Source organism: Perna viridis, chromosome 4, assembly GCF_037379345.1.
Source record: "Perna viridis isolate PV_CMFRI_1.1 ecotype Kerala chromosome 4, ASM3737934v1, whole genome shotgun sequence".
Classification (NCBI taxonomy): domain Eukaryota; kingdom Metazoa; phylum Mollusca; class Bivalvia; order Mytilida; family Mytilidae; genus Perna; species Perna viridis.
This window is the reverse complement of record NC_142448.1, coordinates 36,117,841-36,394,118: the sequence shown is the minus strand read 5'-3', so window position 1 is coordinate 36,394,118 and position 276,278 is coordinate 36,117,841. Positions and strand designations below refer to the sequence as shown.

Below are 276,278 nucleotides of genomic sequence, written 5' to 3'. Positions count from 1 at the left end.
TACACAGTGTAATGTTTTGTAACCAATATTGTATTGTTGAGATAGACTTGTAGGCATGATTGTTCCTATCTGACAAAGGAAATTTCGTCATAGGATTTCTTGAGTAGGGAATTTAGTACATTGGACTCAGCCTCCTGTGAATCCTGCAAAATTGACACTAATACCTCAGGAAATATTGAAACTTTTCTCATAGTGGAGTCGTGATATCTGTCACACTAAGTACTTAATCGTGCAAACTTGACCTTAATACATGCACCTCAAGAAATATTGAAGCTTTAATCGTAGCGCGGTCGTGATTGCTGTCACGTGCACACTAGGTACTATTTTCTATGTGAATTATTCCACTACGATCTTGTAGATCTTCACGGTCATGAAGTTCGTTGTATGTTCGTAAACAAGTAACGACGATAGCTAAATTCCATGTATAAGCCTCTTCTGATAAGCTGACGATAAACACGAAATCCTATTACTCTCCTGGTGGCCAAAAATGGAATATAATTCGACTGTCTCCTCCAAATATAACTTTACAAAATCGTAATCCATTATATATAAGTACATATACCGAGACTCCGTCAGGTATATGCATTCAACAATAACCTTGTTTTTTTTTACACACAACAAATTTAGGTGCATACTTTTTTTTTAATATATTACATGTAAATAATCACATATTCTTTTCAATGTGGTCATGGATTGAAGTTTTTGACTAGCTAATAGTAATTTAGAAATGGGAAATTTACATTTAAATAAGATAAAAAGTACACTTCACGCTCATTTTTTTTTTCGAATTTCTTCATTCCAAATCAACGACAGAAGTATACAAAAAACAGAAAATTACCAAAAAAAAGTACAGTATCAGTATCAGTTCCATCATTTAACTGCGATCGTTAGCGTATAAGGCGCTTATTGACTCCTCTTATGGTAGTTGCTTTGTTTTGTTTTGTTTTTTTTTTTTTTTTCGTTTTGATAAGACATGACGGAAACTTTTTAAATTATTGCAGCATCTTTTTTTAATTATTTGTATAAAACCGTCAATTCGTCGTTTTTGGACGCACGACAATAAATATGCACTTGCTTTTACACAGTTTTCGATATTAATAATACTTGAGCATAATTAAAGTTGTTCTCTCGTGTAAAAACGGTAATCTAAAATTGCTTATACAATGCATGATACCATGAATTCGTTAAATGCTGCGATTGTTTTATTTTATTATTATCTTTTAATTATTCGTAGCGTGATTTTAATAGATACACTGTATATCTCTACAATTACTGTTAGTAATAATTTGTGTCCACGAAAATACAAATACGCTCCCAGACTTTTTTTACGGTTTGTACATTGCCCCCAAAAAACAAATATGACCTTAAATGACTATATATCCCGAATGTTTACAGTATTCATATCGGATAAAATGTACCCTTAAATACAAACGACATATTTGTGTTTAATTCTTGAAATAGAAACGGTCTGCACTGGCATGTTTCTCCTTAAGCTTACCATATTATATTTGTAATATATACAGAAATATATCAGTCCAGCAAATTTCATTTTTTTCTATGTATCTTATCTTGTTCAGCATAATTTACAATGTACTTTCCGTCATTCTAAGATACATTTAACAACAGTCAATAGAGTGACACACGCGAATGTAAAACCGCCAGTCTGTATGGATGTAGGTAGTTCGTGATTTTATATTAGCATTATTGGATGTTAGAGGGTCTATGAGTACTTACAGGATTAAAACAAATGTACTCACTTTGAAGGGTGTATAACATAAGTAGCGGGAAGCTTAGAAGAGAGATAAAATTTTCAATTTGACTATTTTTGACAATGTCCTCAGTAATTAAATGTACACTGTATCAACGGATGGGTATAGAAAATAGGAAACTTTCCTTTCACATGAATTATTATAGGGGTATTTTGTGTATCTTAGGAAATAAAACAGCTACGAATTAATTATTCAACGTAAATAAACGACCACTTAATTGATTTATTGAATATCCAAAGTGAGATGACTTGCACCAAAATGTTCCCAAACCCCATTAAAACTAATGTGTTACATCATTTAAGGTGGAAAATCTAGGGTAAGGGACACAACTCTTACAAATCATTGGAACGTTTGTATTCAGCATTTTACATCAATGTCACGTAAGTATCAAAGTAACTAGGACTTAATTTCAGTCTGTTTCAAATGAACGCTTGATAGGACGTGGTGAAATTGAATATGATACAAACATATCACTTTCACGAGCCATGTCTCTTACTCTTGATCTACCCCATTAAGTACTTGTAAACGAACATATTAGTAACAGGAAATTCATTGAACAATATCAATCAATCAAAAAATATATTTGGCAATATACACAACCTATATACACACTCGATTATGATTGTGACCTTTTGGTCGCTGAAAAAAACCATGTGTTTTTTTCTATCAAAATTGACACAATTGTTTGTTCAAAATTCAGTTTATTCTAAAAAGTACATTTTTTTCATTTTTTAAAGTATGGAGAGATCCTCAATAAGCTGACAGGTTTTTCTTATGAATATGATTATTAGGAGTATAAAATGTAATTATATGAAAATTCATAGGTTAAGTAACACAAATTTATTAATACATTTGTGTTTTAATTTGATAATAAATAAATAGGTAGCTCTGCAAGTTGATAGATACAACAAGCAACTATATAGAGAACAAAACAAAAAGAAAGACAATGAAAATGCACAAAATTAATCATTGATATAGTACAATGTACTTCCGCTATATTAGAAACACCCGCCAAGTTGCTTATGTCATGTGTGTCGTTAGGAAACATAAACTCATTTGAATTTGTTTTTTCTTTGATTGTAAGCTACTGTGGAAGCGAAACGTTTCCTGTTATCAGACAATGCCAAAAAATTGGTGAACACAGTCCTACGAGAAATAAATGACACGTTAAGTACTAATGTAGTCTGTGAATGCAAATTCAGCCATTTTCACCCGTAACATATGTATATAAAATTAAAATTGCACACATTCACATGTAAATCAGCATAATAAAAGGATTTAAAAGCGCAACAAAACATTTACGTGACTAAATATAGTACATGTATAAATCTACTTACCTTTCAATTTACTTGAAGCAAGGCCGGGTTTGTGGTGACAATGTTTGTGATGAAGATCATGATAAAAAAAAAACATTAATGTTTTGTACATCATTAAAAAAAAATAAACGACATAACTTAAAGTGCGAAATATAATGTATTTTAATGTTAAGCACATGGCATATGGTCTTTTGGGTAAACTTAATTGTCTTATATTTTTCCACAGTGGCCAGCATTAAAAAGGGAAGGGTTTTGGTCATGCCAAAGTACTTTAACCTCGTCATATTGTGTTTGCAGCTGTCCTAAGGCAGGAATGTCTTGTCTCTGTCTTGTATAGTTTTCACTTTCAGTTAACTTGATGTTGCTGGTGTATATAGAGGTATACATAGAGGTAACTATTTCGCTGTACTTGTATATATTGTTCTTGATGTTGCTGGTGTATATAGAGGTATACATAGAGGTAACTATTTCGCTGTACTTGTATATATTGTTCTTGATGTTGCTGGTGTATATAGAGGTATACATAGAGGTAACTATTTCGTTGTACTTGTATATATTGTTCTTGATAATGCTGGTGTATGTGGAGGTATACATAGAGGTAATCGCTGTACTTGTATATATTGTTCTTGATGTTGCTGGTGTACATAGAGGTATACATAGAGGTAATCCCTGTACTTGTATATATTGTTCTTGATGTTGCTGGTGTATATAGAGGTATACATAGAGGTAATCGCTGTACTTGTATATATTGTTCTTGATGTTGCTGGTGTATATAGAGGTATACATAGAGGTAACTATTTCGCTGTACATGTATATATTGTTCTTGATGTTGCTGGTGTACATAGAGGTATACATAGAGGTAATCGCTGTACTTGTATATATTGTTCTTGATGTTGCTGGTGTATATAGAGGTATACATAGAGGTAATCGCTGTACTTGTATATATTGTTCTTGATGTTGCTGGTGTATATAGAGGTATACATAGAGGTAATCGCTGTACTTGTATATATTGTTCTTGATGTTGCTGGTGTATATAGAGGTATACATAGAGGTAACTATTTCGTTGTACTTGTATATATTGTTCTTGATAATGCTGGTGTATGTAGAGGTATACATAGAGGTAATCGCTGTACTTGTATATATTGTTCTTGATGTTGCTGGTGTATATAGAGGTATACATAGAGGTAATCGCTGTACTTGTATATATTGTTCTTGATGTTGCTGGTGTACATAGAGGTATACATAAAGGTAATCGCTGTACTTGTATATATTGTTCTTGATGTTGCTGGTGTATATAGAGGTATACATAGAGGTAATCGCTGTACTTGTATATATTGTTCTTGATGTTGCTGGTGTATATAGAGGTATACATAGAGGTAATCCCTGTACTTGTATATATTGTTCTTGATGTTGCTGGTGTATATAGAGGTATACATAGAGGTAATCGCTGTACTTGTATATATTGTTCTTGATGTTGCTGGTGTATATAGAGGTATACATAGAGGTAATCGCTGTACTTGTATATATTGTTCTTGATAATGCTGGTGTATGTAGAGGTATACATAGAGGTAATCGCTGTACTTGTATATATTGTTCTTGATGTTGCTGGTGTACATAGAGGTATACATAGAGGTAATCCCTGTACTTGTATATATTGTTCTTGATGTTGCTGGTGTATATAGAGGTATACATAGAGGTAATCGCTGTACTTGTATATATTGTTCTTGATGTTGCTGGTGTATATAGAGGTATACATAGAGGTAATCCCTGTACTTGTATATATTGTTCTTGATGTTGCTGGTGTATATAGAGGTATACATAGAGGTAATCGCTGTACTTGTATATATTGTTCTTGATGTTGCTGGTGTATATAGAGGTATACATAGAGGTAACTATTTCGCTGTACATGTATATATTGTTCTTGATGTTGCTGGTGTACATAGAGGTATACATAGAGGTAATCGCTGTACTTGTATATATTGTTCTTGATGTTGCTGGTGTATATAGAGGTATACATAGAGGTAATCGCTGTACTTGTATATATTGTTCTTGATGTTGCTGGTGTACATAGAGGTATACATAAAGGTAATCGCTGTACTTGTATATATTGTTCTTGATGTTGCTGGTGTATATAGAGGTATACATAGAGGTAATCGCTGTACTTGTATATATTGTTCTTGATGTTGCTGGTGTATATAGAGGTATACATAGAGGTAACTATTTCGCTGTACATGTATATATTGTTCTTGATGTTGCTGGTGTACATAGAGGTATACATAGAGGTAATCGCTGTACTTGTATATATTGTTCTTGATGTTGCTGGTGTACATAGAGTTATACATAGAGGTAATTGCTGTACTTGTTGCTTTGGAACTAGCTACAGTAGCCTGCCGAGTGGTGTGAGGGAGGATTTGTTTTCATTGAAGACCCATGGATGGCTTTGAGCTGACATTTTGCAATCCGGTTGCTGTCATTTGGATGTATTCACATAATCGTTTCTCTTTTTTAAATTTGAACTTATCAGGTACAATAAGTAATAAACATTCTTAAAACATATTTCGATTAATTGTCTCTTAATATTAATTAGTAAATCGACGAAATATCACTATGGTATTCTTTTTTAGGCGTTCAACTGAAACCTTCATGATAAAAAAATTCTTCTGTATTTTTTCTACATATAAAAGCTAAGTCAATACATACATGGTTAAAGTATTCGAGCACTTTTGCAATATAGTACTCTTTTTTGTAAAGTACATTAAATTGAAAAACGCAGTTTTATAAACGTATAAAAAATTCTCATTAAATATAATATTCGGATCTTATAGATTCTGAAACAAATGACTGTGTAATATAACTGTAAGTGCTTTAGAGACACATCCATTTGTACTGAAATTTGCAAGTAAACCGTTTTGTAGACATACAGGCATTTATTATAAATTTTACGGAATTTCCCTTTTTATTTTTTCCTTACAACTATTGCCTATAGTTTATTAGTTTTGTCATTATGTTATCACTCTTCATGACAGAAAGTGCATTGTATTTACTTAATCAATTTATTATTACGCCTTTGGATATTCAATTAGTTATGTTATTAATCAAAACGAAGACAAATGATATTTTAGAACTTTCATCATTTCTTCCCTTTTTAATCGTATCCATTGAAACTCATAGAAGCATAAATTGGACAAAGATAGAATCCGGAATCTTAGAATTTCCCCACGTGTTAACTTCCGATATTTCTACTTTTCTTTTAAGTTAATATTAGAATATCGTTTTTTTTATTTTCACACTGGAATGCATATATGAACCGAGTAAAATCAAATTTAAATTCAAAGATTAAAACTCTTGTGTTTTTCTTAAATGATATGGAAGTGTATTCAAGGGAACCAAGACTCGCACAGTAAGTTAAAGAGTTTATACAACCAAACTGAGAATATAGAAACAAACACACACAATAAAAACATGACGTTACAAAAACATTATGTACTTACCAAAAAGCAAACAAAAGCAATCAGAACTTCACTTCAATGAGAGTATGGATCAGATGCACTGTAAGGTATGTGTAACCTATTTTTTTTTTTAGAGATACCCGTCCGCCGAGTGGCTCATAAAATGTACAGCTCTTGAATGATATTAAAATCCCCACTAACACCATATACCATCCCACCTTTCCCCATTCCCAATAGATAAATCCCCACCTACGTAGAATCTCCGTTGCATATTTCGTATCATATATATACATTATCAAATTTAATCTCATATTTAAAAATTCTTTAACGTTTAACCTATTATTTTTATTTAAAGGATGAAGGCCCATTAGGCCTTATCCTGCCTGCTAAAACAATCGTCGGAAAAATTACCATTAGTTCCAATAAAAACTCAATAATAGTGTAATTTATATTGTAAATTTCTAATTTTATGCATTCAGTTTGTAATTTAAAAGGTAAATATTGAGAAACGAAGGCACCAAAACCCTCTGGAAGGCCATTCAAGAAAGAAAAAAATGGTGGAGAAAATACATTAATTAAAGAGTTTTAATGCGAAAGATTGTTTTGTTTTCTTTTTTTTTTATAAAATTAGTCTAAAATAATCTAATCTTCGATTTTAATATAATAAACAGTTACTGCTGTGAACATGCATGCATGTACATTGTTCGTGAATGCACTAACTTTGAACGCGTCATTGTCTCATCACTCGAATCCATTGTCGGTTTTAGTATTCGTGGAAATCTCCTTAGTTTTCTACTTTGTGATTTATTTTTGTATTGAGTTTAGTACAAAAATGACAAGCTTCAAATAAGCTCGTATAAATATTAGGGATGATCCATTTGATTTTGTAGGAGGAGGGTGGCTATGATGATTATATTTAAAATAAACGGACAGAATTGAAATTGTCAAGACATAAAAAGGCAGGTTTTTTTTATTGTCTTTATATTTTTTTTTGTTACTATCATTTTTTTATATTGAATAAGAAATTGCAAACAATAAAAAGCATGATAAAAAATTTGATCCTTACCCCCTAACGACTGCCCCCTTAGTGTATAGAAACAAATAACCCACTGTAAAACGATAAGTTTGTAATTATTGTTCCATCGTTTTTTATTCTCTAATGCGATCCAACAATATTACGCGCAAATAAAGCTTGTAACTCTCTCCTGATCTTTATTTTGAATGTCTAAAAATCAAGTCATTTTCCTTGTTTGCCTGGTAAGAAAATCAAGGCTCTGGGTGTTTGTCTAATGAAATGAAATGAAAAGAACAGTCCAATATATCTAACAATGTTTATTTAAGACTGCCTTCTCTATCTGGAAAAAAAAATGCACACATATCATAAATGTCCCTACGTTTATTAGATCTTACGCATATGTGTGCTTATAAAATCATGTTGCTCGAGTTTCTTGTATATATTGTAAAATTTGCAACATCTCGTTTGTATTAAAATTCACAATTCTGAACATACACCAAAAACAAAAATTGTTAACACTGATCCGTAGTAACCAGATGACATACTTTACTGGTACCACGGTTCATGAAGTGCATGGATGTACATCTAAATTTTCAACGGTTATTTGTCATAGCTGTGCTTAATAGCCTTCTTGTAGTTTAAGTATTTTTCATGCCAGTCCTAATCTAACATTGGTACCAAGCGGTCCTGTCGTGCTAATTGTTGTCAACGGCTTTTGTCGTCTTTTCGAATATTTTCATGCACGTTTTAGCCTATATATTTTTGTTTTGTGTTTCAGTTGTCTTTATTTCAGTCAGCTGCATCCTGTTTTATGGGGTTTTTTTTGTATTCAATCCATGTATTTCCAAATTTCTATCAATCTTGAAAACAAAGGCAGGTGCGTCTCGGGTGGTGGATATTGAGGGGGTGGCGACAATTCATAAGTATGGCCTGACCGTGAATCTTTTGATGTGTTATGGTAAGAATATCCACGTGACATTTAAATGAAAATAGTTTTTTTTTGTTTAAATGAGAAGATTAAATGCATTTCAGCGGAGGTACAATTTGCATAGATATGAATGCTCGGAAAGACCCCCCCTTCTTATAATTTTACGAAAATGGGAAATTTGATGAATCGTCATTTTCACGACATATTAGAGTAAACGTATTTATCATAAAATTATACTAGAATTTCTGGCAGTTTATTTCCATACATTACATCATACATGTAACATACTAATAACATGTACTTGAGGAGGCCACGATAAAACATCATAATTGTCTCATTTCTGTGGATTCCGTTTTCAGCAGATCATACTCGTGAGGACACCGAATTTCATATAAAAAGAATGATTTTTTTACATGGTATATGTATGAATGGTGTTACTTTATTAAATATAAAATTATAATAAAATTATGTTGCTCCTTTTAGATGGAATAAGTACTATGCAAAAAATATCATCATATGGATATTGCAAATTGCAATATTCTGTACATGTCTTTCAAGGAGCAATAACACAAAATACTATAAGGAAATCTACGATTCAAAATTAAATTGCACAAATTATATAAAAATGAAGCCAATATGTAATATTGCAATTCGGAAGAAATGTATATCATTATCTAAAACATGATATCTATAAATTAATAACAGAACTTATCTATATTGTATTGGAGTGATAACTTTGGATTCAGAGTCACATTACCTTGCTCCAAAATCATACATCTTCCTCGATTGTAGAATCGTACTTTTTAACATAATTAAGCCACTTTGTTGGAGTTTCAACAGCTGTCCGTTACATGCGGAAAAGTATGTCTGTGATGAACTTACTGATTAATTGTCATCTATGTGTTGTCTTTGTTTTTTTAAGGTATCATTATGTGTACGAATCAGAAAAATAGTTGCATATCATAAATCTTAATTCGATCAATTTTGACAAAATATTAATACATTTACATCTTGGAAACAACCGAAAAGTTATTAAATTCGTTTGTAAACATCTGTAAATAAGTTTTACTGTAGGGAAAGCAGATTAAAGTAAATACATATTTGTAAAACATTAAAATTGCAACACATGTTATAAAAATCATATTAAACTGTGATATGATAATAGTCCACATCCACACACACAAACATCCATGATAGTGTACATAAAAACAAAATTCTAAATATATACGCAACATTTCAGTATTTCTCTTTCTCTAGTTAAAGTTTATTTATTAGCCCCCTTTTCACATTATACTATGTACAATTGCCCATGGATGGAATATACTTATAGAATTATTTGAATACTTGTGCAACTAATTCGTATCAGGTATTCATTGTACAAATTAATTACCGTTACTACCATTCCCAAGGTGTTCCTGTAAAAAAGTTAAAGGGATCAAACCATATGTAAATTCCTAATTATAGACACGAAACAATCCTAGTTTCGGGGATTTTAATACATCACATTTACCAAAATCAAATTTAAATTAAGGGTATCATAGACAATGTGAAGTCAGTCGTATATTTTAACCCACGCTAAGAAATCGAATGGAGGGAAAACTATAGACTACACTGTACGACAAACCCGATAACTTTACATTCCGTATTGTCAACTTTCCCTAACTCCGAAGCAACATCCCTTCAGCACCTGCGTATGGAGTTTTATAACATAATTCATATGTTATGCCAGAACTTGCCGTAACTACGCAGATATTTTGTACCACGCTAGACTTCTTACAATTAGGTTTCTGGAACAGGGTTATGTTGCTACAATATTGAAATAATCACTACAGATAGTTTATGGGTGGCATCGTGAACACGTGAACCTTTACGGTGTATCCATCTGTAACATGAGAACCGATTAGTTTAACGTGTCAAAGTTTTCCTTTCCTCTTTCGTCTACTTGTGACTTGACTTTTTATGAGCAACTTGGTGGATGTTTCTACAAAAACAGAGGACGCTTACCCTACTGGTGCGCCTAGTCCATGCTCCTAAGTTTAGTGGAATCCAAGTTGCTCAATTATTTTAGTTGCTTTGTGCCTACTATTTTGGCTATTTTATGTTCTTTGTCGTTTATATCGATTTTCCATGTCTGGAATTTGTCCCTTGATAAAATATTAATCCCCACATTGAGAATTCCATACTGACTTTGGCCTTTGTTGATAATCGTTTTACCAAGGCTTTATTTTCCAAGAGTTTGCAGCCATGCAATTCTTTATTGACTTTATATGGTATTGATTGGAAAAAAGATTGAAAAACCAAAAAAAAAAACAAAAAACCAAAAAAACAATACCACCTTGTTGTTCTTCTCTCTAATGCTTGCTGTGTTATGACTGACGTGCTAACGACTCCATTGTCTTTAAAATTAGAAATATTACTTAGTTTATCATATAAGAAAAAGTTATGCGAAAGAGCTTGATAGAGTAATCAAGGGAACCAAGGTTATAGCGGTAATCAAAAGAATGTAATCCAGGGACAAAGACCAGACATGGAAAACAGACATACACAACAAAGAACATAAAGTAACTAAAATCATACATACAAAGTAACAAAAGTAAATGAGCAACTCGCTAAATGGTAGATGGAATAGATTATCAAAGTCTTTAAGGCAGATCACACTATATATTTCCTGTATCAAGATTCTCCAATATACACAAAGATGACCATCATTTAGCATACATGTACCTCTAAAACTTAATTTAAAAATATGGGTGACCGAACTTGATATCGAGACAATTACGTTAAATGTGGGCAATTTTCACAATTTTTTATGCAGATTTTCGCAAAATTGGTATATAGAACTTCTTGAGTTACACATTGCTTATCTGATATTTGAAAAAGAAATTTTGGGTTGATTGAATTATGTTTCATTTGAAATTAAACAAACTAAATTTTCATTTCCCTACCAAAGTACATTTTAAGCCAATTATCTCCTCAATGAACAAATTTTTACACTATATAACTCCGAAAAAAAAAAGTTTTTCCTGAATTAATGCTTTTAATTTTACAAAGTCAATTTAATGTTAAATTTATAATTATTTTTTTCTAACTTCCTTATCACTTAGGCAAATTTAACCTGTTAATGCACGACCTGAGTGCTTTTAAACGTACCCAGATGCTGCACACCAAAACATTTAAAAGCTACTGCACTGGAAAGGAATTTGCCATTTTTTGCGACGTGACTTGCAAAACCGAAAATACCATATACCTTTTCCAGTGCCAATGTGGTATGCAGTACGTTGGCGAAACAGACAACCTTTCAACAGGCGTATGAATGGTCATCGCAGTGACTACAAATGCAAACCAGACCTCCCTCTAAGTCGCCATCTTAGATCCGCCGGACACACCTAGGAGGATCTCCACAACATTGTTGTTACGATCATAAAACATAATAAAAACTGGTCAAAATGTAAAAGAGTATCTTGGGAAAGCTTTTGGATGAAGAAATTGCAAACAACTTCTCCAGATGGAATTAACGGGAACAAATAATTCATTTTTGGTCTTGGTCTAAGGCTGGTACAGCACTACATGCTATACATCAATACGACGTACTACTATATTTGGACTTTTTATTTACTTTTTTTAAATTGTTTTCCACAGTTAATTGTAACTTTAATAAAAAAGACCCTCTTTGGTATTTTCATTCAGGCTCCTTATCAGTTGCTTATGTGAGCCTTTGACAAAGGTACAATCACCCACAGAGTACGCGATTCAGCTTCTGAATCTGTTTTGATCTTGAACTTTGTGAGTTTCATGTTCGTGAAATTTTGTGCGGTTTATGCTCATATAGTTTTATGAGTTTTATGCTGAAGAAGGATATCAGTTATCCGAAATATTCAATTTAAATTTTACCATTTTCTGGTGATGTTAAACATATTTAGACGTTTATATATCTATATATTGATGTTTTGTTCTCTCTTCTCCAAAGATTCCTTCTTTTAACCGTCGGTACGTGTATTTTATCTTTTTTCTGTATTGGACGGTTTTACACTAATTACCTAGGATATTTTTGTACATGTAATTACTTAGTATTTTCATAGATTAAGTTTTTGCCTTAACTAGGTGAAATAAAAAAAATATATATTTTGAGTTATCTGTACAGCTAGAAGATGAATCACAAAAACCTTTCAAAATTATCGTTTAAATGGGGTCAATTGCGGGATTTCAATTCAATAAGACACTTCAAGACTAGTGTGTGTTATTATGTGTAATCAAATAGCGGTCATTCTAAGAATCAGACAGAAGGTGATTCTTGAATATCAAAAAGCCACCAATTTCAGTTTTCTGTCTTGTTCAGAAACAGTCACTGATCGCATAACCACTCTTATTCTTCATTAGGTTGTTGCACGTCTGAGATAAACATTATATAGATAGCACATGAAATTGCATTTTGCATGAGTGATCAATCTTGATTTGGTTCCTTTGATTTTAGTGGCAGATACATACATGGTTTTCTAAAAAGTGCAGATCTGAATGCAGAGATGACTATTGTTATGTGGAAGTATAACATGTGTAGACTAAAAAAGCATCGTTTGTTTGATGGGTTTTTCTACACCATAAATCCCTTTACCATTGGCAGTGTCTGAATTTTATGCGGACTTGTATTTAACAAGTTAGTACATGCATAATGTTTAAATGGAACAATTCCCAAAAAAAGTTGTCTCGGCATCTAAGCACTAATGACATTTTCGAGCACTTTTACAATTCTCTTTATTATATGAAATTCATGCATAATTATACATAAGTATGATTCATCAAATTTATAAAATTTGATAGAAAATATATAGTTTACGACTTTTTGGTTTTAATCAAAATTTAACGACTGTGCACCATAACTTTGAAAAGTTCTAAAGACTCTCTTTGTGTACTTTAGCAAAATGCACTTCAGATATTGCAAATACGTGAATGATCTTAAATTACGGTAAAACCAAAAATTCTCAAGATAATATTGTTTTCACGATAATTCTCAATTAGCCAAGGAACCGCATGAATTGTATTCGTTAAATATATATTTTTAATGTATCTTTTACTAAAATAAATCGAGATTAATAACGCTATATTACATGAAAATTAGGATCAGCGAAAATGAAATGCACATTTTTAAAAAAAGCCTACAACGCCTTACTTTGATTTCGAACATGTAAATTTCTACTGAATATTTCATATTTATATTCAACTGAGATCACCCTTTTTACATATTTTTCATGAGGTTTTGCTTGGGAAAGTGGCTTCACTGGTACCAGATAGTAATTAATTTTACAATTTTGTTTGTTGGTTAATTTCTTTAATAACATCGAATAAATATAGTTCAAAAATAGACAGCACGGAAGTGTAATAGTTGGTAGCCATTTACGGAAATACTGCTGATAAGGTACAAACAATTTAATCAAACGCTTTCTCCCCTAATTATCGTGAAAATGTTTGCTGGCATTTCGATTTTGCAGAATGTTGTTCTTGTAACAGTTCAGTTACCAGCTAATGATAAATTCAGTTGCTGACATTGTAAAAAAAATCATTCCAGTACGTCACGCAATCTTAATATATGTGAAGTATCGGACTTTCCACTATAAACTGTCCAAACAGCTTAAAGGTTGTTTACTTTGACTGAATTCCATTCAGTAATCCAGTATTACCTCGATGAATTTGGTTTTGTGTTTTTTATTTTAATTTATTAGATTCAATGACAAATAAGAAAAATCTACAACTTATATGTTCAGTTTCTTTTTTCCACATTAAGATACTATACAATTTATAAAAGGTCGTTCATACGTTTGAAGTATCATGACTTTATTTGATAAAAGGTTGTTCATACGTTTGTAAGCATCATGACTTTATTTGATACACACTTAGTCAAAGAGAGTGCGGTATAACAAAAACAGCTGACTCCGATTCTAACAAAAATGCACAATTCATTTTTGAAACAGATGTACAAAGGTTAGTATTTTAGTTTACCTAAACATTTAGAACCATGTGATGTTTAAAAAGTGTTCGTATGACCTACAACAGTCTAAGTGCTGTATAAGTGCTTTAAGGGATATTGTTCTGCATATCATAATTTCTCTTCACAAGCTATTCAACTTCAATATCTGGTCGTCTAAAATTGAAGTATGGAAATTTAAACATTAAAAATAATTTCTTTCGCATCTTTGAACTTCCACTTACTGTTTTTTGCAGTAAGAGAGAACAATAAAAACAAGGAGTGAAACGTTAAAAAGAGGAGTGTATGAATACTATGACTATTCATCGGTTATAGGTTTATTTTCCCTTTGATGTTTCTACCTGATTATATCACACAAATGCAAGGAAAGTTAAAAGGTCAATTGTTCCAGAACAATTGAAAGGTCTTTCCAACCAATTCTCTCCTTACAACAATCATGTTCATTAGAAATAACCTTTGCCTCACGGCTTATGGCTTATCGCATTCTAGCCTATAGAGACGACTCGATCGGCAGTATTTATTTCTTGTATATGTTTTAAAAGGCGAGATTTTTGACAATTATTAAATTTGCAAAATAGTTCTGATTCTTATAAGAAAGATGAATTCTGTAGTAACTGTGTTGTAATAAACTATTTTTTTTTCTTGTCAATTTCATCAATACAATTAGTTGAAAACAAAATGAACTTGTGATTTTCATGAAAATAGATAAATTCAAAGGAAGATAATTATAAAGCATCCCAAAGCAAAAGGTCTCAATTGTCACTTCCAGGTCAAATGGCCACCCCTCTATGAAGTACTAAAAACACTTAACCTAGAATTATGCATTGTAAAGGTATTATTTGAGTATGTATTAAACAAATGTGGTCAAAATAAAACTCTGATTGTAAACTCTAAATTCGTATTTTAAAGTCTCTATAAAAGTACGTGTATTGTGTATAAGAGTGAATAATGTGCTTCCATTGTGCAAGTTGGAAAAAACTGTCGGAACAAAGTGACTTTACAAAATTACTGTACAATAACTGTTCAAATATTTTGATAACCAAGAAGTCGGTCTCTGTTCTTGCTATTTTAAGGCAACTAAAAGAGTCAATGTAAATTGATTCAGTACATGAGTACTTTGATTTTTCTATTTTTAATGATAATTGAAAAATTATTAATGCATGTTTAGTTATCGTGATATTCTCGCTATGCTGTTGTTTAAATGTTAGGCCATACATTGTTTTGCATTTAAAGATCGTAAATAGTGGTTTTTACTGATAAAAAGCTGGACATACCCGATTTAGGTGCCGATGATAGGTCTAAGGCCACTTTTTTAACAAAAAATGTATTGGAAGTAAACTTTTAAAGACAGTTTTCAGAAACTAACATTCACGCATGTATTAACATTATTTACTTATTGTCTTATAATATAGGGTTATTGCATGAATACTGGTGAATATTGTCCCGAACAGAATATTATATTGCACGAGCTTGCGAGGGACAATATTCACCAGTATTAATGCAATAACCCTTTTATTATATAGTAATAAATATTTCAGTTAACATTATACTAATTTGTTGGATATAATGCATTTTACAACGTTATATGTGTTTTATTGCACTAGTTCAAATATGATGCATAATAAATATATGAACTAGTGCAATATGAATTTATGAATATTTGATAAATTGTAGTAAAATTGAAAGGAATGCATTTTTTGTTTGTATTATTTGAAAGAAAAATGGAATCACAATAACTGTCACAAAACACAGAAATGTGTTGAACAGTTCAAAACACATTTTAAGTGAGTTTTATTCCCGGGAACTGTGATAAATCTTGTGGAAGTATTCGCTTGAACTTTTTTACGGGTAGTGGTAACGATTCAAAGTTTGGCAGGCGCTGAGGCTGACCTTCATATACAGATTTGTTTTTTCTGCTTGTCTATATATATATAAAGTCTTTGACTCCTGGTCTGTCAACATTTAATACAGCATTATTTGCCTCCTCTTGTGGTATTTCTTCAAATTCCGCATTTTGTAACAACCTGTCAATATCCCGTTCAGCCATTTCTTTAAGCAGACGACAACAGTGCAATAAATTTAAAAACTTATTCGGAACGTCTCCGAATTTTTCCGGATACGAATGAAAGTTTGTGTTCAAATACCGGGATGTATTACATGGTTTATTTTCTATTGATTTGAATAGAAAAATATTTATTACTATGTAATAAGAAGATTTATCGTATCTCTGCTTAAAAGATGTCAAGTCTTACTGCGGCTATTTTATAATATTGCACCATGGTTCATCGTTACTCAAGTATGGTACTTGATTTTGTTATTGTTTTTATTTATACAAAAATTGCAATTAATACTTCACTAGTATTTTCAAAATAAAATATTTTAATTTGTTCTATTTATTGAAACGATACGGAAATGGTGAACTTTGAACACATCGACGAAGGGGAGAGGTAACAAAAAAGTGATACTGGAGGTCGCAACAAAAAATTAAGTTCTAATAAAATTATTCTTGCCGTAGAAAACGATTGTCGTTATTCATTTTGAAAAGAAAGAACATACAAGTAAACTTAAACTTCATTATTCTTTATTTCCGTGATTCATTTTTTCCACGTAAAATATGAAGTAATGGCGCTCTGACCGCATTTGTTATAATGATTACGTAAGCTGTTTCAAACAAAATAAATATTTATCATGCAACTAAATATGCATTCATGGATTCATTTGTTGCAGCTTTGAATAAAAGTAGTGAAGATTTCTGATTAAAAGCAGCTACGAAATTATCCTTGAACAAGATGCAATCATATTCCATTATCACATTTTCATTACATAAATCATGATTGTTGGATTACTTCTTTATCCATATTCTTTTTTTTTAGGTTAGTTTTATATAAACAAATGCACTAATTACGGTAAGAACTGTTGTTTTCAACGTGTGCACCAATTGTCAAAGAGAGAGGTGATATTCAATAACCAAAAAACGGACAAAGACACCACTAAAGGAATTCGAATATAGTTCCAAATGTCGATGGAGAGTTTATAGATACATATTTTGACTGTAAACACTGTCTTACCAGTAGTTATAACTCAGATTATAAAGACATAAACAAAAATCTACAGCAAAAAAGTGCCTAATAAAGATTCAGAGATGACCATTCAAATGAGGTAAAATATCTTATCAAAGTTTGACATAGAACCATGAATAGCATAACATACTGCAAATAATTTAAGATCAATAGTGAAGGTCCCAAGTCTATACGACTAACGGTTTAAAAGTTTAGTGACCAACCGAACCGTTTCATTTTAGGTCGCAAAATCGCGTAACCAGGAAAACCTCAAATCTTTACGAAAGCTTGTCAAATAGCACTGCTCCTTGTTTCTAAACAATATGGAGCTTTCGGTTTGTGTGTATCTAAAAAGGTTTAAGAAAAACTTCTTATCCGATACTTTACACTCCTTGAGACGTTTAGGTTTCCCATACGCACAATACCTAAACGCACGCTAAACGCTTCTATCGTGCGTTTCAACGAACGATAAACGCACGATAGACGGACGATGAAAAATTATGATATTTACAAATAATTATGAAAGAAAACATAGAAACTATAATTAATGAAAATATATAAATTAATAATAGCAATATATATATTTTATGTAATAAATATAAAAATAACATTTGAATTAAGGGAATAATCAAAGTACAAAAATCAACGAACTCTTGTATCGTGCGTTTTAAACGAACGCAAAACGATGGGTAAACGCACGATAAACGATGCACGAATGCTGAAATGGGAAACATGAACGTTTCAAGGAGTGTATAAATATTCTGAATATGCACAGATCTTACTTATAAGCGGAACATTTCTCTTATGGTTATTATCATGGGGAACTCATTTTTTTCTTGGTCCAGAAGAATAAAATTAACAGGTTGCATGAAAATTTCATTTTTTTTTAATCGGAAATAAATATTTTTTTATTATACATAGTGCATTGCAAACACATTTCCCTTGGTCTTCGCATAATGATGTCAAGTTTTGGTAAATATACTAATATTTCAGTTAATAATAAATACTATTGAATAACGTCTAATTTCTAAAATGTTTTGAAAATGTTACAGGTTTTGCAATTGTATTATTTAAACAATGTTGTTTTAGAGAGCTACACAATCAACGTATTACTCAGAAGTGTTATGCAGATGTCCAACACCCACTTACAAATATGTTTCTTTGCACTACATAAAACTGTGCAATTGGAAAAAGTTATGTGTATAACGCTAAATGAATAAATCAGTAATAGTTGTCCCTCTTAGTACTGAAATTTAGTATATATATTGATTGCACATTTTTTTTTACATTTCATTGTCCTGCTAACGTCAGAAAATATTAATCATAGATAAAAACACCCGAAGAAATCTAAATACATGTATGAACATCTAGTAATCTAGATTAAAACTCCTTTCATTACAAAGGTAGTGGCCAGTTGTTTGGTGCCATTAAGTAAATACAATTATCTAGTTTTCAAATAATCACACTCAAATTTCACAATTCTGCATTCTCAATTTGTGATATACTTAATCCATATTGTTTCATTTCATGTTTTAAGTACAGTTCAACTGTGATGGTTATATATACAGTAGTTAAAAATATACAATAATAAAACTGACGACACAAAGATAATTTTACTCCAAGTTAAACATTAAAATTTCGAACGTCAAAGAAAGTAATTCTTGTGAATTCATTTTAATGTATAATAAATTAATTGAATAAATACTGTAATCAGGTTGGTTAAATAATTTGTTTCTAAATAGATAAATATTGACACGCTCCTATTCAATTAAATTCAGAGCTACTTTTCTCATGTTTAGAAATAGAAGTATAAAATAATTTATTTTTCGGAAAATTTATATTATTTTCAATAGACAAAATTTTTATTATTGCCAATTCTTAAGTATTGGCAGAATGTGGTCATTGTTTGTTTGTTTGTTTTTTTTCTTCCTTTGTTTTTGTTTTTGTTTTTTTTTGTTTTTGTTTTTTGTTTTGTTTTGTTTTTTTGTTTTTGTTTTGTTTTTGTTTTTTTGTTCTTTTTTGTTTTTTTTGTTTTTTTGTTTTTTGTTTTTGTTTTGTTTTTGTTTTGTCTTGTTTTTTTTAACTATTTATTTATTTATTTCTCTCGTTTTAGCTCTTTTGTTTGCCTGGTTTTAGTTATTTTCTTGTTTCGTTTATTGTTTATTTTTGTTTGTAAATGGAATTATGTTTTAAAATCAAGTTTAAAGTTCTTATTCTACATTTTTTCTCAAATCGACATTACCGCAATGACGAAAAAACAAATTATTGACTTCACCCTTGTCTGTTTCAAGGCCTGGTTTATGTAGCAAATTAACAAACGATTGTCAAAATAACTCAAGTAGACTAATAAAATATATTATACCCATTTACCCTAAATTTGATCATACAGAATTAAAATTATATAGAAATAAAATTAACTAATCTAATATATCAATGGAGGTTAAACAAATTCATTACATTTACATTATAAAAAATACATGGTTTTAAATTTTCCAAAAAAGATAAAATATTACTATATGATTGACTTGATCAATATAAATAAGTACAACTCCGCCATAAAAGCACGAAGAATGTAATAATAGGTGATTCATGCATTTTTTAATCCCAAATATTTTTTTGTGATTTGAAATCCTTCAGCTTCACAGAAACTGCATTCGAAAATAAGCGCAGATGAAAGTTTCTCACTGGCGATATTAACAGCTCCTTAATAAAATTTGATTACATTCTAATACAAAAAAAGATATAAGAAATGTCCCGCCAGAACAAACCCCCTAATTGTCCTACAAAATGTCATCTATATTTTGCCTGTTATTTATAGATGTAGGACAAAGTGGATGACCTCAATGAAATAAAACATTTACCCAGTGCATAAACCTTCAGTAAATACTTAAGACATCAAGTGTTCACAATTGAAGCAGGATACTGTGAAGTATTTTAGCCGAAAAAAGACTTAACTCCTGCCTGAGGCGTGGGTTTTGTTGCAAATCAGCGATGAACAGACGTACTAAATTCTACTTCTAATTTTTATAGTAGACTACAACAGGCCTGATTTCATTGTACCAGTTCAATCCGACCCATTGATAAATATAGATATTTTGTCCCTGAGTATAGGGCCTCAGGATATTTCTGGGGTCTTTGTCAAAGGATATATATTAGCCTCATTTTACACTCTAAAAATACTGATTGTTCAGTACTGTTTTTTTTCGTTTTGATTAGACGATTTTGATAATTGCTCGTGGTCGAAGCATGCAATCAGTTTATAACGCTATTAGAACATGACAAAGCAAACAAGAAACCAAAGAACACACACATTTAAAGATATGGAAGGAAAAAGTCACTCAATTGTCATGTCAATGTTTACAATGAATATCATAAAATAGTGCAAAACTGTATATTTTGTACAGTTTTAAATTTATGCTGTGTTTAGTATACATTGAAATTTCCATTTTTTTAGATACTTAGATATATTTTTTTATGTTTAATGGATTTCGTAGTAATTGGTATTCTTTTGGTACGTTTTGGGTTCTTAACTGTTGAACTTTTTGCTGTTCGTGTCTTTTTAGTTTGGTATTCTTGGTGTCGTTTTGTGCAAGGACTTCCCCCTTTTCTAACCTTCGGTACAATTACCTTTTCGTTTGATACATGTCCCTGTATACATGTAAGAGTTGATAATTTTCATAGATTAAAACAATTAATCAGGTAAAGTAAGCAATATTTGTACATATATAATGTTTTACATAATTGTCGACATGTATATTTTCTAGAGGGAGAAGCGACAAAACTCCTTAACTGTCGTTTTTTGATTCAATGATTAGTATATGTTTGTTTGATTCAGTTCTTTTGCAAGCATTGCTTCGTTTACTTTATCATATCATTGCAATGAGTGTTGTTTTAAAAAATAAAAGACTCCTAATGTTTTTGCTCAACTAAGTATGACAAGACTGTGACTCAAATCCGAAAAATGTAACAACAGTAAATAATGTAATTACAGTCCTTGAACCGAACCGCGCAACGATTTGACCGTTGATCAATGACCGTTGACTGATTGATCGCTGACGGAGCGAAGACTGATGACAGGTGACCGATTTGATCGCAGTTTCATTATGTAAAATAAAGTAAGACCTGTTTGAAATAAAAGAAATTTAAAATAAAAGTATAAATTGATGTTTAAATCTATTACATTATGTAAGTATGTGTAAAACTGACAAAGAAAACAATGAAAACAGTAAAATACAGCAACTGCTCTGTGGTCACGTTATGCGATCACCGGTTTAATGGATCGAATCGATGACTTACCGGAAACTGATCGGTGACCGATGACCGATCACAATTTTTGTTGCACGGATCGGTTTAGGTACTGTAGTTATTCTGACTTTCCATGAAACATGTCGAGAATGACACATTAACAATATCTCAAATCGATGCCTTACTGCGCACACGTGTAGATACATTTAAAAAAATAACAAATTATGGTAGATAATTATTCATTTATTTTTTATTCCTAACAGAGTCGTATTGTAAAGCCATTAATCTTTTATGGATTCTAAAAACTGCTACACAAAGAATCGTAGAAATTAAATTAAGAACCGGACCAACGGTCCACATGCAAAAGTATGGTAAAGGTGTCAGAGAAAAAGATACACATCGTTGTGGTAATAGTTTGTATCAGAAATACAGCTAACATGACTGTGACTCGAGGAAGATACTTGATACTAAAATCGGACAGCAGTCAAAACACATATGTCGCTACTAATCGTGAAAAGGCAATCACACTAACTAATAATGTAGTATACTGTTCTATGTTGAAAGACTTTAGACTTGTTCCAAAGTAAGCTTGAAATACTTGGCGAATACACTCGGAAAATGTAGATGCCAACAAGAAAAATTGGAAATCAACCGTTTTGAATAGTTGCATACCTGATGAATCTTGACTGTCAGTGAGAAGATGCTTTGAAGGTGAATGATCTTGGATGTTTTCTAAATCAACAGAAAACATTTTTTTAAACATTAAAGGTTTTCCTCTGCTTGATATGGGTATTTTTGTCTTGTATCGATCAAGGATGTGTTATTTTCTTTAAACATTTACTTAAACGTGGTTACTCTCTAATACATTTTGCCCAATACACACCCATTACAAAATTGAATACCGCTTGAAATGATCCATTCGTAGAGTAAAAATTGATGAAATATGTTGTTGACCACATCATTATGTAACCCGAAGAAAGTAGTTCGTGTAGGTCTGCATCTTTCAAATGAAATACTAGCTATCAGTATTCCAAAATAGAACCCAAAGTTGCACAATGCTAACATCAACTCCACTAGAAATATTAGAAACAATATAAACGTGAAACATCAAAATCCTTTTGCTTTACATATTTACTGAATATAACGACAATGTATCAGGTAAATATGTCAAAGAGACAACAACCCACATTTGAAGAAGTTTTCAGTTGAAAATTAAGGCAAAGTAATCGAAAAAAGCAGGAAACATAATACATGTATTCATCACCATCGGAGAAACAAAAGCACAAAGAACACTGATAATACGCTATAATAACACAACTTAACAAAAGTAAATAAATCAGGAATTCTTACTCCCCTTAAGTTTAGCAGTATGGGTACACCTCAAAATCAATGCCAGAAGCATCACCCACACTCCTAATATGATGTCAATCGAAACATGAAAATCCAACATCTTTAAGCTTTAATAATTTCGTGTACACGGAGAGGAAAATACAACAATTTTTCATATAAGGACGGAATTTAAACATGTTAAAATATTATTCGATGGGACACAAATGTCGTCATGAGTTTTGTTTTGAATTCTAATTTTCGCCGAAACATATTTCTATGCATTATAAATGTAATTAAAAATGAAACGATAAAAATGGCATTGACAAATATAACATATTTCTTTATACTGTGGAATTATTTATATGTTTCCTTCCAACTGCTCATAATTAAATTTCTGCTTCACAGCATTCATATAAACAGGAACTACAGAGAAATATCCTGCAATCATCATGCCAAGACATCCAACAATACAGGAAAGAAGGCGACGACAGTCCTTATACTGTAACATTGTCTCTGTAGAAAACAAGATATTTTTCATACATTATATATAGTGAGTGTTTCTCAGCGTAATTAAAATATTCATAATTCGAGTAGAATATATTCCTTGGACAAAGGCTAGAACAATCTGATTTAATGTTTCTTTGGCTCTAAATAACGCACTACACCAATGGTTTTAACAGGTTGAAGACAATTCAAGGACAAAAAAACATAAAATAACCGAAATGGCATGTCCAAAGAACTAAAAGTTAGAACAACAATGCCCTTAAGGCCTTTATTGGATTTTAATTTAAAGTCCGAAGAAATTAAATCGCACGTATGTTGTTTTTTGTGTATGGCCAACCTATGAGTGAACTTTGCTACCAGCAAGTAGATCACAGTCGTGTATTCGTGGATCCTTTTGGATACTTGGATTAATGATTTTGTGTTTTGGTTGGTCTATGTCTTTAATTAAAGCATTTAAATCCCAATAGAATAAAGACGCAAATCGACCTGCCATGATGTGTATGTAATCCGCCTGAAATTTGAAATATATAGCCATGGAGTTGATCTTGAATAATAATGAATGCCGATAATTTGGAACGAAGTGTTAAAAACCTAGCTTATCCCGTAAAAGCAATGAAAATTCCGCAAAATACAATTACGCTTGTGGCCAAGTAGTTCAGAAAGAGCCGCATGATCCATTTGTCTCCACATAAAGTTATTTGAATAAAAATATGGTGGAAAATTTACATCTAAAATAGATACAATGTACACGTCACGCTCGTTTTTTTCTCTGAATTCCTTTATTTCAATTCAACGACAGAAATATACAAAAACAGTAAACTAACATAGAAAGTACAGTATCTATGGAAAATAAAAAATATATTTCTTTTGTTTTAGTGGGGCATGGATCAGATTTTTCGGCATTTTACCGTTCCAAGTAAAACGTGTTGGAAAATAACGTAAACTTCAAAAAAGTGTTCGATCACTTTCCGTTATTTAACTGCAATCTTCAGCGTATAATCGTGAACCTATAACGCGCTTATTGACTCCTCTTATAAGTGCTTGTTGCTTTGTTTCTTTTTCATTTCAATAAGACATGAAGGAAATGTTTTAAATTATTGCAGCATCTTTTTTTTTAATTATTTGTATAAAACCATCAATTCGCCGTTTTCTGTCGCACGATAATAAATATGCACTTGCTTTCACATAGTTTGCGATATTAAAAATACTTGAGCATAATTAAACTTGTTCTCTCGTGTGAAACCGGTAACCTTAAATGATAATGCTTATACAATGCATGATATCATGAAATTCGTTAAAAGGAGTAATCAAGGGAACCATGGTTATAGCGGTAATCAAAAGAATGTATACCAGGGACAAAGGCCAGACATAGAAAACAGACATAAACAACAAAGAACATAAAGTTACTAAAATCATACATAGAAAGTAACAAAAGAAAATGAGCAACTCGGACACCACTAAAAACTGGACATCCGTGCAGCCAGACATATGATGCTTATTTTGACGATTTTAACAATAATATAAACCATAAAGGTAATTTCAATTGTTCGCACTAATTTAATTTGCAAAAAAAATATCATTTTCAAGAATTAGGTCTGAAATATCACAGCCATCAACATAATAATGATATAGACAATTTTAACATTGTTTACAATAATTTTAGACTAATAGGCATATTAAAAGTATTTGCACACATACACTTTGCAAAACTATGTCATTTTGAAGATTTTTGATTGAAATATGAGTGTCGCAACCATCAGCCGGATACTAATATTGCCATTTTTAATATTTTCAACAATAATTTGGGACTATTATTGAAATTAAAATTGTTCGCACCTTTACTATCTGAAGATATTTGTCAATTTTGAGACATTTGATTGAAATAAATGCATCACAACCGAAACAAATAGTTTCCGCTATATAGATGACGTATTATCTTTAAACAATCCTAATTTCGGGGATGTGATACATCGTATCTACCCCTAAGAACTTGAGATAAAGGATACTACAGACACTGTGAAGTCAGTCTCATATCTTGACCTACACTTAGAAATCGATCATAAAGGATAACTATTGACCAAACTTCACGACAAACGTGATGACTTTTCACTCAAAATTGTCAACTTTCCTTTCATCTGTGGCAACATTCCTTCAGCATCTGAGTATGGAGTGTTCATATCAAAACTCATACGTTATGCCAGAGCTTGCTGAGAGTACGCAGACATTTTTATCCAGCTAGAATTTTAACAAATAGGCTTCTGAAACAAGGTTATGTTGCTACAGGATTGAAGTCATCACTACAAAAGTTTTATGGTCGTCATTATGAACTCGTGGATCGTTATGGTGTATCCATCTGCGCCATGAAAACTGATTTAAAAAAAAAACTGATTTGTTCAACGTGTCATAGTTTCCCTTTCCTCTTTCGTCTACCCCGGACTTGACTTTTTATGAGCAACTCGGTGGGTGTTTCTAGAAAAGCACGCCTACCCTACCGGTGCACCTGGTCCATGCTCCCACGTAATTTTTAGTGGAGTCCGAGTTGCTCATTTGCTTTTGTTACTTTGAATGTATGATTTTAGTTACTTCATGTTCTTTGTTGTATGTCTGTTTTCCATGTCTGGTCTTTGTCCCTGAATTGCATTCTTTTGAATACTGCTATAACCTTGGTTCCCTTGATTACTCTTTCAGAAATACGAAAAGCAACATTTCAACGTATGTGTTGTAGCAAGTTAGTGCACAATTACATGTATGTCAATAATGAAAAATACAACACACCCAAGCTTATACAGGACAACAAAAACTACATAGCGAATCTTTAATCAGTCAAAAAAAGAGAAAAATTGAAATTGTGATATGCATGATGCATCAATCAACATGCTGAAGGCTTAAATGTTGCCTATTGCATAATTTTCTGAAAAATGGTGTATTAAAATAAAAGACGCCTTACTCTATACGTTTTGAAAATGGTAATTACTTTGGAAGACATCTTTGTATTTTGCTCAAATTGTCGAAAAAGTAAAAAATAATGTGCTAACGGAACTTATCTTGTTCCAATCTCGATCAAGCTGGAGGCCTTGACATATATTAACGATCAGTTAACGATCATTTCGCTCGTCATGACAGTATGACGAGGTATTCATATGGCATCGCGGTAGTGCACCGTAATATTTAGGTTTGTTGACCAGGAACAGCTAGATGAATGAGCATTCCGAGAACTGAAGGGTTACAGTTACATTTAGGCGCACTGTTTCGCACACCAAATTGACCCGGTCTAATTTTGTAAAACTTAAACAATGTTATTTGGTGGATGTGTGGCGTACAAGTTGTAATTTTAACATGTAGAAAATTTCTGTATACATGTTTTAACTTGTAAGACCCAAAAGTACATGTTAAACATGTACAAAGTTTGCCTGTACATGCTATAACATCTACAAAAAATGTCAAAAAAATTACATATAGTACAATATTTTTATGCGTGATAAACAGATGTTTACAAAACACATGCATGATTTATTGACATTTATACTTATTGCTACAAGTTGTTGACATATGACACTTGGAATTACTCATCACTTTCAATTTTCTGCACTTACACTTTCTACTCTTTTACAATCTATAGCTACAATTTATTAATTTTTATCAGATTTCCATTTGCTATTTCATTTGACAATACTTAAAAAGATTCATTTCAATATTGTAGAAGTTGAAATCATTTATTTATATTTTTGGAACATGAAATAACATGTACAGGCAAAATGTGTACGTGTTATAACTTGTATTTGTGGCTTATACAAGTTATGGCATGTACAAATTGTACACAACAGATATATTGTTTAAATGTAGATAAGCACAGATAGCTGTAATATATGTAATAGTAAACAAGTGTGATTTAAATGAAGAAATGTATCCGGAACATTGCAGTCCCCTGTCGTTCTCTCCTCCCCATCATCAGCTGTTTTATTGTCAAAATACAGCCTTATTTTGCACGAATTTTAGGAACTAAAATTGCGAAAAAATGAATCGAAAAGGGTATTATTATTCGTACCTTTTCATACTTCCTCCATGCTTGTTCTTATTCTGTTTTAGTTTCATAGAGCCTGATATTTTGTATTTGACATATTGTTAGTTTTGGAAAGGCAACCTCTTTTTTGTACTTAAACGCAATATTTTTTCAGCATGTTAACATAACTACTGGTGGTATGACAAAAAATCTACAATTTACTTATAATTTACTTGAACCTCTATGCACAAACCAAGGATTAGAAAAAAATATTTACTGTTTTATGAATACACTTGAAATTTCTGTGCGGATTGCATCAAAACAGCTTTACTTCAACAAAATGAAACTTAATTTCCAGAGTTGACCTAACTGTATAGTACTATTACAGCCAGCTTTGTCATATTGAGTACCCTATCGTCGACTTTCAGTAAAAAACACTCATCTGTCAATCAGTCCGGCAAATCAGTTTTCCGCAATTTTATTGTTAACAAATTACACTTGAAGTTTGCATTCTGTTCTCTTCAACAGATTTTAACGGATACATTTATGACACAGCTGCATGTTTGGCGGATCCCAGATTCTCAAGTGTGACGGGGGTCACATTATTTTTTGGTTAGCGGATCTTAGTGGAAGTGTTTTCGGTGGAGGTAATTTTTTTAGAAAACCACATGAATAAAAAGTATGTATTACTGATTTCCCGAGGGATGTGAACCTCCCTTCCGCCCATTTAATCCGCCGACACCTGCTTTTGCCTACTTACGAGTACCTCTCAATGAGTCTGAATCATCATCAATGCCTATGTAATAAATTTTCCTCTTGCACAGTCAAAACATCTGGATTCAAACTGCCTAGTTTCAAAACCAACTATATGCAAAACATAACCATTGCAAACACTAAATTCTAAAAAATATTTCTTAACCGATTCAAATCAAATACTTTCATATTTGGTAGTCACTGCTGCACCAAGCTCGCACAGTTGCTTATGTGAGCTGACAACATAAAGCTTAAGATCCGTCTCAGCCTTTTTGAGTAGTACAATGCAGGGTCTGTTTGATTGGTCAATAATCGTCTGGGTTGCACCCTGCATGAAATGTTTGCCATAGGACGTTAAACCATAATCAGTTAAATTAAAGTTAATGACAACCATCTGTGACTGTGACAACTATTTTTACAGCTTTAAGTTGCTGTAGTTTTCATGCTATAAAGAAAAGTGGACATGAGGAATAATATGTCAAAGACGTAAGAGACTAGTGCTCTGTGAGCTAGCATTCGCATACAAATTCCGAATAGAACAAAGCTATTCTATTTTTATGAATATTTTCGTCCCGAAATTCAAAATATCTGCCAGTTTGAAAAATATTTATACTGTACAGAATAAATCATAAATTAAAAAAAAAAAGTTATCTCCCGAGCACAACAGTGAATCACAGCTATTTTATTAAAATTCATTAATGAAACAGTACTGTAAAATTCAGTAATGGAACAGTACTGTAAGTGACAGTATTGTTACATTACTGTAAAAACAGTACTGTGTCAGGAGTCATTACAACAGTACAGTTTCATTACAAAATAGGAATGTATTAGTTTAACGTTGGTAAATTATTAGTAGTGTACGAATTTGTGTATGTAAAATGCAAAGTGGCAGAATTCTTAATGAGAGAAGACATAGATTGTAACCCATTCAATTCAGTTAACGAATGGAAATGCATTTCAACATTTTTATGCCCTTCACCGTAATGCTTTCAATCGGGCATTCGAAAAAAAACAGTCTGTGATATGAAAAATAAGCTGGTGTAAAGAAAGTTGATAAATTGATATTTATATGAAAATGCATTCCTTCTATTATATCATACTAAAAAAAGACTTTATGTATCATTAATGACCCATAATTCATGTAGGTAGGTAGTCAATGTATTGTCCTACCAAGGAGTTATTAAAGAAATCAAACAATCAGTCCAAGACTAACTTTGGCAATAAGTCCGCGACTGGAGAATTTTTTTTTTTTTTTTTTATTTAATGCTTTTGTTTAATCTGGTTCGTTTTGCTTTTTTTATTTTCCGTCTTTTTGATTACCTTTCTGGTGAAGTTCTTGTTATCATAATATAATTTCTTATTTTTTTCGTTCTTTTTCACAAGGCAGCAAGGACAGTGCTTGTGTAGAAAAAAAAACTTTACATTTTGTTGTACATATGAAGAGGTGGATGGGGAATGTGGAAAAAAGTGTGTGGGGATGGACATTTAAAATGTAGGGTTTGCAAAGTAAGTTTTTAAAGTTTCTAACAGTTGAAACGCTGCAGATGTTATGTACATAAGATATTCCGCTCGATTATGTAGATATTCAATAAATTTAAACGATCTGGTTATTCTATAGGGGGATAATGAGTTTTCCATTGGGAATTGCGAGTGGTACTATTTTTGGGTAAAATGGCAATTTTATACCAATCAATCTGTTCATGATTTTGTGTAAGAACAACAACTATCCCGGACTTACTTAATTCGGCTCAATATAAAATACAGCCCCGTTCAGGTCCGGGTGTCAAAAGAATAAGCCTACAGCAGCGCTGAGGTTGTCGTAAAAGGCGACTGAATAGTGATCAGGAACCTAGCCGGGGGCTAGGCGCTCCGCCTACAGAGCAACTGGGATGTGTGCCCCTGGTGGTGGAATTGGGTATCCCTGGCGTGTTACATGCTGGGGTTGTCAGACTATAATACGGAAAACCTGACCGCAAACCATAGTGGTGCACCATGTTGAGAAAGATGCCACGTTTATCACACGTTAAAGAACCCTGCTGTGGTATTCGATAGGAGTAGGAACCTTTGCGCTCCGCCACAGGAGGCTACATTGCCCGACCCTACCCAACCCTCCCTTTTTTAGTGGCAATCTAAATTTGTCGACCCTGTTTCCCTTATTTCATCATCATTTCATGTTCATTTTATCATCCATTTCATGGTCATCGTCTAAATATAGCTGAAATATTGCTGCTCGGACGTTAAACCCCAACAATCAATCAATCAATCAATCAATGTAAAATACACTTATAGCGTATAAAAATTTATGGTCTAAGAATATCGTCAGTCGGTAAATACTTTCACTAGGAGAGTTGGCGAAGTCCTTCGCTGATGTTCTGCTGTATATAAAGTATCCAAAGTCATTACATCTCTCACACTCAGATATAAATGTATAAGCAAATACAGTATTTTCCCAGGTAATGTTAATTATAAGATACATGCTCATCGTTCCTGCTCGTTAGACAACGTACAACACATGTAAAACGCAACAATTATGCATGACAAGAGGGAAAAAATATAATATAATATATAGACAATACATAATAGTATTGACCATTAAATATTTTCAGCTCTAATAACGTCTTAAATATTTTTGCACGTCATGATATCATGATGACAATAAAATAAGGCACAACAAAGAGAACAGAATAATAATGAGTAATAATGAGGAAAACATAAATTTCTCGACAAATGACATGCTCGGAATTTTTTCAATAGAATATAAGATAAATTTTCATTTTCAATGCATTTCAATGAAATTGTAAATCTGTGGTCCAACATGATATGGCAAATCTTGTCTGTTTTCCTTTATTCTGACTGTGCAAATAGTCAAATTACACTATCAAAGTGATGGGGTTTTTTTTATACATGTACCATATTTCACCTACTGCCTGATTCTTACAGGGACTAACACTTAAATATTACACTATGGCATACACATCTTTATTATCAAACCTGCTCAATTCAATTTTTCCGTTATGATTTCAAAAAGGTCAGTCATAAGAATGTAAAGAACAAACCAAATAAAACATTCAAAAACAAAAAGGTAAGGAAAGTGAGAAAAGAAAATGAAGACAAAATATCATAATTAAAAGTCACCGTAGAATTTTAAGATATTGAATTTAAGTCATTCATGCCTAACATACCATTTCGCACTACTGTTATCATGATTAAGTCCAGGAATTTATTCCATGACATATGTAAACATTCGCTTGAATACTGCTAGCATGTACCGGAAGGATGTACTGACTGATCATTCCGAATTATAGTATGAAAGGTCTATTCACATAAATTATTAATAAGACAATACATTGATAAACACCTGTCCTTGTTAATTTTGATAGTTAATTACCAACTGCAAAATATACAGTAGAACAAATGGAAGGAAAAATACAACAGGTGCATCCAAAGGTATATTTGAATACGAGACAGCACCAAAATCACCAAAATTACAACACATGAAGAACGAAACGTAAAAAACTAAGAAGACTTTAATGTACACATAGAAATGAAAACAATACGAGCACTACTAGAAGCCAAGTTCATTTTATCCTCACAGTTGTAAACATAAAACAAAATTAAATTGTTTGTACTCAATTAGTGTGTTAGCAATTGTTATTTGCATTAATTAAAAGTATTGTTGCAACTATTTTGTTGTCACAATGAATTATCTGATTTCAACTTCCGAATGTAGGTATTCCAACACAGTCACTTTTTATGTGTCTGTTTTATCCTCAAACAAAAACACCATGGTCCTTTTCTAAAGCAAAAATAGTCTGGTCGGTATGCCCGAAAATAAAATTGTCCTTTAAATTTGCATATCGTTTTCCTTGGAGTTCCAAATACCCGTTTATGTTCAAGTTTGGAACCATTTTCTAAAACTGCTGCAATGGAATCACTTGATAAAAATAACAGTGCTATCATCTGTAGAAGTAATGCCATTTGGAGTAGTTTTCTTACTTTTATAATTTTGATCAATTCCGACGAAGTATTCCTGGTTGATTTCAGTGACAGAAGCTAAACACTTATCACTTATCATTTATTTGTACAACGGTCAATATGAGATAGTGTCATTTTGATTGGTGAAGATTATGCGTAAGCAGACACTACTAATCCATGTTAAGCCTTCACTAATGGGTATCATATGAATATGTGGACATGAAATATTTGATTGGCATTTGAAACATCTATAACCATTATATCGAAATAATTGGTTCATATGCGTTGTGAAAAGATGTAATGACTTTTTCGATGGTATTATGTTCCCTCGCGTCTTTTTCAACGTTACTGAAATAACAAAAAAAACACAAAGAAAAATTTGGAGAATGATACCTGAAAAGGTATCAATAACTTATATTATTCTATTATCGCAATGTGAAATGTGATTTTGGTGGTATGTTTATATCTGAAAATTTTTACACTAAGATGCATTGCATTGACCTGAAAAAAATATCTTTTGTGTTTCCCCAATAATTTAATTCCCAAACGAAATTTCTTAGAATATTATGTTTGTTTATGCTCTGCATTGTTTTCTTTCTTTTCCTCTCTTCGTAAATACTTCATGCACTTGAGCAAAAGTTTTATGGGCATATCCATGAACCGAATCTTTAAGGTGAATGCGCCTGTTCTATGAAAACCAATTTGTTCACCGTGTTTCTATGAAAGTAGAATACGTTTATTTAATCCGTTTAAATGAATTCCGGTTGTTTTGTTCTTCTTTATAGTTAATTCATTTTATTTGTTTTGTGTGTCTGTTTTTCTTGTTTTTTCGACATCTTTCTGGATATTTGTGTTATAACTGCTCAAACATGTTTCTCTTGATATCACAATGTATGGTACCCATAAAAGTGTACAAACATGTCGATATGATAAAGACGCCACCCTTGTCACACAATCAAACTGAAAATCATAATCTTATGAAAGGTCATGTTTTATAGCCCCCTTTTCATTGCCTTGAACATGATTAATTCATTTTTGTTTATGTATTTTTTAATCGATGAAGCAAACATAAGTTTCCCGACAACAACATATTGCGATTTTGTTTTCCCATCGTATTTGACAATATATTTGTATACAAGACAAATAAAATCAAGAAAAAGTTTATTTGAAAACATTCAAAAATCTTGCTAAATATTCAACGTATACAGTAGATAAATTATCTTGAAATGTTTTACACAATGATTTAAACAATGTTTATGGATTCCAATCAAGTCATGACGAAACTATTTTTTAAAACAATTGATCATTGGGGTCCTGCAAATGGATCGTGTTTTGTTGAGAAGCAAATACTTAGCTCAGAATTAGCGGTCTTTTATCGGATTTCTTCAGAGATTTACTAATGCAAATGCATGGTTCTTTCAACGAATGACATTTGATAAAAAAAATCTTTAGCTGCATTAACTTTGTTATTTTACTAACTAATTGAGATTTTAATTATACCATTATGATTATTATGAAGCAGACGACCTTCAGGTAGCATAAACAATTAAATACTGTAGATACGACGATGATGATTACAATACATTATAGAATTCCTAATTTAACTTGCTTTAATAATCGCATTTACATTTAGGGTTTTGTTTAAATATTGAAGTGAAGCTCAAAACTTCATATTGACTGAACCACAATTTCACATATGGAATCCCATATACTACCATATTAGAAAATGACACACCAGTATTTGCATATATAGTTTTTATTGTTTTGAAAATAATAGGAACAAGGCTATGTTGTCACAAGATTGAAGTCATCACTACAAAAGTTGTATGGTCGTCATCATGAAATCGTACATCGTTACGGTGAATCCATCTGCACCATGAAACTGATTCGTTCAACGTGTTATAGTTTTCCTTTCCACTTTCGTCTAACCCGGACTTGACTCTATGAGCAACTCGGCGGGAGTTTCCCGAAAAGCAGGGGACGCTTACTCTAACGGTGCACCTTGGCAATGATCCCAGTTTTTAGTGGAGTCCACGTTGCTCATTTGCTTTTGTTACTTTGTATGTATGATTTTAGTTACTTTATGTCCTTTGTTGTGTGTGTCTGTTGCCTGCTAGAATGTCGGTTCCCTTGATTTCTCTTTCTTAATTAAAGGTAATTCATACCTTCACCAGGCTAAAGCTTTTGAATGCAGGTGGTTCCAAGACTAACCATACGAAGTACTTAGCATAATTAGATGGCAGAGTGAACATGTCTGAACAAAATTATGATAAATCCATAAAAATCTTTCTGGTTAAAGCCACAAGGTCCTTTATATTATTATGTTAAAATATATCATATACCTTGATAAACCTAAACAAATGGCAATAAAGGCAAATATCAAGTGTGAACATCAATATGTTACGATCTTTAATTTATATAAATTCATGTTCATTCAATACATCTAAACCACAAGACATTGTTATTGCAATCTCTTTAATTATCCAAATAATCTCTGACGAAATAACTTAATTTTTATACTATTTCTGTGAATGAATTTCATTTAAAAAATACAGGGTCTTTTTAAAAACAAATATGATGATGTTGATTTGTTTAATGTCTGTCCCTTGTTTGTATTATCGGATTTTATCTCGGTTTATGTATGTTAAAATGCTACGAATATCTAGAAATGACTGTTATATTTTAGTGGAGTCCGAATGCGTAGCATGTTATTTTCAAATGTGCATCACGGGCATTGAGGTTATTTCAAATAGACCGAAAAATATAACAGTCATTCCTTATAATTCAATTTTAGTTTCAAACATTTAGTAAAATATCAACAAAAAGGTTGACGACACAGTCACATAAGATGATGGACATAATTTGTTCAGGATCATTCGAATCAGAAAGCTCGTTACATCTAAAACTAATTTATTCCATGTTAATCTTAGATTAAATTGGGAATTGTAAAGTTAATCTTCTAAATAAAGTTAAATTCTTGAACAAACCAACACCAGGAAATTTAAAAGGACAAAAACTGAACACAAACTAAACAATATGAAAGAATAATTAAACACAGAAAAAAAACACAAAATGAAGAAGCAATATTTGATGACACTCCATATTATTCAATCAGCTGACGACAATATAACCTATTAAAAAACTATTTTCGATATATGTGCAATATATTTTCCAGCAATACTTGCGATAGACCTTGAGCTTTATCTAAGAAATCGGTAAAAGTGGCTTGCATTTGATTGTCTTGGAAACATTGAATGTTCATTTTCTCTTATATAAATGGTCTTACACTTGCTAATTATACATACGATAAGATGATTTTGATTGAGATTTGCTTTACAAAATCTTCAAGAAATGAAAGAGTAATCAGGGTTATAGCGGTAATCAAAAGAATGTAATCCAGGGACAAAGACCAGACATGGAAAACAGACATACACAACAAAGAACATAAAGTAACTAAAAACACCGGTCGTGTGGAAAAGAATGTTTTAAGTAGGACCTACATACAGTATTTTTTTTTACAAATACTACATGTACAATAAATAAAGAACCTCATGTTTAGTTTTGTATTTTTGTTGAAAAAAAACTCAAGTTTTAAATCAAATCAATCTATGCACATATATGTATTTAATTGTTTCAAAACAAAATTCCTGTTCTATACAAATTTATCTGTCCAATGCGACAAACAACTTTACATGATCATTCGTCTTTGATAATCTGTACATTGTAATTTCTGGCAACAGTTTTTATTAGCAAGATGGGACTAGATTTTTTTTTAAATAACATGATTGTTCAAAATTTTGGACAAAAACGTTTTTTCTCATCCATTTTTAAAAAGTAATGATTATATATTTCGTTCATTACTTAACAAGGCAAACTTTCAAATAAAAAAATATTGTATATATAGTTTTCTATTGCTGCTTCAATGTAAATAACAATTATGCTCCTGCACGAGAAAGGATTGTTATCCGACATTAAATCGGAGCCTCGGTTGGTCGGTGTTTAAGTGAAACACGCTGAATTTAATAACGTCAAATGTAAAAGGAATTGTCAGTTTATTTAGATGTTTTTGTTTTTGTATTTGTTTGTTTGTTCGGTTTTTGTTTTTTGTTTCGTTTTTCTTTTGTTTTGTTTGTTTGTTTGGTTTGTTTACTTTTGTTTTGGTGTTCTAGTTTATAACTAATCAGTAAAGTGTTTTAACTGTATAAAACCCCCTTGCAAATTTGAAATTTGAGTTTTGTCGTTCATTATCTTATCATGAAACTAACGTACACAAATTAAAACGCATTCAACAATGGACAAACACATATTTGGAAGGCATTATTTTCTTTTTTTTAATTTTGTTATAGTCTCTGCTCTATCGTCTATAATTCGTTTTATCATTTCTTACACGACATAATTGTAGTTTAAAACCATTTAGTATTGTTATGGGTTAATTACAAGGAAGCTTCGTCTCTACCATCAATATTACCAGTCAGGAATTTTATTAAAATAACTAAATTCATATTTGATTTATGCTTTTCTTTTAGAATTATGTATCAATATAGTTTTTTTAACTTTTATATTTTTTCATGTACAAATCAGGCAATTTATATGATACTGTATGTGTTGGACAATATAATTTTATAACTTTATAATAACTTATCTTTTTTTTTATTCCACAAAACGCAATGTTTATATCAAATAAAACGTTTGAGTGTCAAATACTTATCTAAATTGGCAATAGATGACTCTAAAAATGATTTTAAAGATATCTCACAAAGCAAACACACACACACACACACAAATTATTATCTTTTTTTTTCAATGCTTTTTATATAAATTATTTCTCTTTAACCGTTTCAGTAAATCAAAAACTAATACTAAACTTTGAGCCAGAATGGATTTGTGATATGAAATGGATAAAACATAGGATTTATCATGTGCCACAAACTGCCTGGCCCTTGCATGGACCCTCTCATTATTATTCTCTGTAAATGTCTATCCATAAACACTAACCAACGTATACTTGTTATTAAACTGCAGAGACAAAAAAAAAATGACACAGTACGTGTTAATATGAAGCAGGAGTAACCTGTAAGAGGTAAAAGTTGACTATATACATTATTTCAAAATCTTCTTGTCTCTGTTCCCCACCCTTGTCGCCTTTTCCAGACATCTTGATGGTTTTTGTTACTCTTTGAGGCTTCTTTACAATTCGTTTCGGTAATTATTGAGACCGGTATTTTGTTTGGACTTTCTGGCTATATAGACCGTATAGCAAATGCTTTTCAGTGAATAATTTTCGAAAATACTAAACTTTGTATGGGATCTTCGAAATATATGACTTCCTCTCAGACTGAAATCAAGAACCTAAGTTCTTCTATAATATGACTCTGTTTCGCAATCAATAAGGATTTCGTTCTCTATAAAACATCTTTTTTATGAAATAATACATAAAGCCATAACTTATAATATATTACAATCATATATTAAAAGAAGAAAATAGCAAAGATACCGGTAGTAAGTCAGCAGACAGAACCATTGTCACAATTACAGAACACAGTAACACAAGACAACGAATAATAATTAATTTGCTCTAAAGAAGGAAAGAAGAGACCTTTCCGGGCGTTTATATAGCGTTATATATGTGGGTAGAACTAAAGTTTAAAGGAGACGTGACACAAAAAAATATGTTTTTGATTCATTACACCATATTTATATATACATAATCAAAACGCCCCTTGTAATCACTTACGTCATTTAATTGATGATAATTTGGTTTAAAATTGACAATAACCCAAGCCACACGAATTCTAATTAGCCATGTGGTCACGTGACCGTATTACGTCATTGGTTCTCAATTCATAGATTGAGTGGTTGACATGCGTGGGGCCTCTGCATTTTTTTTAAATGAATTCTATAACTGAGAGTGAAAATATTGAAAGTTTTGGTTTGCCAGCGAATGAATACTTACAGTTATATCAGTTTAAACCATTTCGAGAAGAAAATGATAAACAATGTCAGAAATATTAAACTATTACATGTATTAAGACTAAACTGTCCAAAGTGATACAACACAAGTTCTGTTCGAAGATTACATATAAATACTTCATTACGTTATGTCATGTAAGATTGATTTTTTTACATAAAATAAATTAAATTCATATTCTAAGACTTAAACTGTTCCGATCTAATCTTCAATGAAAATATTGATTTCACCCATTCAAGAACAGTACTCCTGAAAAGTGTTCCAGTGCCAGGGAGTATAATATGAAGTCCCTGCAAGTGCAGCGGATAATACGAACATGTTTGTTTTTTTATTGTTTTTGATAACTTTATTTGATAACCCAAAAAGGTTTCGTGCTGAAGCTTCCTCGTGTTCTGAATCTTTTTTTTTTTTTTTTTTTTTGTTAAAATGCAATATCTTAACAGAACCTTTTCTGTGTATTGTGTCAAAAATATAGGTTGTTATATTTTAAAATCGGTAGGACAAACGAAATTCAATAATATTTCATTAATTATCGAAGATATGTAAGAATTAAAATTTCCCGAGGTTCGTAGAATAGCGGGAAATATTTGTATAAACGTTGCGTAGGAATATTTTACTTTTGGTCACATGTTCTATTAAAAAGTGCGGGAAAATTTTACTGTTAAAGTCACTCTCTATCCGACAGTCGTTGTGTCAAGATGGACACCGGTTTAAGTAGTCCTTTGAGGGCCGCCTTTAGCCGTGAAGTTAAAAATGCTGTTGCCAACTCTGAACGTGAGCTTTTAACGATATAATTACTCTGATAGATTCACGTTTTTCCAATTTTCAATCCAGTTTCCAGGAATCTCAGCAAGAAATTTATCGAAAATAGAGGAAAGTGTTAGTGACGGTTTCAAGTTTCAACGCAAATCAATTTAAACACAGTGTGAAGATCATGACCAAGATATCGGACGCCCCTCGTTATTGGGCGTACCCGATGTAAATTTGCAGAAAGTTGCCGCCGCTAAGGAGAAAATTACGGAAGGTATGCATCTCATACAGGAGCGCCAGAATATGATTAAGCTAGCTGATCAGAGTTAATTGTGTTGGCGAGCAGTGCAAGAATATGTGATAAATCCGATAGCAGACGATTCAGAGGATGAAAAACGCATGAATAGAGCACAGTTCAGAGCTGAAAGAAAATCAAAGGCGGAGAAGGCTACGAAAAAGTCAAGACATGTTCCTTACAACAAAGAAAGAGCTTCAGACGAAAAAGGCGGAAATCTAAAACCAGGAAGATGCTTTACTTGTGAAAAGAGAAGTCATCGGAGTGATAGCTGTCCCGAAAACAAATCTTAGATAAGTACGTTTAATTATTTTAGCAATTTTGCACAGTTGCCCAATAGTTTAATTCTTTTTTCACCTGGTATAGATAATTCAAATGTTTGCAATACAAATAAAAAAAGTGAGAACGAATGTGCACCAAATACACAACACGTTTTGGTTGAGCAAACAGCAAATTTACATTTTAACTCAACTGTGACACCTGTGGGATGATTAAAGATCAACATTGACGAGTGGAAGTTGATTACAGAAAATCAATACATTCTTGAAGTAGTTGAGAACGGTTATAAGATACCTTTCAAAACAGAACCCGACAGTGTACATTCAAAAAATAATAAATCCGCATTAGACAACTCAGACTGTGTCATGTCAGAAATTAAGCCTTTAGTTATAAATCCACTTACTGTCGCAAACTTACTTAGCAAACCCATACAAATTTTACTTGTGTCTGATCCATTTTGTTTATAAAAAAACTCAAATGGCTTGCTTATATTTGGGACACGAAGGAAGGCAAAATATCAATTTCAGAGGAAAGAATAGAAAAACTTGAAAATATATTGTTGGTCAGTTAATATCTATGCACGCTGTATTTGGTGACAAAGTTAAACAGAATACTAGATATGAATATGATTGTGTTCTCGGGAGGGCCAGTTGGCAGGCCTGTGTCAAGTTTACGCACAAAGCTCTGAATTAATTATTTCATAGGAAAACAAAACGCAAAATTTTAAATTCTTTGGAAGCAAACTTTTGCTCATTTGATATGAATGATATTTTTGATATTGAAGTTTTTTGTGACGCCTCAGATGTGGGCTTTGGTGGTTATATTAACACTTTATCAGATACTCATTTTGAACGTATTGAAACTTTTGGTAATTGGACCGAAAGAAAATCAGACGAAAGCTCAACATGGAGAGAATTAGAATGTGTAAAATGTGCTTTGAATACTTTCAGTCAATATATACAAAAGAAACGTTTCAAACTACATTCAGATAATAAGAATGTAGAGCATATCCTGAAGGTAGGTAGAAAATGAAATTACACGATATTGCTACACACATACATTCTGTTTGTGACAAAAGAAACACAATTTGACACCTAAATGGATTCCTAGAGCAAACAATGATTGTGCAGATCAATAAAGTAGGGTCATGGATAATGACGACCGGTCTGTAGCGCCGTACATTTTTCAGTTATTTTATTTATTGTAGGGAAAATTTACCGCTGATCGGTTTGCTACACATTACAATGCACACTGTAATCTTTCAATTCTAAGGTATGGTATCCAGGCACGGATGTAGTAAATGCTTTTTCCCAGTTTAGGGGGAGAGATATTAACTGGTTGGTACCACCTCCTTCTTTGATCGTCTCAACGATAAAAAAAAATACAAAACGACAAAGCAAAAGCAACTGTTGTAGTACCGGAATGGAAATCGGCACCTTTTTGGCCAATTTGATGCTGAAAAAAAAAACAAGTTTGTATATTTGATCGATTTTCGATATTTACCTCAAGATAAATGCATAATACCGGGAAAAGGAAAGAATAGAGTTTCCGTAAAGTAGACATTGCAATTCAGAATGGTTGCTTTGAAAATCGGATGTTAATTATGTACTTTGAATTTTAGGACTCAGTTTGAACAGAAATGTTGGATATGCTGTGACAGCTAGCGAAATCGGACGTAGCCATCCTTTGCATCAACTGGCCGGAAAGATGTCTTCGTTTTTATTGGAGTCAAAAAAGTGAAAATACGAACAAAGCTCATTTTTTCATTTTCAACAGATGGTCAACATTTATTAAAGAACATGGTTTTTGTGACCTAACTGCTATTCATATACACGTTGCCCTTTACATTACGCACTTAATTGATAAACAATGTTTTTATAGTGTAGTAAATTCTGCAAATTATTCTATAAAATGGGCACATGAAACATTTTTATCCATTCTCTACAAGAGTCCGCTAAGCGTTTGACAAGGAAACCAGTAACCAAAAAAGAACCTATTCAAATGATACAGGATCTGTGTTCACTTCGTGTAAACTGTGATGATCTTTTAGTAATCAGAGATTTAACTATGACTTTGTTCCGTTTTTCTGTTTTTTTTTTAGATTTGATGTGTCAAGTTCATTAGGATGTAAAGACATTACAATATACGATGATTATTTAAAACTGTTTAAAATTAACGGATTTTTTTCTGTTAAAGTTACTCTATACCCAATCCCAATAGTCGTAATAATTTTCAAATTATTTTCTGCATCGTATATTATCAATTTATTTTAATACCGTCCAGAGTATTACTCTCGAGGCGACTATTCCATATGTTCTGGACACAGGTTTCCAATACATATCGACCGATATAGGCAAGGAAATGAACTTTTAATAGCTAAGGGTAATACTGTATCATGGCCTATTTCCATGTTCAAGATATATGTAAAATTGGCTCAGCTTGATGTTAAGTCAGATTTGTTTTCATTTTAGACCTTTATTTAGATCCAAGGGTTTTGCAAAACTTATATATAAAAACAACGGCAGCTAGAGAAAATATTGTTAGAAGTCAGTGGCTCCATTCTTGAATTTAGGCTTACATTTTTTACGGTCAGGCGGAGCAACTACACCCGCTAGTTCTGATGTAAACGAGCGTTGTTTAAAACGCCATGGCAGATGGAGATCAGACAGTAGCAAAGACGGTTACATTGCAGATACTGTAGACAAGAGGTTTCCCGTTTCTCAGAGCCTAAGCTTGTAGTATTTTTGTCTTCAGAACAAGCCCACCCCATTCTTTGTAGTTTGTCTAGCTGTCAAGGCTATAGACAATATGATATATTGTTTTTTCATTACGCCTTTAATAAGGAAGATTTAGAAGGTTAGTTTTATATTTAAAATTTCCCGAGCTTCGTAGAATAGCGGGAAATATTTGTACAAACATTGCGTAGGAATATTTTATTTTTTGGTCACATGTTCCATTAGGAAGTGCGGGAAATTTTTTCTGTTAAAGTTACTCTTTACCCAATAATCGTTTTGCCAAATTTCTTTTTACATACAATTCTTATTTAATTTTCAAATTATTTTCTGAATCGTATATTATCAGTATATTTTAATACCGTCCACAGTATTACTCTCGAGGCGACTATTGCATGGGGTCTGGACACAGGTTTCCAATTTCTATTATCAGTAGTTTTCAAGGTTTTTCCTGGCCGACGAAGTCGCCTGTGTCACAGGTTCGTTCCGTTTTAATTGGTTATTAATTGGATCCTATTGGATTTTTTATTTTTTTTGTTTATTAATAAAACCCGGCCAGCGGCAAAGAAAGGACGATACACGGTGTCACTATTTCAGATGAACCCTCCTTTTCAAGTCCTAAAAATAGTGTGCAAAGTAGTTGTGTATTCAACACGCGGGAATGTATGCCTAAAGAAAATGAAAAGCTGAGAGAAAACGAGAAGAATTGTGTCTTCTTACGTTCTGAACACGATATTTGCACGATTATTGCCCCCATGCAGAGATCAGCGGACCACGCTGCATCTTATATACAAGCTATTTTCGATAACTTATTAATTTTACGAGCACGTACCCAAAGATGTAGGACCTCCATACATGGTAATTGAGCGTTACTTCCAGTTTTCATTTACAGTACCTGAACCGATCCGTGCAAACCGATCCATTAAACCGGTGATCGCATCACGTGACCACAGAGCGGTCACTGTATTTTCCGGTTTTATTGTTTTCTATGTCAATTTTACACATATTTACATAATGTATTAGATTTAAACATCAATATACTTTCTTTTTTACATTTATTTTATTTCAAACACATCTTACGTCATTTTACATAACAAAACTGAAATCAGATCGGTCACCAGTCATCGGTCATCCATCCGTCAAATTGTTGCGCGAATCGGTTCAAGGACTGTATGCATATTAATAAGGTCATCGTGAAAAAAACACAAATAAATCATTGTAATTTTATTAAGCGTTAACCTAGTGAGAAAACGTTTGTTACACTCGTATCTTAACATACTATAGTTTTTTTTATTTATTTTTATTTTTTAACGTTTAAATATTAAAAAAAAAACAAATATATAATTTAATTTGATGATGTATGTATTTGATTAAACAAACAAATTAAAATCCACACAAGTGTTTTACGTTTTTTTATATATATAGGAGAAAAATGAAAAGTTATTTGTTATCCTACTTAACTTGATAGATAACCTTAAGACGCCAGTGAAATAATTTATTGTGACATGGATGAAGTTAAACCATATCACATTTCTGAATTCCTCAGCATGCATTTTAAAAAAAGATCACAAAAAGGCTATTTATTTCAGAAATTAAAAAAAATTATAATAATAAGTATTTTAGCAGTAAATGAAAATTGTAAATGTCCAACGCACATGTGATAATAATTACATATACTGTGTATATTATTGAAATATGCCAACCTAATTGAGTTACCGTTGGGCTATCGGCTTTACATGTGAAATCATGAATCGATGTTAAACGACGTTAACCGGGCGCACTATTCAGGAACGGAAACTCAACGCTTGATTGATGCAAAATCAAGTACAAATGTTAAATTGTATGCTTAAAATGAAGACTCCTTTAAGGTCGAAACCCATACCTTATTGTAATTCTTGATCACCCTGAAAACATCTCCATTACTATATTATATGACATTAAATAGACTTCAGATGTTACATCAGACTTGTGTCAATCGGAATATTGGCAAGTACATCGAACAGACATAAAGACATCAAACAAGTAAAATAAAAACAGAGAGGATTTTTCTTCATTATCTTATTAGTGCACTTCCAACGTAAACAGTCAGTTTCAAAATCTTCATTATCTTACTTTTTTCTTGAAATTGAAGCATATTTTATATTGTTTGTTTTGTTGCATCTTCTCTATAAATAAGTTCCCCATTCTCCCCATAAACAAAGAAAATTGAATTGAGTTTATAAAAAAAAGCCAGAACCCATCGTATTAATGAATTGAAGCTGTAAGTTTATAGATGTCAAACTTTACTTTGTGGGGAATTACATGTCTTATAATACCTGCTTGGTTTGAGGTACCTGACGGGCTGATCACTGAAGATCAAAACAGATAAAGACAAAAATATGTATGGGCGAAGCATATCATGGATACGGACATTCTGTATTGGCCAGTTAGGTCATGATGACGACATTAGAAAAAAAAGCGTAAATATAATAATAGAGTCGTCACATTCTAAAACTTTGTATAATACTGCTTTGCTGTGACACGTATCGTTACTTTGATCCTCTATCCTACAAAATAACACATCGATGAGCTGTCCCGTACATCCACACGTCGTTCTCTAAGTTACAACCCTAAATCAATCCTACGAGGAGGAATGACCTGGCCAGCGAAAGCTATATTTTTATGTAGCCTGGCTAGCTAAGTGGTCTAGGGCACTGGACCTTGTACAGGCGGTGAGATCTATGGCAACACCGCATGCACAAAGCCCAGCATCCAAGACCACCTAGGCTATATAAAATATAGCTTTCTCTGTCCGGATCATTCCTCCTGGTAGGATAAATTCAGGGTTGTAACTTCATACACGATGTATGGTAGTAAAGATCAGCTAATCTATGTGTTGTTATCTAAGATAGGGGATCAAATTAACGATACATGTCACAACAAATCAGTATTATACAAACGTCTAAGAATGTGACGACTCTATTCACTACACCGTTCCATCGCATCAAATTGATACAGGGACGATACAGTAAGCAAAGAAGGGTCTGAAAAAAATTCCAACGATGTTAGAACTGTCTAAAATAGCGAAGCAAATTTTTGGTCGTTCCCTCCGCCGGACTCAAACTCGTACCGCCGTGCCATCCAGCGCCCAAAACTTGGCCAGAGGGAACGACCAAGAATTTGCAATATTAATGCTATTAAGTGAATAAAACCAGAGGTGTCCGACAATCTGACAAAAATGGCTGAACATAACTTTCAAACATCCTAAAACCTAACATCTTTCTATTAGAAGAAGTAAGAACATATTAATTATGATTTAATTAAATAGTGACAAGTTTTTCTTCATCTATTGTGTCTTAATTGTTATCATAAACTCTATCAGATTTATTAATAATACGGTAATAAGGTTTCTTTAACCTGGACAGACTGGTTATCAATTTTCTGGAGATATACAGGTTTATATTACTCACGTGAAATTCATTTTAATTGAGCTTCAAATAAAAACCATATATATATACGAGTCAATATTTTTGTGAAGATTTTAAACGACATTTTCCTTAATACGAAATCAAAAACAGTATGCGTAAATATTCCTTATGTGCCACCTGGCTTTCAATTTTAAGCGAAGTTCACTATATTCCGATTCTAAAACTTCATTGGTGTAAAGAAGACCCTTCATGGATGTATAAATTATTACGATTTCAAACTGCCTTTGTATAATCTAACTTTGAACGGAAGTGCACGATCTTTGCTCAGGTAGCACCATTGTATGTATTATATAACGGATGAAGACCAGGTAGAATAATGGAGTATCAAATCTGTAAGCTGGCCTTTTTGAGAAAGGAAAATACAAAAGTGCCACGATTTTATAACTATTTACCTCAAAATGAAAACAAAACTGTATTTTTTATTTTGTTATTTCGAAAATTATTAATTAATAATTAATTGTCTTTTAGAGGAGCATCACAACATTGCAAATGAAGAGAGGTCCCTAGAAAAAAACACATCATGAGCAAAAAGTGATAAGAATAACGCAAATCGTACTTTTAAAATAAAAAAGAAATATTCACCGAAAGGATTAGACTTTTAGTATACAGCCTTATGCTTATGACAAAATGCATTTTTCATACTTTTAGCCTTAAATGCCATATTTCAGACACAAAAACTTGTTGATAGGCTATAAGTCAACATCAATAATATATTTAAGTGATTAACTGATGACACTTTCTTGTTTGGAGTGGACATGGAAAACAGATATACACAACAAAGAACATAAAGGAACTAAAATCATACATACAAAGTAACAAAAGTAAATGAGAAACTCGGACTCCATAAAAAAAACTGGGAGTATGGACCAGGTGCACCGGTATTGTAAGCGTCCTCTGCATTTCTAGAAACACCCGCCGAGTTGCTCAGAAAAAAGTCAAGTCCGGGGTAGACAAACGAGGTAATGGAAACTATGACCCGTTGAATAAATCAGTTTTATGGTGCTGATGGATACACCATAACGATCCACGAGTTCATGATGACAACCTTAAAACTTCTGTAGTGATAACTTCAATCTTAGGAACGTAACCCTGTTCCAGAAGCCTATTTGTTAGATAGCCCACTTCATGAAATACATTCATGCACCATCTAGATGCAATAATTGTGAAGGTAAAGAGGTGTAAAATGCACAGTTTAAGTCATCCGGAAAGATTCATGTCCTCGCAGGATTGGGTTCTCTTCCCTACACCAACTGGCTGTTTTTCAAAAAATGCAACATTTTGCACGAATTTTAAGAATTAAAATCATGAACAAAGGGGCAGAAAAAGCCACACTTTTTTTACAATAATATCATGTCCGCTTACTTTTTCTTGCAGTTTTAAAGTGCCCGATATTTTAGAATACCTGTTTAATGACAATTAATTTTGGGAGGCACCCAAAATTTGTTATGAAAACTGATATGTATTTTTTATTATGTTACCATGGTCACAGATTTTCTTGACAAAGTAGAAAATAATATCTTTCCTTTTTTCATGGATCTCCATAATGAAAAATTTGGAAAAATATATACCTTTTACAGAAAAAACAATGTTGAATTTGCTTGTTTCAATGTCTCAATTAAGCTTTATTTCCACAAATTGTCATAAAGTTATCTGCAGTGACTATAGAGTGGAACCTTATAACTCTGTTGTGTGTATCGTCACCGGAAACGTACACGTTTGAATGTGAACATTTTAACAGCCATTCTCCGTAACATTTAACATTTTGAATAGGGGATGTGGCACGCATTGTCTCGGATTTTTTTTTATAAATTGCATAAATAGTATATACCTATGAGTACATAAGCAATTAAATTTCTCTTCATTTTTTAAATGTTGGTTGTCATGGTAACGCACATCCCCTTTTTCCTGTCAAAATATTACATATTTTAACCTAAAAGTTATGGTATTTTAGCCTTTATTAACTTTAAATTGTTCAGTAATATAATCATATTATGTCCTAATTGCTACAAAGTAACGTTGCAAACATGGATTAAGAACAAGCATACTCTCCAACAATAACAGTTGATAGGAGCATCTTGAGGTATAAAAAGGGGGTCTGAGCAATGTGTCAAATACCTAATATGTGTATTGGAACGTGGTTGCTAGGAAAATTGCTAAGGACATGCAACTTTTATATTTTTACGTCAGGTTTTAATTTTTTCAACCATATCAAATGAAAACATATCATGAATTTTAATAATGTTTGAACAATGAGGTTAGCATCTATTGTCAATTGCTAAGAAAATCTAAAATGATTATAACCTTTGACCTGGAACCCAATTATAGATGTAAGAAAATGCTGTATAATCAGTAAATTTTCATATGCAGTGCAATTGACATTTAAAAGCGATGTCTTTTATCAAATTAGCATAAACATTAATTATAAAAGAAATTGTATATTTACCATGTGGGTAGACAACCTGATGAAGATAATATGGATACAAGGGTTGATTGCCCTTGAACTAAATAGTGTTCAGACCTTTTTATTAATTTTTATCCATAGAGCAACTGGGATGTATGCCCAAGTGATGGAATGGGGTACCCCTGACATGCTACATGCTGGGGGCGTGAGGCCATAATACGGAAAACCTGACCACAAACCTTACGTTAAAGAGTCTTGCTGTGGTATTCAATCGGAGAAGGAACCTTTGCACTCCACCATAGGAGGCTAAATTGCCCGATCCTACTCACCCCTCCCTGTTTCCAGTGGCAACGAAACTCGTCGACCCTATCGTCTTTATGCCCTATCCCACTTTTCATTTCATCATCATTTCATGTTTATTTTATCCTTCATTTCATGTTCATCGCCTGGATATAGCTGAAATAATGTTGCTCGGACGTAAACCCCAACAATCAATCAATCAATCATGAAGTTAATGTAACAACTCATGTCTGTTCTTCATGTGTCAGCTACAAAGTTTGGCGATTTTGACCTTGAGCCTGACCTTGAAGTAAAATGTTTCTTTTATTTTCATGTACAATTTGTTTTAGTGTAGGTCAACAATATCAAGAAGAGGGGCAGTAGCTAGGATAAGTGTTTTTTTTTTTTTTCAACCTGTCATTGTCTTCGCTGAATATTGTTTTGAATATTAGGGATGGAAACGGTAAACCGATTAACCATCGACAGTAACGAATATTGAATACCAAAACACGCTACTCGGTTAACAGTACAAGCTATTTTTCAGATTTTAATTTTACTTTTATTTACAGAGGACGCTTACCCTATCGTTGCACATGGTCCATGGTACTAATTTTTAGTAAAGTCAAAGCTGTTAATTTACATTTTACCATTGTGCCCCGTGCAGGTCCGGGCGTTAAAAGAATAGGCCTGCAGCAGCGCTAAGCTTGTCGTAAAAGGCGACTAAATAGTGCTCAGAACCCTAGCTGGGGGCTAGGGCGCTCTGCCTACAGAGCAACTGGGTTGTGTGCCCCAGGTGGTGGAATGGGGTACCGCTGGCGTGTTACATGCTGAGGTTGTCAGGCTATAATAAGGAACACCTGACCGCAAACCATAGTGGTGCACCGTGTTGGGAAAGAAGCCACGTTCCTCGCACGTTAAAGAACCCTACTGTTGTATTCTCCCGGAATAGGAACCATAGGGCTCCGCCACAGGAGGCTAAATTGCCCGACCCTACCCACCTCTCCCTATTTCCAGTGGCAATCAAAATTTGTCGACCCAATTGTCCTTGTGTCCCATCCCTTTTTCATTTCATCATCATTTCATGTTCATTTTATCATCAATTTCATGTTCATCGTCTGAATATAGCTGAAATATTGCTGCTCGGACGTTAAAACCCCAACAAACAACAAACAAACAAAACATTTTACCATTGTATATTTTATTTTGGTTATTTTAGGCTCTTTATTGTTTGTGATTGATTTTTCCTGTCTGGTCGTAAAATCGATTTTACGGATTGTTTTACACTGTGTGATCGTAGCAATAAAATATGAAAACGCTTGGTCTCATTGATGAAAATTGCGTTAAATGCAAACTATGTGACTTTCTAATGTGACGTCTTCATATCGTCATATCGTCAAACAGTATATGTCGGTACAACCCCACCTTTAGAACCTGCGCACTGTTTATTTTCTTTTCTTTCGCTGTCGCTTCGAGACAAATCACTCATTTAAAAACGTTTATGCGATGATTTAACGACTGAGAGGTTATCTTATTGAAATAAAAGATTAAACATAGCCACTCTTACAAATAAAGTTGCTTATCAAGCCAGATCAGCGATTCAGGCTCTTTAGAGATATTTTTTTTGCGCCATGGAGCTGGTAAAATATATGTAAATTAGATTATAAGTATTTACGTTTTTGTCTTCTTGATATCTAACAAAAATTAAATTCATCGAAAAATGCCTATGATGCACCGTCGTATATTGTGAGGTTTTGATTTTGGTCTTAAACAATATCTACTTGTAATTAGGTCTACAAAATAGCTTTAATGTGCTAAGTTAAGATAAAAGCTAACTTATTACAGACTAACAGTACATTATTGGTAAATATCTATTATTGTAACAATATATAATATCATTGAATAGATAATTAAGACAATTGTTTTACCTAACTTCTTTTAACTGACCACACAGGATACTTTTTTTGGAAGTAGTTCTTTTGGCCCCTAATAACTCGAAAACCATAGGAGATAACTGAAATCTGATTGACAAACGCAGCCAATAAAACACAAATTTAGAAATCAGATCACAAATAATAAGTGTATTTCAAGGGTGTGGCCGATTTTCATTCGCTCAGTCGCCTTTTTAGCTCACCTAGCCGAAGGCCTGGTGAGCTATTATCATCACTTTGCGTCCGTCATCGTCGTCCGTCGTTATCGTCCGTCGTTGTCGTTAATTTTTTTTCTCTTCTGGCACCACTTGACCAATTGAAATCCAACTTGGTATGAATGTTCCTTTTGGTATTCAACATAGAACTGGTGTAGGGATTTTTGAAAAACATGGCCGCCGTTTTTAAAAATAGATCATAGGGGTCAGACAGTAGTTTTTTTGCATACATCTCCAAAACCGTTAGGTTAAGCCAAATTCTGACGTAATTAAAGTGTTCAGCATGATCAGATCAATCTGTGGTCAAATTTTCACTTTATCTGTTCAACCATGTTGGATTTTTTGCCTTTGTTGACGTTTTATTGCTTTTTAAATGTTATTTCATTCAAAATTCCTCTCATCTGACACTACTTGACCAATTAGAACCAAACTATGTATGATTGTTTCATGGGGTATCCTGCATAGCACGGATGTGGGGATTTTTTATCTCTTGAAAAACATAGCCACTGTTACTAAAAGGGGTTAGATAGTAGTATTTCGCATAAATCTCCAAAACCCTTAAGTTTAGCCAAACTCTTTCAGTTGCTCGAATGATCCTTATTATAAGGCATTAAAAGGTATTTAGGAATCAAAGTTGTTTGGCGACTCCTTGTAAGAGATAGCTCTTGAAAGATGAAAATTGACAATTTTAAGCCAATATTTTGAAAACTATAGTAGATAGAAAGAACCTTTCAACTGCTGAAATAATCCTTATGATAAGTTCTACCAACGTCTTCTTGAGTCAAAATTTTGTGACAACTCCTTGTTAAATGTATTGCCCTCGAAAGACAAACTTTAACCAGGTGAGCGATTCAGATTCCTGGGAGGCTCTTGTTTCAAAAGAATGTTTCAACACATTTAATATTTGAATCATAAAAATCTTATCAAAAAGAAAATTTTCTTTTAATTCTTCAGACAACACCGATTTTCGCCTTTAGCCGTTTTTTTTTTCAAAGAAGAAGGGTCGAAACCTAAACAAAATCACAGGACCATTTGCCATATCCCATGGAACAATGCATTAAAATTTAAAAAAAAAGATAAGATGAGTATAGTAGTAAGTGGAAATTAAACGATTCGAACAAACACAGGATAATACCATTACACGACTGAAAATTACTTTGGCTGTCTTATAAAAATCACGTCGATTATGCGGATTAAATGTAAATCATTGGCACTTAAGGCTGGGTCTTAATATATCTATATCTATCTGAGATACTTGAAAACTTCTTGTCGATGTGTATTTAATAGCATTTCCCCGCATTTTGTCATTTTATAAAGCTATGAAATGTCAATATTTTCAATACCGAACTTTTATTACAGATCTACTGTTCAAAGACAGTATATTTTATGATATTAAATGGCTGTTGTGCGAATTTATACAAAAGAAATAAAATATAAGAGATTTTTATTATCTGCTATGTATTCTTCTATGATGGACTATACAAAAATGCTTAATCACCATAGCTACGAGGTTAATGGCAGTCTATCTTACATATTTGAAGTGTTTTCTAAAATGAGATGAACGATATCCACTTAATGTACTTAAAAGTGCTTTTATATTGAATAACATTGAATATTTGACTAAAACTAATGTTAAAATTTTGGTTTCTAGGGTGTTCCCATGCCTTCATATTTGACCCAAATTAGGCTTGTTTCTATACTGCTTGACCCTCCCCAAACCTCGATGATCCTATTTTCCTACTGAAAGACTCAAAGAATAACATTGTTTAGGAATTTATAGAAAATTAGTTGCATTTGATAGCTTTGCTGAAACACACCTTGTAGTATTTATTGTAGAGTAAAACTTTTCAAACCAAAGAACCCCTTGATGGGAAAATTTAGCCCCTCGTTACCATGGCAACCGACAGTCACAAAATATGAAACAACGGATTATTTTTTTCATTTTCTGGTGGCAATAGGCTAGTACTGCAAATATAACAGAAATTGCTCACCATGCGTTGCACACCATGCTAAGTGGTTACGGAGAATGGCTATTAAAGGAAATCTTAAATAACAGACATTCAATGAAAGTCGAAGAGCACATCACTACATCTCTTGAATGGTATAAACTTTCCACTTGTACCATATACCACCCATTCATTCCTCATTCCCCACTGTCCCAATTCAATTTCCTCATTGCAAATTCCCCATTCCCCATTGAAAAATCCCCATCTACCATCGAATACCAATTGCGTATTTCCTATCAAATATATAAATTATCAAATTAAATTTTATATTTTGAAATGTTTTTACATTTACATTGTTATTTTTAATTAAATTATATCAATTTTTATATCAATGCTAAAAAATATAATCTCTTCATCCTTCCCCATTTTATAATCCGCATACTCCCATGCCCTAATTCCCATCACCCAATCCCCATTTTTCCATTCTTCATCCCCCATACTACTTATGAAAAGACCTTCTGTATACAAATGCTTTAATTGATAACATATTTCATCTTTCAGAGGCAATGGTTTCTTGCACGTGTGATACATACCTTCGTCCTGAAATTGTTTTCTACAAAGGAAGATATCGTTTTTGTCAATGTAATTCAAATTTTCTTTTTTTTTTTATAAATACACATCGAGCGTTATTCAAATCCTTTTTCCAGTAGAAAGAATGTGTAAATACACACTTTCAGTTTCAATCTTTTTTGGTTAACGCTGGATCTTACTATGAAATAAGTTGCAAAAGAGTGACAAAAATGTTATTTTATTTACTGAATAGCCTTCAAGACGTTTTTTGTGCCATCGTTTCTCAATCGTTACTTTTTAAATTACAAATTTAAACTATAAAATTAGAAACTTACAATATAAATTATACATCATATAGTTTTCTTCCGAATGTTTGAGAAAAAAAATACTAATTATTTCAGAAGGCAGAATAAGGCGTTATCCTTTGTTTAAGTAGTAATTGAAACTTATCAAAATATGCATCTTACTTCAGATGTTTATTAATTTCCATTCTATATCTCTGGCTTTTTGTAATCAACAAACAACTATTCATCGTATTGTTATATTATATTACATTTTATTATATTATATTATAGGGCTTCTTTATAAATAATGGGGAATAGTATCCCGAGTAGAATTTTATAATTGCATGAGTTATCGAGTACAATATTCTATGATGGATAATATTCCCCTGTATCCTAGCAATTGGTCCACGGGCTGGGAGGGTCCACTCTGCATTCCCACCTTCTCATCAACTTCATAACGATTTTGGGTACCTTTATACCGATTCAATTTGCACCAAAGAATATTCTGGGATTATTTTTACAGTATAAGCTAACATTTGTACCCCACTGTGTCAAAAAGCCAAGATTTTTGTGACTCAATTATTAGTGCGTCTAAGTCTTCCTGGGAAAGGATGGGTTAACAAACTAAACAAATGTACGTATCATCATGTAGCCCAATGGCTCAGCTTTACAATTGCGCCACAAAGGTTGTGCTTACACTTAGGGTTGTGCGGAAAAATGGAAAAAAAATTCACCATTTTATGAAAGAGTAATCAAGGGAACCAAGGTTAAAGCAGTAATCAAAAGAATGTAATCCAGGGACAAAGACCAGACATGGAAAACAGACACACACAACAAAGAACATAAAATAACTAAAATCATACATACAAAGTAACAAAAGTAAATGTGCAACTCGGACTCCACTAAAAACTGGGAGCATGGACCAGGTGCACCGGTAGGGTAAACATCCTCTGCATTTCTAGAAACACCCGCCGAGTTGAGTGTCAAGTCAAGTCCGGGGTAGACAAACGAGGAAAGGAAAACTATGACCCGTTGAATAAATCAGTTTTCATGGTGCCGATGGATACACCATAACGATCCAGGAGTTCATGATGACGACCGTAACACTTCTGTAGTGATGACTTCAATCTTTTAGCAACATACCCCTGTTCCAGGAGCCTATTTGTTAGAGTTCTAGCGCGATACAAAAAGTCTGCGTAAGTTCGGCAAGCTCTGGCATAACGTATGAGTTGTGATATGAACACTCCATACGCAAGTGCTGAAGGGATGTTGCCACAGATAAAAGGAAAGTTGACAATTCTGAATGAAAAGTCATCACGTTTGTCGTAATGTTTGGTAAAGTAAAATTAAGGAGCACAATTTGGTCCTATTGGAATGCCGGGTGTTTCTAAAAAAGCAGAGGACGCTTACCCTACCGGTGCACCTGCTCCATGCTCCCAGTTTTTAGTTGAGCCCGAGTTGCGCATTTGCTTTGGTTACTTTGTATGTATGATTTTAGTTACTTTATGTTCTTTAGATATGCCGCGTTTAACGAAAGTAATTTAATTTTTGGTCAATGATAACATACAAATGTCCTTGTAAAAATGTAAATATTTTAAAACAGATGTTACTACTTTTTGTCGAAATTCATTTTTGGGAAGTAAATTTTTTTCAAGTGTAAATCAGCCTTATAAAAGTTATTCATACATCGCAACGTAGCAACATATTAACTCTAGATATTTTGTTTTTACATATTGGCGAACGAGCCAGCCTATGCGATTTTGTTATAATGTTTTGTTAGTATTAAAAAAATTTCCTTAATCCGTTTGGAATATTGAGGGCTTTATATTTGGTATCCGTTAAAAGAGAAATTTTCACGATCATCTATCCTTGTCATCACCAGTTGATACTTGTATGAGAGAAAACATTAGGAAACGCCATAACGCTTCTTCTGATACAGATTTGATAATAAAAAATAAGAGAGAGGGAGAGAGATTCGTACAAATTTCAACATTTAATTCATTTTTTAGTACTTGTACGTATCACATTGTCCTGAATGTGATATTGGCTAAAAACCACTAATTCCACTTCCCATAGGCTTCTATGCTAATTTCACAATATTCAATGGCTTCTCTGGACTTTACCTTAACTTTAACCTGCAGATGACTATATATCAGCATGATTCTACATATGTCAGCTCACAATCCTCAGAATGGCATGTGGGGTTAGCAGACTTGCAGTGCAGTACTGGTCACCGGAAGTGAAGGGTCTATAAATAGCATGGGAAATCCCAGTGTTTTCACAAGATAGGGGTATATTTAAAAATCATTATGGAGATTAGGCTTCACATCACAAGAAGCAAAATGCACCTATAAAATGTACAGAAATGTTTTTCCTTTCAGAAACTGTTTAAATTTTTAAAATAAGATGAGAACTTTTTTCACAGCACTATGAGGAACAGGGGTAATTTCTGCGTAGGACTATTTTTGCGTACGTTCCAAATGCTCATTGGTTGAATTGGTGGTCTGTAACCTAAAGAGTCACTTTTTGTCTTAGAAAAAATAAATAACTATACAGGTATCTTCCTACACACATACTGAATGCATTTGCAAAGTTTCAGTGAAATGTGACAAGCACTTTTTTAAATATTTGATTTTTAAATATAGGGTAACCAAGTTGTGCGAGCAAAAAAGTGAAAATATTCTACCATACTGAAATGCATTAAATATTTGCAAAGAACTTTTTCTGACTTTTCAAATAAAAAATATCAATCACAACTTGTTTTTTAACAATATTAATGAAGAAATAGTTTTAAAAGTAATCATTTTCTGAGAAATTGGTCTATTTTTAAAAATTTATTTCTGACATGCCTCCCCCTTTTTCTTGATCACATGTCAAACATCCTAAATCTTTAAATTTTCACAAAAGGTGATATATTTGGCTTTAAATTTGTAAATACAGTGTTTTCACATTAAAACATGACCAGTAAAGGGCACCTAAAGCAAAAAAAGTGCTCAATAATGGATTTTCCATGTTGCCATAGGGGAATGCTTATATGGCCTTAACCGCAGTAATGAAAGTGAGTTTTTCCTCATTTCTAACCTAATTTTTGCTCAAATCTACACAAAACTTGATTTCAAGTGCTTATTACTACCATATTTAGGTAAATGTAGCCCTCAAAGTTTAATATTTGATATTTTTACTAAATTTTCTACACTTTTTACAAGATAGGACATAAAAATCAGCCAAAAAGACCAATTTTCCATAATTTGGACCTATAACTTAAAAAAATGCATATTTTGAAGGATTTTTGTAGTGAATTCCTCTCATGGCAAAGTTAACAAGATCTTCAAGTAGTTTAAAGCTATTTCAAGAAACTCTTCATTTTGCCATGGCTTCAGCTTAAGGCTAAAAACCACTAATTCCACTTCCCATAGGCTTCTATGCTAATTTCACAATATTCAATGGCTTCTCTGGACTTTACCTTAACTTTAACCTGCAGATGACTATATATCAGCATGATTCTACATATGTCAGCTCACAATCCTCAGAATGGCATGTGGGGTTAGCAGACTTGCAGTGCAGTACTGGTCACCGGAAGTGAAGGGTCTATAAATAGCATGGGAAATCCCAGTGTTTTCACAAGATAGGGGTATATTTAAAAATCATTATGGAGATTAGGCTTCACATCACAAGAAGCAAAATGCACCTATAAAATGTACAGAAATGTTTTTCCTTTCAGAAACTGTTTAAATTTTTAAAATAAGATGAGAACTTTTTTCACAGCACTATGAGGAACAGGGGTAATTTCTGCGTAGGACTATTTTTGCGTACGTTCCAAATGCTCATTGGTTGAATTGGTGGTCTGTAACCTATTTCCATTAAGTAAAACCACTCGAGAAGTAGACAAAATAACTAAATCAGGTATCTCAATTAGAATTAATCTAAACCAGTACTTTATCGCATTTATCATGTTACTAGTTGAATCGCTGCTAAGAGCTTGAAAATTAGAAACTGAAAGGATCTTCCGGTATTATACAAAAAAAAATCGATGAACATCAACAATGTTTTTGGTCTTTATTACAAGACCAAAATTATCAAACTGGCTGACTAATTCATTGATTGAAGTTTCACATTCTTTGACATGTATTTCATGCATTACAGAACGAGAACTATTCACAAATCAGATAAACCACGTCTTGTGCTAGAGCGATAGCTAGATATTTATCGAAGCAACAGTCTGCGGACTAACCTAACCTTTCGGGTACAAAATTCTGACTCCAAACAAACCAGTCGTCACTCTATACTTACTCCCATGACCTGCGTTCTTTAAAAAAATATATACACTTGTTGAATGGTCATGAGGAGTACAGTATATTTATTATTCCGAGGTACCTACTATTACCTGAGACAATGCCGGAAGTAATGGTTGACCCCGAGGGTTAATGATATTACTGCTTCCCGAATGACCATTAAACAAGTTACTAAACTGTCCATAATTATTTCACGAATTGTGGGACTATGGTTACTTTTTGTTATCTTATCTCGCCGTATCGGATTTTGACGTTGTAGAAGGATAAACCATGCGAATATCAGAACACTGATACGAAAATGAGAATCGGAGGAAAAGACCCGCGTAATTTGATTATTATTATCCCGGTGAATAGTAAAAAACCAAGTGAACAGAACAACCAAAGCCATTCGGGGTAAATAGTTAGTACTACTCTGTCTAAGAATCAGGCAAAATGTGTAAGCATAGATTTTTTTTTTACTATATCTAAGTATTAATACCTCATAACCTCCAGAAATATCCATAAAATATTTGTTAAGTTCGCCTTTTAAGATATTGATAGGTCAAATTTAGTTGAAATACACTATGAAAAATTGCGGAAAAATTTACCCATACATTTAAGTGGTCAAAACATATATGTGTCACTGATCTAAACTCTTCATGCTAAATTTAAAAAGCTTTTCAGTAATTTTCTAGATGCATTGAATATTTCTGAGGCAAAACAGAAGGAATTGAAAAAGCTGAGGTGCCACCATTTGCCAGATTCTTACGCAGAATGGTACATAAAACATAGAAAATAAAAACTGTAGTAAAATACAGTACCTTCTGCACTCGAGGCTAGCACGTTACCACGAGACCGTTGAGGCCGTTACCTAATACAGTGAAATCTTCTGCACTCGAGGCTAGCACGTTACCACGAGACCGTTGAGGCCGTTACCTAAAACGGTGACATCAATTTACCTAGGATTTTCGTTTTATATTCTGTAGTTTTTTCTCTGACTTCCAGTCAAATTTTGCTGTTTGTAGTTGTTTATTATTATTTTTCGATACAATGATATTTCGTCTCTTCAAAACTAATGTTGTATGTTTAATGATGGGAAATACGTGGTTATGAAAGGCACAAGATGTATTGAACATATATTTCTATCTACAAATACACTTGTACAACTTTGTATGATTTTTGTCTTTTCCAATCTAGAATGTACGACAGGATGTTCCTTCTTTATACTATGTATTCAAATTATAATTCTCACGTACCAAAATAGAAAATAAGTATTGCATTCAGGGAAACCGGAAAAATCCGCCTTTTTATCAGTAATATTAAGTAATATTTAAATATCAAAATTGGCATTTTGCGCATATTAATTTAAATTTGAAATTAGTTTAAAATTTAAATTTAAACTTACAAAGTACTCTAAATTCACCCTCTCTTTCTTTTATATACATGTAACAATTTTTATCCTTCATTCCAAACTACATTCTTCTGCCTATTTGAAATACAATCCTCTATCTTCAGCTCACCCATTGCACCATTTCCCACCCACTCTTTGATTCTCCCATCTCCATTTGTCAACCGCATTTCCTTGCTTGCCTTTCGTTAAACATGCACGCTATTGACTGTATCTAATTAAGATTATTGAAATAGAATGCATTTACCATCCGTTAAATGAGAATTGAATGACATTGCATTTTTCTTTGAACCTCCCTTTCTCCTTTGATTATATTTTTATCGGAAGTAAAGTATGTAGTATTCAATGAATGTCACGTTCATGTAATAATAATTGAAGAGCAAAACCCTTTGTGCACATAAACATATATAAAAATAATAAACTTTTCATCTATTCGTTATGGTTAAGGAGGTCACAGAACGTGAGGCGAAAATTACTAATAATCATAAACATGTATCCAATGTTATAAAATTTATATAAAAAATGAGGCTAAAGTGATTTAAACCGTCAATTTTTTAAGCATTTATTTTCCCAGCGGGCACGCCACGTGGATTCAACGTTGAAATCATGTCAGTTCTCAACGTGGAAACAACGTTGAAAAATGGTATTGAAATGAAAATTGAAATGACGTGGAAATTTGACGTTGAATCAACGTTACGCTATCACTTAAATTCCACGTATAAAGAACGTTGAAAATTTACTTAACATCCACGTTGAATTAAGGCTGGTCATAACGGCAGTGATTGAGTTGAAATAGGCCATGTTATCACCAAAAAGTTTTTTTATTTATCTTTTGTTTTAGTAATGCAACAAAAAAAATTCTTTTACATGTATATTTAGTGTATTTTGCTGTATCATACATCAACATCACATGCCATTGAAACAATTGTGAAATAATATACCTTCTCTTTAAGTTTGATCTCAATATAAATAACAAATAACTAAAGGTATGATTGTGTATCCTTTAAATCATGAAAGTTTAAACTGATCATTCAACTTTGTAAATCTTGTTTTATTGTAGTATATTTAAATCTTATCTCATTGCACTCACACTTACAAAAGCCTTCCATTGCTATATATACATATTATATTTGAAATATACAAATTTTTTCGACAGTATCTACCCATTCAACTAGTTCAACCTAAGATGGCAGTAAACAGTCTTTCAAAGTAGATTTTATGTAAACAATGATATACATGTATCAACAACATTTCTTACAAGTTCTGTGAATAGAAAGTTCTTGTGCAACAACTTGTTTCTTAATCCACCAATGTGAAAACTTTGACCTTGCACCTATGAAATAAAAGTATATTTTTTTTACAATTATGCTTTAGATAGATATACCTCTATTTAATGTGACAGACTCTAATTTTTAACATTACTACTTTTACATAATTTGATGTACATGTAATTCATGCATGCAATTTGTGCACTGTCCACCTGTCAATTTTTTCAAGATTTATAAAAATTGAATTGGTTATTTGGTCACTAATATTCCGGATTGAAATAGAGTTTCTAAAAGCCTTTGTAAAATCATATTCAAGTTTTGTGTCAATTTAATACTGTTGGCTTAACAGCATTTCAGAGCTTCTAAAGAAAATATATAAACTTAATGTACATCTACATATTATGCCTGAGATTATTGATCAGTTAGGGAGGTATTGGGCTCGGAAGATATAATACCTTACAAACAGACAATTATAGGAGGTGACATGCCGGTTGTGTGTACTTACATTGTAAACTCTTCCAAGTGTTATAAATTCTTTTTGTACAATATTTATTATCCGTGGCATTGAAGACTGTAAATTCTTTTCAACAACTCAGTGTTACTTAAGTGTCCTGGAATTAAAGGTGTATTTGATAAATCCGATAGAAAGCAAAATAAATATAAAACAGAAAACATCTCCTTGCAATAATCCGAATTAAATAATTTACCAACATGGAAGAAAGTCAGCATCGCATCAGGATTCCCTCCTTTTTTTAGAATAACAGTAATTATACTAAATTTATCATTATTAACTCGAACTAAGACTATAAATAAGCAATCTTGTCACATGTATTATAAAATAACTCTTATACTGTGAAAGAAATGGCTCAATCTGCTCTTTAATCGGCGTTTTCTTTTCGTTCTCCGCAATCCGAGTTTGTTTGCATCTTCAAATTTTAAGAAAGCGGACTGTCCAAAAGAGCATGCGCGAAGTGAAATTTACAAATGTATTCGGAAGTCATTAGTCATTTTTGTTTGATTACATCGTACAAGCTGAAAGGCCGAGTAGTTCCGATTGCATTTAATACTCAATGGCGGTAAATTTCAAAATTATTTAACACGTTTCTTTTATCACATTTGACAAGTAATCAGCGTCAGTGTAATTACAATGTTTTACAACACTTCACAACTATTTATACTCAGTTTAGAACACTAAACATTTTCATAACAGTAAGTTTTTTTTATTATTTCTACATTATCACTCTGAAGTGAAAAAACCGTGGATGAATCCATGTTGAAATTATTGACACGATTTCAACGTTGATACAACGTCGACACACCCACGTGCATTTCGTCGAAACATCAACGTGGAATTTATCCACGTGGATACGACCTGGAATTGACGTGGATTCACGTCATCACCAAATATCCACCATATTCTACGTTGATTCAACGTGGAGTGCTCGCTGGGTTAAAGAGTAATCAAGGGAACCAAGGTTATAGCGGTAATCAAAAGAATGTAATCCAGGGACAAAGACCAAACATGGAAGACAGACATGGACCAGGTGCACCGGTAGGGTAAACGTCCTCTGCTTTTCTAGAAACACCCGCCGAGTTGCTAATAAAAAGCCGTCAGGGGTAGACAAACGAGGAAAGGAAAACTATGACACGTTGAATAAATCAGTTTTCATGGTGCAGATGGATACACCATAACGTGCAGGAGTTCATGATGACGACCATAAAACTTCTGTAGTGATGACTTCAATCTTGTAGCAAAATAACCCTGTTCAGAAGCCTATTTGTTAGAGTTCTAGCGCAATACAAAAAGTCTGCGTAGTTTCGGCAAGCTCTGGCATAACGTATGAGTTGTGATATGAACACTCCATACGCAGTTATTTTGATAAAATAACTATTGTATTTTTTTTTCCACAGTTGAAATTATCTAGGTCGAATAGTGTTATGTGATAGCGGCTAACATCGCGGAAACATTCATAATTATTCATTATTTCCTCTTCAAAAATGGCGTTTATGGTTGAAAGTACGGTTTTATATTTCGCAAATATTGTTATTATAATTGCTTCGATTAATGCATCAAGAGGTGAGCTATCTTTTATACTACCACTGCAAAAATGTGTTTTAATTCTTAAGTGATAATTATTTCCGTTGCCATTCTGTCATTTAAAGTATTACAAATTTTGTTTAATTGTTCCATAACTGTTTATAATCATACCTTAAATGCTTCTTCGTTATTTCTTGAACAGGTAAATTAAAAAAAATAAATTATGGAAACTCAATTTTATCATTGTTTCACCACGGACTGGACATTTACGTCGCATCGTTTTACCTCGGCTGACAGAGAGAGCTAAAAAACGACAGAAATGGCCAGCCCGTGGTAAAACAATGACGCAGTTGAGTTTCCGTGAATTTTTTCGATTCTTATCAGACTAATTTGCTCATATTTTAATAGACTCGGTTCATGTGTTTATCACTTTTTTACAATTTATATGGTCTAAAGAGATTTGAAGCACGTCGTATTAGAACTATAAACCTATGATGTCAATAAGCAGTTGTAATGATATGTTTGTATATCAAACAAACACAATCAGCGGTAATAAAACGAATTTGACTGTTTTTAACTTAACAGTAAAACCGGCAATTTGGGAGGTTCTTTCCGTTACACTGTTAAGTGAGGCAAATAATCGTGAACAGGTCGAGATAGGGTGTCAAGTGTTACATTCGGTCGTAAAGGAGAAGGGTTAATTTAAAATTTAAAAAAGTGTATTACATGTCCTTTTCAAATTACATGTAATCAATTGATAGACATCATTGATTTGTTTGTTAACGTTGCGGTACTGCTGAAATTGAGGTAAGAGTAACATAATTTGTTCACGTTTCTCAATATTCTCCGTTCTCAATCGAGCTGCAATACTTGTCATTTGTTACCAATCTGTTCGCAATCATTTTTCTCACTTGATAGTGTTTTTAAACAATGTACTCTTTTGTGTTTAAAAGTATCATACAATTAGGAAAGATTGCTGTTGAGCCTGTTTGTACCAGAAAAAACTGTTAATTAAATTTTCATTAGTTTTTGAAAATGAATTTTACACCTCATTATTCATTGTACATGTAGTTATCACTAGTTTTCTTATTATTATAGATATTTGCAAATAGTACATGTATAATTTCACTACAGGGAAACTATAATAGTAACAAAACTTATACAAATTCTCCTGATTTAAATCTACTTGATAGCGTACTTCATTATTTTCCTGTTTAAGGGAAATACTTGAAAGCATCAGTCTATAGAATAAAAAGTTCAATTAAACTGACTTATTCAAGTATTCGTAAGGAGGTAGTCACGCGAGGGTCATGCAATGAATGAGACGGTGATAGAATTTCCTGACTTTATTAATTTGATTAAATTGATTAATATGAAGGTGTATCCATGTATCAAGGGAAAAGGTATGTCAGAAAAGCCCAATGAATAATCTTTATCACTTTCAAAGTAAGAAATTACTGGTGAATTTGAGTTCTATCAATTCTGAGAACTTTTTGTATTTTTTTAAAGTTACAGATTATTAGTAAATCATGAAATTACACCGAATCTTATTTTATTCTTATCAACATAAATAATGAATAACATCTTTAAAGTTTCCAACATTCTCTTTAGACAAAACATTTTCAATGGTCTTAGCATCTAATCGAGGCTTGCATGAGTTCATTTTGCATGACAACAGTTGCAACATCAGTCACAAGAACGATTTATTGAGGGATGTAAAGGTGTTCGGTCTCGGAGCCCATATATCCAGAAATCTTCTGTTTTGGATAGAGGAACGAAAAACGTACAATAAAGAAACTGGAGATAGAAAGGATGGATACCAAATGTCAAGGTAAATTGCAAATATTTGTTGCGGCTATTATTATTTATAGCATCATCTTCTATACTTCAAGCCTGATGGCGCTTGTTTATAGATACAATGCTTTAAAATGCTGCATTAATTTGTCATGATTTTATGACATTGTTTTTTTTCTATAAATGCAATTTTAAATAGTCCAGATCACCTCTTTTCTGGGTAGAAGGTTTTCCATATTTAAGTAAGTTCGTCTGAGTTTTTGTTTTTTATTTTGTTTTTGTTTTGTTTTTGTTTATTTTTTTATTTTTTATTTTTTTTTTGTCTTTTGTTTTTGTCTTTTTCTTTCGGGGTGGGGGGAAGGGGGTGGGGTGGCTCTCTTTGAAAGAATGCATAACCAAGTAATGACTAAAGTTGTCATACATGATTACATAATTTTTATTTCTCAAAATAAATATGACACTATCAGCTTCGAAATAATAAAAGTATTTTATATTCCTTCTATTTTATATTCCATATATTTTAACTCGTGTTAGTTACATGAAATGAGCAAATATATATCTATTTATATAGTACAAACTTAAAGTTTAAATCAAAAATAATTTTTATCATTGGTTTGTAAGCATAATCCAATATGGCATATTGTTAATTTTGAAAACCAGGGACATATATATATGACACTGTTTCATTTGTGTAACACCGATTATACTTTCACATGATTTCACCGAGAGAACATCAGATTAGATGCGCTATCCCGTTGTCCAGTGTTCACAAGCAACAATGATGTGCACTCCTTAGGTTAATGGTATAGTCAGTAACATGTCTAAAAAAAATGTTATTCATCACATGTATCTTTTAATTATCTTTTAAATAATATGTTTAATTACATATTTCTTTCTTTTGTGATTACAGGGCCTTTCTTGTTGAAGGTACTCTTACTAATCGAACAGTTATTATCGACAATGTAGACCTAGTTTCTACGTTAAGGGTGGACTGGATTTATGATCATTTGTACTGGGTTGACAACGACAGGACATCAATAAAAGTTGCTTCGTTTGATGGGAATTCGATTAAAACAATTTATAAAGACAATTCAGCAGAAATATCTGACATAGCACTCGATCCAAGAGAGGGGTAATATGAAAAATATTTAGCACACTTCCTTTTGCTTCGTTTGATTAAAGCAATTTATAAAGACAATTCAGCACATATATCTGACATAGCACTCGACCCAAGAGAGTGGTGATATGAAAAAAATTAAAGCACATTTTTTTCTTTTCCTTTTTTCAAATTGATATGCTAACATCAATCTAACACCTACTAATACTTTGTAATAATCTTCAACGGAACACAAACACACATTCAATATATTGTATGCAATTAAACACTTTTGTAATACATATGCTACAGATAAAGTAAAAACCCAGAGACTAGTTTGGGAACCCTTACAAACATAGTGGAAAAATATACGTTATTAAGGCAAAAGAGCCGATGTAAAGGAAAGTAGCAGAGAAGGAAAATTCATAGAACACGTTACAGAATATGTACTTGATATCAACTGACTAAGACAAACCAAACAATGAATGACATGAAAAGAAATTACACACAAAAGCGACATGAATCCAAAATAAATTAACGTTTTATAATTTTGTTTTCAGTTGGATGTACGTCGCTTTTATAAAACCTATTTCTACCATTTCCCGAATTGGTATGGACGGTTTCAAGCACGAGATTATTTTTTCAATGACTGATGGCTATGCCCATAGATTAGTATTAGGTAAATAAGTTTATCTTAGATGAAAATGGCTATTTAGCAATATTTCAAGAAAAACAGGATTATAGAAAGGGATCTTAGAATGCAATATTGCAGATGTAAACATAGTGAACAAATGTACACAGCCTTTGAACGGTATAAACTTGTCATCCCGTCTATATGCTACCCACGGTTCTTCATCTGCTTTGATCCCAATCCCCAATCAATAATTCTTGTTTCTCCATGAAAAACCCCCATACCCTTTTCAATTAAATTTGTTTTAGGTTTACATACAATATTTTGCATTTTACATGTAGATGTTTAAAATCTAAAATGTTGAAACTATTGATTTTCATGAAATCAATTACAATTAAAGTTAAAAAATATGCGTTAACAAACCATTTTTTTTTTTTTTTTTTTTTTTTTTTTTTTTTTTTTTTTTTTTTTTTTTTTTTTTACATTTAAAAATTCGAATTTGCCTTCAAATCCATTTATTTATTTTAGAATTGATAATTTACTCTATTCAACTATTGTAGTTCTTATTACATGCATGTGTATCTAAAAGACGCGTTTCTGATTGATTGATTGATTAATTGATTGAATGATAGCGTTTAACGGCCAGGCATCAATATGTCAGCTATATCCAGGCGATGAACATGAAATGGATGATACAATAAACATGAAATGATGATGAAAAAAAAATGGGATGGGATACAAGAATTACAGGGTCGACGAATTTTGATTGCCAATGGAAATCACAACCATGTTGCTCTTTTGGTGGAGTGCAGTAGCCCTAGCCAAGATCCGGAGCGCTATTTAGTTTTCTTCTACAACAACATGCTATGGGCTTACGCATTGGACATCCAGATCCGCATGGGGGCCAGGTGTTTCTGACAAATATATCTAAACAACTCGTTAGAGTTAAACAAGGTTGTCAAATGTCGTATTTTAAGTTAATAAATGCAACGAAAATGATACGAGACCTTAAATTAGCTTATTGAAAGGGCTAAAACTACTCCCTACTACCTTCTATTAGTTCCCTTGTGTTTGCTTGTTCTTCGCCTGTCGTATTAATTTATTTTGCAGTCCCTGGTTTTGCCGTTCTCCATATATTTTATCTCATCGTATTATTTGGTATATGTTGATTTGTTTTGTATTCACAGATTTAAATGATCATAGTATATTCTGGATAGACAAATTAAATTTTGACATCAAGTCAGCTTACATGGACGGAAGTAACGTCAACTGTTTTATTCATACTCCGTCAAGTCTTCAGTACCGACGGTATTCGTTCGGACTTTCTGTCAACCAATTCTCTGTTATTTGGTCAGATTTCACCACATCAAAGATAAATTGGTCTTGCAGGAAGTCGCGCAAATCGAAAATGTTGAAAATTGATAAAGTTTTACCCAGGGATCATGTGGTATTTGATGACGCATTACAACCTCCAGGTAAATTAAACTCAACTTGTGAATAAATATACCTACAATAAGTGACTCAAAACTTTCCACACTACGACTTTTTAAACGCAATCTCAATTTGCCTTTTCTGTAATTTTAAATGAATTCATTTCTAATCAGTAGCTATTATGTATTGTTTCTAAGACATTACTATGATATTATGACTAGTGGCGGATTCAAATATTTGCAAATAATGGGGGGACTCCAAGGCATATCATTTCCCCTAAGATAAAGCATGAAATATACGCAAAATGTATACTGTGCTCATTCTAAAATAATAGTGAGTTGCTTGAATACTTACTTCTTATATAACCATTCCAACGTTTAAACATTACAAATGCTTGAGAATTTAAAAAAAAAAACAGTCTGATCATCACAATTATTTGCTTTTCTCATCTGAGTAGACTTTTTGTCAAGTGTTATTCCCTCTGACACTTTTTTAACAATTTTTACTTGTATTTCAGTTGTATTCATATCCATTCAACTTTTTTTAAATGTTGATATATTTTGCTAATTCATTATACATAACATCATAGTTTCTTGGTGGTGTGCTCAATTAGTATTGTTTTAGTTTATAGCAGTCTTATTTTTAGGGAGAAAGCTGGTCAAAACATTTCAGTATAATGTTTTAGGTTGTAATTATTGTAATGCTACAGAAGGAGCGTCTTGTCCTCATTTGTGTCTTCCATCATCTAATGCGTTCTATGCCGACAAACCATACAGTTGCCGATGTCCAGACAATAGTGACGACATTTGCATTGCTAAAGGTAGTAAACTTTATGTGACAAAGTTTGTAATGGCAAGATATACTGTTTTAGTTTTATATAGACCCAACTTAAATTCATAAATGTTGAGACTGTTGTAGTCATTATGTAAACATTTCTCGTTTGCAATAGTTGAAGCACTACATGATACATGTAATTGGTGTGTAGTTACTATCCTAGCGATCTTATCAGATTGAACATATCTTAACATTATGAAATATGCTACATTAAATGCTTTATTTCTACGTTCAGAACTAACTGAGCAGTTTGAAAGTCTACCAAAGTGTCGGCGGATTCTTAAAACTACATCCAGTCAATGCTCTTTCCCTGCTTGTTCTGTCACTGGAGACTTCAAACCATTACAATGTGATATATTAAATGGTTTACATTCATGCTGGTGCACTGACAAATCCGGCACTAGGGTACCAGGGACTCTTATGACAGCCCCAGAAGAACCAGATTGTATACACGGTAATATCAACCTGTCTTCAGCATCATCTTTAGAGGATTTGATCGAGGAGTTGTGTTGATTTGTTGACAAATTGATATCATGTTGATTTTAGCTAGTTGGATTTCATATTATTTAATTGTGTTAAAAAAACAGATCAATTTTGTTGGGTTTTTTTTATTGCTGACTAAATCAACACAGTATTTTGAATGCCTTGTAAATAAATACCACTTTTAAGGGGCAGTCCGTGCAAGAAACAAGCAGTGGGTGAAATATGTCCTTATATTACCAAACGCTATGAAACGTTGAATAGAATATAATAGTATCATCAAAATTAAAACATAAAACAAGTCTTTCTTTTTGTTTTCGCAAAATGAGTTATAATTTCATTATTATGAAGAGAAAATTAAAATTGTAAAGAAGACATTTATCTCTTTCAAGGACCCAGTATTCTTACATTTTACTAAAACCTTTCCAAATACATCCAGTGATGCACAGAAACTCTGATTTGAAGTTTATAGAATTGCAAGAATTGAAGATAGTATCAGCTCGGTAGGTTTTTTACAAGAATGTATGATATTTACTCAATTTCAAAAAGTTGAACTTAAAATTCATCTGATGTTTTACACAGGAACCAACTTAAAACAGTGCGTTTTTATGCTGCTCCAATGCAGAAATGGGACAATAAAATTAAGCTATGAACCAGTTTGCAATCCTTTGGGCGAGTTTCAGGAGTTTCAGTGTGATAAAAGTAGCTGTTGGTGTGTTGATGAAAATGGCGAAGAAACAGGAAATACTAAAGTCCCTTTGCCTAGATATCCGACATGTAAAGGTAAGGAAACTTAATCCTGTCGTGTTATATTTATCTACTACTTCCGATGTTGTTGTTACGTACATCCTGACCTATCATGTTTCGGGTAACTGTGACTGATATGAATAAAGAAAACATTAAACTGAGAATTTTTTACCTAGCTTAAACCAAACATTGTAGATGTTTATATGATTATAAAAAGCTCTGTTAAAATTTTTGGTAGTTCGTGGTGTTTATCTTATGCCTTCAACAGTTTTAAAACGTTGAATATATATTCAAGTAATTATTTATTTATGTCCCATTTATACATCACAACTCGAGTGGTAATAAATTTCTGAATCTATCGTATAGGTCATACGTCATATATTCATACCAGACACTTCACAGGTAACAACAGGTTTTTCATTATATACTAGATGTATTATTTCTACTGGTTTATCCTTAGGTGAAGGCGTAGAAATAATAGTGTTACGTCAAATCTTGATGCTACATGCAATTTGTTCCGATCTTTTCAACAATAGGGTTAGATAATTATGTATATAATTGAGGTTTAATTTTATATGGACTTGGTGACAGGAATTTATATATATATTTAGCACTGAACCCAAACTATATTATGTAAAGAATAATGGATGATGCTTTATTGTAATATTTGACACTGAACTTAATTTTCTTACTATTAATACATTATTCAGTACAGCTAAATTTGTCAAAAACCAAACTTATTTTATTTTAGATATTTGTTCAGTGATGAAGTCAATGATAAAGTGAAATAAAGTCAATTAGATACAACAAATGAGCTATTGAAGTGTGGAATCGAAACCATTATTGAATGTTTGAAAGTTCATTGAAAACAAATAAGTAGTGATAAATTGAAAATCATTATCCAAATTTACCAATTTAAAGTAAAGTCAAAATAGGAATTCCTTCAAATAGGTACCCTTTATACATGTACTAGCATCATATATAGAAACTGAAGTCATATCAACTGTATATAGCAATTTAGTTTCGTATAAAAAAAATATGTATTAGACAACAATCAGTCACGTTGCTTGTCCATTTAAAGAGACACCACTGGAGAACAAAGCAACAACTATACATATAGCTGTGTAAAACATACAACAACTGAATTAGATTCCGGTTCATTATAGTACATTGATGTGTTACATTAAGCAAGCAGGCAAAATGCTACGCAAAGTTAATGGCGTTTTAAAGACTAATCAAAGGAACCAGGATTCAAGCTGAAATCAGACAAAAATCAGACATGAAAAACAGACAAACACAACAAAGAACATAAATTAACTAAAATACATACATACAAAGAATCAAAAGTAAACGAGCAACTCGAGCTCCACTCGAAACTGGGAGCATGGACCAGGTGCACCGGTAGGGTAAGCGTCCCTGCTTTTCTGGAAACACCCGCCGAGTTGCTCATCATAAAAGGTAGACGAAAGAGGAAAGGAAAACTATGACTCGTTGTTATCAGTTTTCATTGTGCGGATAGATACACCGTTCATGTTGACGACCATTAAACTTCAGTAATGATGACATCAATCAAGTATAATCAACATAACCCTGTTCCAGAAGCTTAATTTAAGAGGTCTGTGTGGTGCCGGAAAGCTCTGGCATAACGTATGAGTTGTGATATGAAAACTCCATTCGCTGGTGCCGAAGGGATGTTGCCACAAATGAAAGTTTGTCACGTTTGTCGTAACGTTTGTTCAATTGTTTTCCTTTACCATCGGTCTCTAAGGGATCTCTTTAGGTCAAGTTATAAGGCTGGCTTCTGTATTATCCTATATTTCAGATTCTGTGGGAGAGATGCTGTGTATCAAATCCCGAAACTAGGATTGTGTAAGGATAAAAGGTCATCTATATAGCGGAAACTGAGATTAAAAGATCTAGTCAAACCGTTTTCTTTGTTTCGGGTCAGATCAGCTTTAAAGTAAGCCTTATAAGATTGAAGGAATAGGTCAGCCAGTAGAGGAGCACAATTTGTTCCCATTGGAATGCTGACCGTTTGTTGAAAAACGCGTTCACCACACTGGACAAATATGTTGTCGATAACATCTTCTATATATTTGGAAGATTATTTGGAATTATGTTTACAAAATATGGAGAATCCCCTGCCAGGAACTATATAGTGTTGTTGTAATACTTGAGAACTTCTTTGACAGCTGTATAGAATTTAAAAGTTTTGAAAAAGGTTTGTTGGTACATTGTTCAAATTCTTCGTCTTTTTTACTTTTTTCGCTACGCTCAACTCGTCAACAGATAAACATTTTGGAAGTACCTATTAATGTTTTCCCTGATATAGCATAATTGGAATCGACATCTCCATGAGATATCATGCATTAATTAACTGGCCTTGTAAACAATCATTGCAAGACGGATTTGGGTAAGCTAACACTTAATAAAGTTACGTACGTGTAAATGGGTACCTGGAAGAAATCCGGAAATTTTCCTATTCATTTCAGTAATATTTTAGGTAAACAAGGCGATGAGGTTAAGGGAAACTCTCATGTAAAACAAATATTCATAGTGGTACATGAGCGATATTTTGTTTTATTTAGAACATTATTACGAGAACCGAACGTATATTAGGTCAAAAGTTTTAGTAATACAACGTTCATTCAAGACGTCAATTGTATATCTGGCTACGTCTGGTTTGTCATTAACGTAGTAGTTTGTTTTGTTTTGTTATTTATTTTATTTTGTTTTGTTTTGTTTTGTTTTGTTTTATTTTTTTTTGTTTTTTGTTTTTGTTCTTTTTGTTTTTGTTTTTTGTTTTTTTTTTGTTTTTTTTTATTTATTTTGTTTTTTGTTTGTATTTTTTCTTGTGTTTCACCATGAACCAGCTCTACAACTGGCATTTTCTGAAAGTTATATGGATAATACGCAAGACTCCTTTTTTTTTCTGATAAGTAAACAAAAGTGTTTGGGTTTGTTTAGTTGTAAGGTAAAGCATCTATTAACTTCAACATTCGTGTAAAAATTTTTCATTTTAATTATAAATTTTGGGTCACATTTACGTACAATACGTTTGAATATGAATTCGTAAGAACGTTTTTTTTCATATTTTACTGAAAGCAACGTTTCGATGATAAACAAGTTTAATTGCAGTTTAAAGCAGCTTCAATGGATTTATCTATGTACAATATACAACTGAAATCAAGATATCAACAAGCTCCTTAACATTATCGGAAATTTGAAAAATCTTGAGTAGCAGGGACTCGAACACAAGATACATGTACCTTTCTTCAATCGATTCTTTTATATCATTTTCCGGTATTTTTTTTTTTTTTTTTTTTTTTGTATTTTTAAGCCGTTTTATTTACGCAGTTGTTCCTATCAAATACTACTATACAAAATCAAACATATGTTTCACACACACACAAATAGAACATCTAAATACAAATACGTAGTGCTTGGGAAAGATCTTCCTTATACTTTGTACAACGATTCCAAATCATCTTCTTAATATACCATTGAAATTATCATTATTTGTTCAAAATATTTCAGTATAAATAAGACACCTTCAATAAGGAATGTGGTAAATGTACAAATGTGGTGTAAATTTGATACCATTTAAGACCTGTATGTTTGTCTTCTAAGTATAAAATCGTGTGTGTTGTATTACCTCGATGGCGTTCTATCTGTTCGTTACTTTATAAGTTCCGTGTATGATTAAGCGTAAGAAGGTAGACCTAGGGTAAGGGACACAACTCTTAGAAATCATTGGAACGTTTGTATTCATCATTTTACTTCAATCTCATTTAAGCATCAGATTTCACTCTGTTTAAGAGAAAAGCTTGAAAGGCTTTTGTGAAATTGAATATGATACAAACATATCAATGATTTCAAGAGTTATCTCCCTTACTGTAGGTCTACCTCCTTAAGTTGACATTTGAAATTAACGAACAACATATCACTGTTCTGTTCACCACACAAAATTCAAACAAGGCACTTGCTAACCGCAATAACATATATGTTCCACCATTTTAATACAGTATCTCTTTAAAGCTATATTGGGAAAAGTTATAATACATTCGTCAAAATTATTTGAAGCCGTGAAGTTTGCAATATCAAATTTCATTATTCTATAAAAAATATACGGTATATTGTGCCCCTTGCTTGAGCATTATTGGTAACACAAAATAGTCAACATCACATATAAACATATCCCCAGCCCCACAATAAAACAATACAGATTTAATTGACATTCAAGACTTGAATTGGAAGTTGGACCAATATCAGTATGTACTTAATACAATACACCATTAGATAAAAATTCAAAGATAGTTTGCCTTAAAAAAATGTTTACCCCCATTTGTTGCAAAGTTAAAAGGGATATAGTTCCCTCAAAATTTCAGACGGGCAAGGCAAAAAAAATGCCGTAAACCCAACGTGCGGGATACAAGATTAAATATTAACAGAAGTCTTGTTTGTTTTTGTTTTTTTTTTTTTTTTTTTTGTTGGTTTTTGTTTGTATTATTATTTTTTTGTTTTTGTTTTTTGTTTTTGTTTTTTTTTATTTTTTGTGTTTTGCTTTTTTTTTGAGTGATTGCCCATACACCCCCTATATACATATATTTTTTTCGTCTTTGCAGAATCATTTAAGGTTCATTTCGTGGTGGCAATGGTGACAACAGGCTTGCTTGCACTTTTTGGTATGATAGGGTAAGGTTATGATTGTTTGAACAAATGTCTTGAACGAACGTTTTCCCGTAAATTATTTTATACCAAACTAAAACGAGTTGGTCGGCATTCCCATGTTGAGAAATTGTACTCCTCTACTTGCTGACCTATTCCTTCATTCTTGTGAGATTGACCTTATAGCTGATCTGATCCGAAAGAATGAATATCGTTTAGCTAGATCCTTTAATCTCAGTTTCCGCTATATAGATGACGTATTATCTTTAAACAATCCTAATTTTGGGGATTTGATACATCGCATCTACCTCACAGAACTTGAGATTAAAGATACTACACACACTGTGTAGTAAGCCTCATATCGTGACCAAATTTCCGACAAACGTGATGACTTTTCATTCAGAATTGTCAACTTTCCTTCAATCTATGGCAACATCCCTTCAGCATCTGCGTATAGAGTGTTCATATCACAACTCATACGTTATGCCAGAGCTTGCCAAAACTACACAAACTTTTTGTATCGCGCTAGAATTCTAACAAATAGGCTTCTGGGTTATGTTGCTACAAGATTGAAGTAATCACTACAGATGTTTTATGCTCGTCATCATGAGCTCGTGAATCGTTATGATGCATTCATCTGCGCCATAAAACTGATTTATTCAACGTGTCATAGTTTTCCATTCCTCTTTCGTCTACCCCTGACTTGACTTTTTATGAGCAACTCGGCGGGTGTTTCTAGAAAAACAGAGGACGCTTACCATACCGGTGCATCTGGTTCTTTTCCCAGTGTTTAGTGGAGTCCGAGTTGCTCATTTGCTTTTGTTACTTTTGTATGTATGAGTTAAGTTACTTCATGTTCTTGTTGTCTATTTCTGTTTGCCATGTCTGGTCTTTGTCCCTGGATTACATTCTTTTGATTACCTCTAAAACTTTGGTTCCCTTGATTATTCTTTTACCGGAGGCATGCATTTATTATTTTTTCTGTTGGCCGCAGTAGTTCATTATTTCGTATATTTGTATGTACCTATAGACATAGCATAGCAGATCAACTTTAAAATTATCGTAACTAATTTGGTGATTATATTAAAACAGGTGTCTGATTTACCGCTATAAGTTTAAACAATCCTTATACACAGAATTTATACAAGTACAAACCGAGTTGTATTCCGATTTTGAGGCTCAGTACGAAGATATTTCGGATCTAGACTTACCAGCAATACCACGACTGATTACTAATGCAGAATACGCGGTTCCACAAACTCTTTCACGCAAGTCTACAACAGATACAAACACGTCTATCACTGGAGATTCAGCTGGCTATCTAAAGCCAAATAACTATCTGAATGGAAAAGTGTTTTGGCAAAAGGTATTGGCTAATGCTAAGAGGTCAGAAGTTCGAAAGTTACTGGATTTGAAAAGAGTTAGCATCGTAGAACATAATAATGTTGGATATGCAGTGCCAAGGAAAATTGGTGTCAGGAAGTCAAAGGCAGCTGAGATATATGCAGACTCAGCTATAGTCACATAGCGCAAATCTGTTGATTCTTGTAAATCAATAGTTGAAACGGAACAAAGCGATTTCTTTTCTTCTTAACCTGTCATCATATTTTACGTTTTAAATGGGTAGTACAAGTAGAATAAATGACTAACTGTGGAACCGTGGGAAAAGTAATGCGTAATAACTTCATACATCATCGCTTTTTATATACTGTAAATTAAACGTAATAAGACATGATTGTTATCACATTTATTCATTTATAATTGACATTAAGGATATTGCAGCACAATGTATAGTTAATCTGAACTTGTAACATTTTGTTTTAATTTTTGAAAACGTTATAGTTTATGATATTTCATCGAGTAGTTTATTTTTTTTGGTATATTTTTTTATCATACCTATGGGTAAATGAAACTGTATAAGATTTAATATAACTTCATACATATCTTTAAATATTACATGTACTAGAATTTTACAACCCGTCTAACTCTTGACATGCAATAGAATAAAAATTAATATAACAGAGCATTTCAACAATACTGGCTGCATGAAGGAGTTATATCTTACACAAGCAGTCTTATGTACAATCTGGGTGAGAATTAGGCAATGGATGGCCTAATTCTTAATTTGATATGTTTTGCTCAAAAAGTATTCAATTCTTCTAGAAAGCAACTGAAAAGTTCTGTAAACTCTTCCTGGAGTATCTGAGACATATATATATTTAGACTGCTTCTATAAGGAAACAGTGTGGGAAAAATTTCCCCCATTTTTTTCCATAGTGCATTTCAGCTAAATTTGACCTATCGATATCTTAAAAAGGTCAACTTCACAAACACTTTGATGGTTCTTTCTAGATGTAGTGAGGTATATATATAAATACTTGGATTTTGGAGTAAAATCTCTGCGTTTTTTTTTTCTTCGTGTGCCACAACTTACATACATTTTGCCTGGTACTGGTACTTTGACAGAGAACTTCTTTATTATGTGTTACATATTAAAGCCGTTGTATTCTTAAGATAGAGGGAACATACTCATCTGGTTAATAATCAAAGGCTTAAGATGTGTGTGTGTGTGTGTGTTTTGTTATATATTTTTCGTAAGATTTGTTTTGTTTGTTTGTTTGGTTGCTTTGTGAGGTCTGTTTTCGTTTACTTGTGCTCTTCAGGATTTTCACAGTTGCCTACTATTTCCATATTTTTTTGGTTCTTCTATTCGATTTTGATCTCCCCATTGTGACTCATCGATAGCCTTGACCCTCGATTTTACTTTGTAAAGTACTGAATGGTGATTTTCCAATTATTGAATGTTAGTATAAATACGTATTTGTATTAATATATATGCAATAAAACATGTCTAAAGTAAACTTCCAAATGAGATTAAAATGATCACTTCGGTAGTCTTGGTATAATTCTTTATTATGGCTAAATAAGACAATTTTTATACACACGTTACTTTTATATACAACTCACAATACAGGAATATTTTATAGTCTTTTAAGACAGATGTTTTGCTGGAAGTAAGTGGTTACTGATAGGTTTGACGGTATAAACAAATTCATAATGCCTATCTAAACAATCAAAGCTAAGAACTGGCACTTAAAATATTATGATATGGGTTTTCTAAGCTTTTTTTCCAAAGCTAATTATGACAAAACTTTTCTCTTAAAGTTTAGTTTTGATTAAGTACTGTAGTTTTCTATAGTATATCTGGTGTTGAGAACCTGATGATGTTCGTAGAATTTCCAGAGCAACCATTCTTATCTAGGGACGTTTATGTAAGCTGTTGTGCCATATGCATATTTAAAAATTGCATTAGTGGCCTCATGAAACTTCTAAAATCATTCATGGAAACAATTCTATATGTTGCTGAAAATAGATGGTTGTCAGTGGAAAAATCGAAACAATTATCAAATGTTTTATGCGTATTAATTGCGAATCTGACTTGAATTCTATCAGTTTTGCAAAATGTTACGGATCAAAGCATTTAAATTATTTTTTAACCTCTCAATTTTTAATTTAACTTCATATTGGATTTGTTATAAAAACAGTCTGCAAAATATTTAAATTTTGACATTGATCATCCTCTATATTTGTTTCAAATGCTGCATTTGAGATGTTACTCTAAAACAGAAGCAAGCACGACATACCGTAACTGAACTTGAATAGGCTTGTTACAATTGTAAGTGAAGAAACATCATCTATAAATATAAGTTCGTAATAAAAAGATTAGAAACAATAATGGAAACAAACTAGAGTCTCTAGAGAGCCTGCATCGCTTACCTTGTCAAAATGAGTCTTTTCGGCTACTAAAGCAAAATCTCAAAATTGGACTCTTGTCCCAACTGTACAATTGTCATAGAAATCAGTTAATCAATATAGAGCAGTTTAGTTTCTCAACCGGATTCTAAATCATAAAATAAATCTCTGTCAATATTAGCACAGTGAGATAAAGATATAAAAACAAATATGTGAAATATGCTAAACCAAAGACAGAATATGATTAGGATTAAATAGGGAAAAAGGACCATGCGTAATTCCAGCATTTGTTTGTTTGTTTTGTTTGTTGGGGTTTAACGCCCGAGCAGCAATATTTCAGCTATATTCAGGCGATGAACATGAAGCGGATGATAAAATGAACATGAAATGATGATAAAATGAAAAATGGGATGGGACACAAGGAAAATGGGGTAGAGAAATTTTGATTGCCATTGGAAATTGGGAGAGGTGAATAGGGTCGTGCAAATTAGCCTCCTGTGGCGGAGCCCTGTGGTTCCTACTCCGGGAGAACACCACAGTAGGGTCCTTTAACGTGCGAGGGACGTGGCATCTTTTCCAACACGGTGCACCACTATGATTTGCGGTCAGGTTTTCCGTATTATAGCCTGACAACCCCAGCATGTAACACGCCAGGGGTATCCCATTCCACCACCTGGGGCACACAACCCAGTTGCTCTGTGGGCAGAGCTCCCTTGTCCCCGGCTAGGGTTCTGAGCACTATTTAGTCGCCTTTTACGACAGGCTTAGTGCTGCTGCAGGCCTATTCTTTTGACACCCGGACCTGCACGGGTCAATTCCAGCATTACTGGACGGGTCTTTCTGAAAATTTCAGCACTGGGCTATATAACATGCTGATCCATTTTCCCCTGCATGATTTTCACTACACCAAACATTTTGGATTTATATGCAAAAATCTAACTTAAATACTAGGTCTATTTTTAGTAGCAGTGACCATTTTTTCACCAGAGCAAAAACCCATACACAGATATTGTTAAAGAGATTCTAAAGTACATTCATGTTTGATAAGTTGAAATGCAATGATATCAGATGAGAAGGTTTCAAAGTAGGGAATGTAAAAATATGCAAAAATTCAATTTCAAGGACAATAACTCTAAAATCCGTCAACAGACCTTAAGCTCTCTGAAAATATCACAATAGGTCTATCCATTTGTGCTAATCAATTTAATCCATGCCAGAATTTTTTTTTTCACATTTAAACAAAAATCTGCAGAAATCTGTAATTTGACCCCTGTTGTCTATTTTTAGTATCGGCAGCCATTTTTTTTCGCCAGATCAAAAATACTAACACAAGGGTCGTTACAGATACCATAAGAAACTTCAAGCAATATTTGGGTACAATCTGTCCATTTGTTTATAGGAGATGTTTGAAAATTTTACGGACACGACGGACAATAAAAACACTTCCTCTTGAAGGGTAAATAACAATATCAAGTAACTGAAATTGACACGATTTTTCCCTGAAAAGGTCTTTACAAACAATAAGACCACTTCAATGCTGTCTCATGTTACTAGGAAATCGACTAGTGTGAAGATCTAAAACTTTTTAAATTAATCATTACATAAGGAAGTTGACGAAGAAAAAAAGTATTTTACACCAAGTAAAGTTTGGATTAAGAATGTTTTTGGTAAACGTCACGTCTTTCCTTTTATTTCTAACCCAGGAAGTTGGTATGTTGTTTTGTATAGTTATTGCAGCATCATTTTTTTCATGTTCATGTTCATCATTTAAGCATATAAGAGAATGCATGCTAGATGTCATTTCATTGCTGACTTATAACATTTTGACTTATTGATATCAAGACTTTGCTATTACATGAAATATGTTATAGAGTGATTGTCTTTAATGTTTATATATATTGTATTAAATAGCGACACATTTTGTTGGATATCCAGCTACTAATTGGATTGAAAGTTCACAAGCATGTTCTAAGGTTCCTTTGGGCGATGTCAATATCTCGGATATGAGAAATGTGGCCGAACTACTTAAGATTGACAAAACGAACCGTGTTTGGACAGGATCAAGAGTGACGTATTCTAAATGGACATCCTTTATAGGTGTGTAATAAAAGGTGATGGGAAATGCAAAAGGAGATAAACTACTCACTACCTTTGTATGGACATATTGATTTCTCTCCTATTATGCACACGTAAAAAAGCAACGGAATTAGAAAAAAGGGAAAACCAAAGCATTGTTTAATGCAATTTTCTATAAACAACAAATACCGCGTTTCGATATATTTAATGTCGCAGGACTTGTATTCATAAATTTAAAACATATAATCCCTCGGGCACTGTAAGTCTTCCCTTGAAATAATTCACAATGAAAGACTGTAATTGCTAAACACAAATTTGTAGAAATGAATTTGTAACAAAACTAAAACGTAATCCAAAAAAGACGACTTTTGAATAGAAATTTACCGCCTAAAATTTATTTTGTTAGCATTACAAATATCGTGAAAATCATTCTACCGAATCTAAATGATGTAGAGGTAACTTCACATAATTTAGATATATTTTAAAACAAAGGTCCTAGTTTGTTGAATCATTGATACACTCTTTTCAAAATTGTGTGGATGAATAAGCCCCTTTGTGGATCTAACTCCGACACACACAAAAAATTCAACTCTATTCATTAAGATATTCTTGAATCATATGTATGCATGTAGAACATATGACGGAGTTCGTGATGTGATCTAGTTGAAACCTAAAATGCTCAGGAGGGGACAAATGTATATTACTATCTTAAATGTTTCTGACCGAATTTTTGTCCTACTTGATACAAATGGCAATGACCTCTTTGAAAACAAAGGGTGCTGTTTCCGATCTTAATTACTTGTTTTTCCAAGTTTTCATTTTAAAATTTCCTTAAATGACATCCTAAAGAGGGAACGGAAAAATATGTTTACGATAATTACCATAACGGATACGGAACATATCTGGGTAACCATTTTCACGCAAGAACAATGCGATTATGTTACACTGTTACTCCGTCCCTCTTTTTGAATGTGTTATGATAACTACTTCGTTTGCCTGGTTGAAAATTAGTTAACACACATTGTAACATAATTTTGAATAAACAAGAATAATCCAAGATTTGAAAAATACGCAAAATAACGAAAACAGATTTTCAGTTATGCAATGGTTAGCTCAACTACAGCAATAATTAATACACTACTTGTTTGTTGAAAGCTTCCCATTTGAAGGTGTATGGGTGAAGGGGAATGGAACGATGGGGTATGGGGATGATTTAAGGGAGTTGGAAATTTTCAATGGGGAGGATGGAGGAATTGGTTTTAGAATATTTATGGATATAAGACAAACATATTAAATTTAGTTAAGAATAACAGCTATGATGTTGAAAAATTAAAAAATGCAAATTTTAATCTGATAATGTAAATATTTGATAAGAAACATGCAGTGGTGATTTGTCTATGGGGAATGGGAATGGGGACAATATGGAATTGTAATGATATGTGGTGTAAGTGGGAAATTTATACCATTTAAGAGTTGTAACTCACCCATTTATTATGTTCAGCATGTTATAGGGACCAGGCAAGAATAATGTTTCCTAAAATTATTCTTAAAAATTTAAATCCACGAAATTCATAAAAACTGGTATCACATGATCAGCGGTACTTTTATAGTGTTAATATCTTCTATCTTCCAAATAATCTTAAATTAAATTTAAGAAGAATTATAAAATGAATACATACGAACAACTTTCATAGTGAATAACTGGTTATGGGATCATTTTTGTCCTTATAGCTGTTCCTTTTTAATAAGGTAAACGGCTGATTACAAAATTAAATTTGTGGATTACTGAATCTAAACTATCTGTCTGAGAAAGCACCGAAACTATATCAATTCCGGTTCCGGATTAATATGTTTATATATATATAACGTCTCAAAATGTGACGACTCTATTCGCTACACTGCTCCATCGGATTAAATTGATACAGGGAAGATAACGTAAACGTAAAGAAAGGTCTGAAACATTCCCAACGATGTTAGAACTGTCAAATTGGCGATGCAAATTTTTGGTCGTTCCCTCCGCGGGACTCGAACTCGTACCGCTGTGACATCTATGTCCAGCGCCCTAGACCACTCGGCCAGCTATGCTATATAAAAATATAGCTTTCTCTGGCCGGGTCATTCCTCTTCGTAGGATTAATCTAGGGCTGTAACTTAGTACACGTTGTATGGTAGTACGGGACAGTTCATTAATTTGATCCTCTTTCCTATATTATAACACCTAGATGAACTGTTCCATACTACCATACTAAGTTACAGCCCTAGATTAATCCTACGAGGAGGAATGACCTGAAGCTATATTTTTATATAGCCTAGCTGGCCGAGTGGTCTAGGGCGCTGGACTTAGTACAAGCGGTGTTGCCATAGATGTCATAGCGGTGCGAGTTCGAGTCCCGCGGAGGGAAGCACCAAAAATTTGCTTTGCAAATTTGACAGTTCTAACATCGTTGTGAATTTTTCAGACCTTTATATCTATATACATATATTACTTCTTGGATTGCTTGTTTTATTTTCCCCCAGTGTCGTCAAATTGTAAAATACATCGCTTCACTTGCATACTTTCTTTTAGAGAAAACGGAATTGATCAGTTAATAGTGTATGGAAACTCTGTGAAGGAAGGTAGAGGAAGTGTTTTTTTTCCGAGCGAGGATGGACAGTTTTTTTTTAAGTTGTCTAGAATCCTTAAGACGACATTTATATTTATTGAAAACAAAATATAAGGTAGTGAAATGTTAAGTAACATGGTGACAAAATTGTGAAGTTGTAAGATCAAATACAAAGTGGGAGGAGGCAATAGGAACTTCTTTAGAAATATTTAAATTACCACCGTAGATCTGTACTTCTATAGATGAGAAAAACAAACCAAGTATCATCCCAAAGCTAAATATTTTAGGTTGCTTTAACTCATTTCCATCTGACGATGACAGGACTGCACTTTCCTTCAACAAGTGTAACTTACATTGTTCTGGTGAAGACGTTTTATACTTCGCTTACAAGGTTCGTAAACAGATGTTTTGATTAGGTATTTATCGCACTGTTTGCTTCACATCTAAACTTATTCTTCCAATAGTCTTCAGTAAAGTTTTAACTTTGAAAAGTCAATGTTTATCCTGCGCGACTGTAGGAACGTGCTCATCAACTGTTCAGTAACTTCTTCGTTTGATAACTGTATAAATAGTATTTTTTGCAGTTTGGAAAACGTTTTCCGCTTAAACGTATTTTTGCGCTCAATATCAGTAGCTCAAAAAGTCCTCATTCATCTCCAGGGACATAAGGTAAACATGATTTGAAATAATATTTTATTGTTTTATTTTTTGAAGTTTCTTGGTAAGGGCAAAAATTTGCTGAAAATGTATAGCTGCCAATTTTTCCAATTTGACGGTGGTCTTTATAAGGCATAAGCAACTTTTTCATACCAAAGGCAGCACACATTGCATGTTATTTAGTGAAATCTGCGACGCAACATAAACATCGGATTACTGAAATATTTGTTAATGTACTTTCTTTCAAGATGAAAATTTGTTCTTTTAATGATAAAAAATGACTAAATATCTGAACTGCATCAATTATTCGTTTTTAATCCTTACGTGAAATAAAAATTGCGGAATCTTAGGAAAGGTTTGTGAATAGAGTATTTGACAGGAATATCATAGTAAAAATATTGTATTAAAATGGGACAAACAGATACTCCTTCAGTATACCTGAAGCTCGCGTGTTAAAAATATTGATTTTAACTATCTCTAGTGGAGAAATATTATAATCCACTCGAAACTGAAGGAGAATCTATATTTCGTAATAAATTAACTAAAACATCTGCGTTTTATAATCCAAAACAGGTTCAAGCTCTTCGGTATTTCTTCAGTACATCTTTCATACGTTAATTAAAATTGAATTTGACAGCCAATGCAACAACACTACATTACATAATGCATGATTATAGGGTATGTAAGTCTCGTCATGTGACCCCGTGATTTCACGAGAATGGGTCCTAATCTACTATTCAAAAGCATAGAGATTTGTCATTTAGAGAGCGTTGAGTTCAGTGTTAATGGGGAAAATTTTCCTGTGTAAAAAAATACCGATAAAAATGACAAATAACTATTTTTACATGATAAATGTAGTAGGAAAAAACATAAATAAGAAGATTTTGCATTGTTATACAGCGTTTCGGGTACCCGGAGGTAAACAATAAAATACAGGTCGATCTTCGGTTTTCAGTACGTTCTACATCGGAAATTCCGGTAAAGAAAATGAAACTAGAACGAGACTTACATATCCTATAGCTTACTTCATATTTTCCTTCTTTACTGTTTTATTTCTTTATTTCTTTAAGAATAAGATTTGTGTTTGTCTAAATGAAAAACCGAACATTGGTACCAACCACAGTGACTGCAGGCAGAAATGTCCAAATAATTCGGAGTTTGTATGCGGTAGGATTGACTCTGGCATGGTATTTAAATACGTAAAAGGTATTTTAATAGAAGTAAAAGCAAAGTCAACCGTTGTTATACAGTCCTTGAACCGATCCGCGCAACGATTTGACGGGTCGATGACCGTTGACTGATTGATCGCTGACGAAGCGATGACCGGTGACCGATCTGATCGCAGCTTTGTTATGTAAAATGACGTAAGATCTGTTTTAAATAAAAGAAATGTAAAAAAAAAGTATTAATTGATGTTTAAATATATAACATTATGTAAATATGTATAAAATTGACAAAGGAAACAACAAAAACCGTAAAATACATTGACCACACTGGGGTCAGGTGATGCGATCACCAGTTAAATGGATCGGTTTGACGGATCGATGACTGACCGGAAACCGATCGGTGATCGATGACCGATCACAATTTGTGTTGCACGGATCGGCTCAGGTACTGTAACAATACTAAATGAATCAAGAAGCAACGAACATATACAATAACTTAAAACCCTGAAACAAAACAACAATTACAAAAGAAATAAAAACGAAAATACTGAACAAAAGCGAGTGATTCGAAAAACAGAAATGAAAGCATGGGACAAATTATTTGAAGCTTCTATATGATAGAGAATCAACGTTTGTTGCTCTAATTTTTACTTTTATTATCAACTTTGTGCCAGAACATTTTTATTGTATTTGGTATAATGTTATTTCAATTTTATCAGCATATCAACAAGAAATGAAACATATTTGAGTCGATATTACCCGATATAACTAATCGTTCAAATTGATTGTAGAGAGTTTAATCGATAAGTGTTCGATTAACATGGCTAATCAATTAATTAATTACCATTCGATTTGTGACCGATAACTAATCAATGATTAGTTTGAACGATAAGTCGGGATTTATCGGATAGGATACAAAATCTTTGTGTTACATTTTTAATTCTACTAAACACTATTTAATTTACATTTTGCAAGTTGAAGAATTAAAGTTATCGAACACGTTCATTGTTCATGAATGTCTTGCAAGAGATGCATTCAAGTCAGAAGAGTACTTTGTTAAAGATTGTAATGAAAACCTTGGTGATACGTGTTCGAAATCTGCCAGTAAGTTTAAAGCATAAAATGTACAAAGGAACATTAATTACTCATACTGGTTAGAGAGTAGATCCCGCCATGTTCAAGACAGAAGCCAATCTCGCCAATCTATTCACCAAAACTTTATTCCTCAATGAAAAATGTGCTGTATGATAACTCATTTTTGAACAGTCTATTTTTGGACTTAGAGGACTGAAAATTGGTTGGCGAGATATACTCACAGAACAGTACAACTGATAAAAATTAAGGAATGCGTGCACTGACATTATTTCAAATAAATTACTATTAATGAGGTAGACCAGGATAAGGGACATTCAATGTACCTCATGAAATCAGTGATATGTTTGTACCATATTCAATTTCACCAAAGCCTATCAAGCTTTCATTTGACACAGAATGAAATCAATCCAAGTTTTCTTACATAACATTGATGTAAAATGCTGAATACAAACGTTCCAACGATTTTTAAGAGTTGTGTTCCTTACCCTAGGTCTACTTCCTTAAGGTCCAGGTTCAGATTTTCAGGGTTTGGTTCAGACTGGTTTCTTTGTACCATGTAATTTTTACATTGAATATTCTTTTCAAAATCATTTTTTATTGTGTAAGAAAACAAATTTACCGTCAATTGGTATTTCAGAGGATGAACAGTTGACAAATTGGTTTGACTTTCAAAACAGTTGTATCGCTTATGGAAATTTAGAAACATCTGGAAAACGCAATGAGTACATTGGGAGTTATAACTGGTATTGGACTCATATATTTAGAATACACGTCATTCTACAAGGTATTTTTATATATGGGTTTGTTTATGTGATGCATACTTTCATCGAATATCTGTAGATGGCTTTTCAAATCAAACGAAGCCACCTTTAGAAGTATTTCAAAACCTCCAAGCCCATTTAAAAAATCAATGTCGAAGAAAAACATCATACTTTAATGAGTAAAGCGAATTCCATCGAAAAATAATCATGATCACGAACCAAATAGACCTGTAGGGGCAGAAACAGAAATCCGGGAATAACAAGAATCCCTTGAATAAATAAAAAAAGGAATACGTAAAAATTAATAAATGAAAGAATAAGTTTGTCAAAGCACAGACACAAAACTAATTCAAAACATTGAACATCAACATCAATCAATCATTCCGAGCGACGGCCTTAATCAGTGGACAACAATTTGTTATCAAAATAATTTATGTCTTATTTGTCTAGAGAATCGGTCTGATGAAATGATAGTTTTAATATTTCAGCATCTAGAATTTTAATGCTAGTATTTTAACTAACCAGTTGTTAATTAAACAATTGTATATGTCCAAAGAAATTAGGATTAGTACAGTTGAATTAAATTAGACCCATGTTGGAATGATGTAGGTCAAGCATCTACCTATAAATATATCAAAATAACTTTGAAGTCCAACTATATTTGTAATGTAACGTAGTAGAGTTTTCATTGCCATAACAACCCCGAAATAAGGCAAAAGAGTTTTTTTTTAATGTGACAAAATGTCAACTTCCCCAAGTTTGCTATGTGTTCTTATATTTTAAGATCGACCAAAGAGAAAAGAAAACTGCATCGGTATTTCAGTTAACTCAACAGGAACATATATCGCAGAGAATTGTACGACAAAGTTACCGTTCCTATGCTCGAAAACAAGTACAGGTAGATTTATGAACAGCTAGGTTGTTTTCACTAACAATCATATGTGAAAAAAAACGTACTATCAAGCATATTTCTTGTATCATAAAAAACCAGTTCAAAAGGATGAGGGTACATAAGGCTTTATAGCGCCTACTAGAAGAAACAAAATTATCTCCCTTTTTTTATCTCATTTTTTTTAAATTAAAACAATTCGTTTCATTTTTGTTGTTAATAAAATCATATAAGAAAAAAAAATATTTCTGTTTATAAAAGAAATAAACAAAATTGTATGCACACTCAATCAGTATATGTTGAATAAAGTAAAAAAACAATTCCACCTTAGTGTTATGTTTTACGCATCTGTTATTATTACTGACATATATTGTAACAAGATATGGAGGAAAACCTGGTGATACAAGTATGAAGTATTATTTTTCTCATCTGTCTAGTGTTGATCTGTGTGTGTGTTTTTATCAATTAAACACATCATGCTACCATGTCAAACATGTAATGATAATATTTCATAGTTTTGCATTCTAGAATTAGCCAGACAAAAGTAAGTGAGCTTTGAAGCTTCAAATTAAGGAGGCATATATATTGATTTATCTTCAGTGCCCGTTGTAATTAAAATATATTATAACCAGTTAAAAGTCACTAATCTTTCTCGTGCTTAACTATAGGCAGACAGACAGAGAGACAGATCCCTGAGCAATGTGTGGAATTTTTTTCTGAGTACATTAGCTGAAACAAAATAAGCACGTACATGCGCAAATCATTTTTGATAAATTTATCAACACTTATAGTTAAATCAACAATTTCTATAATATTTGCAAAGCTTTAAAATATGTAAATGAGAAAAATAAATATGAAACATTTTTTTATTAGAATTAATGATTACAAATAATGCTATATTAATGATGGAAAGTTAGAAATAAATGCATTTATATAGGTATTAAACCTCCCGCTATCGGCCGTTTTCGGCTGGAGCCTCCCGACATTTTATCATACATTCCGTAATCTCCAACTGTCTTGTCCGTCTCCTGTTGGGAGCTTAAATCCTGCCGCTTTCGAAATTTGCGCTATTCATCAGTCAAAATAATGGGGATGAAACTGGTAAGTTAAGAAGCCCAGAAGTAACGCATTTCAATTTCGGATTAAAATAACAGGGGGTCTCCTTTTGTAAAGTTTTCCGAAGATTAACAAATGCGAACCACATCTCCGCTAAAATGCATGAAAGCTTATATTCATACCACAGGACATTAGATGGTTCACGGTCAGACCATGCCTATTTTAACTGACAATCTACATTTACAAGGCATTGTCGCACCCCATCCAATCCACCACCCGCGACGCGCCTGTTTTTTTTTTTTTTTTTGCTTTTTTGTTTTTTTTTTACAGGCACACAAGGCAAACAGCTTTTCATTTTTCTACTTTCAAAATAAAAACAGGAGCGAGTAAAAAGTTTTATTCCCGCTTGATATTATAACAGTGTTTCCAACTTTGGCAAATCGCCTAAGGAAATAAAATGCGTTTCAGCATTTATTACAAACAAAATTATCTTGAGACAGGGTGCTACCTGTTTCTATACACTAATGCTTATACAAGCTTGTTTAAAGCCTCTCATCTTTGTACTACGTTCGATGCAAAGTAAAATCATAATGTAGAATAATCTTTGATCGATGAGATTTATACGGATATAAGGACAAAAAAGTATTGAAAACTATTGGATTCAAATATTAAATCCATAGAAAAAAATCCCACGCAAAGGACAGTAACGCGGTTCAAAGTATATAAGTGCATTCACGTACATGCATAAAGGTGAGATAAAAGCTCTTTCATAAATATATCTACTCCACTTGCTAAAGTATAATTAGGATTTCAGTGCACGTGTATATTAAACGGGTGGCCAGGTGCATAATCATGTGACAGTAAAGTAGGTCACATGACACATGTACAGGTAAAGTACGACTTAGTCATTTTTTAAGAGATTTTAAGCGTGATTTTTTAAGGGTTTTTTTTTGGTTAAATTCACATAGAGATCCAGCGTTAACCAAAAAATCCTTTTTCCCGCAGAAAGAACTTATAAATGCACACTTTCAGTTTCAATATTTTTTTTGGTTAACGCTGGATCTCACTATAAAATAAGAGGCAGAATAGTGAAAAAAATGCTATTTTATTTACAGAATAGCCTTCCAGGCGGTTTTTGTGCATTCGTTTCTGTATTGTTACTCTTTAAATCACAAACTGAATGCATAAAATTGAAAATTTACAATACGTATTACATTATTACTTAGTTTTCTTCCGAATTGAAGTTATTTTTTTACCAATTATTTCAGTAGGCAAAACAAGGCCTTATGGACCCTCATCCTTTGACTACAAAAGAGGCTATTGTCATGTTGGTTTATTTTTGTCCATTAAAACAGTACATATATATCATAGATTTCATCGACATTATGTCAAATGATACGTAAAGTGGGTAATTAAAACACATTTGAATATAATAAAGATTCTTCTTTTAATGCATCAATCGAACTATTTTTCTTTGTTTCAATATTTCTATTGATTTCAATTTTTCAGGATCGAATAAACCAGACCCAATGGACGAAAATATGAACTTCTCCAAACATTTAGGTTATACAATATTTAGTTAAAACGCTACTTTAATTCTACAATAAGTTTCTTTATTTTTAAACGTAATGAAATGAATACATAAGTCAGTCGTAATATCCATATCCATATTTTTTTGGCATTGTTTTGCCAATGGAATTACGGTGTTGTTATGTATTCTCATACAATTCATCTACTGTATTCGATTGCATGTAACTATGTCAACAAATCACCTTTAATTGACATGAATACAAAGTAACCGTTTATAAATAACTTTGTCTACAATAGGGTATGTAAGTCTCGTCATGTGACCCCGTAGTTGCACGAGAATGGGTCCTAGTCTACCATTCAAAAGCATTTAGACAGCGTTGAGTTCAGTTTTGAGGACAAAACATCTTTAAAATATCAATAAAAATGAAAAATATCTAATTCTACTTGATAAAGGTATTCAGAAAAGATTTTGCATTGTTATACAGCATTTAGAGTACCCGGAAGTAATCAGTAAAATGCAGATCGGTCTTCGGTTTTAAATTAGTCCTACGTCGTAAATTCCGATAACGAATGAAACTAGAATAACTTACATACCCTATACACACGATTCTTTCTGCCTTGTGTTATCCATTCCTATAGGATCAAAACGTCACGTTTTATCTGTTATGATCATCATCTTTACCATCGACAAACTTACACCATTTGTCGTAGTTTTCTTTTTGTATATATTACCAGACATGACATGGTAGTCAAAAAAAAGAGTTGGGGAATCACGGTGGGTTATTTTGTTTTCTGATTTAGTTATTTATAGTTTTTGGCTCTGTCCTTGGTTTACTAAAGACGATATCATAAACGAATAGATAAGGGTTTTTTTCTTTTCTAAAATAAGAAAAGAATGTTAACCCTGCTTGTGCACTTTAGCTGTCAAGGTTTTGCCAATGACTAGGTTTAAAAATCTATGTGGTATATTTCCTTTTATTACCTTTTCTTTTATTTTTTTAATTTATTTGTTTGTTTTTTTTTCTTTTTCTTTTTTTTTGTTTTTGTTTTTGTTTTGTTTTGTTCTTTTTTTTTGTTTTTTGTTTTTTTTGTTTTTCTTTTGTTTTTTGTTTTACTTTAATTTGTTTTATTGATTTGTTATTGGTTGTTTTTGAATTGTATGTTTTGTTTTTGGGGGGTGTTTTTGATTTTGTAAGATGTTTATGTTTTGTTTTTTTTTTTATCTCAGTTGCATTGCTTTATCTTTGTGATTTCCATCATATCTAACCAAGATTTATCTGCCTTGTATTGCAATTATTCTGAAATTTTCTCTTTTATAGAATCCTATTTCATCCATTTTGTCATCACGCTGTCTGCAGGGGTGTTTTCAATACTGCTTTTGGTTATTGGGTGAGTGTTTAAACAATTTACATGCATTTTTTTTTCAGTTTTTCTTTTATTTCTCCAGAAATAATGGAAATGTTTTAAAATTGTATACGGATTTTTTTTACGGATGTTGGCAGGCAATCTTTTTAGCACTTTAGATAAACGCTTATTCATCTTAAAAAGTTAAGACAAACTTGAAAACAAGCAATGACGGACTGCGTTTAAAGATGAGGTATGTTTAAACCTTTCACAAAACTGTTCTAGAACTGTCAAAAGAACAATTCTAGGACAGTTTTATTGCAAGCTTTCTTTGAGTTCTAGCAGAACCGGTAATTTAGAGCTGGTTCTCGTAGAACCATTCCCTAAGAGCCAGCTCATTTTACAGTTCTCATAGAGCTGGATCTAGTATAAGATTTGCAATGGGATGAGTATAGAAACAAAAGCGTCAAATTACATTTTGTTAAGGTTTGTAACAGTCACCACCTAATTCGATCGTAATGAAAACGTTGACGTTCAATACAAACCAAAATATTTAGGTTTCTGCTCGATACTTCCTTGATAAAATTTAAAAGACTTTATTTGTATTCGAAAAAGAAATACGCATTTTATCGTCAATGATGACAGTGTTTTTTTTTTTCGACAAATACCCCCAGCATCGATTCCCGTACTAAAATTTGTTTACAGTGTGTTTTATACTTTCAGAAATTATCTAAATATTTTCATACCTTCTTTTTTTGATGTTCATTGAGTTTGTAGCTTTTCATCTCGTTGTGGGTTTTCAAATAATGTATTTATAATGTATCTATACCGCAAATGGATGGTCTAAGAATAAAATTCATGACAAAACTTATTTATTGTCGTGACGACAAACGGATCGCATAAAAAAAAATCTGCAATTTTTTACTTATTTGTTTATAAGTATACAAACTTGATTTTTTTTTTTTAATTTCATATTTCTCTTTACACAGGTGCCTAATTTATCGGTACAAATTAAAGCAGGCCTTGTACACCAAATTCCTATACACACAAGTTCAGGAAAAATCAAATCCCGACCCTACGTACGAGCTTATTTTTGAGAAGGACTTAGATTCGATCTGTCATTTCAAAAAAGACATTTATGCGGAACCTTTCACTAATTCTGTAAGAACAAACCGTACAAGAGATTTAACGGAGGATGAAGCAGGATACCTCACACCAAACAATTATTTTAATGGAAGTGCATTATTCTGGCAAAAGGTTTTGGCAAATGCAAAACCTTCAGAAGTTCGGAAAGTGTTTGATCAAAAGAGAATTAGTCATGGTACGCGAAAAAGTGTTGTTTATGCTGTGCCAAAACAGGAAGTTACCTGGCATGTCCATGTGGCTGACATACATACAGCGTCTTCGTCTAATGTTTAGAAGAAATCAATACAGGCAATTCTCATTCACTTGTACCTTGTTTCTCATTCGGATGAAGTTAAACTAAAAGATACTAGAAGCGGGATGTACAGCACACTATTGAATTCTGTTTAAGAAGGTAGACCTAAGGTAAGAGACTCAACTCTTACAAATCATTGGAACGTTTGTAATCAGCATTTTATTTTTATCCCATGTAAGCATCAAAGTAAGTTGGACTGATTTCATTTCTGTTTCAAATGAAATCTTGATAGGGTTAGGTGAAATTTAATATGATACAAACATATCACTGATTTCAAGAGTTATTTTCCTCACCCTAGGTCTACCACTTTAACCCACTATTTCAATCGGAGCAGGACCTTATAGGTTATTTTCAAATGTCGGGTTTTGCTTTAATATGGTCATTCGTTTTATGAAGTTTCCTTTATCGTTTTACTTTCCATTTTTGGCTCTAGACTTGTGTGTTTGCCTTTCAGTTTGGTAGTTTTGTAGTTTATTTACTTTCCATATACAATGAAAACATTTTTTTTACTTTTGGTAAGGTTTAGTTAATAAAAACCCCGAAAACATACTTTAAAAAATACGTTAACTAAAGGACAGATGAATAACAAATGTACATGTAAAAAATCATTAAATACAAAATTATTTCCATTTGGTTTCTCAAATAAAAGTCATATGTATTTCATGTAAAACAAAATAAAGTGTTTTTAGACAATAGAAATACTCATTTTAATACCGTCCTAGGTATGTCTTTCAAGATGAGTAATTCAATTCACGTTTTAATAATATTGACCCCATTGTTAATGTAAATAGCATACTTTCAATTGTTTTACTGTTATAACCTGTGTGTGTGTGTGTGTGTGTGTGTGTGTGTGTGTGTGTGTGTGTTAAGTTAACTGAAATGCAATAATTTTAATTATCATTTGTATAAATAATACGTACACCAATTGATCTCACATTTTCAGTAATTTAATATTTTTGTATATAAAATTCCTTAGGTTTTCTGAATGAGATGGTACTTGATGAACATATATATGTATTTTCCGACGCAATCGGTATAGTTTTGCTTTTTACCCTTTGACCTTTAACATGCATTTCCATGGAAACGCAAGTCATCCGATCGCAATTCTGTTTCCCGATTGGCTAAATGCTGATAGATAACTTAATGGCCTCGGAAAAATCTGTATCAAAAATTGAAAATGCGTGCCATGTGCTATTTCCTGAATGAAATGTAGAAAATTATAAGCGAAAATGAACAAAATATTACTGCGGCGGCTATGTTTTTTAAAGACAGTACTTGTTTTTAAATAGTTCACAGAACCTGTGCCTTAATGCTTGCAGTTTTCACACCATTTTTAATTAGGAAAATAATTTCGCAAACAATTAAAGAAACTTGTCTATAGAAATTCTTTATCCGTGTTTTTTTAAAAAGGTTGGATCATCAAACTTATTTTCTCTTTATTTTTTCAAGAACTTAATTAAATACCCGTTACATTCTCATATAATTAACTCCTGTAAAATACTCGAAATTGCCAATTTTAAATAGGTATGAAAACTTATTTATAATTCTATCATTTTAAGTTTTATGACAATTTTTTTTTAATTGTTTAAGGATACAAGTTTTAAGCCACATAACACGCTATTTGTTTTCATTAATGTTGTACATATTTTTAATCTTTGCGAGATCTTTTTATAGTATCTGGTATATCGATATTGTACTTCAGGGTAACTATGTTTTAGCATTTTAGGTTAAAACAATGTGTATAGAACATGAAAGATAACTTTATTACAATTCATCATCATATATGATTTGCCAGTCTGCACTTGGTAGTCCATGTGTATGTCAGTCCAGATGCACCGAGCTACCATTTGGATTTTCATACATCGTTCATTTGTACTAGTTTCCTAAATCTTGATCAGATTCTTTAATCGATTGAGCTAAATCATAAAGGAACCCATTATCGCCTACGATATTGTCTTTTTTCACTTGGACTTCGGATGGAATGCCCTTATGAAATCCCGTTTCAGATGAGTCGAGAATATTATATTGCTTGCATTCTTCGTTGTCTATTTGGCAACTATTTCTCAAAGACAAGTCAACATATCTGTCACTTTTTATATTTGATGATTTTTCACCCTCCGAGATCTCTAATGATTGTGTCCCTTTGTAAAATCCCGTTTCTAATGGATCTAGAACATTGTACTGCTGTCCCTCAGTGTTTTTATTTGTTGATGTTTTATTATTTTCTTTTATAAATTCCTTTGTATAATTTTGTTTTTTGTCTTTGTCATTTTTGTCTACTTCGGCTTTCGAAGATAAGTCAATGTATTCACCAATAAAACCATCCGCCATTTTCGAAGTGTTATCGTCTGATTGAGTCTCGTGATCGTTCCCGCCATAACCTGTATGTTCCTGGTCTCGATTTGAAATATCGTTGATTGTATCATAGATCGTTGTGTATGTATGCGGTTGGGGCTGGTCGCATACTTTATATGGGTGGTGTTCCCTGTACATTTCAAGAGAGTCGTAAGTATCATCATTGCTTAATGTTGTTAACTGGGACACTGTTGAAGTAATACTAGGGTGGTGACCAGTCGATAAATGAAAGGTGTTTTCATCGCTCTTCCGTTTGCTATATTTGCATCTAAAATTAAAACCAAAAAAATATTATAAAAAACGCAATAGACTGATGTTATGTACAACGATCTATGAAATGCTTTTATTTTTGATAATTACTTATTTTCAATACGAAACTGGATGGGTATTATGGCATGGGTTACAAAAACAAACAAAACAAAACAAAAATGATTCGTTGTCATTCCGCGATACATGTAACAGCAATAAACTCTCTGCAGGACAAATTTGCCATTCCGGAAACGACAAATTTGACATGCTTAAAGAAAAGTGTAGAAGGATTTTTTTTTGCTGATCATGTAGCTTAGGCTACTAAAGTACTACATGATCAGCAAAAAAAATTCTACTACATTTTTCTTCAAGCATGTCAAATTTGCCGTTTCCGGAAAGGCAAATTTGTCCCGCAGAGAGTTAATACATATATACCAGTAGACATATTTACTTTATAATTTTTACAATAAAAAAGTGTTTTTTTTTAATAAAGTTCATGCAGACAGTAGATGGATCGATACATACCGTTTTACAATAACTACTACAATTACCACGATCATTATGACAAATAACAAGGCCCCAACAATACCGCCTAGTATGCCTGTAAATACGAAAAAAAAATATTTAACTTGAACTAGCTTAATATGAAGATAGCAGTTAAACAACTTAATTAAAGTACAGCCTTTGAAAAGCAACAGTTTCTGAAACTTGAAGAGTGTTCGGTATAAAGGGTGTTTTTTAAATAAAGCTTTTATTTAAATGATGCATGCTTGACTGTTTTTTTTATTATTATTATTATTATTCTATATTTCACCTACAACATGTACACTATAAACATAAAGTAGAAATCTTTGTGAGACCCGGGCAAAAATGGAAAACTCTGAAACATGCGTTTTCCCATCGACTGTCAGCATACTTGCACCAAAGGAAGTCTTTGTATCTGTTTCAAATGACTATGTCTACTTTTTTATCGCTTTAAACTAAGATTTTTAAACAATTTACACCCCGGGATTTTTAAACAAGTTACCCAACCCCCCCCCCCCCCCCACCACCACCACCCACTCCGAAATGTTTTGCTATTATAAACTAATTTATCAAATGATATATGTCTATATCCTTTTATCCCGGTACAAACATTCAATTTACACTGTCCAAGAGGCTGGTTGTTTCAAACCATGTTTCACCCACCGCCTGATTCTTACAACGACTGATATATAATTAAATTAGATAAGACGTTCAACTGAATTCAATCTATATTTTTGTATGCATATTCATCGAAATTTTAGGCAAGATTTAGATTAAATCCATTACACTAACTTACAATGACACGTAACAAGGAGTACATGTTCAGCATGTTATAGAGGACAATATGAGCTATCACAATAAATTTAGCTTAAATTATAAGCTTATGTTTACTTGTTATAGCTCCTGATACATAATGTCAGTCTTTCCATAGATTGAATAGCATATTGTTTTCGGGTAAACCAGACAGACTTAATAATAACAGTGATGAATATCTTTACCGAAATGCATTCGAAACAATCGAATTTTTATACATTAAAAAAAAACTTTAAATTCTTCATTCAATGTTTCTTTAATATTATGAAAACAATGAACTGATATCCTTTTAATATTGGTTTCAATTCAATGCAATTTCTGCCGTCAGACATACATGTACATGTATATCTGATAGTGTTCACCATTTAAAGTTTCTATAAATTCACTATTATACTAAACTACTATCATGAATTTATTCAGAAATGCCAAAAACAGTAAAAAAAGGTTTAGGTGCAAAGTTACTCCTAATCTGCTAATTTTTAATTCGAACATCAAAGACGTAATAGAAACGTGTTTTACATGGAAAGAATTCATTCGACATGCCTTACCCACCCCCTTTTTCCAGTGGCAATCAAAATTTTCGACCCTATTATCCTTGTGACCCATCCTTTTTTTTTTCATTTCATGTTCATTTTATCATCTATTTCATGTTCATTGTCTGAATATAGCTGAAATATTGCTGCTCGGACGTTAAACCCCAACAAACAAACAAACAAACATTCGACATGCACTATAAATCTGCAAAATAGCCAGAATAGTACAATGTAAAATCATTGTATGTGTACATCAAACAGTATGATGTACATAAATCGCCTTTTTTAAATGATCTTGGTACCTTTCTAGTAGATTTATTCATATTTGTCCATAGTAGTGTCGATTACAAAAAATACGAGCACAAGTTTGTTTTGGCATAAGCTTGATTAGAAAATATTACAAATATTGTGAAACGCAACAAATGCACCTAACCTAACTATAAAATAGGATTAACAAATCAATTGCTTTAAAAAGACTTAAAACAAAATGGGATAAAGGAAACTTGTTTTATGAGCATATTTTGTTTTTATTAGTTTGTTTTGCACGGAATTTGTTTAGATAATGAAACAAAACAAAAACCAGTTGAACAAAAGATCATGATATGCCATTCCCACTTTCCATAACTCTGAAACGCTTAAATTGGAGTGACACTAAAAATGTAAGAGGGCTTATGAATCTTTCCATGAAGACAAAGAATGTTACCAAATACCTAATATGAAAATCCACAATACACTGTAGTTTTTGTTTCATAGAACGATGTGTTGATGGGTAGAAGAACATAAAGACTGACAAAAAACGGACGGACGAACAAACAACAGTATATAATACTCTGTAAAAATGCCTGCCAAACTGCATATATTGTGAGTTGCAAAATCACAAAATCTGCATGTTGTTCGAAAGTCGATTAGCTAAGGACAGACACATATTTTGTTATTAATTTTGTTTTGTTGTTTTGAAAATCAACTTTAAAAAAACTTACTTGGTGTTATAACAATTACTTGTCGTTGATGATCTTCGCCAGGGTTCTCTGTAGTAGTATGAAAAATTTCTAAAATTCAAAAATATATTCGTGAAAGATAAAGTACAGCAACCATGGCTTTCAATTGCCATTTACATGTACATACACATGTCGTACTGTGTATATACATGTAAATCGTCTTGGTGCCGAATAGACGTTATAAAACTTGTATACAAAACAAGTACATTGATGCATGTTACAAACAGTCGTACTTTTTCCAAATTTGCCATAACTACATGTAGGCTGTTTTTTTTCCAAATAGAAATGTTATTAAAAATACTATCTCATACACTCATACGCACAAGCACATGTATACATGTATTCTGTATTTTAGAAATAAACAAGGTTCATGCTTTCTGTTTAAGGGGTTCGTGATGTCATTTGTGTTTATGTCTGCGAGTTTTTATAAGCGGTGGTTGTATTCGTCTTTCGTCTAACATGAATCATATTATTTGAATCCAGTGTAATATAGAAGTAACACTTGAAGATATGTATCATAGGCAATTAATTACATAATTCTTTCGTAAGTTAAGATAGTTACCACTGCCCACTACATGTGAATGTATATACATTGCATGTGTCATTAAACCTATCATAAAAGTGACTCCTTCTGATACATGTGACGTCATCAGCGATCATTCCTAGTGTTATTTAACTACCATTAGTCATAATATTTTATGGTCACATAATGTTTTCCAACTTAAGTGGCGGATCCAAGGAGGGGCCGGTAGGCCCGCCTCCCCCTCCCTAAGAAAATTGCATTTTTTTTAAATTGTTGAAAAATTGTTCCAGATACTCTCAGAATGCAGGATTTGAGGTTTAATATTTCAAAATTTTCTTGGGGGGGCATGCCTCCAACCCCCCTAGCAAATTCGAATCACTTTGTGATCCTCACCGGTGATCCTGTCAAGAAATTTTTTGTGCCCCCTCCCCTTACCTAAAATTCTGGATCCGCCACTGAACTTAAAAGAGCATAGTAAAGATTCAAGTGGAGTCATAAGACATACAGACATACATGAGCATATACATGTACCATTCGTTGATATTCTATTCTTATACCATAATTTGTTCGTGTATAAAGCGAAAAAATATAAATACACACTTGAGTGAATCATATCAAGTTGATTATAAGTTTAAAGGGGTTTTCGTATGTTTGTATGTGTGTTCCCAAACCCGTGTTTCCCTTTTTAATCCTAGTCCTTTGTTACTTTTTTATAAAAAGCTGCTCCGCCAAAAGCTGCAGGGGGAATAAATCTGTATTATTGACATGATAAACTCAACTAAGGGCTGCGAAATCAAACTCTTCTTGGAATGTAAATTTGGTTCGGTTTAAATGCATGGGTGTTCGCTAATTAAAACCAAAATCCAAAATACGTGTCTGGGTAATAAATACATGCCTTCTGATTATTAACGGTTCGATTTAGACAAGTTTCACTGTCCCGTAAATCTTTTTTTATTATTATGTTAACCATTGCATTTAAATAACTTTTTTTTAAAAAAGTTGTCCTAAAATATGAATAAAATTTAAATGAACATTATCATAGAAAAATGAATTATATTATTTGACGACAAAACCAATTCGTTAACAGGGCAATGGTGTTCTTAGCACTCGACAACCCAAAGCTGACCTTGCATGTACATTTGTACATGTACATACTTGATACTCAATCAAGGTCAAACCAAACTATATAGATCACAAGCCTCCGGAAACAACACGAGGAAACGTTTGTATGAGCCTCTTCACGTTTCATACATTGAATGTCCAAACACGGTAATTGAAGACGGAAATTGACACTTTCATTCATAAACATTTATATGTTATGTCAAGTTAGACCTCATTGACCGACAATTTTTTGCCATTTCTTTCACATTATATATAACATCTTTTAGTTACAATAATAAATTACATTTTTCAGCGACAATTTGACAATCTTTTTTTTACCACAAATGTATAACGTATTTAAAATGAGCACGTAATCAAGTCCATGTTTGTGAAATAACGTAATAAAATCATTTAAAACTGTCATGTTTCATAACAACAACAAAATTATTAATGATAAAAAAAAAATGTATGTATGATGTAATTGCAAAGTGTCTAAACGTAAGATGCATATACCTCACCATTTCGACCCCTTAATTTTCACTTTACTTAAAAATATATATATTTTTTTACATGTAGTACATGTTTGACTGAGGAAAACCCCATTATCTGCCCAACTCGGTTTTATTTCTAATTCGTGGGTACATGTAATTAACAAATTATAGCTAATCGAAGAATCAACGGGAAGTTGTGTACATTTGTATGTAAAAAAAAAAAGATGTGGAAAAGGGGTGTGGTCGGAAGCAAGTTAAAGTCTATCATTTCATCATATCTTATACGTCTGAATGACAATACTTTCAAGAATGAAACAAATATTTTGAAAAGGAGGAGTACCTGTCAGCCGAGGTTCCTCAGAAAAAAGGGGAATGCTGGGACATTAATTGCCATTTTTTGTCGATTCAACACATGGAAATGACAAATTTTCCAATAAAAGTGGGTGCCAACCCCCTTCCCCCTCCTCCTAGATCATTTGTGCAAGTACTATATATGTATAGTTCATGTACATATATGTACATTGATTATATATGTACATTGAGTTTTGATATAAAAAATAAAGCTTGCTTACTAGTTTTGAAACCACCATAAGTGGTTGGGTTTTTCCTGATTGGGTAAGTGGGCACGTCATCTAAATCTGAAATGAAAAATCAAGAGTAGCTTATGAAAGCTACATGTACATGTATGTTGATAGATATTTGAGCAGGTACTTAAAAACACCTTTCATTTTTGTTACAAAATACTTTTAGTAGGATATATGCATAGTTCTTGGTGTAAATGTAGCGGTAAATGAATTCCTTTATTTTCCACATGTGAACGGTGTAAAGTTTCACAATATTACTGGTATTTGGTTTGCATATACTTACATGTAAATGGTTTGTTTTAGCATGTTTTAATACAAATTTAATGGGGAAAACAATCACTGATTCAACTTCGAAAGGGCAAGCTCCAAAAATACATTGTAAAGAAACAAACAGGCAGACGGATATAAGAGTTTTCTTATCTTTTGTTTATACATATTTTAATATTAAGACAATTTACCTGGTATTGTTACCCGTAGTGGACTTTGTGTGATGGTAGTGGGGGAAGTCGAATTTGTGGCTACAGTAGTAATATCATCTTCAACATCTACAAAACATTAACGCAAACTTCTGTAGAGAAATGTTGTTAATAAAGGGCTTTCATTTGCCATATCCTTTGTTTCCGCTATACAAGTACATGTATTATACTAAACATGCATGCAGTTTTCTTAATTTTTATATGCATGACAGTGGTGTCCCTTTTTAATTGCTGTTACATGTACATGTATAGAAAATGTATTTGTTATGTATGTTTCTGGTTTTCTTAGTTGTTTCGGCTTCTTATATGTTATTTTTCTCAAGTAGACTCACATGGACTCAATCATATACATGTTATCAGCTGTTAACCAACAAAACTTTTTGTCAAATCTTTCCTCCAATGATAAAACACTTACAAACGCATATTTCTTACAAGTGAGATGCGGAAATTAATATTATTCCAAGGTCCAATGCCTTTAGACTTTTTGTTATATTTTCACTAGTGCTATATATGACTTTGTAACCCTACATGTGAAAGGAAACTCAAATATAGGAATAGAAAGTATTAATTCACTATTTCTCGTTTGACATGAAAAGCAGTGATGCGTGCTAAAAATCTGTAAAACCTCTGAATTTTTGCATAATAGAGAATGAATATGTAAAATCAAATTTCCGAAGTTTAAAATGCACTTATTGATAAATTAAATTTGAGTAGGAAAATGGATGCAGGCTAGAAAACGTTTTAGACCGTGCGAAAAGCCCGGTCATGAGTATCGACAACATCTGTGTTTCATTTCGTAAATACAACATTTTTGGTTTTTATTCTCTAGATTCCCGGACAGAAACCTCATAAGTACCCGTTTTATTTTAGTAGAACAGTTCTAGAACTGTTCTAATTCTGTCGTAGTATTGTTCTAAGACAGTTTGGTGAGAGGTTAGAACATATATCTGTATTCATTGTAAAGCAGATAAACGGATCAACGTGTCGGACTTGGGTGTATACAAAGTAGTCTATCCGATGAAATGAATAAAATATCTGCTCTTTGGATGTAAAACTACAGCATTTTAATCAATCATCATTATATGTAATGTACAACTGTACATGTACTTTGGAACATTTTAGTGATATACCTGTCACAAAGCACACTCGAAAATCCGCTTCACATTTCCGTGAAATCCATACTGATCTTGTGTAGAAACCGTAATTTTTACCAGATATACAACGGCTCTTTCTTCTTTGGTCAATAATCTCTAAAGACACTATTTTGCCCTCGTCGGGAACATCTTCTACAGTGCATTCTTTTGTTCCTGTTCTCCTATCTGGTTTTCCAGTACAGTCTTCGTTTGTACACAGTCGAGCTTTAAAAAAAAATCAAATTGGGAAATATTTTTTGTATATGAATATTTATGTAGACAGAATGGTATTCTGTATTTCGTATCTTAAATCGACTTTTAACCTAATTATATTTGAATAAAATCTCTAAAATAAGATGTTATCATATAATTAACAAGAACGAATAATAAGAAAATTACAGGACTTACACATGTATAGTATAATAATGTATTGATCATATTGATACATGCACATTGTACATTGCACACGAAAACCATACATAATGGAATGGAAAGAGATTTTCTTTTTGTTGACAGTAAACTTTATATTACTAAGTCTTTCAAAATTTCATAATTTAATCCCAACTTAAACACATGCAAAAACCTAGAAAATATAAAAGGCATAATTTAAACATTCATATTTGTTATTCTAGTATTTTTTAAAAACGTTAAAGATATGTAAAAAATGCGCGTGAATACTGAAGAATTACTCCTAACATGTCAATTACATGTTAATATTAAAAAATATATATATATATACTCGGCCAGTTAAGACGTGTATATATATATATAAACACGTCTTAGCTGACCGAGTGGTCTAGGGCGCTGGACTTTGTGCAGGCGGTGTTGCCATAGATGTCCCGCGGAGGGAACGACCAAAAATTTGCATCGCAAATTTGACAGCTCGTTTTCAGACCTTTCTATACGTTTATATATCTTCCCTGCATCGATTTGATCCGATGGAGCAGTGTAGCGAATAGAGTCGTCACATTCTGAGACGTTTATATATATATATATGACAGCTCGTTTTCAGACCTTTCTATAACATTAGATTTTACTTACCGGCTTGGCAAACAAAAATAGAATAGAGAATAACAAAAATATTTAAAAACTCCATAGAATCTTTGAGATTTACAACCAAACACAATTTCACTAAAATCCTTTTGTAACACAATATATTTCAAAGTGCTTGTTGATGTAAAACACAGTTGGGACAAGTTATTATCGGACGATGAATAAGTGACTATTTCCTGTTGTTGGGCGCGTTGCCTCTGTCGTAACCGTGTAATTGTTTTGTTGTCATAATTAACATGAATGACAGACATGTATTGTTTTATGGCGTATGAAATGTACATCACATTTTCTTGTTAGGTCGTGACCAAGATTTACGAAGAAATGGGGTCACCATGACGTTATGACTAGTATGAATTACTCTGGGAGAACCTGCACTTAATGAAGTATAAAATACTGTATTTTCGTGTTTCGTTTGTCTGTTTTTATGCTTCTGGTTTCTTCTCACTAACATTTTTTATCTGTGTATTTTATATATATATATGTCTATAAGTTGTTTAATTTATTGTACTAGTTAAAAAAAAGATGTCAACCGTCAATTTGGAAAATTAGCTTAGGGCGTCGGCGTGTACAGTGTAGTTGTCACGAACGGATCTGGAAAGAGTAAAAACCATACGCTACCTTCTGTGTTTGATATCCAAAACACGAACTTTGAATTTAAAGACTTTTTCTTTCTTTGTTTTTTTTTTTTTTTTGTATATTTTCGTTTGTGTTTTTAATTTTTTTTTAATATTTATGTTAGGTATTTCCTTTTATAGTTCTCTTTCTTTTAACTGTACGTTTTTATCAATATACACTTTTTATGCAAGATTTAGTATCATTACTTACTGAAGATTTGTTTTTACATGCAAATTATTTTCTTTCGGTCTAGATTAATGTACGAATAGTGTTTGTTTAGTCAAGATAACTGTTTTATGCATAATTTTTTTTGACACTTTGAATAAAACAAAATATTTTGTCATTTTACGAAAGGCTGGTATGGAATAAGCCATTTTTAAATTCTAAGAAAACTATAATCAAAAGGGAGAAAACATTACCAAAACCGTAGATGTCGCTATCGCTTACACGCTTGTAAAATCATTATTTAATACCGCAATGTGTACATGTACTGTTTATAAAACTGCATACTAGTATCTTTGAAATGCATGGTTTGCCTTTTAAGAGAGCACCCCCTCCCCTTTAAAAAATAAAATTCTGGTAATAAAACAATACCAATAGCTAATTATGACTGAAATATATTGGGTTGTAAAAATTACAATCAATCTTTAACAATGGCAAGAAACATACTGTCTCGTACACTAAATAAAGAGTTCCAGTAGGTAAGAAAAGAACAACAACTCAATGATACCAACTCAATAATAGCTGGATCGAGAAACTGTACCGCAACATACATGTATACATGTACGTTGAAGTAAGCGGAATGCAGAAGTTCGTTGTACGGATGTGGAGAATAAAATAAGGTCTTTAATTTAGAAGAAAAATTATTGTCATTAAATTCAACGTCTAAATTGCTACTTAACCTATATGTACCTAATGCTCATATAGCCCCGTCCCTCATACATGTCAGCAACGCTTAAAATCATTGTTCAAATGAAAAATTACAGAGTACAGAATATCATTAGATTTACAAGCAGTATATTACTGACTGTACATGTTACATGCTTCCATACATAATCCATGTTTTAACCAAGTAGAGAATCAAATTAAACTCCATAAAGTATTGCTCTTTGTGTCATAATGAGATTTTTGTGATACATTTCATTCATAATTAGTTTCAAAAACGATACCTCCGATACAAGAGGTTATCTGGTAGTATAATGGAAATTGCCAAGTTCTATTTACAATTAACTATACAATGCACCTCTTAGCCTTTGAATATTCCGGTTACGATATAAAGCCAAAACAAAAGTTTTTTTGCGGGAGGTTTTTCAGGACATCTTTGTTTTAAATTTAGGATCAAATTCAATTATAATAACAGCTATTTTTGATTATGCTGCATGAGCTCGATTTGTTATGTTCCCTATATCAACAGTTCAAATTAGACAACATTTTTATAGTGTACATTTTTGAGTGTTATCATGTGTTATTCTCTATTTTGTTTCCGGCGTTTGCTAGAAGTATGATAGGGAAATTTTATGAGGTTCCATTAAAGTAGTTCTGTATCTTTTTGAACATGTCAAATTTGTAAATCATGAACCCGTAGCATTTTTTTAATAATGTTGTGAGATTTTGAATCTTGGCTTTTAATGTGTTTAGAATGTGGCATGATGCCCAATCCGCTGAACCATAGCATCTATAATATCAGGGGCTAGTCGAACTATCAAGAGCGGGATTTGCTAAAGGATTACACTGCCTATGACTGCCTTTTTGTCGCAGTTTGGACGGTTTGTTGTTCCTTTGACTCTTTGCTCGTTTCGAATTTCTTCTATGCTTGACCTTTTGTTTGCATGGAAATATAAAAACAAACTGCAAATTTAAGAGTTATGTAGAAAAATACAGCTTGTACGTTTAGAAAAAGTTCTGGGCTATGCGTGGAGCACCTAGTACTCATTAATGTGGAGATAAATAAATAAACTGTTTTCCGAAAATACACTGTTATTGTTTTTATTCTTCAATTAAAAAAGTTGATGTTTTCTAAACGTAAGTTGAAATGTATATGATGTCTTCATGTCCAGTGTGCTGCATCGACATCTAATTTGTCATGAGTACATGTATGCATGTACTGGTCAATTATCGATGGACACTGTATCGCTTCTAGAAAATATCTTTCTCATTTAGTGTTCTGTACTCCAAATCAATTACAATTTATTGACGTATTTCAACGAAAGTATAATTATCACAAAATGTCTTGAGTAAAATGAATATGTTTGATGTCTACAACACGCGATATACACAAATTAATACAAATGTACAATGTCACTACGTATTTATAAGTCTCTGACATTTGTTTTATCATTCCTTTTATACCGAGATAAATTCTGAAGTCTGAAAAAAACGATTCAACAATACATACATGGACGTGTACATGTATATATTTTACATACATATAATAATGCTTTGCGTACGTACGCTAGGATAGTTTATTTGCTTTTTATTACGCTGGTGTTGCATATTTCGACGCAATGATAGCGTTATCTTTCAGTTACATTTTATTAAATTAGACAGGGAAAACACTGGTTTTTTTTTAATTTAGAATTGTGGATACTAAACAGCTTAGTACACCCCATCCCCTCTCAATCTCTCTGTTGGTAAGTGATTGACTAAATTAATATAATTTAACGAGACAGGTTTAAGGGAGATAACACATTTCTGTAGTAAAAACAACGCGAAGATCAGTTTAAATATGTTCTTCATTATCATGTTTTTCATCCTGTTCTTTTTAAAACTTAAGATGCCATTTAATTGCATTGGCAGTAAAATATGACAAAAAAACTATTTTGTTCGTAAAATGCAATGATGCTTAGCTTTGAGATATACTTTTATAGGGTTTTCTATTTACAAATTTAGCAATTCAGCTTCAAAATTTCATAATCTTTCCGACTAAACAAATCCCTTTCATATTCCTTATTTTGACATTGTTTTTGTTTTTGTTTTTGTTTTTGTATTTGTTTTTTTTTTGTTGGTTTTTTTGTTTTTTTTTTGTTGTTTTTTGTTGTTTTTTGTTGTTTTTTATTTTGCTTTGTCTGTTTTTTGCTTGTTAAATTTAAACTTATTATAGAGTTTTTACCAGTGTTATTATACTCGTTGTCCGCCATACACGCCGTAAATAATATGTTCATTACAGACGAACTATACATATACAATGTAGGTAATTACGAAAAATAATTAATGTAAAATACAGAAACTCAATGTTTAAACGTAAAACTCCGAGCTCAGCTCACTACTGTTTATATCCATAACAAAATCTTGTGATAATCACGCGATAATAGCAAAATAATGTCTACATGTAAACAGCTTAAAGTCTCTTCCACTACATATACAACAAAATCACGTCATAAAAGAATTTCATGATATATTTATTAATTGCTTCGTATCATTTTTCTGATCAATGTTGTATGTAAGTAAATTGTTTTCTGATTATAAGTACAGTGTATTAGATCTGTTTTTTTTTACATAAATGGCGAAGCACGCCAGATTATGATTATAGGGTAGTAAGCCAAAATTTACTGAAACGGTCAAAATACTCTGAATTTACTGAATAATAATATGTTTAGAGTTCTTTAGTGATTCAGTGCAAATTCGGTGCGTTTTACACAGGTCGTGTTAAGTGTTTTCGGTAAAATGTTCGGTATATTCAGTAGTCCACTTGAATGTTAGTTCAGTGTGATCATTAGCCGTTTAGTAATTTTTAGTGAATGAAGATCATTTGTTTTAAGTAGTATGCAAGAGTCTGTTTAGTTTAGTCTTACTCAAATCAAAAGATATTGGTTTGGAGTGGAATTAGGAAGACAATCCCTTTTTTTTCATTAAACACGTGATTGTATGAAAAATTTTATACGTGTATAAATCATGGTTATTATAATCATTATAGATAACCAACTTTTTATTATAATTGTTTGATACAACCACGCTTTTTTTTCTCAATTTCAGAACATACATGTAGTAATGAGGTGAATCCTTGATAGGACAGCTAACCATTAAACCCGGAAACAAATTTTATGATAGATGACACACACGGAGATTCTGAAACAGAAAATAGGCACCAGCTACATTGTCAATGCCTCATCATGTCGGTTTAAAAAATTGCGATTATGAGAATTTGGAGGAAATTATCTAATTTCAGTCATTTCCATTGAGCGTTAAGGCTTTTAGACAAGACATTTATTAAACGCGTATTTTGAGGCTTCGAAATTATTGTCCTCCACTCGGATTGGACATGTACTAGTACTGCATGTTATCAGCTTAATCAGTATCCTAGATGCACATATGTACATGTATACGTAGTAAGTTCATGTACGTTGTAGGCCAATTCAACATTATACACCGAATAAAGTTATATATTTTAAAAGAAATAAATCCAAATAAACTCCATTTTATAATTGTTTAACAACTGGCTGGCCATTTATGTCGAATTGTTTAACCCCGCGAGTATAAAGTTTATTGTATATTCTAATATGACGTCCTTAACAGACTGTGGTCGATTTACGGTTGCTATATGAGCAGAACACGACTTATTTGGCGTGGCTTGTGTATGTCTAAATTACTGCCCACCTTAATCATGTAAACAAACACAGGTAACATTTCCATGTGTATCAGCTGTTTTCATTCTTTACAGTAGCGTGAATGAACATCAAATTCATACTTGTTAAAAAAATACGATGCGTTATATTTTAGAAAAGTTATATTATATTCCGTAAAAATCACTTACACGCATACTTAATAGGTAGCATTTGTCACGTGCCACGTGCGCCATCGTGTACGAAACTAACAATCGTCAATGATGGAACATTGACATTGTACCTGTCTATGTGTGAAACGACTGTTGCCATTCGCCCTTTCCTTCATTATAAAAAATACAAAGCAAAGTTTCACTAGCGACCATTTCAACTGACATAGCTAACGTGAAGAGTACAGCCAAATATGAACAAATATATATATATATATATATATATATATATATATATATATATATATATATATATATATATATATATATATATATATATATATATATATATTAATGAAACAGTTCTTTGCAGTAAAGATTAGCAATCGTAATAAATTGTTTTCAAATGTTATAATTAATTTTTGCCTCTGCTATTTTAAAGCTGCATTAGCTGCCAAATTTGTTCAGTTTTGATTCTATTGAATTTTGCTGATTCAATGAAATAAGTTAGTAGTAATGCAATTGAAGCAATAAATGTTGATGATACTTACAGAACATTGTGAAAACAGCGTTTTTGAAATCAGACAAGATCGATAATTCTGATCTAATTATTTTTCGCCATTGCTTCCGAAGATCGCCGACAGGACTTTCACCTGGGTTAAAAATACTTTAACCTTTGTAAAAAAAATTACAAAAATAAGTGATACACAGGTAAGCACGTGTCTTGTTTTCATTTCATTTCATCTACTTCTTGATTAGTTTTCAAGTAAATGATGACCCTATTTGAGACACGTTATGTCACAATAGGTAAATTTCCAAAGGATCCTTGCGTTATATTCGAACTGTTTTCTTTTACTGCTTGAGTCCGTTGGTCTTCCTTACCGTTGAAAAACCACTTTTGCTTTGCAATCAAATTTGTTATTAAAGAGGCTACCCTTACAGCACATGCGCGGATTAAGGTCACAAGAAGTCACATGCATACGGATTTACCTAGGTCGATTTTTTGTCCTGCAAGACAATACATATATAGACACCTATTTCATGTATTTAATGCATTTTATTTGTGGATACTAGTTGGTGCAGAAATGCCTCAGAGGCAGATATATTTTATGAGTAATTGGTGTACTTTCCCGGTATATGATACGCATTCAAGTCGATCAATATCAATTTGAAATAAATAAAGCACACGTGGAATTCAAAAAAATTGACGAGTGTGAACTGTATATAACTACAATTTTTATCACAGGTGCCGAAGCAAGAGAAAACTTAAGCGTGTGCGGATTTTTTGTACAAAATAAATCTTCTAGCTAGCATTCTTAACAAAACGTAATGCAATCATTCAAATGATAATTTAATATAGATATGGACTTTAATATTCATTTGTTAATTCAAACTGACTTAAACTGTACATATATTATATTTTGTAAATCTGAAAGAAAAATCTTTCTCCTATTATAACTTTTTAGGGTGTTCATTGTTTTTTTTTTTTTTTTTTTTTTTTATTTTGATTTCTGTACCAGTTTCCTTATAACTTTTGATTTTGTTACCAATCTACAAAGCAGATCATACTGTACATGAATGGGGAACACCTCCCATTCTATGGTATATAGGAGGATGGGGTTGGGAATGGTGTATGGGGGAAAAGGTATTTTGAATGGGGAGGATAAGGAAATTAGTATTTATTGATCTGAAAAAAAAGATAAATTTTATTAAAGACAACAGTTTAAGTGCTGAGGAAATTAAAATATAAAATTTGATTTGATAATAAAAATATTTATTAAGAAATATGCAATGGAAATTCTTAGGTAGGGTTGGGATTTTTCAATGGGGCTGGGACTTGCGGATGGTATATGGTATAAATGGGAAGGTTATACCATTCAAGTGCTGTATAGCCTAGTGGAGAATTTTTAAGGAGGTTGACCTAGGGTAAGGGACATAACTAATGAAATCAATGATATGTTTGTATCATATTCAATTTCACCAAAACCTCTCAAGCTTCCGTTTGAAGCAGAATAAAATGAATCCAAGTTCATTAAATGCTTACATAAGATTGATGCAAAATGCTGAATACAAACGCTCCAATGATTTTTAAGAGTTGTGTCCCTTACCATAGGTCTACCTCCTTAAGTTGTAAAAAGGAAGCAGTTATAAGTCTGCAAAGGAGATTGATCCAGATTGTGGTTTAGAAATGAGAGAACGGTTCCTGTTATTGTAGAAAGACAAAAAATTATGACCAAAATGTTTTCTTTACTGTTAAATCTTGATAACACACATATACTGTACATACGTCACATCTCAGCTTCTATTGTTCCTTTGCATTAAAGGTTAATACTACTATTGTCATATTTAATTAATCAATCAGTATAATTAATCAGATTCTCACGTTTTCGGTATTTGTCTGTCGAATATTATCAGCAGCTGTTCACACTTTCACTTCACGTAATTGAATATGTAAGAAATATATGGGAGGACAAATACCAAAGCGTAAACAATTGAACAATTCATAGTTTTCCTTTCCTCGTTTGTCTACCCCTGACTTGACTTTTTATGAGCAACTCGGCGGGTGTTTCTAGAAAAGCAGAGGACGCTTACCCTACCGGTGCACCTGGTCCATGCTCCCAGTTTTTATTGGAGTCCGAGTTGCTTATTTGCTTTTGTAACTTTGTATGTATGATTTTAGTTACTTCATGTTATTTGTTGTGTGTGTCTGTTTTCCATGTCTGGTCTTTGTCCCTACGTGACATTCTTTTGATTACTGCTATAACCTTGGTTCCCTTTATTACTCTTTCAAACAACAAAAGTGACATTATATCTGTTTTATAATTTTAGTAGGTGGAATTTCCTAGTTTTATTGCTGTATAATTGTTTTTCAGAATTTTATGATTTAGCAAAAAAATAGAATAATGATTTGGTCGTATGATTATAACTGATACACTATGGCATACAATGATTCACAACAAGCTTTATTTGTCTCCACTCAGAAAAATGACCAAAGAGTTTAACCCCGTAAATAGAAAGCCAGATCATTAACCTCGTGTTTACACCTACATAAAAGTGACAAATCTATTATTCCGAAGTTGCAAAAGGCAAAAATAATTGTATTCATGTTTAATCATTTAGTAAAATTATTCTTTTTTTTCACGTACTCGGAATTGGCTCTCATGAAATTGTGCGCCACAATTTACTTGCAGCTGTTCACACTTTTACCTCCTGCCATTATCAACATTCTGGATCAAGATTGGGCGACGCAGCAATATTTAGGAATGTATTAATGTACATGTACTTATGACTTATAATTTTATCCTGTTTTCGTTATTTACTTCATTTATATCATAATACTTAAATAGCGCTTACCCTTCCGTTGCACCTAATGTCACAGCAGTTTTTGATCATTTGAATTTTCATCTTTTGTTTTCATCTTCAGACAAATCTATTTACTTGGATTTTGATGTGTTTGCATTGTCCTTATATTGACGCTTAGCTATTTTTTGCCAATATTTCGTTTCATCAGCAAACACGAGAAGATGAGACTAAATTAAAATGATATGGAAACCTATTTGTCTTTTATATTTGGATGTTTTAAAGAAAGGGCGAACACAAAGCGTTGATAGTAAAAAATAAATATTTTGAAACTGTTGACGGTTATATTTGAGTGTAAACGTTTGGGTAAAAATGGAATGTATATTCAATGAGAACAACAGACAATGATCAAACATAGAAATTAAAACAGCAAACATATTTAGCCAATTTGAAAAAAATCGATTTTCGATCAACCTGTCCTCAACATAAGCATTTTTTATTTGTTTACAAAAAAAGGGGAATTTTCTTCTTTTTTATTTAAATCATGTATAATGTGATTAATGGGTAAAAAAACCTACATATTTTTATTCTTGATATTTTGTTTCAATTTGTATAGTAAACAGAAATTCACATTCAGTTTTTCAGGCAGATTTGAAGGAATAATTACATATTTTATAATGTAGACCCATTAAAGTTAATTACAAAAATGAAAATATATAGTTTTTTGGGGTGTATCACATTTTTCAGATTTTGCATGATTCTTACAAAGTCAGCTTCTTAACTGATACATAGTATCATATCAAATTACATTAAAGCGGGATCTGATTTTTTAATATAATTCTGTACGAAATTGATCGCAAGATCGAACAATAATCTATCAGACGTCGACTAGACAGTTCCAAAGGTCCAAATTTAAGTCAGTGAGTTTGTCGTTAAGGTTAGATACGACAATACATACTTCTAGAAACAGTGGCCTCAGATTACTTATGATGTCAACTCAGAATGAACGATTGCAAATTTAAATGATAAATTTCCATAATTTTGCTAACAAAATATGAAAGCTTCGGATGGTGCATTGGTAATTGAATCAATCAATGGTAACCTGCTACATGTTAGTACAGGTAGTTATGTAACTACGATATATTAATGTGTACTATTTTTGCTTCTATTGATAATATGTCAGTCTTATTATCTAAATTATGGAGTATTGATCGAACAAGTTAAATGAATTGTTAAACCATCATGACCAATACGGACCAAATTTCATGCCAAGTTATCGAAGCATTTTTTTTAATTTGTTCATTGCTTTTTGTTTGTTTGTTTGTTTCTGTACTCTGTGTGTGTGTGCGTGTGTGTGTGTTGTTACGATTTCCTTAATTCAGTGTAATTTTCAATATGGAACATATGCACCAGCTTATAATCTAAATACGAAGTGGTAAATACTTTCAAATATTACCAAATTGTCTTCAACAAGTGTAAGCACATTTAATAGTATGCTCTGAAAGACCCCGGAAATATAAGTAATAAAATCCATGGTAGCAAAACAATGACACTTCTTCAAAATAAACTAAAAAGTACAATAACGACACAAAGACATATCTATGACCAACATCTCCTGACTGTGGTCCAGGCCTGCAGTTAGATAAACTAGTTTTATAAGGCCTTAACCTCTCCCTTTGATATAAGGTAAAAAAGGAACTGACACATGACACAACAAACACCATAGAATTCACCCAATAACACATACATTTATATTCATGGAATATTTCAACATATAACATATAGACAAAATGAAATATCCACTTTTAGCTGTTACTAAAATCTAGATCAGAACATATAAAAATGGCATTACCATCGAAACTACTAGCCTCAGAAGTAATCGATCATTACAATGCCGGTGGACTTGATTTGGTGTAATAATGTCAGGCATTACAAAAGTGATTATGTAAGTGGTCGAAAATCTTTACTTGTAAAACAAGGTCGAAACAATAAGCAATAATTGTATAATCGTATACTTTACGAATAAATCTTTCTTTTCAACGGTAAGTGATTTATCCTATGGATTCTTTTTAAAAGAATGTGCTTGATAGAGAATATATTTCCGCAAACAAAAATTAGTTGTGCGAGGCCCTTTTCAAGTGCTTTGATGTTTTTGTATAAAAGTTTTATAACGGTAAAAATATGAATGAGTAAATGTTTGTAGAAAATTGTGAAATGGATACCCCGTGAGAAAAGGCTTTTCAGTGAAGAATCATGTGTTTGTTTATTATAAATACGAGCAGTTGCGAAAGGGTTCTTTTGGAATCTAGGATTGGCAAATTTACAAATTAAATTCCAAATCATCTCTTTTGTCGTAAAGTTTAGTATGAAGGCTTAAAACAACATCAAATTATCTAAAAGAATTATTAGATTCATGCATTATATAATGTTTTGAAAGATATTTAAAGAGTTCAGCCATAAACTATGATTCGTAACAGAAAAGGAACATATCGGATGTGAGGGGAGCACAATAACGTAATGTTTCAATTTCAATAATTTGTTGAGTATGTTTGGACCAAACATGTTAACAAAAATATATATCAGCATAGTAATGTAAGTTTACCTCACTTTTGGAGTTTTTAAAATTTGTTACCTTGCAAGCTGAAAATTAATGATGAATTGAATCTGATTTCTACAGTACAGGTAGTATATTTTCTTAAGGAATAGACATTATTGCTGATTATTTTTTTTTAGAAATAATTCAGACTCAAAACATGTGTATCTTATGCCCAAACATTTATAAGATGAAAATGGATTATCACATCTGCATATGTATATTTTGACAGACTTCTATAATATTTGAACATAATCAAGAAATGAATGGCACACATCTGTCCAATAACATAAAATTGAGATACAAAATTTGGAAACAATAGTAATTAAGCTGGTAATTTGTTTTGAACACTTTCTTAAGAATTTAGTTACACATATAGCAAATTTTATCTCCATGAAAATATGTTACGGACATTCACAGTACACCCGAACTGTAGTGATACAAAATTGTAGTGATTATTTGATGGTTGGAGAAGAACATATTCTTACTGAAATAGCCCTTTGAAATTGGGGCGACCAGTGTAAGGCGAGGTACACGCGCTCGTCATCACTCGTTCTTTTTACCAATGAATCTGATAGCGTCAAAAGAAAATTTGACGTCACTATATACTTACTTTGTTTCCAGAAATGGCGGTGCTGTCTTGGAGACAAACAAAACATATGTGTTTTCAAGGAAGGAACAAGTACTTATACTCGTTAAAAAATTGTTTTATTTTTAATTCGTTAAAGGAATTATCGCACAATGATATTTTTGTTACGTATTAGACCATTTAAAACACATACACTGCCTTTAGTATAAGTGATTCGATTTCATGGTGCAGAAAAACAAACCGAACACATGACGCTTTTCGGTCTACATATTCATCATGTTGACGTAACGATAGTCCTTTTTGTATTTTGATCTGCATTTTCAAAGAAACCTTACATTCAACTTCCACTAAACCATGCAAATCAACCAAATCAAATTAATTCAAAATCAATTACCATATGTACACACAATTTATATCGAAAGTGTAACAACTAAATGGGAAAGTCAGACTTTTATTAGTAACTCGTTGGTTGTTTGTAGAAAAAAAACAAAGCACGAATTTCCTACCGGTGCACCAGATCCATGCTGCCAGTTTTAGTAAAATCCGATCTGCTCATTTACTTTCGTTTCTTTGTGCATAATATATTGGTTATTTTGTGTCATTTGTTGTGTGTGTCTGCTTTTCCTGTTTAGTTTCACTCTTTAATTTTCGCTGGAATCTTGGTTCATTTGACCACTCTTAGACTAGTTTTGTAATTGTTTCTGAACTAAGCAACAAATTGAATTTGATTTCTACAGTACAGGTAGTATATTTTCTTAAGGAATAGACATTATTGCTGATTATTTTTCAGAAATAATTCAGACTCGAAACATGTGTATCTCATGCCGAAACATTTATTTTTTTTTATTTATTTATTATTATTTTTTTTATATATATATACATAAAAAATAAAAACATGAATCACCTTCTGTCTTATATTAAAAAAAACTACTATATAACTATATACAAGTATCGTTTGTATTTTATTGACTTTCCAGTATTATTGTCCCGTCTTAATTAGGTAAAGATTCGGTAAGAATATTTACCATGTGTACTGGTAGTTTAGTTTTTAAGACTGTGTTGTGCATATTTGGTGAGTAATGGACCCGCAGGTAAATAATCATGATATAAACTGAATAAAGGCAAACAATATTTCTCTATTTTGAAATGCTTGTAGTTTTGGTGCATGATGGATTAATCTTGACTCAGACTTATAAATTTCTTTTCTCACTATCTATCATACGGTCATTGTATAGATTCGACGTGTTATTTAATAATGTTTCCTGGTAATGCAATGATATCTGGAGGTGCTTCTTTAAAAGGTATTGCTCTCGACCTTATTAACTGCTGATGTTGTTTTTTTAAATTATACAACATGACAAACGTCACAGCCGATCACAACCTGTGGGCTGAAATTGACTGCTTTATTTTATGTTTTATGTCTACGATTTTACAGCGCATCAAGAAAACAATATTAATAAAAAATATTTCATTATGATCATACATTGCATTATCATTTTGTACAATCATTTGCATAGTATAGATAATATATTTCAGATGATATCGTGACTTCCCAAATTCCCAAAAGCTGTAAAATGATTTCCCATATCTAGATGAAACAATGAAAAACAAAGTAGTATTCCTAAAAGTATAAATATTTGTCTAAACGTAAAAAGACTCATCATTTTTTGCTTCAATTAGAATTTGTTATTACGATATAAAATTCATTGTAAGAATGAGATAAATCTTAAAATTGCATTAAAACACTGATTTACCAAATACTGTCACATACAAAACTCCTTTCTATTTCAAATAACCAATTATATGACATCTACATCAATTGATATTTTGGAAATATTAGAATGTTAGAAAATTGAGCTTTGTCACATATTCAACTGAAATATTCAATTCACTCGAAATGCATTTCAATGAATGCGTAACTTTTTTTACCTGAATAGGTTCATTGAAAATCATTTCAAAGGAATATTGCACTGGAATATGTCCATAAACCACAATTTTCTTATGTTGAATTTTCCAGAATATCAAGTGGTGCTGAGATCAATATGGTGTGAAATAACCAATCATATTGACGATGTATTTTGATTACAAACTCTCGTTTCAACAAATACATGTCCATTTATTCAATTTACACGTTAAATACTGTATATCTTTCACACTATGTCTAACCCAATAGTAAATTCTAACGTACATTAACTGACACTCCAGTGGATTCAGTTTCTCATTTTGATCTCTTAAGTAGATTTGGATGACTATCCACATTTATATTAATAACTGATATTTGAAATGAGGATGATAAATTGATAATCACATGAACTGATGTATGTGGACAAGACATATAACGTTTCACTACGCATTACATTTATCCAGCTGTTAATCCTTTATCTGTTCCAATTCTGGATGCTTAAAACATTTGATATATTATTGGAAATTTTATTTTGCGCTAGACTTGATTACTACACATAAATTGAAACCAAAATTTCTTTTAAGAGGAAATATGGCCTTGTGTTCGACAAAAAGGAATATGTATATCTTAAATGTCTAAGTGAACAGCTGTTTAGTTTTTTCAGCTAACTCACTATTAACACAAAGCGTAGTTATGGACGGAACACTATTTGCTGCGGTGGTTTTTGGATTTTGCTCCTTTCTATTTCACATTTGGAGTTTGACTGTATTATGCAGATTTAACAACATTCGTAAAAATAGATTTCTTTGCCTAGTCTTGAATCTAAGTTTAAGTGATGCAGCTGCCAGTGCTGAAATAATTGTATTCGCCATATTGTTAAGTCTCGGTATAAATGAATGTGTTTTTTATCACATAGTTACTGGAACATTAACCTTCTCTCTTTTCCAGACATTTCAGATATGCTTATATCAATTGAATGCCACGTTTGTGAGGAAGAAAAGAATTTTACAAATTTTAACATCGAAGATTTCGTCTATTTTAGGATTTGTTTTCACCCATGTGCTGACGCTGGCTGTCTATTTCGTCAATGTGACATTCACGTCGCATACCTTAGAACCGGATTGTACAATCAATTTGATCTTTTATTATAGTATTGATATTCCTATTGTTGCCTTGCTATTTTCAATATCTTTCATAACATGTGTAAACATCGTTCGTATCAAAAGAAGAATTGAAAACAATCAGGAGCATATGACTGAACGTGAAAAACAAAAGGCAAGTAAGAAACGGGCACGAATAAGACAGAATATGGTAACTTTAAGTATGGTTATCATGGTAACACTCATAGCGTACACGCCAGTAGAAGTATATGTGTTGCTCTATCAAATTGGCTTTCTTGTTGTCTCAGATGAGACAATAATGGATTATGCTACTGTCACAGTATTGGTCTTATTGAATCCACTTTTAGATCCTGTGATATACTTAATACGAATGAAAATTGTTCGTGATAAGTTACGTAAAATTTGTTTGGGAAAGTGCCCAGCAACGGTGTCTGAAAATCAAATTACTCCTATCGACAACAAAGAACAACATCAGGTACCATCAATAAATAACGCCCCTCTCTGTGTAATAGAACATGCAATGGCTGGGCTTCCAAATGATGTATGAAATAAACTTTTACAAGATCTTTTCATGAGGTAAACCTAGGGTAAAAGATATATCTCATGAAATCAAGTATATGTTTGTATTGTATTCAAATTCACCAAAGCCTATCCAGCTTTCATTCGAAACAGAATGAAATCAGTCCAATTTACTGGAATGTTTACATGAGATTCATGTAAAATGTTGAATACAATCGTTCCAATGATTTTTAGGAATTGTGTCCCTTACCACAGGTCACCATCCTTAAGCTTTTACGAGCGTTTTTCAAACTAATTTTTTAAAAAAAGCTTTTTAATGATACTATGTTATCAATATCCTTTAATCACAAACCATATGTTCACAACTTCTTTCAGAAATACAATATCTATTAAATTTAAGACAGGGTTAGAACGAAAAACTAAACAAAAACATTAAGCGTTTGTGCACTAATATCAAAGCAGTTTCGGATAATGTCACTTAGTAATAACAGTATAACATGATAAAACAGTTTTCTTAACGCTAAATTTTATATTGTTATTTCTCTGCTTAATCTCTTTGTTTTTACTTATAGAAAACAAAAATGTTAATGAAGCCTTACCGATGCGTATAGTCCATGGCCATACATCCAGTTTTAAGGTGATAGACCTAGGGTAAGGGACATAACTCCTGAAATCATTTATATGTTTGTATCATATTCAATTTCATCAAAGCCTTTCAACCTTTCATTTGAAACTGAATGAAATCAACCGATGTTACTTTGATGCTTATATGACATTGTTATAAAGCACCTAAATACTAACGTTCCAATGATTTGTAAGAGTTGTGCCACTTACCTAAGGTCTACCTCTTTAAGTGACGTTCAGGTTGCACACTTTTTTGTTGTGTTCTTGTTTGTTCGATTATTTAATTTTCGTTCTTGTTATAGTCTATCTTCCATTGTATTGTGGCTGTTCCTGGATGTGTTTCGGCCCCGTGCAGGTCCGGGTGTCAAAAGAATAAGCCTGCAGCAGCGCGAAGCTTGTCGTATAAGGCGACTAAATAGTGCTCAGAAACCTAGCCGGGGGCTAGGGCGCTCTGCCCACAGAGCAACTGGGATGTGTGCCCCAGGTGGTGGAATGGGGTACCCCTGGCATGTTACATGCTGGGGTTGTCAGTCTATAATACGGAAAACCTGACCGCAAACCATAGTGGTGCACCGTGTTGGGAAAGATGCCACGTTCTTCGCACGTTAAAGAACCCTGCTGTGGTATTTGATAGGAGTGGGAACCACTGCGCTCCGCCACAGGAGGCTAAATTGCCCGACCTTACCCATCCCTCCCTTTTTCTAGTGGCAATCAAAATTTGTCGACCCTACTGTCTTTGTGTCCCATCCCATTTTTTCATTTCATCATCATTTCATGTTCATTTTATCATCCATTTCATGTTCATCGTCTGAATATGGCTGAAATATTGCTGCTCGGACGTTAAACCCCAACAATCAATCAATCATGGATGTGTTTCGGTTTGATTACCCTTATCTTATTTCTATTGATTTTTCTTTGTAATCTTTTGTCATTGAATGAACTAAATTTCTTGATAATTTGTCACTCGAATTTAAAATCTTCATTTTTATTTGAAGGTTTCATAGAAATTGAAATTCAATGTTAATTCACTTTTAACGCACCTTTTAACGTTTCCTGGTTTGGTTTTGTTTTGTTTGTTAATATTTTGCTTTATTTGGTTTTTAATATTATAGGAATAAAATCAAAATACAGGCTAATTAGTATGTTATTATATGTATTGTAAACTGAAATTTCCAAAATGCCTTTGGCAATTCGAAAAATCCAAAAGGTAAACTTACGGGCAAAACACGTATTAAAGAAAGACAAACAAACTGATACACAGAACGACGTGCAAAACGAATCAAACAAAACAAAATAAAACTTCGGGTTGAACTCTGGCTGAAGAGCCTTCAAAAAGGTGAAAAGCTGCCCGATAATGAAAAATAAGATTACGTTACTTTCGTTTGAAAGCAGGTAGACCACATGATGACATTTTCTTTCAAAAAGTATAAAAAATAAAAACGTAATTATCCTAGGGAAAATGTTTATCTGTTTTTTTCGCGTTGAAGATGTCCTTGTTATTGACTTCCTAGCACTTACTTGAATGGAACATATACATTAAGCTTCATTATGAAAGTGTGTGTTACGATATTATGTCTTGGTTGTCATTATTTGAATCATTCTTCAAACTGTCTTGTTTTGTTCAATAAAGTCGTTAGAATGAGTTTATTTGTATTTGATCAATATTGTCTATTCTACACCTCTACACTTAAGTCAGACTTATGCTTTCAATTGAAATGAGCATATTGGATACCCTTCTTTATTCTTGGGCAAAATGGTGATGCACATCAAAATCCTAAGCCGAGTATCAAAACAAATGTTTGAACGAAGCAGCCCGTCAAAGGAATCAACTTTACGGAATTTTAAATTTTAAAGTAACAAATCTCGTGCTCGACAATGACGAAATAAATGTGAAATATATCCGATATTGGCTATTGATGTTGGTATATTACCACTAAAAAAGGGACAGTTTACAATTTGAAAGTCGAAATCATAACTTTTCGATTTAAATTGTCATGTGTAATCCGCCTCGTAGCCAGACAGGTACAGACAGATAGATAACCATCTATGGGCCTCAATCAAAAACATTTGAAGTTCACTTTTATTTGATGAATGCACATAGTGTGTGGTAAAAAGCTGAAAATATACAAAAAAGGATTTTCCTAAATAATTGTCCAATCAAAATTATCATACATTCAAAATATCAAAGATATTTATCAAAATCAAAATACAGATAACAAATAATACATCACACAATATTTTAAAGAAAAGTGTTATGAAATAAACTTGAATTATCTCCCTTTATGATGCAGGGGTAAGATCAATTTTTCAAAAAGGAAAGTCTCCCCTTCAAAGTATCTCAAAATATCTCAAAACTGGTGAAGGGAATGTGGGATGCATAAATAATTATGATATATCATATTTTACGTCACAATATCATTAATACTGCAAGTGGAATGAAAACAACTCAAAATACCTATCATAAATTATAAAGGCATGGCTTATCTAGGCAAAATGTAAGAAAATAACAAGTGTGCCAATTGTGTAAAAAATATCATTAATTTCTCTTTTCCCATTAAAATATGTATGCAACAATAAAATATAAGCATTAAAGATAATAATAATAAGACTTACATAGTGGTCTGTCATGAAAAGATTGACTCAAAAAATCTCGATGGAAAACGCATTGGTTCAATGCTTTGACTTATGTGGTTCACATGTAATCTCAAACCCGGAAACAGGAAATGACTCATAAATGAAAGTAAAAGTACAATATCCAAAATAGAAATCAAGCGTACCCTAGGGTCATGAAATAGGACATAGGAATAGGTTAATTATTAGAACATCTAAATATATCAAATGTTAGATATAACCGATGAAAATATAACTAAACAATACCTATTGGGACAAGGTAAAAATATCAAAATTGTAATTGAGAACATTACACTCCCCGTCTGATATGAAAATATCACTACTTAAAATTGAATGCAAAGACGCAAAGAAAAATCCCAAACATATAGTTTACCTAACTATAGTTAATCATAAAAAAAACAAAAACCATAATACAACAAATGTAAAAAATAAAGTCCATGATTCACAGTTCTCACAAAGTTCACACCTCATTATGGCTTAAAAAAATAGTTTGTGTGATAGGTCTCACATACACACGAGGTTGACCATCTTTTATTGTCCTTAACAAAACTTTTCGAACGTGACTGTCTTTACTTGGAAACACATGCTCGACAATAGCAAGAGGCCGAAAGTTTCTATGTTGTTCATTGTCTTTTAGAATCACAATGTCACCTTCTTTTATATCGATTTGAGTCTGTTGCCACTTCCTTCTAAGTTGTAATGTTTGCAAATATTGTCGTTGCCACCGAGTCCAAAATTGGTCTACCTTAATTTGAACTAGTTTCCACTGTGAAGTATACACATCTCGGATGTTTAGATTGCTAAAGTTTTCAACACATGCATGTGTTTTAGTAGTTAATAGACAATTAGGTGACAAAACATCAGGAAATCCTGCATCAGTTGAAATAGGAATCAACGGACGAGAGTTCGTTATGGCTGTTGTCTCTGCCATAAATGTACTTAGAACCTCATGTGTTAGCTTCTTGTGTTTATTTTCATACAAGATTGAATCAATGATGCGACGTGCTATTCCAATGAGTCTTTTTCCCAGGAGCCACCCATGTGAGACGAATATGGTGTGTTCAACCTCCAAACAGTATCTTGATTGTTGAGAAAGGTCTTAACTTCTTTGTCTTCTACACATATTGTAGGGATGCCAAGTTCTTTGGTGCCTCCAACAAAATTTGACCCTCTATCTGAAAAGATTTCTTTCACTTTGCCTCTAATTGAAATGAAACGTCTCAATGCGTTGATAAAGCATGAGGTGCTCATATCCCCAATTACTTCTATATGAGACAGCAAAACAAAACAGCCCATCGTTTTTAATTTGAACTGCCACCTCTTGTACGGCGCGTAACTACCTCCCAAGGTCCAAAACTGTCTATTCCAACATAAGTAAAAGGTGGACAAAATTGCCAATCTTGCTTCTGGTAGATCTGACATCTTTTGAATTTTAACTTTGCCTCGAAATCTTTTGCACAAAACACATTTTGAAATTTCTGAATAAACTATTCGTTTTGCTCCAATAATCCAAAATCCTTCACTTCTGATTTTACCTTCCGGCAAATGTCGACCTCGATGTCGAATGAGTTCATGACAATGTAAAGCAATAAGTTTGGCTATATAATGTGAACCCGGAATAAGGATAGAGTGTTTCTCTATAATGGAGAGAGTTGAATATTTGAGTCTACCACCTACACAAAGAATTCCATGATCATTGAAGAATGGGTCAAGCTTAAGTATCAAACTAGATTTGTGAACAGGTCTGTTAAGCTTCAAATTCTCAATTTCCTTTTCATACAATTCATTCTGAACTTGTTTGAGGATGAATATTTCTATTTGTTTCCTAAAATTTGGATCGTTTTTACTTACAACCCCTTTTTGACCATTCCGTTTTGATTTCCATAATTGTATGAAATGTCTCAGATGTGATATTGCGCGTACAAGCGATTTCCATGAAGAAAACTTGCAAAAACGATGACTTCCAATTGCTAAGTTTTGTATACTGACTTTCAACTACTTCCGGACGGATATCTTTATCCTGATTTGGTTCAATTAAGGGATAGGTTTCTGTTTATGAATCACTACAGTTTTCAAAGAGTAACCATGTAGGACCTTTAGTCCATCTTTCAAGGAGAGTCATATTGGCTGTGTTTGAAAATCTTGTACCGATATCAGCGGTGTTCTTTTCTGATGCAACATAGGACCATTGTGACGGTTTTGAGACTTTATGTATTTTTTCAACACGATTTGAAACATAAGTGAAGAATCTTCGAGTTGTATTGCAAATATAACCTAAAGTTATTTGACTGTCTGTATAGTAGTGAAATACATCATGAGATAGATTCATATGATCACAAATAGCTTCTCCTAGCTCAGTAGCAAGTACAGCACTACATAGTTCCAGTCTGGGTATTGTGTGACCCTTTACTGGTGCAAGTTTTGAATTTCCCATAATGAAGCCTAAAAAAGCAGTACTATCATTGTCAATTGCTTTCAGATAGGCAACTGCAGATATTGCTTGTTCACTCGCGTCACAAAAGATGTGGATTTCAGGATTGTGTACAGACGATATTGAAATAGGAACGATCATGCGTGGGATTTTAAAGCTATCTAACGATTTAAGTGATGCAAGCCACAAGTTCCATTTTTCCTCATGATCAGGACTTAGAGGTTCATCCCAATCAGTGCGAGGGGGAATAACTTGACGGAGGAGAATCTTTCCACTAATAGTAACAGGTGCAATGAAACCTAATGGATCAAACAAACTATTGTTTGTTGATAGCATGCTTCGACGGGTAGCTGGTCTGTCAATGATATGGTCTTGAAACACAAAACTGTCATATTGAAGGTTCCAAGATAGTCCTAAACTTTGATGGGTAGGTAACATGTCATGACACAGATCTAGAGTTTTAAGTTCTTTACCAAGATCATCATTTGGGAAGGCTTTCATAACTTCTACGCTGTTAGATACGATTTTATGAAATCGGATGTGTCCATTTTGCTTCAATTCGTCCTGCGTTCTTTTCACAAGATCAATTGCATATTCGGCATTTGTAACAGAGGTTAGACCGTCAACAACATAAAAATCATTCGAAACAAAGTTTTTGACGTCATTCTCAGAATTCGAAGCGGCATGTCGTAAACCATAAGTTGCTATAGCAGGAGAAGATGTATTGCCAAATACATGAGACGTCATTCGGTACTCAATGAGTGGTTGATTGAAATCATTGTTCTGGTACCAAAAGAATCTCAAATAGTCTCTATGATTCTCTATTACACGGAAACGGTAAAACATTTGTTCAATATCGCCATTTATGGCTACTTCATTCAAACGAAAACGCGAAAGAATACCAATCAAGCTATTGGTAAGATCAGGTCCTGTCATTAAAAGACTGTTTAGTGATACACCCTCATAAACAGCTGATGAATTAAATACACTTCGGATTTCATTCGGTTTCTTTGGGTGGTACACCCCAAATAAAGGAAGATACCAACATTCTCCAGTAGGTACAGGTGGTTTAGGTTGTTTGAACGGTAGTGGTGCTGTCCAGAAACCTGTTTCATCCTTAACAAAACTACTTTTCATCAGAGAAACAAATTGCTTATCTTCTACAGAAAGATCAATTTTGTTGTCATATGGAGTTTTTGCAAATATTTCATCCTGAATATCAAGTTTAGGTTGACTGATTTCAAAATTGTACTCACATAGATTAAATGTTGTATGCCTACCATTGCTGAGAACATTTGTCTTACGAACATTAATAGAAGATGGTGCATGTACCTTACCAAGACAGACTTCTCCAATGACAACCCAACCAAGTGGGAGTTTCTGTGCAAAAGGTTGACCTTTACCTCCAAGGATTTGATCTTGAACATGGTGGATCTCAGGAATGTCACGCCCTATAAGAAGTTCAACTTTGACATTAGTATCTAGATGTGAGTGTGCTGAGGCAACGTCAGCTGTTGCTATTTCAGGTAAGTCATTAGGAATACATTCACATTCAATTACGTCAGGTAAATCAAAAGAGCATTTGTTGCTTACTGATTTGACAACTAACCCGTTGACAAACCTACCAGTTAAGGTGGATTTACCGGAACATGAAGACATATTAAATGTTTCTGATGTACCTACAACACCAAGTTTATCTAATAGATTAGGCGACGCTAGAGATTTATTGCTCTGGTCATCTATGGCCGCGTATACTCTAACAGAGTTTTCGGGTGCGGTAACGCAATAAACATCTACGAGAACCGTTTTTCACATGAACGTCCACCAAGAAGATTTCCGCATAATGTAGTACATTTTGTAGAAACAATGTCTTTGACTGACTCCCCGCCATGATTGTTTGAAGTTTCATTGTGTGAATTCAATGACTTATCTATATGCAGTGCAGTGGGGTGACGTGTATTTCCACAAATCTGACATTTAACAGAAACCGTACAGTTTGCAGCTACATGTTCACTCGATTGGCAGCATTTGAAGCAAATGTTCTTTTCACGAAGAAATTTCTTACGGTCTTGAAAGGTAAGCTTTCTAAATCTGCGACAATCATTTAAAGAATGACCCGCTTTATGTAACGGACAGCGTACTTAACTACTTGAGGTAACGTCTAATCTTCTAGAAACAACAGAAGTACGAGGTTTGGTAGTGCCTACTTGATTAGTGCTGGTGTATGCAAAAGCTGGATCATTTCGAATATTACAGGTATCTCTAATGAAGCTGACAAAAACACTAAACGTAGAGAATATAACAGAATGTTAATTTTTGTAAGCTGAAGCAACAGTTGTCCATTTCTCTTGCAAAAAGTGTGGCAGTTTAGAAATAATAGGAATAACACCAGATGATGAGTTGTAATAACTGAGCAAAGTAGCGTATTGTGGATTTAACATCGCTGATTCTATCTCCGTAAGAATGTCTAACAAATCATAGAGTTTTACATGTTCTTTAACAGTGATTGACGGAAACGAGTTAAGCTTTCGTTTTAGGGCACTTTCTATCATTTCGGGTCTTCCGTATCGTTCAAACAAACGTTCATAAATTCGCTGAAGTCCTTTAACAGGATCATGAGCATTGGCAACACGGATACTTGATGCGAATTTCGAAGATTCAGACCCTAGCCACTTTACAAGAAGATCTATTTCTTCAAAAGGAGAAACGCCTAATTCTCGGGTAATACTTTGAAATGAAGCTCGCCAAGATTCATATGACTCAGGTTTATCGTCAAATTTCACAAATCTGGACAGCAGAAAGTCTTTTCGGAAAATAAGTTTCGAAATATCGGACATGGCACTATTTGTAGTCTGACTTTGTGGTAGTTGACTGTTTTGTACGCTATTCAAGAATGGCAACTGTGTCTGTTGAGAATCCATTTCTACAGTGTTTGTTTTTGGTAACTTGAGATATTGCACATATTCATAAGTGTCTTTTTGTTTTGTATCACCAAGATTGGAGAATACATCTTGTTGTTCCTCATCACCTTGTTCTAGAACACGTGCTTCTGTTTCGGCTGCTGCTACTTTACTTTCCTGTTTTATTACAATGATATCTGCCTCTAAGGTTGCATTTTGCTTCAAGAGTTCGCTTTCTTTTTTAATGTATTCTAAGCGTACCTTTTCGGATTTAGCCCTTGTTCTTTTATGACTTGCTGTAGTACCCGAGGATGATCCACTAATTTCTGACATTCTCTCTACCACATCTAACTTCTTATTCTTGATTTCTAAAATTACTTTTCGAAAAGTTTCATTACAGCTTCGAAAATTGTCATTATGATCAACCAAATACTGCTGAGATTCACTAGTGTTTGCTCTTTGAAGGAAACCTTTATATTCCTCTGATCTTCTACAAAAGTTTTTGTACAATGTTTCAAGATCTTTTTCAAATTGTCTTATATTGTCTATTGCATCTAATGATGGCACTTTCAGAATCAAATTTTCGATTTCGTTCCATAAACTGTCACATTTACCTTCAAAGTCTTCTCTCTGTTCTTCGAACATGGATTTACCTTTGGCAGTTTTTCTGCGTAGTCTCTTCTCTGACATAAATCCGGTATCTTTTTACTAATCCGCCTCGTAGCCAGACAGGTACAGACAGATAGATAACCATCTATGGGCCTCAATCAAAAAACATTTGAAGTTTTTTTGATTTGATGAATGCCCATAATGTGTGGTAAAAAGCTGAAAATATACAAAAAAGGATTTTCCTAATAATTGTCCAATCAAAATTATCATACATTCAAAATATCAAAGATATTTATCAAAATCAAAATACAGATAACAAATAATACATCACACAATATTTTAAAGAAAAGTGTTATGAAATAAACTTGAATTATCTCCCTTTATGATGCAGGGGTAAGATCAATTTTTCAAAAAGGAAAGTCTCCCCTTCAAAGTATCTCAAAATATCTCAAAACTGGTGAAGGGAATGTGGGATGCATCAATAATTATGATATATCATATTTTACGTCACAATATCATTAATACTGCAAGTGGAATGAAAACAACTCAAAATACCTATCATAAACTATAAAGGCATGGCGTATCTAGGCAAAATGTAAGCAAACAACATGTGTGCCAATTGTGTAAAAAATATCATAAATTTCTCTTTTCCCATCAAAAATATGTATTCAACTATAAAATATAAGCATTAAAGATAATAATAAGACTTACATAGTGGTCTGTCATGAAAAGATTGACTCAAAAAATCTCGATGGAAAACGCATTGGTTCAATGCTCTGACTTATGTGGTTCACATGTAATCTCAAACCCGGAAACAGGAAATGACTCATAAATGAAAGTAAAAGTACAATATCCAAAATAGAAATCAAGCGTACCCTAGGGTCATGAAATAGGACATAGGAATAGGTTAATTATTAGAACATCTAAATATATCAAATGTTAGATATAACCAATGAAAATATAACTAAACAATACCTATTGGGACAAGGGAAAAATATCAAAATTGTAATTGAGAACATTACAATGTGTCATCTAAATATGATACAGAAGAAGATAATCAGTACTCAGTTGGTTTCGATAGCATGATTTTGTTAAAGCAAAACTTGAAAAGTTTATGTTAAGAACTGTTACTTTTAATTTTATAGACAGGTGTCAAAAATTTATTGACTTAAACAAACAGAAAACACGAATTGTTTATAGATAGAAGTTAAAATTGAATACATGTATAACGTTCGTTTATTGTTCGGTAATGAGCGTTATTGTGCTTTTGTTGAGATGCGTGGGAAATACCATGACGGCCCCTAAGGTGAACTAGATGTGTTTAGGCCATATTTCTTACCATTTACCCTTTTATATTTGCCTTGATATATAACAAAAGAAATTAGAATAGAGAACAAAATTTTAAGAGTAAAACGGCTAGAATTCATTAGGATATTTATTTAATACAAACATACACTATTCGATTATTCAATAGTTTGCTTTAATAACCAATGTTTATACAAATATGGTTAATAAATTTCTTTGAAATATTAAATTTTACAGCAAAATATAAAACTGCCATTACTTTGATGTTTTAATTGTTTACATTTGTACATTTATACTGTAATTTTGGTTCCTTTTGTGTTTTTCTGATTTATTTGCATGGTTGTTGACCCGAAAATACCAAAAGAAAATATCAATTTAAACACACATCCACACATACACTGAAATCATTAATAATATTGTGTTCGCCTTTTCGCCAACGTCCCTTTCAAATTGTCAAGCGTGGGAACAGAAAACTATCACGTGAAAGGGTTGTGCGATAGATAATGATAGTTTTCATATTATCCACTGGAACTGTTCACACTTTCATTTATACTACACACATATCATGTATATATCTTTTGTTCGTTTATAACAAGTTCACCATTCATAAATTGGTAAATTGCTGCAGCCATAAATACATCCGCTTTTATTTCATCATCCCTGGTGACAATATGCATCAGATTGAAATTAATTTTATTTTGATACACTTTTAGAACTGTCTGTAGTGCAGATAATAAGTAAAAAGACTCAATGATAATGTGCAAGGATCTAACATGTGGAGGAAGAATACATTTTATTATACATGTACATAAAAATGGAATCTGATGGAACAATATTTGCACTTGTGTTTGTTGATATTTGTTCCTTGATTTTCCATACGTGGAGTTTGACAGTAATTTGCCGATATAAAGATATTCGAAAAAAAAAGGTTCCTTGGCCTTGTGCTTAATCTTAGTATAAGTGACGCGGCTTTGAGTATTGAAGTAATTGTATTTGGTATATTGATTAACTGTGGAATACATCAATGTGTATTTTATCATATAGTGACCGCAACGTTTATTTTTCCTCTTTTTCAGACTTTCCAAATTTGTTCATATCAATTAAATGCAACGTTCGTTAAGAAGAAACGACTTTTTTGCATTTTGTCAATTTCAGTAGCTGTGTTCGTTCTACTCCAATTACTTGCAACCATTTTGTATTTTGTGTTCATTGATTTTCCATTAAATGTATTAGACCCAGAATGTGGAATGAGTCTTATTTTTTATTGTTGTTATGATATTCCAATTGTTGTTTTATTAGTTTTGATATCTTTTTGCACAAGTGTGAATATTATTCGGATTAAAGGAAAGAGTAGAGACTATAGCGGACAAATGACTGAATTCCAAAAGCAGAAATCCAGAGAAAGACGGTCTCGTGAAAAGAGAAATATGGTAACATTTATTATGATCATCTTTGTTACACTACTTGTGTACCTTCCGGTAGAAATATTCGCGTTTCTGTATCAAATTGGGGTGTTCTGGAGTATAGTATTTGAGCAGTCGTTGTATTTTTTAATCCTCTACTAGATCCCGTAATATATCTTATCAGAATGAAAGTTTTTCGTAACAAGTTGTTCGAATCTTTAACCACTATCCTGCATACAAACCAAATACATCCGGTAGGAAACAACGAACAAGAGCCATCCTCGTCATTTAGGAATGTACATTGCCCTATAAGAAGTGGGCCAGCGTTAGATAGTAATGGCGTTTTCCGTTCCCATATGTCAGAACGATATTAACACGAGAAACTGACACACCATCTAATGGTAACATAGTTCAGGATTTAATTTGATTAAACAATAGTTTGGTGTTGAGTGTTGAGTATTAATCAAACAAACAAAACAATAAAGGTGTTGAAATTCTCATGAACTTCTAGCTTGTGAGTTTAGAAAAGACTCTCCGAAAATTAATATCATTATCTCAGTATAAACTCTGCATATAAATGAAAATATTGCTTACTTCACTATGGCCTATGTTTAAATCTCTTTAAAAAAGGTCTTAAAAGGTCTAAATTTCTTTTCAGATATCAATCATTCGTTGAAAAATACTTACTTAGCTTCTTCTAAAACAACGAGTAATGATTGTTTGTTTGTTTTTTTGTTTGTTTTTTTTTTTTGGAAATTGTTCGTCTTTGTGCTGATGTGACCGCTGATTTATCAATTATGACAATAGCATACAAATGTTTTAATGGTTTAGCGCTGAAAAACCTAGAATTAAGCCACCATTTCATTTGAAGTGCCTTTACTAAGTCAGGACCATTGCGGTACCAGCTGCTCCAATGGTGTAATACTTATTTTGCCAGATTTATTTTGGACATGACTTGATTACGAAACGGGTGAGTGTTTGGTAATTAAGTTGTTACCCTTATTAGTCTGTTTGCATTTGCTTTGTTTTTTTAGTTCAGTTTTGTTTTGTTTGTTTGTTTGTTTGTTTATTTTGTTTTGTTTTGTTTTGTTTTGTTTTGTTTGTTTTGTATTGTTTTTTGGTTTTGTTTTGTCTGTTTGTTTGATTGATTGTTTGTTTATTTTGTTTTATTTTACATATCACGTTTACTCTGTCTTTATTTTATTTACATGATTTTATTAATCAGATAATTAATTTTAAAGTACAATTCGAAAATTCTGTTACAAAACGTTTTATTAACATTGTGTTTAGAAATTCTTTTGCATCTCATGAAATTTAGTAAAGAGATATTAATTGTGCACAAATGTACGGTTTTCTTTGGTACCAATTTCGCGGAAGAAAAAAAAGCTCAATATCGTATAAAAAAACTTTTTTCATCAAAACATGCCTTTTTACATATATGACTATTTCAACAAAGCAAATTAACACAATTTTCTATCATAAAAAGTCTTGTTTATACGTAATTGTATGTGTTTTGTCTTATGTCTAGTATGTATTAAATCTTTTGTTAAAACTTGAATGGTGGAATTTATTATGATCGCAACAATTCCAAGTATAGAAAAGAACTGGCTGTTTTGTGGACAATTTGCAATTTGTACAACTTGTAACATGTACAAAATTTATGTACATCTTGCTCTTGCAATTTGTATGACACGAGAATGCATGTACAAAAGTAATTGTTCAGTTTGCAAAAATATTGCTTTCACTGGTCGGGTCATTCCTCCTCGTAGAATTAATCTGGGGCTGTAACGTGGTACACGATGTACGGGACAGCTTATCTACGTGTTGTTATGTAGGATAGAGGATCAAACTAGCGATACATGTCCCAACAAATCAATATTACACAAGCCTCAAACACAATGAAATTCAATAATGTGCCATACAAATATAACAGTATGTTGTTGACTACTCTTGTGAACCCCAGTCAACCACATTATGCATAAACCCAGTGGTGTAAATTACAAAAAAACTACCAACTGAATATGTTGTAATATATGTATGCTGTTAAGGTGTTCATGAAGATATCCTTTTTGAACGGCACTATATTCAACGAGTTAATGATAGATAGATCGAGATCCAAAATAGATATTCATTCAAGATGTACTTATGACCATTTGAGGAAAAAATAGAAGCGAAAATGTCAAATAACATAAAAACAATTTAACAATTTATGCATTATACAAGGTGCTGAACAGTACACAGATATGTAAAAAAACAACATTTTTGATATTTGGGCATGACAACATATTTTTGGGAAAACAAAAAAATACCTGCTGTTTCAATTTAATGCCATGCTAACCGTAGAATGGCATGTTCAGTGAAAAAGACAATGGCATACAGAGACCATTTTCGGTAATATTAAAACGCTTATTAGTTTCCCTCACTTTTATAGCAAAAACAAAATATAAAATGCAGATATGATGCTGCTACTTGTCTTGTCGGATATTTAACTCACTCTTTACATCACTATGATCGATATCATAAAACAGAAAAAAAAATACAATCAGATCACGTGGTTTATCAGATTTCAGGTCAAGGTTCATGCACCTTCTCTGATTTCAAAGTAAGAGCTTAGCACTTTCGGATGTTGAAACATGTATCACATTTGTTGTTGTATGAATATGAGTTAGGCATAAATAGCACTTCTACAATTTTTCTTAGGATTGTATAATTATTGAAAAATGGTCGATAGTTGAAAGGGTCAAGATATGAAAGATATAAAACGGTAGTCCATTTTTTTTTAAAATGATTCAGTGCAACGGCTCTAGATACTGTAAATAATTCTTTCTTTTCTTTGTTTTTGAATTGCATATTTTAATTTTAAATCAATCTAAAGGCTATGTTCACTTTGAATTCACTTTCCAGACCCATTTCTGTGGATTTTCCTGATACCTTTTCCGGTTTGACTAAAACGTCTATCGTTAGGTTGCACCATACAGATGGGATTGAGATGCACTGTTTCGTACACAAAACTGACCCGGTCTGATGTTGTAAAACTTACATATAAAAGGTGAAACTTATTGGAAATATTGATTGTAGGTAATAGAGCATTCGTACACGAATAAATGCAATACTTATGGAGGTAAAGAGGTGTACAAATGCATGCTTTAAGCTATCCCGAAAGATTCAGGTCCTCACCGGATTCCCTGCACCAACAGGCTCTTTTTCAAAGATGCAAAATTTCCCTCGCACTTTGAGAACTACAATCATGATCAAATGAGCAGAAATATATTTTATTATTTTTTTGCAATAATACCCTCCCTACTTTTTCTGGCAGTTTAAAAGTGCCTGATAATTTAGAAAAACCTGTTTTTTTACGATTAATTTTGGGAAAGCACCCATAATTGGTTATGAAAACTGATTCATATTTTATTATGTTTCCATGGCTACAGATTTTCATGACAAAATGCACCTCCATAATGTAAGGTTTTGAAAAATATATACGTTTTACAGGACGGAAAAAAAATTGGATTTCTCTATTTAAGTGTCTCAATGCAGCTTTATTTCCATAAAAAATTGTCATAATGTTATCTGCAGTGACCTATCGTTATAGTGGAACCTTAGCACACATGCAATGCTTGGTAAAATATATAAATATTATAATGTACTTATAACGTATAAAGTTAACTTTAAGGCGTTCATGATATATTGTCTAATCATAAATTATATTGAATAAGGTAACGTTTATTGAACAAAACGATTTTGTTGATTTAAAAAAAAAACAAAAAACAAAATTTCTAAAGCCTATGTGAAATTTTTGCGGTTTATGAGGTCCATCAGAAAGTGCGTTCATGATGCAAATAGAAATAGGAGCTTGATGTCCATGTCGCAAAAAAAAGTAAAGTAAATGTTTTATCAAAGAGTTATCAAAGGAACCAAGATTCTAGCAGAATCATATCAAACATTCGGATGTACAAAGTTAGGTGCAATCAATATATATTTAAGAATCTAGCAGTCGGTTTTGGAAATAGCGATACCTGCATTGTGGATCATCGCCACTCCCAGCTGTGTGAGATGTAAACATGCAAAATATTCTTAGAAGTATAGACATATGTATAAATTGTGAACGAATTCAATGTTTAAAATTGTTATAAATAACACATTTATGGATATTCTTGCTTTATTTAAAATTTTAAAGGGAAACACTCATTTCTAAGTACATATAATTGATCCCAGTTTCACAAAATAACATAATTCTGTAAGTTGTATGGGTGCAAACACATAACATTTCAATTATGGTCTGATATTAATGTTAAAATTGCCAAAATATGCATCATATGTGCAGTAGTATCACATGAGTAGTCCATGGGCTGGGAGGGTCCACCGTGCAACCCCCCCCCCCAACTCATCAACTTCATGGTGATTTTAAGGTACCTTTATACCTCCTCCCATCAATTTGTCGCCAAAGAATATTCTCGGATTCTTATTCGTAGCCTATATTTGTATCCTACTTGGTCAAAAAGCCAAGATTCAATTGCTTGACTGCTTTAGCCTTTTTTGAGATAGAATGAACAAACTAAACAAATTTAGGTATCATTGTAAAGTTCAATGTCTCAACTTTACAATGGTACCAAAAAAGTTGCAGTAACACTTAGGGTGTTGCGGTAAAATGAAAAAAAAATGTATTTTTCAATGTCAAAACCCTAGAGTATTTATGCTTCAGTAAAAAAATGGCTTACTAGGCATTTTCTGTTAAGTATTATCACAATTTATACGATTTTTCGGTCAAAAGTCACATAAATTCGACAGTATTAGTTATTGCTCCACTAAAACGTCTCAAATTTGGCATCATTCGATAGATTAAATAATTTTCTACATAAATAATCCACGAAAAACTAATTTTCAGGGAGGGAATTTCAAAAAATGTTAAAAATACTACCCCTACCCCTGGTCTCAGTATCAAACAGAATTCTCATTCACAGCATACTAGTATTGCAGAACTCATATTTTAGGCATTCACGATTAAGACAATGATTACCTAACATATCTGATCAATTCAGGCGCTTAGACGTTTCTTTTGGGTTGACATTACTATAAGATCGGAAAATGGGAAAATTTCAGAATTTTAGAATTTTCTACTATATCATACGATATTGTCCTTTTTACAGAATACCGTAGTTTAACAAGCTTTTGTGTGATACGGTTTATTAATATCATGTCTTAGCTTCACAATTAGCTTAAGTAATAAATACTGGAACTTTTCCAAGTCAAGTTAGGAAATTTCCACTCCTACCCATGATAAAACAATGTTTCAACACGAACTAAAATGTTCATTTTTGTCATATTAACGGTATACAGTGTTGGGTACTATTCTTTTAAATATCGATGTATTCAACATTTCTTCTCATTTCATGCGCTATTTTTCAGTTTTAATGTGACAATAATGAGTTTTTCATAAAAAGGGGATTTTCGAAATTTCATATTTTCTTCAATTTCACCTATAATTGGCAATTTCTTTAAAATACCGTACTTCAAGCAAGCTTTTATATATTCAAAACATTTATAACATTTATATAGTGTCTTAGCTTTCTAACGAGCCCAAGTAATTAATATTTGAACTTTTCCAAGTCCTATTAGGTGAACAATTGCTACCCCACCAATGAAAAGCATACCTAAAAGGGTACCTGAAAATCATATTTTGGTTGATGATTGGGGGGTGTACGGGGGGTTACCTCAGCCCACATTCTATAATGAGCTTCAATAATGGTCCAAAATCATTGTTTAAAACATTAAAAATGGCAATGGTAGTATCCAGTTGGTGGTTGCGACACTCAAATTTCAGTGCAAAATCTTCAAAATGAAATATTATTGCAAAGCCTTTGCGTGCGAACACTTTGAATATACCCATTAGTCTTATACTATTGAACAACACTTCAAAAGTGTCAATATAAGTACTTTATTGATGGCTGTGATACATATATTTCAAACCAAATTCTTTAAAAAATTATATATTTTTGCTAATTGAATGACAGTAAACACTTGAAATTCCCTTAATGGTATGATATTATTTTTTTGTAAATGTAAAAAAATGTCAAAATTTTCATCAGATGTGCGGTTGCGACACCATTATTTCAGTCCAATTTCTCAAAAATGTATATTTCTGCAAATTGTATGGGTGCGAATAGTTTTAATTTCATTAGTTGTCCACAGTTTTTGATTAGAATATCAAAAATGGTAAGTATACTTTTGGTGGTTGGGACACTAATCATATATTTCTGCCAACTGAAAGGGAACCAATATTTTCAACTTCAAAAACTGGTCTTATTTTTATTGCTCAATATGTTTAATATGTCAATTTAAAAATCATTCTAGTATATGTGACACAAAATTATTTCAGTCCAAACTTTCAAAATGAGATATGTTTAGAAATCGTATAAAAATTATTCCCTGGCCCCGTCCCCCATTGCTCCATTCATATATCCCATTCCCCAAGCCCCCATACCCCATTCTCTATGCCCCACTACCCCTTCCACATTTCCTGTTGTCTCTTCTATATTGCCCCTTCCCAAATTCCACATTGCCCAATTCCCGTTCTCTATTGCGTCTTTCCCCAAGCCCCATTGCCCTATACCCTATAAAATGGGAAGTCATATTTTAGCTTTTATGAGTTACATTAATTGCAGCAAGCAAATAATCGTTTTAACTTTATCGACTGTAGTGAAGATTGAAGGGTTGATCTTTAGGATAATAACCTTACAACGTTAATGATCATGTGTGTGAATTGGGTCAAGGATGACATATCAAATTTATCAGACGTCAAGGTGTCCATGTTCACATATTGTTCAAGGTAAGTTGACAATTAGCAATTGCATAGAATTAAAAACAAATCTTTTTGATTTTTACATGTACATTAATGTGAAAACATTTTTACGACAAGAAAGTGACGCAAACTAACTTACAAACTGAATAGAATGAAAGATCACTAAAGCATTTATTTATTTTTGCTGTTGAGGCACTTTTGATGTTGTCTTAAATGTTGTTTGTACACAAGATACCATGAGAGATAATGTCATTGTTGTCAAGGTTTTCATAACGATTAGATTATGCAACTCAATCTCAATTGATATATGAAGTATGGCTTTATTTGTAAACATCAAGTGACACATAAATGTCTAATTATGAACACACACGGTTGTATAACCCTGTTACGATTATATAACACGGATAAACATAATACAAAAGAGTTTTCTTTTAAAGTTGTACGTCGTAATATTTAGTCTTCTTCCAGAATTTAAATTACACGTTGTGTTTAAAATAATCTGGGTTGTTTTTGTTTTGTTTTGTTTGGTTGGATTTTTTTTTTTTTTTTTTTTTTGCAAACATTTTATTTCTAAATAACCGGGAAATATATATATTTTCATTTTCTTGTTTCTTTTACTTCGTTTATAGATGACTTTTATACTCTATACAATTGCCAAAACACGAATATAATTTTATCCTAAAATAGACACCAAGGATAATTGATTTCACAAAAGATACTTATTTATTTCTTGCAATAATGTAAAATGAAATACATTGATGACAGTTTCAGTTCTCAAATTTATTACATATTGATTTTTAATCATTTCCTTATTGGCTAACAAGCGTATCATTTTTCCTAAACCGATTCAACAATTTTTCAATTTCTTTCGGAAAATTATATTGATAAATTTCAAATTTCGCTTGTACAGTGTGAAAACTTTAATACATGTACTTAATTTGCAATATCATGACCTAAACTGTTTCATGCTACAATATAACATCACCTTCTAATATCACGGCTGTCTCAAAGAGTAATCAAGGAAACCAAGGTTATAGCAGTAATCGAAATAATGTAATCCAGGGACAAATACATTTGTTGTACTAGACATGGAAAGCAGACATACACAGCAAAGACCATAAAGTAACTAAAATCATACATAAAAAGTAACAAAAGTAAATGAGCAACTCGGACTCCATTAAACACTTGGAGGATGGACCAGGTGCACCGATAGGGTAAGCGTCCTCTGCTTTTCTAAAAACACCCACCGAGTTGTTCATAAAAAAGTCAAGTCCGGGGTAAACGAAAGAGGAAAAGAAAACTATGATACGTTAAACAAATCCGTTTTCATGGCGCAGATGGACACACCGTTATTAGCGTTTTTCAACCATACCTCTTTCAGATTTTCTTTTATTTAAATAGAAATTCATTGAACACGATTGAAAAAGACAGAAGAAATGAAAAGTTGGTTTTTTTTGCCAAATACTAATATTCAGTGGCATTAATGAGGCCCTTGAAAAAACTTTTTTATGAACCGTCTTTGTTCTATGAAAATTATAAAGTCTGGTTACTATCTTGGGTAGAAGTCAAAATCAGGTTAAATTTACAAGAATTCAACATTGGTTCCGATAAACACCTTCTGAAAGGATTATGGATACTATATCAAGTTTGAAGTATCTTTTTATATCTATAGATGAACAAACGCATGTTCATTATTAAACGATATGTGTTTAACTTTTGCAAATTAGATTGATTTGTAGCTTATGTTAAACCAAATTGGGCTTTTTTGTTATGTAATCCAGAACAAAGATGGCACTTGGTAGAAATAATCAGTTTCTCCTTAGACTGTTACGGTCCACAGCTCTGCAACATAGTTTCCATCTATCTTCTACTACATACCAAGAACCATTCAACAAACAGAAAATATACTCATTTAGCGAAATACCGGGACCAACGGGACTTTTCAACATCCCCTATCTTGGCGCAGCACTCCATTTTAAACCTTTTAGTAAGTAAAGAGTATAGTTTGGAACATTTAAGGAAGATATGACACAAACAATTATTTTTTTCCATTTTTGGTTTATTTGATTTATTACACCTAATATATATATTTAAAGAACACGACGATGACCCTAGCCATACGAATTTTTTTTAGCCATGTGGTCACATGACCGTGCTACGTCATTGGTTCTCAATTCATAGATCGAGTGGTTGAAATGCGTGGGGCTTCTGCACTTTACATGTGATTTCTACAAATGAGATTGAAAGTTTTGATTGAAAGCTTTGATTTACCAGCGAATATATACTTACTGTTGTATCAATTTGAACAACTTCGAGAAAATGATAAACAATAACAGAAATATTTAACTTTTACATATATGAAGACTAGACTCCACAGAGTAACGACACCACTTCTTTTTGAAGATTACATAGAAATATTTCATTATGTTCTGTCATGTTCGATTGAACTTTTTACATAAAGTAAATTAAATTAACATTCTAAGATTTAAACTGATCCGATCTCGATCTTCAATGAAAATATTAATTTCACCCCTTTTTACTGAACGTTACTCCTGACAAGTGTACCAGTGTCCCGCAGGTACCGCTATAGGATAATACGAACATGTTTATTTTTATAGGTTGTTGATAATTCTATTTGAGAACCCATAAAGGTTTCGTACTGAAGCTTCCTCGTACGTGTTCCAAATCAGTTTTTCTAAAATTAAATATGACAAAAATATTGTTCATACCAGAAAAGCTCCCTTAAACTCGCCTAGCGTCGCCCATTATGAATTGTGTATTGTGTCAAATTCTCCATGTAAATTGTCTTATTTCAAAATTCGCAAGACAAAAGAAATGTAATTTTATTTCAATTCTTGAAGTCATACACCTGCGTCGAAACTTGTGTCACAAGGCCCCGAACCATGTGAAGATAAAAGTAGCCGCCCACGCTTTCTATTGGCTATAATTAAGTCTACCAGGATTGTTAATTGATATAACCCAGCGGCAAAGAAAGAACAATACAGAGTGTCACTGTTTTATTTGTACCCTCCTGTACCAGTCCTAAAAAAGAGTGTGCAAAGTAATTGTGTTTTCGCCACGCGAGGATGTATGCCTAACGAAAATGAAAAGTTGACAGAAAACGAGAAGAACTTTGGTCTTCTTATCGGACTCATACACAGATCATTGGACCACTCTGCATTATATATACAAGCTATTTTTGAAGATTTGTAAATTTTGTTTTTCGGGCACGTGTATACATTTTCAATGCACCCAAATGGAGTTCGAGGACCAATGGCGTAGCACTTCCATACATGGTAAGTGGGTGTTACATCCAGTTTTCATTTATGCATATTAATTAGGTCGTCGTGATAACACAAATAAATCATTCTAACTTTATTTAGCGCTAACCTGATGAGCAAAATATTTGTTATACTCGTATTTACACATACTCTAGTTATATTAATGTCTAAAAAATGAAATGTGTGTGTCATGTCTCCTTTAAGACGGAATATGAACCAATATTAATGCATATTGGTTTGATCTGAATGTAAAACATATGACATGTACATATACAATGTACATCTTTTTAAAAAAAAAAAAACATTATTTGATACGGATTCAGTTCATTATAGGCCTATATAATAGGCTTTAGCATGCGTTGGAAACAGTAACATGTGATGTCCATTTCTACTTTGAGCCAATAAAAATCGGTATAAAATACATTTAATTCTTGAAAACACAATCGATTGATTATTTAAATTACGCGAATGAAGATGTTAGATAAGTGTGAAGGCTTTACGTTCTTTCAGCTTTGCTACATAAATATTTTATTCAAAAAACACGAAAACGAACACGTATAAATGATTTAGATACGATATAGTCTTCTGACCTAATATACTACACCATGGCTGAAAAACACTTTTAACGTATACAATTACATTTATAAGGAAGTTTGTCTACAACAGAATATTGTATCATTTAAGGAGGTAGACCTAGGGTAAGGGGCACAACTCTTACAAATCATTTGAACGTTTGTATGCACCATTTTACATCAATCTCATGTAAGTAACTTGACCTGATTTCATTCTGTTTCAAAGGAAAGCTTGAAAGGCTTTGGGGAAATTAGATATAATAAGAAAATACCACTGATTTTAAAAGTTATGTCCCTTACCTTAGGTCTAACTCCTTCAGACTGGTTATGTTTATTGCCGAATAGGAAAATGAGATAGTACTTAAAGGGTTACCTCACATCTTCTTTAAAATTAATTTGGGTCGTTTAAAACATTTGAAATATTCGGGTTTTTTTTTATAAAAGAAGCAAAATATATAACTTTCAAGAAATTGTAACAACATGTTTCATAGGAATGTTTTCAATGAATAAATAGTAGCTTCAGCAACAAAACGTTTGATCACTAAGATGCTTTGATACCAGAATGTCACAAAATTAAACGGTTTGATATGTTATTACCCTTACGTTTTGTGTGTCTCCCTTGAGTGATTATTATTTTTATTAATTTTTTTTTCATATGGTAGCTGGCCTGGTTGTTAATAGAATAGTTACATAATTTATATATATATATATATATATATATATATATATATATATATATATATATATATATATATATATATATATATATATATATATATATATATATATATATGATGTATATTTTGCAGCTAAATTTACGATACAGGAGCTTCCTAACCTTTTAAACTGTATGAGAGAAAGATATGGAGATATCCATACTCTTAAATTTGGAAAATCCACGACTGTTTTCCTACATCATCCCGACTATGTCAAAGCACTTTTGCAACAACCGTACAAATTATTCATTCGGCCACCCTTACATCTTTTGGAGATTTTTCATGAGCGGAACGAAGCACCCAAAACACTGACAATACTGTAAGTACAAATGAATTTAATTAAATATTATTTAAAAATTGAATGCAAACCGCGAATCATATTTTCATAAAAGCGCACAACTGTAAAAATTATCCATGCAGCCACTTCATATAGAAACTTTATGAAATTGAAAATTTGATGATGAACAATGCGTTCAGAGAACAGGGATGTCTTATACATTAGATAAAGATTTCTTTTTATTTTGTTTAGCTTGCTTCTCTGACATAGCCTTTAGTCTTAATATGATAAAACAGTGGGAATTTTTTTTCGAGTAAAATGCATGATCCGTTTCAAGGGTCTGCTCTATTAAACACCTATGTATTATAATAGAGTCGTTCGACCAAATCTCTGATTCGTGGATTCTTAAATTCTTCGTTTGACATTTCCTGCTGTAAAAATAACAGAAAATATGTATTTCGTCAGGAGTTTTATGTCGTGGTTTGAGTCAAGCACGAAATCCATGAAAATTTGTGTCATAATGTACGGCCGATCATTAAAAAAATACTAAAATGCATCTTTTTTTTACTATTTTGATAAGGAAAGGAGATGACTGGGTTGCACTCAGAAAACCAGCTCAAGAAAAAATGCTCCGCCCCGCAGTTGTGGCTAGCTACGTTCCCCTGATAGTGGGTGTTACCAATGATTTTATTAATCGGCTTCGTCGAAAAGGCAAAACCGACGATTTGCTCCCTGAACTAATGAACTACACAACAGAAAGTAATAAAAAAACCGCATTTACATCAGCTTTCCACATAATGCAATTGTTTGATACACTGTACATACAAAAAGCATTTTTGAAGCAATTTATATTATATTCTCATATATCTACCAAAAACGTTTTAAATCAAAAACAAAGAGTAATCAAGGGAACTATGATTTTAGCGGAAATCCAAACAAGGATATCCAGGAACAAATACAAGACACGGAAAACATAAACACACAAAAAAAAACATAAAATAACCAAAATAATACGTACAAAGCAACAAAAGTCAAAGAACAACTGGGACTCCACTAAAACTTGGAAGCATGGACCAGGTGCACCAGTAAGCTAATTAATAATTGTTGTTTGTGTGTGTGTGTGTGTGTGTGTGTTTTGTTTGTTTGTTTTGGTTTGTTTGTTAATTAGTTTTTTACACTGATATTTCGACATTATGACACACACTTCTTATACATGGTTAAAGATTATATAGATTGGTAGTTGTTTTTGGCATTTCTAATTTTAAAGAAAAAACGAAATATAATAAGAAATCACCATCTACTTTACAGGTGTTTGTATGTTGTGTTTCAACAAGAGATATGGTTGTCTTGATGATGGTCCTCCAGCTGAACTAATTGAACACATCAGAACTTTCTTTACTTGTCTTCAGGAATCGTTTTACTTGCCAGTCAAAACTTTTTTGTACTACAGAACAAAACTGTATCAGGATTTCGAAAGGGCGAGATTAAGCGTAAACAGGTATAACTTTGAAAGTAGACTTCTAATTTTGATGTATAGAATAGAAAGCAAATATTGCCGCAGCTACTCCCTAAAAACTTTATATTGAGCAGACGATCTTAACACTATTTTTCTGCTCTAGTTTTTAAGTTTTCTAACATGGAAGATCGATGGAAAAGGAAAATTATTGACCAAACTTTACGACAAACGTGATGGCTTTTCATTCAGGATTGTCAACTTTCCCTTCATCTATGGCAACATTCCTTTAGCACCTGTGTATGGAGTTTTCATATCCAAACTTTATTTAACTTTACGTTATGCCAGAGCTTTACGTAACTAGGCAGACGTTTTTGTTTCGTTCTAGGAATCTTAGATTTGGGCTTCTGGAACAGGGTTACGTTGTTAAAAGATTGAAGTCTTCACTACAGAAGTTTTATGGTCGCCATCATTAACTCGTGGATCGTTATGTTGTAACCATCTGTACCATGAAAACTGATTTGTTCATCGTGCAAAAGTTTTTCTTTTCTCTTTCGTCTACCCCGGAGTTGATTATGAGCAATTCGGTGGGTATTTCTAGAAAAGCAGAAGAGGACGCTTACTCTACTGGTGCATCTGGGCCATGCCCCCGTTTGTTTTTGTTTTTGTTTTTGTTTTTTTTTGTTTTGTTTTTTTGTTTTGTTTTTGTTTTTGTTTTTTTTTGTGGAGTCCGAGTTGCTCATTTACTTGTGTTACTTTGTATGTATTATTTTAGTTACTTAATGTTCTTTGTGTATGTCTGTTTTCCATGTTTAGTTTTTTGTCTCTGGATTTCCACTAGAACTTTGGTTCCCTCGATTACTCTTTGACTCTTCCGTTAGTTCTATTCATCATCGATTGTACAGTTTTAGCCAGTATGAACAACTCCATGAATTTTCATCCCATCAAATCTCCTAGCATGACGAAATTACATTTTTACTATCATTCCCCATATTCAGTTAAAATCCAGATTCAAAAACATCATACATCTTTGTTACTTTATTTTGGTTATTTCATGTGTGTGTGGTTCCATTGATTACTTTTTTTATTTTTAAAAAGTTAAAAAAACTAAAAACTAAAACCATGTTATTAGATTCTGTCCTTTAAAAACGACAGCGCTTTGTATCAATGGAAAAAAGGATTGTTTACATTAAACTATACTTAGAATGACATTTTCTGTACGTTTTTGCTTAATTTAAAACTATACATTTTTTTAAAGACAAACAAAAATTATGATTTTATTAAATGCAAAATATGACAAAATAAAATTCGATATTGAGTAGTTATTGACATAACTGTTGCACAATATATATATTGTTTCAATCAAATTATTAAATATAAATTAACGTATCTAGCCTATATATATATTTATACAAACATCATCGTCAATGAATACTTAGGTGCAAATTAGCATGTCAATCAGGAGTGACATTGAAAAGAAGTTTCTGAAACCTAGTTACGCATTTACGTTAGGTGCGAAATCAATGTTGTACTCTTTCATTTTGAAAAATCAGGAAAGTTTGTTGTTAAACATAAAAAGCATAAAATAGAAGAAAATTAACTGAAAGTGAACATAGGAAAGACGACAAGCAAGAACACAAGAAAATGAACGCTCCTTAGGGATTCTTGATGATTGCAAAATATGTTCTGTTCGTCTTCAGAATCATACAGCCGAAGGCTTTAAGGCCTTATCTTTTCCTTTTTGTAAGTGATATGTTATGTCAGATATTCTTTCCTTTTGCAGAATGGTAAAATTTGAGTTTAATGAACAAATAGAATTTTTACAACAACTAGAAAAGACCGGCAGTTTGGATGAGTACCTTGAAAAAGATCCTAATTTTATGTATTCGTTGATATCAGATCCTCGTATGGACGAAAATTCAATCAATAGTGTCGTGACGACATTGATTACAGCAGGTATCGACTCTGTGAGTATACTTAAGATTTTTATCGCAAGTGTCTTTAGTAGGAAAATATGTGTTGTAGAATTGCGTGTGTGTCAAAGCATAATGAAACTTTACACTCATAGAAGTCTATGTGTATACAACGCTATGGATTCATACAAAATAGAAAATGTAGAAGATACAGCTCATGAATAGTGTGAACTTTCGATTCAATCCATTTTACCAGTCACTATTTCGAATTATTCGTAGTTTCTACGTAGAAAGTCCTCATTCCCAATAGAAACATATTCCTTACCCGACCAGTGCACCTGGTCCGTGTTCCCAGTTTTAGTGAAATCTGATTTGCTCGCTTACTTTTGTTTCTTTGTATGTGTAATATTATTTGGTTTTCTTTGTTGTGTGTATCTGTTTTTCCTGTTTAGTCTTTATCCTTATATTATATTCTTTTGATTTCAGCTAGATTCATGGTTCCCTTGATTACTCTTTATTCAAAACAAAATTCAAATGACGTTTTCAGCGATATAATATTATATTTCCATTTAAATTTCAGCCAGTAAATATATGTGTATTTTTACATTTGTAATTAAAATGAATTAGTTGTGAATTAAATTGAAAAAAACACTTCCATGGTTACCCTTATCAAAGTTTTTGAAATGAGTCACGTCACAAACAGTAAAAATTGTCGCAGACATGAGTAATATTTTTCAAGTTCCACGGTGTTGGGATCCACATATTATACTTTCCAGTCTATTCAAAATCAAAAACCTATAAAAGTAGACCTAGGGTAAGGGACATAACTCATAAAATCAATAATATGTTTGTATCACATTCAATTTCACCAAAGCCTCTCAAGCTTTCGTTTGAAGCAGAATAAAATGAATCCAAGTTAATTAGATGCTTACATAAGACTGATGTAAAATGCTGAATACAAACATTCCAATGTTTTTTTAAGAGTTGTGTCCCTTACTCTAGGTCTACCACCTGAAACCGCGATTCCTGCATTCCAAGTATTATATATGTAATATATCATAGATATCAAGGTTTTCCCATTTACATAGACTGTAAGTGAAGGGTACATGTATATGTGAATATTTTCGTATAGAAGGATATCAAATCTGAAGTTATTTTATTGATTTAAAGAGGTAGACCTAGAATAAGGGACATAACTCATGAAGTATGTGATATTTTTGTATCATATTCAATTATACCAAAGCTTATCAAGCTCCCATTTGACACAGAATAAAATAAATCTAAGTTACTTTGATGCTTACATAAGATTGATGTAAAATGCTGAATACAAATCCAATGATTTTTAAGAGTTGTGTCTCTTACTCTATGTCTACCTCCTTAATGTTCAATTTGTTGTTGAACTCCACTATATATGGAATCTAAGTTGTGCTTCCTTTCCTAGACAGCAAACAGTCTCGTTTTTGCCCTCGCAGATCTTGCGTTACATCCAGACAAACAGGCTGCAGCATACGAGGAAATACGAAGTGTTCTTGGTGACAGTCCAGAATTGACGAAAGAGCATTTGTCAAAATTGTCGTATTTGAAAGCTTGTGTAAAAGAATCTCAGAGGTAAAAATGCTGATTACTAATATGCTATTGCGTAGCAATTGTGTCGTATAAAATAACATTAGCCTGTGAGTTACTTTATTTCTATGGACAAAAAACAAAAAATAGGTAACTTTGAATATAGAGTTTCGGGCTTAATATTTTTGTTAAAATAGAATAATCAAAAGTAAAATCGGTTTAATTAATTCCTTCTTTATATTGTTGTGGGTAAAATGTATTCCTAAGTTTTATTATTATTTCTTAAACCTAAACATGTCAGTCGCATAAATAAGGAGTTCAAACAATTAGAAAAGCAGTATGTTCTCCTTAGCGGTTATAATTCACTAATATGCGATGCACATTTCTTGAAATGTGTTTTCTCTAACGGTTTGACGTGAACAAAAATGAAGAAAATATTTATAGATGATTATATACACTTTAACCATGCATGCCAGGGAATAGATATATTTCTAAATATACGTTCAAAAATCCTTTTATTGAATATTGAATACATAATAAATTAAAAAAAGAACAGATATGGTGAAACGCAATATATTCAACAACTTATCATTATTATACAACACAGAAGATCACAAAAAGGCATTGCTCTTCAACTAGTGTATACAACCCTTGAAATAAGCTCTGAAATGCCCCGACAACAGAAGTTAAAAACCCCATCGTAACAGAAGGATAATTCTTCATCAACAAAAAAAAAACGAAAAAGTAATATAACGACACAAGGACACATAAGGGATAATATTATCCTGACTGTGGATAGTCGAATCAATCTGCAGTTAGGCTTAGTAAGCATTAACAGTCCGTTACCACGCCCTTTAATGTATGGTCAAACATAAACTAAATCAATTTACAAACGTACCATAAAATACACTCAATAATAAATCAAATTATATAACTGGAATACCTCAACAAACACCATAAAATAACATAACCACGTAAAGAACATTTACTGGAAGCTAGCTCAGACCACATCGAAGAATGACAATACCATCAGTCACCATCTTTAGAAATACTCGGTCATTACAATCGACTAGATTTGGAGTTAATACGTCAAGTACTAAATATACAAGATTAAGGCAATAATGTTGTGCAATATTTAAGGAGGTAGACCTAGAGTAAAGGACACAACTCTCAAAAATCTTGGAACGTTTGTATTCAGCATTTTACATCAATCTTATGTAAGCATCCAATTAACTTGAATTTATTTTATTCTGCTTCAAATGAAAGCTTGAGAGGATTTGGTGAAATTGAATATAATACAAACATATCACTGATTTCATGAGTTGTGCCCCTTACCCTAGGTCTACCTCCTTAAAAATGTCTTTTTTCATGTGGGGATTCATTAAAAGTCGAATATATCTATATACGAATACAAGGTTCTAAGAATAGAAAATTAGTTGATACTAAAAATTTCTTTCTAAAACTTCTATCACATACCGTACCAACCCGCAACCTTTTAATCACCCTGAAAGTCGTCGAACCGCGGCATTAGATATTAAAAGAGATGATATGGCATATTGTACAGGTTCTGTCATGTCATGTTCCGTTAATTGTACATTTCAGGTAAGTATTGAGTAGGGGTGTGTTAAAGGGTGTGTGAAATAGGCCTTAGTGTGCGATATATGGTATGTAGAATAGGTGAATGAGTGTGATATGGGGTAAAATGAATATGATAAAAACAATCGCTTACATATAAAATACGTATGGCAAAACATATGTTTTATTTGAATTTATAACATATAGTGTTAGTATCACATATTCAACATTATTTGATCATACTGTAATTAATTTATGATTATTATATTTATGATTAGCAGGGCTTTTCTGTAATATTTATATCAGAATAAATTTATAAAATGAATACTATATTGGTCAGTCATCTTGTGGAGTACATAAATGTAATCGTTCAAAGCGTATTGTTGACACCATTTTTGTACATTGGACTAACCTTTTTATACGTTAGAACTTGTCATGGATTACCTTTACCCCAAAGTCGTCATAGTTTTGTTTTCAGAGCCAATATGTACAGCTCTTGGATGGTAAAAACTTCCCACTTAGACCACATAACATCCCCATTACCCATGTCCCCATCCAGATTCCAGATTCTCCTTAAAAAATCACCACCAACCCCCCCCCCCCCCCCATTGAATCCCCTTTGCATATCAGCATTTTCCCCATTCAAACCATATTCCCCTATTATATCCCAATTCCCCATTCCCCATTTCATTAATCCTCACCCCCTAATACAATAGAATGGGACGTTTTCCTATGCAAGTACTGTACATGTCTCGGTGTTCGTTTAACAAGATGGTGTATGGTGTCCCGTTTTCTTTCATAAAACAAATGTGTATTTGAAAAATTAATTTCGGTTTCAGACTTACTTTCCCAACCATGCTCGGAACGGGACGAATAACTGAGTTTGATATAGTTATTGGGGATTATCAAATACCGTCAGGGGTAAGAAAGTTAAAGATTCATTTTTAAACAAAAATGCTTCAAGATTTTAGTTGAAGGATCATTTACAGGTTAACTCTTGATATATTTGTTTTCATACTTTAGATAAAATGATGTCTCATCCTATTACTTTCTACTTTTTATTTTACGTCATAGTTCATTGTTTTATTGATTTTCCAGTGATTGTGGTTTCAGATGTATAAATATCTTTTTATATGTTTATGTGCTGAGTAATAATAAGTATGACATATGTCTCTATACTACTTTAAAATGTAATTTGAACATAAATCATTTTTCAATCAAACATAATAGTAAAACAGAAAACCATCAGCTGAAACTTATAAACCAGGTATACATGTACAGACCTACAACTAGCTTATGGTTCAATTTTTACAGACAGTCGTGATGTCAAATATGGTATCCATGTGTATGGACGAACGTTTTTTTCCACGTCCTGGTGATTATGCCCCGGAGAGATGGTTACGCACAACAAAAGATGATATTGCGAGAGGACAAGATTTTCCTTTTGTTATGTTACCATTTGGCTATGGGCCTAGAGGTTGTCTTGGGCAAAGGTTTGCAGAAATGGAAATGTACATTGTTTTGAGTAAGGTTAGTCTATTGAAAAAAAATGTATTGGTGATTAAGTACCATTCTGTGTAAGAATCTGGCAATGGCTGGAACATCATATTTCTTAATTTGGTCTTTTTTGCCTTAAATACATCTAGAAAACAGCTGAACAGCTATTTAAATTTATCCTGAAGTATCGGTGAGGTAGATATATTTTGACTGCTTATATAAGGAAAAAGTGCATTTTCCACAGTGCATTTCAACTAAATTTTACCTATCAGTATCTTAAAAAGGCAAACTTTTCAAACACTTTGACTGTAATTTCTTGAGGTTATGAGGTATAAATACTTGGATTATGCAATAAAATGTCTGTGTATGTTTTCTTCATGTGCCACACCTTATACACATTTTGCCTGATTATTAGACGGAGAAGTACTTAAATAGTTACTTGCTGCAATGCGTGGGTACATGTATTTTACATTTGATTTATCATCGGTAGTCAAATGATTCATCACGTAGAAAATATTTTATTCAAATTGAAATACGGTAAATTTTTCAATTGTCTGGCGTTCACTTAATGTAAATGATCTATCTCATTTGATGTATGTTTCACAGTATTATCTTTTTTAATTGATGTAATTGTATATACGAATCAAAAAGCGACACAATGTTGGAAGTTTTTTTTTAAGTTCATAATAAAATGATAAAATTCTTATTGCAGATTCTTCAGAACTTTGAAGTTAAACTGCCACCGGGAGTGACCGAAGTAAAAAGTATCTATAGAACATTTGCTTCCCCGGTTGAAAAAGTGGAGATGCATTTTATCGAACGAAAGTGAAACAACAGAAATGCATACAATCTGTATTACTTTTAAGCAACGATTTGCCTTTGAGACCATTAAAGTACCCAATAAAATGATAGTTGCTTGCCTAAGTAAATTTTAATATCTTTCCTGAAATGCCTTTTTGTAAGAATCAGGCATTGTTAGATTGATCTCGTGACTGTAATTTTGATATTTGTTTATATTGAAATAAAGAAATGATTTTCCATATCATTTTGTATAACTCCATCATCAACCACCATTTATTTACATTCGATTAAAATTGTCCAATAAATATAACGTCAAACTATATATATATATATATATATATATATATATATATATATATATATATATATATATATATATATTATATATATATATATATATATATATATATATATATATACACATATAGAAGACTTCTATGATTACAACATTCATTGTTAGGTCGGTTGTCGTTGTCATTGTGCATGATTCTAAGAGAATTTACCCACATACGATTAATATATGTAAATCTATGTGAAAACAATTTAAGCAAGATCATTCAATCAAACTTTTAATTGGGCAGTTTTGATATACTACACTTTTGGTGCTTGTTGGCCTTTTGTATGATGTTAATACAAATTCTTGGTCAGGTATATTGTATCATGGACATTTGTCATGTCTGTACTTCACTTCTTCGGCTAAGAATTGTCATGTCGTCTGCAAACATATAAAACAACTACCAATATTAGAACAAAGAAGCCATAATTGGATAATATAAAAATTTATTGATTATAACTCTATACTATTGTTTACACAGAAATGTTGTTATATATGAGTGTTTTGGCACACTTCCAGTTAGAAAAAATGATATAGTGGGCGCTCCGTCTTGTCATATGTGGATAATTTATCTGGGTTTAAACAATCTTCAAACCTTGCTGATTGTGTAGAGGTGTCATTCAAGATGCCTTTGGATTAGTAGACAGCTTTTTTTAATTATCAAAATGAAAAAGAATGGTGTAAAGCATTAGCTTTGTCCTTTTAAATATTTAAGATTTAACTTTAATTGATCTATTGTCATTTTCACGGACTAGTGTGGTTGATTAAAGGGACACAACTCTTACAAATCAATAGAATGTTGTAGTCAGCATTTTACATCAATCGTACGTCAGCATGAACATAACTTAGGTTGATTGCATTCTTTTCCAAATAAAAGCTTGATTATAGTCTTTGGTGAAATTGAATATAATACATTTGTAGAGAGGACAGTGCGTACAAACATATCACTGATTTCAAGAGATATATCTTCTGACCTAAGGTCTATCACTTAAGCTCATATTTATCCTAAAGGTTATGATGGACCTTCAACAGAAAATTTTAGAAACTAATCATAAACGAACTAGATTTCTTTGGCAATGAAGAAAAAAAAAGTTTCACTGGCTATTTTTTATCACAACAATTACGCATTACTAGCGTTGTGTTTTAAAAATACTTAATTCTCGCTCCACTCCACTAATCTTTTTTTGATATCATAGATGTTTACAGGAAATATTTCTTTCTTAAAATATGAAGTATGAAGTCATAATCACCGAAGCTATGATGAAAGGAAGGATATTGACCTCCGAAACTTATTCAAAGTAACATTTATTTTCACAACGCAAACTCTTAACTTAATTGAGATGTAAGGTGTATACATCCGGTTTTGTTTATCGTACTTGGGGGAAATTTCCGATTTTCTATTTAAACACTATTTCTTTTAACTATTAAATTGTGTAAATAAAGGTTATCTGTTTAATAATAATGTATTTGTTAAACATACTTGAAAGCAGGAACTTTTAACAACTTAGTTTATAAGTTTAATTGTTATTATGTTTATAGAAGTTTTTAAGAATCGAGATACATGATATTGAAATGTGACATTTTCATTTAACAAGAGAAAACAAAATAAAATTACCAGCAAATTTGAACAATGTTTAATTTAGGTGAGCGAAAACGAAAATCAGATATCTAAAACATCTAACACATTAGCATGGAGAAAAGAGACTTGTGTCTACTTTTTTGGATGATAATGACACAGTTCCATCGTATTTATTCAGGTAAGCAAAATAATTGTATTAGCTGATTAGGAATAACAGTTCACATGCATTTAAATTTGTCTCTGTAAAAATACCAACAATATCTGATAGGTTTTTGTATATGAATTTAAACATATAAGTAATAAGTAAACAAGTTGAAATGGAATGCGTCTTATTTCAAACCGAGACTCGGAATCAGTGCAAAAAAATCAAGTAGTGATAATTATTGACAAAGAAGTGTATCTAAGACTAATTAAAATACAAAAACAGAAAAATACTTGGTACCACGAAATTTTAATTGGCATGCCCAAAGTATTCTGGTCGTTTTGAGTAGACATAATACATTGTTGTATTCAGAAGTGTGACATGGTTGCAGCTATTTTAAAAAAATGATTCTGAAAAGTGACTACGGCATCATTTAGTAACACCAATGATAATAAATAATAATAATAATAGTAATAATAATAAGTTCATGTTCGGTGCATTTCAACGAAATTGTAATTCAATGGTAATTCAATGGTGCAGCATGATATGGAAAATCTTGTTTGTTTTCCTAGATTCTGATGGTACAAATAGTCAAATTACACTATCAGAATGATAGGTTTTTCATACCATGTTTCACCTACTGTCTGATTCTTACAGGGTCCAAAACTTAAAAACTTTCTTATATGATTTTTCGCACTACACTTGAACTGACCTCTTCTGGAAATACGGAAATGTATCTTGGTTTCCGTCCTCGTACACATTTCATTATTGTCACTAGCTTATGAATATTTATTTGTTGAAACACATAACATGGAGAAATATGAGAACTTTTTTTCTTATAATTTGGATAGTGTGCTTTCATTTCTATTTTACATATGCCGGTAAGAGTATTTTGACATGATTAAGGAAAATGAAGTCAGTTTTCATCTGCACTTCTAAACAACATATTTTAATAGGTAATGCGTTCTCACATATAAGTGCTTATATTTCAGTAAAATAATGATAAGGAAAGCAAACAAATGGTTTTATAGTTTCCGTTATAAAGATGATATTTTATCTCCGAATAATCCTAGTTTCAAGGATTGCTTACATATCACCTGAAATTAAAGGGACAACTGATACGCCTTCGTCTGCCTCATACCTATACCTTAATTTGTACATGTATACTATGAAAAATATGATGGTTTTGATTTACCAATAGAAACTTTTTTCTTTTCTTAGTGGCAACATCTCCTGCCTATGTAGCATTTTACAGTGAACCCGTTCCTGCTAAGTATGTGATCCCTACATTGACTTTTTTTCTGTAGAGCAGGGATATTGTCAAATAAACTTCTCCATCAGGGGTGTATTCAGCCTTTGTTAATATCATCACTACAGAAGTTTTACGGTCGACATCACAATCTGATCGACCAATATGAAGTTTCAATCTCCCAGATAATCTTCAATTAGATTCGACATCTTACGGGAGTGACTACCATTCTAACCGCAAAGTGGCTATAGATCACAGCTTTCACCACGGTTCTCTATCAAAATTATTAATCACACCGCTACCTTGAGATTGTGTTAAAATTACCAGTTTTTAAGATATAAGATTTATCACTCCTCTACCAGAGGAAGATGTGATTGATATTGATATTTTTTCTGATCATAGCACACTTCAATATGATAAATATTTGCTCTTGTATCAATACCATGGCTTTGCATTTTTAAACGCTTTTTATTTTGAGTTTCAGTGTATACTTCATAATAAAATATACTTTTAAAATATGTCCTATAGTCGAGGTACACGAAAATCTGTTCGCAGGTCCGACTAAGATATTAATATTTTCGTTTTATTTCATTTTATTTATTATTTGGAAACGTCGTGCTATTGCGTTAGTGTTTGTGCGATCAGAGAGATAAAAACTTTATTTCTATTGAAATTTTTTAATACATTTATGGTTCTATGTCAACAAAAATATTTGATAATGGGTTATGGTGGTTTTTGGTAACCTTAATTTTGGATATTTGTCTATTATTTCCAAGTTATCTACTACGTTCACAGAATTGCATTAATGTTGCTAGATTATTGCCGGATAATACTCAATTGCAATATAGCAGGTGCCGCTGGCGGAGAAGGACATGCTAATGGACATGCTAACTGAGCACTCAATGTCACTTCCGGTTTTTTGTGGAAGTTCATAATGCGGTTTTTTATTATTATTTTGACGTAATTTAATCATCTTTTTAATGACGATTCGGGTCTTTTTTGTCGAAATTTGGCTAGCTAATTCTTCTATCAAAATAATTTTATTGATAATGTAATTGATTACTTGTTTAATAAATTTATTGATTTGATTAAACTGATCAATTAAACACATGTCTTTTCCAATTAAACAACTGCATCTTCATTGAACCCATTGTTTTCAAAACAATGTAGAAAAAATTGAATAAGAAATAAATGATGGTGATACTTCCTTTAAATTCGTATTATTTAAGTTAGAATAAGATTTGACGTTACTGACTGATCACCGGTTGACTCTTCCTTTTCAATTTTTTTAGACTGTCCATGTAAACATCTAGCGAGACTTACATTTTCCCATCCACTGATTTGTTTGTTCCAATATAATGTTTACATCTTATGTTTGTCATATAGTATAAAGATTTTAAATCGACAATGGATGGTTCGGAAAATGATCCTACATTTCTCTAACAAAGTAACCAAATTTTGCCCAAAATTAAGAGTTATATCCCTTTTCAATGAATATCAATGTTTTCAATGTTAAATACATTGTATTCCCTTTAATCGGTGCAGTTAATTATCAAAAACAAGCTTTCAACTTTGAGAAAGGATGCATTTGTGATTAGAGGGGGGTGTTTTTAAAGAAAATTTGTCATGTGCCACTCATTGCATGGACATCCTTTTCATATGTATCGCAAAAATAATGAAGGCCATACTTGTGTCCTAGCAGCACTGTTATTTGTATCCATCTGCGCCATGAAAACTGATTTGTTCAACGTGTCATAGTTTTCCTTTCCTCTTTCGTCTACCCCGGACTTGACTTCTTATGAGAAACTCGGCGGATGTTTCTAGAAAAGCAGAGGACGTTTACCCTATTGGTGCACCTGCTCCATGTTCCCAGTCTTTAGTGGAGTCCGAGTTGCTTATTTGCTTTTGTTACTTTGTATGTATGATTTTAGTTACTTTATGTTCTCTGTTGTGTGTGTCTGTTATTCATGTCTGGTCTTTGTCTCTGGATTATATTCTTTTGATTACCGCTATAACTGTGGTTCCTTTGATAACTCTTTTAAACAGTTTGCCATCATATAATTGTAACCTGATTAAAAAATCAAAACACAAAATAAATCAGCTCTTTCACTTGAAAAATAAAAATGTTATTACTACACAATATTAGTTTTCAAAACATAATCATTGATTCGTTTTGTCAAGTTGAATGTTAAGCAATAATAAGTTTTGCTATGTTTATTTATTGAAGATAACATATATCTTTTCGGACCTGACCGACAGAATATCAAGTGTGATGAAGGGGAGATGATTCATATGATATATGCCGCATTTAATAAATATACTTCAAACTGTCCTGATCAAATCAACAGATGTGAAAACGAGGTTAAACTGCTCATGAAGAAGTGTAACAGAACATCGCATTGTCAAATATCCACTGAAGATTACAGCTCTTGCAGACTGAAACCTAGAGAAGTGTTTGTTTCGTATAAATGTAATAGAAACTAAATGATCAGGGCAATTGCTTTGGTGTAAAGCTTGTATTTGCATCATTCATACCAACTGAATTTTTGTATTGCTAATTTATCCTTTTGACATCCCGTAAGACAGTTAATGTTTTGAAGATTATTTTTTTGTAAGAATGATCTAGGTCAATATATATCATAAAACAGTACACGTGCTGCAATATTTTATTTTATTTTTTTTATTCAAAAGAGTACAATTTTCTTAAAGAGCAAAGGGGATAAACAAATCATATCTAATTACAAAGCTAAAACCAATGTTTTATTGTTTAATCTTGAATACATATAGCCTACCATCTTAAAATGCAAACTTTTTATTTCGCAAATGCTGCATTTTTCGTTTGTTTAAATTGTTAAAGGCATTCTTTTTTATCAGGTGCATGGTGGGGAAAATTTCATTTTCAAATCAACTACGAGATACCCATTTGCGGGGATTTAGAGCCACTGTCATGCTGGATGGGATATATTTTTTCTAACCACTTCAGTTACGAATACTTTGATTCACCTCATACACGAGAAATTGGAATGAAATATTTCAACAAGTGCTTTGTTGACCATTTTAAAAACAATTGCGATAACCGTTATTTGAGATGTGTAGGTACTGAAATACCAATGGACACATTCTGTTTTTATTTTCCATTTTCACTTCATGTAGTATATAGATGCGTAGCAAAAGGTAATATATTCACTAAATTTACTATTTTCAAAAGTTTTAAAAATCAACCGAAACCTTGATTAAAGAAAAGTACAGAAATTCCATCTAAAATGTCTTATTGAAAAAAGAATTGCAAATCTAGAATCCATAACAATTGGCTCTATGTAGCTCTGATTTTTGGTAATTAATATTCCTTTTTCGCAGGTACAACTGAAAGAATGAACAAGCAATAACGCTTTTAAATACTAATTACCATCTTCAACGGTTAATATTTAGGAAATACATAAAGACTGTCATCTTTTAATTAAATTAAATTCTTGTTTTAATTTTTATACACGCTAAATAAAGTCGCTGCAAACATACAGATACAAACTTTAATGTCAATAGTTACAGAGATTATTTTACACACCAGATCATCCAAGTTCCGAGGAAAACCAAAGACCACAATTTACATTTACAACCTCACCACAGATTACAGCAAAAATCATGTCTTGGAATAAATCAAAATCAGGTATCTACTTTTTTTGTCATAATTACTCGGAGAATTTACGTTCAATTTATGTGCCTATTACTCTAATCACTTTCATTCGATCTAAACAAAGTAAATATGCAATAGTCGAACTCAAGCTAACTAAATAATATGTCATCATAAACAGACAGTGAGGTTCATATTAGATAGTTACCAATCTATCTTGATACAGATGTCCATCTGATAGTTCTTAAAAGAAGTCAATTTTGACAATTTAGCTGCTGTCGCATTATCTATGCATGCCAATATCTCATAATGTGTTGTGAGTCTTTCCAAAAAATGATTAAAGCCGAGATTTGCACATACTAGTTATGGGTGGTCGAAATTGGAAATGGATATTTGTACATTAGCCAGTTCTATTACATAAGGAAACCCTACAAACGTTTTCTTTTTCCATTCTTACATAATTTAAAGACAGTAAAGGTAAGATTATAATTTTCTATTAATCAGAAAATCGAGATATTTACGACGTTGGAATTTGGCGAGATGGAAGAATTATTTTAACTCACCATCATAGAAATGATTCTTTTACTGTTTGTGCAAACAACTGGACCGACCCGTTGGCAAGTATAGTCTGCAAATACCTGAATATTTCTGAAACTGGAAAAGCGGGTTTCATCGATAGAAACCCGAACCTGAAAAGAATATCTTATGGATTTCAATGCGAGGAGGGTGAAAATGATCCTTATAAATGTGAGCCAGATTTGAGTGACAGTTCAAAACGATTATGTGAAAGTATTGGTGATGCTACTGTTACATGCCTTGGTAAGATAATATTTTACATATGAATGATAACGTCATTTATACAAATGTATCATATATAGAGCTGTTTGTTAGAAGACAACCAAACTAGAATTAAAAGAAACGGTTGCAGTTTTATGTTATTAGTGCGCAGTCATTAATAAAAGTTTGTTTTTAGATTTTGGATTTTTTTTCACGCAATGTCAATGATACATTACTCTTAAATGACAACGCCAAAACACTTGACGTATCAATCTGAATTATTACAATTACATGTACAATGTTACCTTTCTTCTATCTTTGAATCTAAAAGTCTTGAAAAGTCTTATTCAATAGTTTTGTTTTGTTTAATGTCACTTCAGTACGTAGCTAAATGGTTTGAAACAAATTATTTAAAAGTATCCAAGTACTTTTTTAACAGGGTTATGACGCTAAAAGATTGAACTCATCACTACAAAAGTTTTGTGGTCGTCATCATGAACTCGTGGATCGTTATGGTGTAAATATCTGTGTCATGAAAACTGATTTGTTCAACGTGTCATAGTTTTCCTTTCTCTTTCCTCTAGTCCGTTCTTTGTTCTTTTTAAGACAAAACAGCGTCTCCGCACTTCCGCAATCGTCTACTTCCGTATCGACAAATTTCGTAAGTTCCGCCAGAATATTTGTAGCCATTCATTGTTCTGGTCTCACAGTCTATATATATATAGGACGTCACTGACGCTCCGTCTTTCTTGACTGTTTTTAACGTGCTATTATACAAAATTTTAGTAATTTACAGTGATTCTCAGAAAACAAAATTATCCATTGTATATAAAATGATTCTTTTCTTTTGAAATTTAAGATTAAAACCAAACCACTGTTACATGTAATTTTGTCTCGATTTATTTTATAAATCGTTTAACATTGCATAAACATAATAACAACAACCTAACAGAAACACATGGTCTTGTGCTCAGGATTAAACGTTGGTAATGTCATCGCATTGATCCTAAGATGTGACAACAACAAGGAAAACTGAACAAATAATATCCTGCTTGAAACAATATCAACACGCATCTGGCTTTTGAATGGTAAAAACTTCACATTTACACAATACAACACCACACAAAACCCATTTCATATTTATTGTATCCCTCTGCCTAATACATCCCAATTGTTATATTTCTATATTAACAATTTTTGTTCCTTCAATTTTAAACTTTTATTATTTTTTTTTTCAATATTCAGACGACTGCTTTTCAAAACTTGATATACTTTCACGCCAATAACTTTCTTAAACTGATTTACCTAGTCCCATCATTGCAAATCCCCATTCAATGACAACCCAAGCCCCACATGCCAAAGACTGGAATATTCATAAAGGTATTGTATCAATAGAAGATGAATTGTTTTGTATACTAAGTGTACAAATTACAATCTGATGTAAACATATAGATGATCATTGTCTTTTTTGTATAATGTCTTCTTTCTTTAATAATTATATTTAAGATGCATGCACGCACGTGTTGTATGCTATATGTGTATTTTAATTTCAGAAACCAACGACCAAGAAACAACAGGTATGAAGAAAACAGACCTACCAACGATAAATCAATTAGAAACAACTCAATTAAAAATCAAATTAATACGTAAATACAAATTTCGATATACTGTAAACATGTTTCAAGGAGTATCATTCCATCCGCAGCATTAGAATCGAATATGTATGAAGAATTTTAATCAAAAGTTCAATCGTATACAAGGAGTCTTCAAAACCAAATCTTTTGAAATAGGAAGCCAAATCTATCACCAAGAGGTTCTACCATGTGCAAGACAAGGAATGAAGCTTCAGTATTTTAGATATTATGAAACTAGTAATACTGCAAATTTTGATAAATATGATAAATAAAATCTTGTATAAGAATAATGAATTAGTGAACAATAGCCATGTTTAAAAGGTAAAAAAGGAACTAAATACAAATAAAATATGAATAAAACTTACAATTATTCAAAAATATGAGCCCAAATTTCGGCCTTACGGCCTTCGTCAGGGACAAACAATATTGAGCAATCCCAAGAAAGCTGATTATACGCTGTTCTAGGAACTTTCGTTATTTTTTGCTTTGTTTGTGTTATACAAAACGACCACCCAACCTCCGATAGGTCTGATCCTCGTAAACCTTCTTATATAATTTGAGGTCAGACAAGTCTTACTAATCGTTTGTGAATATCCTCAGGGTCCGAGGGACCGTAGGGCCCCTAACAGCGGTATTAACCCAGTGATATCAAATGAAAAATATACCAATCGTACTTATTGCAAATTTCGATATGCTATAACCTCTCAGCAGCTTTAGAATCAAATGCAAAAAAGTCAATTGTATACTAGCAAAACCAAAACTATCGAAAAAGGACACTAAGTGTATCACCGAGACGTTCTACCATGTGCAATACAGAGAATTAAGTCTAATAGTTTTACATATGGTGTTCTTTTTTCAGGTATGTATGTTGGTGGTACAAGTATGTTAATTGTCGTATTAGTTTTGTTGACAACAGCGTTTTGCATCAGGTAAGACTAAAAGAAAATCTTATTTCATTTTGTTAATGGAAAGCTACTTGTTCACAAACAAGTTTTTAATTATAACTATCGCAACGAGAAAAGACGTCTAAAGGTTAAACCCGTCAAATATTTTTTTTTTTTTTTTTTTTTTTTTTTTTTTTTTTTTTGTTTTTTTTTTTTCACAGCCGAAATGATAAGTGTAAATAACAATTTAGCTGTTCATTTGGTAGCAGTGTTACAAGTTAAAAAGTTAAAAGATGATAAAAAAAAAGCTTCAAATACATTCTGGTCACTGATCCTGTGTAAGTAACACATAAACCAATCAGTATTTGTTTTATGAAGCATTGTTTGACGTCTTTGACCAAATGACTAACTCGTGCTTGTAAAATCTGTACTACTTTTGAAATTTTCATTATAATAAAATACTAGTTTTCACAGTTTGTAAGCATTCAATTTTCCAAGTATATCATCGAACGTTCATCTTAAATTATTTTACGTCAGCGATTTATGACATGGCTATTTATATCTGAAATCTACAGGCATAAAAGAAACAAAAAGAAACCGAAACCCGTTTTTAATACTGGTAATATAAATTCCCTGTCTGAAGTTGGCGTTAGTAATTACTCAAACCCATGGGATGAACCTAATGAAGTGCAAACAGAATCACAAAATCAAAACTATTTCGTGTTGGAACAACAAGAAAGGGAAAAGGATAAAACTCACTACATGTCTGCAATAGAAGGTGTCTACGACGTTTCAAACGATAGACGTTATAAAAACGTAGATGACGTAAAAATTTACGATCATTCTATTTCCGAGGTTTATGATGTGGCAAGTCGGAATCGATTACATCATAGAGATGACGGTAATATGTATGACCAAACAAGCGTTTAAGGGGTTTACAACACATCCAACACATCTGAAAGCAGAAATAAACAACGGAGCAACACGTGTAGTGTTCTTAGTAAATTTAAGGAAAATACTTATCCAAAGAGACCGACAACGGTCTTTGAGGTATCAAGAATTTAAAGTTACTTACAGAGCAAGTAAGAAAAATCTTTGACAGATAATTGTGAAATTTCTGTCGAATTTGAGATTTTTTCCCTTTTTAATGTATGTGGATTTACTACATAGGATTTTCGAGTGATGTTTTAATATTTTCCTGCTTTAAAGATTTGAATACAAACAGATTATCTTAGAACGTTTTTATAATAGGTTTGTATTAACGTAGGGCAACATCATAAATCAGATAAAGTAGTTTTTATCAACCAAAAAATACTCTTCCTATCTTTGATATGTATATACATTCTACAAATATCTCTATATACATATCTGAGTCTGATTATTGCCTGTACATATCTTTCTGTGCAAGTAACCATATTCCTGTCGTTTTGTACATTTTTTTCCAAAATAGAATGGCGTTGTGAAAAATTGAAAACAAATAAACTGAATATGCATAACTATACAGGTGGTGATATTAACCTTTCACATTCGTAAAAGATGTTTTGGCATGTTTTCACGATAACAATTTTTTTAAATAAATTTTTTTTAAATACAAATTTTAAATAAGTTAAAAGACTGCACATTCATAGTATGTATTTAACTAATTTGCAATTCCGAAAATATTAGGACTACCAGATAAACAATGGTATCATTATATGATGTTTTGTGAACGTTAACACTACAATTACGCGACTTTTCATGATTGTAAAAAAAAAACTTAGAATGCACTGGTATGTCTGCACTAATGTTTTGTTTTATCAGGAATGAAATATATTTCCTTGACATCTAACGTTAGCTAAATGCATATACAAATTTGAATAATAATCACTTTTTGGTAAGTTACCCTTTTAATTCTAAATAAAACTGTGCTATCAAATAAAACGTTAAGGCATTTAGTCTTTATAGTTTATGTTAAGGTATTTCATGGAGAAACTTTAATGTATTATTGAATGAATTTTATGATGTGTGTAATTGTTTCAGTTCGTGTTTGATCTTACATTATGGGTGTGCGTTTTTATCTTACATTAAAGGGGTGGTCAATGCCTTATACAAATCAGTTTTTATGCTGGTCATTCATATGTCTTCACTTTGTGTCGTTATTTTTCGTTTTAATGTTACTTTGATCTGTTACCATGGATTCTATTTCTTTATTCTCGGGGCCTTTCAGAGCTTACTTTAAGGTGTGTTGAAACCCTCGTGATTATCTCTGAAGGTACGTCTTTTTTTCAATCTAGGTGCATTTGTTGCATTTTCACAATATCAGTACTTTTTATATGCAATCAATATTACCACATTATCAACATATGGTGACTTTAATGAGTTAGGCAATGAACATTGATTACAAACCGAGACCAACCATAACCCCTTCGAAAATCGTACATATTCAACTAGTTCGAACAGTAGTAGCTTGGTTCAATTGATTACTTAATTGGCAGTCCATATCAAAATCAGAAACTGCCTATGGTAGAGTAGATTCTTGGTGTAGAAAACCCATCGAACAAATGATGCTTGTTCGGTCTACATACGCTACATGATTACGTAACGATAGTCATTTCTGTACTAAGAATACACTATAATCATTTCCCACTATATCAAAACAAATAAACACACGATAACTCTTACAAAGTGTCAGGCAAAAGAAACTACAAATCAATATTTGCGCTTTATAAAAAGGTAAAATATTTATAATGATAATAATAGCTATAATAATAGTATTAGCGATGATGATGATGATGATGATGATGATAACGTAAGACACAATTTTTGTCATTATAATCATCATTTTTATGATGCAAAACAACAATATGTGTAAAGTTATTTTCCCGATTATTACACAATTTGAAATATCAGAAATAATTTCCTTCTCACTTATCAAGTGAAAAATATTATTCATTTACACAAAATGCATTAAGTTTCCTGACATCTTGATGTTATCGAATTTAATATTTAACCTAAATGATAAATCAAGTATTTTCCGAGTTGCTCATTTGCTTTTGTTACTTTGTATGTATGATTTCAGTTACTTTATGTTCTTTGTTGTGTATGTCTGTTTTACATGTCTGGTCTTTCTCCCTGGATTACATTCGTTTGATTACCGCTATAACCTTGGTTCCCTTGATTACTTTTTTCCACAGATTATTTGTCAGTGAAATGTTAACTGTAGTGTTTGAAGAATCTAATCCAAATAAATTTTATTTACTGCTACCAATTAAAATTTAATGTGACCAATTTGCTTTAATTTTTTTTAAATTATACTTCCTGTCGATAAATAGTTTTTACATTAGAGTATTACTACTTTCTCGCGTACCATACTTGAAAGTGTACGTATCAAAGTATATTGACATTTACAAATGTTGTTTGTTCGACGAATTATACTGGGTTGTCTCTCTTTTACCACAAAGAAGGTTTAGTAAGGTGATCTTGTTACATAAATAAACATCTTCACCTTTTGTTTTCGTATAGTTCTGCATTCGATATTTTAAAAAGGGGTTAGTATTCCATGTAATCATGGGAATCATGTGGGATTCCATGAAATTTGGAAATTAACAAGGTCTATTTAATGTTGTTTTTTATTCTGCTTATTTTCCCCGTTTTAAATCAAATTGCGACTAAAAGAATATTGATGTTGAATCTTTATGAAAAATTTGTATTAAATAAGATACCTTATATTATTATCATGCAAAGATTCAACGACTTAAAAAGAACGTAAAAATCAATAGTAAACTCGATGCGATACTTTGTATTGTATCAACCCCAAAAAGTGACAAAGTAAAACTTGCCTAAATCGAACATATTTCCTGTGTTAAATAGCACTTCATAATAAAAATCATGCAAAATGTGATTCGTGGTTGGAAAGCCAACATATTTTTATTTTTGATATTTTGTTCAAAATGGCATCTTAAAGAGAAAGTAACATATGGCTTTTCATATAACCCTTGTTTATAGGAGATAAAAATTGTAAAGAATGCACTGTAGAATTCAAAATTAATATGTAGGCTTTTCACCAATGAATCACATTTTGCATGATCATTAGCTGAAATGCTACTTAACTTTGTATATTGTAGTTGACTTGTACATGTTTGAAAAGGACAGAAGGAATATCACCTGCAATTATTGCGATATTATTAAAATAATTTATACAATTCAAACGATTTTGACGCCATCTGACTTGGTACAATTAATGAATGTCCTGACGAGATTAAACATTTTATCTGTGTAATGGCAAACTAACTAGTAAAGTTTCTACAGAAAAGTAAAAAAATGCCCATCGAGGCCACAATCGATACCTTTGAACAATCTATACATCGACAATCTACCAAACTTCGAACACTTTTTATTTAACAATATCTTTTTGTCAGGTTTTGCCGGATTTTTTTTATATTCATTATAAACGTTTTGACACCAAATAAAAAATCAGCAATTACTTATTAAAATAAACATCTGTTTAACTTAATTTATGTTACTCACTATGAACAATTGAAATGAATTGTAATCGGTCATTTCCACAATACACTTAAAAAGTAAATGGTTTGCGCATTAAAAAACCTTAACTACACCATTTGTTGTATCAATTATGTTATTTCACAGAATCACATATTTAATCTCATGTTGGTAAAATGATTACGCCAAAAAATCAGCGCAGATACGAACATTTATGTGCTGAAGTCTTTATATAAATATGATCTGCTCAAGTAATCCCATATCAACAACAAAAATTATACGTATCAAATATAATTGCATTGCCGGGAATGCAGAAGGTTAAAACAATCGATCTTTAAACAATTCTAATTCCGGAGATTTGATACATCGCATCTACCCCAAAGAACTTGAGATAAAGGATACTACAGACACTGTGAAGTCAGCATCATATCTTGACCTACACTAAGAAATCGATGGTAAAGGAAAACTATTGACCAAACTTTACGACAAACGTGATGAATTTTCATTCAGAATTGTCACCTTTCCGTTCATCTGTGGTAACATTCCTTCAACACCTGCGTATGGAGTGTTCATATCACAACTTATACGTTATGCCAGAGCTTGCCGAAACTACGCAGACTGTTTGCATCGCGCTAGAATTCTAACAAAATAGGCTTTTGGAACAGGGTTACGTTGCTACAGGATTGAAGATATCACCACAGAAGTCTTATGGTCGTCATCATGAACTCGTGGATCGTTATGGTGTATCCATCTGCGCCATAAAAACTGATTTATTCAATGTATCAAAGTTTTCTTTCATCATTTGTCTACCCCGGACTTGATATAGTATCTATGATCTTTTAGATATTGCATTCTACCTGATTTTGACTTCTTCATAAGACTGTAACCAGAAATTACAATGTTCATGTTAGTATTTGATAAAAAAAAAACAGTCCATTTATCAATCGTTTTCAATGATTTTCTATCCAAATAAAAGAAAATCTGAAAAAAAGGATGGTTTAGCATGAACAAAAAAGTAATATGAATTTCTAAGGGGAGATATTAATCGAATAATGAATTGGAAAGAATGAATAACCAAGATAATGTCACAAATGCCGAATAACGCCTAGATTTTACGAGTGTGCATAAATTGTTCCGCGCATGAGTCAAATCTTTATGCTGTATCTGAAGTTTTTCCAATTATTTCATTTTCTTTAATAATGAATTTATCTTAACCGTGAATAATTCAGGGCGTATGATATTGGCATAACCGCTTCTTGTTATAACTGCACTATGTGCGTTTGTATCTTATTCGACAATTATACTGCTGCGCAGCTTAAAAACGCTAATTACGGTGTATCCATCTGCGCCATGAAAACTGGTTTGTTTAACGTGTCATAGTTTTCCTTTCCTCTTTCGTCTACCCCTGACTTTTTATGGACAACTCGGCGGGTGTTTCTAGAAAAGCAGAGGATGCTTACCCTACCGGTGCATCTGGTCCATGCTCCCAGTCTTTAGTGGAGTTGCTCATTTTTTTGTAACTTTGTATGAATGATTTTAGTTACTTCATGTTCTTTGGTGCGTCTGTTTTCCATGTCTGGTCTTTGTCCGTGGATTACATTTGTTTGATTACCGCTATAACCTTGATTTCCTTGATTATTTTTAAGAAGTAATGTCGATTCTCTCTAACACAGAACATAATTCCTGGCATATTCAACACAAGGGAACGAAGAAAAAGATGCATAATATGCGTCATTAATAGATACAACATGACGGTCGTGACCACTTATATCACTAGGATTTAAGTTAAACTAAACTTTCACATCAAAAACAACTGCAAAAATTCTTAATGAACTGATGCTTTAATATTTGCTTTTGGATTTGCATATTTTTGCTACTTGATAAAACCGTTTGCGTGTATGTAATTTTTTTTATGATCTCGATCTTTACATCAAAGCAATTAACTTGCTTTATATGTAAATATTTGTTTCCAATAGATGTAACATAATCGATGAGTGAATTAAAGATGATCAAAAAGAAGCTTCCAATTTATTTAATATTTGTACATATATTTAAAAAATCGAAAATGATGATCAATGTTGGTCATCGTACCTGATTTTCGCTTCCGTGTTTAGGACAAAATAACATGACAAATTAGATTGTTCTTTTCACATTCTTGTGGATCATATCTTTATTCATCTCCAACGAGTTGATTAATTTTGGTGATTTTTTTTTCAATTTTACGCGATTGTTTGGTTTGCTTTTGTTGTTTTAGGTCATGTTCTTAAATTTTTTGACAATTTTGTTTGATTTTAGAAATAAAAAATGACTTTATGAATATTTAAGTATAACACACAATTTATAAATGCTTAAGCAATGGTTTTTCAGAAATCTATACTAGAGTTGTCGATGCTGCTGTGGTTGTAGGTAAAATTAATTTCAAATACATATTTGTTCATATACATATAAACGACTCATTTCATGGTATATGTGGTCAGGGAGAAGTGGGAACGGCTGGTTTGGGAAAAGGGTATTACTTAGGGGGTACAGGTATTTTGAATGGGGAGAACGTGGAAATCAGTTAATTTTTTTTATTATTATTTATATAAAATACATATTGAAATCAATTGATATCTATAGCTGAAATATTGAAGAATCTGAAGCAATAAATCTTTTTATTGCAAGAGGAATTTTTGGGGAATGAGAATTCGTTATCCTTATCGTTATCCTTAATGGGGAATTTATAATGGGGTTGAAACAATGAGGAATAGAGGATGGTTTAAAGTGTAAACGTAGTGTTTATACCATTCAAGATCTGTAGTACAACTATTTCCTGATAATATAAATATTATTTAAAGTATATGTTCCCCTGTCTGGGAATAATTCAAAACAAGGAAAGAGAATAGAATGGTTAACCAAATCATTAACTTTATTAAGTCTTTGAGAGAAAACGCTAAAATTTGTTTGTTAATGTTTGGAAAGAAACAGTTTGACGAATCTCAAAGCAGTATGTATTTACATGTACAGTACTTGAAAGTGTGCAACATGTATAATGATCATTACTATTTTAACAGATATACAAGAAAAAAAGGTGATGGAAACCTGTATTGATTACCGGAACCACCCATGCCCAATTGGACATTTCTGACCAAACTAAATGCAGGAAATTACACAAAAGAAACAGCTACTTCAACTAAGAACTACAGGAATCAGAGATAAAATACTACATGTCTACAACAGAAGTCGTCTATAACGTTTACAATGCTAGAATCCAACTCCATTCTTTACAATCAATCGATTTCCGATGTTTATTTTTCCCTTCTTTCCATAAGTTCTGAAATGTATTTTTTTTTCACTTGTGAATATTATATGAAATTGACGGTGCTGCATTTATCTACTTTCAATCAATGCCATCTGGAACTTAATGGTCAAAATGCTGAGAACAATTTTATTGTTATATTTTAAATACGGAGTGCGTGTAAATTTGTCAATAGCATGCCCTAAAATCGAACGTATTAGGACATTTAAGTGTAGATCATATACTGTTTGCAGAAACTAAGGTACATTTGAGCAAAAAATACCATTTTAAAGAGAAAACTTTTTAACATATTTGCAAACAAATGAAGTATATACATTTTAATAAAAAAAGAAGAGGAAACACATCAAAATAAAAGAGTAATAAACGCCAAAAACGATTGGACGAACCAAACTACAACGTGACGAATCCATACATGCATCATTACGTATGATCATAAACATTGATTTGATCCGAATGTTTATTGGTAGCGTTCAAGTGGCTGTAATTACCTGTACACTGGTTGCAATCGTATAGATTATGTTGATTATAGTCTTTATTTGTAATGGACGTGCCCGTATAATCATAATGATCGATAACATTTATGCCAGAGTGATCATAAACAGGACCACTGTTTAGTTCTTGTCGTGTGTCATTGTCTCCCAGGTGATTATAAACCCCTTCCTCATTGATCGTAGTTGTTGAATTTTCTGTATGCTCAGTATAGTCATACTGAGGCTGATCAATGATTGGTTGCTCTGAATATTCCTTAGACTGGACCGTTGAGTAATAAAGTGGCGCAGTGTTTCTAATGGACACCTTTGGTTTTTGTCTCCTAAGTAAAATAAAATGCAACGTACTTATTTGATTTTGTTGAACTCAAAACATGCTTTTATCAAAAATATGAGAATTGAGATGCGTTTACCACAACTTTTAGATTCGATCACTTTAGAGTTATCTTGAAGCATTAGTAATAATTTGAATAAAAAGAACTTCAGCTTGTTGTAAAATTTTCTTCCTTGCCATTCTACGTTATTGAACTTTAATCAAACATAATAATGGACTGGGCAGAGCATTTTCAAATGACCAAAGAAAACATCCAAATTTGTTGGATATACACACGATATGGAATCTAAATTACCTTTTCAAACAACACACGGTCATTAAAATGAGACCTGCACCCAGTATAAGTCCAATAACAATGCAAATGATAACTCCTATATCGACTACAGAAGGAAGATGTTCTAAAAAAAATTAGGTAAACTATAGTTCTTTTAAATGCACTTCATAGACTGTATGTGTGTGTCATGCTGTAAATACGTAGTCAATAGGCAAGTCTAGAATTCACTTTCACTATTTGTCAAACGTAAACTTTTTTTTTTTTTTTTTTTTTTTTTTTTTTTTTTAATTAATTTACCACTTGAACTCTTTTCGCTGTCTTTTGGACTTTTAAGTTGCACATTTGTTTCTGCAAAGTTCCGTTAACTGCTTTAAATTGAAATATAAAACATGTGAAAGCTAAAAACGTTCCCTAAAAAACAAAGTTCATACTGCCAGTCAGTCTTAGTGTTGCTTAATCCACTCAAATTTTAGTCCGATTTTTCACATATTTAACTGTTGCTTAAAACCTCCCTCCCTAGATGTAACAATATTTTTGACACACAATATCGCAGCTCCCTAGCTCCATAACTTGATTTTAACAGCATTTCGGAACACTAAAATTTTGTGTAAATATAAATTAGGAAATTGTCATGTTATTAATATTACTGAACATCCATTGTGATGTTAAGCTAACCACATATTCCAAGAAAGTTAAATTTCCCTGCACAATAGTTGAATGATCATTTCAATGTGCACTGAAATAACCCCTTATCCTTTATCAAAATAGGGAAACACAGTTTTAATAGCTTATTCATCTGAATTATATTTTGAGTGTCACTGTGGTCAAAACTGGATCGAACCTTCATAAATTTAGTGTTTGTAAATAAGTGCTGAAACAATACTTTGGTTAAATAAAAATTCACCTTGTATATTGTGTTTAAATGTATTTAATATTCCTTTATTTAGTATTAGGCTGTCCATGTTAGAATCGGGCAGATCCTATGATATCTGTGGCACAGGATAAATTTTATCCAACTGAACTTGATGTTTCAATGTAATGTTTATATCATTTGTATCACAATAGTTGACTCCGAAAATGTTTTTAACTTTCCTAACAACGCAACCAAATTTTGCACTCAAATAAAGAGGAGTTATCTCCCTTTTTAAGTGAATTTAAATATTTTTTATGTACTTTTTTTTCTTTTAAACGGTTACAGTTAATCAACAACCAACACTCAACTTTGAGAAGGGTGCGTTCATGATATTATACGGATATTTGTTAAACAAAATTTGTCAGTGCAACCCATTGCCTATTTTTTTTTTTCATGGACATCTTCTTAAAATCTAATCATACCCATGTTTTTATCAAAAACTTTACCATTTGAAGATACACCTTCAGCGGTATCTAGAGATGTTGCGCCAGACCGTGAGGTAGAAATATCTGAACGAACAATAGATAAATAAAAGAACTATTTACAAAAGATATTAAGTGTTCGTCTCTGTAAATAAAACAGACAGTGAGTGAAACATGGTATAAAAACCACCACTCTGATAATGTAAGTTGACTACTTACATCAGAATCAAGAAGAAAAACACTATTTCACATGTATTTTTGGTTAATTGAGTTTTTGATTTTATTAAAATGCCCTGTAAATAAGCTTTTCAAGGGCAGATAACTCTGTCAAAACTTAATTTTGGTTCTAACATTCTATGGAAAAAATTCTGAATAAATGCAGTGATGTAAAGATCAAATAACGGTATTTTCAAAAAGAGAAATCATATTTGAGTAAAATAATATTCTAGGACCAATGAGTTTTTTGCAGGTCTCTAACTTTCACAATTTTGCCTGATTCGTACAGAAACTGAAACTTTAAATAACTGTTGTACATGCACCAGAAAACATTTTACGTAGATAAAACTTATTTAACAAAATGCATATATTTAATGAAAACGCGAAAACAGACACGCATAAAATATATACGTTGATATAATGTACTTTATACCATATCCAATATGATTTATATCATATATAAGATGAAATTATACGTTTTGTATATGAATTAAAAGAGATTGTTAAAAATCTTAAACACCCCTAGACCTATATCACATCCTAGACCTATTTCGTCTTCCCTTTATTGCACTTTTTCGGAATACACATTTGAAGTATGATATAGTGAACGTGACATGCCAAAATATAAACTCTCGGCCTATATCACTCCACAGGTCAGCAGTCCCTTTTGATTTAAATATAAGTCTTAGCAGATTCTGGCATGTAATATTCAGTAAAGTACTTGTCGCTTGTGAAATATTTTAGCGAAACATAAGTCTTAGCATATTCAGTATAGTACTTGTCGCTTGTGAAATATTTTAGCGAAACATAAGTCTTAGCATATGATGCAGATTCTGGCATGTAATATTCAGTAAAGTACTTGTCGCTTGTGAAATATTTTAGCGAAACATAAGTCTTAGCATATGATGCAGATTCTGGCATGTAATAGTCAGTACAGTACTTGTCGCTTGTGAAATATTTTAGCGAAACATAAGTCTTAGCATATGATGCAGATTCTGGCATGTAATATTCAGTAAAGTACTTGTCGCTTGTGAAATATTTTAGCGAAACATAAGTCTTAGCATATGATGCAGATTCTGGCATGTAATATTCAGTAAAAGTACTTGTCGCTTGTGAAATATTTTAGCGAAACATAAGTCTTAGCATATGATGCAGATTCTGGCATGTAATAGTCAGTACAGTACTTGTCGCTTGTGAAATATTTTAGCGAAACATAAGTCTTAGCATATGATGCAGATTCTGGCATGTAATATTCAGTATAGTACTTGTCGCTTGTGAAATATTTTAGCGAAACAACAATTAATGTAAGTTATTTTGACTAACCTGATGCAATGGAAGTTCTTGATACTGTTGTGCCGTTCTTTTGTTTAGTAGTTTCTATTAAAATGCAGACACCCATGTGTTTTTTGCTACATGACTCGCTTTTTAGTTTATAATGGTTCCCGTTTTTATCTGGTCTATAAGCTAGCAAGCATGTGTCTGATAGAACTTCTGTAATTGTTATAGAATTTGTAAAGACAATTATTACAGAAACATTCTTGTCAAACATTAACGTATTTGTTTCCTACTTTGTGTACTTAAAACTATAATACATTAATATCGCACATAGTGACATAAAATAATTCTAGCAAAACCAAATCTATTAAACTCGACTTCAGGAACGTCTCAAGTTGTTATCCTTTCACGTTGATACTATGAACTTTTTATATAGATCAAGTACAACAAAACTAAACCACCTTAAACATCACTTAGCTATTATCCTTTGTTGGTACTACATCATGTCATATTTGAAAATATGTTTTATGCCGATAATGGCATGTGTATTTTAAAGATTGTTTTTAACCAGGTTATGGGAGCATAATTTAATATGTAAAAACGTCTCAGATGTGACGACTCTATCCGCTACACTGCTTCATCGGATCAAATTGATACAGGGAAGATAACGTAAACGTATAGAAGGGTCTTAAAAATTGCCAACGATGTTAGAACTGTCAAATTTACGAAGCAAAATATTTGGTCGTTCCCTCCAAGGACACGAACTCGTACCGCTGTGACATCTTTGGCAACATCGCCTTACAGTCCAGCGTCCTAGACCACTCGGCCAGCTAGGCTATATAAAATATAGTTTTTTTTTTCTTAATATGTTCAACATCACCAAAGTTTTATGCTAAAGAAGGATATCGGTTATCCGAAATATTCAATGTCAACTTTACCATCATTTGGTGATGTTGAACATATTTAGACGTATATATAGAGAGAGCTTATTTTGTACCTGAATTTTCATTCCAAATTATCTTTTCTCTTGAGTATGCTTTATACCAATACCAAACGTCCTTGTTATTTGAAATAGAACCTTTATTGCACTGCTGATTTCCAATTTTATGTTGGATGTAGCTTTGATTTCTATTGCACATTTTAAGTGCATTTGTATGGTTCAATAACATGACAAAACTACAATCCGTAGAGATATTCGTTGATCCTTCTGAAATAATTATATCCAGATTCTTAATGTGAAAGAATATAGTACCAGAGACAAATATTTGATGAGTGATACAAATGTACATAAAAAACAGACAGTCAACATTAAGCATCTATCTATAGGTACACTCCTTGAAACGTTCACGTTTCCCATTTTAGCGTTCGTGCATCGTTTATCGTGCGTTTGCACACCGCGTTGCGTTCGTTTAAACGCACGATAGAAGCATTCGTTTGAACGCACGCTAGGAGCGTACGTTTAAGCGCATGATACGAGCGTTCGTTTAAACGCACGATAGAAGCGTTCGTATATTTTTATATTTGGTTATTTCCTGGATTCAATTGTCATTTTTTTTATATTTTTTAGTATTATTAATTTCATTAATTTTATTTTCTTTTTTTTTTCTTTCTTCGTTATTTGTTTATAGGAGCGTTCGTTTAAATGCACGATAGAAGCGTTCGTTTAACGTGCGTTTGGGTATCGTGCGTGTGGGAAACCTGAACGTCTTAAAGAATGTAAATTTATTTCAATTCCTCCTCTAACGAAAGCACTTAATATTCATTAATTTAATGTAAAAGTACAGTACATCATATAGTTGGTCGTTTTCTATCAGCGATGACCATAACACAGATAAAAATTCAAACCAAATTGAACTAATCAAACAAACGTAAATTTAATGACACATTCAATGTATAAGAGCCAAAAAGATTTTAATTACTTTGTAACCTATATAGATATGATTTTCTAAATATATGTAAACCTACTTTCACTATCTGCGTTAACTTTTTGGCAAATAAATTTTAACTCATTGCTGCAATTTGTTCTGTTGGTGTTTTGATTATGTTTCTTTGAAAAACAATTATTCCCAAACTCTGGATCTGAAACACACAATTTCAATACTATTAGGTAGCACTCCAGCTAAGAATCATGCAAGAAGACTATGTCCTATAAATGTATTGATTGAGAAGAGTTCGATATTATTTTATGTCCTTTGATCTGTTAATTAAAGTAAAATATTTTTAATTGGTTACAGTGTAAAAATTCTGGTAGGAAGTTTTCCTGTACTTTTTCTGTAGTAGAACATAACCATAATCCAAGAGTTAAAATCTCCAGTGGGCAACTTTCATTAGCACTTTAATTTGTGAATATTGTATCTATGGGGCCTACAAAAGCATTTGCAATAAAAAAAAATTTGGATTAAGAAAAGCATGAATCACATATTATTGGCATCTGCCTGATTTTTAAGCATAGCTGTACTTAATACAAATAACAATCCCCACTGCACATTTTTAAGCGGCTTCTGATTTACTACAAATCACTCTGCTAGCTTATAAGTCACACTAAACAGAATGCAATATATTAATAGGACATGAGGATTACTAATTTCAAACCCGTAGAGCTATATCCGGTGCACTGTATTAATTTGAATAAAGAGGTGGGATTCGGCACTGAGCGTGGCAGATGTATAGAGTTGAAAAGGGGCATAATTCTTATGTTTTCTTATCACATAGGCTTTATGTATAACATTAATATATTAATAGTATGAGAAAAACGCTACTTTGAGTGTCAGCAACTAATTCAGTTCTTCCAGTGTATTTGATTTGTTTCTGTTCCGATACAAGGATTATGAATATTACAAACAAGCGTATTCATTATTACACAACATGCCGTATGTCATGTCCTTTGAGATAGTTATTTGGTATTTTTTATGTTACTATGTCTCTGAATGCTACCCAAACAAGGAAATCGAAGTTTTTGACTTTGAATGTTTTACAAATATGAGGTTCTTATAAAAAAAAACAGTTTACTTGTAGAGTTAAAGTTTAACTTAGATAATGTATGTGGTACTTAGGACATACTTTTCTATAAATCTTACCAAGTACTTCTTCTGAGTATTTATATACTGAGTATATATTATCGTCTCCGCCATATGTATCTATGCCATTTTCGCCACTTCTGCAGTCGGTTGTTGAAACTTCTGTTCGATGAAAGTTCTTGCTCAGTGTTGTCCACTGAGTTTTACTTAGACATGTGCAATTGTGGTTCTGTAAAATGAAGTAAATTTGTATAGTTTCAAATGTAGAATTGTTTTCTGTTTATTATTGTATCATTCTATTAATGTCAGTTATTTGTTTATTTATTTACTAAAACATTCATTGTGCTAGTATTTGTTGACGAAAAGATGGAGGGAACAACGAACAGTTAGTTATATATATAATTAGTTAATTTGTATTATTCGTTCTCATTGTTTATTTATTGTTTTTTTTTTTTGTTTTTTTTTTTTTTTTTGTTTTGTTTTGTTTTGTTTTGTTTTTGTTTTTTTTTTTGTTTGTTTGCATGTTTGTTTGTTTGTTTCTTTCTTTCTTTCTTTCTTTCTTTCTTTCTTTCTTTCTTTAATGTTTTTTATACTCAGCGGCACAACCGGAAGAATTTTAGCCCAAAAGTGAGTGACAGATGACAATGTCATATTTAAACGGTTAAAAAAAATAAAACACCGAGCTCCCATTTGGAACTTTGATTTTTTTTTCTAAATTAATGATGTGTGTGGATTGAACGCGTCCTCATACATATATGTACTTATATAAATTCTTTTTTTTGACAGCTCGTATAGTTGTTGTTAATACTGAGACACCAGACTAATGAAGATAACTAAGTTAAGTACCAATCCATTTATAATTAAGACATTGCAAATGAAATTCTCCAGGTTGCTAAAAAGATGGGCGTTTTATGGAAAACATACACACGTACACGCCTCCCCTACATGTATGAAAGTCTGAAACTTCTTTTTAATCCCATCGTATTTTCACGCGTATCGCGGTGAACACAATCTTTTAACAGTGATAAACAAAATTCAACAACTCGTGTAAGACCCTAGTATTATTCTCACCTTGAGGAGCATGAATGATTTTTTAGACTCACAATGGTTGGAACAGCTAATGAATATGTGCTTGGCAAATACTTTCTCGTTAGAGATCTGCTGGTCTATTTTGAAGCATCCTTTAACAAACACAATAACCAGGGAAAAGGTTACATTTAATTATGTCTGGATATATACATCAGCAATTTTTTTTAAAACAAAAAATACTTAAAATTGAACGAAACCATTAGTATCGTCAAATGTTGACAAGATATTTTCAGTCTCAACACTTTCTTGTTTACATGTATATGGGCTTGCTAGCATTGCCGTGCTTCCATGTAATATACAGAAACTCAATCGAAGCAAACATACAAAAATCGCAAGGAAAGCTTGGAAAAGGCATGATTGAAACCTTGGAACAAAATATGTTTTTTTGTGATATTTATAGCACGGTCGCGGCCTTACTGGTAATTCATCTAAGTATTCAAATTGTTACAGACGATCGTATAAAGAAATATATGCGGTTGTCATAGAAACCCAATTATATACTCATGTTTCAGTTATCTAACGGTCAAGATGTATGTAAAACAGTAATATATATAAACTACAAAATCATTATTGCATTCTTCCTAACCCTGATGACACCTGACTAAATTTAAAAATAAAAGTGTAAGAAACAAAAAGGAAAGACAATTTATCACGCATTAATCTCTTGACTCTCTGGGTTTGATCCTAATAAAATAATCATCTATTTTAAATCTGCTTTAAAAATGTTGTGATCTCGACATATTCAATGTAAATGTAAAATATTGTATGTACGTATCGACATCCTAGTTACGCATATCTTAATTGCCATGCTTTTATTAATGCAAAAATTGTAACTGAATAAAAATGGTAATTATAAAAAAAATGAAAAAGACATTCGTGTTGTAGGATTAAGTAAAAACTGGAAAAGAATAATTGTCATTTTCGATGAAAATTACTAGATTGCACACATTACCCATGCAATAAATATGAGTTACCATTTATTGAAACAATACTCGCTTCTATACTGATCCTATAGAGGTTAAAAGCAATATACAATAAACACGGATAGGAAAAAAAGAACATAGATCTAACAAATTGAAATAACAAAAAAAAACTACTATAAAATTAAACAAATGTCATATGAATATAGGAGAAAATGACACATCTGCTTTAACGTAACGACGAAAAGAAAATCAAGTCGAAAATTATACAATGAATGACTTATCTCATGCGATACAATCTCTCAGGTTTGGGTTTCTCGACGCTATCTTAGGGACAAGACGTGTCCTAAGACTATCGTACGATTCGTCTCTGTCCTAAGTTGTGTTCTCGAAGCCATCATAAGTTGAGACGAGTCGCAATTTTCATCCTAACTTTAGGACGACTTAAATAGGTGTCTTACGATCATATACAAATACCACAGAAAGACCGGCACGTGTCGGTCCAAACAAATTTTAAGGAATGTGCATGATTTTAAACTTTGACCTGAATGTTTTACGATCCAGTGACACCTTATTAAAAACTTGCTGCTGTTTCTATTTCTAATACATACATGTAACAGTCAAAAATCAATAACTTCATTCGCTTTTTAAGCAATCTTTTTTTTTTTTTTTTGTTCACCAAAGACGTGAAAAACATAAATATCCTAAATTATGCATTTTTGTTTATTTGATAAAGCAATATCATCCATTTACCCGTATTTAATATTGTTTTAATAAAAACATGTTGATATAAGTAATAGTTTAAACATTTCACAAAATATACTTAGGATGCCTTTATGACGTCGTAACTTGAGATATGTCTGAGATAGCTTCGAGACACAACCTAACATTGTCATAAGATGATCCTAACTTCATCCTAAAGTTGGTCTTAGGACGTGACTTATGACATATCTTAGGATAGCTTCGAGAACCCCACCCCTGGTGAACATATCGGAGAAAAACTCCTTTGGATGTAAACGGAGTCTCGTGACACGATGAACTTTGCTTTTTTTGGATGTACAAATGTATTCTAAATTATTTATTTAAAGAGGGTAATCCAATTAGAATAACTAAAACGCAAATAAAATTTAAACAAGTTTATATAATGTAACATAAATACAATAATATATACAATAGTATAGAGTAATCTAGGGAATCAAGGTTATATGCTTTTACTTGAATAGACAGTACTCACTAAAATTTTGCGACGTTGTACAAAAGTGTTGAAAACAATTTTTTTTAAATAAATCTATAGATGTAGAACGTGTTATTGATTCTGGTAGTTCATTCCAAATCTTAACAGCCGAGAAATAAAAAAAAAACAAATTATAAAAAATTATGTTAGGTCTAAGTAGATGCCATTGCGGACGACCTTAAAATGTAAGTTTGACAGTAAATAGTCTGGCACTAATCCATTAACAATTGTGTACATTAAGTGTAAGTGTTTGTAAGAATCAGGCAAAATGTGAAAAATCAGAAAAATGCATGTCAAAACCCCACGGATACTTTCTCTATTTGAAAAGACCATTATTTGATCTCTGCATCACTGGCTTTGCGCAGAAAATTTTCACTAGAATCTTAGAAAAAAATAGATTTTTGACAGTTATCTGCCCTTGAAACATTCATTTTTAGTGCATTTCCATGAAATTGTAACACAATAGTCCAGCATGATATAGGAAATCTTGTCTGTTTTCTTTTATTCTGATTTCTGTAATTTAATACATGTATATAATATCAATATCCTTGGCATGACATGTAAAGTAGAGTTGTCGTGTATCATTCAACATATTCTGATTAAGTTAGTGCAAATTATCTTACCATAATATTCCATAATCGGAGAACGAAGAACAAAACCATTTAACCATACAGAGGCGTTGGGGTTATACTCTTTCTTGCTTATCATTTTCCATATGCTTTTGCCACCAAATTGCTTATTTTGATTTAAACAAAGATTTCTAGCAGTCTTCCAATCATACGCAGTATATAAGGGATCTAAAATGAAGAAAATCAAATTCTTACATGTACATGTACATGTAATATGGTCACTTACAGTTTTACATCGTGAAACCGAACACATTTTGGACTGAGAGATATTTTTGGTTAACGCAGGTGTAAGGCTTGCATAGATTTAAAAGGAATACTTGATATGAACGGACTTAAGGAGATGTCTTGTACGCATGTGGCAAGTTTAACCAAAGTTTGGTTTAGACAGGTTTCATAGGACATGCAATTGGGTAAGTTTTAAGGTGCTACAAAATGTAACTAAGGTGTTGTCGTTCGTTGATCAATACGATTTATCATCTTTTTTTCCTGTGCATACGTTAGACTTTCACTATAAGATACGGGCCACACATTGTATCAAACTAGCATTGCCATGAGTACTAAATAAAACTATTGTGGCATGCTTCGAAGCTCTTTAGACTACAACCGTGGTACAAAAAGTGATAAACACATGACCAACATTTCGTGCAACACATAGGCTGCGTCTGTTCAAAAATATTAAGAAATTAGAATCGACTTAAATCACGAAAACTCCATTTTATCATTATTTTACTTCGGACTGGCCATTTATGTCGTAATTCAACAATTGGACATTAATGGCAGCCCGTGGTAAAACAATGATACAATGGAGTTTTCTTAATTTGTTTCTAAAATAATCTGTTCTCAGAACCGCACGGGAACCATTGCCTACTGAAATAATTGGTAAAAAAATTATTATAAATTTGGAAGAAAACTAAATAGTTAGGTAATTCACATCGTAAATTTTCAATTTAATGGTTAAGTTCGTAATTTAAAAAGTAACGATTGAGAAACAAATGCACAAAAAACACCTGGAAGGCTACTCTGTAAATGAAATATCTTTTTTTTCACGTTTGCCACTTATTTTATAGTGAAATCCAGCGTTAAACAAAAATGATTGTAACTGGAAGTGTGCATTTATTCATTCTTTTTACAGGAAAGGGGGTTTTTTGGTTAACGCTGGATCTGTATGCGCATTTATTAAAAACCTTAAAAAGACATATTGGATATATATAAAATAACTGCACCTCAGGGGTTGTGAAGGATAAATATGGATAAAAAAGAGGTACGACATAATCATGTGTAAGACAGTTTCTATTGAAAGAAGTGAAAGTGAATATACAAAATATAATGAAGCACAGTAAGAAAATCTGCATCTTGGATGGAATCAGCACCCCGGGGGATGTTATCTCAGGATAATAGGATGTAATTCAATAAAAAAAATTGAGAACTAGTTAATTGATTATAGAATAAAATAGGTTCATATAAATAAATGGTAAGTACTTCAGTCTTTTTCATAAATTAATTTAGAAGATTTACCTGAAAAGATGATAATAACAAGTCTAACGTGGACTCACATTTGTGCTGAAAGTCTGAGACCTATCATTAAATTTTTTTACTATGACCAAGTGTACAAATGTATAAATAGTATGTTGGAAGGAAATAAATGTCACGTGACTAGAGTAAATGTTTTAAAGGGGCTCCCTAACCACTTATGTACCTACCGAACGTGCGAGACCCGAAAGGGTCAACAAGGACGTTAACCCCAACCCCCCCCCCTCCCCCCCCCCCTCCGTAGTAACTTATGTACAAACTTCGACGTCTGTGGCTTGGATCAAGGTTTTCGACAGAAGAAGATAGTCCTCAAGTAAATGTAGGCCTAAAATCTCATCCCAGTCCCAAGATTGACTAATGGACCTTGGTCCCAGACACCCACCTCAAAGTTGGTACAGAAATTACCGTTTTTTGTTTGTTTGTTTTTTTTTTGTTTTTTTTTGTTTTTTGTTTTGTTTTGTTTTTTTAAACTTTTGGATTTTCTTAATCGGACTTATAATTACTTCCGTTTTCCGAAAGAGACTGAAATCATACGGATTTTTGTGATATTTTTTTTTCATACTTTTGTTTAGTTTTATGAATCATTTCTGATAAAGACGCACAACGGATTGGAAAAGGTCACATTTATTTAAAAAATGTAGTTTTAAATACGGATTTATTCGAAAATTACTGTGCGGGTAAGGATAATACCAAACTTCAATTTTCGAACATGTATTTAATTCGGATAATGCAGTAACAATTATAGATTGTTGTTCTTAGACTTTGTTTACTATTGATAAACAACTTGAATACTCTACTTTTCATTGAAAAAAAACTCAGTAACATTGAAATGGTTACTGATGATTGTTTATTAAACTCTAAGATAAGAACACAATCAAGATTGAATCACTCTTGAAAGCCCAAAATATCCACAGAGTTAGTGGATTATTGCAAGGAATTTAAATTATCTAAATATCTTTGTTAGACATGTATTTGTTATCTTAAATGGATCATCAAAATTAATGAATTAATTTACAAATTACCGCTTTCTATATGTATATCTGATTTAATTATGTGCTTCAAAACAAGTCCTCGCTGTGGTCTGATTAAGTTCGATTCTTCATGAACACTGTAAAAAACTCGGAAAATTAAAAAAAAAACGAAAAGATTTTTGCGATTTCTTAACTACAACACAAGTGATCAATACATCTCACACGGACAATATAAAGCATCAATACAATTTACATGTACACTGTACATACTTCTATGAAAAGCAATATGAATTTCTAATTTGGCAAATTTAGTATACTATCCGAAAACAAGAAAGGATTGATGAAAAGGAAATTCTAAAAATAATTCTGAACAATTTGATCACATACTTGGATATTTGATTCTAAATCGGTCTTTGTTAATAATTTGTATTACGACAAGTAACCAAAACAGGGGAATTTAAATCTTATTGTCAGAAGTAGATGCACAGAGTAGAGTCGGCCCCCCTTTTTGTTGCTGAATTCCGTGCAAAATTTGGCCAAAAATGAGCATATATCCTGGAACCCCCCTTTTTAGAACCTTTCTTTTTTTTCAAAATTTCTGGACCCAGTCCCACCATTGATAGTGCTATTGACGACAAGAAATATAAAATATTAAAAACAATTTTTATTCCTATTTAACCTTTCCTTATATGAATAACTTAATTCAAATTTTGAACGCACCGCTCATGAATATTATTGACGGCTAAGTTATTGACGGTTAGCTTCCATGCGGGATGGTATTGACGGCTAGATTCACTTAAATGAGATCAACGGATAGACGGAATGAAATTTGTCTACATTATTGTGTGGATTCACTTAAACAGTAAATACCTATTACATAAAAAAAATACGAGATACTGTTTACTTACCTGGCACAAGTTGAACAAAGGTAGGACTAAAGATGGACACCAACAACGGCAAAAGAGAACTAATCATTTTGTCAGAAAGTGCGCTTTTCAACCGCATGAGTTTAACAAGGATGATATTGTGTGTATGGGTGCGGTCATCATGTTTTCTTAACTGTAAAATGTACATGTAAAATATATAAATAAGGACATATTCTGTCAAGCCCGGAAACGAGACCAATTTAACGGAACATGTCACTTGTGAAGTACTTATCGTATAGATGTTCACCATAATAAGACAGATATAAGAATACATTTGGATTTAGTTTAAAAAAAGATAAACCCGTAAATTTTCTTCTGGTCAACGTCTGAATTATGAAATTTTAATTGAATGTAAGGTCTAATTTTTAAACAGATCACTATGCTTCATGCCACATCTGTGTCCCTGGGGCTAAAAGTAACTCAGCGAAATTTTCATTTAGGTTGCAAAGCAAAACCTGAAGTCCGTGGTAGACAAAAGAGGGAAAGGAAAACTATGACACGTTGAACAAATCAGTTTTCATGGTGCAGATGGATACACCCTAACAATGCACTAGTTCATGATGACGACCATGAAAATAAAATTCAGTAGTGATGACTTCAATCTTGTAGCGATATAACCCTGTTCCAGAAGCCTATTTGTTAGAATTCTTGCGCGATACAAAATTAAAGTCTGCGTAGTTTCGGAAAGCTCTGGCATATAATGTATGAGTTGTGAAATAAGCACTCCATAAGCAGGCGCTGATACGATGTTGCCACAGAAGAAAGGAAAGTTGACAATTCTGAATGAAAAGTCATCACGTTTGTCGTAAAGTTTGGTCAATAGTTTTCCTTTACCATCGATTTCTAAGTGTATGTCAAGATATTAGGATTGTTTAAAGATAATACGCTAAAGTAAAGCTGCATATTTTCCAGATATACCGGTTATTTTGTTGTGCAAGGAACAGTTTCGCCATATCCACTAAATTGGTTAACCGAAATATGATATAAAATTGACGTTTATATATTGACTTACAATGTACAACACTACATGTATAATCGGTACAAATAAAACTAAAGGAGGTAGACCTAAGGTAAGGGACATAACTCTTGTAATCAGTGATATGTTTGTATCATATTCAATTTCACCAAAGCCTATCAAGCTTTCGTTTGAAACAGAATGAGATTAGTCTTAGTTACTTTGATGCTTACATGAGATTGATGTAAAATGCTGATGAATAAAAACGTTCCAATTATTTTTTAGGAGTTGTGTCCCTTATCCTAGTAGGTCGACCTCTTTAAGTATGAGAAGAAAACTGACATGTTTCATAGAATTCAGTTGTTGCAAATGTACAAACTCAACTACTAATGAAAATAATGAGTGTAATATTATAAGGATGAATCTGCTTTAACTTAGCGGTATTTCAATGACGTCAAAGAGTGAGTGTGAGAGGTGTACCAATGACGTCAAAGGATAATTCTTACAATTTAAAGGTGAATCGATCCGACAGCAAAATTTGTAAGAACTTGTCATTTTGAAATAGAAACCACATCCTGACATGTTAAAACAACTTAATATAAAGATGGTTTAGGTCGCAGTAATATTTGATAATAACTTGTGGTTCAATTATGCTTCATTTGTAATTGTACTTAAAGCAAGATTGGCACATGTTGTTCTGTAAACTTAGGTGTCACATCTATTGCAATATTTTTTATAAATCATATTTTAGTGTACTTGCAAAGTCTTGTAATTTTACAGAATAGTTTCACTAGATAATTGCAATAATACGAGTTTATATTACAAGAGAAGATAACTCTTTGTTTTCATGTTTATTTAAAATGAAAGGGTTTTTTTTCTTATTTTGACAATTTTTTTTTTCTTGTTTTTCTTTTTTTATTACTTGATGTAAAATCTTATATAGAAGGGGTACCAATTGTGGATTATTGTGTATATCAATAATCGTTTGTTTCTTTGTGTATCTGGACTATGCGTTTTGATTTTAGTTAATCAAAAACTTAAACATAATGTAAATTAAACTTGCATGTTTGTTTTTTGTTTTGTTTTGTTTTGTTTTGGTTTTTTTTGTTTTGTTTTTGTTTTTGTTTTTGTTTTGTTTCTGTTTGTATTTGTGTTTGTTTGTTTTTGTTTTTAGGGGGTGTAGTTACAATTTACATTATTATACATAATGCATAATTTTTCAAACATCTAAGCGTTTGATTATTAAGTGCATAATGTGAAAATCTGCAGTATTTACATTTCAATAACTCGCAGTAAATTTTCACTGAAAGAAGTTTTCTCAATTTTAATAGTAACTATTAATTTGATATCTGTATTACTGGATATTTTTAGGAGTTTTCCTTCTTTAAAAGTTTATAACAGAGTTACCTGCTTTTGTAATGTTTATTAGCAAACTTGCATTTCAAAGAAATTTTAAACTTAACAATACGGAAACTGTTGTCGTCATTCAATGACCTTGACACCATAAATGGACATATTAAACGGTCAAAGTGGTGGTTTATTTCATATCATGTTCCGTACATTGCCTGATTCCTACGGATACAGACAATTAAACATTACCAGGCATTCGTATATTCAATTGATCGAGACGTTGTGATGAAAAAAAAACGCAATTAAGATAAATGGCATACAAAGAATACCAGCTATATAATGTTATTTCTGCAGGGATCCCACTGATGCATGTCAGAGCAAAAGTTTCGTGTATTTTTCAAGGTTAGTTTTCGAAGAGTCTTGCACAATCAAATATATAATAGCTGAAACTCCAGGTTTGATCGCAGACTAAAAAGAAAATGTAGTATAGGTAATCAAGGGAACCAAGGTTTTAGCGGCAATCAAAAGAATGTAATCAATGGAAAACCGACACACACAGCAAAGAACATAAAGTAACCGAAATAATTCGTACAAAGTAACAAAAGTAAATGAGCAACTCGGGCTACATATATGTTGTCGATAAATTCCAGCATTTTGAAAACACCTTCTTCCGTGTATTTGGAAGATGTTCTGGAATCATTTTGTAAACTTTAAGGTAATTTCAATGCCCTTTAAATTCAATGACTTTTCTGGCAGTTTTCATGGTTTTATGCAGAATTACGCTTATTTTAAACCCACTTAGACAGCATACAAAATTAAGTTGGCATGCATCAGTTTTAAAAAGGGGCATTTAGATGGAGCTATATACAGGAAAAGTATGATTCAATGTTTCCGCCATAAATTAATAACTTAGCAATGCAGATGTTAAAAAATATGACCCCGTTTGCTGCATCCTCCAAAGTCAGGGTTTTGAGTCCACCCTCGCTCCCTCAAACCAACTGACATCACTCATTCATATTTAGCGAGTATCCTCCAGCGCCATCTAGTGAGTTACCTAAATTTAACCCGGATCCAAAATCTAATCAAATCACTCGTAATAGAAACTCTTCGATATAACTTACAAAATGGCTACATACACATAACGTAATTTTTTTTTCGCTAAAGACTGTAAACAGAATCTACAGTTATCATTTTTGGTCATATTGAATCATTTGTGACATCTATCAGTTACTCGTATCATTGTTTACCTTTCCACAGACATTTTATGTCAAATCAATTTTCATTGGTGCTTCGCGCCCGGAGAAGCAACCAATCGAAATTGGCTAGACGATACCCGCTAAATATGAATGAGTGATGTCAGGGGTTTGTGACTTGGGAGGATTACTTTGCTGTTGTAAAATATGTTTTTAACCCGCAAAAAATTCAGTCAACAAAAATTGCTCCTAAAGAAAGGAATATGTATATAGTTAAATTGATAAGAAAGCCACTTTTTATTATAAACACAAGAAAATATCATTCAGAATTGTTCACAAATTTTGGGGTCCCTTGCTACTTTTAGCTTGTTACCTGTATTCCCTTTTCGTATATTCTGGATAAAAGCAGACCCCTTTGTTTACTCAAAATAAATTTAATCTTTTGCACATAATGTATCCATCTGAGGAAAAGGGTCCTTTCTATAATCAATTATAGATGGTATTTCGACTGAACCATTCGTCGTGCACTCAGATTATATAGATATAGAAATAGATATAGGTATAAGGTATAGCAGTTTCTGCTTTTGTATGTTTTTCATGTAGGCGTGGTCTGCCGTCATATCAAGTCATCACTAAATATAGAATTATTTATGATAAATCCGGACTATCCCCACTCGTTGAGAATTGTTACTCATGTTTTATGTAGCTTGATAAGGTAGGATAATTATTTGTTGTAGATTCCTTAAATATTTAAACGAACGTTCATTTTAGGACACACGTACATGTATATTGGTTTTCATCAATTTATGATACCGATTTCAAAGTGATATGTCAATTATGTGAACTATCACCTTATTTAAGTACCAACACACAAACAGACAAGATCGTCGTAGGTTAGAGACAATATCATTGGGACCATAAGTTGAACGTTTATAAAAATGAACGAAAGGATCGAATATTTGTTCGTAATACATGTACCAATATAAAATGACGTAATCCAACAGTCTAGACGAGTTCTTAAAATAGACTTTCCTTCAATTAACTTTTTAAATATAATTTTGAGACATTTAATCAGCAAGTTGCATTTAATCTAAAAATATCGACCAATGGAAAATCTTTGAGTGTACTAAACAAGCTGTATATAGATCACGGATTCCCGTTTGTTAAATATTACTGAACACCTATTTTTAGAAAAAAATATTTTTATAAGTTCGACAATAATGGGCTCAAATTCACCACATGTTCCCTCTGACTACAGACAAACCGGTGTATCTAGAATTGTAAGGCATAGTATCCCCTCTATATATAAAAAAGTTACATCAGTTCAGAGGCGGATCAAGATATTAAAAGAGGGGCCCTAACTGGCCCAAGAGGGGCTCAATGATTTCCTTAATACTCAACTAATTTTTTTCCGACCGAAGGGTGGATCCATGCAGTTGAATGTACTTACCTTGCATATAATGTATGCAACTTTTTCATATATGCTACGCCTTAGAAATTTTCAAGTGAAACAGATTTGTCTGCAGTCAGAGCGAAATTTGTAGTCAAATTGAGGCCATATAAATTGTCGGAAGGCATTGATGAACCTCAAGTTTTTAAGTACATTATGGCTGAAAACTGATACTTTAAACTGATATATGCAGTATATGGTTTTACTCGAAAATTGAAACCATTTTTGGATCTTTTTTTTTTTTTTATTTTATATGACAAATAATGAAACAATTTTAAGTATTAGGCTTCTCCCAAAATTATACCTTACAAAGTAAATAAGATAAAAGCTGAAGTCCCGACTTTTAGATGGGACGTAATTAATGTATACTGGCGTCCACCCGTTCATCCGTCGTTTACACTTCACACAGTATCTCAAAATTATGCCACAAATTTTCGTGAAACTTTGGTGATTTGTTTCTTTTGTTTGATATAAACTCATTTTTACAAAAATTGGGTGACTTTCTATTTTCGGATTAAACCTCAAAAATCCGACACGAAACTTTTTATGAAGCTTTGGTGAATTGTTTATTTATACTGATTGAAGCTCCCTTTCAATTTTTATGGGGGGAAAGGGGGGATCTGACGATTTAGAATTATGGGACTTCAAAATTCATAAAAAACGGGTGAATTTTACAGTTTTTGAACTACAGGTATAACTGATTAGTTTGCACTATCTTTTCATGAAATTAGGGATTCCCATATTCATTGCTTCGAGCAATTTTCATGAAACTTTTTTGAATGGTTTATTTCTATTGGTCTTACTTAGTTCTCTTTTAATTCTTTTCAATATATTTTGGATTTTACATTTTTGAGTTATTAGCCTTATTCATAAAGTATGGGGCAATTTCCCGACCCTTTTTTGGACTCAAAAAGGCTTCCACCAAATGCCATGACATTGCTTTGTGAATTGTTTTTTTTTCTTTTGATGTAAGCTTTTGATAAAAAAAAATCAAATTCTGGGATTAATTGAAAGCCCTTTGTCTGTATGTCTGATTGTCTGTTCATATTATCTTTCATTGCAGGTTATTTAAGTTATTTGACCACTTCAATTCTGGTCAAAATAAAATACTGTCTCCAGGACCGTGTTTATACATAATTACAATCAAAATTGAAGGTTGCGTCAATCTTTAATTGTTTGCCCATATTTTCCCTATCCGTTCGTTGTTCGGCCTTTAAAGGTGTATCTAGCTGCACTTTCGAAGCATTTCAATATATTTGTGTGGTGTTTTATTTTGTGTGTTTTTGATACATTTATTTTGTTTCATTTTTATATATATATATTTATGATCAAGTAAGCATATTTCCTCTTCAATGAATTTGATTAAGTTACGGGTTTTGAGCTTAGTCAAGTTTCAACTTGTCAATTTTCCTTTCATCTGCCACAGTGGCAGTGCGTATGGAGTTTTCGTATCACAACTCATACATTATGCCAGTGGTTGCCGAAACTACGCAGACTTCTGGTATCTCGCTAGAATTCTAACAAATAGGCTTCTGGAACAGGGTTATGTTGCTACAAAATTGAAGTCATCACAATAGAAGTGTTATGGTCGTCAACTATCCATCGCGAAACGGGGATGACATTTTATTGCCGTATTGTAGATTGTCTGTTACAAGGGAATCCTTCATTCCAGCTACTATTAAGGAATGGAACAATTTCGACATTACAATAAGAAAGATTGATTCAGTATCTAAATTTAAATCGGTTTTAACTAGGAATAAGGACCAATCCATTGTACCATAATATTTTTCATACGGGCCTAGAAAGCTAAATAGAAAGGGGACGTGATGGTGACGATCTATAACACCGCAAAAACGCTAAAATAAATATATCGGCTTGATTATCAAATCATACAACAAGAAATCTTTTTGACCCTTGTATATACTGACAAACCTGCTGAAAAATACAAATGTTTTCTTCATATGTTAGTTCAGGGCTTCCAGATAGTAAAATGTTTGCAGTAAGTGTCAGTGTCTGGCCTTTGTCCCCTGGATACATTCTTTTGTTTTCCGCTAGAACTTTTTGTTCCTTTGATTACTCTTTCAATCATGATAACGCTTTCAGGCATACATCTAAGTGTGTATGGTCCGTTTGAGTTTTATAAATCTTCGAAAAAAAATTAATAAAACCATTTTTCGAAATAATTCAATTTTTCAACTGTATTCGGTTTTCTATAATGCATACAAACTCTAAGAAATGTTTTCAGAATTTTATTACAACAGACACAAGAAACTCCCATTAGGCTTAATGCAATTTTGAATTATAAATATTTAAATATAACTTTGCCTGTTTGAATGTTGGAACAACTATTTGAGTATTTGACGTAAATAATTATATAAACAAAAAGCCAGGACTGTGCTCAGGCTACATGATAAAGCTGGGTCACTTCAATTAAATTGATTGATTAATTGATTGATTGTTGGGGTTTAACGTCCGAGCAGCAATATTTCAGCTATATTCAGACGATGAACATGAAACGGATGATAAAATGAACATGAAATGATGATGAAATGAAAAACGGGATGGGACACAAGGACAGTAGGGTCGAATTGTATACCTATAGGTGTAAATACAGGATTATAAAAGTACTTGCTGATGTTTAATCAAAATCTTCAGATTGTCACATGACTTGATGTCACATGACTTAGTTATTTACCTGAATACTCAGATAGCTCTTACAATACTAAGGCATACAAAAAATAATAGAAAAATATATAATTGAAATAACATAAAGCCTAACAGGAAAATTTTTTTTTGCTTATTAAGATAAAATTCTGAAAATATTTCCCAGAGTTCGTATGTTACGTAGAAATGAATCAGCAGTAAAAGAAAGTTAGGATATTTAAAACAAAAATGATTTTTTTAAGATTTTTTTTTAAGATTTATAAACTCAAACGGACTATACTAACTGCTTGGCCACAGATCAATTAAGCACAAACCCAATAATCATAAATCATTATGTTGTGTTGTTTTACATTTAGTTCTCTCTCTCTTTGTAGATGTTAACTTAAAGATGAACTTTTTTCGACCATCTTTTTTCGTTTCTGCAGCTGTTATCAAGCTAGTTTTTGGTATGTTATCATTATTTCTACCTTTTGTTTTGTCATTTTTTTTTATTATTATGCATAGTTATATAGAGCTTGGGAAAAGTAAATTTAAAATTTCACAAAGCAGAGAAAATCGGAAAACTGTGCGTGCATTATTATACATGTTTTACTAATTATATCAACTGACCCCTCCTAGATATTAGTACAGTTGTTTCTTCATGGAGTAACTTAAAGGTGCAGTTTTAAATCTTGTGGTAAATTTTCTAAGAAGAACTGGTTTTTTTTTTTTCGAAAATTAAAGGGCGGGATGCAACTGATAAAATCGGTGAATTCCAAAATTGTTACTATCATAGAATAAATACATTGAAAACATTACAGAGATTTACCTGGACATCATTGTCGATAACATTAATCATTTGCACTATCAGTGGTGGATCCAGAGGGGAGGTGTAAGGGGTTGGCACCCCATTTTTATTGAAAAAATTGTCATTTTATGTGTACAATTGACAGAAAAATGACCAATCATATAATAGCACCCCTCCGTTTTCGGGGGAATCCCGGCTGACACCTCGCCTTTTCAAAGTGTCTGGATCCGCCCCTGCATTGTATTGTGCTAGGCTCGAAAAAAAAAAATCGGAGACAAATTTATTAAAAATGTTTCCGAGTACCACAAAAGATATAACATTAAGATGCAATCACGGGCTTGCTCCCACTATCAAAAGTGCACCCCACTAGTATATATATGTGGTTATATACATGTACTAGTGGGGCTGCATATTCGATAGTGGGAGCAAGCCCCTCTGGTGCAATTTATTATTCTCGTGTGATTATAATGCTCAGACATATGGAATTTTCATTTAAAAAAATGGACCGAGGTTTTATGCCATCAACTGTTTTTGAATGATTTATTCTATTTCAGTCTCCCCTGTTTCATCTTGCATAGACCAAGTATGCCGGCTGGGCTACCAATTTTGCGAGCAAGAAAAGGGGGTCTGTCGAAACTGTGAAGATTATAAAGATTTCTGCTTTGTTGACAATAAACATATTTCGAATTGTTCGTCGTTCTGCAAAGGTATGTTTAGTAAACACATTTGAGTGCTACATACAGGTACATGTAGTAAGCAATTAAATACAAACTACAACGATGATCTTTTTATTATTATTTTGTTATTTTTTTCTGTTATTGATCATTAAAGTTAAACCGTCTTTTAAGATTTCACGAAGATAATATTCTGACGAAACAATGAACATACATGTACAATAAAAATGTTTGATGATGTAGATGTTTTCTTTTTTTTTTAAATCGAAAAGTCAGTGGCGGATCAAGAGGGTGGGTGCTAGGGGTTGGCACCCCCCTTTTTATTGGAAATTTGTCATTTTTATGTGTAAAAATAACAAAAAGTGGTAAATTATGTCCTAGTACCCCCTTATTCTGACGAACCTCAGCTGGCACCCCTCCCTTTCAAAGCGTCTGGATCAGCCTCTAGCTGCAAGTGACTAGAACTGTAATTCCTCTTTTCATTCCAGGTATTGAAAATAACTTGTCCACAGCAATTTATGACCAGACAGATGGCGCACTTTTGATAGCTGTTTGCATATTAGCTTTTTTGCTGTTTTGTGCCATTTCCATTATCATCATTCTTGCGGTCATGTATTGTAAGAGACGACTACAAAAACTCAGTACTGACGCAGAAGGCTCTACATTTAGTTCGTCAACCACAGTTTCGTATAGTGACAAAACAGACTCAACAAAAGAAGATGTGGGTAAGTTCACATATGAACTACTACATACTGTAGTACAGCTATTACATGTAATCTGCCATGTTTAATTTTGTTAACCTAGTTATAATGTACACTTTCTGCCTACAGCTCTCGTGTGCTACTGGAGATCACTGGGGTTCTCGTTGGAGCATGAAAAAAAAGACACAGCTAATAGTTCGACTTTAGTAAGAAAAAAAGCATATAGCTAGCTGGTATTTAAATAACTGTTTTTTTATACTTGTACTACCATAAAAAATGTGGTCGTTTAATGTCATGTTGCTGTCGTCATGGTGATCCATATATTCGTATACACTGTCGTCATGGTGATCCATATATCCGTATACACTGTCGTCATGGTGATCCATATATCCGTATACACTGTGCTTTCTAAGATAGCTTAAATAGTAGTTGGTTGATAATTATAAAACAAGAAGTTAGGTTGGTATTGACTTAGGGGTAATAGTACCCATCGTTTTGGTATTAAGGGTGTAAAATGTAAAGGGGGCTAAAATTAGCTATTCATGGAATTTGTTAATTACTTAGGGGTTATGACTTGAACTATTGAGGAATGAGGAGCCAAAAAGTGACTGTAAGTGCATAAATCTCTTTGAAACTGCACCACAACAGGGTGCCATACCACTAAAGGGAGGTATGTACTAGTTTTGGGGATTGTGACTCGAACCAGATAGAAATTAGCCAACAAAAGGGACCAGAATCTGAACTAGCTTTTTCCGGATGACTGCATGCATGATAACGTTAGTAAAAGGGGATGAATCTTTATTTTTAACTAAACCACAAGGTGCCATTATACTGTTTAATTTTTCTAAAAAATACGTGCTTAATTGAATATTAAATTAAATTAATGTCCAATATTGTTACTTATTGTCTTTTTTATTTGACGCTAGAGCTTTGATTTCTATTGTAAAATTCCCAAAATACTACTCTACATGTACATTGCAATCAAAAATGGTATTTTTAGTACCATTCTGTATAAGAATCAACCGTTAGGCAACGGGTGGCACATCATTTTTCTTATTATTTTTTTTTTACCTCAAATATATTCAATACATCTAGTAAACAATCGAAAAGCTAAATTCATCTTGAAGCATCTGTCTGTGACATAGATACATTTACTGGTTATATAGGGGTAAAGTGCGAGGAAACTTTCCAGCCATTTTTATAGTACATTTCAACTAATTAAAAAATTACCTATCAATATCTTAAAACGGCAACTTCCACAAACACTTTTTATTGTTACTTTTGGAGATTATAAGGTATAAATACTTAGATAATGCAACAAAATGTCTGCGTTATTTTTTCTTCATGTGCCACGCCTTATATAGATTTTGCCTGATTCTTTGACTGAGAAGTACTTATAAGTACACTGTACCCTTCCGTCTAAGAATCAGGCGAAATGTGTATACGGTGTGGCACATGAAGAAAAAAGCACAGATATGGTATTGTATTTATACCTCATAACCTCAAGAAATTACTGTCAAAGTGGTTGTAAAGTTTATGTTTTTAAGATAATGATACGTCAAATTTAGTTTGCACTACGAAAAAATGGCGGGAAAATTTTACCGAAGTTTTTCCTATATATGCAGTCAAAAACAATCTACGTCATCAATGCTTGAGGAGAAATTCAAATATCTTAACAGTTGTTTTCTAGATGTATTTGAATACGTTTAAGGCAAAAAATACTAAATTGAAAATTATGATGTGCCACCCCTTGCCTGATTCTTACACAGAATGGTACTTAATAATATATAATACTATATTGACATGTGTGAGGAAAGACGCATTGATAATGTTGCTCAAGTAGTATATATTTTTTAATCTTAAATCTGCAGCTTCAGAAGACCAACTACTACTCAGCTCAACAGATATGCCACCAGATTTTAGACAGGTGCCCGTTACTAATGACCGTGGGGATGAACCTAAATTGATGGTAAGCGGGAAGAGGATTCCACAATATTGGCAAAGTGAAGCTCATAGGAAGGACACGTCTGTCAAATGCAGCATGGATGCTTGATATCTCAGAAGGGGGATGGTGCATTCCATTGTTTGCATGCAATTCAGTAACATGGAGAATTGAATATTTCTATATGGTGTGCAGTGGTTTTGTTTTGTTTGCTTTATATGGTTTTAAACTCTTGTCAGCTCTAAGTTCCTGTGAATTTATACATGAGTATGTAATCTTGCTTTTTCAGGAGATGTACAATTTGATTTTTACCACCCTGTAACCTCAAAACACTAAAAAAAACTTGTCCTATTTAATGGTGCAAATAAGCATTTGTAAACACAAGTTTCACTAAAATTTATAAACGTAATTGAATGTTACGATGATACGTGAAATAGAAAGTGTCAGTTGTTTAGTCGGTGATGAATAGATTCGTGCTTGTGAGAATTAATTAAGAACCAGTCCATATAAATGTCAGACACTGCCTGTGGGTTTTTGACATGCATGAATCACCTTCTGTCTGAAACTTGTAAAGACTGCTACTTAATTAAAAAATTGCTTGAATGTTATCAGTACGAACATGATTAGCAATATCAACATAAATGCACTGTGTCTTACAGCATTACTCAGGGAAAGTAAAGCTGCAGTTAAAAACTGTACGAACATACTTCTGAATGCTTTGTAAGAATGCATATATCACAGGAAGTATTACTTCAGTTTAAAACTGTACGAACATACTTCTGAATGCTCTGCAAGAATGCATATGTCACAGAAAGTATTGTTTCAGTTTAAAACTGTACGAACATACTTCTGAATGCTCTGTAAGAATGCATATGTCACAGACAGTATTGCTTCAGTTTAAAACTGTACGAACATACTTCTGAATGCTCTGTCAGAATGCATATATCAGGAAGTATTGCTTCAATTAAAAAACTGTATAAATACACTTATGCATGAACAATGTATGTCAGAATGTAGGTGTCACAGAAAGGATCGATTCAGTTAAAAATTGTACGAACATACTTCTGAATGCTCTGTCAGAATGCATATTACAGAAAGTATCGCTTCAGTTAAAAACTGTACGAACATAATTCTGAATGCTCTGCCAGAGTGCATATGTAACGGAAAGTATCACTTCAGTTAAAAACTTCACGAACATACTTCTGAATGCTCTGTCAGAATGCATATTACAGAAAGTATCGCTTCAGTTAAAAACTGTACAAACATACTTCTGAATGCTCTGCCAGAGTGCATATGTAACGGAAAGTATCACTTCAGTTAAAAACTGTACGAACATACTTCTGAATGCTCTGCCAGAGTGCATATGTAACGGAAAGTATCGCTTCATTTAAAAGCTTTACGAACATACTTCTGAATGCTCTGTCAGAATGCATATTACAGAAAGTATCGCTTCATTTAAAAACTTTACGAACATACTTCTGAATGCTCTGTCAGAATGCATATTACAGAAAGTATCGCTTCAGTTAAAAACTTTACGAACATACTTCTGAATGCTCTGTCAGAATGCATATTACAGAAAGTATCGCTTCAGTTAAAAACTGTACGAACATACTTCTGAATGCTCTGCCAGAGTGCATATGTAACGGAAAGTATCGCTTCAGTTAAAAACTTTACGAACATACTTCTGAATGCTCTATCAGAATGCATATTACAGAAAGTATCGCTTCAGTTAAAAACTGTACGAACATACTTCTGAATGCTCTGCCAAAGTGCATATGTAACGAAAAGTATCGCTTCAGTTAAAAACTTTACGAACATACTTCTGAATGCTCTATCAGAATGCATATTACAGAAAGTATCGCTTCAGTTAAAAACTGTACGAACATACTTCTGAATGCTCTGCCAAAGTGCATATGTAACGAAAAGTATCGCTTCAGTTAAAAACTTTACGAACATACTTCTGAATGATGTGCTAGAATGCATATATCAAAAAGTATTACTTCAGTTAAAAACCGGAATTAATATACTTGTGAATGCTCTGTCAGAATGCATATATCAAAAAGTATTACGTCAGTTAAAAAATGCATGAATATGCTTGTGAGTGCTCTGTCAGAATGCATACATCAAAAAGTATTACTTCAGTTAAAAACTGCATGAATATACTTGTGAATGCTCTGTCAAATGCATATTTTAGGAGGGTATCGCTTTATATAAAAGCTGTATGAACAAAGATGGAACTATTACAAATCTCTTAACAGCGAAGTCAAAGGGAATCAACTCCGTCAGTTCATCATTGATACATGTTTTTTTTAAATAGGACTACTTGGTTTTGTTGCATTATTATAAAGCATCGAGACACGGGTCCAGACATATTATGAATCTTGTTTGTTTGGTTAGGGCTGGGTTACTTGCCTTTTATATAAGGATTTCGATTTTATCATATTATTGAAGGTTCATTGTTTCAATGTAGGATATTTCTTTTATTTATAACTATCTGTGTAATGTGCAGATCTTTTGCATATTTGTTCAACTGAAATGCCTTTGGCAAACACTAGAACATCATTTTTAACGATCAAAGCATCAATTATATATACTTCTATATGCATGATATTTTTACTTTGTAACGAATTTTCAACCCGGATAATTTTCAAAATGAAGAGATTTTCAGCGTAAGTGTAACGAAATACTACCCTCTGTAAAGACGTGAATTTTGTATTTGCACCTTGATAGGCCAATTCAAACAAAGTCCATCTTTTAATTCATCTAAGTGCTTTTTATACATTTATCCATAGGCGGATCAAAAGTGCTGTCATCCTTATAAATTTGCAAATTTGCAAATTGTTTTTGTGTGTAAACGCGTGCATTAAAATGTATTTATCAAGGAAAATTTACGTTTGCCCCACCCCTTTTTATGTGATTCTCTGGATCCGCCACTAGTATGATATTTGATTGTATCTTTTTATATCTGATTATCATAAAAGTGCTTCTCTAACTTAGTATATTTATAATCAATATCTTTTGTATTTTATTAGATTTAGAAGTGCTGTGATATTTTTGTTTGTTTGCTTCAGTAAATATGATTTTAAAATATACATGCTATACATCATTTTCTTTCATTTTCCCCTAAACAAAGTACTTGTAGGTAGATCAAACTTTCAGAATTTCTGGAGTCAACCATTTGATTTTTATTGGGGGGGGCTAGGATTAAGTTTGATAAAAAGCAGGACGCACCAATCCAATGAAAAATAGTCAGGAGAGTGCAGGCTCTGAAAACATACAGGATACAGATTTGGGCTCTAAAATTTATGGTTAATTTTGAACAAAAAAACGGGCGAAACAAGGTTTTGGATCTTATTTTTCTCGAAATAAAAACACAGGATCGATATATTAATTCTAGCCCTCCGATAGATATCAAATGATCAAATGGTCGCTCCCTAAAAAGACACTGATTATCACGTGCATTAAATGCAGTTTTGGGAATTTTGTCATTTATTGCACCGATGTAATAATTTTTCAAGTTTGAAAAGTAATCGTATATTATTATTGTGAAAACTTCATTCACGCAAGCTTCATGTCTTTATTGTGTGTGTGTTTGCGTCAGGCATGTTCCCCAGAAGTACAAACACTAGAAGGATACATAAACCTTTTCAGTAAGCTTCTACCTACTGCCGACCGCACATCAGTTTTTTTCCTTTTTCATACGACAGACAAAAACTGCGGTTGTATGTTGGTTATGCGCCGTCGTCGTCGTACGTGTCTTCGTCGTCTGTAGACACTTGGTTTTCGATGGAAAGCATGAATATAAGTTGGCCAACTTTTTTTTTTTATTTTAAAACAAGGCTTCAAACGACAAAAGGAAGGTTGGTGTTGGTTTTGTGATTTTGGTTCGAACCATTATAAATAGGGACCAAAGCCAGCATTTATACAACTCCAGTAAAGGCATTGCTCCACAATATTCTATATAGCAAAGGTCGGGCTGGGGATTGATTTTAGGGGTTAAGACTTAAACTTTTTAGGAATGAAGGGCTGGAAACCAGCATGTTGCTGTTGTCTAAACAACTTTACCATAAGTATTTGGATCTGTTTAAAATAGTACCACAAGGTGCAATACCACCAAAGGAAAGCTTGGATTAGTTATAAGAGGTTAGGACCGGTGCACATAAAAGCATATACATGTATGAATTATGGGCCTAGAAGGGTCAAATTCTGATTCTGTGTCAAATGTCTATAATCACAATAAAAATCCAGTATGCATACAGTTTGAATGGCGTGTCCGTACATGTGCCATATTGTTCAGGGTTAGACCTCAGCGGTCGTACATGTGTATCAAGCTGCAACCCGCGAAGCATTTTATCGACGAAAAAGATGATAATATGCCCTATTAAAAATGACTTGTATTGTAAGGCTATGTATAAATTTTCTTTTTATACGACAACATACAAATCTGCGGTCGTAAAATGTTATGGCGCTAACGTCGTCATCCGTATTAATTTTTATACTTATATTCTGATTTGAATGTTTAGTTCGAATTTCCTTTGATCCTTCAAATCTCATAGCCCAACTGTTTTAAAATTATTGGCCAAAAAGGGGCTTAAAACAAGCATTACATAGAATTTAACTATAAAACTCCAGTTAAAGTATAGGAATTTCAATAATATTGTTTCACAATGTTCTATAATAAAAATGGTCAAACTTATATTGATTTTGGGGATGAAGACTTGAACTTACCAGAAATAAGGGACTAGAAACATGCATATGCCTTATGTCAAGACAACAGCTTGGTTATTTTTGGTCCGATTTTAAGAGTATTTTTATTGGATTCCACATGAAAATCCTTGTCTGCATTTTTCATTCAGGTTTCAGATATCTTTTTTTTATTTTTGAGTCAATTGGGCCACACACTCCTAAATCGACTTTTTTTATTTTTGGTTCGATTTCGAAATTTTTCTGTGACCAATTGTTTTGTCCATAATGAATTGTAAGTCCCTTTGCTTAAGTGTTTCAAAAGTTAATATTTTGTAGATAGATAGATAGATATCTTTATTCTCATAAACTGAACATAGTTATAGAGAAGATAACAAAATAATATAATATATGCAGTAACTGCTGCATGTGTGGAAATACATACAATACATACAATACAATATAATATGTTAACCAGGCGGTGCTAGTTTCGAAGAAATACATTTGATTAATTTACATAATTTTTCAAGCTCAACAATGTTTTCTGATGACATGATACGACAAAAATTTAAAATATTAATACGAGTAAGATAATCTATAGACAAATATTTACGACGCTCATTTTTAAAAGCATTACATGACATAATGAAGTGGAACTCATCTCCTATATCAGTAGAGTCACACAGGTGACAGGATCTCTCTTCACGTGGAATATTCTGCCATCTGCCCACCTCCATAGGTAGTCGATGATTTCCACATCGAAATTTACTTAATATGAATAGGAAATTAAATGGTAATATTTTAAGATAATTTTCAAACCTAAATTCAGTCTTGTAAATTCTGTAACATAATGACTTAGATGAGTTGTAAAAATTGATCCTTTAATTTTTGCTTAAGTGACTCAATTATCCATTCTTTTGCATACAGTTGTGTATTTTGCCAGATATTGCTTATTCTGCAATTATCAAAAATACTTTTGTAACAAGCCCAATTGTTTTCATACCCGTAATTTATATAATATATGTAGAGTAATCTACAGAGACGATATCTTATTCTCACTGTTATTTAACCGAATCCAAAAATCTACCATTCTCAACTTGATCATAATAGAAAGTGGATATTGACCAAGCTCTCCATATACCATATAATTAGGAGTTGACTGTTTTAGTCTTAAAATATGTTTGCAAAAGTACGACTGTATTTTTTTTTCAATTATATTTATATTTTCAAAGCCCCATATTTCACTTCCATACAATAATATAGGAGAAATTGCCTTGTCAAACATATCAAGTTGACATCTTATTGATAAATTATTAAATCTGCATTTTCTAATCACGGAGTACAACGCTTTCATATCTTGTTCTCTGAGGTATTTTCTTGTTGCAAGAAATGAACCATTACTAGAAAAAATGATACCAAGATATTTATTTTGTTTAACTATTTCCAATTCTCTTCCATTTGTATAAAACTTTATTTTTTTTGAAACTTTACCTTTGGAAAATACCATTACTTTAGTTTTATCAACGTTAATTTTCTGCTTCCACTGATTACAATATTCTGAAAAAGTGTCCAAAAGTAGCTGCAGATCAGTGCTTGACTCTGCAAGCAATACAGTGTCATCTGCATATAAAAGTAGAAATAATTTAAAATATAAATTCAACTCTATATCAACATCTGTGCTAATGGACTTTAGACCATCCAGATTTGAGTTTTCCAAATACTGTTCTAAAGCAGTAAGGTATAGTGAAAAGAGGAGAGGAGTTAAGTTTTCTCCTTGTCTTACGCCAATTTCACTAGAAAAAATATCTGAGGTCTGGTTATTATATCTTACACGGGATTTTACATAATTGTACATGTTTTTTATAACCCTAAAAAATTTACCATCAATATTATTTAAAATAAGTTTATGTAGTAAAGAATTTCTATGCACGAAATAGAAAGCTTTTTCGAAATCTACAAAAGTAACAAACAACTCTTTCCTCTAAGACGAAGTAGATCAAACAATGCATATAATGAGAAAATATGGTCAGTAGTTGAATATCCTTGCCGGAAGCCTGCCTGATTTTCATTTAAAATACTTAATTTTTCTGTAAAATTACTCAATCTTTGATTAAGAATCGACGTAAAAATCTTACCTAGACAAGACAATAAAGTAATAGGCCTATAATTTTTACCATCTAAAGTACTTCCTTTGTTCTGTAAATATGTATTATATTCCCTATCAACCAGGCCTCCGGCAGAATACCTGTGTCGAAAATTATATTGAAGAATTTTTCATAAACTTCTATCATAATGTCCAAAGACGAAGCTATATATTCATAATTTTGTCTTCTCCAGGCGATTTGTTTTTCTTCGCCTTTTTTACTGCAGATAAAATCTCATCTCTAGTAATGATGCTATTAAGAGTCTCATTAATGGACTCTAAATTTAATCTACTATCAATGTCATAATCATCGGTGTGATTATTCTTATTCAAATCTTTGAAAAAGTCAAACAAAACTTCAATACTTATACCGCTTTTTCCTGCATATTCCCTTTTATTAAAAATTTTCCAAAACTCTTTTGGATTTTTACTTTTCATACATTTCATTTTCTGTCTCAGTTCTTCATTCTTTTTATTTATACTCTTATTCATAATGTCTTTATAAAATTTCTCACTTTGTCTTAATCTTTCTTTAAATAAGTTTGATCCATAATGTTTAAAAAGTCGATTAGCTTTTCTAAATTCTTTTCTAGCTTTATGACAATCTGAGTTAAACCATAATTTGTCATGTTTAATTTTTTTCTTTGAGTTATGTTCAAAATTACTCACCCCACAAGTATTTCTTGCACAATCTAGTAAAATATTCGTAATTTCATTTGAGAAACATTCTACTTCATGCTTTGGTACATCATCTAAATTATCACTTGGTAACAATGTAAGAAGAGAATCAATTTTTTGCTGATTTAAATTACTCTTAAAACTATTAACATTTTCAGGATTCCATTTCTTAATTCTCACTCCGGAACCTTGATTGTCCTATATAGTATGAATAAACTTTGACTGAGCAATATTTATTTCTAAACATAAAGGAGAATGAACATCTGAAAATAAAGTTGAAAAATCTAAAACTTCGAAGTCATTGATACATTCTAACATACTTGATGTACACACAATATAATCTATTACGCTGTCATGTTTTGTTGTGACTCGACCGACTATGTCCTGACCTATTCTACCCTTCAATATAAAAATCTTATTGTTTTTTACAAAAATCAGTAAATTTTCTACCGTATGTATTTATAATTAAATCGGGATTATTTCTAATCCTTGATAAATTTAGCAAATCTAATTTTGAAACATCAGTATAATCAATTGTTACTTTGTATGTATGATTTTAGTTACTGTATGTTCTTTGTTGTGTATGTATGTTTTCCATGTCTGGTCTTTGTCCCTGGATTGCATTCTTTTGATTACCACTATAACCTTGGTTCCCTTGATTACTCTTTCAGATATAACCGACTTACTTTAATGTTTATATATTAAAAACTGAAATACGACAAATTTGATTAAATAAATGAAAACAGTAAGCTTTTTATATAAACAAATTATTGATGAAATAATATAATGCATAGTATAATGTATTTCATCAGTTAATTGGAATAGTTTTAAAAAGAGACAACAAATAATTAGATTTAGAATAAATGGTTTTGACTTACTTATTGGGAACTACATGTACAGATTCAAAAAGAAAATAGTTTATGTACACTTTGTAATTTGCGTTAAACCCCAACAATCAATCAATCAGTTTGTAATTTTCTAGGCAATGAGAAGTCTTTCTTCCTATGTGGCGAAAAGAACCAAAATGTCAGGCAAGATATAACATAAGGTATAAACATTTTTCTACAATGACAACCATATAGAATTCTCAAATATAGCAAGATATCGTCACCCAAGAAAACAGTAGAAACACCACCACTTCCGAAATACAGACATATTCTAGGAATAAAGACAGGTACATGTAGGACACATTTTCTACAAACAGCACCCCCCCCCCACCCCCAACACACACACAAACTAATTTTCTTTATTAAAATGATTACATGAAAACTATCTATCTACTAGCTAGGCCCGGTACATGAAAAATATATTATCCCAACCCTCAGAGATCTATATCTGACGCCCCGTGCAGGTCCAGGTGTTAAAAGAATAGGCCTACAGCAGCGCTAAGCTTGTCGTAAAAGGCGACTAAATAGTGCTCAGAACCTTAGCCGGGGGCTAGGGCGCTCTGCCCACAGAGCAACTGGGATGTATGCCCCAGGTGGTTGAATGGGGTACCCCTGGCGTGTTACATGCTGGGGTTGTCAGGCTATAATACGGAAAACCTGACCGCAAACCATAGTGGTGCACCGTGTTGGTAAAGATGCCACGTTCCTCGCACGTTCAAGAACCTTACTGTGGTATTCTCCCGGAGTAGGAACCATAGGGCTCCGCCACAGGAGGCTAAATTGCCCGACCCTACCCACCTCTCCCTATTTCCAGTGGCAATCAAAATTTGTCGACCCCATTGTCCAATCCCTTTTTCATTTCATCATCATTTCATGTTCATTTTATCATTAATTTCATGTTCATCGTCTGAATAAAGTTGAAATATTGCTGCTCGGACGTTAAACCCATACAAACAAACAAAACAAACATCTATATCTGACACGAAAGGTTTAGTTGGTGCTGTATTTGGAACATCATTCGGAACTACTCGGACATTTCGCTACACTAAAAAATAAAAGCCTTTCTTATGTGTTCCGATTGAGGAGAAAGTCTAAGGAGTTCCGATTACATAGTCTATGGATGACGTATTATTCGCTAAAATTAGATTTGACGCATACCATGGGCCGGCTTTCGAAATATACATTTTAGAGTGGAGTGGTGTGATTCAAGTGACAGTTCAACTTTACAGGTTAGAATTTATATAATTTCTATGCTAGTTTTAACAAATTTGATTCAAATATACCGCATCCTAACTTCGACCTAAGTAAAGTAAGTTGTGTATCATCTTGTTTGTGTGGTCCCGGTTCGGTTCACGTGTTTATAAACAAATACATTGAATTTGAAATCACTTTCTTGTGTTCATATGAACTGAACTACATATTTAAATAATAAGTATACGGTTTCCATGCCATCGTATGTGATTAATTTAACATATCATTTAATTATTAAGAATGAAGCATCGTATTATTATTTTTTCTCTAGTCGAACGTTCCAGTATCTAATATCAACAGACAATCCCCTTTTCTATTTTTATTCGTGATGTCATCACTTACCTGTGATTTGGTTTTGGTTGGCAAAAAATCCATTGAGTGGCATAGGGTATTAACTTTAAATCATCATAACTTTTTCATTTTAAAGATAATTGAAAAATTCTTTTGGTTCCCAACATTGCAAATGAAATTCTTTTTATCCATGGAATTTTTAAATAAATATTTAGTAATTAGACTATGTTCATGAGATTTTGATTATTATTTTATACACTAATGAGATTGGCGAACTCACCTATAAATAGATCACAATGACTGGGTATAGGTATATAAAAGGTGTGATGGCACTTGTTTTCTTTTTTTATTATTATTATTATTTCTTTTCAGGATAAAAAGCAAAAATACAAACCTATAAATACATTTTTTAAAGTGCGTGGAAAAACATATACAGTGTATACATGTATGTAAGTTACAACCCCCCATTTTTTTTCTCTTCAGGAATATTTTGTTGTAGCTGTATGTATTCATTGTGTTGTTTCATGGTAATTGCTTCAAAATCATAGCGATTAAAAAAAATTTTTTACAACTGGATTAATGACACACCCTACCCAAACTTAACCATCATCCACTTCTATAAATTTCTTATTTGGAAGATACGTACCCCGTGTGATAACATTTTACGATATTTTGCAAATTATTCCCTGGTCGTGTCAGATTTTCAGACTCTGGTTTTATCCGTTTCATAGCATTTATACTTTTTGCGCACTGACCCCCACTTTTGTTTTCATAATTTCATTAAACACATAAACATGTTTTTTAGGAACTGGAAGTGTTTATGAAATCTTTCTTTTTTATAGATAAAACATACTAAGACAAAGCCTATAGAAAGAAAATCTAGAGAAATTCTTTTCCTGCCAAAATTACAAATGCTTTCATATCTTAGAAACCATTATACTGACCGGCCCATCTATATTTTCGTCTTACACAGTTCTAGCATGAATAATCTGAAAAGATTTCACATTCCTTTGAAATCCTTGTTATTCTTAAAAAGGGCAGTGAACAACGGATCCTTAAACTTAATTCATTTAATTTTTCATTATACTGTAGGTGGGAATTAAGCATGCAGATCAGACAATATTTCAGAGTCACTGTTTTAGTAACAGCGTTAAAATCCATGATAGGTATGTTACTTATCATTGCTATGTATCTGTTTCCTAGTTTTCTTAGAGATAAGGCAGTGATAAAATTTTTCCATCAATTACTCAGGTTATTGGCATAGAGGTCATACATGTAGCTAACTTAAAAAAAAATTGTTGTCAGATGTTAGCACGGATTTGTCAAGAAATTTTGGAAACAAATATTTTTATTAAAAAAATTGTTACAACTTACATAATTTTTCATCAAAAAAGGATGAACCAAACATAGGTGTTTTACATTTTAAAAGCAGCTAATTTATTTGCCAAAGCTGTCATCTAACATAAAGTACATGTACAGGGGTAAATAGCCTTTTTCATTATTGCATGGACCCATTATGGGATCAAGCCTATCAAGTCTCATGCTTGTGTAAGACTCACGCATTTTGAAGCTGATTTGGCTGCATTTTCCAATGATCCATTGTTTTTTTCATTGATCTATTGTTTTTTTCCATTGATCCATTGTTTTTTTTCCATTGATCTATTGTTTTTTCCATTGATCCATTGGTTTTTTTCCCATTGATCCATTGTTTTTTCATTGATCTGTTGTTTATTTCCATTGATCTGTTGCTTTTTTCATTAATCTGTTGTTTTTTTTCCATTGATCTATTGTTTTTTTTCCATTCATCCATTGTTTTTTTTCATTAATCTGTTGTTTTTTTCCATTAATCTATTGTTTTTTCCATTGATCTATTGCTTTTTTTCATTAATCTGTTGGTTTTTTTTCCGTTGATCTATATTTTTTCCATTGATCCATTGTTTTTTCCTTTGATCTATTGCTTTTTTCCATTAATCTATTGCTTTTTTCCATTAATCTGTTGTTTTTTTCCATTTATCTATTGCTTTTTTCCATTAATCTACTGTTTTTTTCCATTGATCTATTGTTTTTTTCCATTGATCTATTGCTTTTTTCCATTAATCTATTGTTTTTTCCATTAATCTATTGTTTTTTTCCATTGATCTATTGTTTTTTTCCATTAATCTACTGTTTTTTTCCATTAATCTACTGTTTTTTTCCATTGATCTATTGTTTTTTTCCATTAATCTGTTGTTTTTTTTCCATTGATCTATTGTTTTTTTCCATTAATCTATTGTTTTTTTTCATTAATCTATTGCTTTTTTCCATTAATCTATTGTTTTTTTCCATTAATCTGCTGTTTTTTTCCATTGATCTATTGTTTTTTTCCATTGATCTATTGTTTTTTTCCATTAATCTATTGCTTTTTTCCATTAATCTATTGTTTTTTTCCATTAATCTATTGTTTTTTTCCATTGATCTATTGTTGTTTGACTTTGATCTTTTAAACTTGTGCTAAATCTGACACATTTGCATTTTGGAAACTTGACATTGCTGTAGGAAACAAGATTTAAAATGTGTATAATAGAATAGAAATAAAACAAACATTGCTGTTAACTTGTTTACATTACGATTTCTTCAGTTTTGTCTTGTGAACATCCTGTGTGCCGACTTGGATATGAATTTTGTGAGCCAGTGAAAGGCGTGTGTCGAAACTGCGAAGATTTTAAAGACTTTTGTTTTAAAGACAATAAACACATTTCCAACTGTACTTCATTCTGCAAAGGTATGCATTCTCACATACATTTTGAATGTATACACTTAATTGATATGGCAAAAATAAATATCTTACTTTTTATAGAAATGTTGTCATCTCAGTCAACGTGATTATCTCCCTCTCTATAGAAATGTCATCTCAGTCAACGTGATTATCTCCCTTTCTATAGAAATGTTGTCATCTCAGTCAATGTGATTATCTCCCTTTGACTAGACCTTGGTGAATTTTATACTCCGAATGATGTAAAGTAAAAGGTTTATCCAGAAGATGTGGATATGTAGCCTGTTTTTGTTTGTTTTTTTTTGTTTGTTTGTTTGTTTTTTTTAAGCTGCATAGAAAATACTTTTTTGATATTCAGAACATATACAATTTTAGACTTGGTTGGCCTTCAAGAGTCTACCCGGAACAGCTGTGATCAGTCACAAAATATAACTGATGACCAGTATTCAGTTGCTGTCTTTGTTTTGGCACCAGCATTAGTTATAGTAATAATAGGATTCCTGATCTTATTATACAAATATCTAGATTTGAAGCGGAAAAATCTTGAATCAAATACAGCCAGCACTGAATCGGAGAGAAGTACAGAATTCAGCTCGTTAGAAACAGTTTCGGACCCAGAAAAGCATTTTGAAGAATTGGGTATGTATTATGATTATAATTTTGAACTGTCTAGTTCTGACTTGAAAAAAAAATGACAGGATCCGATCCATGTTGAAAAAGTACAAGATACATGATTTTGTGCTATTACAAACTGTATAATGACCATTGTCTATACTATAAAAAAAAGTTTTCTTTACTTGAAATGTCCCTTTTTCATTTTTGCATCACTTGATATGTTTGGAAAATTTTCGTTAAAATCCTAAAACAAAGTGGTTTTTTTCTGAGTTATCTGCTCTTTAATTGTTCAGGTAGTTTTTTAAAATGCTAAAACATAATGGTTTTTAATAGTTTTATCTGCTCTTTATTCATTCACTTGCATTGTATTTCCTAGAAGTTATTTTTCATTTTACTAAATTGATATGGAAAGTATTGTCTTTATTCCATAATGCTGATGGTACTGATATGTAAATTGCTGCCTACATGCTGGGCTATTATAAACCATGTTTCAACCATTGTCGTATTTAGACTAAGACTGACACTTGATTAAATATCTTCAATATCTTTGTCTAATTTGTATAATGTTAATAATTTTTTGGTGATTAATTTTTTCCCAGGTTACGAAGTTACACACAGCTTACTGGGTATCAAAGAAAACAATCAACAACCGAACCTAAAACAGATCTCAACAACAAATGATAGGCCAGAAAAGTCTGAATTGGCGGTAAGCGGGAGATGACATATCTATAAAATGTAGGGCTGAGACTGAAGAGTTTCTATTGTGGTTCTGCATGTTTAATATTCATGTTAGTGACCAATGAACACACTGCATGTTATTTAGTTGTAGTCTTTGTAAGAATCATGCAAAATCTGAAAAATGTGATGCACCCCGAAAAAAGGCTACATATTTTTATTTTTGTAAGTATTCATTCCAATCTGTCGTCTCATAGAAGATAATCCACATTGAAAATCCAATAGATTCTTCTGTATTTGAGCGTCATTTACAGAGTTATCTCCCTTAATTTTGATATCTACAGTGCCTTCTGCATGATTTTTATCTCCTAAGAGCACAGGTTATATGAAAAACCGAATGTTAATTCTGTTTTCTTCGGCAAATCTTACAAAATATCAAAAATAAAAATATGTTGGCTTTTCATCAGTGAATCACATTTTGCATGATTCTTGGCTGGAGTGCTACTTTAAAAAAAAGCATGTTGAACTGTAAACATCTATATGATGTGCATGCACCTGTTATTGTTATCTAAGTTTGTTATTTTATTGGGGCCATGTTTCATATTTGTTGTTGTTTTTTAATTTACTTTATTTATTTTTTACTAAGTCTAAGTATTTGATAATTGTCTTTCAATTGTGGTTGTGCCATTTTCATTTAATTATCATGTGACATGGTGAAGAAATTATATTTATACATCTTTTTGTTTTTCTAATTTAAATCGGTAATTTTGGGTTGACGAGACTACTGGTGGACCCAAGGTTCCTGAGGGTATTCACCAGCCAAGTAGTCAGACTTGTTTTGCCTGATTTAAATATATATCATACGGTATTTACCAAAATTTTCAGTATTATAAAACACAGAAACACTAAAACTTTGTGGAATGATTCCTTGTATTGCAGTGGGTGAAACTTCTAGATGCTAGATTGGGCTTCCTATTTTGATATTTTGGTTTTGGATACAAATTGTATACCATTAACATTTGGAGTAAGATGTATTCTAATGCTGATGATGAGGGATTTCTCATTGAAATGTGTACAGACAATCTAATTGAAATAAGACCTATCACTTGTTCCATTCAGTCACTGAATGTAGGATCTAACAACACTAAATTCTACATTGTGTTCAGATGACCTTCACATTCTACTTAATGGACATAAAGATCATCTGAAATTTGTTAGATCCTACATACAGTGACTGAATGAATCATTTTAATTAGATTGCTCTACAGAATCCATATAAAATGCACGGGAGGGTGGGGGTTCACTTTCGTATGGGATGTAGCTGGAGCTGAAAAAAAACCCATTTACATATTTGTCTAGCAAGAAAATCCGTCCCATCCATATATTTTTCAGTGCAAAATGCATGTCCATTGATATATTCAACCACATCAATTTGAATTATGAGAAGATAAGAGATGACACTAATTTTCAATTATTTGGTGATGATAAGAAATTTTGCCTGAGCAATAAATTACACATTTAAATTGTAGAAATAAGACCCATTGATATAGTATAGCTCAGAAAAGACAACCCATTCACATCATATATTTCAACTCTAGAAAAATCAGACCCATTCCGCATCTGTATACTGTTACATAGGAAGTAACATCCCCATCCCCCCAGTGATAAAATGTAGTAAAATATTGGCTTTAAAAAGACTCAGTTATCTTGAAATCAAGTTCGGTTACTTGTGTTTCTCCCATTAACATTCTGAAGTTTGTTCATTCAGTCTTCTTTGAGAATAACTAGGAAAATTTATCTACTAGAAATATTAGGTATGTTCCAACTCAATCTTTTGTGATAATACTTGTTCATCCCTGAAAGTATTACTGTAGATTAAAACTGTACGAACATACTTTTCTGTGCTTTGTCATAAAGTATTTGTCACGGAATGAACTGCTGAATGTATTAAGGAGGTATACCTAGGGTAAGGGACATAACTCTTGAAATCAGTGATATGTTTATATCATATTCAATTTCACCAAAGCCTATCAAGCTTTCTTTTGAAACAGAATGAAATCAGTTCAAGTTTTAGGTGAAGGCATTGATAAGTTGTCTTTGCCAATAAAATATGTTTAAATCAATCAGTTCTAGTTACTTTGATGCTTACATGAGATTAATGTAAAATGCTGAATACAAATGTTTGAATGATTTGTATGAGTTGTGTCCCCTATCTTAGGTCTGCCTCCTTAATTGTCGTCAAGTTTGTATATATATCACAAAAAGACTTGGTACAGTTTAAAACTGTACAAACAGTCTTAATTAGACTTTGTCATAGTGTGTATTGCTCAGTGTATTGTGAAACTTTTATTTGCATTACTAAAAGTATTGCTATAGTTTAAAACTGTATAAAAAATTCTTAAATTTTCTGTCAGTAAGTAAGTGTCACAGGCTTTACTGCTGAATGTGTTGTCATGAAACTTGTATACAGTTTAAAAACTGTCTGAACATACTTTTCTATACTTTGTCATAAATTCAGCATCTCAGAATGTACTGCTGAATGTATTGTCATGAAACTTGTATATACAACTAAAAAGTATTGCTGCAGTTTAAAAACTGTACGAACATACTTTTCTTTATTTTAGCATACATTATTCGTCACAGGTTGTACTGCTCAATGTATTGTCATGAAACTTGTATATACAACTAAAAAGTATTGCTGCAGTTTAAAAACTGTACGAACATACTTTTCTTTATTTTGGCATAAATTATTTGTCACAGGATGTACTGCTGAATGTATTGTCATGAAACTTGTATATACAACTAAAAAGTATTGCTGCAGTTTAAAAACTGTACGAACATACTTTTCTTTATTTTAGCATACATTATTCGTCACAGGTTGTACTGCTGAATGTATTGTCATGAAACTTGTATTCCCTACTTGCGGAGCTCGTGATGCAGCCATATTTCATCCTGTTTTTGCAGAGTTACCTCCCGTAAGAGCAGGTAATAGGTACGAGAACGCAATTAATTCCCCTTGGTTGTTCGTTGTATACGAATATATAGTTCCAACTTTGGTAGTAGGTACCTTCCACATTTTTTTCATATTTTTACTTGAAACTTATTTGCTGTAGTTTTTGCCTCTAATTGATAGAAAATAGGTTGAAATTACAATTTTCATTAATCAGTTCTGACTAAAAGTTGTGATTTGGTTCAGTGGAAGAAGGTTAAAATTTAGGGCTTTTAACTCAGTTCATTTGTCATGTTTACCCCATCTCCGAGTTATATGTATTAATTTCAGAAAGTGATGGAAAAATTTTCTACAATTTATATATAAAATCCTGTTCGTACATATCTTTAGGCCAGGGAAGTTTTATTCAGTTTGCGCCGGTGGAATTTTTTTAATCTGCTCAAATGTGTATATTGAAATGCACTTGAAAATTTATTGTGGTTTCGTGTCATAATTTTTAAATCTCTCTAATCGATGTTCGGATTCGGGTGCAGAAAAAAGAGGTAACTCGAATGAAAATGGAATCCCCAACAGACAAACAACGGTGTTTCTAAAATTTACAGGGTGTTTCATATTGTTGGTAGGTTACATAAGGATGATTTTCATTTGTATCCCGGGTAAAAAAAAATATGGCAGGGTCAGTAGAACGAGAAATTCCATGTTGACTTTCGAGATTTTCTAAAGTATCGTCGATATCGGATGGAAAACCTTACGTGTTCCGAATAGATACCTGCTCCAAAGGGAGATAAATGTTGACAAACTATTGGTCCGCAAGTCGGGAATATACAATTGAAAGGTATTGCTACAGTATAAAAACTGTACGAACATACTTTTTCTATGCTTGCCATGAAGTAAACACCACTTATTGTACTGTTAAATGTCTCGTTATATAAAACTATGAACAACAGAAGTGAAGTAAAAACTGTTTAAAACTGTACTATCTTAATTATATTTTTTAAGTTAAAATAATGATACGGAAAGTAAAACTTAGCTTTGAAACTGTATGAACATTTGTTAGTAACTTTTGCCATAAGGTAAGTGTCACATATATACTTCTGAATATACTGGTTTTTTTTTCTCAAATTGTATATGTCACATAAACTACTTCTACAACTCCATCTATATTTATATACATTTTGTATATCTGTACTGAATGCTTTTGTTATGAATTGCTTGTTAAATCAGATAATGCTGCATTCAACTATTCGCATATACTTTGTGCTGAATGTTGACATTGTTGCAGTTAACTATACGTATAAACTTAGTGCTTAATGTTGCATTATATATTGCAGTTAACTGTGCGAACGTATTTCTATACTGAATATTTTTGTTTTGAAGCATTTGTAGCCTTAAATAAGACATTGGTGCAGTGAACTTCACTATACAGGCATACTACTATTCTGAATGTTATAGCCATGAAGTGTATGTTACCAAACACATTTGTACAAATGTGAATTATTGTGTACTTGGCGCTGTTCATTAAATTATATATCATAGTAAGTGTAAGCATTGCTTCAATTAAAAACTTCACTAAAACCCTTTATGTTTTGTTTAATGCATATGGTATAGTATGATTCGCTCCTTACAGTTATTATTGTGGAAACTCGGGGCAGATTCAGCTCTTTAAAAAAGGGGGCGCCAGCCAAGGTTCCTCACGAAAAAGGGAGTGCTAGGACATTATTTGCCATTTTTTGCCTATTTTACACATGAAATTACAAATTTTCTAATAAAAAGGAGACTTCCAACCCTCTGCACCTTTTTTTTTTGTGAAGTTAAAATAAGATGTGTTAGTGAACCATTGTAACTTTCAGTTGACAAAATTAATGAAATTGGATTTTTTATACATTTTTGTAAAGTAATGAGGGTATATGAGTATATTTTGTATAGAAATGAGGGAAATGGGGAAACTTTGAACCAATAATCTGAGAATGTGAAGCATGCAAGTTTCTTTTAAAGTAACAGTCTTTGTAAAAATCATGCAATGTGATACACACAAAAAAGGCTACACATTTTATTTGTTTGTTGTTAAGTTGCTTGATTGATCTTAAAGATAAACTAGACAAGTGTTATATGGAAAGCCACACGTTACCTACTGTTTAGTATAACACTTAGACAAGTATATCAAAAATGAAAATATGGAGGCTTTCCAACAATGAATCACATTTTGCTTTACCTCGAGGGCCCTTAATTTTATTCATGAAATTAAGTTATATTTTTCGAGCAGAAAAAACAATCTTCACTTGCTTATAATGAAAACTAAAACGTATCCTTGCTTATTATGCTTTTTATATCGAATGAGAACGATTGTAGTTTTGTAGATATAATTGAGGTATAAGGACTTATTTGATATATTTATGATTACTGTATTGTATATTTATCGCTTTTAAATTGCTGTGGTATGTCTGTATTTTTACTACAGTAAAATTGCTTTTTAAATGTGCTTCCTTGATGCTGCTTGTGAGTGATAACACATTGAGAAACAAGTGTACAGCATACAAAAATTTGCGACTGCACATATTTTGTGGCCGTATATTTGTATCAGTCCTCATTTGTCCAGATAAAAACCTGAGTATAGGATACAGACGTTGATAAAATTGTACCGCAAGGTCCCATTATACGAAAGAACCCAGGGATTGATTTTGAGGGGTTATGACCTGAAATGGTTAGGGATTAGGGACCAGATACAAGAATTTTTTTATCATATTCGTACAATAATAATGGCCCTCAACATAAATGCCATCCCAAAAAAAATTATGGATTTTGGGGTAACTTGAACCGATACATGTAAAAAATTAGGCACCACATTATGACTGGACAACAAATTGACTTGAAGTAATTGATTTTTTTTTAAAGTTGTACAAGATACCGCCAGATTAAGCCTGAAATAGATTTTGGGTGGTTTTAACAGGATCCATATATAAATAATGGAGCAAAAGGGGACACTTTCATTCTGGTGAAATTATTTCATGTGTCAAACTTTAGTTGTAATAAAAGTTCAGAGCTGTATCAAGCTGGAAAGTTGTGTCAATACTTGCCAGCTTTTGTATTTGTATTAATATAGGTGTTTGGGGGTAGTTTTGGTTTTGATTTTAAAAAATACACATAATTTTCAAAAGTAATGCGTATATGATTGTTGTAGACATACATGTACATGTTAGGGACTCTGCAGATACTTTTATGAAAATACGACTTCTTCATTTCAAAACATCAGTGTCTATTTAACCCTTCTCTCTATCATATCAACTATGCTTAAGACACTAAAGCTTTATGAAAGAACTTTTTTGTTGCAATTCAAATTTTGATGGATGGATTGAAAGGCTTAGTCTTATCTCAGATTGAATTAACTTTGATACAAAATTTTTTAAAAATCATGTATGCACAAAATTCCAAAAACCAAACATACCTACTTCAAGACCTTTTTATGTATATTTGTGTACAGACAGTCAAACCTAAAGAAAAAAAATCAAACGAAAATATTTTCTTACATACTAAACACCATGTCACTTCAGGAAAATTCAACAAATCTTTGTTTTATGGGTCTTGGTATGCCAGTGCAATTGTTGGGTGCAGTTAATGACTGCGAAAAGGAATGCCTTTCAATAAAATTGTTAATGTATACCCGTGTTTATTAAACAGAAAAAAGGTCATGTTTTAAATAACTGAAGACGAACGAAGATATTTTCTTTTTCTATAACAAAAAAAATAAAGAAAGTATAGGTATTACAAGTGTCCGCTATACCCCAATAGCCAATCAAGAGAAACAGTTATATAAACCCCAAGTATGTCACTAACACAGATACATGTAGTTGTCATGAAATCGTGCTTCAGGAGAAATGTGCAGCAGTTTAACACGAAATTCCTATGATTTTCAGATGAAAACCATTCCATATGGTTTGCACTTTACTACGAATTTTACACATGTTACTAACTTCTTGAGCTGAAATCAGTTGACAATTATAAGAAAATGAAGTATATATTTTTTTTATGTATATCATTCTGCAACGATCACGAGTGAATTATTTAGATAAAAACAAGAATTTGTATTCCTTCCCATACACAAAGTGAAGGTTTATTGATAAGATTTTCTTATTTACATACATCTTCCCCGAGATAAGACATTACAGTATTGTAAGTAGAGAAACTTTAATTTTGTTACATTATAAAAACGAATAATTTGTAATACGAAAAGAAAGTGACCGATGACTGATATATCCTTTTGATGGTATATTATATCCAAAAATATAAATTACTATTCTAAATAATAGGAGAAATAGTACATTCATATGATACATGTATTATGATTAAATATCAAGATACGTACTTTGGGCTAGGGTTCGATTTTCTAGATATTGGAATACATATTTTTACTTACTATTCAACTTCTCCAAATAGATACCCTTTATTACCAGGAAATCTGGTCTATTGTAATTTCATATATTTTGTTGCTAAATATTATAACGCGGTTATTAAAGACTGTAGATAATAAAAGAATTCAATACATTGGAATTTTATACTTCTTGATTGTCAAATGCAACATATCATAATTTAAATGGAATATACACTTCCTGTTTTATATGGCGCGGATATTTAAGGCAGAAAATTATATTTTAACCAACATGTTTGTAATACTGAACTTCTGCATCGTCAATAGGTCATATTGTATGTGGTATATTTACCGCGGCATATGTTGCACCTTTTAGAATTATTTTAAAAAATGATTATAGGTCTCAGTATCGTATTAATTTTCCCATAGACTTCTATAGTGAAGCGCATATTTTTAGCACTTTTTTTTAAAATATGTAAATTGATTCAATAAAACTTTCACTTATGTAGCATTTCTAAGGACATAAAAAATAATTTTCCGCAAAGAAAATAGGATGAGTCCACGAAGATCAGACAGAAAAGTAGTCTTGAACTATAAATAGCCATTTTCTCTACTTTCACTTTCGTTTTGCACTCATCAAACCAACCTTTTCAGTGGAACATTTTTATGTTATTATGTTAGATTTTCTTTTAAAAAAGTTCTTTGTCTTACAATGTGATGTTTGCTCTATTTTATAAGTCATTGCTCATATCTTTTGACAAAACATTAGTTTGTAGAGAGGCAAAAAGAAAATGCACTATATTTTTATAGCATCCATGTTTTGATACAATACTGGTACCTATAATTTACAAGTAAGCACACACACATATAAAGGTTGGTTCAGCGAGTGCTCGATTATGATAGGGTTGAACAATACAATTCTGTGTATAATTGATAAGAATAATTGAGTTGAAATATCATGTTCCTTCTGTGACATTACACTCAGCGTACAACATAAATTTCTTTTCTATTTTCAAGAACGATGCTGTGTGGAACGATTAGGGGTGAGTGTAGATAGTGCTTTGTGATTTTACAGTTACCTCGGAAGGTATGTAATTGAAACAAGAGTAAATATGATAGAAATACAACCTTAAAAGAGAATGACGTCTGACCTTTCAAAACTGATAACAGTGTTATTATATTGGTATATGTATTACATGTATTAGATCATCTGCCAGTCCAACATTCCGATTGACTCCGTTGTCTTAGTGGTTTTGAGAAGCAGTACGAGATACTGTTAAATAATTTAGTTTAAGAAGTTACAAGCTTTCTGCTTCAAAAAATAGTCGTCTTTCATCTCATAGACCAAGAAGTTTGTCATGTGACTGTGACCTAATAATTTTGTTTGATAATGTACTCGTTAAATTTTTAAATTTTAATACTGAAATTAATTTGTACGAAATGACATTAAGATACTTATTGTCTGTTGCAAATAAACTCTTTGTCGGTTTTTCACACATGAAAATTATTTGCTTCGCATGTTATTTGTGTTTACCACGTGATGAAGGATATTTTTTTCATTTACAGAAAAAATACAACAATATTTAAGTGTGTTGTTTAAATATATAGAAAAAATATAACAGTCGGTCCTCAAATAGTTGAGCAATCATGTCGATAGGAACTACAGTACATTTACAACAATAAACCACTTTCATATCGCCCAACTGCACCCAATTTGTTTTTTAAAGTAAACAGGGTTGCTCGTTTTCTTTTATTTATTTACACGCGTTAATTTTATGTTCTTTGTTGTATGCGTGTATTTTTGCTTCTTTAACCTTGGAATATATTCTTTTGATTTCTTGTATCGTATTTTACATAAGCAATTGTAAATCGTATTGTATACATATAATATATACTTACACAAATTGATATTACAATTGAGTATTCTTCTATCCCGTACATAAGAATTTGTCTTTTCTCTAAGTTTTTTTTAATGCAATCCGCATTGCTCATTTCCGTTTTTTTTCTATGAATGTTCTATTTTAATTAATTCTTAATGTTTACTTTTGTCAAGTCGTTATCCTTGGATTATGTCCCTTTTAATTACTTTCCTTTTCTAATTCCCGTGATATCATTTACACTTTTATTCCAACGGAAAGTTATTATCCAGACAAATAGCCTTATTTTACTCGAAGTTAAGACCTTTATTTAATTGTAGATGTAGCTGTGATATTGACTGTTTCGCTTACTGTAGTTAACTGTAAGTTTTATCTTTAGCATAGTACTGAACGTTTACCGCAAACGTGGTATTGAAAATAGGATGAACATTGTCTATCACGAAACCTGAATAATCAAGAATTTATGGACCAGACACCTGTTTAAATTTCTTCATATCAGTATAAGTGTTATATATGAACCTTGGTTTGCAGAACACCTTTCTTACCTTAATAAAACATGTATCCTTGTATGTATATGTTGCAGTATCAGGATTAGCGAAAAATTTAGTAATCTATCAGAAGGTGCATTCCGATGTCTCATTAACATAATATGTCTTTTCTGAAGACACGACAGGAAACTTTAATTAACGAAATTTGTCTTTATAATTTTACAAACGCACTATGCTCTCCAAACATCAAAAAAGTTAACAGATTCTTTCAGCTCGTATAAAAGTTATCAAGGGAACCACAATTCTAGCGGAAATCAAAAGAATGTAATCCAGTGATAAAAATCAGACATTGAAAACAGACAAACACAACAAAGAAAATACTAGAGTAACTAAAATAATACATACAAAGTCACAGAAGTAAATGAGCATCTTGGACTCCACAAAAACTTTGACCAGATGCACCACTATGTTAAGCGTATAAGCTTTTTTCTTCTAAAACAACAGAAGAAACTGTCAAAAGTAATGAACGAAAAACAAATAAAATTAAGCTTACAACATTGATAAACAGTATTGTTCATAAAAGAATGACATTGGCAATACGATATCTATTAAAGTGCATATACAACTGCAAAATCAAAACAGAAAGCAAGGTTTGGTTGTGTTTCTTCTATATAGGCTTGACCTGCTTGAAATGCGAAAGTGCATCAGCAATTGAAGAATGTTTAACAACATTATCCGAGTGCCAAGCTAGTTCTGAGGTAGGTTATGACATTAAATTGAAAGCAAAAATGAAAAACAAAATCTTAAGTTAAATATACTGACAAACCTTGCTTATATTCAAACGTTCTTTGCATACTACAGTAAAACGTACAAAATTACTATGTACCAGATACAGCATGAATTTTTTGGTGCAAATCCATAGTAATAAAATCCATACTTATTTTGTTCCATTCAGTCATATGTAGGATCTGACATCACTCTATTCTTGTTGTTATAAATCAAAGGAGATATTTCTAATATGCCACTTAGATGTCGGTTTTTATGATGGTGAAAACATTACTTAAAAGGAAGAAGCCGCAGATTCTGAAAAAAGTTCTTCTATTGAGCCCTATCTAATACGACAGCGGTAATGGTGGAAATCCCTTGAACAGCGTAGAATGTACATTTTCTATCTAATATTTTTTTTTATATTAGAGTGAACATATAGTGACGAAATGAAAAAAATTATCTTTGTAATATTGGTGCAAAAAAAGTTTTACTTCATCGAAAAACTATATCAGGCGAACAAAAATAAATAAATAAATTTAGGATGCGCGATTCCTGACATTTGAAACTCATTCTAGGCGCTGTAGTCCGCCCTGTCAGAAATTGCGGGAAAACGAATTGCTGATATTTCGATCAATGGTAGTATTCGAAACTTCCTATCAAACATGCTGTGCGTTTGCGAAAAAAAGTACAAACAATCCTAACTGCATGCGTCACTTCCGGAAACGTCACTTTTGACAGAAAGATTTTGAGTCATTCATATTTTGACAGACGATATACATATGTAAGACGTCACTACATTCCGTCCCTATTACTTGCTAACTTTTGCCAAATGTTAGCGCGAAATTAAAAAAAATTCAATAACAAGTGATTCTAACCCTTGGGACCCCACATTTTGATACATCACTTACCTCGTTTTGTTTTGCTACCAGTTAAGCAGGCGTCACTCTGTACATAATTTGACAGAAGATGGATACACGATTAGGTTGAATTGTTCGAATTCGGACCTGATCGTGAAAACATTGGCCCATTCGTAAGGGCATCTTTACTCCCCGAAAACTTTTTTTTTCAGTTTTTAGACACCGTCAGAAACTTTTAAAGTTGTGACAACTTTTTTTGGCATGACAAATAATGGCGAAACGGCTTTGTGAAAGAGCATTTTCGTGTAAAATTCGTGTGTTCATTTTGCCCCTCGCAAAGCCATCGTGATGGCATCTTTAAACATCGTGTCATTTTCGTCTTTGCTTCGTGTGATCATTGGTTCCATCTAGCATTTTACGCAAACTCGGACTGGACTAAAAAGTGAGAGCACAGACCAGATGCACCAGTAGGGTAAGGATTCTTTGCTTTTCTAGAAATACCCGCGTAGTAGCCAAAACAAATTCCAGCACAGGGTATACGAACAGGAAAGGAAAGGTATGACACGTTTAAAGAGTAATCTAGGGAACCAAATTTTTAGCGGAAATCAAAAGAATGTAAATCAAGGACAAAGACTAGACATGGAAAACAGACAAGCACAACAAAGAACCTAGGGTAACTAAAATAATACCTAAAAAGTAACAAATGTAAATGAGCAACATGGACTCCACTAAAAACTGGGAGTATGGACCAGGTGCACCGGTATGGTAAGCGTTCTCTGTTTTTCTAGAATCCAAGTTTCATAAAATGTCAAGTCCGGCGTTGACGAAAGAGAAAAGGAAAACTATGACACGTTGAACAAATCAGTTTTCATGATGCAGGTAGATACACCATAACGATTTCACGAGTTCATGATGACGACCATAAAACTTCATTCTTGTAGCAACAAAACCCCGTTTCAGATGCCTAATTGTAAGAAGTCTATCGCAATACAAAAAGTATGCGTAGATACGACAAGCTCTGGCATAACGTATGAGGTGTAATGTGACAACTCCATAGGTGCTAAGGGATGTTGCTACAGTTGAAAGGAAAGTTGACAATTTTTGATCGTAAAGTTTGGTCAGTAGTTTTCCTTTACCATCGATCTCTAAATGTAGGTCAAGATATGAGACTGACTTCACAGTGTCTGTAGTATCCTTTATCTCAAATTCTTTGAGGTAGATGCGATGTATAAAATCCCCGAAACTAGGAATGTAAAACGATGGTACGTTATCTGTATAGCGGAGACTGAGATAAAAGGGTACCTAAACGATGTTCCTTCTTTTTAATCATATCTGCTTTAAAGTCAGCCTCATAAGAGTGAGGGAATAGGCAGCAAATATATTTGTTCCCATTTGTATGCCGAACATTTTTTTTAAAACACGCCCACCACTCTGAACAAATAGTTTTTTACAAAGTATAAGGAATATAGGAAACAAGAAATATCAGATTGGCCTAGGAAGGCAAAACGACTACAAAGCCCTCGAAAAGTCGTCGTGTAGACATAGTAATATAAATTGATTGCATCGAGATTGAACTACGGTGTCAAGGAAGACAGCCGATTTGTCTGTCTAGGTTGTTTTAAATATTCCGCTGTAACAAAGTATCTTTCTCCGTAAGTCCTGACACACGTAACTTAGCACAGGTTTCAAAAGAAAAAGAGAAAATTTAAAAGCGTAATTCAGTTCCTTTAGCATGGTAATCCTTGATAGTGTAGTAACTAGGAAATTGAAAGCAGCCGCATTTCTTCTTTTGATACTACTAAGAGAACAGGATAATCGACTATTACAGGCTGAGAACCTCATATTGCAGGTAAAACTGTCTTATTTCGATTTGCCACATCTCGCTTTATTGAAATGAAAATATGATGTACGTGTAAATGAAACAACTTTGGAGCGAATTTACAAATCTAAAGGTCTCTTCAAGGTTTTAAACATGAAAGAAATTCAACTACTTGAGAAAAGCCCTGAATCGGCCAAATAAATAAAACGTGAACACGTAAAATTATACTGCTCTTACCTAATACAATCAAATAATATACGTGTAACACAACTTTCAACACACAAACAAAAAGACAAACCTATGACCACACTTCCTAACTTCGGATAAGCACATGAGACATGCGATGGGGTTAAGTGGAATACCAACCCTCCCCGGCAGATAGTCAAAAGGAAAATCAAAGAAAACAAATGCAGTAACAGACAAACTATAAAAAATAAATACAATAGACTCAATCCGCATTTCTTGCATTCAACAACATGCCTATGTTGATTTACCAGGACAGTGGCTCAGCGTGGCAAAGGTCTATATGGGTTTGAAAATGGCTATCCGATAAAAAAAAACAAAGCTATGGCCACTATAGCACGCTTATAAATCAACCGAAGACAGAGGATAGGAAGGCCATCTAAAACTACAAAAGACTTCCGAGTAGTCTCTACAATGAGGTGTTACAACAGATAGAAGGCAAGATAGACAAGACGGACACATGATATGAGAAGGCTTTTTACTCCTGGTCTCAAGCTGTACACTCGACCCTTATCCTGTGTTAACAATTATCCTAGCCTCTTTTACAATTTCATAGTTCCACCATATCATCAATGACGACTGCGATGCCATCAACGTTGAATTTGCTGCTGAAGTGATCCAGTGTTATAATACAACAGAAGAGTGGGCCGCCATTGCGAAACAGTTTGTGAAGAAATTGCAATTTCCACACGCTTTTGGTGCTCTGGATGGTAAATCCACTTGTCCACTGAATAGTGGTTCATTATATAGAAACTACAAGGGATTCTTTTCAATTATTCTCATGTTCCTGGTCGGTTTTTACTACGAGTTCCTCTTAGCTGATGTCGGTTCTGATAGTTCAAGCAACGACCACAGTATCTACAATGGAATAGAACGAAAATAAAAGACCTGGAAAGTCCCTTCCGAAACCCCCTTACATGGTGATGATGTTCCTGCACTACGCGCAAATATCTAACTATAGACTCTCCAGAGCCAGACGTGTTGTCGATAATGTGTTTAGTATTCTTGCACACAAGTTCCAATTACGATGAAACAGAGACCAGAGACATGCAGAAAAATAAAAGAGACATTTCAGACCGCTGAGGAGACCAGGAACTCTCCGTGGACTATTCTGGACTTTTCCTTGGATATTTTCCTTCTTTGTGTTTGGTTGGAGACCCTGTGCTTTCTTTTCTGGACTCTTTGTCTTCACTTTCATCTGCTTTTCTCTTATGGGTGATATATTAGGAAATGATTTAATCTCAAACAAAGCTGAAACTCTAGCAATTTTCAATTAGATTTTGAGTCGAAAAGTTTTATACAACAAGCAAATCACGTGCTGTCTTCATAACTCTTCTAACGTATCGTATTATCATCGCACTATCAGTTCGAAATCTGTATACCCATCCGGGTAAACTTCATGGTACAAATCACGTCTTTTCGTTGTCTTGTGGTTTTTGTGCATCGTTTGACTTTCTTTGGGCATCATGCTACCATTGATGACCTCCTTGAGATACTACATTTTTCTTAGGCTGTTAACAGACTGCAGACTAATTCTGGATTAATTTTGCACGAAATGCCACTTTCACATTCGTGTGGTCATCTTGTGTCAATTTGGGACAGTGTGACCCATGCAGCTCAATTAAGGTTTACAGTATTTTTTTCGACTTACAATTAATCGTTTGACCATTTGACGTTTCTGGTGTTTTATTATTTGCAAGTTTCCACTCATATCAATATTTCTATTTCTCCGAATTTTAATAAATGAATGATCAAAGTTCTTTTATATTGTTTATCCTTGTTTGATGTATTACATTGTACTAAACATTATTTTAGCACTTGTTACGTGAAACAGTGGAGCGGAACTTCTTTTTTATAGCTGATTGGAAGCGTGAATACTGAATAAACTTTTTTGTTATTTTCTACATATTACGTACAGGAATGCTATCTTGAGGTATCGGTCCTTCCGAATTTAAACAGAGTATTTTCCGCCGGATGTCGAGCCAAACAAGTAGGTGTCTCTTTAAAGCATTACGGTTTTGCCTAAGTATAAATCTAGGACTTGAAAAGCCAAATTGTTTTATGTACATGTAATGAATTTAATAAGGTATAAGCTATAAAAACATTTAACAATTTATGCATATGTTTATGTCATGCGATGGGGAAATGATTAATGAAACTGATATATTGCAAAGCTAAATTATAGAATAAATCTACAGGCTGCATTTTGAGTTTTGGTAGAACAGAAAACATGTCAATAGAGATACGATTTTGTTTCATGTCAATAATAAAACTTCAGATTACTTTTGGACAGTCAGCGAACTGTTATTTGCCCTAGAAATAATATTTAAAAAAAATCTATATTTCTTTCAAACACGCATTCCAAATCGTTTACTAATATGTTTTTTTTTTTCTTTTTTTCTTTAAGGCATGTGACTTTCTTGCGCTTGCCTATGGAAAAAGAACTTTGTCGAAACGACAGTCGTCCATAAGTTGTTCTCAGTGCTGTAGCGGTCAGCCGAACAGTATTTCCATTCTCCCATGTAATGCATATCTCTGCAATCAAGGTAAGTTTTAAAGTTTGAAGTATCACTCTGTGTAAGAATCAGGCATCGGGTGACACATCATTTTTCCCAATTTAGTAATTTTTTGCCTAAAATATATTCATACATCTAGGAAACAACCAAAAAGCTATTTAAGTGTATCTTGAGACATCTGTGAATATTTTTTGACTGCTTATATAGGGAATGTGTGCGGGAAAATTGCATTTCAACTGAATTTGACCTATCAATATCTAAAAAAAATAAATTTTACAAACACTTTGATGGTTATTTCTGGTGGTTATCAGGTATAATTAATTGATTAATGTAATTAAATCTCAGCGTTTTTTCCTTCATATGCCACATCTTATGTACATTTTGCCCGATTCTTAGACGGAGTAGTATTTAATGCTTTGAGTTTTAGATCTCTATCTGTTACACTTAACTATGTTATTCAATTACACGAATAACTATGACATAATATTTTTGAACGTGTTAATTGTCCATCTACTTTTTTTAAATGAAAATTTCAGCTATGCATACTTATTTAGTATCAGTATTTGCAATAAGTTTGAGCTCTTACCTTTTTAATAAAATTTTCAGATTGACGTGTGTTAAGGATATGCTTGTTGTTTTGACTCACTCTCTTTTTGAAAAAAGGATGACTCTTGATATGAATACTGTTAGTGTACTCGTGAATACCAATTTTTGTGTATCCGGGAAGAAAAAAGTTCGTGGATCCTTGAATTCGTGGTTTTAAAGTTTTCAGTATACACATCAAATGGAATCTACTATTAGTTGGAAACAAATTTCATTGTTTGACCTACCCATGAAAACTACGAAAATTGGTACTTCGCAAACAATACGACAATATATCATTTACTACTATTGATTATAAAATTAAAATTAATTTTATAATTTATTTTCTTAAATAAAGCACCAAAACCAGTCCAATCTACTTGCGTTGTTTGTGACAGAGTTGAAGATCCAACAAAGTGCAATATCATTCAACAGTGCCCTCCAAATGATGCAAGTTTTAAGTATTTTAACCTCTTATCATAAGCATACAATGAAAGGAACGGAATTTGTTTTTGTTGAAAACAATTATGATACTAGCTCCGTCTGTCTCACGTCTTGACTAAACAGCTTCTGTTATAAATGTATATTACTATTAAGGCAGATCATACCTTATACTTTTAGTAGATTCATTTTCCTAGTTGTTTCTCAAAGTAGACCTTGAAAATGCTCTAAAATTTTAAAATAAAAAATAAAGATCACCGAACGTAATTCCAAGATAATTGAGCCTGAATATAGGCGACTTTTTTCAATTTTTATATAGATTTTGTAGGGAATTTATATTGATTTGTTGTGACATGCATCATTAATTTGATCCTCTATCCTACATGTGCACCTAGATGAACTATCCCGTACTACCATAGATCATGTACTAAGTTACAGCCCTAGATTAGTCCTACGAGGAGGAATGAACCGGCCTGCGAAAGCTATAATTTTATATAGCCTAGCTGGTCGAGTGGTCTAGGGCGCTGGACTTTGTGCAGGCGGTGTTGTCATAGATGTCACAGCGATACGAGGTCGAGTCCCGCGGAGGAAACGACCAAAATTATTTGCATCGCAAATTTGACAGTTCTAACATCGTTTGGGATTTTTTCTGACCTTTCTATACGTTTACATTATCTTCCCTGTATCACTTTGATCAGTGTAGCGAATAGAAACGTCACATTCTAAGACATTATATATATTTTAGGTTTGTTATGTAGACCAAAAGTTTTCTGGCAGTGGATTAATCTACACAGTTGGATGCCGACAAAAGTCGGTAAGATGTTGAATTATATTTGCTTTGAAATAGGTTCCTTTAGTGAACCAAACTATTTAAGGTAACATATACAAAAAATTAAAAAAAACATTTTACATTTCGTTTATGATGACTATAGACAAATATTTCTTGTAATTATTTACTTCATATCTTGTCCCTAAAGTTGAATTTAATGCCATATTGCTATACATCTTTGTTTAAATGTTTTTAAAAGAGTAATCAAAGGAAACAATGTTATAGCGGTAATAAAAAAATGCAATCCAGGGACAAAGACCAGACATGGAAAACAGACATATACAACAAAGAACATAAAGTAACTAAGATCATAAATACAAAGTAATAAAAGCAAATGAGCAACTCGGACGCCACTAAAAACTGGGAGCATGGACCGGGTGCTCCAGTAGGATAAGCGTCCTCTGCTTTCCCGATAATAATAGGATAAGATCATGAAAAATGTCGAAAGCTAGCCAGTTACTGTTATCTATACTAACAACATATTAAATTAAAAATTACAATTTCGACATAAAATTTATTTTCCTTCTACGAGACTTGGCTAAAGATCAATAACTGATCTCAGCATAGCATTCGGTATGGCATTTAGACAAATATGAAAAGATTAAATATTATGGTTTACTTCACAGAACTTTTGTTTCTGTTGAAAAACAAACTTGCAAAAATGAACAACTATCGACAGCAGAAGCAAATTGAATGTACAATGCTTTTGTTGATAGTAAGGATTCATAATGTTTGCATCAATTGTGATATAAATAATTCAGTTGATCAACTCAAGTTTAAAATTTTAACTAGTTTTAAAAATTAATAACTTAATATTGGCTAAACTTATAAAGTTCTGAACTATTGTAAATAATTAAATGTTGATCACAACATATACGTTTTGTATACGTATTAACAAATTTAAATTGTAGGAATGTGATGCATTACTCAAGGGATACAATCAATCGCATGGTAAACGAGAGGATGGGGATATTACTCTATGTTCGGCTTGCTGTAACACCAGACTTTGCAACACTGGAGTGTGTAAACAGCTGATACAAAGTAATATGTAACATATGGTAATAGCGTATGTAAGTCTCGCTCTAGTCTCATTTTCCTGCAAACATATCTTCTATTTAATGCTTTTTCTTCACACTTTTATCTTTTAAAAAATGAAAAATGTTTTGCTTTAAATACTCATTTCAACGCTATGTAAATGACAAATCTTAATGCATTTGAATGGTTAACTATGACCCATTCTCATGAAAACACAGTCGCATGACGAGACTTACATACCCTATACTAACTCTTATAATTATGATTTCTTTACAGTTTTTGTTTTCTTTCTGGGAGAACGAAGTAATGTAGTCTTCGGATAAGACAGGGACAATGAACAAATGTTAATTTCATAATTAAATAAATACATACAAAGTTACCAGAGCAAATGAGCTCCACTAAAAACTGGTAAGGTGAGTGTCCTTTGCTTTTCTGTATACACCCTCCGAGTTGTTCATAAGAAAATCAAGTCCAGGTTAGCCAAGAGAGGAAAGGAAACATGACAAGTTGAAAAAAAATCAGTTATCATTGTTCAGATGAATACGATCCACGAGTTCAAGATCAGGTCAAAGCTTCTGTAGTTAAGACTTCAATTATCTTGTAGCAACATAATCCTGTTACAATTGTTCTCGAAACACTCTATCGAATACTTCGGAAAAAAAATTTCAGCTTCAGCTTTCAGGCACAATAATTTGCGTCAATTAATGAATGAATACGGTTTTTCTTGACTTTTAATGAGCAACTAGGCGGGCGTTACTACAAAAAGTAAAAGACGCTTACCCAACCGGTGCACCTGGTTCATGTTCCCAGTTTTTAAAGGAGCTGCACATTTACTATTGTTACTTTGAATGTAATATTTAAGTTATTCCATGTTCTTTGCAGTGTTTGTCTGAACCACGCTCCATAAATTGGAATTATAATTTTAAAGTTCTTATGGATGCCATCGAGGAACTATGCAAGAAAATGGATGAAACGAGAACAAGAAGACATTGATTCTCTGTCAGAGTGGTTAAAGGCCAAGAGGTCTTTAATTTTGAAACGAATGAAAGTTTTAAGTAGGTCAATGAGTGCCAAGGCTACATCAGTTTTCAAAGACCCCGATGTAGCAAAAACATTGTCTACTATACATGACAAATATGTTGTCGTACCAGCAGACAAAGCCCAAAACAACTTTGTTTTTTTCTGCAAAACGTTTTACATCCAATGTTTATTATCAGAGGTAGACATGGAAAATAATAGCAGTGATAAGACCTATACTGCCACCACACTCTCCAAAGAAGAGATTGTCGAAAACCATAAATCTGTGCTATCCTCTTTTGGTCTCTCTACCAAGGACGATGATTGTGATTTACCGTCTGTGTATTGGATTCCTAAACTCCACAAGAATCCATACAAGCAACATTTCATAGCTGGATCTGCAAATTGTACCATTAAATCTCTTTCAAAACATTTAACTTCTATACCCACAACTGTCAAAGAGGGTCTGCAGTCCTACCACAACACTTGTTACTCCCGTAGTGGTATGAATTCAATGTGGATCCTGAAAAATTCGAAAGATCTTTTAGAGACAGTCAGTTCAAGACTATTGTCTGAATATAATAGCATTAAAACCTATGATTTTTCAACACTGTATACTTCTATTCCATATACTCAGTTAAAATCTCGACTAAAAACATTATACATCGTTGTTTTTCCAAAAAAGATGGTGCACTTAGATACAAATATATAGTTCTTGGTAGAGATTCCTCATACTTTTTAAGAAATAATTCCAAATCATCTTCCAATATACAGAAGAATATGGTTACAAAACGCTAAAATTTTTAATCGACAACGTATTTGTCCAGTGTGGTGACGTGTTTTTCAACCAACGGTCGGCATTCAAATGGGAACAGCGCTGGTTATGGAGTGTTTATATCACAACTCATACGTTATATGCAAGAGCTTACCGAAACTACGCAGACTTTTTGTATCGTGCAAGATTTCTAACAAACAGGCTTCTGGAACAGGGTTATGTTGCTAGAAGATTGAAGTCATCACAACAGAACTTTTATGGTCGTCATCATGAGCTCGTGGATCGTTATAGTGTATCCATCTGCACCATAAAAACTGATTTATTCAACGCGTCATAGTTTTCCTTTCCTCGTTTGTCTACCCTGGACTTGACATTTTATGAGCAACTCGGCGGGTGTTTCTAGAAAAGCAGAGGACGCTTACCCTACCGGTGCACCTGGTTCATGCTCCCAGTTTTTAGAGTCCGAGTTGCTCATTTGCTTTTGTTACTTTGTATGTATGATTTTAGTTACTTTATGTTCTTTGTTGTGGATGTCTCTTTTTCATGTCTGGTCTTTGTCCCTGATTTGCATTCTTTTGCTTGCCGCTATGGCCTTGGTTCCCCTGATTACTCTCTCATTATTTGGCTGTATAACAATACAAGTTTAAGATATATTAAAAAGAAATACATGTTTGCATTTTCAGCTTTGTTGCATCTATCTTTATTTTTAATATCGAAAATAAAGTTGTCAACGCGACACAAAGCGCAATACTATGTACAATAAAAAAATATTTGCTAAATATTTGAAATGCTTTTTATACAACCATAAAATATGTCGGTCGAATAATAACATGACACTACATGAAAACCTAATATCTAAAAAGCATTAGATATTGAACGTTTTGGATGTAAATTTTGGCATGTTGGGCGATAATTTTTGTATGAATTTTAACAGATTTTTATTTCTTCTAGTCTTTTATTTTCAGATCAAACATGCTTTGACAAAACCGTATGTGGTCCGTAAAAGGAGAAAGCAGATTTTTATTGTGCATTATGAATAAAGAATGTATTTAATTTGGGCGAAAAATAGTGTAATTTTGAAAAAATAAATGTTTTCAATCTTACATTCGAAAATGATGTAGCAACTCGAGGCTTCTTCGTAATAGTCTATTTTGCTTGTCAAGAACGTTTTCACCAAAATAGGTCGATAGAGCTTGACCTTTCAAAGAGTGATGTGGGATGGTAATTGGTGTCGGGAAATGACCAGTCATTACCTTTGACGACCAAAACAAAACTGTGTAAAACCTTCGTAATTTGTATTTTTTTTTACCAGTTATCAAAGTTTGAGTTTTAGCACAAATCATCGTTAATACCCAACAAAACAACGAAATCTGGTTATATTCGACTTTAAATGTGAGGACAGCCTAGTCATTATTGTGGAAACGCCAGTAAAATCAATATACATATGATTTGAATGTTACGAATATTCTAATTTTTAACATCTGTAGGCAGACAGAATATCAAAATAAAAATATGTAGTTTTTCCAACCATGAATAAAATTTAACATGATTCTTAGCTGGAATGTAACTTAAAAGGTCAAGTAGACAATTGGAAGAGAATATCTTTGCTCTAGAAGGATAAATAAATAACGTTAAAGCTTGTCGATCTGTTTAAATCTTATTTATGGGTTAAAATACAATGAGATTTAAAGAGAATGAAGTCTCCTTTTTGTAACGTCACATTCGAAGATAAACAAACTGGATGCATTTTGATATACTGTGATAATTCAAACTCAGTCATAACGCAATTAAGTAGGTTTCAAAGGAAGTAAAGCAGTTTAAAACCGATGATACAACCAAAAAAACGAGTTAAAAACCAATGGATAAAGCAGTGTCAAGAATAATAAAAGTTACATCAGACCCAAAAGAAAACTAAAAGGTAAAAACAACAAATTCGAGAACATGAACGCAAGCGTAATGGAATGATTAGCATTTCATGCTTTCTAATGCGCACCCGCCTTTACGCATTCTTTTCCTCTTTCTCTATTCTGGACTTGAGTTTTTATGAGCAACCCGGTGGGTGTTTTTAGAAAAGCAGAGTATGCTTTCCCTATCAATACACCTAGTTATTAGTTTTTGGTGGAGTTGAGTTGTTCATTTGCTTTAGTTTCTTTGTATGTGCATTTTGTTTTATTATTTCATATTCTTTGTTGTTTGTATCTGTCCCTGAAATGTATTCTTTTGTTTCCGGCTAGAATCTCGATTCCCTTGATTATTACTTGAAGGTTAAATCCGATGAAAAGGGAAGACTATCTATGTCAGATGCAGGTTGTTTCCTTATTTAAGAAACGGAACTCCATATTGGACAATCAGTTCACAGTGAACGCCGTAGTACCTTTTAATCAACTACCTATTGCTAATACATACTCGTGTTCCAATATAGTTTTTATTAGCCGCAGAGTGCAATCTATAACTATCTATGTAATTGCCGTATGTTTCATCGTTTATTTTTAATTTGAGGTGGCTCAGATTTAATGTGGTATAAAAAATTTCTTCACGCAATTTATTTATATATGAAAATCTGCCTCGTTTAATAATGGGGGATATAGATGTATAATAATATAGATTTTTTTTATTGAATGGGTAAACAATTGTTTTCCACAAAATCTGGAAAAAAAATCCAAAAAATTTCAAGGCCCATATCTGCTTGACATTAAAATGGTTGGTGCCTTATATCAACTTCCCTTTTTGACTTTTCCTTTTGAAACGCTGAAACAAATGAAATGTTATTACAATAAAATTATAGTTGTAAATTGAGAAATTTAATTCGACACGGATAAGGTCATAAAGTGTAAAATGTCATCTATATATCAGAATTTGCATGGGCATAGCTCCATTTGAGCAAAAACGCACTTGCGTACACATCGAACAATCAACAAAACTTGAAAAGTGACGTCTTTTGCAGTAGAATACAAGTCTAAGGTGATATCTTTTGATTTTAAATACTTATTTATTATCAAACCTTTATCATTAATTGAAACACGAAAAATAGGTAAGCCGGAAATTGTATAGTCTGCCTATTTGTTTATCTCTAAAAGCGTTATAATTGTATATGTTTTATTGTCTTGATTGCTTCAGGTTTTAAAAAAAATAATAAGAAGAACAAAAAACCAAGAAGTGCAATCGCATGCAGAAGCAACAAAAAAGATACAAAACACAATCATCAAAAAAGAATAGCATTCATTTTACATCTTAATTTTGGGACATTGTTTCAGTGCGCCGATTCGGTTGCTTTTCATAAAAAAAATTACCAAACAAACACCAATGACGCGAAATTTATCTATTGTTAGTGCTGAGAAGGTACCACTGTATCAGTCGGGAAGTTTTCAAACGTATACATTTTGCAGTGATTATTTTCATATGACTTTATCTCAACTGAAAAACATGTTTGGAAAAATAATAAGGATAACTAATGTTCGAGAGGAAATCAAAAGACTACAACCAGACAGGAAAAAAAGAGTCAGAAAACAAGGATCATGAAAGAACCAAAAATAGCGAGTACAAGGAAACAAAGGTAAATGAACAATATGGACTCTACTAAAAACTGGAAGTATGGACCAGGTGCACCGATACTGTAAGCGTCTTTTGCTTTTCTAGAAACGCCCGCCGAGATGGTAAAAATGTCACGCCCTGGATAGACGAAAAAGGAGAGGAAAACTATGACATGTTGATAAAATCCGTTCCCATGGTGCAGATCGAAATATGATAACGATCCACGAGTTCGTGATACGGTGTGAGTCAGCTGTAGAAAGTCTCGTGGAAAGGAAATTTATTGCAATATTGTAGTTCATAAATACTGTAAACTTATTTTATTGCCGCCTTTTTTTATCGCTGAATAAGCGAAATAAAAGCGCCTTACAGTAATTTGACAACCTGTGATAAGGGTTAAAAAGTAGTTTCCTCAAAGTCTTGGAAGTTTGGGTTGACCACTGAAAAAAAGTGAAAAATATTTCGACGATTTTAGGATATTACTAATTACACGATACAAATCGAGTGTCTGATATTTTTCTTTATTTCTTAGGGTTATTGCCTATCAATATTTTTTTTCGCGAACAGTCAACTAAATGGAAATGAGTGATAATGACAAATATGTTGCCATGAACCTATCACAAGTCGAGTTTTTTAGGCCCTTGAGTAGTATTAAGGCGGACGCTTTAAATAAAGAAATTAAGATATTGCATTGAGTCATTTTTTTAATGGATGTTCTGTTTTATATTAAATACTTTCGAAAAATCTTACTGCTGCATATAATAAGAATATGTATATTAAATAGTAAAAAAAACAATAACCCCAACGGGATAAAAATGTCAGCACAAGATCACCAATTGATCTTCACTGTACGACGGGACAGGCTGCAGCTAGCCCCAAACATCATTATATACAGGTACACCAAAATAGTTGCCACTATATACTCAAATAACATAACAATAAACTAAAGATGAAAACGAAACAAGTTTACAGATCTACATGTAATGCACCAGTTATATTGCATAACAAACACGGTGAACAGAACGAACTGATAAAAATAGTGGAGAAAGTCTTATCAGTGGCCAAACTGTTGAGGTTAGTTAGTTTACCTATATATTCTACTTCCTTTGACAAATTATTCCCTTTTCCTCATGCTGATATTTGTTGGAGGCAAATTCCACTATTTCGTTTTGAGCATACTGTTGATATTTCATTTCTCTATTACTTATCTCATTTGTCCTATTTTACATGTAATTCTGCTAAAAATAGCTAAGAATTTCTACCAATGTCGATAAACGCCATCAATTTTTAAATACAACGTGACAAAAGGATGATTTTCTTGCAATGACTAGTTTTTTATCATTTTTTTTCAATCATCACCAACAATATTAAGATTCACGTGTTTATTTTATTTATTCATTTTTTTTCTGAAGTACCAAAATATCGAACTATATTAACTGAAGCTCCAATTCCTTGGTTTATAGGGTTGAAAAATTGAAAAGGGGGATAGGAATACGAATGGTCGGATGACATTTTTTTTATTAAAACTAGGTGATAATGTTAAAAGGGAAGCATATTTTTTCAGTGTATTTTATGCATTAAAATAGGTATAAACGTGACAAAAGTTCTCCTTGTTTCGTTAAATATGAGTCTAAATCATGTTCTAATCACACCGTTAGAATATTTCATAATCAAAATAAAATATTTTCCACTGTGTTGTCCCCACATCCTGATCTATTTGTTCACTTGTATAAAGCAGAATGCATATAAAAATATGTGTTGGAAAGAAAACATATCATTTGGTTCTTCTCCATTGCCTTGGAATAGTTATCCTAAGATCGTGGATATCATGTTCATTGTTCTATAAATGATATTCTTGCTTTAACTTTTAATTGAAAAAACAAAACCTTGAGAGTAAAGCGTCAACAAAGTTTTCATTTGTTTTAAACCGTAAAATGAGATAATATAGAAGCAGTATTACTGTACAAGTATTACTGTAGAAGTACAGAATTACTATAAATTAACCATTAAGTTTTGTTGCTTAAACTGTTCTTGGTTCGATCTTTGTTGTCGTATCAAGCTGTACTCTACGAACTTATTTCTGTAATTAGATTTATATCTAAAACTGATTATCAGTATTTTATAGCATCTAATATTCCTTAAAATAGCTTTACATCTTGTTTTAGTGTTGAAATTGGTTAAAACTCTAATTTTAGCATTTACATTAATGTGACCTAAGTATTAATTCATATCAATAACACAGGTTTAGCGTTCGATTTCTATATGCAACCTATTACAGTATTTTTGATTTTATTTTTGGTTTTAAAGTATTATAACACCATTAAATGTATGTGCAGTAAACTCATTTGTTCTTATGGCCAAGCGTATATGACATTTGATTTTCAATTTAACATCATATATGTTTTCAAGGTTTTTTGTTGGATTATACCCAAGTTAGATAACAGAAGACGTATGGATAAAACATATGTTGAAATCAGTACGTATATTACCAATTATCAGGGTATATAAGGACGCTGGACCTACCGGCGCACCTGGTCCATATGCTCCCAGGTTTTAGCAGAGTCTTAATTGCTCACTTACTTTTGTTTCTTTGTATATACTATTTTGGTTATTTCATATTCTTTGTTGTGTGTGACTGTTTTCCATGTCTAGTCTTTGTCCCTGGATTACATTCTTTTGATTTCCACCAGAATCTTGGTTCCATTAATTACACTTTTTCCATAAAATTTCCTTTTTCCGTCTTGTATCCTCCAACAAAACATCTTACATACTCTTCTAAAATCACTTTACACAGTTGAAACGGTCAGTTTCACCAAACGTTTCAAACTCTAATTATTTAACAGCTTAATGGATATTCTCTTTTAGAAAAGGTTTCAATATGTGTAAGTTTGCATTTTTCAGACAAACTATCCAATGCTTGGATGCTAAAGTATTTTGATGGTAGACCATTAGTTTACCATGAAAATCATATAAACAAGGCACTGTTTATTACCATCATTGAATCAGCTTCAATATATAGTTATGGTATCTTGTTTTAATTTTCAGTACTTTATCTTGTGGTTATTCTATTCATTACAGCAGCAAATGGTATGTACTGTATGTTTATATGTTGAAATAATGCCTTGAGTAAATGTTTACTCAATGTTGATTAGTAATTAAAAAAAGAAATAATTAATAAAGAAAAAAATGAAGACCTAGTGATGTGGTTTTATGAAATCATTTGAAAACTGTAAAAAAAAAATACTAATTGACAGGTTAATGGTTGTCTTTTTATATGCTTGTATAGAATTTGCAGGAGCTTGTAGGTTAATCGTTCCATACTTATTTTATTATTATTATTTGTGTCTTTAACAGTGCTTTGTTGATGCTAGAAACGTGTGAAATGAGTACCTGATTTCCTTTCAAGTACATTTTTCCTTTCTAGGGCTGAGGTGCCTGTCATGTGATGGCGCGAAAGACGTGACAGAATGTTTCCGCCAGGAAGCTCGTTGTGAAGATGGACAAGAGGTGAGTCAGTTTCCTATGAAAGAATAACCAAGGGAACCAAGGTTATAACGATAATCAAAAGAATGTAATCCAGGTACAACGAACAGACATGGAAAAACAGACATTCACAACAAAGAACGTGAAGTAACTAAAATCATACATACAAAGTAACAAAAGCAAATGGGCAACTAGAACTCCACTAAAAACTGGAACCATTGACCAGGTGCATCAGTTGGGTAAGCTTCCTCTAGAAACACCCGCCGAGTTGCTCATAAAAAGTCAGGTATTCAAATGGCTATTTTTAGTTGTACTTCCCCTATTATTCTCAGAACTACACCAAACCTACTGTAGTAAACTATAGAAGTTGTTGGGAAGATATTTTCAGATATTTCTTATACATCAAATTATCAAAACGAAGATTGTAATTTTAATAATAGCGGAGTAATAATTATCATTCTTCACCAGTAATTCTTTTTTAGATGTGACGTGAAATATTTGTTTTTTTACAGGAACAGGCTCAGGCTGAACTATATCAAACCAAATTTATATTTTTATCCCGGTGTTGATTCCTATCGGTTGTGCGTACTAATTAACAATATCTAGATGTTAAAGCGTTATATAAAAAAATATTGACCACGTACTAAAATATACATACGTTAATGAAAAACTAACGTTTCAGGAGTGTTATCTATTCAAACTAATGCTACCAAACATGGATATTGTTTATAAAGCTGGGTGCAGATCGGCTTCGGTATGTACAATTAATATAAACATCAAGACCGCGAACGTTACTAACTAAACTAACTAAACTAACTAAAATATACATGTTGTACTACTATTAGGCTTCTTGATCATAGTTATGTTGCAACAAGATTATACTTGGCACTACAAATATTTAATTATTGTCATCACGAGCTCGTGGATCGTTATTGTGCATATGCGCAGAAGAACCGATGTGATTACCACTCCATGGTGTTCATCTTTTTTTTTTCGGCAACTCGCTGGTTGTATTTAGAAAGGCTGAAGAAGCTAACTTTTCCGTTGCATCTGCTCTATGCCCCCAGTTTAGGGGGTCCGGAATTGCATATTCACATCCATTTTGTTTTATTTTATTTTATTTTATTTTTTTACACGTGTAGGTTTTTGTTATTGTTGTAGCACTTTGGATAATGCTCAAACTGATGATATTAAACATAAAAGTTTTTAATATTGATATATGATTTGTTAGGTCTGTACTGCTGAGCAGAACCTTGTTGGAGCGGGCAAAAGGCAAATTGAATTTGAGAATGGTAAAATGAAAGACCTTGTTTTATGTTCTGAATGTTGTGATGCAAAAACAAATAAATTTGGAGTTCCCTGTAATGGGTTTCTCTGCGGACAGAGTGAGTATATTAACTTCATGGGCAACCAAGCTCGATACCAGCAATGACTCAAAATTCATCAGGATTTTCCTTATTTGTGTTTGTTCAAGAAAAGAATATTAATTCTTTCTTTATAACAAAGAATTTTAAAAGTACGATTCACTTTATGTCTTCACTTTAACCATTATCATACATCAGTGATATGTAGATAGTTCAAAGATATGGTTTCTTCGCCAGCGAATATTGCCAAAATTGTTAATGTTTTTCTTTTTGCGGTGTTCAAATTTTCCGTATTTTTCCAGTGCACTGAAAAGCGCGCAACTACGAGATATATAACACTTTGGCAGCCTAATCAGTTTTGAAATTGATACCCGCAAAAATTTTCACTTGACAGAATCGGCGGAAATTAGCAACCGCGAAAATCAATATGTTTTTACTTCTAATCCCCATAAGTTAAAATCCCGACTCAAAAAAAAACATACATCGTTGTTTTTCCAAAAATGATGGTACACCTATACACAAAATCTGTAGCTCTTGATAGAGAAAGTGTTTTCACAATTCTGGAATTTTTTATCGACAACATATTTGTCCAGTGTGGTGGACAAGTTTTTTTTCAACAAACGATCGGCATTCCAATCGAAACAAATTGTGCTTCTCTACTTGCTGACCTTTCCTTCATTCTTATGAAGCTGATATGATCCGAAAGAAAAACATCGTTTTAGCTAGATCATCTAAGGTTGCACTATACAAATGCACTGTTTTGTACACAAAACTGACCCGATCTAATTTTGTAAAACTTAAAAATAAGAGGTGAAACTTGGTGGAAATATTGATTGTTGGTAGTAGAGCAATCGTACATAAATAGATGCAATACTTGTGAAGATAAAGAGGTGTAAATTGCATGCTTTAAGCTATCCGGAAAGATTCAGGTCCTCACCGGATTTGATTCTTTTCCCTGCACCAACAGGCTGTTTTTCAAAAATGCACAATTTCACTCGAACTTTAAGAATTAAAATCATGAACAAATGAGCAGGAAAAGGTACACTTTTTATTTGCTTTTTTTTACAATAATACCATGCCAACTTACTTTTTTTGACAGTTTTTATGTTGATATTTTAGAAAACCTGTTTTTTGACAATTAATTTTCGGAAGGCATCCAAAATTTGTGATGAAAACTGATGTATATTTTTATTATGTTACCATGGCTGCAGATTTTCATAACAAAATAAAAAAGAATATCTATTTTATTTTTATGGATCTCCATCGTGTACGGTTTTGAAAAATATATACTTTTCACAGGAAAAAATGTTGGATTTGCATGTTTAAGTGTCTCAACATAGCTTTATTTCCACAAATTGTCATAAAGTTATCTGCAGCGACCTATCTATAGTGTGGAACCTAATTTCTTTATTTCGCTATATAAGGCTAAAAACCACCAATTCCACTTTCCATAGGCTTCTATGCTAATTTCACAATATTCAATGGCTTCTCTGGACTTTACCTTAACTTTAACCTGCAGAGGACTATATATCAGCATGATTCTACATATGTCAGCTCACAATCCTCAGAATGGCATGTGGGGTTAGCAGACTTGCAGTGCAGTACTGGTCACCAGAAGTGAAGGGTCTATAAATAGCATGGGAAATCCCAGTGTTTTCACAAGATAGGGGTATATTTAAAAATCATTATGGAGATTAGGCCTCACATCACAAGAAGCAAAATGCACCTATAAAATGTACAGAAATGTTTTTCCTTTCAGAAACTGTTTAAATTTTTTAAATAAGATGAGAACTTTTTTCACAGCACTATGAGGAACAGGGGTAATTTCTGCGTAGGACTATTTTTGCGTACGTTCCAAATGCTCATTGGTTGATTTGGTGGTCTGTAACCTATGAATGACGTATTATTGTTAAACAATCCTAGTTTTGGGGATTTGATACATCGAATCTATCCCACGGAACTTGAGATAAAGGACACTACAGACACTGTGAAGTCAGCCATATATCTTGACCTACAAGTAGAGATCGATGGTAAATGAAAATTACGACTCAACTTTTCGACAAACGTGATGACTTTTCATTCAGCGTTGTGAACGTTTATTTTATCTGTAGCAACATCCCTTTAGCACCTGCGTATGTAGTTTTTATATCACAGCTCATACGTTAGACCAGAACTGTAACTGTAAACTATTTGTATTGCTCTAGTATTCTTACAATTAGACTTCTGGAACAGGGTTATGTTGCTATAAAATTAGACATCACTACAGAAGATTTGAGGGTGTCATCACCATGAACTTGTGGATTGTTACGTGGTATTAATCTGAGCCGTGAAAACTGATTTGTCCAACGTGTCATAGTTTCCCTTTCCTCTTTCGTTTACCCCGGACTTGACTTTTATGAGCAACTCGGCGGGTGTTTCTAGAAAAGCAAACGGTGCTTATCCTACCGGTACACTTGGTTCAGGCTCTCGGCTTTTAGTGGAGTCCAAGTTGCTCAGTTACTTAAATAACCTTGTATGTATTATTTTGGTTAGTTTATGTTCCTTGGTATGTTTGTCTGTTTTCCATGTCTGGTTTGATTTCCGCTAGAATCTAGGTTCCCTTTATTACTGTTAATGTGCAGTACAGATTTCATTTCATGCATACTTAATCATGATCAAAAATTATCTCAGTTACTTGACTAACGTTCCACCACATATAGTACTCTCGGGAATGCTCCTGCGTCACATCCATACCTGGCTCTGCAAAATATACAACCAAGCCTCTTTAGTAACTATGACCTTCCATACTGTCTTCAGTCTTATCACGACACTTGTTACGTCCGCATTGGTATCAATTCAATGTGTATCCTGAAAATTTTGTAAGATACCTGATTCATGCTGCAAGTTTTAGTAAAGTCATAATGGTTCATTTAATTGTGTTCCTCTGTACGTATTTTGGTAATATTATGTTCTATGTATATTTTCCAAGTCTAGTCTTTATCCTTGGAAAATATATTATTTTTGTAACCTTGATTAATCTTTGCAAACACAGAACATAACAGAAAATTTGAAACTCTATAAAATATCAACACTGACTTCATTTAGATTTTCCTTTCCTGGCAGTTAAGTAAATGGTACCTACAAATATAGTTTTTTTTTTATCTAAGGTCCACAGGTAGATCCAAATTATGTATGGTGCGCTCAGTGTGACAAAGTCCAAAACCCAAAAAACTGTTCTACATTTGTGGAGTGCCCAAGTAATGAGGTAATGTCAATCCATTTGCAGCTGTCAATTCTAACCTTACCAATAAACTAACGTTTTGTCTTTTTTTTACAGTTTCCTGTACCAAAATCAATCTGGACCGTTGTAATGGTTTCCAGTTTTACCTTGAGATTGCCTTTTGTTATTAGTACTCTCCTTATTGTCTATTTCTAAAAGTTTATCAGTTCTGTAGTTTCGTTAATAACTTTAAGTCTGTACATCATATTACAGTCGTCAGATCATTTATAGGTGATATAATTATAGTTATATGGACTAAGCACCATATGCATTGTTATAAAGAAAATCTAAACTTACTTTGGGACTTTTGTCGATTTCGAACTTTCCTCTTACTTTACTCTTACAATTGTCGATGCTGACCAAAGATAAACACTTCGCACAACATGATCTAAAGACAGTAAAGCAAATTTGTTTTTCTTTTTCATTTTTCTTTTTTGTCGTAGGTTTGTTTTCAGGAAGTCGTTTACTCAAATGGAATACTAATTTACAACTTAGGATGTAAACGGAAAGAAGTATGTATGATGTTCTATACACACAAACAATAACAAAAATACAATTGAAGATACAATAATTTGAGTAATATTAATCAACTATTCAGATCATATTGCTGCCTCTTGATTTACTATGTATTGCTACGCATTGTTATAAATTCTCATATTCAGGATGTGGATTTTTTCACTGTTCAATACATGTTCACTATTCTTTACAAAATACACAATTCTCTTTCCAGTGTGTAAGATTAAATAAAGTTGCGATGCTAAGTTAATGAGATGTTAAAGCCTTCAAAATAAATCTCCACAGAAGATAAGAAGCGTGTTTCTTATATCTTAGTGTAGGAAAGAACAGAAAAAATGCCATTATCACATACTTACAATGCAAGATAAACATGTTTTTTTTATGAATGAAATGAATAATTGATATTTAAAGGTAAAATAACAATATAATATATCTAACTGAAAGTTATTCTGTCAATTACATCAATTTACATAGTTAACTCAGGGGCAAAGAGTTGTTTTCCCTTGATTCATTGACTATTATATGATTAAATGTCTTATGTAGTAAAATTCACAATAAACATATTTAAACTTTCGTTTTTTGAAATGTATTCAAATTTGTGACTGATAGAAAGTTTAATTTTCCTTATTAATTGTCGTACATAAGGATGTTCATTTAAGGAAGTAGACCTAGGATAAGGAATGCAACTCTTACCTATCATTGGAACGTTTGTATTCAGCATTTTACAGCAATCTAGTGTAAGCATCAAAGTAACTTGGACTGATTTCATTCAGTTTCAAATGAAAGCTTGATAAGCTTCGGTGAAATTTAATACACTACAGACATATCACTGATTTCAAGAGTTATGTCCCTTACCCTATGTCTATCTCCTTAGTTGAGGGAAGAACAACACACTTCTGTACTAAACTATGTTTCTTAAAACAAATAAAATAAACCTATTGATTTTCCTTTAAAAGGTTTTGGTAAGAATCAGGCAACATGAATAAAGTCAGAAACATGTATAATTATGTATAACAACATAATTCAAGTTATCAAAATGATAAGGAAAATTTTGTGTTGATTCTAATGGTGCAATTAAACTTTCTTGTAACAACTAAACACTTTTCAAAACCTAGGTGAATATATGAATATTAGGACAATGAAAACTGGATGGCTTTAGTTCATTGTAATAATATCACAATGGTGCCACAAGTATTCATCATCTTATCAAAATGCTGAAAATTATAACTACTGTTGCTTTGTCGGATATATTTAACTCCAGAAAAAATATCAAGAAACAATATTGTCATTCAATATTTCACATATATTATACATATTGAAATAGTGAATGCTTACACTAAATATTAAGTTGTTTACCTGGTGTTGACACGAATTTTTTGCTAGACTTTTGACTGAACAGTGAACAAAATGTACAAAATGAATAGACTATCTGAATTTCGGTAAAATTTAAGCAATTCATTCATCTTTTTTTCTCAATCAAAATCTAGATTTCATTTTCACAAATTTCTGAATACTAAGGCTAAATAAAACATATAAACTCTATATTATAATTTTGATCTTGATCTGTACCCTGCTATTATACTGATTTTTCAATTTTAATTTTGATGCATCTCATTCAGAAGATTGATATCCTTTATTCGTTAAGTTGTTAATGTTTCACTTTATAATATAACAGAAGGCACGACGAGCGTATAAGAAAAGAGGTTTACTTTATCATACTTACACCAGTGGATTATTTCAGAAAGTTAATTTTGCAGATGATAAAAAAGAATACCAAATAACGTATATATAAATAAAGTCGGTCCTAAGTGTTTTGTAAAATTCTTATATGCCTGCGTGTGTAGGAGCCATAATCGTGCAGCTACATACATTAGAGTTTGAGCTCGTAACTGAGTAATCTTCTTCTGCGAAGTTACTTGGAATGCATTTACGTAAGATTTTTGGTCACATCAAACGACTTGGTATAGTAAAATTAGTATGTTCTCTTTACTTCTCATGGTACAAAAAAATCAAATTTATTGACAAAATTGTGCATGGTTTTATAAGTTGATACAAAAGAAAACGAAATTGTGCTTCTGAATATGTTTTATCAAATTTCTCATTTTTTTTTTCAGATTCTCGTAATACTATAGTAAAACTAATTATTTTTGTCTTAAGTCAAAAATGTAGTAAAGCAGATAATTTTTGTCTTCAATTAGGAATGTGACGCAGTACTGGATGCATACAGATTAACACATACAAGGAGGGAGCACGGAGAAATAAAATTTTGTACAGCCTGTTGTCATACCAGAGACTGCAATGAAAATATTTGTGACTCCCTGCTTCAAAGTAAGTTCAACAGGGAAAATTCAGTGAATCCTGTCTTAACCTAATTTCTTCTTTCGGTTTAGATAGTGTTCTTTTTACCGAGTTTCAAACTAATTTAAATTGATTTATTGCATAGATAGCAGTGATTTACCGAATGTTCCCAGTGTAAAATTTTCGATAATTCACACTGAAATAAATTCGGTAATTTCACACTAGCACTTTCTCCCGCCAAAACGAATATCAATCCGCCGTTCACAAAACTTTAACTTGACGTTGAAATAAAGCAAGGAATAATGGAGAAAATTTATATAATATTAGGATAATCAATTGGTTATCGTGAACAACTTGGCAAGAACGCATTAACAAGTTTCGCGCACTAGTTAAATCTAGGCTTTCTTTGGCACTCGAGTTAATATTTTGGTTCTCCACTCTTTCCAATTAATTATCCTATTAATAATGGAACTTTTAATGTGTCTGCCATAGACACGTTTTCGGATTTTTCAGGGTTCGATTTCGCTGCATGAAAGTATTTCATCCTTTCTTAGCCTGATTTGAATTATTTTTTCAAACACAATACTGTAGAATCAAGACATGTAAAACATGGTTGCTAACGCTCACAATCTCATTTGAAGTGAAGAAATAACGCAAATCAGTCATTACTGAAGAAAATTCTTTAGTTCTAAATGATTATTTTGAATTGTTCAAAGCTCTAACGTCAAATATGATGTGATTATTAGGAAGAGCTCTATTCCTTTTCTCTTGATACATCATTACTTTTCTATATCTTTATCCTTTTTGTATATTTTAATTGTTTTCACTGTACACGTTGTACATATTCATTAATTAGTGCAAAAAACATTTTTCTTATCAATTACGTGAAAACGAAAATATTTGTTTGTTTTTCTTAATATTTTTTTTCCTTTTTGGCCAGGTAATTGAACTTTGGCAATTCATTTTGGAATGTAGAAACCTGTCTAAAACGAACCATTTTTGGGATTTAACATTTGTTTGGTTAAAACAGGTGTTCGGTTTGTCAAGCTTCATAATACGTTTAAATTTACATAAATGGACTTTAAAAGTGAGTAGTTTAGACAGTAAATTATATTATGTGGGGCTCGGTTTAGACAGGTTTCACTGTCATATGACATAGCAATTTTTATTCAAAAGTTACTTAAGCAGCAGTCTATATAAAGAGTAATCAAGGGAACCAAGGTTATAGCGGTAATCAAAAGAATGTAATCCAGGGACAAAGACCAGACGTGGAAAACAGATATACACAACAAAGAACATAAATAACTGATGGATACACCATAACGATCCACGAGTTCATGATGACGACCATAAAACTTCTGTAGTGATGACTTCAATCTTGTAAAAATCAGATAGAACATGATTCATATATGTCAAAGAAACCCATCGAACTCAGTTTTGTTTCTTGTTCAGGGACAGTTATTGATCGAATAACCAGTCTTATTTTATCTTTTGATTGTTGCGCTTTGGAGATATAAATTATATAGGTTGTACCTGAAATTTGCATTTTGCAAGATTTATAGTTCTTGATTTGGTTGATTTCAGTGGAAGATGAATACATGATTTTCTAAAAAGTACAAATCTGATTGGAGAAAAGATTGTTGTAATGTAAAAGCATAGCATATGTAGACTAAAAAACATCGTTTGTTTGGAGGGTTTTTTCTTCACCATGAATCACTTTACCATTGGCAGTGTCTGAATCTCATATGGACTGGTACTTAATATTGGTCTATTGTTTCTACTTACAGGGCAACCATACTATCATCATACCGGTTGAAAATTTACTATGTATTAAAACAGAGTATTTGTTTGTCTTTTGTATCATTAAAATTATTAATCACTAGTAACAAAGACCGAAACTATTAATTTGGAAATTGCATTTTTCATACAGCTAAAAAATGAATAACGGTAACAAATTGGTATGAAGAAGCTGTTTCCATCATCTTTGTCAAGAGAAGAACATTTTGGTTTCCAGTCAATAACTTGAGAATTATAGAAATGAAAATTCGAGTCAGGCTAGAATTGGATTTAAAAATGTCATGAACAAACTAAACAAACTTGTTTTTCTGGTTGAGTAAACGTATGTGTGTGCATCTATGAAAATGTACTAAAAGGTTTCATATCAAAGTGAAAGTAATTTGTTATATATGATTATAAATTGGCTTTTTGTATGAAAATTGTACTGCGTTAATAAACATTTTTAAGTGTATATAAAAGCCGAACTTTATCTTAACATATGTAAAGGTCGGTGTGTTTCTCACTTCCTTATTGGAGAAATTGGTGAAATTGAATTTAACAAAAAATATCTATTTGTTTTGTTAAAAGTCCGCTCCGATCTCCTTTGCAAGATTAATAGTTACACATTAGAATGAGCCTCTGATGATTTAAAGAAATGACATTACAAAGACTAAAAAAAGAAAAACAAAACGTCGATTTCGAAGATGAAAATAAGTGTCTAAAATGGACATAATCAGAAATTCAATTTCAGTCCTCGTGGACAATGTTGTGTCTTCGCAGCGTTCTCGTAAAATACGTTTTCACCAATGAGGAACGTCATGAACAATGACAATCCCAGAATGCAATACAGTTGCTGACTCGGTTCATTGCACGGATTACAGATACACAATAGAGATTCATTCAACGAGGTGAGGCGCAAGACGATATTGCGTAGGTGAGTAAAACATTGCCATCAAAACTTAGATGCGATTGCATTCATTATGCAAAGAGCACGAAATCATAGCGCAAATTATCGCAAAAATACGAGGATCATTGGTGTACCTTAAGTTTTATTTTGCCATGTGAGATTTTACAAAAGTATAGCTGGATCTATACATAATTATCAAAAATATTGATAGACCACATGCAATGTATCAAGCAATGGGAAGAATAAAAAACTAAAGTTGAAAAGTGGTTGAAATAGATTAGCACTAAACCATCTGAAATTTAAGGCACTCCCCCATTCCCTACCACTAAAATAACTGAGTACTCGTTTCTCCCCAAGATTATCCTTCTTCATTTTAAATGTGGTCTCTTATAAGAGATTTAAGTGGAATCATTTCTTGTAGGTAACGGAAAATAAGTAACATGTAAAGATCATATGTATAGAATTTCAAAAATGTAAAAAAAACTTTTTCAGGGATTCTCAAACAATAAATGCGACTCGAGGGTTCATGATAAGGCGGGATTTCTCAATAAATTTTACAATACATAAACTGTGAACTTTGAACTTTGCATGGAGGCATGTGCAAACATGAACATGCATGTTGTCACAACATTTAATGTCTTGTGCTATTTAGCTGTGCGCCGCCAGACTGACGCTTGTAATGCAATATCCTCTGCAATGGCGGATCCACACTGTAACAGGGAGGGTGCCAGCCGGGGTTCCTCAAAAAAGGGGGTGTGTACTAGGATATTATTTACTATTTTTGTCAATTTTACACATGAGAATGACAAATTTTCCAATAAAAAGGGGGAAACTAATCCCATGCACCCCCTTCTGGATCCGGACTATACTAAACTAGATGATAAAAGATTCCTTGTAAAAATATTAGTTCTAACGCAAAAATAAGTAAGTTCAGACGCAATAACAACTTTTTTTTTACCTCTCAAAAATACTCCAGTTTTGGTAGCCGTACGAATAGGCCACAATGGTATCATAGCTGCTATAGAATATTAGTTCAAAGGAAACATCATTGTCCAGACCAGGGGTGGATCAAGAATATTAAAACAAAAAAGAGGGGCTCTGATCACGACGTTTAAAAACAGGGTATACAATCTATCTTTTGCATTTTTTACTGTCCATAAGTATTTATAAACTTTCTTCTTTTTTGCGGCTTAAACATACATGTACAGAGCAGTTGCAGTAAGTGGTTTGTGCATTGACTTGTGCGTTACTTCTGCTGTCATATTTTGACAAGGTAGAAAAGTTGTTTTGAACATTTACAATGTCATAGTTTTAATTTTCGGACAGCTAATCATGGTTGTCTGTTTCACGTAAAGAATGAATAAGTGAGCCACTTTATGGTTCATTCTAATTCTGATTTGTTATATTCTAAATACCAATAAGAATTAAACTGAATATGGGATCACAACTGAAAAAGCATCTTCGCTACCCTAGGGTTACGGTCTTGCCACCTCCCTTCACGCAATGGGGGGAGCAGGACTGCAACCCTTGCCCAACAAAGATGCTGTAAAATATAGGAACCGGAAATAAGCCACTCATAATTTGGAATTTTTTATAGGTCTGTATAATATGATAATAAATGCTGATGTTTTATTTGAAATAATCCATTTAAAAAAATCTTTATAAAGTTCTTTTTTTTACCGTCACATACTAGATAACTTTTAAGCAATGCCAGAGTTTCCCTCCTTCGTTTAAACCGGAATTACATCATTTATATAAGAACAGATCAACCCGCTTAAGGAAAAACAGAGAAAAGGCGTTAAAATGAATATCCTAGCTATGGACCTGGTCCAAACCCCCATTTTTTATCAAGCCTGGCTTGCTAGTTAATTCTTTAAATTTATATATGTTATTCTCATGACTATTTTGGTATTTTTGGTGCTTTGTCCTGACTATATGGATATCCTATTCTTCATTCCAATTTCCTGACAACGAACATTGTTGAGGGCTCGATCATTGAATAACAGAAAAAAATATGTCAAACTTCTATCTATCTGCTTAAAAAGCACTTAAGATCTTGATCATGTCAAAAAATAAATTACTTTGGATGATATCCATGCTTTTCTGTTGTATCAACAGTTCGGAAACAGAACAGGTTGTCCGGGAATTGATTTCGTATTTTACAATATTTTACAATTTTAGTATAATTAGTAGTTAAAATATGTGAAAATGTGCAACTTCAAACTCATTTTGCAAAGTCTATGTTGCAGATCGAATCGAGAACGTTGTGTTTATTTTATTTGTTATTCAGTAAAGAACATTTAGACATACATTGTAATATTCTACGGTGTCTTATTATCTCTTAATCATTGAAAATGCATTAGAATGCAACCATTTTAGGGGCATTTTTGTTCTGTGATCTAATTGTCAACTTTTGTCGGAAAAGTCCTTTTTTACATTTTTTGAAATTGTATACATGTGATCTTTACCTGTTATTTGTTTCCTAATGCCTACAATGAACGAATCTACTTATATTACTTATCAAAGTGTATTGGGGTACATTGATCTTTGACCCCTCCTCTAATTAATGCAAAAAAGCAGACAACGTTACCGTTTTTCACTTTGATAAGTACGATATTCAAAAACTACATTGATCTATCTTTCCATTGACATATGATACATCCGTATATCATCTAGGCCCATTCAACTCGAAAACTAAAGGACTTTTTGTTACCTGTCCGCAGCACTATTGGGGAATTTAAAGTATTTAAATACCAACCTTCTTTTTTATAAACATAACAAAGCAGATAGTTCTACAAAGAAAGACTGTCGAAAAAAAAAAGATCTGTAACAGGTACAACCGGTCAAGTCGAAAGTAGAATCGAATACATTGAAGAAACAGGAGGGAAACGCAAGAGCAATTAGGGTAGGTTATTGTATAAAAGGTGAAACTTTACCATAATGAGGAATGGTCGTCAGAGCTTGCTAATATGGCAAGAAGAGTAACAAGGGAGACTTAACACCAGAAGCGAGGGGATACATTTCATCGGCTATGTTGACATGGTAGAATAACTTTCGATAGTATTACCAAGAGAACCAATGCGATTTTTAAAATATCAACGTAAAACTCGGAGTTTCGAACCCATTTGCAGGTACTTGTCAATACCAGTGTTTTTTTCAAATTCAAACGAATATTTTTTTTTCTCGGAGAGGTTTAGACCAATTTAAGTATGATTATTTGTCAACATTGTATATCTTTTGGAGGTAAAATATCATTTTCTTGTACGGACATTTTAAAAAGATTAGTCTTAAGCTGGCAGTTATAAATGTATGTGGAAAGTAAAATCAAGAGAACTAAGATTTGAATGATAATCAAAAGAATACAATCCAGGGATAACGACAAGACAGGGAAAATAAATAACACACACACAACAAAGAACATTGGATAACCAATATAGCACGTGAAAAATATTAAAGGCAATTGAGCAACCAGGACTTCACTAAACACTGGGAGCATCGACCAGGTGTACTTTGAAAGATCTGTTCACTTGCTTATGAAATGTTGCGTCCTAGGTAAACGAAAGGAAAAATATGAAACGGTGAATACATCCGTTTTCATGGTAAACGAAATACACTTCAAAACAATCCACGAGTTCATATTGATGGCAAAGTAAAAGTATTGAGATCGAATTGAGACTACCAACATCTGTTGGAAATAACTGAGGACGTATAAGGATCTGGCAATCAGCGAGAGTGTATTAATCTATATCAATTTACAATTTTTGTCAAGAAATATTTATTCTTCAAATTTTCTTCATCATTTTGTCAATGTCCTCAAATTCGTTCAATTTATTGTAGTTTGGTCATATCATGTAAATGAATGTTCCGTATAACGATATAATTCAACTTTGAACGGCACATGAAAGTAGTTATGCTAATTCACCGAGAGAACTGTTGTCAAAACTCTTAAAACAACGAAGCTTCATTCCTTAGGCTGGTAAAGGAAAACTACTGACCAAACTATACGAAAAATGCGATAACTATTCATTCCGTATTGTCAACTTTCCTTTCATCTGTAGCAACATCCCTTCAGCACCTGCGTATGGAGTTTTCGTATCACAACTCATACGTCATGCTAGAGCTTGCCTCAACTACGCAGACTTTTTATAAGGCACTGGACTACTTTTTATTAGACTTCTGGATCAGAGTTATGTTGCTACAATATTGAAGTCATCACAAAAGAAGTTTTATGTTCGTCATCATGAACTCCTGGATTGTTATGGTGTATCCATCTGCACCATGCAAACTGATTTGTTCGACGTGTTATCCGGACTTGACTTCTAAGAGCAATTCGGCAGACGTTTCTAGAAAAGCAGTGGACGCTTACGGTACCGATGCACCTGATCTTTGCTTCCGGTTTTTTAGTGGAGTCCGATTTGCTCATTTACTTTTGTTACTTTGTATGTATAATTTTAGTTACTTTATGTTCTTTGTTGTGTATGTCTATTTTCCATGTCGCGTCTTTGTCCCTGGAGTACATTCGTTTGATTACCGCTATAACCTTGGTTCCCTTGATTACTCTTAATGAGTCTACTTAATGACGTGTGTGTTAATTCATACCAATCTGGTCTTAGGATGTAATGATATTTCATATCGAAAATCAAGTGGTTTCTATTGTAGGTCAGCATCATTGGCATAGCCATCTAACGTGATTTTTAATTCTACAATACATTCTACATAATTTATATCTCCTAAGACCAAGGATCTCTAATTTAACACTGACATATATAGCGTTATATGTTCATTAATTAAGGTTTGTAATAAAATAAGTCTGTAAGTTCAATGGCATGTTTTTATTAAATGTACAGTTCTTGAATGCAGTTTCTTGATCATCCACAAATGGTTGCGTTGTTACATGTGTGAACTGAAAAAAAAACATAATCATCTTTTTATTTACATCTGAAAGATGCCTACCTTAAACAATTTGCATGCTAAATTTCGTAAACCTACGAATAATAAATAACACGTGGAATACTTTCTTTCATAATGTTCACATTAACTGTAAATTTGAAAGTTTATAAGGTTGATAAACATGGAACATTCTATAGGTTCCCGCCTCAGAAAAAGAGGTAAAGAGGTACAAAGTACAAGGACAAATATGTAAGATAAGGGCTAAAGAATACGTACATCCCCGGGACAACTGAAAAAGAAATTTTCTTCCCAATATTTATGTCGATAATAGACCCTTTGGAGGTAAGTTGACAAGCATGCTAAATATACACTTCCGCGAGGTAAGGTTTGGGTAGAACAAAATAATTTTCCACGCGGAACTGTATATTGAGCATGCTCCACACATGCTAATCGACTATCCTCCAGTTAGCACAAAAGGGTCTATAGGTGTATACGAAATTTTAATTACTTTATTTATGGATATAATAAGCCTTGCTACCAATTACAAATAAACTTTGCTTATTTAAACGAAATAGCACTAGATATTAACCAGTTTTGCTGCATTAATTCATTTTTTCAATGAGTAACTACAGACAGAATTTGATATCAGGGCCATTTAGATTGACACATTTCATGAAAAAATCTGCTGGTTGGAGAGAGAATATTTTTTCTTCGAACTGAATATTCACTCAGTAAGAGAAATTACCTTACTTCAAACTTTGTTTATCTATTAATATAATTCAATGGCCAAAAAGGGCTTCCCATAAAATGTTCTGATTATCTTAATACGAATTCTTCGTCAGACAAATCAGATGAAAGACAGTATTCGACATAACATGAATGTTGGTAGACAATCACCCTTTAAACATGTTCAATAGATAACGACTGGACATGGAAAATAGAAACAAAAAACAAAGACAATGAAATAACCAAACTAACAAATACAAGGAAACAAACTGTGACCATAAATCAAACTTTACCATTCCTGGTGAAATGGAAAAAATGCAAATTTCGGAAAAATCTATTTTTACGGTTAGGTCATTATTGTCTGTTTAAAACAGAAATTTTAGCCCTTGACAATAACGAAGCGTCAATTATGGAAAAAATTAGATGCATTAAAATCTAAGTTCAAGGCCTGAACGCAAAAACAGGAAAAACGACGAACTACATACACATTGTGGAAAAATATACAATAACATATAAAACCTGAAGATAAGTGAAAGGAGACATCTCACAAAACTAAAGCACTAGCAATATGAATTCTCAATGAGAATGAGAAAGCAGCAGACCCGGCAACCCATGTAAAATCTCACTTATAGTTTACAATATTAAATTCAATATAACGAGAATAGAAAGGGTGAATATGTCAAAGAGACAACAACCCCACCGTGATAAAAAAAAAAAGAAAAAAACGGCAGCTCACGGCCATCCATGTGAAACCTTTACATCACAGGGCAGGCTGCAGATGGCCAAAAACAATGATATACATAGGTACAGCGAAACAGTTGCCTCCAGAAACATAAAAGTAAACTGAAAGTTAACAAAACCAGTTTAACGTTGGAAAAAATATTGCACATTCACACACACCTAAAAATCAGTTCAAAAAGGTTTCAGTCAAAAGTTAAAACAGAGACAAAGAAACTGATTACACGTTAAACAAATACCAAAACAAAGGGCTACTAGCAGTGAACTCACATACTAGCTATTGACGCTTGTTTGAAGCCTGTTATTTTATTCCCAATAACGGATAAAATAAAATAAAAATTTGACTTCCGCAGTCCTCTCTACACGATACGATATAACCCCACATGAAAAACTAGACCCTGAATTGAACAATGATGTTGGCTACAATGTTATCTGAATGTCAAATGCCAAAAATCTAAATTTTGAAGAGTTACCTCACTGTGAAAGTTCATTTTGTTTCCTGTCATTTTAAAGGGATGGGGTGGTATTTCTATTTTTACGAATATTCTTTAGAATAAATTAGTTTTTTCTCTAGACTAGACATGTATATCAAATGAAACCAAATTTCGTAGGTTTTTTTTAAATGTCAATAAAATGTTAAGTCGAATGTATATCACGTCAACTTGAAACCCAAAAATCCATTTTTTTTAAATTCTGTTTAGGAAAATCGATGCAGGTAATGTAAAAATCCAATGCTGATACTATTTGATACAGAAAATATTTGAGTGTCGGTGTGTCTAAGAATCAGGCAAAGAATGAAACATAGTCTAAAAAAACACTATTTTGAAAGCCTAATTTGACTAGCTGCACGATCAGAATTATGAAAATAGAAAAGATCTTCCATATACATAAAATATAGCATAAATAGGCCGAAGCATCATTTGTTTGGTGGGATTTCTATGATTGGTATCACCTCTACTGTATTCATTTTTTCTATATAAAAGACACTTAATCAATCCAGTGATTTAACATAGCAAATATGCCAATTTAAGCCGTTATTCGCTGAATAGAGGTATGAATTTTGTATTTCAGAAAAAAACTGGAAAGGTTGTAAATTATCTGAAACATTAGACATAGTGCTACACAGTGAATTAAAATATGTGTAGAGTTTTATTAGATGTAATAGCGTTGCATATAATACAAGAATCCAAGAATATTCTTTGGCGAAAAATTTATTCGTATTTAGGAGGAAAACAGACAGGTGTCAAAGTTATGGGTGGTGAGTGAAGGATACACGATGGACCTATCCATCCCATGAATTAAGAAAAAATAAATTGAACTACTGATAGTTTATGAAAATGGAATTTTATCAGCGTTATAGCTCTTGAGTTTGATTTATTTAAAAGCGGTATGAATGTTAGAAGTTTTAAAGGTTTAAAGGGTATCGAACTAACAGATTTCATTTCTTTCATCGGGTGTTGACAGTCATCTTAATTTTTTTCAATTGGAATAGGGTCTTCCTTTCAGCGAAGTGTTTGCCGAATAGAAACTGTCATTTATAAGGTTTCAGGTCATATTTAATCAAACTAAAATGATGATTTTTTTGCTGCAAAACTGAAAATTACGTTCTTCTAGTTCAGTATGGTCATAGGTTCGTCGAAAAAAGAAGTGATACAGATGAAACCGATACTCACGTTTTCGTACGTTTTGGCATGAATCTTTATTACATTCTCTTGCATTACTGCAGCATGCTGAACACAATGTGATGTCGCCATGATCTCTTCTCCCAGCTGATGCTGCTGTTGTTGCTGCAGAACCACCACCATGGGTGTCTTTATAGCTTTTCAAGATAACATCACAAACCTACAAAATAAAGGTTAAATGCACGTCTATTTATAAATTAGATGAATGATGATTCAATTCTTTTATTGCTATAATGAATTAATTAAAACAGCTAAACAACAACATGGTTTTGTATTTAAATAAAATTGAAGTCTTGCCTGTATATCGAAATTTATAAAAATTGGTTTTCAACCTATTTTTTGGATTTCAAAAGTTCCAAGCTATGATTGTTTTTTGTTTTTTTTGTTTTGATTTTTAGTTTTTTATTATTATTTTTTCCTGTTTGCTCGGGATTTGTATGTTTCTCGATGAGTTTCTGTTTGTGGCTTAGTATTTGTTTTCTTTTTTCCCCTATTTGTTCTGTATTTTGAGTTTTGTTTGTTTGTTTTTTTGGGGGTTTTTTTTTTTCATTATTATTATTATTATTATTATTATTATTATTATTATTATTATTATTATTTGCTTTAGGGATTATCTATTTTTTTTCTTTGCATTTAAAAAAACTTAAAATGAGTTTGAATCGTTAGAATTAAGTGGATTAAAATGGCTATTTAGATAAGAGTATCTTCAACATTTTATAGATACAAACCGTTTTCAGTTCACATCCAAGTTCATAAACAACATTGCCACCAGCGAAAATTTGGTCAATTTTACACATCTACAAGAAAATTAGTAAACTAACACTAGTCAAATAAAGAGAACAAGAGGTATTTGGGCTTTAACAGTTCTGTCTGCTATAATTATCCGTATGCAAAAATTTCTTCTTAATTCAAGAATCAAGTACGGCCATTTTGTACACCTTTAACTCTGTATCAATCAATAAAATATATATAATATTTTTTTATACAAAACTGCGATCAAATAATGGTATGATGTTTTCGTCGTTGTTGTCATTATCTATAGAAACCTTGTTGATTTAGTATAATATATGTGGTAGTTAAAAAAAATAAAACATCATTAAGCTTCATTCACGGTCAAAGCATGGGCGTTCTCAATTTTAGTTTAGACAGTCAGGGCATCGTATTGAATTGAAGTACACTGAGTTTAAACAGTCTTATCTAAAGCAACACCCAATGTCGAAAATTTCAAATACCCTCTTACCACTGCTATAATCCGCAGGTAGAGTGTAGAACATTATTTCCCCCCGAGTCAACCGATCGACAGTTTTCTGTTACCTTTAATGTGATCCAGCGACTACCAAGCTATAGTCTTTGGTGTGATTCCCTTGAGTTTCATTTATGACTATTCTCAATCGATCTCTTATATACAGATAGACCGGAATGAATAATATTTTAAATCTTCAGTCTTGTCATATTTAAGTTGCAAGTATGTACCTCGTTTGGTGGGCATTGTTGACTGACTGCACATTTCTTTGGATCAGTTGCTCTGTCGCATATACCACAGGTCTTATTGACTGGCTGCAGGTCTGAAATAGACTTAGTTAATTAAGTGTGAGTCTCTGTAAGAATCAGGCAGTGGGTGAAACATGGTATGAAAAAACACATCATTTAAAAAGTTTAATTTGACTATTTTCACCATCAGAATCAAGGAAAACAGACATGATTTTCCATATCATGTTTGACCATTGAATTACTATTTCATTGAAATAGACCGAAAATGAACATTTCAAAGGAAGATAGCATCCTTGAGTGATATATTATTGTAAGATCAGTTGGGTTTTGATATGCATATATCTGATGTTTCCCATTTTCTTGATTCTTACATTTAAGTCACCTGAAGCTTGTAAGTACCACAAAATATCACGCGAATGGATAAGGTGAATATATTAAAGAGACATCAAACTCAACGTGATGAACAATGTCAGCTCAATGACATCCAGGGTTTTTTTAATGAATAACAAGGACACCCTCACGCCACAGGGCAGACTACAACTGGCCCCAAACAACATAATACACGGGTACAGCGAAAAATGTGCACCTATATACTCCAGTAACAAAGTCAAGAAGCAATGCAAACGCAGGCAAGAATTCCCGACTTGGGACAGGCACAAAATGTGCCGGTGTTAAAAGTTCTTTGGCATGATCACAACTCTCCCCCATGTTTTTAAATATGGCCACTGTGAAAATAAAATTATTATTAAACACACCAAAAAATCAGTTCAAAAGATGTGAGCCTCTTGTTTATACAGAAATTAAGAAATTGATTATACGTTTCACAAACGCACGAACGAAAGACCACTAGCAGTTACTTGACATGCAAGCTGCAGACCCATTTAAACCTACATATTCGTTCAAACTTTCGCTATCAGACTTAAAGACATTCACTTTAAGAAGAAAATTTTTATGTGGCTGTGGCGAAAAAAGGTCGGACGGAAGTGAATACAGTAATCACTCGGTATATTGAAAGTATGGATTGCACTTTTAAACAATAAAACGAATTGTATACTATATATGTAAGCTTTTATTTATTTAAGAATTGGCAATAATAAAATTTTGTCTATTGAAAAATAACATACATTTTCCATATGCATATTGTTTATTGCGCGAAATGTAATAAACAAAATATGCACATGGAAAATTTGTTATTTTTCAATAGACAAAATTTTTATCATAGCCAATTCTTATACATTAATTTCAAAACATATTTTTATCTTTAAACATGGGAAAAGTAGCTCTGAATTTAACTGAGTAGGGGCGTGTCAATTTTTTTTATCCATTGAGATATAACAAAATCATTTTAACCAATCAGATTACAGTATTTATCTTAAATTAATTTATCTACAAATGAATACTGGTAAAGTTACCTATAATATCTAAATGCATGTTACTTTGCCTTGAATACCAATTGCTCTCTGTATTTCTTTATAACTATGTACTTGGGAATTCATCAGGAATATTTATGATAAGTATGTTCATATATTAAAATTTCCCAACACGGAACACCTCTATGGTTTGCGGTCAGGTTTTCCGTATTATAGCCTGACAACCCCAGCATGTAACACGCCAGGGGTACCCCATTCCACCACCTGGGGCACACATCCCAGTTGCTCTGTGGGCAGAGCGCCCTAGCCCCCGGCTAGGGTTCTGAGCACTATTTAGTCGCCTTTTACGACAAGCTTAGCGCTGCTGCAGGCCTATTCTTTTAACACCCGGACCTGCACGGGGCTCATGGAAAAGAAAATGCTCTTAACTTTTCTTCTCCATCATTTACCAAGAACACATACGTCTTTACCAATTTTCACAATGATTTCTTCCATTGCTCATAACCAATTCTCCTAGTCCTCATTACCCCATCTCTCTTTCCCTGTACAACATATTTTATCACATTTTGCCATTCTGCATTACCCTTATCCCATTTATTTCATTACCGATCAACTCATATTTTATCATCCATTAACACAAATTTCGTTATCCATTAATACAAATATTTTCATCATTTTTCCTTTCCTCAACATCCGTTTACCCACTACTCATTACCTGATTTACCATTCTTCTTAAAAAAAAATAATTTATTTCTTATGTTCCATTAATCCGTTCCAAATTCTCCATTCTTCATTTCTCTTTACTACTTAAACCTTCCTCAGTACCCATTAACCTTTTTCTCTTCTCATTATTTATTTCCCAATTCGCATATACAATTCTCCAATTACTTATGACACATAAATTCGTTCCTAATATCCGATTTTTCTAACATTCTTTACTACTTAATGCCCTTTTCATTATTTAATAACCTGTGTTTTTCATTACCTTTTTTTTCATTTCTCATATCCCATTTTCCGATTCCTCATTATCCAATCTTGCATTATTAATTACCCATTTACCTATTAATTGCACACCAACTCCAAGAAGACACATATCCCTATTGAAAATTTGCAAGTTTCAAACGAATTTATATTTGTTCAACTTCGATCTGAATAATTGAAATGTTTTGTTTTTCTTTTTATTATTGATATTATCATTTACAAACTTAAATGAAATCTTACATTTTGATTACTTCAATTATTATTTTTTAACTTAAATTACTATTTTTTTTAAAATAAATTATTATTTTTGTTTTAAATAAATTATTTTTTTTTTAAAATAAATTATTACTTTTTTAACATAAATTATTATTTTTTAACTTAAATTTTTCATTTAAATCCCATACCCTGATTAAAATCCCTATTCCCATACATAACTGAACAAGATGTTTATGCTTTTCCGGTTTTCACACTACAACCAATGACGGACTATAAATTCCGGATCATAACATATCTAAAATTGTGAATATCATTACTTTGCATCAGAAAACGTAGTTACAGATGCAAATAAATAACAGAAGCTATTACATTTACCAAGGGAATTGGATGTTATTATATAAAAGTAAGTGACGGATTTATGATTTGCATAGTAGGGGACACGGTCATTTGATTCGAAGGAAGAGAATGCTTCCTTTAGAAGAACTTGGTGCACTCAATGAACTTTGATGAACTACGTTAACAGAACTTTTTCTTGCAACAAATGTTAACAGGATGGCGCCAAAATACATGCATCAGGCCAACCGACTATGAAAATCCTGTTAACGAAATATCAGTCAATTTGATGAAAATGGAAGCGATTACGTGCACCATATATGTTTAATCCTCGTTTGTTACATGTTGACTTTTTGTTTTCGTTTTTGTTCATTGAGGGAGCGAGTTTGTACCTTTTTTTTGTCATAAATTAGATTTTTATCAATTAAAGTTTGCATTCTGGCAAGTGACTTTCATTTTAGTAACTAACCAATTACACAATCACTTATTTAAGGAGGGCAAACAAGAATGCTTTAACCTGCTTACTGCTTACTTGCGTAGTGGATCATGAATTAATCATAAGTATAGTCTGAATAAAAAAAGCACCAAAAGATATCAACGAAATTCTAAAATGTCTCTTCGCTGTAGTTCACTCTATTAAAAACTCCGACTCTTCAACATTAAATACCATGTATATGTCACTCTTTGGGGCCCCTTTTCCAACTAATTATTCCTATGGGCACTAATTGTGTCCCTTTCCTAATAGATATTTTCTTTATTCATATAATTTGGATCCCGGAGTTCCTTCAAAATCGTCTTGAAGCACTAAGGTTAAAGAAGCTAGAACTTTTAATTTTACATAACAATATATTAACGATGTTATTTCCATTTATTATCCTAAATTTGGAGAATAGATTATCCTTCATTAATCTATCAGAACTAGAATTTAAGGAAACTATTTGCATAGCTTCCTCCGCACGCTTTTAGACCTTCACATTGAATTTGACGACAGTTCGATAGTTTTGTTATTACCCTTCATTTTTGTCAATTTTTAGTGTCTGACAATCACACAATCACTTATTTAGTATCAATTGGAGTGTCTAACAACTTAAGCAATTACTTACTTGGTGTTAAAATTTTAGTCTCTGACAACATACAAAATCACTTTCATTTGCGTCAAGTTTTGCGTCTGAAAACTTGCATAATTACTTAATTTGTGTCATTTTTAGTGTCTGACAATTTAGATAATTACTTACTTTGTGAACAAAGTTTTCCATTGCATGGGACACCATCAGTTCCAACTGTCCCATTACAACACTGAGCACAGGCAATATTATCTCTCTTCGAAATTTCTCTTTTGCCAGCAGCAGCCGTAAGAAGATCGCAAATCTTAAAAATCGTATAGAGAAAAAAATCAACATCTGCATTTAATACTGGAACTTAAATGTTGGATTTTTTTCTTAATTTGTCCAGCATTGTATTATTCGTTGTTATTTCCGGTCTCCGTTCTAATTCGTGCTGAAAAATGAAAACTGTTGCGCGAGCATACAAGTACTTGGTGAACGACAAGAAATGATAAAAGAACGTTTGGTGATTTTATGCCTGTTATTAAGTGAAGAAAAACCCACTGAAAAAGCAATGATTTTTCAATCTACATATTCTATATTTTTACAGAACAGTTGTCCATTCCATATTCAGATCTGTCCTTTTGAGAAAATCATACACTAATCTTCCAGTTAAGTCAACCAAATTAAACAAAATCAAGAAAGATAACTCTTGCAAAGTGCTAATTCTATGTACAATCTATATAATTTTAATCTCAAAAGCGCAAGACCGAAATTAAAAACTATGACTGGTTATGTGATCTGTAATTGATTCTGAATAAGAAATAAAAGTGAATTCAGTGGGTTTCGAACATGCATAAATCTTTCGGATTTTTATAAAGACCGCTACTTAAAACGTAAGAATGCGATACTAAAGACAAAAAGAGGATTTTAGATTATATATAGAAGAAAACAAGACCAGTAATAGTAATTAGGATATTAGCTTCCCAAAAAAAGATATTTATACCATTTCAAAATTCTCTGACGTAATCAATTCAAGTTTTTGTTCCATTCACAGACCACTACAATGTATTGCAATACAATGTATCCCCAATTTTACACCTCTTGTCCCCAGTTGACTTCGAAATCAATGATAAAATATAATAACAGAATGTTTTTTACCCACTAGGTATTGGAATGCGTTTAAACTCCTAACGAACCTTATTAATGTATTTTGATTTTTTCATTCTTTTTTGCGTTTGTAAGGCTAATCACGAACTTTCGAAATACAGTTCGAAAACCAAGACTATTCCTCAATTTTCTCTATTCGTTGAATATTCGTATTAAGATCTTTCAAAACATCAATTATTCATCTGATAGGTATTTTACATGAGATTTTTCTATTGCTAAATTTGTTAGCAGCTCAGTCGCTCCATCGGTTTTGGTGTAAGAAGGCCCTGAATGATTTCCCTCAAGCATTCGTTTCATCCATTCATTCGTTTTCGACTAGTTCAGAACATTAGAAATACTTGTATTCGTTCCGTATTCGCTTTCATGTTCTTTTTGGGTTTTTTTTCTGCCTTTTAAAAAATCAATCTGAAATCGCATTATATATTTATTAAATTGTTTTTGCTTGTTCAAAATATTAACACTTCATCTTACAGATGATTAACAGGCGAAATTTTCCTTTTTTTTTCATTTTGTAATAGTGTAAAAAATACAGTTTAAATCCAAACACTTCTATGGTGTTTGCAGCTTGATACAAAGTCGTGTTTCTATTACCTGTTTTGCTCTGCATCCTGCTGAGAACACTCTTTCAAGACTTGGAAGCACTACCACATCAAGGAAGCAAATCTAAAATATCAACGTTTCTAGTACATTACTAATGGCATACATATTGAGATCCGACGCCATTTACAAGATAAGTGAAAAGTAAAATAAATGTCTGTACAGTAACCTTTATACGTGTTGTTGGTATATATTAGTATTTTTGAAGTTTTGCTTACTTTCTTCAGATCCAAAGTGACGAAAGGGTAAACTTCACAAAATTCTCAAAATCTACATATCATAATCTCCGGAACTCATCGAACTAAAAATAATTACCCGTATAATAGATACAATTGTCGTACTGTATTCATTATAGTTTAAATCAATTTATCTCAATAAATGATATATTTCTCAACATGGAAACATTTTGAATAAGTATGTGCATACAACATCTAGAATATATTAAATATATATTATTATAATATCTTACAGGCACTATTCTACAATATATAGTCAATAGTATAAAACCTAATGTCCAGTGCGTTTTTTTTTTTTTTTTTTTTTGTTTTTTTTTTTTTTTTTTTTTGTTTTGTTTTTGTTTTTTAGGGTTTTTTTTGTTTTGATGTTGATGCGGCCAGTAGTGTTCGCATCATTTTCGTAAGACGATTAGGCTTCCAATTCATCAGTCTTATAGGACGTATTATCAATACAAATGCTTCCAATGCGAAATGATATGTCAACTATGTTAAAACATGCAACCATGTTATTTGTAGATCCTCAGATTCTTAAAATGTCACTGTACAAAGTTCAGGGCCTCATGTGTATCGAAATGATATGGTAGAACCTGACATGGAAAACGCCCGGGAACAGTCGACATGAAGATGCATCATAAAATTGTGCACCTCTAACTTTTAGTAAATCTAAATAATTATGAAATCGATTCTTATACTTTGAGCAAGTAATCTTTATCGTTGAAATTCAGAAAACAAATGATATGATGAATTATAACGATATTAATAAATTATGCTGTGATGGCTTCTAAGCTGATGCTGTTAATGAACTGATTAGTTTCATACCTCAGTGTCCCCTGTACATTTGGCTGTATTCAACACACATTCATTGATATCTGCAACTCTGTCACATGACAAGCATTCCAAACCTGAATAAATTAATCTGAGATAAATACTGTGGTCTGATTGGTTAAAAAACATTTGAAAACAAACATTCAACTTATTCATAAAAACTAGAATTCTGCTACTAACAGAAAATCATATGTGTATATTACTTTCAATCATAAAAACGTTATATTTTATCCCTTTAGTTCTAAATTATGTGGTAACAACCCTATCAATTCCTGCCTCTTTATTGAGAAAATTTTACTCATTCATGATTCCATGTTGAGCGTTAGTCTACACAAACTATAAAAATGTGTGTTTGAATGACTGAGTTCAATTTTCATACATAGCAATACACCTAAACATAAGTAAATGTCCACAAAAGGAATGTATATGAATAGACGACGACGTCGACGACATCGTGATATCATTAATCTATTCGCCAGCATTTTAAGCTGATTGCCATACGTATTGAAAAGAAATTTGTTTATGATAGATGCTAGAAATTCATGCAAGTGGGGCTCCGCTTGGCATAAGTATACTTAATTCATTCAGCGAAATGGTTTGACGAATTCTGTCATTTAACAGATATATCTATGATCGTACCTTTAATGCGTTCAACAAAAACAAAATATATAAAAACCATAAAGTTACAAAAACTGTTCTCAGTCTTATATGAGCCTAAACATTAAAAACGCTATTATCAAATCCAAAACGATCGACTGCGCAAGCCTCTTCTGTATTATTCGAACATTTTTCCATTTAAAAGCACACTTTTCTCAATTCGGGAACTTAACAAACATACGCAAGTAGATAGGGTTTTCGTTGTGTCAGTTTTCGTGCGGAAAAGAATATTACATTGCACAAAACAAAGCCAATGGCCCTTTTTCACAAAAAAAAATCGTAAGAGTAAAATTAGTCGTAAGTTATGACGTCACAATACTTTTATTTACTATGACGTCATAACTTACGACAAATTTTACACTTACGATTTTTTGTGAAAAGGACCACTGGTACCTATATCCAAATATTCATTGAACAGTTAATACTTTGCTTTATGGCTATTATTTTTATGAAATTGTTTATGAAAAGAATATGTTTTATTTCAAAACAACATTGAAATTATAGTCAATGTTTTTATTCCGATTCTTTGCCTGATCTTTTCTTATAAGAGGGATTAGTATGGTTTAGACTTAAGACTATTTGTTTCGCTCTTTGTTATATAACGTACCTTCCGTCGGTGCATACAAACATAACAACACTGCAACAATGCCCCCTGAAAAAAAGACAATTAAAACTCAAATTATACAACCTTTTGTAGTGAATAAACCTTTTAACTTCAGTTGATACACTTAATCTTCTCTTGATTGAATGGCCATTAAATATCAGTCTCAGTAAGAATCAGGCAGTAGGTGAAACATGGTATAAAAAACATCATTTTGATAGTGTAATTTGACTATTTGCACCATTAGAATCAAGGAAAACAAACGAGATTTTCCATATCATTCTGGACCATTGAGTTACAATTTCATTGAAATGCACTGAAAATGAACATTTCAAGGACAGATAATTCTATCTGAAACCTCATTTTTCTAACATTCTATTGAAAAATATCTGAGCAAAGCCAGTGATGCCGAGATTAAATAGTGTTATTTTCAAATAGAGAAAGTTTCCCTGAGTGATAGTACATTGTCAGATCAGTGGGTTTTTGACATGCATGTTTCTGATTTTTCCCATTTTGCTGGATTCTTACAAACACTTACACTTAGCACATGGACTACTGGATTATGTATTTAATTTAACAGTTGAGGAGATAATGAATAAATAGGGTTTCCATGGACGGCCAAGGCAGTGGGTGACACAGGCCAAATTTTGTTTTCAAAACATTTTCATACATAAGATTTTAGTTACGTTTCCTTATTTGAATTTTTGTTTGTAGTTAACTGCATTTTGTAAAACTGACATAAATTACATAAAAAGAACTAGAAATTTTGGATTCAAGGGAAATAACTCTTTGCTTTTTTTATAATTTTGTTATTTGTTTTGGGAATTTCGAACACATATCCTTTGTCATTTAGTTTTTATACATAAACTCCGAGTACTCACCAACATCCTACAGTTCAACATTAAATTGGAACAATAAAATTTTAACGATAAAATTTAGTCTATGAAACCTATATTAACCACGCCTGGTACATGGATAATCTCTAAAATATACTCATCATAAATAGATTTTAAAAAGTATGAAATGACAGAAAGTGTGATTCTTCTTGTCAATTGTCTAGTTCATTACCTGTAGCAGTATATAAGATAGTGTCCAATTGATCACAGAAGACTTACTGTATCTTATATGAGATTTACAAACATGGTTTAACCTACTTTTAATTTTGAAATGCCTGTACCGAGACAGGACCATAGCGTAGGATTTCAACTTTCCGGTTTTTACCTTGATATTGCCATTTGTTATACGGAATTTCCTTTTTGACTATTCCTTTTGACTGCTACCTAGATTTCACCAAAACAGTAGTCTGTGTTGTTATTTTGAATTAATGTGGAAGAAACGACATTTGAAACTTAAAGCACAGGAATGTTAGTTTTGTTTTTCAATGCTTTAATACATCTGTGATACACAGTACAAAACCTTGCCTCTGTAGTATATTATAAACATCTTCATAGATAATGAGGAATGTTCGTGCTTTATGAAAATTTCCGTATGATGAAAAGAAGAACTAGTATGCTACCGAAACGATAGTACGGAGCGATATGCAGTGAATAGGTTATTCGTTCTGGGCAGGAGATTGTATTTTCTGGTCCGTTATCTAGAAATGTAGATCGATATTACGACAATTTGAATTGATCGATCGTGCATCACATTATAAGTTATGGTGGGGATTCTTGAAGATAAATGACTTTTGAAATATTTATACCGTATTGATTTTACGGGATAACGACCTATATTACATTTGTGTCATTATTTTTCTTTATTTTAATTTTTTTCCTTTGGGGGGGGGGGGTAAATAATTATTTTACTGTCCTGTACATGTCATGTATATCAGGTTAATCTTCTACCAAATGTATCATTAATCCCATCATTATATAACAAGAACCCCATTGAACTGTTTATTCCGAAACGCATATAACACAATACAATTGCCATAAAATTGAAGCAGAACAAACCTGTAATGTGTACGGTAAAGAATACGATATACTGACTTATTATTTTTTGTTTGAAAAAAAATGTATTTATGGTTTGATAGAATTCTATGTGCAAAGTTTGTATCTATTTTGGTGAATTTTAGAATTCCCACAAAATAGCGAAAAAATGCGATATATTTACAAACCTCTCAGATATGGTCTTCTACGACCTTATTTGTCAACTCAGATAACCACGCATGTATTCATCATAAACATACACAATTATTATCATAAGGGTCACATACATGTTGATAAGTCATGTAACTTCAGGAAAGTTCTATATCTTTAATCCATATGCGAATTCTGCTCATTGGTGAAATTATGAAATTTTTTTCTGATTAATTCTCATTTGTATTCCCAAAACAAAAGAGCAAGTAATACCATTATTAAGAGAATGTTATTAACGTTCAACTAATTACGGTACAGATTAACTAGCATTTTATAGTTTTAAAAGTAATGAAATTATTATAGGATCTAAATTTGTTTGAAATATACGATTTTGAATTTCCATGGGTTCAGTTTCTATTTTATTATGATTAATATTATTATTATGTATCTATGTATTTATATAACGCTCTATTTTTCTTCAAACCAAAGGGCAACTTACCAAGAGTTACTGCTCCCATGCTTATCTCTGGAAAAGACATATAAGGAGAGATAAGAGGGAATGTACAGCCACCAATCGAAGCGCCCCTCCCTAATATTGGGGGTGCATGAAATCTTGATTTTTGTTATAATTTAAGCACTTTGCTCGGAATTTTAGTAAATAAAATTCTGGACCTGCCTTTGATTTTTTAGCAAATTTTATTTTCTTTAAATATTGAAATTAACTTATTAATAAATAAAACATTTATCGGTGAAATTTTACAGATTGTGGTTATCGTAAACTGATGGATGTTAATAATATCGAATAAAAAAATTATAAATCATATAAATATTGCAAATTTCCGTATGTTGATCGCGTGTTTGTACTAGAGAAGCATTATGTATGGCTTATGCAGATTTATCAAAAATATCTTATAAAAATAGTAACAGAGATTAAAAGTGTTCAAAATATTATTCATCAGTTCATGATTTGTTCAATCAGAAGAGCAGTCCAATTGACAATCTTACTTACATTTAGCTGACTGTAAATTGTGTTGTCTGGTCAAAGGATTCTTTGCTTTAAGTACCTTATCAGTAAAGGGGTTACTATCACGACATGAAGGGTGAGAAAATGGTGTAAGAAGGCCATATGACATAGGTCTAAGTCTCTCTTATAAATGTATTATATAAGGTATTTTAAGGACAATACCAATATGTTTGGATTTAGCACAGACATTTTATGCACCGTTTGCCAGATTACGTTTATCGTTATTATTCATTTTATTCAGGTATCTTTTGTCCGGAAAATTGTTCGATTTTAAATTTCAAAAATATGTTGCCAAATTTAATTTTGTTGAAATTATTGAGAAAAAGGACGGATATGGTGATACGAAACAAAACCTATATGCAAAACATTAAATACTCTCAAAGATCACGAAGTGTAAACACACATTTGGGTAAGCTCTGAACGGCCCTGGCAATAAAACCATTAACATATATGTTAACCGAATAAAGACATTAAGGTATGTTGATGGCCAACATCCCCTGACTGTGTACATGCGCATGTTTGTGGTGGGGTTAAACTAGTTTTAAAAGGCCAAACCACCCCCCCCTTTAATGTAAGGTCAACAATGCATTGACAAACAAACATACATACTGCATTCATTGAAAGCTAGCTCAGAAAATATTAAAGAATGACAATATCATCAAAACTATCAGCACTAGAAGTACCCGGTCACTAAAAGTTTGCCTGTTTAGTACTTGCCATAACTCGTTAAGTATAGTACTTAACGAGTTATGGCAAGTACTAAACAGGCAAGATTTAATGTAGTGCAATACTATAATATGACTTATTTTTACGTAGGGTACAATTAGGGGTCGAGTATTTCTATTTATGAAAACAATTTCCAATGAACAGAAAATAATTTGAAAAGTGTATCCTATAGGTACCAGTATCGTATTTTATATCCTTGAGCGGGTGTACGTCAAAACATGGATGCTAAATATAGTGCATTTTCTTTTTGCCTCTCTACAAACTAATGTTTTGTCAAAAGATATGAACAATGACTTATAAAATAGAGCAAACATCACACTGTAAGATGAAGAACTTTTTAAAAAGAAAATCTAACATAATATCATAAAAATGTTCCACTGAAAAGGTTGGTTTGGTGAGTGCAAAATGAAAGTGAAAGTAGGGAAAATTGCTATTTATAGTTCAAGACTACTTTTCTGTCCGATCTTCGTGGACTCACCCTATTTTCTTTGCGGGAAATTATTTTTTCCCATGTCCTTAGAAATGCTACATAAGTGAAAGTTTTATTGAATCAATTTACATATTTTTCAAAAAATCTTTAAAAAAAATATGCACTTCACTATAGAAGTCTATGGGAACATTAATACGATACTGAGACCTATACAAATAAATCTATTTAGGAGGTAGACCTAAGGTAAGGGACATAAGTCTTGAAATCAGTGATATGTTTGCATCATATTCAATTTCACTAAAGCCTATCAAGCATTCATTTAATACAGAATTAAATCAATCCAAGTTACTTTGATGCTTACATGAGATTGGTGTTAAATACATCACACAAACGTTCAAATGATCTCTAAGAGTTATGTCCCTTACCTAGGTCTACCTTTATAAAGGCAGTTGATAAATTCATCGGATTTTGATTTAAAGAGGTTATTTCTTCAGAGATACTATAAGTAATATCCAAATGTCTTGTACTGTAAAATTCTGATGATATATATGTTTTTAGTTCAGAAAATAAAACTATTATCTGCCATTCTTTGATATGATTTACATAAGTTTCTTAAATGACGTGTTTCATTCATAATTGTCAACTTTCCTTTCATCTGTGGCAACATTCCTTCAGCACCGGCGTATGGAGTGTTCATATCACAACTCATACGTTGTGCCAGAGCTTGCCGAAAATACACAGACTTTTTGTATCGCGCTAGACTTCTAACAAGTAGGTTTCTGGAACAGGGTTATGTTGCTACAAGATTGAAGTCATCACTACAGAAGTTTTACGGTCATCATCATGAACTCGTGGATCGTTACGCTGTATCCATCTGCGCTGTGAAAACTGATTTTTTCAAAGTGTCATAGTTTTCATTTCCTCTTCCGACTGCCCCGGACTTAACTTTTTTAGCACCTTGGCGGGTGTTTCTAGAAAAACAGAGGACGTTTACCCTACCGGTGCACCTGGTCCATGCTCCCAGTTTTTAGTCGAGTTGCTTTGTTACTTTGTATGTAATATTTTAGTTACTAAATGTCCTTTGTGGTGTATATCTGTTTTCCATGTCTGGTCTTTGTCCCTAGATTACATTATTTTGATTACAGCAAGAATCTTGGTTCCCTTGATTACTCTTTCAAAGCTCTTAAGACCACAGCCATGGTTAAAAGAAATATATAAACACATGACCAACATTTCGTGCAACACATCTTTTTCAAGAATATGATTAAACTAGTCCCATTAGAATCGAAATAAATCACGAAAAATCCATTTTATCACGAGCTGGCCATTTATGTCGTTATGTAAGCCCTCGATATCGATCGGGGTAAAACAATGCGACATTCACAGATGATCCGCCCGTGGTACAAAATGGTAAAATGGAGTTTCTGTGATTTATTTCTTAATCGATTAATATTGAGGCTCTTACTATTCCTGTTACTTGTAGGCAACGTAGTTAGCGGATAACTAAAATACTAGTTTCTGTTTCGGCGCCAAACTTGTTTCTTCTTATTTGCAAACAACAGAACGTTTCTACACGTTTTTTTTATCAAGAAATCAATGTTGAGGGAAATAATGATAAGTACATATCTTGCAAAAAAAAGTATTTTAATTCTTTTAAGACTGCTCAACAATGTTCATAATATTAACTACCATTTGCTTGTTGAAAGCAAATGTATTTCATCACATTTTTACCAGAGATGCTCGGAAAAGATGTTCCGTTTATAACGAATAATCTATCTATCCCTCATTATCAAATGTAATATATGAGGTATCCACTTGCACAGTTACAGCTTGTTCGTTAAAACAGTGGACTTGTCATAACCTAAACAAATGTCCGTATGGCCTCGAGATATGTAACAAATCAAATGGACAGAAATCTTTGCTCAATTTTTAAAGTGCACATTAGACCAACGATATGTCCAGGATTTGCTTGTAATTTTGTCTGCATCATGTGAAGCAAAGTCATAGATATGTTAATCGAGCATTCATAGTCTACGCTTTATCCGAACTCATTGTAAGATTGTTAAGAATAAGCTATGTTATTCAAAGATGCGCCAGTTCCGGTGTATTGTTGATAGTATTTGCCTGAGAATTTCTTGGTTTATGATTACACAAACATAAATGGATTAATGCAATTTGTATTCTTGAAACACTGTAGCGTTCGACATAGCTGAGGCCCATCACACTACCTTGCTTGTATCAACGGAAATTCATTTTGTTTCATGACAATATGTATTGTATGACTATTGATTCAAATCATCAAGCCAAAAAAATATGAAAAACAAAAGGAACACATTCAATCAACAAAGAAATGTCCAGATGTATTAATATAAAATTGAATTACAAATCTAATTTTGTAATATGCATTTCATTGAGATCAATCTTACAGGTGAAAGCGTCTTTTTATGTGAGACACTCGTCAGCAATGGCTAATGTACCTCGTCACATTTTTTAATCACCTGACAAAGGCATTAGATCCAAAGAGCCGGAAAGTCATTGCCAGTGCACCTCATAACATTTTAATCCTTATCAGAAGAATGAAAGTCGGACAAAACATGTTCGAACGAAATGAACCATCAAATCTAGATGACGTTTAGTCGTAAACATTACTTTGATTCATAATAAGGAACAAGGATAAATGTGACGCGTTTCACTACATAACGTGAAATAAAAGAAAACGTATTTAAAATGATTACTCAATGTAAAAAAGGGAATGATCATGTTGACACAAAAGTACCAAACTATATAAAATTTATATAAAATTCAGACACTGCCAATAGTCGAAATGATTCAAGTTTGAAAAAAAAACATCCAAACAAATGATACTCTTTCGATGTTTTACATAATTGTATGAAACTATAAGGCTTTCTGCATACAGAGTTGCATTTTGAAATATATATATATATATATAGAGAGAGAGAGAGAGAGAGAGAGAAAGAGAGAGAATTTGCCATTTTTTGCGACGTGACTTGCACAACCGAAAATACCATTTACCTTCTCCAGTGCCGATGTGGTATGCAGTATGTTGGCGAAACAGAACAACCTTTCAACAGGCGTATGAATGGTCATCGCAATGATTTCAAATGTAAACCAGACCTCCCTCTAAGTCGCCATCTTAGATCCGCCGGACACACCCAAGAGGATCTCCACAACATTGTTGTTACGATCTCATAGAACATAATAAAAACTGGTCAAAATGTAAAAGAGTGTCTCGGGAAAGCTTTTGGGTGAAGGAATTACAAACAATTTCTCCAGATGGAATAAACGAGAAAAAATAATCAATTTTTAGGTATTGGTCGAAGGCTGGTACAGCACTACATGCTATACATCAATACGCCGTACTACTATATTTTGCCTTTTTTAAATTGTTTTCCAAAGTTAATTTTTATTTTTAATTTTGATAAAAGACCCCCTTTGTTATTTTCATTCAGGCTCCTTATCATTTGCTTATGTGTGCCTTTGATAAAAGTACAATCACCCACAGCGTACGTGATTCCCCCGTGCAGGTCCGGGTGTTAAAAGAATAGGCCTGCAGCAGCACTAAGCTTGTCGTAAAAGGCGACTAAATAGTGCTCAGAAACCTAGGCGGGGGCTAGGCGCCCTGCCCACAGAGCAACAGGGATGTGTGCCCCAGGTGGTGGAATAGGGTACCCTGGCATGTTACATGCTGGGGTTGTCAGGCTATAATACGGAAAACCTGACCGTAAACCATAGTAGTGCACCGTGTTGGGACATTATGTCACGTTCCTCGCACGTTAAAGAACCCTGCTGTAGTATTCGATAGGAGTAGGAATCTTTGCGCTCCGCCACAGGAGGCTAAATTTCCCGACCTTACCCATCCCCCTTTTTCTGGTAGCAATCGAAATTTCTCGACCCTATTATCCTTGTGTCCCATCCTTTTTTTTTTTCATTTCATGTTCATATTATCAACCATTTCATGTTCATCGTCTGAATATAGCTGAAATACTGCTGCTCGGACGTTAAACCCGAACAAACAAACAAACAAAGCGTACGTGATCCAGCTTTTCAAGTTTTATGCTCATTAGGTTTTATGAGTTTTATGCTGAAGAAAGATATCAATTATCCGAAATATTCAATGTAAATTTTACCATCTACTGGTAATGTTAAACATATTTAGACGTTCATTTAATTTATTGTTATGTTTCGCACCGTTTTTAACGATTTATCACCCGTAAGAGTGATTGTTGACTTTTATTTAGACGATTAATTATATAAATAAAAGTGACTCTTATGGAGTTTTTTGATAAACATGAATCATATTCAGGCTGATATTTATAAGGACGGCTGTTTCTTTAAGCACTTAAATCATAGGTCAACATAGGTAAGCCTATCAGACAAATGTATAATTATTCTTTGAGATCATTGCATGACACTATCATGTTGGAAAATATGTCCCTGTGGTGAGCATTAAGGAAGGGTATATACATATTGAAATTTTAACAATATGCTTTGTGTTGAAAAATCAACTTAGCATGCCTTTTATTTATGTAAATTGATATTTAATCTCAACGGAAAATACCTTTGAACCAACTGCTTTCGTTTATTTTTCAAGTACGACGAAATCATGAAAATAAATCGCCCGAATAAGTTCATTTGTTATGAATTACGTACTAGAAAGATCGCTAGTCGTAAAAATAAATAGAAGCGAAATGGAATTGATATCCTGTAACACGAAAATAAATTGGTTTATAATATATAAAGTTGAGTTTTCATTGCAATGAATACTCTTTTTACTCCCCATGGTCAAAAAGTCTTTCCTATCGAGTTATATTTCAGATGCTCTCATAACTGAAACTGCTAGAAATTGCGACTGTGATCCCTATTTTCTGGATAGAGCTCAGCGGCTCAAAACAACCAAACCGCTTACTACTTACCAAATTAAATCATTTTTATTGAAACTTTAGTAGAATAGAAACATACTATCATTAAACAAATATTTTTATGGTTTTGATGATAACACGTTTATGAAATCATACAGACAACTAAAAGCAAACAGGCATCCTGGTTATAATCTTGAATATTTTAATTAAATGATAAGAATTGATAAATAAAAAAGGATAATAGCGTAACGAATACGTTATAGAAATTATCGAAATTGTTAAATAATTATGATAAAAGTATCCTCAAAATGATATCATTTACCAATAATTTGTTTAATGATACTGTTATATAAAATGTATTCGTTGACGTTATATTTTAAAGCATGTGTTTATTATCAAATTTGTACTTCTTGAATCATTGTAACTAACATCTTTTTTTTCTTCAGAAATTGCAGCATTTCAGCAAACATTGTCTGCATCCGACAACTAAATCTAAGTGGGTTCTTGTTTCCAATATTCTTTTATTCAAACATTTTTTTTTTATGTGTAAAAAGGGCGTGGTGCTTTCATAATTAATTGCTTTTAAGGAGGAATACCTAGGGTAAGGGACACAATTCTTACTTCATGTTCTTTGTTGTATATGTCTGTTTTCCACGTCTGGTCTTGGTCCCTGGATTACGTTCTTGTGATTACCGCTATAACCTTGGTTCCCTTGATTTTTCTTATAAATCATTGGAACGTTTTTATACACTATTTTACATCAATATCATGTAAGCATCAAAGTAACTTGGACTGATTTCTTCTGTCTTAAAGGAAAGCTTGAAAGGCTTTGGTGAAATTGAATATGATACAAACATATCACTGATTTCAAGAGTTATGTCCCTTATCCTAGATCTACCTTCTTCATAATATGGTATTGGTTTGTAATCTATCGCATATATGGGATTATCAAACCTGTATAAACCGAACCAATTTTCAAATTCAAATGAGGTTTGGTTTACTTAGGTTCAAAATACATTTAAAGTGATATAAAGGGACTTACAAATTGTCTAGTGTAGAAAAAATTACACTTTAGTCAGGTTTTTGGTTAAGACAATTTTCATTGTAAAATCAATCCCAATGAAACTTCTTGACATTATCATTTGAGTCAATTTTATTTCTGTAGTATATTTTAAAAAATCTTAAACTATCTCACATGTTCAAATGATACAAAAGTTTCCGATTACCCTTAATGAATATTTTCAACCTATATCTTCTGATTACGTAAAGGAATATCGCTTAAAAACGAATTAAAGCAGATGATTTTCTATGTACATACAAAAGGCAAATATATTTATCTGGTTATTTAATCAATATTTTGTACATGTATAAGAGGTAATGGAATTATACCTTATACACTTAACATAGCTAATATTTCTAGGTGTTTTTTTTTTCAGTTTCCGGTTGTATCCCAGTCGCCGACGACCATTATGTCAAGTTCAAACTATTGTCTTCCTTGACAAACTAAATATTTTTTAAGAAGGTAAATTTTCCTTAGAAAAATTCAAAACGTCTGAATTCACTCACGCAACAATCCTGTGAAGCCATTTCTCATTAACACCATACCCGTTCATTTAAAAACTTGAAAACAAAACGTAATGTCCTGCTCTCCTAATGGCACTATAAACATATTGCTGTGAAAGATTTAAAGAAGTTGGTTGCTTCTAATATCTAAAGGTATTAGGTATATGAAGGGTATTAACAAAATTAGTGAACTAATATAATCTAGGCAGTACTGGAGGGGAATAGTCTAAAAGGACAGTCCGCATAACAAATGACATTTCATGACTTGGTGCAGGCTTTTCAAAATGAAAGGTGGGTTAAACCGGGTTTTATTGCACGCTTAACCCCCGCTTCCATTCGTTATTTCAATGCATATTCCACACAGTTGGCTAGCATTAAATTGCCATTAGTCAAAATCGGTTAAACCAGTAGTCAAAACAGTACAGAAGATATTAATGATATATAAGTGAAAATAAAAAGAATTAAGTAGCACTCCAAGTAAGACTCGTGCAAAATGTGATTCATGGCTGAAAGCCTAAATATTTTTATTTTTGATATTTTGTTAAAAATGGTATAGTTAACAGAAATTAACATGGGGCTTTTCATATAACCCGTGTTCTTAGAAGATAAAAATTATATATAATTTACTGGTTAATTCAAAATTAAGGGAGATAACTCAGTAAATTACACTCAATTACAATAGAAACTGTTGGATTTTCAGTGTGGATTATCTCGAATAATAAGTACAAGAAATTAATTTGTAGACATTATGTAAAAACCATCTATAATCTGCTTCTCAGAAACAGAAAATTTGTCAATAAGATATGGATATCGGAAATAAAACTTTTTTTTTTGGCAGCGCATGAGACGTGTTCAAAAGACTGTCTTTTAGGCAACGGTGGCAACTAAAGAAGTCAGAATAGTCCCTACTAGCTCTGATATATCTTAACAACTGAGAAATATAAACACCATATGCAGGGCTAGTTGGTATATTACTGCACAAGAAAAGGATATTTATGATCGTCTCGTTTATCATATACAGTTGTATACTGAAATGACTACTGTCGTCAAATTTGAGGTGAAGGTATAAAATGACGCGAAAGAAGCTGTGTCAGCAGTCTCTTAATTTTTTAGTTCTGGTGGATAAATAAATGAACGCCATTCTCCAAATTTAGGATTATTAATGGAGAGAATATCGACATATGTATAGATATGTGAAATTGAATGATCAAGACTCTTTAACCTTTTTATACAAGAGTTGGAATGAACTCCGATTTATAAGAGCAATGAAACAGACCAGCTAGGGAAGGGGCACAATAAAGGCCCACTGGATATGTCGATACTTTGATGAAAAATATCCGTCTAAAGAGACAAATATGCATACTGATCACTTGTTGATTTTAATACCACTACGCCTTC

The 276,278-nt window shown here is 32.4% G+C and overlaps 12 protein-coding genes, 1 long non-coding RNA gene and 2 pseudogenes across 39 annotated transcripts; 8 read left to right on the top strand and 7 right to left on the bottom strand.

Moving 5' to 3' along the window:
• Positions 1–41,318: 41,318 nt before the first annotated feature.
• On the top strand, positions 41,319–42,350 carry LOC148619937 (uncharacterized; annotated as a pseudogene).
• A 17,714-nt stretch (positions 42,351–60,064) lies between these two features.
• LOC148619936 (uncharacterized) lies at positions 60,065–61,447 on the bottom strand. The gene is made up of 3 exons (XR_015921318.1): positions 61,232–61,447; positions 60,886–60,991; positions 60,065–60,445 (listed from the first exon to the last, which is right to left on the bottom strand). It is a non-coding gene; the product is annotated as an uncharacterized LOC148619936 (long non-coding RNA).
• Positions 61,448–62,290: 843 nt separating this feature from the next.
• Positions 62,291–76,984, top strand: LOC148619935 (low-density lipoprotein receptor 2-like). Of its 3 annotated transcripts, none has more exons than XM_088580385.1 (10): positions 62,291–62,457; positions 64,030–64,249; positions 65,123–65,344; positions 65,869–65,987; positions 67,127–67,414; positions 68,056–68,190; positions 68,440–68,658; positions 69,267–69,467; positions 74,057–74,126; positions 75,192–76,984. In XM_088580385.1, exons 1-10 carry the CDS (start codon positions 62,379–62,381, stop codon positions 75,625–75,627), a joined length of 1,989 nt encoding a protein of 662 aa, XP_088436511.1. In that variant the 5' UTR covers positions 62,291–62,378; the 3' UTR covers positions 75,628–76,984. The 3 variants fall into 3 exon arrangements, with proteins under 3 accessions (XP_088436511.1, XP_088436513.1, XP_088436512.1); XM_088580386.1 differs by lacking the exon at positions 62,291–62,457 and adding an exon at positions 62,739–63,225; XM_088580387.1 differs by lacking the exon at positions 74,057–74,126 and having other exon boundaries at positions 75,192–75,324.
• A 2,352-nt stretch (positions 76,985–79,336) lies between these two features.
• Positions 79,337–94,801, top strand: LOC148619934 (uncharacterized). 3 transcript variants are annotated; one of them, XM_088580381.1, is made up of 10 exons: positions 79,341–79,562; positions 79,764–79,949; positions 82,819–82,922; positions 84,259–84,394; positions 85,330–85,458; positions 86,087–86,233; positions 86,995–87,108; positions 89,665–89,718; positions 91,005–91,074; positions 92,019–94,801. In XM_088580381.1, exons 1-10 carry the CDS (start codon positions 79,511–79,513, stop codon positions 92,446–92,448), a joined length of 1,422 nt encoding a protein of 473 aa, XP_088436507.1. In that variant the 5' UTR covers positions 79,341–79,510; the 3' UTR covers positions 92,449–94,801. The 3 variants fall into 3 exon arrangements, with proteins under 3 accessions (XP_088436509.1, XP_088436508.1, XP_088436507.1); XM_088580383.1 differs by lacking the exon at positions 85,330–85,458 and having other exon boundaries at positions 79,337–79,562; XM_088580382.1 differs by lacking the exon at positions 89,665–89,718 and having other exon boundaries at positions 79,338–79,562.
• On the bottom strand, positions 94,210–103,493 carry LOC148619933 (uncharacterized). The gene is made up of 7 exons (XM_088580384.1): positions 103,290–103,493; positions 102,246–102,473; positions 101,098–101,184; positions 100,628–100,693; positions 97,923–97,991; positions 95,597–95,672; positions 94,210–95,090 (listed from the first exon to the last, which is right to left on the bottom strand). The coding sequence occupies exons 1-7, from the start codon at positions 103,342–103,344 to the stop codon at positions 94,343–94,345; spliced, it is 1,329 nt and encodes a 442-aa protein (XP_088436510.1). The 5' UTR covers positions 103,345–103,493; the 3' UTR covers positions 94,210–94,342.
• A 19,416-nt stretch (positions 103,494–122,909) lies between these two features.
• Positions 122,910–125,994, bottom strand: LOC148619932 (uncharacterized). Its single transcript, XM_088577063.1, has 2 exons — positions 123,989–125,994; positions 122,910–123,729 (listed from the first exon to the last, which is right to left on the bottom strand). The coding sequence occupies exons 1-2, from the start codon at positions 125,992–125,994 to the stop codon at positions 122,910–122,912; spliced, it is 2,826 nt and encodes a 941-aa protein (XP_088433189.1).
• On the bottom strand, positions 125,917–127,925 carry LOC148619931 (uncharacterized). Its single transcript, XM_088577062.1, has one exon. The coding sequence runs from the start codon at positions 127,923–127,925 to the stop codon at positions 126,645–126,647; it is 1,281 nt and encodes a 426-aa protein (XP_088433188.1). The 3' UTR covers positions 125,917–126,644.
• Positions 127,926–137,248: 9,323 nt separating this feature from the next.
• On the top strand, positions 137,249–151,238 carry LOC148619930 (sterol 26-hydroxylase, mitochondrial-like). The gene is made up of 10 exons (XM_088580380.1): positions 137,249–137,378; positions 139,133–139,338; positions 142,014–142,239; positions 142,778–142,956; positions 143,506–143,695; positions 145,434–145,617; positions 147,005–147,171; positions 149,541–149,622; positions 150,016–150,231; positions 150,911–151,238. The coding sequence occupies exons 1-10, from the start codon at positions 137,296–137,298 to the stop codon at positions 151,025–151,027; spliced, it is 1,650 nt and encodes a 549-aa protein (XP_088436506.1). The 5' UTR covers positions 137,249–137,295; the 3' UTR covers positions 151,028–151,238.
• A 1,527-nt stretch (positions 151,239–152,765) lies between these two features.
• LOC148619929 (uncharacterized) lies at positions 152,766–165,413 on the top strand. 5 transcript variants are annotated; one of them, XM_088580378.1, is made up of 9 exons: positions 152,766–153,090; positions 154,276–154,327; positions 156,531–156,773; positions 157,178–157,477; positions 157,869–157,967; positions 158,436–158,750; positions 160,262–160,354; positions 161,202–161,271; positions 161,802–165,413. In XM_088580378.1, the coding sequence occupies exons 3-9, from the start codon at positions 156,587–156,589 to the stop codon at positions 162,154–162,156; spliced, it is 1,419 nt and encodes a 472-aa protein (XP_088436504.1). In that variant the 5' UTR covers positions 152,766–153,090; positions 154,276–154,327; positions 156,531–156,586; the 3' UTR covers positions 162,157–165,413. The 5 variants fall into 5 exon arrangements, with proteins under 5 accessions (XP_088436504.1, XP_088436502.1, XP_088436505.1 ...); XM_088580376.1 differs by lacking the exon at positions 154,276–154,327; XM_088580375.1 differs by lacking the exons at positions 152,766–153,090; positions 154,276–154,327 and adding an exon at positions 153,291–153,935.
• A 3,892-nt stretch (positions 165,414–169,305) lies between these two features.
• LOC148619928 (uncharacterized) lies at positions 169,306–183,417 on the bottom strand. 5 transcript variants are annotated; one of them, XM_088580373.1, is made up of 11 exons: positions 183,224–183,415; positions 179,809–179,982; positions 179,186–179,285; positions 177,014–177,123; positions 176,003–176,171; positions 174,891–175,004; positions 173,923–174,132; positions 172,974–173,141; positions 171,435–171,521; positions 170,121–170,223; positions 169,306–169,814 (listed from the first exon to the last, which is right to left on the bottom strand). In XM_088580373.1, exons 2-11 carry the CDS (start codon positions 179,845–179,847, stop codon positions 169,424–169,426), a joined length of 1,491 nt encoding a protein of 496 aa, XP_088436499.1. In that variant the 5' UTR covers positions 179,848–179,982; positions 183,224–183,415; the 3' UTR covers positions 169,306–169,423. The 5 variants fall into 5 exon arrangements, with proteins under 5 accessions (XP_088436499.1, XP_088436495.1, XP_088436496.1 ...); XM_088580369.1 differs by lacking the exon at positions 179,186–179,285 and having other exon boundaries at positions 183,224–183,413; XM_088580370.1 differs by lacking the exon at positions 179,186–179,285 and having other exon boundaries at positions 171,459–171,521; positions 183,224–183,413.
• Positions 183,418–187,337: 3,920 nt separating this feature from the next.
• On the top strand, positions 187,338–203,510 carry LOC148619926 (uncharacterized). Of its 2 annotated transcripts, none has more exons than XM_088580368.1 (5): positions 187,338–187,454; positions 191,228–191,299; positions 192,195–192,347; positions 192,803–193,039; positions 203,444–203,510. In XM_088580368.1, exons 2-5 carry the CDS (start codon positions 191,242–191,244, stop codon positions 203,506–203,508), a joined length of 513 nt encoding a protein of 170 aa, XP_088436494.1. In that variant the 5' UTR covers positions 187,338–187,454; positions 191,228–191,241; the 3' UTR covers positions 203,509–203,510. The 2 variants fall into 2 exon arrangements, with proteins under 2 accessions (XP_088436494.1, XP_088436493.1); XM_088580367.1 differs by lacking the exon at positions 203,444–203,510 and adding an exon at positions 194,887–198,061 and having other exon boundaries at positions 187,340–187,454.
• Positions 200,111–201,290, bottom strand: LOC148619927 (uncharacterized; annotated as a pseudogene).
• Positions 203,511–204,412: 902 nt separating the features above from the next.
• Positions 204,413–230,595, top strand: LOC148619925 (uncharacterized). 12 transcript variants are annotated; one of them, XM_088580359.1, is made up of 15 exons: positions 204,515–204,577; positions 205,263–205,335; positions 205,983–206,056; positions 207,508–207,651; positions 208,018–208,281; positions 208,857–208,963; positions 217,263–217,288; positions 218,443–218,484; positions 219,286–219,368; positions 224,216–224,287; positions 224,705–224,843; positions 225,754–225,845; positions 226,582–226,650; positions 227,577–227,706; positions 230,458–230,595. In XM_088580359.1, exons 6-15 carry the CDS (start codon positions 208,935–208,937, stop codon positions 230,493–230,495), a joined length of 720 nt encoding a protein of 239 aa, XP_088436485.1. In that variant the 5' UTR covers positions 204,515–204,577; positions 205,263–205,335; positions 205,983–206,056; positions 207,508–207,651; positions 208,018–208,281; positions 208,857–208,934; the 3' UTR covers positions 230,496–230,595. The 12 variants fall into 12 exon arrangements, with proteins under 12 accessions (XP_088436489.1, XP_088436485.1, XP_088436486.1 ...); XM_088580360.1 differs by having other exon boundaries at positions 205,263–205,339; XM_088580358.1 differs by lacking the exon at positions 205,263–205,335.
• A 3,410-nt stretch (positions 230,596–234,005) lies between these two features.
• Positions 234,006–246,036, top strand: LOC148619924 (uncharacterized). 3 transcript variants are annotated; one of them, XM_088580353.1, is made up of 10 exons: positions 234,006–234,094; positions 235,430–235,496; positions 236,066–236,107; positions 236,445–236,527; positions 237,186–237,257; positions 237,735–237,888; positions 241,014–241,111; positions 241,570–241,638; positions 243,841–243,970; positions 245,728–245,789. In XM_088580353.1, exons 2-10 carry the CDS (start codon positions 235,472–235,474, stop codon positions 245,754–245,756), a joined length of 702 nt encoding a protein of 233 aa, XP_088436479.1. In that variant the 5' UTR covers positions 234,006–234,094; positions 235,430–235,471; the 3' UTR covers positions 245,757–245,789. The 3 variants fall into 3 exon arrangements, with proteins under 3 accessions (XP_088436479.1, XP_088436476.1, XP_088436477.1); XM_088580350.1 differs by lacking the exons at positions 234,006–234,094; positions 245,728–245,789 and adding an exon at positions 245,871–246,036; XM_088580351.1 differs by lacking the exon at positions 234,006–234,094 and having other exon boundaries at positions 244,881–245,789.
• Positions 246,037–251,440: 5,404 nt separating this feature from the next.
• Positions 251,441–267,381, bottom strand: LOC148619923 (uncharacterized). Its single transcript, XM_088580349.1, has 10 exons — positions 267,267–267,381; positions 266,757–266,783; positions 264,186–264,230; positions 262,916–262,998; positions 261,855–261,926; positions 260,286–260,418; positions 256,133–256,224; positions 255,388–255,456; positions 254,651–254,819; positions 251,441–251,526 (listed from the first exon to the last, which is right to left on the bottom strand). Exons 2-10 carry the CDS (start codon positions 266,773–266,775, stop codon positions 251,492–251,494), a joined length of 717 nt encoding a protein of 238 aa, XP_088436475.1. The 5' UTR covers positions 266,776–266,783; positions 267,267–267,381; the 3' UTR covers positions 251,441–251,491.
• Between the last annotated feature and the right edge of the window lie 8,897 nt (positions 267,382–276,278).

Bases quoted from the DNA above. Each gene is read 5' to 3' on its own strand.
- LOC148619935 (XM_088580385.1), top strand. From the start codon at position 62,379: ATGGCGTTTATGGTTGAAAGTACGGTTTTATATTTCGCAAATATTGTT. The intron at 65,345-65,868 runs GTAATATGAAAA...TTTTGTTTTCAG, and splicing joins GCACTCGATCCAAGAGAGGG to TTGGATGTACGTCGCTTTTA. The intron at 74,127-75,191 runs GTAAGGTTATGA...ATATTAAAACAG, and splicing joins GCACTTTTTGGTATGATAGG to GTGTCTGATTTACCGCTATA.
- LOC148619923 (XM_088580349.1), bottom strand. The intron at 261,927-262,915 runs GTATGAAACTAA...TTGATATTTTAG, and splicing joins AATGTACAGGGGACACTGAG to ATTTGCTTCCTTGATGTGGT. The intron at 254,820-255,387 runs GTTTGTATCTAT...TTTATTTTGTAG, and splicing joins TTGGATGTGAACTGAAAACG to GTTTGTGATGTTATCTTGAA.
- LOC148619928 (XM_088580369.1), bottom strand. From the start codon at position 183,389: ATGTACATTTTACAGTTAAGAAAACATGATGACCGCACCCATACACAC. The intron at 174,133-174,890 runs GTAGGTTTACAT...TAATTATTTCAG, and splicing joins AGTTAACGCAGATAGTGAAA to AAGGATCAACGAATATCTCT. The intron at 171,522-172,973 runs GTTAGTCAAAAT...TTGTTCGTTCAG, and splicing joins AAGAACTTCCATTGCATCAG to ATATTTCTACCTCACGGTCT.
- LOC148619932 (XM_088577063.1), bottom strand. From the start codon at position 125,994: ATGTCTTCATGTTCCGGTAAATCCACCTTAACTGGTAGGTTTGTCAAC. The intron at 123,730-123,988 runs GTTACTCTTTGA...TCCAAATTTTAG, and splicing joins TGGACTAAAGGTCCTACATG to GAAACAAATAGAAATATTCA.
- LOC148619933 (XM_088580384.1), bottom strand. From the start codon at position 103,344: ATGGAGTTTTTAAATATTTTTGTTATTCTCTATTCTATTTTTGTTTGC. The intron at 101,185-102,245 runs GTATATCACTAA...AATGTTTTGTAG, and splicing joins TCGAGTGTGCTTTGTGACAG to ATGTTGAAGATGATATTACT. The intron at 95,091-95,596 runs GTATGTATCGAT...TTTTAATTTTAG, and splicing joins GTAGTAGTTATTGTAAAACG to ATGCAAATATAGCAAACGGA.
- LOC148619931 (XM_088577062.1), bottom strand. From the start codon at position 127,925: ATGTCAGAGAAGAGACTACGCAGAAAAACTGCCAAAGGTAAATCCATG.
- LOC148619925 (XM_088580357.1), top strand. From the start codon at position 204,928: ATGTCATCACTTACCTGTGATTTGGTTTTGGTTGGCAAAAAATCCATT. The intron at 204,988-205,262 runs GTATTAACTTTA...ATTTCTTTTCAG, and splicing joins AATCCATTGAGTGGCATAGG to GATAAAAAGCAAAAATACAA. The intron at 208,282-208,856 runs GTATGTATTATG...ATTTTTTCCCAG, and splicing joins AAAGCATTTTGAAGAATTGG to GTTACGAAGTTACACACAGC.
- LOC148619926 (XM_088580367.1), top strand. From the start codon at position 191,242: ATGAACTTTTTTCGACCATCTTTTTTCGTTTCTGCAGCTGTTATCAAG. The intron at 192,348-192,802 runs GTATGTTTAGTA...TTTTCATTCCAG, and splicing joins TTGTTCGTCGTTCTGCAAAG to GTATTGAAAATAACTTGTCC. The intron at 193,040-194,886 runs GTAAGTTCACAT...TTAAATCTGCAG, and splicing joins CTCAACAAAAGAAGATGTGG to CTTCAGAAGACCAACTACTA.
- LOC148619929 (XM_088580375.1), top strand. From the start codon at position 153,836: ATGAATATTTATTTGTTGAAACACATAACATGGAGAAATATGAGAACT. The intron at 158,751-160,261 runs GTAAGATAATAT...TTTTAATTTCAG, and splicing joins TGCTACTGTTACATGCCTTG to AAACCAACGACCAAGAAACA. The intron at 161,272-161,801 runs GTAAGACTAAAA...TGAAATCTACAG, and splicing joins ACAACAGCGTTTTGCATCAG to GCATAAAAGAAACAAAAAGA.
- LOC148619924 (XM_088580353.1), top strand. From the start codon at position 235,472: ATGGATAAAACATATGTTGAAATCA. The intron at 236,528-237,185 runs GTGAGTCAGTTT...CTAACGTTTCAG, and splicing joins GTTGTGAAGATGGACAAGAG to GAGTGTTATCTATTCAAACT. The intron at 241,639-243,840 runs GTATGTATGATG...GTCTTCAATTAG, and splicing joins TAGGATGTAAACGGAAAGAA to GAATGTGACGCAGTACTGGA.
- LOC148619934 (XM_088580381.1), top strand. From the start codon at position 79,511: ATGTTTTTGGTAAACGTCACGTCTTTCCTTTTATTTCTAACCCAGGAA. The intron at 87,109-89,664 runs GTAGATTTATGA...TCAATTTTTCAG, and splicing joins ATGCTCGAAAACAAGTACAG to GATCGAATAAACCAGACCCA. The intron at 89,719-91,004 runs GTTATACAATAT...TCTCTTTTATAG, and splicing joins GAACTTCTCCAAACATTTAG to AATCCTATTTCATCCATTTT.
- LOC148619930 (XM_088580380.1), top strand. From the start codon at position 137,296: ATGATCATGTGTGTGAATTGGGTCAAGGATGACATATCAAATTTATCA. The intron at 147,172-149,540 runs GTAAAAATGCTG...TTTCGGTTTCAG, and splicing joins TGTGTAAAAGAATCTCAGAG to ACTTACTTTCCCAACCATGC. The intron at 149,623-150,015 runs GTAAGAAAGTTA...CAATTTTTACAG, and splicing joins ATTATCAAATACCGTCAGGG to ACAGTCGTGATGTCAAATAT.